Consider the following 257,517-nt stretch of genomic DNA (forward strand, 5'->3'; position numbering starts at 1 on the left):
ACTTTGCTAGATAATTAGAAAGTGTTGATAATTATTTCTTTCATAATTCTGCGGTGTGACTGTAACAGGAAAATGATCTTGTGAAAGTTCACACGTGCAGATGTATTAGTTACTGATTCATTTGATTAAATGCTAGTCTCAAGTGCTCTGATCCACAGCTGAAGGCGGCCCCATTAGCATAACACTGATGTTTAATTTTCATACGCATAATTAGCCATATATTTAACACTAATAGCAACATGCAGCCTTCCAGCGTTAAACAGCCTGGGATTTGATCTGGCCTGGGCTGAACTTTCCCGGTTACACCTAGGCTGTCTAGGGTGCGCAGTTATCTCACTGCACTACATCTATGTAATCAAGCACATTTTGGCAAAGGGAGAACACCAATAAAAATGAACATTCAAAACAAATCGCAGCGTTGATGTCGTTAGAGGTACTAGCGCCGGCAGCGGGGCTTGGGCACCCCCGGCAGAGCCCGCGTAGTGTTCAGGATCTTTCGGGCAGCGAAAGCAGCTGGCCACTAACTGTGCAAAGCTAGCACAACCGAGCCCCTCTGCTCCCTTTTTTTTTTTTTTTTTCCCCTCCTTTCATTAGTGGCTCTGTCGGTTTTAATTGCCCGTTTCCTAACGACGCTTTTACCTCCTTCCCCCCCCCCCCCCCCCTTTTTTTTTTTCCCTCAATGTTTTGGGTTTTGTTTTTTTTTTCTCTCTTTGCTCGCAATGCGCGAAGTTCATTCTCACTAACTCTCCGAGGCTTGGCGCAGAAGGGGCAGTGGACGGTGTTTCCGCACGCACACCGAATCCCCCGCCAGCCAGCTCTGCCCCCCTGGCCATGGAAGTGACCACCCGAGGCGGGTCAGCGAGCTTGACCGAACAGGGGACAGGCGCCCGAGCAGCTCCGGCACCTTCGCCGGCCTCAGCCTGACAACTGCAGAGAGGGGAGGCCGCTCCGCGTCTGCCGGGACTGCCGTCTTCTGCTGCGATCGGCCGGACACGGGCAGTCCCGGGGCGAACCACAGTCCCTCCCACCCGGCCAAAGCCCCGCGGAGCGGTCGGTGAGGCTCTGCTCGCCCCCGTCCTGCAGAGCAGGGCCCCCGCCCCTCCCTGGTCCCGATCAGCGCGGCTTCGGTGGGCGCGGAGGGGCCGCGGCCACGGGACGTCCCGACCCCGCGGGAGCGACTGCCGCGTCGGGACTCTCATCGTGCTGGCCCGGCAACACCTTCTGCATGATGGGCTTGTGCTGGCTGTCCCCGAACAGCCGAGACATCTCTTCAGTCTCGTTCGTAATTAGGATTACAAAGGTGCGCTATCAATGCATCCGCCTGGCCGCCAGCGCTCCGCAGCGGAGTAAAACTCGCAGTCCCACTAGAGTTACCGGCGGGACTTCAGGGCGCAGTGATTACCAGGAGCTGTCGACAGCCTCCCCACGACAGGCTGCGGGGGGTTCCCCGCTCCCGGTTGCCCCGTTCCCGCCTCATCCCACGCCGCGGTAAGAGCAGGACAGGAGGCAAAGGGCAGACGATGGTGAGGAACATGGCACCTGCGGTGCTATTCAGGGGCTCCCGGCGTGGCCAAAATCCACGGGAGGCACCTCTGGTGCGCCTCCGGGACGCACCGGGACACCCTGCTGCCCCCAGTGCCCCTCAGAAGGGGCAGCGCGGCCGGGCGATGGAACGTAAGGGAACAAAACACATGCCCCTCCAGGCAATGCCGACTGTCCTTTTCACTGTTTAATCTCTGCGTATTTGTAAACTTGGCTGCATCGTTTGTTTTGCAGGTTTTATGGCCTTCCAAGCTCCTCTCGGGAGGATGAAGCTGAGTGGCTGCCCCGCGGTGTTAGCTGTATTCAGGGAGGGGGGTCCCTGCTTTTTGAAAAGCTGCTGTTAGAAACTATTAGAGCTGAGAGCTCACTGTACCTGAATGAAAGCAAACAGCAGAGTAAAGCTGTAAGAAAGCAGCTTACTTCTGCCCAGGACCACTGAGGGAGCCAGTGCTGAGCCACTCTGGTTGCCTGAATGTGCAACTGGCCAGCCCTCAGCATGCGACCCCATCTGCCTGCAATGAGGGCCAAGTTACTTGTACCAAACAGCAGCGCTGTTGCCGTGGGCCTGGAGAAATTCTGGAAGTCCTTTAATTATCTCCAAGGCTGCTCCATGTTTCACAGGCCCAGGTCCTGCTCTGGTAGCCTCCAAATACCAATGCCAGACTTGTTTGGTCCCACAGGGTGGTCAGCAACTGGCTAAATTGCAAATCAGGCCCTGCACACCCAGCAGGCCCAGGACAGGACTGCAGAGAGCACAGGGCCGAGTGAGATCGCAGCTCATGCAGGTCCATCGGTTCCAAACTCTGGGCAGGAGTCAGGACTCATCTTCCAGACTGCAAACTCCTCTATCTCCATAAAATGCTTAAACTGTACTGTGCCTCTCCCTTAACTAACATGGGCACCACAGAGCAGTGATTACCCCAAACTGGCTAATTTTTCAAGCAGGGCAATTATTGATCCCCAGAGAGGCGTGCTTTGCATCTCATTTTTAATCACTTTTTGTGCTGTGTAAAAAGAGACAAGAAGCGGGGGATTGCTGCTAGGAGTGATGCTGGGAAGAGTCTGCTCCCTCTGCCTGACACTCTCAGGAAACTTTTTTCCATCCTAGTAGAAGTTAAAGCCTGGGAAACAGCACTGTGTTAATCTCAATGAAGACAAATTGACTTCATACCTCAGCTATAAAGGGAAAATGCTATGTTTCTCTGTCCTCTCAACTGCCTAAAGACTGTATCATCTGATATCTATTTGCCCCACATAGGATTTGGAAGAGAGGGGCACCACTTTCTGCACCTAACCCCAAATAACCCAAACCCTTTGCCACTTGCAGACTATGCTTGGCTGCTCCAAGGGTCACAAAAAACCTAAAGACTTTTATTAAATACTCACCAGGTAATACACAGAAATGTCCAGAGCCAACCCACCAACCCCTCAAATTGCTTTTTCGGTCCCCTGGAGTGACTTATGCAACAGCCATTCCCCTCAGAAATTACAGAAACCTCTTCTCTATCCCGAGTGAAACTTGAAATCCCAGAAGTACAGCAAGTCTCTCCACTACTTGCTCCATCTTTAGGCTTCTTCCACCAGTTTCGTGAGGATTTCTGCTCCCTCTGAGGTAATCACCAGGGTATGTTCAAATTGTGCCGATCTGAAATTCACATTTAGCAGTTATGAGGGGGAAAACACATTCACCATGCCTGGAAAACTCATCTATTTGGGTTTTTTGGGCTGGCAGTGATGAGTTCTATGTCTTAGGAAATACCAAAAAATAAAATCAGGCACCTTTTATTGTCTACAGAAATCGCAGTCCATTTGTCCTCCAGAATCTTAAATTCAGGGGATCCTTCCATTATTATTGGCTCTGCATCAAGAAAAACAAAACGTATTCTAAAGTTAGTTGCATTCCTGTGTGTATTATGAAACAATCAAGAACAGGAGGTATCTCAGCAGGTAGCTCCCCATCCACACAGGTCCCATCTCCCTGGGCTGGCATTCTCTTGATACACTAAAATGTGAACTAAAAAGGAAGACAAAATAGCAAGTTAGGAAGTTGCCCATTCCTCTTTTGTAAAAGCATGGAATTTTAATCAAGCTTTAATTAAGACCGTGTGGATAATAACCAAAGCACCAACCACATTTATAAACAACAGATAGTTTTAAATATTTGAATTTTTTAAACAGGCTTAAAATGTTCATTAAATCAGCAAAACAACAATTTTCTTATTTCCTTCTAATTGCCGTGCCATTTAGCCACACAGTGAGAACGAAGGCTTTTCCCCCAGCAGTTCTCCACGACTGGAAGTGAGCACGATCAGTCTGCGGGGTGAGGCTCCGGCTGGTTACCGCCGCCGCAGTCCCCAAGCCCAACAGCAGCTCGGGAAGGCAGCAAATGACTAAGTGCCACCAGGCTGCTCGGCTTCGGGGACACGATCGCATCCTTCTCACCCTCCTCAAATTAAGTGTGCTGGCAGAGTCTCTGCCTTGCCAGAAATAGGAGTCAAATATTAGCAAAATTTATAATTAACATTTCATTCTTTAAATCTTGTAATTTGAAAATTATTTAATCCAACTAGTTCCTAATGCATTTTTAAAATGATATTTTAATCTATTTCCTAAGAGGTCAATCTCACCGACGTCCCCCTGTCTGCATGGTTATTTCTATTTCCCAATAAAGAAATGTTACAGATCTGGGCTGCTCCGTGTGTGCTTTTTAACAGAAAGCCATAGCAGAGAGTTACTAACCTATTGTGAACGCCATTCCCTCTTCCATTAACAAATCACTGTCATTGGCTACAAAAGAAAAAAAAAACGCGTTTATGCATCCTGGGTCTTTTTTTTTTTTTTTTTTTTAAGAGAACGCAAACAACGCAAACAAGCCCTTTGCTTAAACCCCTCTTTAGCTCGCAGGTACTGTGCACCCGAGCCCCGTTATGAGCCGGAGCACCCGCCGAAAGCGATCCCACCCCGGCCGCAGCGAGACCACCCCGACGGCAGCTCCGTCCAGGCCAGGAGCTTTAACGTTTTAGCAGGGATTTTTCCTTGCCCCGAGACAAACTTTGCCGGCGTGGCTCGGGCACGGGCGGGATGCGGAGGCGCGGGACAGGGCGGCTGCCGCCGGGAGCGGGCGGGGCAGGCGGTGCGCGGCAATTCGCTAACCAGCGACTCGTCCTCACAAATACCCACGCGACCCTCAGAAAACGAGGCCGGGGATGCCGTCCAGCTTCCCAGCGATTTAATCTCCCCACTGGCAATCCCCCGTCCCGCGGGACCGGCAGCGTGCGTGGGAGTGTGTGGGTGTGTGTGTGTGGGGCTCTGCTCGCTTCACCGCCCGCCCTCTCCCCCTCCCCGGAGCCCTCTCATCGCCCGGGCGGAGCGGAGCGGGGGAAGACGGGCCCGGCGGGCGGGGGCCGCTTACCGTGGTGCCACACCTCGGGGTGCCCGTGAAAGTACGACCCGATGCCGTGGCCGACGAAGAAGGGGCAGACCTGGAAGCCACCTTGCCATGCCAGGGAGCTGCGGGGGCAAAGAGGACCTGTCAGGGTGCGTGCCCCCACCACCAGCCCTGCTAGACGGCCCCAGCCCCGGCTACCGCGTTGCTACCGACCCTGGGTCACCACTTTGCCACCGTTCCGAAAGACAGGCATTGAAGGGAGCATGGCTGAGCCATTGTTAGGTTTCAGAGTGAACATGCCTGCCAACAGAGGCCTGATGGTTCCCGTGCCAGCCCTGCTAAGTCAAACGGCAGTGTGTTGTCTCCCTGCTCGATGGAGGGTAACCTCTTCCACAAGCACACTGAGAACTCATTTTAAGATGGCACAGCTGAAGTTGGCAAGTCAGGCAGCCGAGGCCCCAGCACAGTACCAAACCACAGCCTCTGCCGAATTCTCTGGAAGTGCAGAGTCTGTGCTGAGCTGCATACCCAGGGGCCTGCACTGGGTTAGCTGCAGAAGGGGGCTCCTGCTGCCAACAGGGAGAGTTAAGAGCCCTACTACTTTTCTTTCATAATACTTCAAACATTTAGTATAAAAACCTATTGAAAGTTCAGCAAATAGATGTATGCTAAATAACAATGTATTTCTAATGAATCTATTGCCACAGAGGCAAAACCAAATCATAACAATTACAATATTTCAGTTCCGCCTGAGAGATCTGGCCTGCCTTTCATGGCCTGCCTCAGGGAGAAGCATCTCTGAGAATTGCCTCCAGGACCATGGCTGAGCACTGATCCCTACCCATGGTAGGAAAGCAAATTCCTATCCCAGTTCCCTGAAACTGGAGGACTTGGAGATACATGGGATATCCTCTGGCTGCTGGCCCACCCCATGTCTGCAGGCTTCACTTGCAGGGTCACCCTGTACTCAAGCAGTGGTGGAGGCAGTGGTGGACAGTGATTTGAGGCAGCTCAGCCAAGAGGCTTGTTTCCAAATCAGAAAAATGCAGAGATTCACAAAGATCTGGAGATGGATTAGAAGTGCCAAGAAAGTTACCCTTGTCCCTGCATGTCACCCCCATCCTATTTCTAAAATCAAACAGAAGCAAGACAGGAACACACTTAGCCTGAAGAGATTTTGCCTATAACATTAAAAGATTCATTTGCTTCTTTTTGAATGAAGGTAGGCACTGAAGAACTTCAAGTTTGTCTGTATTTATGTCTTAGGAAATGCTCTCTCACAGTTTCACAACAGGTAGAAAGCTGGAAAAGTTAGAAAACTCAACTAAAGGTAAAGCTGTTGCAGAAATTAAAGCCTGTTAATCCCCATGGGGTAGCTTTTATTCAGGTGCAAAGTGGCCTCAGCTTGCTGTACAAAGTAATCACCTTTGCACACCAGGCTCCACAGACTCTGCAGTGCTGGCTCCAGTGCCCATGGGTCATCGTCCCAGAATTTAATGCCACTCAATTGAGGGACATGCTGCTCCACCACAGTTAAACGGCAATGAGAGAGTAGAGTTGGTTAATGCTGCAGTGTTCAGACCTTAGAACATGTTTTAACAGGATTCGTATATTACCTTCTACCTTTTTATTGCTCTGATAAAAAGACTCATCATATTTCCTCATTAACTCTGGAGAAGAATAGAAATTTCAGGTTTAGGTACCCCCAAACTCCAAAGTACTGGCAAAGAGGATTACTGATAAAGCTAGAAATTGGGGCTTAATTTGTTTGCACTCAAAGTCCAGGCTTTATAAATAATTTATATATACATAAACTTTATACATCAATTATTTTGAAAAAAAATCATGAAGCATTATGCAATGGGAAGTCCTATTAGAGACGGAAAATACTTTCTCCCCTGCCTTTCTATCATGTTCCCCATATCTGGGTCAGATACTTGGCCTGCTGGCTGTGATGCCGCTGAAGGTCAAGCAAGAAGTACAGGGAATGGTGATGAGTTAGAAAGCCAGATTCCTCAGAAACATACACAAAATCCAAGATCTCCAGTGACCAAGCCCAGAGCAATGCAGATCATGATTCCCATATGAGTGAAGTGATTCTCCAAGGAGAGATAGGAGAAGCCATTCATGCAACATGTGATAAGGTTTTCTTTCATCTTCTTCTCCCAATCTTTTAGCAAAATCATAAACAATCACATTAACTCTTCAGCTTTGCTGATGTCCTTACATGGCATCCTGACCACTGACAGAGCATGGTCATTTTTTGTATTACTACTGGATTTTTTCTTCCAGAAAAATCCATGTTCTGTAGCAAAACAGAAATAGTTTCTCTCTGTGCATGTATTCTTCTGAGCACCATGGCTACATACTTTGCAGTGAGCAGGGGAAGCTCCAGCCTCAGCATTCAGCTGCTGCCAAGGAGGGTGGCAGTAGCAGCAGGAGCTGTGTGTTGGGCACCAAGCACACAAGCCCTGGGGCACACAGAAGGCAGTGTTACAACAGGATCCTGCCCTCATGCAGTCAAAGTAATGATTCATATGCATCTCAATGGTGAATTCTACCCCTTTCTTGCCAAACAGCTTGAAAACAACTCTGTTAGCATCAGTACTTCAGTGGTTACTGTCTGTGATCAAAGAGGGGATCCCAGAGCTCACAGGGCTTTGACATCTACACTGACAGACACTGTGTCCCTCCTTCTTCCCTCTTGTTTACATACAGAGCCTTGGTATTCTCTACATAAAATGTAACACGGTCAACAGACCTGCAGTAACACACAGAAAATAAGCTGCAGGTATGAAATTCAACCATTTTCAATCTGGTTTTAGCATTTGCATGCACTTCAGGCATTTCTCTCCACAACTACTAGCTTTACTTTGGAGTATTTAATAAATCCTAGTGTACTCTTACATCCTTGTGGAGTTACAATAAAACACCCAGTTTTCATAACAAAACAAAGCTGCTAATCCTAGCTACAACTTGCAAAGGTAATCCTGTAAATGTACATGTTGGCTGTAACTTTGAGACAGCTCTGAGAAGAGTGAATTGAACTATTGGTCTTGGTTAGCCTCTCCAATCTCCAGGATTCCCAAGCTGTGGAATCTGATTAAAAAATCAAGATGCCAGAGAGTGGAGCATTTTTGCACCCAATTTACCATTTCTTGCTGACAACAGCTCAACATTTTGGTCTCACTGTCTCACTGACCAGCTCAGGACCTGTCAGTGGTGGCCTTTCTTTGCAGCTTTCCCATGAGACAATCTTACAAGATTGCAGCCCCAGCTTCATCAGATGCTTCTTGCAGACAGGCAGTGTAAGCTTAGATAGCTGGAGGAGGCCTGACTGCAAGTGGGAAAGCAGTGAAGGCAGGAGGCAGAGGTTGGCATGGCTGAGCTGGGCTGCCTGGCATCTGCTGTGGGAGAGGATGTGCCAGTTCCCCTTGGAATGGGGAACATCCCAGCAAATAATCTCCAGAGCAAATGCTGGGGCAGTAGAGGTACACCTCACAAGACAGCATCAAGAGAAAAAAAAAGCTTCTTCAGAATAATCACTGTTAAAAATACCCATTGACAACATTTATTATCACACATATTGATCTTTGTTGCATATTTGGGCAGTGGTGAATTGGGCAGGATTAAAAGCATAATTATTTAGTGAGCCCAATACTTGATTCTATGTTTTGCTGCCGTGTGTTCTAGCCCAGGGGCTGAGGAGTCAAGAGAGCTGCAGTGCTGCTTTTCTTTTGCTGATGGCAAAGCCAGGCCAAGTGTCTGGCACTGGCCTGGATCAGCAGTGACCCAGCTGGTAAAGGAACATCACTGAGGGCCAAGCTATCCTCCTGAAGCCATTGTCAGAGCCTGTCATAGGGTGGTGTTGTGCTTCAGAGAGTGGAGACAGGAAAGATAGGTGTCAGTTGCCATCTGAGCATCCTCTTCCCATGTTGCCAGACAACAGCTAATTCTCTGAAAGGAGGGATAAGTGTGGAGACATGCATTGCTGTCCTGACAGCAGCCTAACGGGGAAATTGCCACAAAGGAGGAACAGGCAGGACTGACTCTCTAGAAAGCTTTCCCCTATACTCAAGCTTCCCCTAAAAGGAGCTCTTGGGTGATAAATCCCTCCCGTTAAGCTGAAAAGCAGGTTGAAAGAATTTCCTTCGGGAGCTGTCCTGTGCAGATACCCTGTAGGTGCACCTAGAGGAGCATTTTCCTTTTTTTACCAAATTTTGGCGCTTTTGCCTCAGGGTAGGTCTGGTCTAGTATTCTTAGTACTCACTGAAGAAAAAAAAAAGTGAAACAATCCATTTTCAGCATTGATAGCTATTGCTTCTCTGGGCTCTGTGGTGGCACAAGGGAAGAAAGAATTTGACTGATTGGACAAGATGGCACAGACTGCTTTGCTGCCAAGGATAAGCATCCTGGTGAACTGATCCTCAGCCAGAGATGCTTCTCCCACAGTGCCAGCTTCTCTTACCAGGGATGAAACCTTATCCAAAACAGTCCTGCAGAGCAGCATGACATGAATGGCTGAAGTTGTTAAACAAATTTGTCTTACACTTCTTGGCAGTGAATATACTTGAGAAACACTGAAACTGGTAACAGCCCCATGATAATTGTGTTCTTATATAGGGATCTGATTTTTTTTTTTAATTAGAAGTAATCATGTTTGCCTTAGCTATATTTGTAGCAAAATGCTCACTGAATGGCATACTTGTTATTTTTTAAAAAAGTATTGAAACCAGATTCATCCTAAACTATATTTATTTGTGATAAAAAACCCTATTTTGAATAGTACCATAGTACTTAATTTGAGAAATTACAAAATTCTACAGGGAAAATATTCAAGTGGGGTTTTTTCTGAAATAGTAATCCTAGACTGAGGGAATGCACAAGTTCAGGGATTCCCTATAATGACAATAAATGTTGAGGTATAATTAGTAATATTTTTGAAAGCCAACAATTGTTTTTTGAAAGAAAGGTACATTTTAGTTTCAAACTGGAACACAAATTACTGTATTTTTCTTACAATAGTGCTGAACTTTTATTTGAGGTTCTCTGTTTCTGAAAGCAGACATGATGGATTGAAATAAAAGATAATTTATTGCAATGCTTACTTTCAAATGCAGAGAGAAGCAGTGTAATTGTAATTTACAGTAGCTGTCAAGGAAAATCTATCACAGATGACATTAAAATGACTTATTTTGCCTGAGCCACTTATTGTTTAAATGTGCATAATCTGAGAGAAACAGATTTTTTTTAAAAATCTGCTTTATATTGTTCTAAATTAATATCAAAACATATACTTACTAGTTAAACATTTTAAGCCATTTATTAATACTTTCATCACCACTATTTTTTTGTAGGAGTTGAAATTTGGTTTATTTAACGACATCACTTTTAAGTTCTTTAGCTCTCTACACTCATAACACTTTCATGTACTTAGACTCACTGTCTAAAAAGCAGATTTCAAACTAGATACATTTTTGTCTGAAAATGTCAGAAATGGTAGAAGAAAATGGACCATAGGGACCAATTCCATTAACACTGGAACTGACCAATAGTTTTGATATGCCTTCCAGTAGAAAGAGGTTAGGAATGACCCAAATTTTTCTAAGCCAAGTAACTCACGAATCCATGCAATCTTTTATTTGCAACTTGTAGCCGATGGAAGAATGAACTGCTATCAAGGAAATACTCAGTGTCAGCTATTGAGCTTCCATGACAAAGACTATGCTAGAATATTGACTGCAAACTTACTCCGAGATATAATTATTCTGAAACCTACTGTAGAAAGGAAATATTCTCATTATTTGTGCATAAGATGCATTCTGGATATGACTGGAGCACCTTTACAGAAAAACTGATGAAAGAAACCTAGACACATTTCCATTCTGATGACCTAAATGTTTTCAGCTTCTAGGTGCTTGTTCTCAGGCATTTATAATATCTAATTCTTGTGAAACTTGAGATTTATATATATATATATATGTATTTTATATATATATATATATAATATGTCTGCCTGTAAGCAATGTCAAATGACAAATAACCTGAAACACATAGCTTCACCAAGCCAAGGTGAGCTTTCAGCAAAGGGAGTGTTAAAGTAGTTCTAAACAAATCAGCACATTTAAATTGTCAACACGATAAAATCTTGAGAAATAAAGTTAATGACCTGCTATTTCATATGCAGTTTTGAATAGCTACTAGCTTCAATTAATCTGCTTTGCAAAGGGGACACTGACTATATATTTACATTTTGCAAGGAAACTGACCTCTGCAACAAGACAGCAAAAATCCAATGTCACATTCAACTCTGTTATTTTTCTTCTTCTCCTTTTTTTTTTTTTTAAAAACAGCTAGAATTAATGTAGTGAATCTGTAATGAAACGCATTATCCTGCATGGAGATTTATCAGATTTTCCAACTGAATGCCATGCTTTGCTAGCACTAGCTGGAGTTCACCTGCATGTTGGTGTGGCGTGTGGCTCTTTTTTGTAAAGAGTTAAGTTGAACACAAAAAAAGGGAACAAAGGTCAGCACCCAGCCGCCACTTGAATGTGAGATTTTTCTTTTTATTCCCCTTGATGTATACTAGGCTCTGTGTTATTAGTCTTAATGATGGAAAATTGTAGTGTTGATACAAATCTTTTTTTCAAAGTAGTAGGCGGGAGCTCCATTTGTTAGTAAGTTTTTTTGTGACTAAAAGCCATGGACAGTACATTTATGTAGCAGTAAAAGGCCTAGATGCTCTTTCCATAGCAGAGCTAATTATTCCTACTGTGACCTTACTGATCTACCCTGTTCCTAGTACATCTCATCTGCACGCCTGTTCCTCTGTGTAGATGGTGTCAGAGAATATGAAAAACCCTATAATGAAACCATTTTCATGATGGAGAAAGGCTACTGGAGTTGCACTTGCTACAAAGAGGCTCAATTATATGAGTAATTGTGATAATTTTCTACATTCATAGCCTTCAATGGGGAAAAAAGAATGAGAGCCACAAAAGAAAATTACTTTAACAAGAAAGTACAGAGAGTAAAAATGGAAGAAGAGACAAAAAAGGGGGAAAAAATAACCAGAAAAAAAAGTTTAAAAAATAGATCTGGAGGGAGGAATAGCAAGACAGGGAGAACAACAGAAATGCTCAAAAAGCCTATGTGCAGCTGTGTTGCACAATTAAATTGAATTTTTTTTCTGCAGTTGATGAATGTGACTACTGCAAATGTGCCTCTGTAGTTAGCTATCATTTGTTGTTCCGTGACAGGAAAAGGATAATTACCTCTCAGAGAGAATCAAAGGCTGACATGCCCTTTAGACACAGCCATGAATGCAGAGCTCGATAGAATGCTTGAATAAGAATCCAGTGTTCTGTGCCCCCTTCTACTCAAGAATAAATTTTGTTAAAATGCAAGAGCACCACCAGTAAATTTGTTGAACCCTAGGTGTTCAAAAATATGAGGTGCATCTATCGACTCATCCCATTTGCAAAAATAAAACTACATTTTGAATTCACTTCTATTATATTCATGGACAGTAAGATAGTGAGATATGCATTAAATTTCTTTTCCCAGTAGGGGTCTGATTCAACATTTCCTATGAAAGAACAGAAAGACACTATCCTTTTTCTCCAGGCTAGTTAGCCTATAATTTAAAACTGTCAAAAACACAATTTTATACAAAGTCTTCAATAAAAGCTTCTCAGATATAACCCAAAGAGGTTTTACTAAAGTTTGATTCAGACTCTGTTACAATATTTTTAAAGCTATAAATACATCTAACTGATATTTTGCCGTTCTCTTTTTTTCTTAAAGTATTTGAAGATTTACAAAGGAAAAAAAAGGCAGCATCCTTTCAAGGTGACTAAGCCTTGCAGCTTTTAAGTAATCAGAATGAATTCAATAGCTTGTTGGGACCATTAGCAGTCCAAAGTAGTATTGCTTAATGAAATGTATATGATATATGTCTATTTCTTTCTTTTGGCAAACATTTTAAAATAATCCATAGGTACCTTCAAAAAACGAAGACGTATTTTTATTTAAAGCCATCAGCAGAAGAGTCATGACTGCATTTATGTGAAGGCTAGAAGAGATGCAAAATAGGGAAAAATCTCTGAATGTCAGCCCTTTTTTCCCTATGACGTTAGCAGGCACTGCTCTTTGTAAGATCAGAAGCTCTCGAGTTAAATATTTTCGTAGTTTTTAAACAAAGAGCTTATTTATGTTGACTAATTCCTTTGTAACAGTCAATGAAAACAATGGTTTCTAACTGTCTTACACCGTTAGACAGACGTGGTGTAATGTCACACACCAATAAAAAATAAACAAAAGCCCACTGCAAATTACATCTGTTAATTTAAATTTACTTTATGAATATCTTTGTCTTTTTCTACAGTTATCTTTGCTGACCCTAGTGTAATTCACTTAAAAAAAATAGCTCTTATCCAAGAACAACATTATAGCTTGGCAGTTCACATACTGATATCAGACTGAAATGATGGTTTTGAATCATAAAACATGTCATCAGCTTTATACCAAACCACCAATAACCTTTGTCCCATTTGCCAGCCCTCCTTTTACTTGTCAATATAAGGCTTACCTGATTGTGTTTCCAATTACAGAGAAGGGAGCCCCTGGTCTGCAAGCTGCAATTGCTTCATCTCTACATTTCCTGGCAACCTCCACTAACTTTTCACCAGATTTATCCACATTGCCCACCAAAAAGGTTTCAGAAGTGTCACCATGGTAGCCATTGTAATACACCTAAACATAAACAGAAATGCAAAGACATTTTCTCATTTTGCATCCAGAAACAAATCATTGTCTTAATTAAATCCATTCTTTCTAGGAACAAGCTATAAATTGCAACAGATAGACAGGTAAGTCGTATTTGCAAGACTGGAAAAGCAAAACATTGCAGAGGTAAAAAAAAAAAATGCTTGAAAGACTGCAAGGTGCCTAAGGGTTGCCATTGCTGCCAATTAAAAATTCAAGAAAAGCAGAAGCTGTGCATCAGTGCCCAGCAGTGCACCAGGCAGTGACACTGCTCAGCCACAGGCCATGATAACTGGGAGAAGATGGGTGGGGGCCGTGGATGGGCTGAGGGGGCCTTGGGGGCTGTTGGGTCCCACCCGTGGTGGCCCCTGCCCCTACAGCCAGGGACCTGCCTGCACCCCGAGGGGCGCGGCCTGAGCCCCAGCGCAGGGGGAACCTGCTGGTGGCTGCCAGGGAGGTGAGTGACTGCAGGCAGCAGCCCCCCTTGGAGCTCTGAGTGAGAGCCATGCCCTGCTACCAACAGCCAGAGTGACCCCCAGGACCAAATCCACTGTCAGCTGTTGCACGTTTTCTTTAATCTCATTTTTAAGCTACAATGTGGCATTAACATTGGATTTTACTTCTGATTTCCAGAGATGAATTTTGAGAGAATAATTGTACTGCTGTGGCACTGAAAATTTTCATGTTCTGAAAATGGAACATGCTGTTGAATTAATTACAAATTGGTTTTTTTTTCTTTTATTTTTGAAATTTCACAGGTTTTAAATGCTAGCCCTCCTGAAATTCTCTGTTGAGCATAAGAAATCCTGGCTATGCACTGTGGAGCTCTGCAACACCATTAAAATGGGGTTTGCAGCTCTGCACATGGCAAGCCATAGACCAAGCCATATTTCCCTACAAAAAGACAAATTATAATGGTGCACAGTTTTGATCTTCTAAAACCTTTTTTCTCCCCCAAACAGTGGGCAACTATCCTTCTTCAAGTAATTACTCACCGAGCTCGAACCACTGAACTTTTGCCACTGGCAAGCTATTTGTGAAAGACAGACTCACATTCTTTTTGGTTGATTCCAAACTAAAAAAAACCCCCATAACCCCAAAAACCCCACAATACAGACAGTTTATCTCAAGGCCAGGTTTGTCCTCAAGCTGAGATATAAAGGAAATGGAGGCCATTAGGAGTAAGGGGTATTTTAAAGAAAGGTGAGGGCCAGCAAGGGCCCAACTGTGTTGCCACTGCTCTGGCAAAAAGCAGCTGCAATCCTCTTCTCTACACCTTCCTCGGCCAGTTCAGACTACCATAAAATAATTTTTATTTTTTATTTAATGCCTATTGGGCAGGTTTTAAAGTAGATAGTTCATATTTAGATTAAACTAGTTTGTTTTTAGCTCTAGCAAGGAAAACACACAAACCCCCAACATTAAGCATCATCATCCTGGAAAAGCAAACACAGATTTAAAACACGGGAGAGTTAAAAAAAACAACCCACAAACAACAACAAAAAAACCCAACAACAAACCAAATAATAATATTTACTGCAGCCCATCAGCTGCAATTACATATTTCTGATTTTAATAAACTACAACCACAGCAAATGTAATATACTATTTCCTTAAATTCAGTGAAAGAACGAAGTTGTAAGAAACATTAACCTGGTAACAATAGGCTGAAAATTGCACTATGCTGAGGATCCAGTAATGGATAACACTATTGTCTCTATACTAAAACACATTTTCAAGTCCACATTTCAAGCCTATAAAATTTGTATTTCATCTATGAAATGCTACCACCTTAATTGTGCTAAAATGGATTTTTTTGTTTAGATAATCTGTACACAGTGCTAGGTATTTAAACTTAACAACCTGAGTATTGTTTAATTACTTTATAGAACCTGTACGCAATTATAAACAATTTGTTGTGCAATATTTACTTTGATTTTTATTCTGTCCAGCAGTGAAATGTCCCAGTTTTGAGCATTAAAAATAAGCTAAAAGATCAGTTAATAATGCTGAAAAGTAGTATTTTTTCCTCAGCTGTTTTGGACTAAGCATTTATCACACACAGCACAGTTTAGTTTTAAATGATTAAAAAAAAATTCTTACAAAGATAGTCAGCAATTCCCATCCTTGCAGGAATCTTTATATTCACAGAAATGCCAAGATTTATTTTCTGAGATTAAATTAAAAACAAGTAAATATCTGTCTGCAAAAAGACCAGTAACATTTAGCAGACATTTGTAAAGAAGAGTGGACAAGATATACACACTATTTTAATATAAAAATGATTTCATTTAGTTTATCATGGAAAGTATCTGTGGTATGAGTCTATACTTCTTAGAAGTATATCTAAGGAATCATTATTATCCTGACAGACTGAACAAAAAGTAAAATGAACCTTAAGGAGGTACAAAGAAATATGATTTAAATCCCTAGTTGTTGCAAACTGATTTAGTATAATAAACTGAGCAAAGTGACACCAGTTCATCAAAGTTAAAATGAAGGCCAAAAATAAAGTTTAAAAATGCTAGATTGCACTGTGTAAACCTGATAGTCCGAATTCTACGATTAGAAAGTATGGAGATGGGAAAGAATTTAAAAAGATCAAAACCCCAAGCCAAACCAAATCCAGTTCTGGATCACATGTGAGTATAGAATGGGAAAAAGGTCGTTGACCCTAATTTTAATAGAAAAAATATTTTAGAAAGCTTGAATCTCATGCTCAGAGGTAGGTCTGCTGAGGATTTCTTCACTCTGCCAGTATGAACATAGTATCAAGTTACCAATAGGTTCTTTAACGATTTAAAAACCTTGTTTTTATGACATTCTACTCCCTTGTATGTGACATATTATTGCAAAATAATGGAGGGATTAAAAAAAAATCTGTGCTCATACTAGAAATAAACAGCACTTCAGAAAAATAAAAACATGCACAGCAAAAAGAAAAAAAACTTCTGCAAGACACAAATATTTTTTTTTTAATGAAATGAGAATTAGGTTTCCAGGTCCTGTGCTTTCTTACTCCTAGGAAAACCCAGCCTGTGTTTATTTAAATAGCTATAATTGATGATTCCCTGGAAATATTAAGTCACAGTTATATCACACTATTTCTGTTTCTGCTCAAAAGGTTCAGGGCTTCTATACAGAAATGGAACACAACACTACCTTCGGGGATTTTAATAAATGTAGGGAACACTGCTAGCAAAAGAGTTGCTGTCCAAATAGACTGACATACCCAGGCCAATGCAGCCTCTAATGACAGAGTAAGATAATGTCAGGGCCCACTCAAAATCAGCAGGAAGAGGAAGATCAATCTTGGCAGAGTGAAGGAAAAATGCTGGCTTTCTTCATGTTAGCTCATCTCATACATATCTATCTTCAGCTGCTGCCCAGTACTGTGGTGCTCTGCATTAACTACACAGTGGATCAATAACAATTACACCTTCTCAAAAACATGACACATAGCAGGATTGGGTTGACATTTCACTTAGGCCAACATTGATCTCAGTGCATCTGATTCCAGTCCTAAATTCAAGTCAGGCCTGAGTCTAGCTGGAATAAACACACAGTTAAAAACAAAAAAGGAAACCAGCTGCTTGTGCCTTGGCTCAGAAGTAAACAGCACATCCATCTGTGCATCCCCCATCTCCAATCCACTATTCTTCCTGTTGCTACTAGTGATTCTAAAGTTGATCAAAGACTATTTTTTATATGAATTACTCACCGTGACATCAATGTTGATAATATCTCCATCCTGAAGAGGTCGACTGAAACATAAACAGAAAAAAAAAATAATGGTGACAGACAGTTCCCAACAAAGGGAATATAAGAATAAACAACTAATGACACATACATAAAAAATCAAGGGGTAGATATTTTGTGATGGAGGAAGGCAGAAGCAAACAGAATAACCATTTTTAATGTTCAGCTCTGACTATTTAGAGAACAAGTGTAGCTGAATATAAAATAATGAGAAACAACCACCAGAAAAACATATCAACACCTGAAAAAGCTAGCATTATATTTATTCTTTTTCTCTCACTAGGTTTCATATTTTACTTTGTGAGTAGCTGAATGCATTGAGAATATTAAAAAAATCCCACATAAATTCAAATATATTTATTCCTTAGCCTATACTTATTTTGCTGGATGAACAAAAAATCAGACCATACTGTTTTTTTTTCCCCTCACACACACAAAACTCAAAATGCAATATGCTATTTTTCTTTAAGTGTCTGGAAAACCAGGATAATATATCTTTTTCCTATTTCACGTATATTTCTGCAACAGCTATCAGCATCACAGGGTAGCATGTTCTGCATCTACAATGCATTTAAGTATGATATTTAGTAAAGCTAAAGTATATTCAATATTAAACACAATTTATTAATTCCAGTTTAACATTTTAATTTCCAGTTGTAAAATGTACATTATTGAGGAAATACCTGTCAGGAATACCATGACATACCACGTTGTTTACAGAAGTACAAACAGATTTTGGAAAACCTCCATAGCCCAGAGGTGATGGATAGGCATTCTGTCTGATTATTTCATGATGAACAATGGAATCTATTTCTTCAGTTGTCATGCCAACCTAAAATATCAAACATAACATCCTGTTAAAAAAGCAAAGAGAGTTTCTCATATTTACTGAATGTGATTGCAGCCAAGCTTCAATGAAATATTGGGTGTTTCAAATATGCAGCTTTGATACAAGACTATACTGTCTGATATACTTTATATACTTTATACTTCATATATGGACTTTTTTTTTTCTGAAAAACCCTCTGAGAAAGAGATATTAAATAAAGCATGCTCTAGAAATAAGCACTCAAAGGTTCCTAGAAAACCTAAAATCCTGTCTACTTCTTTTCTGTTCTTTTTTCCATATCTACTTTCTCAAAGACACCAATTTCCCATGTCATCGTTTCAGTAGCTGCTATAGAAATGTCTTGTTTCAATGCTTTCAGTCCCTTAAAACACAACATTACTTTCCTCTTTTATTTGTAAAAGAAAAGATATTAAGTCTTGTAACTGCCCAGTACATTAATCATAATGTATTTAAGCATTTTTAGGAAATTGTTTTCCAAGTATTCCTACATTTTATAAAACATTCAAATATATAGATGCAAATTTTAAGGATATTTTACTTAAAGTTGCCACAGCCTGGATGCTCAAAATGAATCTACAAGTACTGACCATCATTTTTAGAAATCTTCATTTTTATGCTTGATGTTTTCTAGATTCATATTTTCTGCAAGATTTTACATATTAAAAAACTCCTCTCATAAATCAGTCAGCCATTTTCTGGGTATCCATGGAGTGCAAAGTGCACATGCTTAAAATAATACTATTCTTGCTTTTCTTTTGGATCAGCTCTGTCTCTGGAACGCTTAGAGCTGAAATTTGGTAGGGAACCCTCTCTAACTGAGAAGTACTTTTGAGGGTTCCTCTGTAAATTGATTTTGCTTTGAATGAATTCCGAGCCTTTGAAAATCATACTTTGTACAGATACAAGTATCATTCTTAGCACACTGAAGGAAATGTCACAGTGGCTGTGGTTTGGAAGGAACATGTGGAATACAGGTAGGCTGTGGTGCAGGAGACAGTTACATATTGAAATACTGCGTGACATTGCTCCTGCCTCTGCTCAAACATCTTCATCTTTAGCCCACAGACAAACTGAACTGCTATGTACCTGACTGGCTGCTGTCTACTGCTTCTTTGCTCAAGCAATTTGATGTGATTTTTGGATACTCAGCAGACAGATCTCTGGTCTCTGCATGGCTTAGACTCTGTGCAAAGTTCTGCTTTTAACAGCATGTGCTTTGCTTTTAAAGATACTTTTGCTAGCTGGGCAAGTCAGGGGTGGCACCTGCTGTGCCCCTAATCCCTTACTCGGAACAGGGCAATTCAATGATATAGAATAAAATATTTTCATGTCATAGAATCTGTGGTTTTATTCCCAAATCTGTAACTCAAACTCAGGTAGGCTATAATATATAAAATACTGTATCATAATTTAAAATCCCACAGGTGGTAATGGCAACATCAAAACCACATTCAAACTCTATCTCTCTGTATCCATGGATTATAACGCACCTTTGTTATACTGGGGGATCTTAACTGCCACCAGCTAAAGCACAGGCAAAAGCCACTTTGGAGGACTGTGAGCAAGGTGGGTTCAGCAAGATAGCAGGAACAAGTGGAGGGATGGGACTCTTCAAGTAAAGCAGGAATGTAGAGTTTAGCTCATGAGACTAGGCTAAAAGAGCTTGGTTGGTTTGTTCAGTCTGGTGCACAGCTCTATTCTTGCATGAAGGGGAAGATTCACAGAAAGGCAGGAAGCTGTTTAAACTAAAGAGCAGTGTTGGCACAAGAACAGATGAGCATAAACTGACCACAGGCAGCAACAGGCTGGAAAGCAGAAGATGCTTACTGTCAGTAAGGGAGGGTTTTGGAGCATCCTCCCAGTCAGTGGAGTCTTGAACAAACATTTAATTGTGTAAAACAGAGCTTACCAACGGTCTGTGACTGACCTGGGCTGTGGTTTTAGCACTGCAACTCCAAATACCAGCTCTCCCCTAGTACACAGGTCCTGGTTATGTAAAAATTACCTTATACAACTTTTGGCTCCAAAGCATTCATTATGCATGGGTATTATTTTGCTATTGTGTATGATTTAGCACATATTATGAACTGCATCATAAACTACACCATACTGAATACATGTGTACTTACACATGATAACAACCAAAGAGTATTTGTGGAAAAACTGCTCTCAGTCAAAACCCACATTGCACCCAGATCCTTTGGAAACATGTATATGCTTTTAACTTTAAATGAGTAAGCTTTATTGTGCTGAAAAACAATTGAACATTAAAAAGTTAAACATGCACAAAGCTATGTAAGATTAAAGCTTCAGGCAATTTTGTTATTTGCTATTCCAGCTCCAGAACTATACCTTTGTGAAAGAGTGATGATAGCTGAAAGAAAAATCCCCTTTTAAGTCAATGGCATTGACCTACAGTCCCCATCTATCTCTACATCTCATAGCTACTCAACCCATTTCACCTTATCCAATATGCTATTACATGAAATACCAAGGCAAGGCTAAGGCTAAAAAAGCATTTCTTCATCTGCAAAACCTGGTAGTAGGCTCCTCCCTCTACATTTTTTCTTGGGAGGTATCCTAAAAAGCATACTGTAGGAACATTTCTGGAAATCATGAGGCTTTACTATCAATGCACTCTGGAAAATTGTGTAGAATTTGGCAGCTGTTTTTCCCCGTGGCAGCTCTATGAGTGGCATTGGATCCCACAGCACAGAGAGGGCTGAAGGATGGATGGGAATGGAGAAGGCAGACCAAGTGTGGGCTTGTACACATGCAGAGCTGGAAAACATGACATATGAGGTAGATGGGCCATGAAATGAAAGGAAAAAATGTAGCACGTGCCTTAGGAGAAACTCACATGATTTAACACAATCTGAAGAGAGGGAGATGACAAACACAGAGATTTTACACCTGAGCCAGTAACTATGCACTACATAGGTCCAAAGTACAGAAATAATTAAACAGGCATATCATGAACTGAATCAAAAGTTAATAAATCCTTATTTTTTCAGGATCAAAGTTAAAGTTGGATGCACATAATAGGAAAGTTAAAAGAACAAAAAAGTAGGAACAAAACCCAAAGAAGTGAAAACATAAAAAACACCAAAGCTGTTATGGGACCTCTGTAATTGTTACCTTTAAGCCCTTTCCAGCCAGAAGCAGGACATGACGGGCCAACTGACAAGCTTGACGAAGCCCTTGAATCTGATCTTCATTCTTAATTTCTATGTCGTCTCCCCAGTCTGGTACAACGCCTGTCGTCACATAGTCTGGCTTCTTTATGTGCTTGGAGAAAAAGGATTGAAAATAAAGATCAGAAAACTGAGCATGACAATGGGATCATTTTCTCAGATATTGCCTCCTGCTTCATGGCAGCTTGCCCTTTCTGTCGTGGTATCGACCTTCCTAAGCCATCAGGGCAAACCCTCAAGGCTGCCTCAGTATTTCTTCCACTGCCCTTTTGAACTTAACATTGCCTGTTACTACTGACTTACACAGTCTGTTAGCCTTCCAGTGCTGAAACCCCAGATACTGCAGCTGACTTCCAGCACAGACAGTCTCAAGTTAAGAAACTGGGAGAAAGACTTTAAAACTCTTCATTTTCTTTTGCAAAGAGGGGCATTTTCTACAAAAGGCATCTAAACACTGGAAGTGATGGGACAAGCATACAGAATTAGTATCAAAATTTAACCTGATCAAATCCTGTGTTTCTCATTCAAACAAAACACCTATTGAAAAATCCATGAGATTGCTTTTTGACTAAGAGCCTTAGGATTTAACTGATTTTAATTTAGAGGCTTTTACCCAATAATCTAGTTCATATGCTGTGTCTAAATTTGTCCATCTACAACATTACACAAAGGTATCCCAATTTGCTGTCAAGGGAAGTGTAATAAACCTTATTTTTTCCACACAAGAACTTCTCAGCCCTGGTAAGAGGTGAAATCTGATTTTTTTAAAAATCCACATCAATTTAACAACGTTTATAAACATGAAAGCTAATAAGAACAGTAATGTCTTGCACAGAGTTGGAAATGCACTTTCTGTCAGAGGGTCCTGGGCTGTTTCACTGGTTGTGGAAGAACCCCTTTGCCCATGACAGCCAGACTGATTTTCTGCCATGCTGGCCACAAGGTGAGTTTTGCACTGACTTCACAAAGTACACAGTCAAGCTGGCAGGCAGAAAACAAAGTAGGCATTTTGGCTGTGCACAAAACAACCCTATAACAACAGGGTGTAGGAGTAACAAAGAGTGAGGCAACTGATGAACTCTATTGGGATTTTAAATAGGAAGGCTACTGTTACTGTTACAGGTATTTTATGTCTAGTCTGATAAAAACTATGAAATTATCTTCAGCAAATTTATGTCAACAGAATTTCAGATCCCATTTCTTTAAAATAGATGCCATAACAACTGTAACAATATCCCATTGCAGTAGTTTGGGCCTTAGTCCAAAAAAAGCCAGCCAAAACAATGCCACTTGTTAGATTAGCAACTCCACACACAGCATCACCCTCACTGTCCCCTTGGAGGGCACTCACCTATTAACTGAGACATGATCCTACTGACCTCTAAGAACTGTGAAGGGAGAAGCCCAAAGCAGAGTACATATAAATGTCCATGGGGACAGTTTCACACCAACATCTTAAAAAACACTGTTATTTCAATGTGATTTCTGCCATACTCTGAATAAAAGTAAAAACTTTGCCCTCAACTTTTCAGAGTTCATAGATGTGGACTGATTTTTAGATGTCTGAAAACTCTGATCTGGGAAGACAACTTTTCATTATGACAATATATTTCTTCCTCTTTATCCTAAAAGAAGCATCTAAATACAGAAAATAAAGTTTTAAAATTCTATGATTTTAAGCTTTTGAAAATATATAGCGCATGTAACCCTATGTTCTCCCTGCACACAGAGCTTCCACAGGCTCTTAGGGCTAAGAGCCCTGATTCCATCATTCTTATCTGTTTTCCTATCTAACAACTTTTTAGTATATTTGGCCCATGGAAATGTCCTATATTTGGCATAAGAAATCTATATTAAAATACAAAACAAAATTGTATAAGTACTAATGCACATCCTGAGAAGCACTGTTTAGAAAGGGTATTTTGGTTTCCTTTGGCAAAAGGAAAGATACTAAACAGTTAATCTCTATGCTGTAATTAAAGAGGGGAAAAAAGAAATGGAAAAAAAGGAAACAAGAAGTGGAGCACATGTTAAATTTGCATTTGCATCAAAAAGTCCCTTTTGGCTTTAAAGTAAATAAAACCAAAAATATATGTTGCAAGGAATAAGAACACTCAGGCACAAAAAAGACTAGTTTAAAACATGCAGCGGGGTTGTGGGACAGCTACCAGCAGGTATTGTATGTTCTTTTTCTGACATAACCTAATAATAAAATCATCAGCAAAATATAAGCATTTTATAATTAGCTTGCTAGAGATTTATACAGAAGGGGACTCAGATGATCATGAATGATTCCTACTGACTTGTGGTAAGACAGTCTACCATTGCTTCAAACAAGAATCTGGACCCAGAATTGTTGACAGATGATTACAATACTCACATTTATTCTACTACAACTAAACAAGCCCCAGGTTTGAACTCCCTCATAACTAAATACATCACTGTGTTTAACATGGAAGACAGCTGGACATCAGCTCTCCTATTTCAAATACCAGACCAAGCAACAGGACAGTGATCCAACCCCCAGCTGTTGGACAACAAATACACTTGATCATGACTGCAATCAAACTCTACACTGGCTGAAGAACAGATTAGGTAACAGAAATTGCAGTACCTTAGGAACTTGGTGAGCTGGAAAAACCATGGCTGGCCAAACTACACTATAAGCAGCATTTCTTTGTCCCTGAAAGAAGAAGCATCTTTGCTGATGATTGCTTGGGTGCCTGAGTGGGTAGTTATGATTGCACAAAGAAAAGATTATGTGGCAGCCAGTCACAGAACCTGTTAACAGATAAATTAAAAAATATTAACAATTTTACAAAATGGAAAGTATGCAAAAAGAAGAGCATAATGTAAAACAAAGCACAGAAGTCATGTAGCTGCTGAGGGTAATTCAAATCTTGTACCATTTTAAAAAGAGTAGAAAGAACGGGAAGAAATTTAAAAAAAAAATTCCCAATCAATACTTTGAAGCTTAATAAAATATCAAATCTGTTTTGGCTTGATGCATTAAAAAGCAGTGTGGGTAAATTCCCCACAGTTTACAAACAGGAGTGATGCTCTAAATGGCCTCTGCTTGGAGCAATTTGCAGGGCTGCACTGCCCAAGGCTTGGAAAGCAGTTGATAAGACACAATAGCAGGAAAAGAGAAGACAAAAAAGGGAAGATTTAATGTTACTTCATACAATATTTTCAGCTGTATTCTTGCAGAATTGGTTACAGATTTGAGCATAACAAAGATAATGTTGCTCTTTGTCTTGTTGCTCAAGACACAAAGAATAGTTCATTTTGGTCAGGGGGCAACAGAAGAAACTTCAGAAGATGTTTTTGTCATGGCCAGAAGTAATTGAAGGGATTAAAAGTGCAATTTATTTGGAGTATTTGAATCGGATTTCCATTTAGTTCACATGGGAATTTGGAAAGTTTCATAGCTCAAACTTAGTTGTTGGGCAATGATAAATTTTGCCCCCACAAAAAAAAAAAGGAAAAAAGGAAAAAAAAAACAGAAAAAAGAAAAAAAGGGAAAAGAAAGGACAATTGAGGCCCAAAAGGCTCTCAGAGACATCAAAACCAAAATAATGCACCACAAAAGACAATGCTAGCATCAAAACCAGGAAATTCAAAAGGATTATTGACACTGCCCAATTACATTACAACTACACACAGTGTGTATTTCCACTACTCAAATGGTCTACAATATAAACAGGGTTTTTTTCCTGAAACACAAGTTTAACATAACAGTTGATCTGCTTCTGAAAAATGGCATTATGTATACAAATACAAGAGCAATCTTGTGGCAAGTAATCCAGATGAACAACTATTCTTCAGTAAAAAAGTTTTTGTTTAAACAGAAGCAACTAAACATTTCTATATCACAGAAATTAAGAAATTAATCTACTGCATACAAAATGGCATTTTGTAACTATGTAAAAATGTTTATTTCCAGAAGACTTTCTTTCACATCTTGCATGTTTTTTATTCTATTGTACCTTCCTTCCTTTCTTTGGATGCATTTATCATGTTCAGATGCAGAAATTATCCTTCCACATGTGCAATCTTTCAAAGAGAGCCCTTTTACTCCATGACATACAGAAGATTTGAGTTATGCTCTGCTTTGGAGCCCCAAACCCAGACTGAAAGAGTTTCATTGGGTTTGCATTAGAAATGTTTCTTTGCACTGGTCAGGGCTACATTTAGGTACCAATATCTGAAAAGTTAAAACCTAGGTGTAGAAACTTTTACTCAAGCCGATTTTTACTGGGTTGTTTTTGTTTGTTTGTTTGTTTTGTTTTGTTGTTGGGGGTTTTTTGGTGGTGGTGGTGGGTTTTTTGTTTGTATTGCTTGGGTTTTTATCTTGGTGGGTTGGTTGGTTTGTTTGTTTGATTTGTTGACAAATAACAAAGTGAAGCTGAAGGGTGAGGTTCATCTCAAGCTCTCAGTATAGCCTAAATACCCAATGGAAGCTGCCTGCTTCAAAAGAGAAGAAAGTGTCTCCAAGGAAGTGGAGCTGCCCAGTTAACAGAGGGCTGGATTGATGTGGCAGACAATTAACTGTAACTAGGATTTAAACAGCAAACTCATAATCTGCTTTCCTAGAGTCTCCTTCACAAAAAAAAAAAAAAATCATTGTCCAATTAACAAAAAACACCCAAATATAAAAAAAAAACCCAGAAAGGGTCACCTAAACTGCAACTGTAAGCATGTCCTAAAAGCCCAAAGCATCCTACAAACTCCCTGTCTGGTTTGTACTAATTTCTGGAATTTGGAAGCACAGAATCTGCTGAGGCAGCAACTCTTGGGCCATCAGAAAGAGCAATCACTCTGACAGTGTAAGCCAAGGTGCCTCTTTTACAAAGTTGAAGTACCTTGCTTTTGGCACAGCTAAAGGTACTACAAATATATTGAAATCCCACACTCACTGATGTGGTTAGCTAAAGTCCACATGGACATCAACATGTGAATGTGTATTTTAAATGCCCTCCTTGATGCCCAGAATGCTCCCCGGGCACCTTGTAGATTGTATCACAATTTAACTGGGGAAGAAAAGGTGCAAGTGTGCTTGTCAATTATTCCCAATGAGCTCCCCCAAATACACACTCTTAAATACATTAAACCATATTCATGGGTGCATGTCTATCCACTAGCTCACATTCAGAAGGGATACCTTTTTATTCCAAATAAAATTTTTACCTCTATTCTCCCAAAGATACACTGCAAGTGTTGTCACAAAATAACAGGATAATAAGGTACTGTAGCCTGTTGTTATTCTACTAACTACTCATTATAAACCAGATGCATACAAAACTATCTACTACTCGAACAGATGAAATGAGACAAGCAAATAAGTATCACCATTCTAAAATACAATTCCTAAATTATATTACAAGAATTATAAACACAGGGCAACTAAACCTTTATTTGAAATACAAAAAATTATAAGAGAAAACATTCTCCTACAAAGTAAAAATAAAATTAAATAAAATGGCATTAAAATACAATGAAGTTACTGGTCTATAATGAAAATCTGGACTCCATCCACACACTTCCTTCCTTAAGAAGGCCTTCTAATGCCTCCACAGTGCCTTTTATTTTTCAAGCTCTGTATTCCCAGCTAATTCGATATAGCAACATCATCAATCACCTGAGACAGGAACAACTGTCTGTATTCTCCAAGTCTGGCTCAGAGATTCCCTCCTCCCCACCCCTTACACCCATCAAAGCTTTTCTCAGTGCCTTTATTTACTTCTGCAACACTGGTGCTCAAGCACATCCTTTTGTTAAGCTTTCTGTGTATACTAATCACTGTAAGACAGTTCATACACGTGGCCTTTATGCATCTTCCAGCAGAAACTGCAGCCACAGGAGAGCATGGTGTGTGAAGCTGGGTAGGCTGGTAACAGACCAGCACAGCCAGACACAAAGGTGACCCTTTAGGTGTTTATTCTGTACCCCAACAGCAAGGCTAGGTCACCCGGCAGAAGCAATAGAATATTGACTATCAGCTGCACTAAGAGAATGATCAGCAGCGTTACTGAGTCCTATGAGCAGCTCGGATGCACAGAAAATCCCTGCCAACCGCTCCGTGAGTGAGTCCCACTGTGCAATCCCAGGCTGCCGGAGCCGCTGGATTCCTCAGCACACCTTCCAGACCTGCCTCTGCATTAACAGTGTAAATGTGCACTGTGAGCTCTTCTGAATTACCAGATGAATTTATCTTGTGTGGAAATTACATTTCTTTTCCTTTTAAACGAGTCAGTCAGAGTGGCTTAATATGGCATTCAAGAATTATGATGGGTGGGAGCATTTTTAAGTGACTGATTTTGCAGCACAGTGTGCCCTATATTTATTAGCCTTTTACTCTAGGGCTATTTTAATTGTTATCTGTTCATGCATGTTACACTATATAATGAAATGCTCTCATTTCACTCCTAGAGTGGAGAGTTTTTTATGTGTATCTCTATTAATGACCCTTAATTAAGTTGATTTTAGTAATTTAAATGTGATTTTCCTCTGGTCAAGAAGTATTTTTAACGGGAGATGTTGAAAATGAACTCTCACATAAGCCCTTTTCTAATGCTTCCTGTTTAACAGTTACAGCAATTTATCAAGCTATGTTTCCAATGAATGAAGTGTGGGGTAGCTGGGCAAAAACCTGCTCATTTACATGATTCATCAAATGTGGTTGTTAGTAACCTTTTTTTTTTTTGTATTTATTCATGAAAGATTTCAATTTTCCAAGCAATTAACAAAAATATTACCAATGGATAAACTTCATGATAGTTCTGAGCTACAATAAATACAAGGGTGCCTCTTAAAAAAGACAAGAAATAAATTAACATATTTTAAAATAATTTAGTCATAGTATCAACAGAAGCAGAATACCAAAATTATTTAAGATCACAAGAATTAACATTCAAAACTATTTAGGAAATAAAATCAACTTGCTCTTGATAAAGTTAACAACATCAAAAGCATTGTTTTGACAACTCTTCTCAAATTATGTGATTTAATCTTTCTTTTTAAACTGAAAAAAAAAGAATGACTGTGGAGATTTTCTTAATATATATTCATTTGGAGGTAAAACACTAAAGATCTTGAATTTGGCTTGTCAGGTAATTTTAATACTCTAGCATAATTTAGGTTCTTCTTTAGCTTCTTCATATACTCATTTTGCTGAAACTTCTGAGGATTAAAGCTTAAAATGAGGTATTAAAAATCACTAAGGAGAACAATATGTGGAATCCAGCCAAGGCAACTAGGTAAGAATACATAGTTTCTTACTGCTAATTACTAAATGTTCCCATTTTTCAATCCAAAATAATGGCTGTGGTTTGAAAGACCTTTACTTGTAATTGTAACTCTAACTGTCTAATAAAACACTGACTTTGTAACCCCCCTGTTGCAAAGGTATGTCCAAGCTTCAAAAATAGGATGGGAAAGATTAAAGGTTCTTTCCAGCTCTGTGTAACCTGTGTAGCAGAAGACCAGCTCACATTTCACATGCAATAACCTGTGCATTTGCTAAAAAAAAAGAAAAAGAAAGAAAAAAAGGAAAAAAACCTCCAAGAACAACATAGGGAAATGCCTGAGGCAGAAGTTGAAACTGATTGGGCAAAGTAGAAGGACAAGAGCCCTTGAAATTAAACAAAAGCAAATTCATTCTGTTGACAGATGTTGATTACATCAAAGCCATGAAAGAACTTTTTTTTGTTGTTTCTCTTTTTTTTTTCCTTTTTTGCAACTAATACCTCCACATTTCTGTACATTACGGATATAACGTATCTTAATCAACATAATCCAACACACGATAATTCTCAAATATGGTAAAATTATATTATAAGAAGGTCTTAATGACAGGCTTCTCCAAACAAGAGTGTATTCACATGGTCATGTCTGCATACCCGTGCTGGTCACGCCATCATCAGCCCCTTACTTCCAGGGGTTAACTGCTCTGGCAGCCAAATAAAATACAGAGAGCGCTGTGTAATTATGGAGACAGTCAAAGGGCAGACTCTATTTTGAAATCTATTTGCACAGACAAGGTCTTCCAATTTCGCTTACAGGAAACAAGCTGGTAAAGGGGGTCTCCTCCTCTCCAGATGCTTTCCACACGTTTTTCCCACATCAGGAAATCGTGGACATGGACACCATGCAGGACTGTTTCCTGGATTGCAGAACTATGTCATTACAAGGAGAAGAGCAAGTCCCTGCTTGTGAGAAATATTTCCTCCTAATTGGATGTACTAGGGGAAAGCAAAACCCGTAAGGACTACTGAAAATGTGACTAGCAGCAATTTGTAAACAGGACGCAGCCACAGCTGTCACGATGGTACTGGAAAAGAGAAAGCAGAAATGAAAGGGTAAAAACACTCTGTTTTTAACAGCATGATTGGGGAAATGAAATATTCATCAGGATAGATGTGACTTCAGTTACAACAGCAACACACTGGTGAAAACTTCAACAACAGCATGCTTATGACCCTACCCTGATAAACTGAAACACAGGCCAGTATCTTGCAAACATTATATTCTAATTGGTATTGTTTTATTTAATTTTTCTGGAAATTAACAACAGAATTTGTTTAGTTAATAGAGGCATTAACAGAACTGTTCTTGTTACTCTCCTAAGAGGCAACGAAGCATAGCAATGGTCAAACGGTGACCGACTCCAGGGGAGAAGAGTCAGCCCCTGTGCCAGCATCACTGTGACCCCTCATGTCACTGAAAAAAGTCTGGTTTGGCCCTCAGTTACACTCCCTGCTAATTACAATTCTGCCCTTCATGCAGAGTGGAACTGGGCAATTTGTTGGCTACATGCCAATATAAATGAGTTTGTAAGTTTATAAACTATATGGAAACAGATTTTGTTATGCTTTACTTACTATGATTTAGTCTAGACTAACAGACTAAAATGATGAATCAGTGCCTTCTGGAATAGTGCTGTGCTTCTAATTCATTATTCAGTCAAACTTAGGGCCAACAAAATAGCTGTTCTGCAAGTTGGTAAACTGGGAAACCACAGAGACTCAGAACCCTTTCTATTTACAGGAAGGATGACAGCCTAAGGGTACTTCATCCCAATAATAACAACATTCAAGTACCGGTGCCCAGGTCATGACAAGCCATGACCCTCCCCATAGCTCCTTCAGGAAGCTGGCTTGATGCCACCTTTTATCAGCAGCAACTGACAGTGCAACTTCAACAAACAAGAAGAAAAAAAAATAAGTATTATATCCTTAAAATCTCCTTTGACCAGTTGAGCAGTTACAGAACTGCTCAACTGTATATATACACACACACAGTCACACCAAGGCAGTGTAAGAAATAAATTGACTGTGTAAAATTCTGGTATCATTAAACAGTACTTCCCCCTTTTATTATAGGACCTAAAAAATACAGAGTACAATCTAACTCTAGCTGAGTGATATTCATTACTATACCAAAGGAAATGAATTTTCTATTACAGAACAGGGGATCAAACTGTACAGACACTGGGAACAGAGCACTGCAGTCCTCCAGCACAGCCTTCCTTCCCACTGTTATTTCTACTACATTTTTCCTCTCTGACAGAAAAACGCAAGAAGAAAATAAAAAGACAGTGTTGTCTAAAGCAATATCACTGCAAAATGAGATAAGTCCAGTACAAAAGCTGCACAAAGCAATATTAAGGGTTTCAATCACAGTTACTATCAAGGGAATTTAGGCTCCAGATCACAGCATCTGGCAAGTTTCAACTTCTCTGACTAGCAGGAGAAACATTCCTCTTATGTTACTGCATTCCTTTATTGAGTAAATTAATTTATCATAAAATGAATAAATTAGAATGAGAAACATATCTGTTCAGGCTTCCATATTTAAATAGATTTTCCAAGTACTTTCTATCTATCTTTAGATTTTTTTAAAAGATCAGAGAAATTACTTTTGCTTGAAAGACTGGTTATTGTCTTCATGATTTTGATTTTGTAGGGAAGAAACAACTATTGGAACAAGTTAGTTTTAAAAATAGCACTTGTTTCAGATTAAAAAAATAAGCTATTCAAATAGTCATTATATACATCACAATATCAAATCTAATCAGCTCTAACATTTACTGAATCCTACTGGGTTAAAATCTTTTTAGGTGCTCTGTGAAACAACTGTTTTCCAAGTGGCATGTTTATGTCCTATACACATGCCTGACACAATATTAAATGTGAAAATAAATCCTACTTTAACCTTTACAATTTCCACCTGGAATGGAAAAAATATGTCTGGATCACCATAAAATCCTTAAAAGGTTTTCCACCCTTTCATTAGGCAAGCAACATTGCTGAAGTAAGAGTAATCTTTGCATAGGAAATTTAGGAATGCTCCTGAACATTGTATCAGCATGTTCTGTGTAGCTTGACACATGGGAAGAGAACAGGCACTCAGTCTTTTTTCTGCAGTAACTATTTTCCATACATCTACAGCCAAATCTCTAAGGACACAAGATGATTTCTGAATCATAGGTCAGTCTTATCTCAAAATTAAGGAAAAAAGTGCACATGGCCAACAACTTTGGGATGAATACCTAACTAAAATAAGATTACATTACTACTCATTTGGTAAAATTGACAGCTTGTAGTATTTCTTGCCTTGTGTTAAAAGCTGTTAATTACTTGTATTGTCCTGTTTTCATCTGAAAACACAAGTTCTGTTAGGACAGTAAGCGTTTACTGAGAAAACAGGTATGCGTCCTTCGCTAGAGTGATGAGTCTAAGGCTGGGGAATTACATCCTATGATCCAGATTTCAAAATAGAGGAGCACAGAGGTCTGAGGGTTTACAGCTTTTTCTGCTAAACTGCTGTGGCACTGGTAGAAATAAGCTCTTATTTTTATTTCAAGAAAATGCTCTGCACAAGAAGATGTTCTAATCAAGAGGTTGTGGCAGATAACTTGTAGCATCCTGATTAAAACATTTATTTTTAAACCCGTCAGTCATTACCATGTGCTATTTATGCGTAACTTGGAAGCTTATTCATAAATATGTGACATTTGGGTCACTGAGTGAATTATAATGATAGAATTATGGATCAAATTTGGAAGAGTAGAGTATAATGTTTGGGAGATGTTTTAAATGTTTTTTAAACACCTTTTACTTATCTCCTTGCTTAACAATTACAAAGACCTCTTTTTAGTATAAAAATCTCTGTTTCTCAAACAGTGATACAGGAAGAAGTTGTTTACATTTTCAGAAGTACTAACATACATCACTTATGACAAAAAAACCAAGCACTCCATAAGAAATGCTCAATCACTGTCAATCATACACACTAAAATATACAAAAACCAAAGCATGTGGTATGAACTGTATTAGATTCAAACTGAACACAGAATTACAACTATAACAAACAAAACCCAAATAATTACTAGTGACTCACAGGCCTATTTACACATCTCACCAAACTATTGGAAAGGTAGGTAACCATAGAAACCTGTTAGCCTAAATTCAGCACTTGAAAATTTGTATTTAGTTTAAAATGCTGACAATTCTGTTTCTATTTGACAAAATTCATATTTTTAAAGGCTTCAGTTCTTGCTTTGGTGCTTAAATAAATGCCTAAAATTATTTCATCTGTTGGTTACTAATAATTTGTCTTTAGTATTTGATTTTACCTGAGCAAAAATTGCAGTTTACTCTCAGTAATACAAAATGTTAATATATTTAATATTGCAAATTAATTTCTAACATTTCTTTAATGACTGAAATCAAATAAAAATACAAAACAAACACTTCTGAACTTACTATGAAATGTTTTGCATATGGACTTTTTTAAGCTGCACACCAGCAGAAAAAAGAAATTACTGAAATTAACTGTTAAAGCTGAAATGCTAATAGCCTTTTCAACTTATACTTCTTTTTCACTGACAATTGCAATTTGCATGGCTTAAAATTTAATACTATCATTAGTACTAATGTCCTATATTTTACTTCATAATCTAAATGAGTAAAATATTATTTTTGTAGTTCGCTGGCTCTTATACTCAGGCTGTAATGTTCAGTGTGTATTTCATTATGTAGATGAGCAATGGAAGTTGTCTAACATGATTTAAATGGGTCAACAGTATTTTCCTATTCACATTAATCATCCAGACAGCCACACACACAAAAAAATAGCCTTGAAAACTAACCTAGGAAATCCCTTTTTATCAGTGACTCTTCCCACCACTCCAACAGCAGCAAGCACATGCTCCGGGAGAGGGGAGCCCCGGGAAGGCGGAGGCCAAGGCCGGGCCCTGCTCCCCTCGGCGCGCTCGGCTCCCGCCGCTGCCGGCCCCGCTGCCCGCGGCCCCGTGCCAAGAATGATTCTCGTCCTGCCACGTTCAATGGGAGCTGTGTGTTGACAAACTGAGCAAATCTGAATCGGCAAAATTCATTCTTGGCACGGGGACACACAACTGTGCTGAAAGCAAAGGCGCGCTGCCCGCTCCGCTGCACTGGCAGCCGGCTTCTCCTGGCGTAAACACACTTGTCAGGGCTCCCGCTGAAGTCAAAGGACACAGGATGAGGCCGTTTATTGCCAATTGTTTATAAAACACATCAAAATTAAGGGTTCTAGTCTCAAGCCATGTAACCACCATCTACAGCCCACTTCATATATGGCATATGGCAAATAAAATGGCAATTTATAAATAACATGGCCCTTGTGTAGAAAGGGAAGCTGTTCTAGTAGATAATAAAGGGGAAGAACATAAGTATAAAACAGGCAGAAAGTAACAGAATTATTGTGTACTAAACATTCAGACTAATTTATTTAAAAATAAACCCCAAACCCAAACCAAACAAACAAAACCCCAAACCAAACAAAAGAAAAACAAAATCAAAACCCTCATTCCTGAGCTATCTTCACCAGGTTATTCACTCACTTTGTACAGTTCTATTTGTACAGGACTATTCTACTGTCTGATTTTCTAAGCTAGACAGAGTAAGCAAGGAGTCTTTGCAAGAATTTAGGTCTCGAACTCCTTTTTCTAGACTGAAAAGGGTTTATACAGTCTTTTCTGCACAGACGGTAAATCCATAATAAGAAATAAGTGTTTTGCTCTCCACAAGATGAAGATAATCTAAGTTGCCAGCAAAATATGACAGGCAATTCTCCTGAGCATGTTTAGCTACCTTGTGTGCACAACTGGGCAGTAACCTATGAAATTCTCTATAGGGACATCAATTAATCAATTACTAATCTGTAAACTCAACTCAGAACTTCTGGATTCAGTCAATTACATGCTAAGAATCCTGCTGCATACTTTTTTCACATGGAAAATGTGAAGTCTATCTCAATCTATACTCATGGCCTATTGAAAAGTGATGTGACTGTGAATTTGAGTCTTACAGCCCTGGCCACAGTTTCATGGCTCCTGATCTGGATTCAGTAGGCAAAGAGCTACAATGAAGTTGATTCTGCTGTGGCTGCTCCCCTGGCAATGGCACAGTCCTTGGAAGCGCTATGCCCATGCCGGGGCCATGCTTGCTCATCCTGCAGTGGCTGGTAGCCTATTGTCACCACTTGTCACACTGGAGGAGACATGAGAGAACTGCTGCCTTTCCCCAGACACTCCAGCAGATTATTTTCATCAGGTTGAATTTTCAGCTGCCAACGCCCCACCAACCTGTTTGCCACACCCATCTGGTTTCCACAACTGGGGATACTGTTGCAGCAAGCTCTGCCAAAGTCTTTCCATCAGCTACCTCACTCTATACCTGATTTTGTGAAGCAGCTTTTAGAGAAGAGTTATTTGGACAAAACAACCTCCAAATGAACAAAAACAAGACTGTCTTTATCAAGGAGATTTTAGAAACAGCCACTTCAGAGCAATCTTTGGTTTGCTCTGCAATTACATTCTTGCCAGAAAACATCTATTAGTTAAGGAGAGTACTCTACAACTCAAAACTCTTAGACAACATAATGGTACTACTCAGAAAGCTGCTGGGACAGTTATACCAGTAAAATAATTCTTGCTGGTACAACTTGATCTTTTGGAGCAAGCTTTGATTTACGCTTTCCCAGAAGAGAACTATTCTCATGAGATGAGCCTCTGCTGATTTAGCAGGGTGTGTTAGAGCATGAATAAATTTTTATAAACCCAGACAAGACCCGCTACTGTATTTACTTCTTTAAAGAACACCCATTTCTACCATGATTCACAGAATTCTGTTAATAATAATAATAATAATAATAATAATAATAATCAGTGCAGAACAACCAGAAATGGCTTGGAGAGGTCAGACCTGCCTAGCCACCTCAGAAGAGTTAGTTCAAAAAGGACATGGCAATGACATTAAGCCTTGTCATCACCTACCATTTCATGCACAAGGCACAAGTGTGATTTGATGCTCAGATCTGCACAAATGACCATGGGCAACACCTCCTCTCAGTGTCAACCCAGCATGTCTTTGGGAGATGTTTATCCACTTTGTCCAGTGGAAAAGGACCTCAACTCAACAGCACTAGATGAGTTTACAAGCACACTCAAGAGCTGAGAAGTCAAGCAGAATACAAATAGATCTGCAGTGACTGCATCATTTCTTACATAAAGCATGTCCATTTTACATGGAGGGAAGCTAGGAGTTTACTGTTGCTTCTGCCCAACTCCATCTTCACCTGTGTCAATCAGTAAATCTGAGACTTCCAGAACAGCTGGAATTTATATGAGAAACAAACTTGCCATTTCTTTCAATGTTATGCCACATTTGTTGACTTTCTTTTTAAAAAAATGCATAAGGCAGGATGCAATGTAAATTTATGTACAATAAAGCATGAAACAGATAATCTGAGAAGTGTACAAATTTCTACACAGAACATCTGATATGCTGTAAGTAATAATGTATAAATTCAGACGGTGTTATTACTGCAATACTTCTTTATGGTTCAAAATAAGCTTGATCTAAAATAAAACATAACTTTAAACAGGTTTTAACAATGAATACCTGAACATAAACATATTTAAAATGTGAAAGCTGGAGACTTTATAGAGCTGGTTAGAGTGGCTGGTTATTTATAATCTAAACTCAAAAGAATATTGCGACTTTCAAAAACACCCAGGGAAGTTTTCTCAGGCTGCACACTAGAGAGTATGTCTGCCAAAAGACCTCCAAGGAGCTCTGAAGAGCCCTTTATTCTTCCTTCTAAGGCTTGCATGCAGCACAGCAGCCTGTTGAACACTTGGGTTTTAAGATTCTCCTTTTTCTTCAGAAATTATGAAGGGAAAGACATTACTGATTTGGAAAGGACATAATCTCTAAAAGAACAATGAACAAACTTTCCATACCTTGTTTCAAGTCATACAAAGACGGTAAAAAATGACCAACTGAGAAGAAACCCTTATTATACAACAACACAATTTTAATGTTTTGAAACAGTTCCTCTTAAAAAATCTTCTAGAGTCTGTTTTCACCCTAGATAACGCTAAAGGCCAGTGGTGTGATCTGAACTGGTGAACACAAAATATCACTTTTCAAAAATGAAAACTACAACTTGGCTTCATACAGTGCCTTCATACTTAGTGTGTTATAAATTGCTTTAAATACTGGCAGGCAAACAGCCATTATGCACTCAAAAGCTCATACATAACAATACTCAGCATTTTGATAGAGCTTTTCATCTTCAGAGTGCTTTAGAAACAACTCATTAATCTCAACCAATGCACCTGCAAGGTAGATAAATATCTGCATTGTAGGTGGAGAAAGACACAGAAAGTTCAATGACTCATCCACACCCATGCTCACTACCAGCCCCAAATATCCCTAGCTCCTGGCTCCTAGCCTCATGAAGGACCTGAGCCCCACTGTGTGTTGAGCTCACACCTTCTCTTGAGCCACAGAGCTGAAGGAGAACTTATTTTACTGCGAGGCAGTGGCAGAGTGCCCTTTCCCAAAGCTGGTAAGTTCTCAAGGACTGCTAGCTCCCTCCAGGATCACCAACCCCAGGAAGTGGGAAGTCCATGAGACACTAAAGTGAGACTCACAATATAGATTCTCAAACTGATTCACCATCAAGCAGTGAGCTGGAAAAGCCTCTGCACTGGCAGAAGCCTTTGCCTCTCTCCCTGTTTATTTCTAGCTGCTGCACAGACTCCAGAGCAGCAGATTCCAAAAGTCAGACAACAGAACCCTGAAGTCTCTGGCCTCTGAGTACTGCCACAATTCAAGAAAACAGCTTCACTCCTCTGGTGTTCTCTAACTATTAAAAACTTGTAATGAAATTTTGCCTTCAAGAATTGTAATTCTCTTCCCTGTTGGTGACTGGAACAAAAAATTTAACGTGATTACGCTGCATGATTGTACTTTTAACTTTCTGAGTTTTAAAAGTATCAGATATGATTCTTCTTAAACCTCTGAAATACCAGGAATGTCAAATCTGAAGCAGATGAGAAACGTGGAAGGTGTGAACAATACAATACACATACTGTGCTACAACAGACTTTATATTCCCTTACACAGAGAAAATGAATAATGACCTTTTAGTAATAACATATTAATTTCAGATGTTTATTAGTCACTAGATTTAAATATATGAATCTGACAATCCTTATCTGTTTATTCTTCACATTTGTGAGACCAGGGCTTAGCAAGTTCTCCAGCCACTGTAGTTCCTGGGTAAACACTCATTTTTAAAAGTATAGGTTAATCAGACAAACTGTTACACTAACAGAAAAACTAATCCCACTTTTTCTTAAGATATCGAAAAAAAAAGTCTCTCTACAAGTAATGGTATAACCAAGCACAAGCAGCAAAAGATAAATGAATGGCAAAAATGTATGTAGCTAAAAGAGCTCTGCCAGCCTGCCCAGCTGACCTAGATATAAAAGGCAAAATAAGAAGAAAGAGGCAGCCTTTAATTACTCTTCCCCACCTTCGTGTTTTAAACTTATAAAGAAAAAAAAAAAACAAACAAGCCCACATAATCCAAAACAAAATGAAGAAACAACTCCTGATCATTAAACAGAAATTACAAGTTCCCCACACTTAGAAGACTTTAAAGATTATTTCATTGATTTAAAGTGAGCTTGCGTCTGACTGCCAACACCATGCTTTTAAAAAAAGAAGTCAAATCTTCAACTCCCAGTGAAAATAAGGGCATATAAGAGCAAACTAAAAATATAACATACAGGAAATAAAACTAGATTTAATTACATTGAACATTAACATTCATTCTGCAATCACAACTAAATTCTAAAAACATTTTCTAAATTAAAAACTCCACTATAATATTCTACAGCTAAAATAATATGCAATCTTTATATAATGTAGTTTTTCCAAAAGAAGGAAACAGATTAAAGAGCAGCATGCAAGAACAAAATTTAAATCTGCAATTCTATCCACTAAACTCTGGAAGCCTAACAATGATGATGCAGTAAAAAACCACCCAACATCACAACCGTAATGCCACAACATTTTTTGCTGTTTTGTTTAATAACTCATCACTTTCTTTGTATGCAGTAATGAAGAGATGTCACAGCAACTCGTGTCTGTCTCTGTGTGCTCTATTCTTTCCTGCTCCTGTTTTCAGGGTAGGTTAAAAAGAATCTTTTCTCCTAATCATCAGCAAACCAGTACCAGATTTCACTTGTGGTAAAGTATGCTACCCATCAGTACAAGGCAATGCTCCATAAAAACAACAAAGAAAATAAAAAAAAAAAGCAAGAGGCAAGATCTGAACACATTTTTCTTTCAATTCCCTTGGGAATCGTGGTTCTATAGGTCTTGAATTCCCAGGCAGAGGGGATCATGTTCATCAGTTATGGCAGCTCCTCTGGGCCTAAGTCCAGGTAGACTGCTTGTCTAAACTTGATGAAATATAGGCGCCATCAGGTAACAGCAGTGCTTGGGGAGACTCCAGAAATGTGTAACTGAAAACTAAAAAATGAAATTAAAACAAGGCTGTAGCCAAACAGCCTCTTTCTACAGGATGCAATAACTGCAAGGCAAAGAGTTTACAACATACAGACTGCTCCTTATATATGTTCTTTTGCCTCTTCACATAGATAATATGAAAGCTGGATTGGGCAGACAAGCATATTTTAAAAAACACAGATTTTAAATAGAAATGCTTAGGAAAGAAACCACTGTGACAAATACAAATAGCTTGAATAGACAAAACATTAAAAAGAAGTCATTGCCCTGTAACCCACTCTCCCTCCCACTACATTACTTCAAAATATTTTCAAATTAAATTTTCATGCTAATAAGTATTGCTAGATCAACAGCACTGGGATGTGGTGTCTAGAAGCACTGCAAGCCACCCATCATGGCACATCATCATGTCAAACTGTCAAAAGAGAAGAAGAGGCAGCAAGACTCTCACTAGATGTGCATTTTGATGTGCTACAGGAATATGCTTGTTTGGGAGTGGGGAAGGAAGGAGGAACCAAAAAAGGAAAATTACCAATGCCCAGTTGGTAAGATCATTGTAACTGGGTGTCCTAAAGGTAGTCTTAGCACAGAAAAGGCCTTTTCAGACTGCAAACACGATCAAGTACTCCATAAAGCTTTGAAATCACAAATTGCAGTGGACCAGCAGGACTGTCATTGAAGAATGTTCAAAAGCATCTCCTAAGCTTTTGTTTAAATTTCCTCTTGATTCACAACTGTCACAATCAGAACATCATGTCTATTATATCCAAATATCATGGAAAGGAAAACCAGCTTAGATTTCATGACACAGACCTCCACTGCAGCTTTAGCATCAAAACAGGTTCAACACCAGAAGTAGTTTGCCTTCAAGGTGACTGCAGCCAAAATCCACATCTCTTCAGAATAAAAAAAAGAATACCAGAACACCACAGAAATATTTTTTGGTATCCTCAACCTTACACTCCAACTACAGCTATACATGGAAAGCCACACAAGAAATGAGGTTAACTGTGCCAAACTGGCTCAATAGGGTTTCCCCTGCACAGCTAGAGAACACCCACAACACACAAATCCCAAACTTTACAGACTATGTGGTATGTTGTTTTTATGTGCACCTTAAATTCAGCTTCTGGTCTAGGTAGGGTAATTCAATGCAAAAACTTGAGTAAAGGAAATTCTGCATGTAAATCTAGAAAGCACTTTACCTATGTCCACTGCTAAACTGCATGTTTGCCTGGTAACTTAGGAGCAGCAGGCACCAGGGCAGGCTTAGGCCCTGTTTCATCCTGCTGATGCTGTGCTGCCACAAAACCCTCCAGAAATTACTCCCTCAGTGCTAGAGTTTCTCCATCCATCAGCTAGTGCTCATGATTTCAGCCTCTTCTGTCTGCTTGGCTACCTGCACTGTGAGCTCTCAGAGGCAAAATAAAATGTTTTATTATATGTTCACAGGACATTTGATCCTGTGATTTTAGGGAGTGAAGCTATCTGCTCTAAAATAAAAGGTAATTCACTATTTGAGGTCCAGAATTTCTTTAGGAATGATTCAATCCTTCATTCTTTCTCCTCAAACACTTTATATTACTCTAAACAAGCTTAGAGACCTGTCATATACTCTACCACTATTCTCGATGTTTTAAGTAACAGAACATGCAAGGACCAAGTAGCCAGACACTTCACAGTTTGATCCTGCACATAGCTTTGGCAGGATCATCTTCCAGTACAGATTTGAGGAGTCTGTATTTTTGTTCCCTTTAGTTTAATCTCTAAAGATTGTGAAATGGTATTCTTTATTTCACTGATTTGCTGTATGAGTATAGAGGAGGTTAAATCAGTTATTTAGTTCTTTGCAGAACAACACTGGAATTTGTGTGTGTTGGTTAACACTGCATTTGTGAGCCTGAAGAGTAAAAGACTGAAGCAACACCTAAAGGAGAGACAAAGATTGCCTTCTTTGCTGCCCAGAGGCAGCACTGAACTGAGTATCTTGAATTAAATCACAGACATGAATTTCCATTTCAGACTTTCTACCCTGTTACATGGTATTATGTTGAGCCTTTGCTTCTACATCTGCAGGCAGGTGAGGAAATGCCAGATGACAGCAGGCTCTGGCAGGCAGTGTAGAAGTTGTGCATGCCAACAGTCCTCACTCCAGACATCCCCACGTCCCACTGTGAAGACAGAGACAGCACTGTAAAATCCCCTTTGGAAGCACAGCAGCAAGACACCTCCCTACAATGGGGCATCCCACTTTCTTTCTAGAGTCATTGCCAGAGCTGCATGGTATTTTCCTTCAGGGTCAGTAGCCTATGCACAGAGGTGGACAATGGCCCTTCAGCAAATCACCACACCAGGGCAGCAAGCTTCTGCAGATGGTGGAAAAGCCTCAGAGCTCTGCCATAGGAATGGAAAGAGGAAGTAGCTCTTTTCTGCTTAAAGAAAGCTCCAGGTGAGCTTTAAGGAGAATTCTGCAAAATTAAAGTGATACATACAAAATACATTTCCACACAAGGTCAATTTTGTCTGAAGAATTATGGCTGGGCCTACTTTTCTTAACTTCCGGCATATGAAAATGTACCTGTGTAATATATTTGTCACAGACTAAACACTGGCAGATACAGGACACTACCTGGGACCTGGGCACCCAAGACATAAGGCATGCAGAGCAGAGAAAGCATTCACAAAAAGCTGAACCTAAGTTCAGCTCCTCGGGAACTCGTCATTAACTTTGTCTCCATGTGGGTTTTAGCTGCAACCACAATGGTGACACTCTGGTGCCAGGGCAATGGGCACCTTCCTACAAAGGAGAAAAGACTTCTTAGTCTGAAATGAATGGCTACAAGAGTAGGTGTGGGTCACTAAAGCTGTTGATGTGGCAGAAAATGTTGGTTTTCAGCAGCTGTTCAGGACATCTGCTAATGACTTTCCTTCATTTAAAGGCAACCCTAGCAAACGCTGAGAGACCTGAGCTCACAGAGAAACCACACCCTACACATCCATCCACAGCCAGAAGTGATAGATCTCGTCAGAAAAAAAGACACAGTGTGCTGCCAACAATACATTACCTCTCAACTGAGAGAACGATTAAACACTTTATTGAAAGGGGAATATTTTTCTCTCATGCCTCAAACCATGAAAGTGCACATCTTCCCCAGAGCTGCTGCACAGTTGAAATGGGAATAATTCCTTGCCTGCCTGATTAGTTTCGAGACAGGGATGAAACTACCTTAGGATCATTTAAAAAATGTTGAAAGTGTACTACAATCAAATGGTTTGAACTTCCACCATGCATCACTTGCAGCTCATAATGCTAATGTTAAATTCTGGAGACATAAGTCTGTCTACAAATTAATGGAAAATCTGAATTAATACTTTCTTCCAGCTAATTGCCCAACTCATATATTGCACAGTGCAGCCAAGCACATTAGATCTTGAAAATTCTCTTGCACAAGTTTAAACCACTTTTTCTCTTTTGTGAAAAAAAAAATCAGAATTACAGGACGTATTTAATTGTAAGTCTGGAATACCAGGAAACAGTCAAGTCTCCCCAAAACTGTTAGCTGTATATTCTATGGTTAATTTTTAAAAAAAAGAATAGGTTAAAAGTACTGGAAGTTACTATAGGTGAGTATTAATTGTTTGAGTTGTACATTTCTGAATTTCTTTTTAACAGTGAGAAAAATACAAAGTGATAGTTCTACCATTTGAATATTAATAGTGCTAAGAAGATTTTTATGATTCATTCTTAACATGAAAATGATATCTAATATGCTGAAATTTGTGATTAAATATGCTTATCAAAGAGCAAGCTATAACAATTTTTAAAAAATAAATATAACTCCTGTTTCAAAATGCCCCATCAGAAAGATGGAAACAGACTGATTGAGTAGCATATGGCAGCAAAAAAAAAAATCTGAAATGAATACTTTGATTTCAGGAAAAAAAAAAGAAGAAAATAATCTAATTTTGAGTCCTTTTACTTCCTCTTAGAAATACTGAAAAGTTTGAATTTTGTAAAACCATGAGAATTACCAAGGTCTGCAGATCAAAAAAAAAAAGCAAGAAATTAACTGTATCAGAAACATTGCTCAGTAAAAGAGTCAGTAAAGCAGGTATTTTATTTATTTAATCACTTCCCAGATGGAGACCCCATAGCACACTTCTGTCCAGTAATATACAGAGTCCAACATAAAATGGCAATTTAAAAGTTCATTACCAGTTTTACCATCCTAAATGTCAAAGCCATGTCTGACCAGAAAGAAAAACTATGTAAAATTACTCATCTGCACTCTGTCTAGAGCATATAAACCAGATCACTTCACATTGCCTCAGTTACTTGCTACACCTTCTTTATTAGCCCAACTAATGTTTGTAACTTGTGTAGTGCTTCAGAATAGTTTGATGATTTTCATATAAATACCCTTCTGGAGTAGGGTTTAGTATTCCTTTAATATACACAGTTTTGGCTAACCTAACTATGAAATATAGAAAATACTCAACCATGCATTACTGACAAAGCTTGTGAACCAAACTTGTGACCTATACAGCCCAAAAAAGAAAGAAAAAAAAAAAAAAAGAAACCAAAACCCCAAGCAAACCCCAAATAATTTCTAATGAGACTTGGCACTTCTGGGCAAACTTGAAAGTGTGAGGCTCTGAAGCTGTACTGAAACAGAATCAGCTCCAGCTATGTCCCTCTGTTTCTATAAAAAATAAAAAAGGTTTAAGGCATTTTCTCCTCATTTTACTAACAGAGGGGAAAGAGTAACATTCTTTAAAAAGAAATTGAAAACAAACATTTCTGAAAGGCTCTGTAGTCACAGAAGAAGAAGGATCCCCTAACATCTCATATTCTGTGGTGCTGGAGACAGCTATGGTTCCAGTCAGGGGCAGTTTCCAGGGTCCCCACTGAGGAGCCTGTGGGAAATGCCCAGTTCCACAAGGGGCTGAACAAGGCAGCTGAATTGACTTTAAAAACCTGGCCCATAGTAAGTCACACAGCTTAGCACAGAATTCTTATTCATCTTTAGGGAAGCACTATCAGGAATCAGTTATATCAGTATGGAACACAAAAGTAACTCAATTTATATGGGATGTCTTCTCATCAATTATTTCCCTGTAGCTCTAAACCCTGAAATTTCATTATAAGAAATTAGGGGCTTCTACTCTACAATAATTCACCTGTATAAAATAAATAGATCTGTAAGAGATTACTATGCTTTAAACCATCTAAGATACAATTGTAGATATAAATGCAGTTCTTCCATGTGTCCTACTTTATTACCAATAAAGTAGCACAGATTCAATTACAGTAATACCTGAAACTGTGATAATATCTAATCAGACCATTTACAAGCCAGTGAATCAGCACACAATCCATACTATTTCTAACTACAAACTGTGACAGTGACTTGATGTGTCTGTGCTCTGGGCGCTTCCTAGCTTCCTAGCTTTCTTTATGAAATAATAAATTCAATTCACACTCTTATGCATCACCTGTAAGTTTTTTTGAATACTCTTCAAGAAAAGGTGCCAGCTAAAATGCAGTTCAACCCACTGCTAGTCCACTCTGAAATGCAGCATTTGAGCATACATTATTTCACAAAGGTTGGTGGAAACCACTCACACCCTAAAGAGTTGTGTGCCTTCTCCTTGGGTTGAAAGTGTTTGAATTCTGATATTAGCAAGGCAGAGACTACTCAAATAACTTCCCTATATGATTACTGAAAAGTACTTTTTAATTTCCTCATATTTTTCAGTCAATTTTCTTTTTTAACAAAAGGGTTTTTTAGGCTAGCCTAAGTCTTTCTGATAAATGGATAAAGCATTTAATCAGTATACAGCTTCCAAGATCCCTGCTGCTCAAATGAACTTATGCAGAAACAATTCCATAATAAAGAAAACTTTCTTTCATCATTTATAAAAATGTAACATCAGATATATTAAAAAGAATAAGAGGCTATAAAAAAGTAATTTTTGTTCAATTAAGATGGAATAGATAGCCTTAGGTGAATAGAAACATAATTTAAATTACTTTTGTCTTTCGGTATTTGCAAATTAAATTATACTGAACTGTCCGATTTGGGGAAAATTGGATTTTGTTTAATCAGTCTTGTCTTAACTATGACAGTTTCACTTTCTAAGACTCTGTAAAAGCATATCCCCTAGGGAAGCTGAACAAGGTTTGATGCCTGAGCGGAAGGTAGGAAGGCTTAGCAAATGTAACTCGCTAGGTTCTTCTAACTGCATGGCAGACATCGGGCTTTTAAGTGCGCATGGGGCTGAAGTCGGATGTAGGACATAGGCACAGGACTTCAGCTTGTGAAGGGTTATGTGGTAGAAAAGTGCTCCGAGATCCTCAGGGCACGGGGGACAAGGGGCCCTGACAAGCCATTACACAGACGGGCGTGCCAGCAGGTAAGGAAGGAATCTGCACTTGAACGGCTTGGTAAAAGAAACACGTATATTCATGTCACATTACTTCAGCAGCAAAAATCACCAGAGCAGAAGCAGAGCAGAACATTCCCACCGCCTTCCCGCACCGCGGGGTCCCCGGGAGGTGCCGTGTGCGGGCCGAGCACAGCGCCGGGGGAACTCGCCTGAACAGGAGCCGAGCCTTGACAGCTGCGGCCGCCGCTGCGGGGCCCCGCCGCCACACGCCGCCCCCCCGCCCGCCCGGCGGAGCGCTCTCTCGCAGCCCTCGGCAGGCGCGGCGGCGGCGGGACCTTTCGCTCCTCGATTTCAGAGCGAGCCCCGACTGAACGGCGGCCGGCGGGAAGGGCAGAGCGGCGGCCGGGCCCGCGCCTCACCCCGGCGGCGGCGGCGGCGGCGGCGCGCACTCACCTCCGCTGCGCAGCGCGCGGGCGGCTCTGGGCGCCGCCATGCTGCCCATGTGAGGCGGTCACGTGGCCGCGTGTGGCGGCGGCCGGGAGCGCCCCCCGCCCGCCCTCGGCCGGCGCGAGCGCGGTGTGAGGGCGGCGGGCGGGATCCGCCCTGCCGGGGCAGCGCTGCGCTCCGGTCCGCTCAGGTCCAGTCCGCCCGGCCGCGGCTCCCTGTGCCCGGGGTGCTGCTGGCTGCCCTTCCGCACGGCCCCATCCTGCTCTGCTCACCAGCCCTAGCGGCAGTGGTGACTGCTCCTTCCGCAGCGGGACAGAACTGCCGAAAGCGGGACTCGGTCCCGCATGAGTGCAGTCATACTATTCCATGAGGGCTGGAGCTGCCTCGTAATTTCTTGCCATTAAAAAATAAACAAAACGCAGCCAACTAAGCAAGCAAACGCCACCACCCTCCCCTCAACTTGTACTTTTGTGAATAAAATAGGACCTACTCTTTATGAACTAATTAATGCCAAGGAAAACCTGAAAGGGAGGTGACAGGAGGATGGTGCCAGACCTTTTCCTGTGGTGCCAAGTGACAGGATGAGGAGCAGTGACCGTAACAAAACACAAGTTTCATCTCAGCAGGAGGAAGAGCTTTTTGTTGAGGGCGGCAGAGCACTGGAGCAGGCTGCCCAGGGAAGGGCTGGAGTCTTCTTCTCTGGGGACATTCAAAACTCACCTGGATGCATTCCAAAATATGGAAATAATCTAAGTAATCCTTTCTTACATCCTCACACGCATGTAATGATCTTTGTGTCCTTACATACATTCATTTACACACACAGTGGTAAATTGTGGGATAAGTAAAATTTTCAAATGAGAACTCAGGCTGTTTAGCTCCAGATTTATTTACATCCTGGTGCAGCCATTAGTAGTTTTTAGCTTCCCATGTACAACTTTTATGGTTTAGTTAAGAATAGAGTCAAAGCCCAAGGCGGATGGAAATGCTGAGCATATTTACCTATATGTGCTTTAGAAAAAGCCCCCAAAAAGTATGAACTTAAAAGTTATACTTCAAGCATTTCTGATTTTAAGGAGCAAATGCCAAGCATGATCTGATTAAGGGAAAAAAAAAAAAAAGCAAGCTGTGATCCTCTTAAACTTTGCTAGTAAAAGCGCATCTCTTAATCAGCTGCCACAACATGGTAGGCGGCCTATCCTATAGCTTATATCCAGACTATACTGTAGTTTAAAGATCAATACAATACCTTACACTGCCTCCAAAAAATAAAATATTCCACTTCTTATAGCCACATTCTGCATGAACTGACATGTTTTGTCATCATTATTCATTGAGGGGAGAATGATAAGATTTTCACAGAAATAAAGCTATAGAAATAAATATAGAGAAAGCATTGCTAACTGATCAGTTACACCTTGTGAGCACCATTACCCACTGCTCACTGGTGAGAGTTCTGCACACATTTCATTTGCAGGGCCCAAATGTGCACGTCTTCACTTTGCTCCTAATTCTACCATGTAGTATGGTCTTTCAGGAGCATCATTTTATCCTCTTTTGTAATTGGCAAGGCTTTAGGAATCCAGACACTCAACCACTAGTTCTGTAATATCAATGTCAAGTGTAAAGCAATCACAAATTCTGCTGCTTGGCCTAAGCAACTATATATAATTGCTTACTTATTATTACTATATATAATTATAGCATATATATAAACAATATATACTCTTGAGGGGTTGTCCTTGTGCGTGCTTAAAGAGAACAGCACACTTCACATGAAAGTATCCATGTATGATGAGTAACTAGCCACGTTTTCCTCAACTGTCACTAAAGGAGAAAAACAGAGCTCTAAGGTAGCCTAGTCTCACCTTTCTTATTTGAGTCAGCAAGTATTTCCTACTCAGTGGAACGAGGCCGCTGTTAGAGAAAATGAAATGAATGCTTGGCTTTTTTTCTGCATCTGTAAGCCCTAAATTCCTTTATTGTAACAGCCTGAAAATTGGTTGATGGCATAAGAAAATGGAGGCAATTCTAGTTATGCTGCTACCACCTTTGTAATTACCTTGTCCTTAAGTGTCAGGCTACTTCACAAATACTTGTAGGAACTGACTAGTGGTTAGATTGGACCAATTATTTTTGCATGCCAGAAAATAAGAGGGGATCAATCAAATTACGATCAATTACATTTCAAGCAAACTGTGTAATTTTTGCAGTCTCTGGATGTATCTTCAGCCTAACAACAGTCAGTAGTCTCTAATTTATGCTTAGATGCAGGTTTTCTCCTTTTGCTAGGAAACACAAACAACAGATACTGTTTTTAGGACCTTTATAGCAGTAAAATGAGGGTGAATATCTCTGAAAAGAGAGACATACCTGATCCTAACACAGCAAACCTGGAAAAAAATCACACTCCACTGCATTCAAGTTGTCACCAAAAGCAAATACATCACTTTCTTCTTCATGTGTATAATTGTCTTTTGGTTACAATTGACAAGTCCCCCTGAAATATTTAAGATGTCTCAAGATGGCCTGAGTGTCAGGTTTGGAGAAATTACTTTTCAGCTCAAGGTTTATTCAACACATATGTATGAAAGACTCTCCTTGAAGAATGTTTCACATCCCAACTCACTTCCATTGGTTCTGTGCTGTGAAAGTCACCAAGCAATAAATGTAGCATCTCAACTTTATTTCCCCCCAAAATTGGGCAGGCTGATATTAAAATAAGTAAAAGTGTGCAAAAAAAGACATAAAGCTAGGTTTTTGCATGCCTCTTTCAAAGCAGTCTGTAACAGCCTGTAAGACAACAGAGTTGTATCTTAGGCACACACAAAATCTTTTATAGAGCAATATAGAAACATGCTTCTAGTTTAAGTATAGAAGCTGAGGTTAGGCTTAGACTTTCCTATCTAAGATTGTCTTAAAAGATTATTTCGTTCCACAGCAGCTTTTGCTGGTGAGACTGGTGCTGTTTGGGTCCTGCTCTAATCACAAATAGGTGTTCTTTTTTTCAGCACTGATGTTCATCTGATCCAGGGTGAGAGAGTTTGGAGCCCTGAACTTGCAAAAACCCAGAAATCTCCCACATTAGTGATACAAAATATATATAACCAGGTAAAGCTACACTAAATAAAATTTACATTACACCTTGAAGGAAAGAAAAATAACCTATTTACAGATCCCCATCATATTAAATTCATTCTAGGCAAAGATTTACTATTTTCTATGAAACTGAAGTTTTAAAACATGAACACCCCATAATAGCTCAGAGAAAAGCCTAACTAGAAAAAAGGAAAGCATTTAAAAAAACCAGGTATTGAACCTGGAATATCTCCCTTATTGCCCTACCATTTAGAAACAAAAAAGGGATGTCAACCTCTTCCCATTGATCTGTATTTTCTTTATGTTTTATCTCTTCAGCTCAAACTGTGCAACAACCACAAATGGAGCACACACCTCCTGTGTGAGGAATGTTTGCAGCATTACATGTTCTTTATTTACTGAAGAAAGAAGCTAGTGCTACTCTCAGAAAAAAAACAGTGCACAGTACTGCTCCTGCTATATAGATTTTTTTTGTACAGGCAAAGACGGAATTCTGAATCTTCTTCCCAAGACTTTGTCTTCATGGTGTCATTACCTGAGATCCCTCCAGTTTGGGTGGGAATTTATATCTGAAATGAGCTTTGAAGAGTCAGTGTAGGACATTTTTTCCAACCTTTTCTCTCTGCCTCTGGTCTGGAGAATTAAACATATTTTGAACATGGAAGTATGAAAACTGTTAGATTAATGATCCTTTGTACCTATCTTGTACCATTCTTTTACATATCATGTAAAAGAAGCTCAGCTACAGTGTGTAATCTTGTTTCTTGCAATGTGTATCACTGAAGGCTTTAGTGCAAGGAGCAAAGAACCTGGTAAGCATGTATTTGAATGAGTAGCTATGAGTAGAAACTCGTAGCTGTATTACTTTTCTTTTTACATTGTAAAGAAGATGAGTGATAGGGAGGCAAACTCATTCCTACAATTTTCCCACCAGTTATAAGCCACTATGATGGTAGTAGATAGCATGCCCTACCTGAGCCAAGCTTGCATCTATTTGTACTGCTTTGTGTAATAGCCTTCCATTTTTACTGGCTGCACTAAATTTTTAGCCTCGCAATTTCATATATTGTCACTGGTGTGGTTAACTGCCTTTTGTAAATGGAATGTTTTAATAGAAAGAACCCAGGGTTAGAGTGAAATCTTTCTGATCATTGGAGAAAAGAGCTAGCAGTGTAAACCAGCTGAAATTATTGAAAAACATGAATGACAGCTTGGGGAAAAATATTTTGATGACTTTAGGCTGTTTTTTTTTCCAGAAAATGGAAATATCTGCAACACATACTTGCTTATGAGATACAGATGTTAATATTTATTATGCTGTCTTTTTTTCAACTTCAAGTCCAAATTATCCTAGCAAGCAACGTTTCACAAAGCAGTAGCATTACAGAATAATTTTAAATTTGAAAACTGAAACTCCAAGGTTTTATATGATAGGCTTACCAATGTAACAGGTATTTCTAGTTCCAACAGTTTGACACTCAAGAAAGCAGGTCAGAACTGACACTGTGAGGAAAGGCAAAATGGCAAAATATGCAACATAAGATTTTCTAGCTTTCTACTGTCTGACAGCCATAAAATATGATAAAGGAGAAGCATAAAGAACAACAAAGTCTCAGTGAGAGACAAAAAAAGGAATTGAAAAAAATCTATATAAGCACACACAAATCCTTCATACAGACATTATGGGCTGCTTACCCTCCTGCTGCTATTGCAGAGAGAGACAATAGGTCAGTCTTGAATTGCCTAAACTGCCATATAGCAGCTTTGTGTGCTGGTTCATAGGAGGCAAAGACATTTGCTGCCCAAGACACTCCTTCAGCAACACACAGATCTTTATTCCTCCAACTGCAGCAGTTAGTGTCCTTCAAATCCTGCAGATCTTGGTAGTTTGCTTTCTCAGTTCTGCAGCTATAGGTATTCTGTTGTATTTCTTGAGATTATTAGTTGTTGAACAACAAGTTGTTTCCTAGTATCTGCAGTAGGTAACTTTTATGTTTCAAAATACCTGAAAGGGAACAGTTTGACCCAGGTTTCTGAACATAAAACACTTTTCAGAGCTTTATTTATCTCTTAGGACAAAATCTTGTATTATCTCTGCTGACAATACCTTTACATTGGAAGAAAACTTGTGTCTGTCAATTGAACTAAATTCACTATTTTACTGAATTTTTTTGAAGTAGATTCACTGTTGTCATGGCTGGATTTTTAAGTGATGGAAGGGCATACCAGTATCCTGATGCCAGAAGCATCTACAAAGAAAAACTTTATAAATATACTCAGAGATCTTATGAACATTCTGAAAATTCAAATGTAAAAAAATCTCCAAAGTGCTTTACCAGTATGTTGTGTAAAGTTTCACTTGAAATTTGAGTGAAGTGACCAAAGAATCTGGATTTTATCAAAATGCAGAAAAAAAGTCACATAAACCTATTATTAATAAAACTATTATTAGTGTTTGCTTTAAGTTTCTGTTAGCTAGTAATAACTGAAAAGAGGGAAAGAAACCTAGAATAATAGATTAAGTATTTGAACAAAACTATTTTTAATCTAGGATTACTTTAGCATCATATTGTGCCCAGAATAGGAGAGGGCTCCAATAGCATTCAACTTCAGCTATCCAATTCTCATGCCCCCAGCCTAGAGTGAAAGAGCTGCTACCAAGCCTCAGTGTTAATCCACAATTGCTCACAAATCCACAATTGAGCCCCTCCAGTACCTACTTGCAATTCCATTCAGACAGCTGTTAGTAGCTCACCGGTCTTCTCAGCATGCAGAAGTCAAACCACACTAGTTGTGTTCTACACCTCAAAGTATTTGTTTAAATATAGTAGGAGGTCCTTGTTCTTAGTTATGTTAACACAGAAATACAAACATTACACAAAACTTACTAAACTTTTATAAATAGTATTACACTTTTTAATTTCACAATGTGACTCACTGAACAGCTGGAATTGCTGCTTCTGAGACAAGCATCCTGCAGGTCACTTGTAGGTGAAGTGATCCTGCTGAAAATCATGAACAAAATATCCAGACTGGCAAGCTAGGACTTTGTCCAGCAGCATCCTGAAATGTGGGTACTTAGTTAATCATACCAAGAATGCATAGTCTCTGAAATGTTACTCAAACAGCTGCACCCCACAAGCCTACTGAAGGAAACTGGCACGTGCCCCCCAGCAGTGTCAGAAGAGCTGTTGTAGTTTTCTAGCTGTCCAACAAGATTATTGCCTCCTTCTCTTTGCCAAGGGAAAGGATAGTCCAGACAGTTAAGACCACTTCAGGCAAAGTCAGCAGGGCTAGTTTAATTTGCTGATGAAGATTGCTTCAGATAATTGGCTTAATTTACTGTAATGGATTAGGGTGCACTGACAAGGTCTTTTGTGGCAGCAGAGCTGCAGAAGCTGTAATCTGCTGCAGGATGGAAGGATTCAGTTTCCAGGCCTCCAGAAAGCAGTTTATTCCTATTTTTGACACCAGGAAGTTTTGCAGGTCACTCCCAACATCTTGGAGTGTTCCCAAGACCATACTGGAATGAGAAATCACTAAAGGAACTGGAAGCACTATTTCAAATTCTTTCAATGTCAATGTAAAATGAAAAAAAAAAATCTGTGTTGAAAAAATGAATCTGCCCATGTCACTATGTGAGAGAAGTTTTGCTATTTGTGAACAGCAAAAGGAAACTGTGATTAAGGAAAGCATTTTGTGCTTTTTGGCTCAGTATTTTTAAGTGGGCAAACAGCCCATTAGGCAGTGCTTCTTCTTGTCAGTCCTACAGTTTCTTCAATGGCTTAAGCTCAGGGAGTGTTAGTGCAGGCTGCTCCAGAAGTATCCTGGACCTCTACACAGGAACCAAATTTAAGCACAATTCTTCAGTTCAGCTTTCCCACTTCTGACTTATCCCCAAGTTCTGAACATATTCTATAAAAAAAACCCAAAACCATCCACAGAAAAAACCTAACTCCAAGTTCCCCAACCTAACCTCAGCCTTACTATTAGTACCAGGAAATGTCTTTTAATGATTGTTACTACTGATTAACAGTTGGATACTACAGTAGATGAAAGACATATCATACAACCAAAATACCCTAATCTAGAATGAAAATTTCTAAAAAAAATTAATATAAAATACAAAAAAAATTTAAGAATTATTTTACTTCCTCCACATCACATCAGGTACTGGAGAACTGTCAACCTACTAGCTCCAGTTTTGAAAGCTAGACCTGAATCCCATTAGGACCATCAAACATGGTTCATAAATTTCAATGATCCTTATTCAGATTAAATCCTCTAAAGCCTGAACTACCAGAAAAGATAAAAATTAATTCCTTTGAGGGAGGACAGACGGGATATTTTTGAACTAACCTCCGGTCTGAGAAGTAATGGACAGCAGAACAGAGTCAAGGAACTATATAAAGGCAGTTGCTTCCCACAAATTTATGCTTCTTTCACTAGTAGAAGTGTTTTTTGAGTTCTCACAAAGTCTTGGCTGGTTCCCCAGATGTGAGGTTTCTTCCTGAAAATCAAAAACCTGAAAACTTGGGGGTTTGAAGAAGAATGTGTTTGAGGCACTTTAGAGGCTTAAACAGAATGGGTCTGTTTGCTTTCAGCAGCAGGATCCACTTTTAGCAAAGGGTAAAGAGCCTGTACACAGGAAACACCCGAGAGCCCGCAGAATCAACCCTGTCACCTGTTCATGACGTTAAACCTGCACAGGACCTACCCTGTACAACAGGATCCACGGAGAACAGCCCCAGGAGAATCAAGTTAGGAGAAATGGAAGATGGCTTAGATGTATATATTAACTTGCTATTCAAGTATCTATTAAGCCTTAATCAAAACAAAAGGGTAAAAGAAAATTCATACAATTGAAGTAACACTGTATCTGAGAATCTACATTTTTTATTTCATCAAGAAGTGCCCCAAAACCTAAAGTACAACATTTTTAAATCTACAACACAAAAATAGAAAATATTCAAAATGCACAGGAACACAAGTCACCTTTAATGTGATTAAAACGTCACATGAGATTTTTTTGCAGTTAAGTGGCAATTAAGGATGTGTTTTACAACACTCTATAGATATCTGCAAGTTTCCTGTACAAGTAGGATCCTCATGCTTGTGCAAGTCGTTCTAGGACTCTTCGGTAATCTGAAACAAGCTGTTGGAAGCTCTCTTCTAACTGCTCACGTTGCAAGTTTAGGTCTATTTGGTTCAACTGATTAGTCATCTCCTCTGGTCTTAGACACCTTCTCATCTTGGCAAGTTCTCTCTGTTTTTTCTAAGCAATCAAACAAACAGTAGTTTGAACACAGCCAGTAATTATCAAGAATATGGTATTTCATTATGGTGTTTCATCAAAATTTATTCTATTTCAGTATCTAGTTCTTTAAGATGTCCCTAATCCCAAGAGAAGTAGTAACCATGTTTGATTAGTACTACCTTTGTTCTGTTAAAAGCTCATAGTTTCTGTATTGCCAATTGCCGGTGAAGAGAGAAATGGTTTCAGATTTTGTTCCTAAACCAAACAGATTAGGTCTAACAGTACACCTACTACTGAAGATGGATGGCACAAAAAACTTGACTGTAGAAATCTGACCAGGATATTTAGTCCTACATTAACATTAATTAAACTGGTGTCCCATTACGTGACTATTCAGCCAAAAAATTTCCCTATAACTGACTATCAGAAATTAATTTTAAGCCTCCAGTACACAGAAAAAGTTTCACAAAATCTTACAAATTATTCAGTTACCAGGGATAGCAACAACAGCATTGAAAAGCAGTAAGATCATTTATAAGCATAAACATATTTGTACAGGACGATAAGTTGTCCTTGCTCTGTCACATGTGATTTTTACCTGTTTCTTAAAAACACCTCAAAATACTTTTATATTTTCTTTACCCAGATATACTTTTATATAGATGATACCTATTTCTGAACTATTCAGTTCTTCATTCTTCAGTCTTCTCTAGCTTTGTAAAAGAGAGTATCATTCAACACTTCATTAAAAAAAGTATTACATATGCCTGATGTCTTACCAATAAATCTTTGCAAAACCTAAGGAATCAATGTATTAAAACAACAAAATTTCACCAAATTATTCTATTTCTAATACTCTCAAAATCAAAGCCCTTTTGTGCTCTAATTTTAAGCTTATCTCTCAAAGGAGTATTTGTTTTCATTCTGTGATTGATGCTGAGTCAGGAGGGAGGAGTGGAGACTACAGTGAACTGTAAATGAGTAAGACCAGAAAAACTTTTACAGTATCCCAAAGATTGCACAGATAGGCAAAGTTCAGTTCAGAAAAGGAGGTTCTGTACTTAAGTACTGATGAGGAGTTCAAGCACATTTCTGGTCAATAATCAAGAAACCTTTCCTTGTTGAAAGGATGTGAAAAGCAGCATAGATGTTTAAATTTTTGATTCACATTAGCTCTGTGTAGTCAAAATGAGTAAGATACTCAAAACATATGATGAGCTGCCCAAATGAAAATTTGTATGAGTGAAATAAAAATAGTATATGAGTACCTTCTGGCCCAGCTTCTGTTAGTAGAGAAACTAAAACTTTATTCTAGAATTAATTCAAACTCTGCTTAATTAACAGGAGTGTCTGTTTAGATTATTTAGATCTAGATTAAACGTTTGCTCTGAAAAAAAGGGTGCCAGCTTTTAAATGCCCACTACATCTGATACTGTACCATTATGCCATCTTTAAGTTCCAGATTCCTGCTAAAAAGCAAACTCTCTTTGCATGTTTCAGATAACCAGTTGTTTCAATATCCATTTCCCCCTTCCAAATATACTACAAGCATATCCAGGTACACAAGGTTTTGAAAACTGCCATCAGTAACATTTTACCTGGGCAGCTTCAAGAGGATTCTTTGGGATAAAGTTGTTGGGCTGGCAGAAAAGCATATTCAAATAGCAAACAAAGTATCACAATTAAAAACCCAGTGCAGCAGTGGTATTTACTTCCAAGAGGGATGACACGAAGAACAAAGACATGATCAAGGAGATATGTCTACCAGCACAATCTACTAATAAAATGCAGTTTTGTCAGAAATGGAGAAGCCACAGTGAAACCAACATTTTACAAGCTGCTCATCCTTTAAACTACATTGGAGTGATGCCCTGTTATCGAATATACCAAATATTTTCTTTCCTGTATTAGTGCTACTTATACAGAGAGCAACACACCCTGCTGCATCAGTCATCCCAAGCTAGTCATGCCTCATGCAGAAAGGTCTCAGTATGTTTAGCAACCACCTCCTTGCTAATGTAATGACTTCCAGGGGAATAGATGTATTACATGTTTTTCCCCTGAGCTTTCTGCATATAGTTTTTTTCACTGCTAGTGTTAGCCAAGAAATAATTCTAAGATGGAATACCACTGTTATTAAACTAAGGCAGTATCAACTTAGAATTATTCTACATCTGTTCAAATGAAGCTATCAAACAGTTTATGTAATAAAATGACACCAGTATTAATGTATGCAGTAATATTCCTGATTATATGTTTATAAAGTTTGGTTCCCCCCTCAAAACTACCCTCTCTATACTAAAAGTTAGTTTCATTAAATTTCTGAAAACTTTTTGGAAATGGCAGTATGATTAAATTTATTGGAAATTGTTTAAAATGAATGTATGAGTAAGCTATTTACTAGGTAGAACTACTATAAACAAGATGACTATTTCAGAACATTAAATTTAAAATCTGGGAAAAAAGGAGTTGGTTGCTTTAAGGATTCTTTTGAATCCCCACTGAAATAACAAAAAACTAAAAATGCAATGTTCTGAAGTAGCAATATTGCATATTTAGCGATACAAAATCCATTCATTATCCATGCACTTATTGTGTGCAAAGACTGAAGTGGAAACACCTGCTAGAAGCACTAGAATGGAAGCTGCTTATGAAATTTTGGATTTTGCCTACAGAACCTCAGTGATGAGTGAGTGAATTGAAACCATGTAATAGTCATGAAAAAAAGTTGCTGAAAAATCACCTATTTGTAGTGGACACTGAGTGAAATTTAGCAAACGAGACAAGACACTCGTGAAAGAGAGCGTGTTTTGATTAAGGTTCTGGCACTCAGCATGACATGAAGTTATCACTAGATCAGATAAATATTTAATAATTCAATCCTGGCCTCTCATTTCTACTAGTAGTCCCTGTAAGCCCAATGTGACTACAAGCAAAGTTTTGCTATTTGGTGTGACAGGGTAAATGCTGCTTTAGAAAGGTTTTCAAGCTAATCAAGGTAGTGCTTGTGCTCTGTGTACCTTTATAAGCAGGATTTTGGTTTGCTTGGCAAGTACTTAATTGACAACAGTAGCTAACATGCTAGTAACAGCAATAAACCTAGATTTATTTGTGGCCTTTTTGACTCTTGATTTAAACACTGATGCCTTTCACAACTAAGATATAATTTTTTAAATCCATATCTCAAAGGTTCAGTTTATGCAACACAGACCAACCACCTTGAAAATCCAGAATGCATATATAATAGGAATTAAGAAAATTACTTGGTACCATGTTTAGTACTTGCTTGAATTTTACTGCTGGTATTATTTTATTTTCCATCTGCATGGAGCTAGTCCTATGTTGATATGACATAATTACTTCTAGCAAGCTGTTTTCTTGAGACCTAGCAAACAATTAGAACAGGAATCTAAACTATACCTAGTCTGCAGTGTAAACTTTACCTCTCTTCAAATTTGTGGCTTGTCTACTTAAGGTATGTTTTTAACCTCTTCAGGAAATTGAGCATTTCCTCCCGTTAAACCTACCTGGGCATAATGCCACTTGGAGCTAGATAGCATAGGCTTAACAGTAACCTCCTGCTGGAACTGGGCAGGAAACATCAGGAACCAAACACAGGATCTTCAGTGCTGCTACGTACAAATGTCCTCTGCATCTGTATATATGTCAGCTGAACACTGCATAACTAATAGTAGTTGATTGGCAACATAATTGACATCAACTACATTTATGGAAATTAAAGTAAAATCAAGTATAATTAGTCTTGAAATAAATATTAAATGATACTTAAGTCATATACACCTTATAGGGCCCAATCAGTCTTCTTTTAACATCCAACTGATAGCTTCTGGACTGTTCTGCATCACCCATGTTTGTTGCACGCAATCGGAGAATTTCATAAACTCGTCTTGTGTGTTGCTAATGAACAGAAAGGAGAATAAAAACCACATCTGAATAAAGAGGTCACTCAACAGAACTCCAAGTGCAGAAATACTGAAATATTAGAGTAATTCTTTATCTTATTAGAAGACAGGGGCAAGGATAAATCCATCCTATCTAGTGAATTCAGTGAATAAACATTTTTCTTTTTACTTGAAAACAATTTTCTTCCATGCACCCAGTGTCTGATCTCTCAAGTGTTGCACCACATAGAGGTGCTTCAAGGACTTGCTGTAAGTGAACAGCAGAAAGCCCAGAAGCCAGAGTCCAAACACACTTCTAAGAACAAGGACTGAACTAGAGTGATGTGAAGCAATACCAAGCAGTATGCACTTTGCTGATTTTAACAATCCACATATATCTACTGCCCTTCTAAAGGCCCCCTGAAAGTTATAATTATGAAAATGAAACAACAATATTTAAGCTTTTCTGTTTATTGGGGAAGAAAATTAATTAGTAAATGGAAAAACTGAATGCTTTTGCTATCAGGATCAGAAAGTACAACATCTGGGGAGAAAATTACATTGCTACTATATTAATCTTAACTTGCATTTAAGACCAAGTATTTGTTTCTGAACAACCCAACAAAAATAAAGTGGTTTGTTTGCTACACTACCACATGTTTATATACTGTTAAAATACCAAATGAAATTTATTTATTCCTTCAGATTTAAAATACAGAAGGCTGCAGATGTAGTTTCCTTATATTAGCTATACCATTTTCATGAACACATCTGAATATGGCTTTACACTGCCATCCCTCAAGGTTTAAAGTCTTTAGTACATCACACTCAAATACATTTTTAATTAAGCAACTTTGCCATTTCACTACCGTACTCAAAAATGAGTTTAATAACTCTAGATTACCATCAAATTTAATTGTTCAATTTAACTCTTTAGTTCTCCAAGTGTCTAGAGTTGCATTAGTAAGTTGTTTGCCACTTTAGCATTCTGCATTCCCAAAGTGACTCTTAGTTGCACACTCTTGAAAGAAATCAAAACCATGTCAAATTCTATTACAATAGAATTTGTAGGCAAAAAAGGCAATTATCTAAAACCATGAGCCATATATCTCCTGATACATCCTTAACAAGTGTCAAAATAAGCAAGATTGTAAATTCCATGTCTCTCTCTAAGTTTAAATGGTATTGTACTAGTTTGATAAGAATATGTCCAACTACAACTGTACTGATTTAATACCTTATTTATTTTCAATTTTTGTTGAGCTTCCGTCACCATTTCTTGACTGAAACCTTGCATTAACTTTACTGGGGAAAAGCAAACCAGATCTTGACAGAGCTTTACAAGAACAAAGTCTCTAAGCTTCACATAGTTCTCAGAAGGATCTTCAGCTAGAAAGAATAAAAAAAGCTTATCAGCATTATTTGTTTTCTTATCTCTGGTACGTAATTACAAAGAACTATGGAAAACAAAAGCAAATGCAGTATCCATCAGTATATAAACAACTATGCTTAACTGTTATCAAAGGTTTTGATGTTTGACAGTAGACATCAAACAGGTCACATTATGGGAAACTTCTAATATTTTGTGTATGCAGTGCTGTACATATTGTACGTATGTATTGTGAAATTGACTTGTTTAAACCCATTTAACTCCTTGGGAAAAGACTAGCCTATAAACTTTTTTTCTTGCATCTTTGACCTATTCTATATTTGACAGTGGTAGAACTACTAAAAGACAAACAAAATGGAAAATGTGGGAAAAGATTAGTGAAAATATCCTATTGTATACAAGTAAACTAGTTGAAGATATGTATTGAGCAGGAGTTAGTCTTTGTTAGCAGGAAAAAGTACAAGAAGTCAAAGAAGATTCTCCAAAATTACAAGGCTGAAAGGACCTAAGCAAAAGCTGATCATGATTTCAAGTTACTTCAATTTTACTTAAAAAGAGAGCATAGCTATCAAAACTGTTTCTACAGAAAAAGCCACTGAAATGGAGAAGTAGCCACATTTATGATCAACATGAGCACATATGCAACTATTTAATGCAAAACAAAAATATGTACAACATTTTGAATATATTTTTTTCCTTGCTTCAGACAAGCTCACTACAAACAAGTAGCAGGGCCATGCTTGCCCTTCAGCACTCATTTTTCTGGGAGCTAACATTGTGGAGTTTATTGCTAACATCCCAGCTGCATTTTCCTTTAGTTTTAACACTGTAAATAGTTAAAACGTGCAGTTTTAGGATGATCAAAAGCAAAACAAAGCTATCAAGAAGGACTGGGATAGAAGCTTTTGCCACGTAGTGTATGTGGCACAGCACAGCTAATAATTTATTTTTCTGGGTTAGGTTAAAATGTATTGTGTATGAGTGGCCTAATCTTGTATGGCAAGCCTTATAGCACTTACTCTGCAAAAGAGATTGTAGAAGTGCACTAAAGTAAATGATTAGTTCTTTTGCACTCAGAGTAGTTAAAAGAAGAATGAGGCAGTTTCTGTCCAGTAAGCACTAGCAGCATACAATTTGCTTGTGTCAGGATGACAAGGTATAAGCAGAACAAAATATTTGCTGCAAATGTGAAACTAAGTAGTAAATTTAATTAGTAAATCATCAGCTTTTTCAAAGAAATTAATTAGATCTTCATTTCCTCTTTACAGAAAAGTTAAAGGCTTAATTTCACAATTTTAAGTGATATGTAACTAAATATCCTGGTCATATTTAGATAGTCCAAGTCTAATGTCCCCCTCAAAAAGGACAATAAATAGTTCTCTAAGAGTCTTAACTTTCATAATTTGAGTGCCATGTAGAATATTGCAAGCCTTCTCCTGCCTCATTCCACAAAAAAAATGGACCAACGTTCTAGTGCACTTTTACTGTTTTCTACAACCCTGCACTTAAGGCACTGAGCCATGAACATGGCATAGGATTTATGCAGTAGCAAGTTAAGACTTTGCTCATCCTCAATTATAAAAGCTACATAAAGGTTTGTACTATAAAAAGGAAAAATGCATGATGCACATGAGTTCATGTTGCATGAACTAAGTTATACTTTCTTAGGTTCCCACAAACTGGATTGAAATTGAGGTGGATTATTTTGTTACGATGATCTGGCAACAACGCATTATGAAAGCAAGTGGTCTATGGGGTTTTAATTAGAATGGAGAGTTATTTATAACCAAGATGAGACTACATATAGAATTGAATGGTAAACATGTGTTTGAACTGCATTTCTTCCTATACTAGACTTGAAATCACAGGACTGATGTCATGCCTGTGGCAATTTTAAATGTTAGTTTTGTTATGCACATGGACTCTTTATCTGCCATTTCCACAATCTTCTGTTTTCAGGTATTTGTGCACACACATCTAATATCATGGATACCTTCAGCCAGCAATATGTGCTCCTAGACCACAAGTTCTCTATAAACTCTTACTGTCTGTGAAATTTCAGCAGGCACACTAATATTAAATATGCTATTTTAGTTAGGTGCGTTGTGTCTCCCCTCAAATTTGAGTTTTGGCTAACAGGGGTAAGTTGAACAAGGAATTTCACAAAGCTTGATCTCTTGGCAAACTCAGCTGTGTATCTCACAATAAAATAGTTAATTAGCTGGTAATCCATTCACACTAGAGACTGAATTTTCCTGGTGTGCTGTTCTCTGAGTTAAGAAGCTACACCATATACACTGCTGTAAACCAGGGTACTATTAATCCTGAACTGAGCAGAAGCTAAATCTTCAAAAGGCCTTAAATTCACACAAATGAAGATAGAAGTTAGCTTGTGGGATAACAACCTGTAAAGTTCCTTATTAAAAATGTAACACAAACCTGTTATATCGAGTACTGTAGGAGAAGACATATAGTATCTGTGAACTGTTTCAAGCAGCTGAGCACCATGGCCTTCTCCTTGGAATGGCGGCAAGATCAGCATCTGGCTGCAGACAAAGGAATGCATTTCCAGTTCAAATGCAAGCATTTGAAAATATAATGCAAAGTCTTAAAAACAAAATGGTATTTCATTTTAGATTAAGGTATGTGCAATCTTCATGTTAAAACGTGATTTTTAACAGAAGCTTAAAACTGTTAAGTATTCAAAACTTGTTTGAGATTCCCTCCGCTTCAAGAAGGGAACAATGAAAAAAATCAGTGCATAGACAGCTAATAATGGGGATTTTTTTAAACAAATCAACACTATTATAAACAAGTATTGGGAACTTCAGCAGTTCCCTCTTCTGAAATAAAAGGCAAGGCACGAGTTACACCGCCAATTACCTTACACGTGGCCGGGTTTTGTCTGGGTACACATAGTAATTATAGACTGTCATGTAGCCTACGGTCGCAAAGAGCGTAGCTCCATCCTTATTATACTTCTCAAATCTGCAGATAAAACAGAAAGCCAAGCAGGTCAATTACAGTTGCGCTCCCATGCAGTGTCCATTTTCTTTTCCATTCTCCAACTGAATTTTCAGTGTCAGCAAGCTACTCTGTGAGGGCCCAATGGGTACACCTGCTATGTTCTGAATGTACAATTCACTTAATTGGTGTGCAGCAACTTGGATAAATCAGACCTCTTTACAGCACTTCAGTGCACTTGCCTATTATAAAGATGAATAGGTGGCAAGTAAAAGAAAACACAGGCAAAGCTCATTTTACTGTTTAAGCCTACATTCAGGGCTCTAACGGACAACAGCATTTAATTCAGCTCTATTCTCAAGCTTTCCCAAAGCATAATGGAGGAAAACTCAAGCCTCATAAACAATGTTTTTTCTTTCCTGGGAAAAATATCATTATACTGCTCCAATAATTGGCCAGCCACAATTAAAATGCAGGCTTTGTGGAGGTAATAAGGTCCACTGTTGCTTTAGAACTGTACTTACACTAGAAAGTAGTTCCATCTTTCATCATCTACATCAATAAAGCTAGCAGTTTCAATAAACCACATCAAGAACGTCTGAAGCCTTTCATGATATTCTCGAAAGCCTGGACATGTCATGTCAGCCTAGGGAAAAAGCCAGGAGAAGTCAGGTGAAACCTATCACAGATGCAAGAGGAAAATCTATGCAAAACCTAATTAAATTCTCTAATATAGAAAAGCATGTTAATGATTCACAAACGGATAAAATTCTAGTATTTATACACTACAGTTGAGTCACTACAGAAGGTGCATCTCTGCAAAATAAAATTGAATTTGGTTGCTCAAAAGCAGACATTTAACTAAATTTTTCATACCTTGTATATCTGATATGTTATATCTTCACCAGCTTCCTCATTATGGATAGAATATGTGTGTAACAGCATTCCAAATGGCTTGAAGTTGACCTCCTTCTCCAGCAGAGACACAAAGTCATCTGTGTTTGTGCAAAAACCAGGTGGAATGATTTCTCTAATTTTACTTTCCACATCATCTGCCTGGAGATTACAAAAAGGGGAAGGATCGGTGGAAAATTAGAAAAAGACAGCATTCGTGTCACTGGTGTGTTTAAGAAATGACTATATGAGACACACTATTATCTACCAGTAATTAAAAAAACAAAAAGAAAGAGAAAAAAGAAAAAGCAAGCATTCTTGTTGTTCATTAGTGATCTTCCAGCAAGTAAAGGAGCCACACTCATGAGATCAGAAATGTCACAATCCAGCCTTTTTAAGCATCAAAAAGCTCTCGGTTACAGCCTAAGTTCATGAACATTTTTATGCTTATAGATTGTTATATTTGTTTAAGCTTGACTAAGAGCATTGGTAGCTATTCTGTAAGTGCAGCATGTTCAAAAGCCAAGACTTTCTAGACAGCAATTCCCCAAGACTATGCTATGCTACACAGCCTTGCAGAATGCAGGTTCCCAAACAAGCAGCTTACAAGAGGTATTAGGTGATGCAGAACTAAGCAGAGAAAAAGGGACAAAGACCAAAAACGGTAGCTCCCAAATAGGGAAGTGACAGCTAGCACACTCTGGCATTCTTATGGCCCCCTGCTTGAAATGCCTGTCTATAGAATCAGCTGCAAAACAGTACAAACTCAGACAACCACATCCTGCATTCTAATAAAAGGAAGTTTTGAAAACAAAGTTTGACATAAAATAGTACAACTTATGAATACTGTCAGCAAATCTGACCTGTAGTCTAACATACTGTGGAAGACAAAATATTCTGACACCAAAATTTAATTCAGAGATTACTCTTTTCAGATAGCCAAAGTTAGAGACTATCAGCTGAGCAGACTTCATAATCCTTTTCAGACCCCCAAAAGACCACTTGATTGAATACATTTACTACTTCTTTTTAACCATGAATATTTGATGAAGCTTCACAATAACGTATTACTGCTTCTCACCAGGCAATAAAACTTAATGAATTGGTCTCAACTTAACAAAACCATACTCCTCAATACAACCCCTAAAAGCCTGACATTACATTCAACAAAATGAGCTTACATTCAATTCAAACTTTCCTCTGGACAATGAATCCAGGTTTTTACTTAATGGAGTTTGCCGTGAGTTCAGCTGTAATGTTTGTATTGTATCTATTTCCACAAGGGCGGACACAAGAACACTTTGTGTTAACTTACTAAGCAGCTCTTTCACACCGTTTACATGCATGATGGGTATTAGTTCAAAACCAAGACTCTTGCTACTTAGCATTCAAAACAGGGAAATTAAGATGCTTAGAACAAAATACACTACAAAAGGCTAATACAACATGCTACTAATTCCTGTCCTTTCAACCATGGGCCCTTAAGCAGAAGCAATGCACCTGCAAATGAATAGCACTTTATCATTCAGTTACATTTTTAGTGTAGAGAAAGATAGACTTAGCTCAGCACAAACAAGTTTTATTCTTAATGGTTTGGTATTACCAACATTTATATTTTTATTTGGAGAGAGCTATTAAGCAGTTAAAATACAACTCTACAGTACCTGGTGTAAGAACTCAGTAAAAACGTGTACAGTCTTTACACTCATTTCATCCTCAAAACAAAGATAATTTGTTGGTGCCTTCACTATTCTTCATAAACCAATATTAGCTAAAATACGTTTTCTTTACACTTGCTGATTTAAGGGGGATTACACAAAACCAGCCACTTCTTCTGAATCAATGAATTACATTAAAAAACATTTCTATGGAACACAATTTAGAAATGCCTTTTTTTAAATTGTGCAAATGCATTGTTTACACAGCTCTTACGTCTGCTCTACTGACAGAGCTGGAAGACATCACAACTAAGAATCTGTAACAGTTTGCATTTTCTATAGCTGAGTAAGCATGCAAAATAATCTAGAATTAAAACAGTATTTCCAAGCAACAGTACAATAACTTAGATGAAATGCAGACAACATCTAAAAAGGGTGAATATACAGCAGGAAGTACTATACACATAATGTTTAAGTACTTTTGCTTCCCCTCACACTTCTATGTTTCTTCATTAGAGGAAGCCAAACTGTGATCTGCACAAGTGTAAGGTAGCACATCCATCACTGGCTGCCACCAGAGAAGTCTTGTTTTCAATACAGCAGAAAGAATTAAAATATGCCAGAGGCTTAGCAAATAAAGCACTAGATGATACTTCTTAATTCTATATGACTACAACATATTTTCACCTATTGACTCCTAAAAATTCTCTCCCCTTGGAAAAGGAACACAGAGGAAAATACAGTCTTCAACTACTTTTAGGGTTAACAGGATCTCTCATTCTCATGGAGCAAATCCCAGAATCCTCAGTTTGAGCAGTGGCAGAAGTTTAAGCCATGCAATTTTCAGTTAGTAAGACATGGAATACTGGAATCTCAATAGATCAACCACATAAAAAATACTTTATTTCATTAAAACTTGTACTTTTAAATGGAAACATTCATTACTTAGTAGGTCCTTTTCAAACACTTCTCTCTGAGGAGCCCATAATCCAAGGAGCTACCAAAATGTGTTTACTGCCTTCCCGTGTGCATTTCTTTGATATTGGTGAAAAATTAATTTTTTTTTTTATCAGAGCAACACATTTGTATCTTAGAAACTGGAATGGATGCACACAAATTTCTCCTCAGAAAAATAATCCTTGTTACTACTACAGCAATGTTTAACATAGGCACAGCAACTTACAATGAAGCATGCAAAAACCTGAATGAAGCCAGCAAGAGCTGTTAAGCTTATGGTCATGGAAGTGCTGTCTGTAATAAGAGTACCTTCATAATCAGAATCATGTAAGGTGACGACAGAAAATGTGGTATGGGCTTGTAACTACACTTGTTTTGTAGTAGGACTGTTTAAGTGGGTAATGTCTCTTTGTACATCACATTAACTCTGGGTAATTTTAATTTAGAAATTAGTACTGTACTACTAGGCAGCTATGACATTTGCATACCGTATAGATGCTGTTTCAAAGTGACTTAATTTAAAATAACAATAGAAGCATATTTTAGAGTTGAATTTCTCTAAAACTTGTATGCACATACTTTAGAGGGGAGAAATGGAGTGATCAGCAGTATTACATTACAAAAGCACCAAATACTGAAACAATACTTTTTAATTAACTTTTGTATAAAGCAAATGCATACACTAGACACAAAGCAAGATACAGAGTTTAGTGAAATACTTTACCCCTATCCCATCATAAAACGCAGAAAAAAGGAAGATACTGGAACAGCTGCAAATCTCAAAGCAGCAAGCAATTCAGAGGTCATTGCTATTAATATTTACACTAGAAGAAAGCAGTTTCTCTTCAGTTATTTGAAAGAATTAACGCCATTCAAGGGATAAATTTCATCTACTTTCACTAAATGAAGTGCCAGCTTCTGTTCAAAACATGATCATACTTTGCTGAGGCTTCCCCAATAATATAATTTCCTTAAAGATGGATCTAAACCATGTTAAGATGCATAAATATGTCTGGACTTCTGCCTTTTGACATTTCAGGACTGTATGTCGAATGTTGAAAAAGATCTTGGAGAAAAAAAACCAACAGTGGTATTGGGATGAATATTTCTGTCAGCCCCTAGCAGGGATAGCAGCAGCTGCTTTAGCAATAAGGAAACCAAACTCAATATTACAGAATAAAACCACCTGCTGCTGAATGAGCTTGTATGGGTATTTGGGTGCAAAATCCTCAGCTGTGAATAACTTTGTGGAACATTAATACCAACGTGCTTGGAACCAGTTATGGTAAAGGCAGAAACTGCTGTCCTTTCCTAAACACCATCTATTCACAGCACAGGATTATCTGTCCTGTGTGGCACATGGTCTGCATCTTACTATAATTATCATCAGGAGGAGAGATCAGCAAATAGTTAACTTAGAAACATAAACATTAATATGCATTCAAATCAACATTCTGCTGTAATGACAGTTTATGTTTTAACCTCTGCAATGCATTATCTTTGGGTGGATAAACCGATGGTAAATACAAATGCAGAAGAAGATTGACTACAGCCATGTATTTTTTTCCTACATATGTTTAGATATAGCAATATAAGCAGCTTATTTGACTGGACAGTACTAGTAAAACTAAGGGAAGCACAGGGTAAGCAACCACATTGTTCCCCCTCAGTCAAGGCATGTAAATGCTCTGGAAAGCAAACACAAGTGCTGCTCAAAAAGACCTTTTTTGTCCCCATCTCAGTCCTCCAAAGGAATTGGAAGAGTAATCCAGTATAGGAAACAGGCCTTGAAAAAAGCAACCATTTTGATCAATCAAAAAATTGCAGTGAGCATAGGGCAAGACAGACCTTGTTTAGACCTCCAGAGAAGTAAAATGGGTTTGCCATTTGTAGAGAAAATAGATGAAGTTAGAAGGTGCTACGGTGCAGATTACTGTTCTATTTTGAAATTATATCACTGAAAAAATGGATTTTAATATGTTTACTACACAGCCAACAGCCTTTCCTTTTTTTCCTTATTTCCAAAAAATCCTTAAGATTGAAGAGCATGAGCTTTCACTCCTAAGACATGTTGCTCTAGCCTCCAAAGTATTTCAGACATGTCCAGGAACTTAGCCTGTTGAACTGAGTATATTCTAATACACCTTCAAAACAAGGAAGGGCAAATCTATAAAATTATTTTAATTAAGTCATTCCAATGTATTTCTCCTTTTACAGTAGGCCTTTCATTGAATTTATTTAAATAAACTCCCACAAATTTGAAAGTAGTAACTTAAATGCAGTCTGAAGTAATATTTTATATGAGAACATCTAGACAGTAGGAGAGGAAAACAAAGTTATTCTACAAGTATTTTATATGCTCAAAAACTCTGCACGAAAAAGAACAAACAACCAAACAAAAACCCTGCAGGTAATTTAATTGTATTGTCACATTCCTTTAAGAAAGATGTAAAGCATACATGATACGCATACAGAAGTTTATAATCTCTTTACTGCCCTACTTGTTGTCCATGTTTAGAGACACAGTCAAGCATACTATCTCATGAAGTTCTTACAGAAACCTCCTTTTCCTTCTCACTGATTCTCTCCATCATTAGCCTCACCAATACTAGTCCTCCTCCTGCTCAAAGTTAATATGAAAATACAGATTTGCCAAGTTGAGGTTTATTTTGTGGAACTGGCTTTAGCACCAGAACCTCACATCTGACTGTTCTGTTAGACACAGTTTTGATTGTACTGTTGTCAGGGAATGGGAAATGAAGTTCAAAGCTTTTTATTAGCTTAGCAAACAGAAGCTTTGTTTTGTTCCTTTTAATTTAATCCATGACTAGGTGGGAAATTACTAAACCTAGAACTGAAGTAAACCTTCTCAATGTTATGTTAAAGACAGAATCAGACCTGCACTTACCTCCACACAGTCAAACTTTTCATTTACTCTTGACGTGTATTCAATGCGGAAGAGTGTAGACAGGTTTCCAGCAATGTAATACAAGAGGATCTTGAGTCCCTTGTAGCCAAAAGCAACTTCACTGAGAAAGGAGAAAATAACAACCAGAACTCGATACAAAACAAAACATTCACACCACAGTGGCTTCATTTCACCTGACATTCACATAGACTTTCCTGGTAAGGTAAAGTAAGCTTCCTAATGGGGAAAGGGAATCAAACTGGATGTGTGCTATAGGACAGAGATAACACCTTACACTGCTTCTATTATTTCACTCCTCTAGTGGAAATATTCTGAGCTCAGTAAGGCAGTGTCTGTATCCTTACTGTGACAGCTCAGGAGAGAATACCTGAAAACAGCTCATACTGTGTTTATGCTTTTTCAACAGCTTTAACTCATTAACAGTTATTTACATTAATTGATTGCTAACATTTGTTAAAAATTACTTTGCAGTGTAGTATAATACTTTGGAGTAAACTACTTCAATCTATAATGTACAAAGCACAAATAACCAAGTATAGCAATTTGTGGAGTTTTCAGTTGACAGTTTCTGTTTAGTTATCCAATGTAACCAGAAATTAGTATATGCAAAAAGAAGTACAGAATACAAAAGCTTTTTTTACAGTTTGAAAATACAAGCTGCCTCAACACAAACTCTATACTCTTATGAAGAATAGAGAATTTATTTTCTGAAAAAAATAATGTACACAAAGAAACAGGCCATTTTTTTAAAATTAAAGCATAGCTAATTTTTTTTTTTTGCACTGGGATTTTTCTTTTATGGTAGTACATTCATAATTTAAAATTTGAAATGTATGTGCCAGAAGAATTTGCTTGTTAGCTAAACTAACAGATTGGAGAGTTCTCTGATTACTAAAATTATAATTATTGTCAATGATAGCTGCAGTAGACATCTATTAGTGTAACTAAATTATTACATTTAATATAGGTAGTTTATTCTAATTGGGGTACTTAGAATGCTTTCAAAAGGAAATTGAAATTAAGAAACACAACTACTTAAAGAAGTCCACAGAAACATGCAGGTGGATTCTCTGTAGGTTTGTTTGGGTTTTTTGGTTTAATTGTTTTGGTTGGTGGTGTTTTTTTTTTTTAATCTGTGGCCAGATTGTTGAATGCAAATACTCGACTGAAAATAACAAATGACACTTCAGCACTAATTAATTCAGCATATTCAAAATAAAAGAAACAATGCTTTTCTACCTATACTTTAGGAAATAGTTGGATACCAGCATTCTTCTGGAGAAAGCAGCTGCTTATAGCCTGAACAGGTGTACTCCTCACTGTCTGGATGGCCATGCCCAGGGAGTGGTGGGGAATGGAGTGAAATGCACCAGACAGCTGCTCTCCTGTGGTGCTCCCAGGGCTCAGTCCTGGGGACAGTCCCATTTAATTTCTTTACCAGTGATCTGAATGCTCCCTAAGTCAGATTGCAGTCAACACCAGGCTGGGCAGGAGTGCTGATCTGCTGGAACTGGGTCACAACAAGTGACAGACTTGGGGAAGAGCAGCTGGAAAAGGAGCTGGGGTGCTGGCTGACAAGGGACTGGACATGAGTAGGTCACTGTGTGCCCAGGTGGCCACGAAGGCCAGTGGCACCCTGGCCTCTATCAGCAAAGGCAGCAGCAGCACCAGGCCAGCACTTCTTATCTTGCAATCAGTATTAGCAAAAAATTTTTGCCTTTTAGTGATTTAGAAACAAATTTGCCCTTTGGGACCTATTAGTTTAAATCTGGAAACTTTAACTTACTCATCTCCAAACACTTGATGGCTGTACTCTGGATTAAACGTTGTATTCTCATCCTCCAAATCCTCAGGAAAGCGAACTGAGAAAATAATAAGAATAGAGCATGACCAAGTCACCACCTTTCATTTGTTTATCCACAGAAGCCCTGCTAGCTGTTCGTGCACCTTTCCACTAGAGTCAGACAACTCTAGTTAAGAAACTGTGTGAGAGTGGCATACAAATGAGATAAAGGCATCCCATACCCAACTTAGGTGCATGTTACTTGACCTATGAGTATCAAATCAGTAATCAGACTAGAACTGAGAAACTGACACAGAGGTATACATGTATATATTTCATAAGAAGACACTGGAATACTTCGGTATCACTTGTACAATATTAAAAAGTGCCATTACCTAGCTTCAGCTGAATTGCCTCATTTGTATTACACTTGTATTCAGCCAGCTTCTTCTCTGTAGCAGTAAGTCCTGAAAAAAATAAGAGGATAAAGAGATCTATCTCACACACTCTTCTGGAAATAGAAAAATACAAGTACCTCTTTTCAGTTTCTGAGCATTTAAGTCATTACTATAAAAACATTAAGTATTCTAAGTTACTACAAATTAAATATATATTTTACATGTGTATACTGAATGAGAATTCAGTATAACATATAAGTATCACATGTCAGCACATTTCATGTGTTTGCATTAAGTCATTTTCATAAACTGCTGTTAACGAACTACAGTGGCACGTACATCACTAGCAATTATTTAGCCAGCACTACTCTTTCAGAACGGATGTAGAAGAAAAATGCAAATGAACTGTATTTCATCTGACTTCCAAAGCCTAATCTAGGCCAAAAGATACGTTTCACCTCAGGTATGTTCCAAATGCTTCACAAACATAGCCCCTCTTCATTTCAGAATTACCGTAAGAAAGTTCTTCTACACCTTACTTCCGGCAGCAAACTTTAAGTAGGAACACTTTCGGGTTTTTAACTCGCTGCCCACCGCCGGCAAACTCGTGGCCACGGACACGCACTGGTTTAACACTACCAGACCGTGGGGCCATAAACCGGAGACACGCAGGAGCAGGGCCATGGGAGCCGGGCAGCAGAGGCAGCCAGGCTTCCTTCCCTCATAGCCTACTCCCCGTCCGCCCGCCGTCTTCACCCGCATCCGCCGGCCCCGAGTTCAGGCTCCCCTGCCCCGCGTCCCAGTCAGGGCCCTACCCCCGGGCCCCCCTGCCCTCAGGGCGAGGCTGCCACAGCCCGCCGGCCGGCCGGCCGGGCCGGGCCGGGACTCACCCGCCATGTCCGAGCCCCGCGCGCAGCGAATCAACCCGCGCGCCCGCCCGGCGGAAATGAGCGCGCGCGCACACGCGCTTCCGCTTCCGCCCGCCGAAACCCGGCGGGGAGCCAATGGCTGCCCCGTGCGGCGCGCGCAGCCCGCGCGCATGCTCAGCGCTGCCTCGAGCCTCGCGCTGGCTCGCGTGGCCGGCCCCGCCCCGCCCCGTCCCCCCCAGACCGCGGGCTGGCCGGGGCGCGTGCGCAGTGGTGCTCGCACCTGTCTCACGTGCGGCGGCTCCGCTGCTGGCGTCGCTGCCCCGGTGCCGCCGGCCGTGCCCGCAAGGAGCGCTCCCCTGGCGCGGCAGCCACCTTGCGAGGGGCCGCCTCCGCTCCTTCTTTCACGCACAGACCTCGCTGCTCATTGCTGCCGTTCCGCTTTGGCCGAGCAAACAACCGGAGCTTTGTCATTAGTGAAAAAGCTAAGACGTTCAATGCTGAACCGCTTCCTGCAGCTACGGCGGGAAGGAGCGTGGGGATTTCTGCCGTTTCCTTTCAAAGACCTGGCTTTTGATGCACTTTGGTACTTGCTGTGCTGGTTTAGCTTGGGGAATTACTTTTCACAGTGGCTTCTGGGGGTAGTGAGTTCGATCTTTGAGGGTCCCTTCCAACTCAGCTTATTCTGTGATTCGGTGATTTGTGCTGAACACAGTGTGGATAACACAGAGATGTTTTTGTTATTGCTGAGCAGGGCTTTCATAGAGCCAAGGCATTTGCTGCTTTTTGTACTGCCATGCTGGTAAAGATATAGGGGCTGAATGAATGATTGAGAAGAGACACAGCTGGGACAGATGTCCCCAAGTGACAAAGGGATATTTTTAACCAGATGGCATCATACTCAGTATATAACGTGAGGAGAAGAAAGAAGAAGGGAGGGGATATTTAGGGTGATCATGTTTGTCTTCCCAGATAACTACAGGTGATGAAACCCTGTGCTCCTGCAGATGGCTGAACACCTTCCTACCCATGGGAAGCAGTGAATTAATTCCTTTTTTTGCTTTGCTTGTATGCGTGGCTTTTGCTTTTCCTATTAAACTGTGTGTATCTCAACCCACGAGTTTTCTACTTTTTACCCTTCCAGTTCTCTCACCAGTCCTGCTGGTGGGGGAGCAGAGTGACTATGTGGGTCTTGGCTGCTGGCTATGGTTAAACCATGACACTGTGCAGCTAGCATGTATGTATATGGATTTGTTGAACAAAATGCTTGGGTGGTCAGATGCTTATCAAATAGGCAGACTTCTAGCAAAACTGTTCTTGCTGTCAGCTGGGACATAGGTATATATGTAGTATATGAACTCTAAGTTATATGCAGAAAGTTTTTGTTGACATGTAACTAAAAAAAGTTGTTTACCACAGAAAAGTTGTTTTAAACTTAAGTGAGTCATTGTTTCATGACCACCATTATAAGCTACCAGTTCAGTATTGTATTTTAATATCTCACTGTATTATTTGAGAAGTACCAGAATCTGCCCTTTTTGTGTTTCCCAGTGGCATCTAATAAAAGACACTTTGTTGGGCCCTTGAAATAGCACAGCAAGACAAAATACGCAGTATTATTTAAATCAGGTTTTATAAGCACTGTGATTGAACTGCTGGAATAAACCTTCCTTTTCTTAAGGCTTTGGCCTGCATGCCTTTCATTTTGAAGTATATATGTGCTCTGCTGATAAAGGATCATAAGACCCTGTCAGAAGTTACTGAATTCCAGCCAGATTTTGGGCCTCTGGTTCTATGTTTGAAATACGGATTTGTAGCCAAGCTCCCAGAACTTCAGTCTATGAACAGTTTCGGCACTTGAAGCAACAGGTACACTCGCCTCTGCTGAGCCTCAGAGGCACGGCTGCATCTCTTACGCCACAAATGAGACTGAGCAGCATTTAAAGCGGCTCCGTTTTGCACTGTGGAGGCGCATCCCGCCAAGGACCCACACCGGACGGCCGCTGCCTCGGCACCCGGCAGGGCAGGGCAGGGCAGGGCGGGGCGGGGCAGGGCAGGGCAGGGCGCTCACCCACCCACCCACCCACAGCGCTGCGCTGAGGCGGTGGCGGCTGCTGCGGCGGCGCGGCGGGCGGCGGGCTGGCTCCTCCTCCTCGGCGGGCTCAGCATGGCGGTCAAGGTGACTCTCCCGCTCCGCCGCTGGTGGCAGGAGGAGCCGGGCGGATCCCGCGCGGGGCCGGGGGCTGGCGGCTGGCGGGGAAGGCGGCCGCTGCTGCGGGATTGCCGCGGGGCCCGGGGAACGGCGTCGCGGGGGCGGCGATGGCGGGGCGGCCCCGGGGGAGCGGCAGCGCTACCCGCGCTGCCTCCGCCCGCCGAAGTGCCCCGGGGGAGCGGGCCGGGGTGCCCGGGGCGGCGGTGGCGGTGGTGGTCGTTCTGTGGGGCCGGGGCGCCGCGCCGCTCGCAGGCAGCCCGGCGCTGGGAGCTGTCACCGGCGCGGAGCCCTGTGCCGTCCCGCGGCAGCGCGGTCATGGCTGAGCCTGGGCCTGTGGGTCTGACAGGGACCCCGGATTGCCGCCTGTGGCCGGCGCGGCCGGTTTATCTGTGCTCTGACAGCAGCCCAGCTAAGCGAGGCATTAATTTGCTTGTGTTTACAGGTGCATTCGACTAAAAGAGCGGATCCTGCTGAACTGCGAAGTATTTTTTTGCAGGTAAAAAGATCTAATGTTGTTTGAGTGTCAGACTTCTGTGTTTTGCCCTTTCAGCAGTTTGCCGTGGCATCAAACTCGTGTCGTGCTGGTGGAACACTCAGAAGTTCACTTTGCGGGCTTAGTGTATTGACGGGGTGTCAGCATTGAGGAGAAACTGCTGCTGGCACAAAGTGTGATACCATTTCCAAATTATAATATTAAATAAGTTCCTGAACTATTTTCTAATTTTCTAAAAAGCAAATAATTATAACGAAGTACTGGGGTTTTTTTTAGATACGCCTTTGCAGAATCAAAAAAATTTCCTCTTTCATGACCGTATGCTTTGTCCTTGAGGTTTATATGTGTTCATACAAATGGTTGGACCACTGGTAATGATTTAAGAACTTAAAATTGATTTCTCAAGATTTATATATTTTGTAATATTATCCCTTACAGAGTCTTAGAATTAGCATATAAAAATAATAGTATGAAGGTTTCTCCACTCCCTTAGTTTCAGTAAAGCATGATCAGAAAGGAAAATCCAGTCAATCCTAAAATTTTAATGATAAGGTTTGAATCAGTCATATAGAATAATAAAAAGAACAAGAACTGTGTTTTAGGTCCATATTACGGCCACCAATATTTAAAAAGTACTAAAATATGTTTTTCCCCCTAATGTTGAGTGTTACACAGTATATTCATGAAACTCTTCTCTACTAAAAAAATTAGGAGTATAAAATTAGAGCTAATACTGTAAATAATAAAGTCTATTATTTAACTATTTATATGTATCTTCTGGTTCTACTAAACCATCTAGCAATTTCCATATATGATAAGTAGAGAGAGCTTTTTGCCTGAGAGAGAGTTATATCCCAGCCATAGTTTTGGTGCCCTTTTCTTTTGCATTCTGGATTACACTATGACATTGCTGGCGTGCAAACACTTAGAATGCTGGCATGAAACTGTGGAAACTCAACATTTAGTTTCTAGTAAAAGATACTCCAATGCAGGTTCCTTTTTGATTGATGTGGCATTCAGCTTTTGTAGATAAAGATTACACTAGAGTATGTTAATAAAATTAACAATACAAAAGTATTGTCTTTTAAAATGTATATTAATATAGTATAAAAATGTGATTCTAGAACATTTTTTCCAACTTTTCGCAAAATGCTTTTGCACATTTGGATGAAGAAAACTGAAATGAGGCGTCAAAACATTATTCAGTTGTAAATGTGCGCTCTTTATGATTCTTGACATCTAGTCACTGGAAGTTCTTGCTTCTGGAAATAAGCAATTGAAGTTCTTGATAGTGGTCATACAGACAACATCAGAGAGAAGAACGTTGTACCACTGGCTGTTGAAATTTTCTTCCTGACAGTACATGTTTTATTGACCTAAAAAGCAGACAGTATGTTTAAAAAAATGGCTTTTTGCTCTTCCCCATGTCTGTGTTGTTTTCTTCAAAGAAACATGCAAATGAAGTTGTGGATTGATACTCTGAGGAATGAAAAATATGAAGCACTCCTCTCTCTCTTTGAGTGTCTGAGATTTTGCAGTAAAAAAAAAAACTTAGAAAAAAGAGTTTGTATTTCTTCTGCATTCTGTTGAGTTTGAAATTGTGGGTTTCTTTGATGCTTAGAAATCAAACTTAATTGCAGGCTTTAAAGTAAAAGAGAATAATTCTTTTCAAGACTAAGTTGTGGAAGGTCTTGTTAGGAAATATTGCAAGTGTTTAAGGATCAGATACGTTGTACTCCTTGCTGGGAGTGCTGGGCTCTTCTGTGAACTTCAGCTAAAGGTCGTGCATTCCTTCCTAAATTTGGCTTCCCTTGGAAACGTTTAGAAGGGAAGATGTGAGCTCTAGGCTTCGTCACCATCCACCTTAATCATAGAGAGTCTGCTTAAATTTCCTTCTGTTCATGCATGTCTTCTAATGTGGTACATGCCCTCTGCCGTGCAGTTTACTTTGTACCTTTCTCTTCAGAACTTCTGGAGTGTGCTATCTGCTACTTCTAACTGTTTTAAACTGTTTAAAAGATAACGTTTGATTTGCATTAAAAAGATCTGCTATTTCTCCTAATCCTGTAACTATGAAATGCAGGTATTGAAATTTCATGTCTGTGCACAGTCAAATAAGTTACCTCTTAAGTGTTTGCTAGCCACAGACTTCAGTAACAACCATAAAAGAACAAATCTGCTAACAAATTATCACAGAAGGATAAAAGAGTTGGGTGGAAAAACAGTTATCATATTTCTTAGTGAACCTTCATTATTTTTCTTAGACAAGACACAGTCAGCCTTTGGAAAATATTGTTGAATTGTTCCCTGCCTGTTAAATTCAAATGTAACCTGTTCAAGCAAGGTGAAGAAGGGAACAAAAAAAGATTTCCAAAGCATTGTTTCTGAAAGTGTGGTGCTACGTAACACCAGCTTGTAAACTAGAGTAGGGGGTTTGTATGTTTGTCATATGTGAGGATGTTTGAAAAAAAGTCTAATGGAAATTCATCAAGTGCTTACCTGAGACAATCTACAAATGTGTACTAAGAAGTTTGTTATAAAGTAACAAAGTTCAAGGCTGAGAAGAACAAAGATTTAATTGATGTATTGTGTTTTATGCTCAAATTAAGCTATAATTTAAAATTGCCTATTTTGGGCTAAAAGATTCTTGATTTAAGTTATATGGTGCAAACATAGGACTAATGTATTTCCATGCTTAGCTACTTTGTCAGGCCTTAATTTATTGACTTTCTGCCAAACTCTTCCAAAATGCCATGACCTTCTCATATGGAGTTCAATGTTCAATGTCAGTTAATTATTTTTGCCTCAATATTTTTTAACACAACTTCCCACAAACAGTTTTTATTGTGAAAGGTATTATTATAAATTATTATTTATGATAAACTCAGAGAAATTGGTGTCTGGAGAAAAAAAGATGGTGTTTAGATTGTGACTGTCTTTGATATGCACTCTACTGTCAGCTGACTTCGGTGATTCTTGAAGATATGCTCCATACTCCGCATGTCTGATTGGCCTTCAAACATAACATTTTCTTTGGATTTCATGTCTTGCAGCAGAATTGTGCTTCATAAGGTGTTTTTCAGTCACTTTTATGTATGGTTAAGAAGAGAACCTTTCAGAGTTGATTCAAGGAAGCCACAGTTTCCTTGGGCTATCATATTTGCAACAGAGCTCAATTAGGGGATTCCTGTCCACTGCTTTGTGTTTCTGTTTTAGTGGAAATACTCTATTTTATTTCTCCATAGATTCAGTCATGTGGTTTACAGTGCTGTCTTGCAAACAGCTGTCATCACAGCTGTAGGGTAGAAGAGTGAAAGGTGATGAGGTGATGTGAGGGGCTGATATTGTGGAAGAGATACACGAGATGCTGAAGCAAGCACTGTCTGTGTGTGTGAATTTTTCCTTAAAAACATTACTTTCAGGATAAAAATGGATCTGAACATTTATTTCTCACAAAACGAGAAAATGAATAATTTATGTTTTCCAAAATAATTATGATGAAGATCAGGAACAATTATTCAGAAGATATCTGCTACTAGAAATGGAAAGAAAATTTATGTGCTGTGTTTTCAGTGTAGCTGCAAATGGAATGATATACCATGGTTGTAATTTTTATAAGTTTTCACAATTACTTGACAGTTTCTGAAATACGTATTTTTTTTTTAATTATAAGGTACTGGTTCACAAATAATAAGCATCTAAATTGATTAATTTTTGTTTGTGTGGCTTTGGTTTTTTATTTTTACTCTAGTATGCAAGCGTTGAGAAAGATGGGGAGCATTACATGACCCCCGAGGATTTTGTGCAGAAATACCTAGGACTTCATACAGACCCACATCACAATCCCAAAACAGTGCAGCTGTTGGCTGGAGTGGCAGATCAAACTAAGGATGGGTGAGAATTTTGCTTTCCATTTGAAACTTGCATTGTTAAATGTGTGAGTGCATGAATTTGATAACTTCATCTTCTAAAATACATTATTGATTTTATTACACTTTATAATTATTTAAATGAGAAGATTTTTTCGCAAGTACAGTAGACTATAAATTTGTGAAAACTGAGAAAAAATTATGGTGTTTAACATGGATTTTTTTAAGCTGAGATTTATTTTGATGATATTTTGTTAAATTCTACAAAAGCTGAGGAAGTTGAACAACAGGTAAGGTAAGTGTAGTATGGTTGCCTTAGAATAGTTCTTTTCTGTATGTCTATGTCCATCATTAGGTACTGTGTAGAGTCTTCAGTACCTATAATTAAACACAAAAATATGGAAGAGCTTTCTTATTTCTGTAGTGTGCAATTCAAATCCAACCACTGAAGTCTTTTTAAAAGGCTGACTATTAGAAAAGAGAGACTCTAGTGACTTGATAAAGGAAGAAGTTGTTTGCCTAATGAGGATCAGGTCACGCCGCATAAAGTTTTTCCAACTCTGCTTACAGATGCTCCTGCTTGCTTTTAGACAGTTCCCTAAACCACTTTACAAAATGCCTGCTCTGCTGAGGTAGTGCCCTCTAACTCATTTGTCTTCCAAGGAGCCTTTTCTTTTGCTGTGTATATTCTGGTTTTGGCCTTGGACTGTAGTAGGAGGCCCAGACATTGTTAACGTGAAGTTAGAAGGTTAAGACGGATCAGAGAAGAGGTCAGGAATGCAGAAATGAATGGTTATTTTGTTGAGAAGAAAATCCCATCAAAATAGTAGACAATACATTTGTAAATATGTAAATATAACTTATTTTAAATTGAAAGCTCCTTCACTTCCTTGGTTACTTAAATTTTGTTTTCATGCATTCTGCTATAGAACATTTTATTAGTTTGCTTAGTATCCTGAGCAGCTTGCACGGTATCTGTGCAATGGAAATGAAATTGTATGTGCTGAATACTTCTTACCCTAAATGACAAAAATAGGATTTCCTGTTTGATGTAATGCTTCATGATTTTTCTTTTCATAAGGCTGCAGCACTTTGATAATATCTTTGATTATACATATATTAGATAAATGTTAGTAACCTGTCTCTGTTTCCAATATATGGCTTCAGTTTCTTGTTTTATTATGGATTGAAAAGGTAATTTTGTATGTATCTGTTCAAAATAGTTTAATTGATGAAGTAAACCAACATGCTTAGCATATTGTTTCTCTGAAAGCTGTTGGTTATCTTTTGTGGTGTGCAGTTCTTCAGAAAATGTCTTTCAGGGTCTTTCTTACAGTAGGAAATCAGTTTGTTTTAATGCTAGAACAGAACTTTTTTGTTACTTTCCCTGTAAATAAATTTTTTTGTTGTTTTTGTTTATTGCTTTAAAAAATATCTGGGTAGTATTTGAAGTGAGATAATCAAGCATGGGTAAGTGTGCTTTGCCACCTTCTTTATGGGAAGAGTGGGATTTTTATTTTGCACTGCTATATAGTTCAAAGTGTAAAATTTTTATCTGTTTGAATACTTGTCTGAAACTTTTTATCTAAAGGTTTTAATCTATATTCAATCTATATTTAATGTGAAGAATTTGTTAGAGCCCCATTATCAACATCAGGTTTTTTTACATCCACATTCTTTCATTTGTAATGAGCTATAATAGATCGAAATCCAGACTCTAATAGCATTGATAGTTATTGTAGTCTTAAACCGAATTCTGGGATGCATTGCATCTTTCTAAGGACTGACTTTATGAAGTCCAAGGACATAGCTGTAGTCCTGTTCTGTATATATACTTTTACATTAAATGACAGCCCAATGTCATGCAGCAAGTCAGTGAGAAGCTTTGGGTTCTGTTACAAAATTTCATTCCTATATCTGCTATCGTATTCTCTTAGCCTTGCTTGCCCTTGAAATAAATACTCAAGAGTGTTGATGGTGGTTGCTTCCATTGTTAATATTTTTTTATTTCTTTTAGGTTTAAGTTTGGCACTTTACAGAAACAACACATTTTGGAACTGGCTCTCTGTAGGCATGCGTTTAAAAAAAAGTTGTTTTACTTTTTTTCTCATGGTAACTTGATCCTTACTTAACTGTTCCAGAGCACTATTGCTTTCTCCTATTACTGCTGTACAAAACTGGTTTGCTTTAGTGGAGCTCATTAAGGTAGTTCTTAAAACAGCTGACTGTTCATTTCCAAAATGTTTATTCCTCATTGTTACAAGTGCATGTTCTTAGAAATCTATGTGACATCCTCTAAATTAGAATTTGCTTTAAACTTGCCTATTATCTATTTAGTACAATAGGATTTCACTGATGCTGAAAGCACTCCTGTATCTCCAGACTGCAGGCGCTGGTTTTAGGATAGGATAAATACCCTCTCTGAAGAATATACATACACATATATATGTGCTAAAACCAGCTAAAATATTTTGATCCCTCTTCAGACCTACAGAATTTCACAGTAGTAATTCAAAATTCTTCATTTTAACTACTTGTTTCTGGATACTGTTTATATCAGTATATCATTCTTAAATCTGGAAATGTGTTCGTAAATGAAGTCCCCAAGAAAAAGTTGATATTTCACCTAATGAAGAGTCACAACAGAGCTATACATAATGTCTAAAAAGCTGTGTTGTATGGGGAAAAATTAGGAAAGACTTGTAGAAAAAAGGAAAGAGAAGAATTGCAAGCACAAGGGTTACTTTGTGTGCTTTTGAAGGGTAGAAGTACAGAAGAGCTCAGAGGAAAAGATTTTTTTTAAATGTTACAAATCAAACGAAAGGTGAGTGATTTGATATTGTTATGGACTCTGTAATGCAGTGGGTTCACTGCATAATACTTGAGTAGTGATTGGGTGGGAAGCTTCATCATGCTGTTTAATCCAGCTCCTGTTATCTCTGCCCTGGTGGCTAATGGAGGATCACAGAGGCTATCCCTGCTCTTAGGCATTGCAGGTTGAATATGTGGGATGGAAATTGAAGGTGCCTATCTCCTCTTGCTGTAGGCACTGTTACAGGGACACTGCTCAAGATGTCTTCTTTCAGGTTCAGGCTTCTGTGAGTGCATTCTACAGAGATCAGCACTTGATTTTGTCAGTTCTAAAGCTTCCTGGTTAAGAGTTAATTTGTGTGTCAGCTTTATGCATGTGTGTGAGATACATTTTGAAATGATAGTATTTACAATTATTTTAAAGGAACATTTGTTTCTTTGATACTAACCCTTTATTTATCAAGATTATCCTTTGGATGAAATTGACTTTGCATGCGAAGAGCCATTCTCATATCTCTGATTTTTCTGGCAAAAATGTGGTAAATGCGATAATTTTGTATTCTTCCTGTCTTTCGTGTGCCATGCATATATACAAGAATGTTGGCATATTTAACCTTTTTAAAGTATCTCAATTCTGCTTCATGTGTACTTAGACAGAGAAAGACTAGATATAGTAATGAATAGTGTGAATATTGTGATTTTTCTTCTCTCTTTTTTTCCTGTGGTGAGCAGACTTTGTACTTGTCTCTTTAGCAGTAAGCAGTAGTGTTTGAAGTAATCACTATGAGCGAATGATCTCATATGATGAGTACTAAGTTGAGATCAATTATATAATTTTTTAGGAAAATTTCTAGGAAACAGTGATATTTTCTGCTTTAACTGCATTTACTGATCTATAGTAAATTTTTTGCTAAATGTAAAAGATGTAATTTAAATTCTTACTTCCACTGATTATTTAATGCTAAAATATATATCCTGTCATTTATCCCATATTTTCTTGTGCCAGCATTATCCTTTATCTATGCTTAGCTTCATGTTTATTTTTCTGCAGCAGTTCATACATGCAGCATTAGGATGCCTTCTGAAGGGGTTTTTTGTGTTAGTCAGAATAAGCAGAGTTCCTCTAGAAAAGTTTCTTATCCTAATAATGTATCTGTGCATACATTCAAGTCTGAGTTTGTCTGTGGTGACCACAAGGACCTGGATTTATGTGTGCAGCCTGAGTTGTGCACAGTGGCTGTCTTGCACACACAGCTCAGAATCCTGTGAACTGCTGTGACACTCAGATCCTTCCCTGCCTTGTCCTGTCTGTCCTTGAGCCCAGATGTTTTAAGTTTGGCCCTGAGTTCATGGCTTGGTGGTTCGTGTTGTTTTTGGAGTGTAGTATTTTTTCCATATGCATAGTAAAGTGTAAATTTTTCTGAACCTGATTGTTTTTTATGAATGTTATGTTTTGTTTTAAGAAAATGTATGTTTTATGGTGTATTCCTGTACTTGCATTGCAGTATCTTTTCTCAGTGGAAATATATATGTAGCATTAGAATGACAGACCTGTAAATTTCATGTTGTTAGGATTTTTGTGGTGTTTTTATGTCTTAATTTTCAGGCTCTGGTTACATTTATAAATAAAAAGTAATAACTTGTAGGTGTTCCAGGAGAATTCACTTGCTTCATAGAGGAAGAAACTAAGTTGCATAAATGTTAACTACTTAAATATTGCATACTTTTCAGTCTCTAGAGTGTTAATTATCTTTATTTAATTTATTTAAATTTTATTTAATATTTGGATTACACTGTTTTCTAGAGTATCAAATGTAGATTATATTGGTATTATGAACAATTTAAAAAATCTTTATAACTTTTTTGTTTTCCTTTCTAGGTTAATTTCCTTCCAAGAATTTTTGGCATTTGAATCTGTTTTGTGTACTCCAGATGCAATATTCATTGTTGCTTTTCAGTTATTTGACAGGAATGGCAGTGGAGAAGTAACATTTGGTAAGAATATCTAAAAGAAAAACAGTTTTAAGAAACTGATTATAATAGTGTCTATCATAATAGTGGTTCATGACCACAGGTGCATAAAAGATGCATTTTGTGCAGTACTGTACTGTTTTTCTAAGACTCTGCATGAATAGAACTTTTTTTTCCTCTCTCAGTTCAAGCCAAAGAAGTACACAGAGACAAAATATGTTTTTCTCTGTCTTCTTGAATCAAGATTTTTCATTTTCCTGAAGTAGTAAATACAGTAATGTTCATTGTCATCCTAAGTAAAATTCTGTATCCTGGGCTTCAAACTCCTTCAACCTTGAGGGAGTTTTAAGATATGTTCTGGATCTTCACATGTTTCTGAATAATTGTCATTTCATACAGTAAGAGCTCAATATAGAAATTAAGGAGCTCTAAAAATTTGATTTACTGTTCATTTTCTTGAGGAGCAAATCTTACTTTAATGTTACAAGTGTAACTTACAACTCAATTATATATTTGCAAAATTAGGAAGAAAATCTGGTCTTTGGTTTTGTTACCTAATCACGTAAGTTAGTAGTTAGACCAAAGTCTTGAGGCTATACTGCTTTGTGATTTGCTAAATAGCTGTTATTAACATTGCAGTTTAAGGAGGACTAGGCTTTATTTTTAAAACTTCGTGTTTATGAAAATTAGATCAATCAATGGTAAGAATTTTAATAAAATGGAATGAGAATTAAATGTTATTTCTATCCAAAAGAATAAAGCACTCAATAAAGAAAATGCAAACTATGCTTGGATTTGTAACCACTTGCTGTTTGTACTATTTCATTATTATGAAAATTGCTGTACCTTGTTGGGAAAAAAAAGCAAAGGTCTTTTTATGGAAACAAATTGTTTGACTTATGGTGCCTGTTAAATTACATCATTAACTGAAGAGTCAGATACTAAGCAGTTCGGATGCACAACATCTTGAAAAGAATATGTTTTAGAATTTAAATAAAGGTGAAGTCTGTAAATGCAGTCATTAGGAATTGGACAAACTACTACAATCAGTGTGACCATGTTAATGATGGTTTATTTAATAATCTTACAAAATGGGGGTGTGAACTTGTAGCTCTCATGAGAACACTTGAAATATCTGATTCCATAATTGAACATAAGCTATTTCAGATTGTATACAAATTCCTCAGTTAGACTGAGAATTGATATTTTTATATAGTTAAAATCTAAAAGAAAACACAAACAAGAAATTGTAAACAGAAAAAACCACCAATTTACTTTATCTTCCTTGCTGATTTTTTTGTAAGGCTGATAAATCTTGAAAGGAAAATTCTTGAGGGAATTTTAAATTTACTATTGGTTTCTTGGATGTTTTTTACAAAATTAATTATATTGCAATTATTACTATATTTAACATTATGTTAGTAAGATGACATATGGTAAGATGACATTTTTTGTGCTGCAGTTCCCACATTTACTGCTGCTTTTTTGTCTTTGTTTGTTTGCTTGTAACAAGCGATACTTACTTTTACTTCATACATGTATCATACATATTAATACAGCTGTGAAAAATGTGAATGATGATCTGTGACATCTTCAGAATATGGTAACCCTGCAGTCAATTTCCAAGTCAGTCTTATGGCAGTTTTATAGATGAGACCTGCACCCTTTCATTTTCATACCACCTAAACAGAAAGGCACAGTTTAGTTTCATGTAAAAACAGGGCACTATAGAAACAAAAGTTTTAAAGTTGAGGGTTTTAGTAAATTATTGGAAATATGCTGAAATGGAGTAAGTTCAACCAATAATTGGTGTGAGACTCACTCTCAGACAAGTCAGGTCTTTTATAGACTGTATATGTACCCAGTCTGCAGGTGAACCGAGTTGGTTGTGACAGCAAACACAAGTCAAGATTTTCTAGCTCATATGAAATGCTCTGTGGATGTGAGTGCATTGATGCCAAAGCTGTCTCAAACACTAAGTCTTGCCAGGAGCAACATGGATTTACTGAGGTTTTTCTGCACTGGGCATCCAAAGCAGCAAGGGACAGAATCAACTTGGGTCTGTTAGACCAGTTACTAGACTCAAAACTGACCTTGTGTGAGATAACATGCTCTCAGAAAATACTCTCATCTACTCAAATTTTCAGTGATCTGGGAGAAGTTAAGTAGGCTTGTTGAATTTTAGAGCTGCCTCTGTTTTCAGAAGCAAGCTGCTCTAGTTGAGTTCGCTTCTGTGTAGGATTTATTTACTGACATGATTTTGAACCATTCTCAAGCACTTCAGCATTTTACAGTCCTCTTGAGCCTCAGTCTGCTACTTGTCTCTTAAAATACTTAGCTTCCAACTCTCCAGTGATTAAATTATTAATTGTGTCACAGAAGAACTGTCTTAGAAGAAGACTTTAAAAGCTATTTTGTAGAAATACTTTTACGCTGAGTTAATCAGTGTCTTTGTCTGCCATATCATGTATTGAAACATGAAGCCTTCTATCACTTTAATGTCATCTACTGTTTTCTTACTGCTTTGGGACACTTTTCCAGGAGCTTTGGACATCCAGAAATCCTGTATGAATGACTGCCATAAACGTGTAGTTGGTACTCTGCAACATTTGTAAACTAGGTCCAGTGCAAGGAGATGAAACTGAACCTACTTTACCCTGAGCAAACTGCGCAGCATGCTCAGTACTCTCTGCATGGTTCAGCTGCACTGGACTTGCTGTCAACTTGGTGAATAAAAAGCAGTAAAATGACTGTTTTAGTAACCCATTGATACAAGTGACAGTGTAGTTTAAACAAGTTTTTAATCATGGAGAAATAGAGAAAAAGCATGAATTTCTACATCTTCATGAATGCTTCCTAGGTGAATATTTTATGCAAATTGTGTTGCTGCTGAGCCCTTACAATACTGCATTATCCATAAAATAATTAAATGCTAACAGCTAAAGCTGATGAAGACAAATGATTTTTTTTTCAGGTTGCTGTCTGTAGCCATAGAAGACTGACAAGCGCTTTGCTCCTTTGATTATGGCATGTATTGACTGTGCTACTTAACTGAGTGAAATATTCAAAAAAACTCCATAAAATTAATACTATTTTACTAAGGAATATTATTTTTATTTATATTCTGTTCAGATCTTCTGACCTGAATTCAGGTTAAAACAAACCTGAATATTAAATCTGCTCAAGCTATTTGTTTTTTTTCTGATGTTGAAGCAGATAATCTTTACTGTGTTTAAAAGGTGAAGTCTGTGATTATCTGCCAAACTTCTCTGAAAAATACATTGTCTAATTGAAAGTAAAAGGATTCTTTGTAGTTTATCTCTCTGGCACACCATACAATGGTCTGGACTGCATCACTTTTAATTGGAATATACAATTTCAAGGCATTTTCCAGCTGTTCTTCCTTGTAGAGTTACCACAAAGAAAGCCATTCTCTGATAAACTGGAGAGTTTCAGAGATGCTTTTTCAGTTAAATACACAAGCTGGTATGGATAGAAGGATAGAGCTAAAATGTGTTTGTGAGTCTTCTGTATTCAGAATTATTTTGGAGATAATTGGAAAATATTTATGGAACTGTATTTAAGCCTTTTAAAAACATCCTGCACTCAAAATCTAATTACAGATATTTTGCCAAGTATAACAGCATCTTCTTCAAAGGCATTGGGGGGAGGAAGGCGAGCAGATGCCTTATAATGCAACTATGTGAAAATAGTACAGTATCGGTGAACTGAAGTAATAAACAGCAATTTGATAGTTTCAGAATTTGAGTATCAAGGGATACTGAAGTTTTGCCCAGTCTGTTACTTAGACAAGTTTTAATCTGGGAAAGTTCAGGTTTCCCTTAATCAGGACATAGAGTTTGAGAACACTGGAAGAAGATGAGCAAGAGAAAGGAGTTGAATACATGTTCGTGCTTTGCATATGATTATTATTTCTCAGGGACCAGGGATCACTTCTAGTACTCACTCCTTCATTTCTAAAAGGGCAGCTTTTTGGGTTGAAAATGCTAGTATTTGGATTTAAACTTAAAAGTTTTGCTTTCAAAAATATTACTGGCAACCATAAAGACTGGAAATACATTTTTAAATAAACAGAAAAATACTTAATGATCACATGACTACACATGTAAGGATATGAAAAATCCATGTTTTCATCATGTGCTATAAATGAGCTGCTATTTTTTTGGCTTCCTGTTCTACTAGTTAGTTAGTTGCCTCTAACTACTAGTTCTACTAGTTAGTTAGTTGTCTGTTTTCAAAGTGTCTTTTGCTTAACACATGCAGATAATGTTGGAAACATCACAGTTAGGACTTTGTTTTTCCTTTTGTTTCTTGTTGTATGATTTTTTTTCAGGCTTAAACTACAGTTTTGAATGCTTGTGAGCAATGCAGAATGGGAACCCCTCTTACTGCTACTACTACTAATTTTTTTTCAAAACCATGGTTAACAAGAGGGAACAGAAAAGGAGAATTTCATTTTAAGATTTTATGTATTGACAGCTTTTTATTATGGCTGTCATTCATCTTTCAATGGAATCTAATCCTTTTAAAATAAGAGTAGAAATAAAATGTAACTATTTCTAGTTAAGTTTTCTCACATTAAAGTAATTATTGTATTACATTTGGATTACTTTAATAAGCTTCTCCTGCATCAGATGCTACAAAAATGTCTTTCTGCCCTGAACTGTGGCTCCTTAATTAATTCCTCAAAGTGAAAATATGCTGATAGCAGAAATAATGAACAACAGCAACATAGAAATGTTAAAATTTATTATGTACATTAGGCATGAAATATGCACAAATTGGACAATAGATTACTGAGCAGACAGTAGTGACCAAAACAACCCTGTTAAACAACAAATCTTTACCATATTTATGCTGCTGCTTAGAACTTAACACTTTTATATTTTTTTGTCCCTAAGAAGTGTGATTGCTTTTTCTCACTGGTATGAGGGAATGGCAAACTCTGCTAACAGGTTGATGGCACTAGAATTGTATGAGCTTTCCACTATGCTTCTTGGGGAGCTGATAAGTCAAAATAAATAATAGGTACTGCTGCAAGGTTTACTGGGAGTATGGAGCTCATCCCCACAATGGGCCACCAACGAGACCGCATAGTGTTTATAATTTAAAGTATTCTTCCTCCTTATATGAAATTGATTATTGCCTAGGATCTTTGGGGTTCTGTACTGTTTTTCTGAGCCTGATAGGTAACAGTGTTTGATGGAAGTTGAGCCAGTCATGTGTGTGCTGCCTGCAGATAGCTGCTCCAAGCATCTATAATTTGTTTAAAATGATTGGGTGGGGAAATTCTGAAGCAATCTTGTGAGAATGTGTGTCGCCTTGGAGGTAATGTACTAGTACAGTAGAGTAGTAGGTTTATTGTTCCTGGGGCTGATGGTAAGTTGAGTATGTCATCAGGCTGCTGACTTGTATGCCTATCTGAGAGGAAAATGCATTACTGTAAGCCTGGAAAGAAAGTTATCAGCTCAGTAGGAAAGAATTTCACTACAGAAAGGTGAGCAAAGAGTAGAAGACATTAGTAAATGAGCAACATGTATTGACAGGGACAATGAATGCGTTCTGTAAAATGTCCTACTAAAATGAAAGGCTTGAAAAATAATTTGCTGTTTGCCCCCTGCAGAAGAGCTCCATTGGAAATTTGAAACACTTGTAGTTTATCTTAATTTAGAAGCATTACTAGGTTTTGACTGAGGAAGATAAAAAAAAACCAAAAACCAGCAAAGCCAGCATCTGTACATTAATGTTGCCTGTTTTCTTTGTTGTCAGGGCTTTGCTTCTACTGTGAAAAAAAAAAATCAGAAATTGGGCATTTGTTGATAATTCAGAGTGGTGAAAGTGTAGGTGATGATCACATTGTGTATAATTTCTGCAATGTGATTGGCTGTTTGCTCTCATCACACAAGTTGTTAGCTGTGGTGATGGCTATTTCCATTAATGTAAAAGAAGAGTCTGCAGAATTGGATTATAAAGGTACTGTTGATAAGTTGTGAAGAAAGCACCCCTGCTCTTGGGTAGACATAGTAAATTTTAGCACCTAACAGGAGGTGTTTGAGAATCTCAGGTGGCTTTGGTAAATGGTATTTAATGTTTCCATGGGTTTAACTGGGTCAGTTACTTTGCTGTGGGGGTGGTGAGGCACTGGCACAGGTTTCCCAGAGAAGTTGTGCGTGCCCCATCCCTGGAGGTGCTCAAGGTCAGGTTGGATGGAATTCTGAGCAACCCGGTCTAGTGGAAGGTGACCCTGCTTGTGTCAGAGGGGCTGCAACGAGATCTTTAGGGTTCATTCCATCTTAAGCCATTCTGTGGCTCCCTGGTTTTTCAGAACAAGTGCACAGTTGTGCCTCTGTACCCCAAGTGTTTCATAAAGCAAGCCAACATGGAAGTAGTTAAGCATTATATACTAGAGCCTATCTTCAAACCCAGACTATTGTAATACAAGCAGAGTATACTGAGTGTGAGAGATTGTCTGGAAAAGAGAAACGGGTAAGGCACCTCAGTTTTCAGAGAGGCAGCAAGCTAGTTTGGATACTGTTTATTAAAGCTAGTTAGCCATTTCTGGAATTCATCAAGTATCAATACACTCAAGTATTGAATATAAATTTATTAATTAATTTAACTATTATTTTTATATGCTGATGCGTCTTCAGATATTTTGATGAGTAGTTGTGAATGTTTTTATGAAGAAAAAAATTGAGTGTAGGAAATAGATACTTGTTTTTTTAAGTACTATACAGTTAAATGCTTGAAAGTTATGAAAACACCAGGGGCTTAAGTCTCCCTAAAAACAAGTGAAAAATCCATCTCAGTGAACATGAATGAATAAGAAAATAAAATTTTTAAAGGAAAAAATGAGGTTTTTTTTACCTTTCTCTAAGGTTAAGAGAAGCAATTATTGTAAACAAGTGAAAATAAGATTTAAATTTTCTGGCTGCTTCAGCACGTTTTCTAAGTTTCCATTGGGGGAGCACAGTGTGTGTGAGTCAGGTTTACATCCACGTAAGTAGCAGCCAGTTAACACCCTGTTTGTGCATTGGTAGCTGAGCCAATAGAGCCAGTGAAGCCTGCCTGTCTTCTGCTCTGTTCACAGTTCATTGCCATTTTTCAAGCTCCATAATGAGCTGCACTGACCTGTTTGTGTTTGTAGTACATGGAGACTCTAGCTTGGCCAGAAGCTGCAGTGAATTAGTGGTAAGTGGGGAATTTAAATGTGCATACCTTGATTCCTTGATCTGCAACTGTGATGAATAAATCTACTGCAAGCAGAACTTTCAGAGGAAGTATGGCAAAATAAAATAATTTAGCACTATGTATTTAGTGCTTGCTTTCTTTTTCTTAACCTTCACCTTACACATTGGTACTGGTGAGTAGGTATGAGTAGACAGTTAGAAATAGTCAGAATAGGTTTTTTTAGGTTTTTTGTTGACTCTAACAAGTACTTTAGCTTACCTGGCAGTGGAAGCTGGTTTAAACTGTAGCATTTTGACTCTTGTGTTTGACCTATATGGAATGGTTAATCACTAGCCATAGTCTGCCCTGAGAATATGTAATCTCAGTCTAACTGTGAAGGAGGTGATCTAGCTGAGGAGTCTTGACTTTGTACCTCTTTAGAGACATGTATTCTGGACATTTCCTTTCCTTTTCTCACTGAAAAGATAAAAACATGTAGTGGATTTCCTAGATCTGCTCTAGAACTACTAATAGACTACAGAATTGAAACTATGAATGAATCAAGTAGTCCTTTAGCATAGAGGAAGCAATACATTTACTTCAAGTAAATAGGTCTTGATAGATTTATCAAATGATAATTAAGGTTCTTACTGCATTCTGCCTTGCAGAACTGTTTAAACGTATTAAAGGTGCGTTATCAGCTAGAATATTTTGTATTTTGTTTTAAATTTTAACTGTGCCACGTTTTATTTTGCTGTTAACAGATTCTAGGCTGATAAACCATTTCAGGTACTGTGAGGGAAATTTTGAAAAGTGTTCATGTGTTATGGGTAGATGTCCTGTTGTACAGTTAATGTGTTTGATAATCTACACAAAAAGCAGGCTTGTTTTGCAGCATGGCAATGCTATGTATGAATAATGCATGCTGTTTTTCAGATGAGGTTTTTGCCTGAATTCAGATAATATGTTTAGCATTGAGATTTCAGTTGTACAGTATGTGGAGAATTCCATCTGAAATGGCAGGTTTTTTCTTTACTTCATTTAAAGGAGGACATCTCTATCTTCACTTATCTTAAAACATTTTAATAACTGAGACTACCAATTATGTTTTATAGGATTTGATTTTTGTGCTAAGGCCTTATCAAAAGCATCTAATAACGTGCTTTCTGCTGAGTTAATGATATGTTTTAGATGTCATTTCTTATACCTATCTTCAATAGCCATATTCAGACAGTGTGATTGTAATAATCAAGTTTCAATCAAACCATACTTAGTATGACAAATATTGCCTGAGATTGTAGTGCAGGTATTTGTGCTCTTGATAAAGGGCTTAATTTGACTCCTGGCAGAGACAGAGAACTACTATTGATTTTAATATCAGAATGCAAAATCGCTTTTATTTGTCATGTATGAGGGAAATTGCTTCTTAATTAAAACTAAATAAAACATGCACTCCATGGTTTTATTCAATAATACAAAAAGTAGCATTTGTGTCTCAAATGTGTTCTTTTACAAGTCTGTAAATGTTTGGTTAGAAATTATTTTTAACAAGCTAAAACACTTCTTAAACAGCTGCTGAAATCATAATTTTTTTGTATTCCTCCTGGAATGTTTGTAGATTTACTGTACCCAAAGGCTCACCTGTTGTTTTTCCCTCCCCAAAGCAAATGTCAAAGAAATATTTGAACAAACTCTTATTCATCTTCAAATCCCGTTCAACTGGGACTGTGAGTTTATTCGACTGCATTTTGGACATAACAGGAAGAAGCATCTTAACTATTCAGAGTTCACTCAGTTTCTCCAGGTCAGTTATTAACCCTGTTCCAAATCTGGAACTGAAATTCATTTAACTTTTAGTAATACGCTAATACCATTATAAATTATGAGTTTATGCTGGTAGTGATAATCCTTATCTGATACTAATCCCGACAGCTAATGATGAACTGTTATTTCTCCATACTGGTTTTGTAAGCAGTGTGTATTCATAACTTGAATACCATCCTTTAAAAGAATGGGACAAAACATACTGTTTATGAAAATAACTATTTTACTGATTGTTGTTAAACTGGGTGGAGGGTCTGCTTTTTCTGTCATAGGAATTCAATAGCAAAACTAAACTCTGCCAGAGAAAGTTAGCATTCTGAATATAGCCAGTTATTATTGACCATTAAAACTACTCTATAGGGGTTTTAAGTTCTGTACCATTTCTTTATTTTTATAAACATTCTAATACTTACCACTTTTTTTCTCTCACTGGCATGCATGCAACCACACACATACTGGGAGTTTGGTCTTAAATGCAGCCAGCTTGCAGGAGGTAAAATCTGATTTCCTGTGATGTTGCTGAACTACCCTTTAGGGACTGGGCTTTAAAGAATTTCACTTGTTGAACTGCACTTTGTGCTAAGCCAAAAAGTTATAGTTAAAGCATATTATGAACTGAACATTATACTAGAAGGAAGGAAAGGAAAATGTCATCTATAAAGGATGGAAAAAGAGCAAATTAGGAGAAATTTACATTGTAATTCATGGAAAGGAAGTTCACAGAGTTGCTAATAATTGCACTGAATTCCATAAATTAACATACAATTACCACCTTGTGATATAACTTAAAATTGCCTGTCTAGTAGATGGGAAGAAAAATAGGTTTTGTACTTGTGGAGCTGCCTTTGATGCAAGAAAAGTTTTGTGTGTATTGTCTTAAAAGTAAGGAGTGATAGATGTGCTTTGACATAATCTGTAATTATTGCCGAAAATAAAAATATCTCATAGGATCACAGAATATTTTGGGTTGTAAGGGACTTTTAAAGGTCATCTATTCCAATCCCCTTGCAATCTGCAGGGATGTCTTCAACTAGTCGAGGTTGCTCAGAGCTCTGTTCAATCTGAGCTTGAGTGTTTTTAGGGATGAAACATCTGCAACCTCCCTGGGTAACCTGTTCCAGTGCTTTACCACCCTTGTTTAGTTTGGAATCATTACTCCTTGTCCTGTCACAGCAGGCCCTACTAAAAAGTCTGTCACCATCTTTCTGATAAGCCCCCCATAAGTACTGAAATGCTGCAGTAAGGTCTCCCAGGAGCCTGCTGTTTTCTTTTCCTCTCCAGGCCAAATAGCCCCAGCTCTGAGCCTTTTTTCATAGTGGAGGTGCTCCAGTCCTCTCTCATTTTTATGGCCCTCCTCTGCACCTGCTTCCAAGAGCAGAGTGATAAATGTCTGCTCTTGTTTTATGTTTGTGTTTCCAAGATACTGTAAGATACAGTAGCTTCTTACTGTCATTGTATGATTAAAAAAAAAAAAAGGGTTGCAGTAATTTCAGTATGAATGCAATTTGGGTATTTTTATCCCTTCTTTTTATGTAAGATTGTTTTTCTCTTTTGGTCTAACACCATTTTCTGGGGTTTGGGACTTGAATCGAGTGGGTTTGTTGTACCTTGATCTAGAAAATGTTGTTCATGAGGTTATGAGAGTTGAGAAATTTCTGTAAAGGTGATATAAGCTAGATGGTTTGCCCTCTTCTTACTGTCTGTCAGAACGTGGTTATTTTTTTAGTGGCTTCTAGAGGTCTGAATGACAGCTGAATGGGCTTTATTGTTTGCTTGAATAGAAGGAAACAACTTTTTCTGGACATAGAATTTACAACTATCATTATTATCTTGAGGTTAGGTTACCACAGTGATCTTTGTATGAAGGTTTTTACAGTTTGTATGGGAGTTTTAAATTGTCTGAAATGAGTGACCATTTGTGACATTATGGGAGATAGCTGTTTGGGGCAATCTAAGTCCATATTATATAATTTTCACTGTCCTCCTGTTTATTTTCAAGTACTTTCCAGTGAGTTAGTATATAATAGCCCAGTCATATTTCATCTTGGATATGTAAGAGATCACCTCACTTTGTGTCTTCAAGATCAATATTAGAAGGTTTTCTAGCACTTAAGTATTTAATTAAGGAGTAGATAGCAGGCAGGACATGGGTATCTGAAGTTCATTTCTTAAATCATTTAGTGGAAGTTGAATTGAGGCTTTTCTTTGACAGAGGAATGAATCTGTGGATTAAATCAGTATGCAGACTTCTTATTTTAGTTGAGCTGGCCTTGAAGTTTAAACTGTAGTTACACTATTGTCTACATGCACAGACCTGTTGCAGCATAAGAATATGAAATAAGTGAACATTTTGTGAACAGTGGGTTACAGAATTTGCTTCTAATCTGCTGTCTCTGAATATTCATTCTAGGAGCTGCAGTCAGAACATGCAAGACAAGCCTTTGCATTGAAGGACAAAAATAAAAGTGGTCTGATAACTGGGCTGGACTTCAATGAGATCATGGTTACCATTCGCTCCCATATGCTAACTCCCTTTGTGGAGGAAAATTTAGTTTCAGTAAGTGTTAACAAAAAATGCCTTGAATTTAGTGTTTAATAGCTGTGATGTTTGAAGATGGCACAGCTTCTCTCCCACTTTGTCTTCTGCCTGTTTCTCACTCACTGCCTCGGCGCTACAGATTATCAGCTTCATAATAGAGTGGGCAGGGTCAAACATGGCAGCATTCCTTGGCTGCAGTAGTGAAAATGTCGGCAGTCTGGTTTGCATGTTTAAAGTGAATGCTGCTGGAAGCAGTTTGAGTTAGTCTGCTGTGCTTTCCACCAGAGCAGCAGGGCAAAGTACTTGGTACAGAAATAATCATAGAATTTTAGAACCATATAGGAAAAGACCTTAAAGTCATCAAATCCAATGGAAGTTATTTAGGACAAAAGCATCCAGTTTTTATATTTGAATATATGACATCTCAGGAGCTGGAGACTACTTAAAATTTTGTCCTTTTATATACTCTTGCATTCTTTTCTTTTTCAGATCAGAGTTTGGAAAATGAGTATGTAGATTCTAGAGGTAGAATGGTTACAGCCCTGATAGTTTGGCAAGATCTGTAGGTAAAGTAATAACATACAAGTTATAATCTGAAAGTATGTAGTATGAAAATTGCATAAGAATGAAATTTATGTAGAAGATAAAGTAATAACTTTTATCTTACTATCTTACCTATAAATCTTGCCTTGCCTTACTCATAAGGCATACTGTCTTCTATAAAATTTAGAGTATCTACTAACTTTAGACTTTGAAGTAAATGGTCATTGATGTATGTGATGCAAGAAATGACTTAGTGCCTTTATCTAAAGGCGTTTGCATTTGCATGCATGTCTCTTTCAGAAGATTACTTGGTGGCACTTTCAATATGTCTATCAGATAACTTCAACAATAACCTACTTATATGATTATTTCCTAATTGTTTCCTAGTGTTCAATCTTTACCACAAAAATAGTATCCTGTTTAATAATTCTCCCCTCATGTTTCTATTAAAAATATCTTAAAATTACAGGAATAGAAAGATATCTTTAATTCTTTCATAATTTGCTCAAATGAGTGTTTCTGTGATTGTAATAAGATGTAAATGTGCTTAAGGTGTTTAACTGTTTTCATTTAATTTTTAAAGGTAGCTGGTGGAACTGTATCACATCAGGTCAGCTTCTCCTTTTTCAATGCATTTAATGCCCTTTTGAATAACATGGATCTTGTTAGGAAGATATACAGTAATATAGCAGGTACAAGAAGAGATGTTGAGGTCACAAAAGGTAAGATACATTTCCTACAGTTTATTAATTTTTTCATTCTGCCCATTTTGTAATTGGTGATGGACATGGGTTAAGGTGAGTCAGAAGTCAGTTTATGGCCACTGGAAAAGTGTTTTTTTTAGCTGTGGGTGATTTTCATCCTCACAGGTTAGTAAGTATTTTCAGTTAGCTCATTAAAGAGAAGATTCTGGCAGGAGTTCTTGTTTGAATGAGTAAGTGCAAGTCAGTATGACACTGAGGATTTTACAGCTCCTTGAAAGAGATGCATTGTTGCTTAGAGATAGGAAGTTACCGGGGAATGTGGTGGAGTGGGTTAAGTTTGAAAATCTGAGTGGTTTTATATGTAGATGATGCCAGTTAGTATTTAACAAATCCCTGTGCATGTGAAAGGTTGCTGTATTTCAGTCTTGTCACAGACATAAGCAGAGTGCTTTTGAAGTCATTTTATGGCAGATTTTATCACCAGTTTTACTACCTGTATGGATAGGACCAGCCAAAGCACTGTGTGATAAAAAGCATGCCAAATTTTCTTCTTCGTTTAGCACATATTCATATGCTCTGCATATTTTTCCCTAAAGAAAAACATAAAAGGGCTCTTCTCATCCTCCAAATTGTCCTAACAAATTGCCTAGCAATGTGTTTTGGTACAGATGCATAAATACATCTTGCTTGGATTTGTACAGAGAAAAAAAGGCTGCTGTGTTTTCTCTGCTCAGACTTGTTAACTGCAACTTGCCAATTATGTCATAAACATATTGTGTAATTTGGCCAGATGAATATCTAAGCTTGGAGTCCCTCAGAGCTATGAGAGGAAGAACTCTGGACAGGCTGGGAGTAGATGAGTCAGTTGCCCTTAAAGCTGTGAATAATGGACCACTTTTCTGTTATATTCTGTTTTGCAGAAGTTCAGAAGCAAGAATCACAAATTGTAGGTGTTGTTTTATTAAGCTTGCTAATTTGAGGATTTTTGTTATCTTTGGTGAATATTTACCATAAGTCAGAGTTGTGGAGTCAGACATGGTGTGTCTTGGGAAGGCCTGTTTTAGGATAGATGTTCTAAAGATACCCTTTCCCTTTGCATTATGGATCTTGCTTCTTGGTGATAGACTTCATTTTTTTTTAAAGTTATTTGAAAGGATTCAAAGAAGAGATTTGACAAATAATACAAATGTTGTATTTCTCTTTCCCTTTTAAATCCAGAGGAATTTACACACTCTGCAATCCACTTTGGACAAATTACACCACTGGAAATAGATATTCTCTACCAACTTACAGACTTATACAGTGTTACTGGGTAACATTATAATGAATTTTATCATTTTGCAATCATGATTTTTGTGTTTTCTGTGTGACCTCTTACTTTTGTCCTAGTTTTAAAGGGTTTTGTGTTTGTTACCGTAATTTGTGCAATGTAAACTGATTTTGTTGTGTCCATGGGTTTTGTAAGTGAATTGTGCATGTCAAGCACAATTATTAATTGTTGTATTATAGGTATACATATGAAGTAGAAAAATACAATATTCCCAAAAGGCTACAAAATGCACTGGTTGATGTTTTGCATGGATCTTTAATGCATGCAAAATCTTACACAGAAATAGCTAGAAATGGTACCTTTTGTGTATTATATTCCTTATTACTAGTACTGAAGAACTTCAGTTGCTTCTGAATAATCCATGTTCCCTTCATCTCCAAGCATTCTTTAATGCAGCGTAGCAGACTTCTTAGGTCTGCATTCAGATATGACAAGTGTCTTTTTTTAAACTCAGATGTAGTTTGTGGGGTGTGGCCAGGAATACTGTACTTAATAAGTTTGATGCTTTATCTAACCATAATTTGCTTTTCTCTGCCTTGTGTAAAGGCGCTTAACTTTGGCAGATATTGAGAGAATAGCACCACTGGCTGAAGGTGCATTGCCTTATAACCTGGCGGAGCTCCAGAGGCAGGTGGGTAGAAGAAAAAAAAATTGAAATTGAGTGAATGTTAGCATATACTTGCAAATGAAAAATAAGAATAATGCACTTTAAACAGATTCCTGCCAAGTGGAGCATGCTGTGTGTATTGCTGTAAGGATAGAAATGGGGCAGGCTGTTAGATACTGTATGTGACTAGACAAGGTATGAGATGTCAGCATGGCCTGTTTAGATATGAGCATGTATGGATACTTGGATTCCTTACCATGAATACATTTGTTCACTCCTGAGAAGCCTTTTCACAGGGCACAGCCCTCCATGAACTTCTCCAGTGTGAGTGCTTCCTGTGGAGCCCAGTTGTTTACAAACTGCTGCAGTGTGTGTCCCTCCCACGTGGTGCAGTCTTTCAGGAATTTTACATTCCCATGGGCCCTCCATGCAGTTGCAGCCTCCTTGGGATGCATCCCCCTGTTCCTGTGTGGGGTCCTAGAGGCTCTGCAGGGGAACCTCTACTGCAGTGCCAAGAGCACCTCCTCCTGCTCATTCACTGACCTTTGTACCAGCAGAATTGTTTCTCTCATGTGTTCTCTCTCCTCTTACCAGCTGCCATTGCACAGGGTTTGTTCCCCCTTCTTAAACACATTATCCCAGAGGTGCTGCCACTGCCACTGATGGACTTGGCCTTGGCCACTGGTGCTGTTGGCTCTGTCAGACATGAGGGAAGCTTCTGGCAGCTTCTCACAAAGCCATCCTTGTATCCCCCACCCCCAGCTGTGCCACACAATCTCAATACAGGTAGTAAAAAATATGAATATTAAACGTAAAGCTTATAAATGTGTTCTTCATACTCACCTCTTTGAGTGTACAAAATACTGACTTACTTCACTTCCCAGAACTACCTTTGTAGCTTGGCACCCTTTCAAAATGAGCTCACTGATGAGATTCCTCATCACTAGAACAGAATATACTCTTTTCACACTCTTGAAGTAGTACATTATATTTTCATCTTATTCTACATTGTGTGTTAAAACCAGACACCAGAAAGCAAAATAATTTCATTTTATTTAGTTTATGAGGAACAGTCTTTTATTAGACCTTATCTTAAGTGAACAGTAAATTAAGTGTATTGACAAAATGAAAGATATCAGTTCATGAAGAGCAAATATCATCTCAGTGTGGTCCAGCTGTCCCTGGGAAATGCAACCAATTCTGTAATCAGTTTTATATGATTTAAAAATCCCTTTGTAAAGAAAAATCTAAATTTTTACATAAAATCACTCTGTATAGATTTGGTAGAAATGAAAATTAGCCTGCTTTCAACCATGTTTACTTTATTGTCAATTTTTTTCATTGTGTAAGATTTTTTTAAAGCTTAGCAGCTGAATATCCTATGGGGATGACAGCTACAGTAATTTTCTCTTTATAAATATTCATGATTTGAAAGCTATAGCATTAATTACATTCATTTACATATCCATCTGAACACACAAGTAAACTGAAAACTTTGTGAACACTTATTTAATAATATAAAAGTGACATTTCCTTCAGAAAGTATTTGATTTTTAACATTCAGTGATGCATTCACTAAGATTAATGTCTAAATGGAATGATTGGATTTTGATGAGAACCGTGTGAAGCTTCGCGCAAAAAGAATAATCTTAAACCAGCTGAAAGGCAGCAGGTGTGCTAAGCTAGGAGAAAATTTCAGTGGAATGAAGAAATAGTTCTGCTTCTAAGGCTTTTGTGGGGTAGGTTGCATGTGTCTTTTATTTACATGAATCAAAAGAAATGTATCTGAATTTTATAATTTATTTTCGTGGTTATTTTGGTTTTTTTATCCTTTGGGGTTTGTTTTTTTTTAAATAGGAAAGCATAGTGGTTTTACAATAATGAGGATATTCTTTGGATTTATTGCTTCTATTGCTTGTAAAGGCGGTACATTTGATTTATGCTTTTTTTATGCTGGTCTGCATGTGCAGTGTGTAATTTTAGTGCTACCTAGAATTTCTCTGTTCTTCTCTGTTAAGCTATATTGTGGGGGAGGAGAGTGCCTTGTGAAGGGAAGTGGTTTTAGCTGTACCTTTTTATTCTGTGGAAAAAGGGTATCAAGTATAATCCATGGTTTTTTACAGGTAGTGATCTCATCCTGACCTCATGGGCTGCTGTCCTGTGTTGTGTGTATACCGTGTAACACCTTTGCAGTGTGGGCAGGGTTTTGCACATCAGTGTAACACCAGCCCTGGGCAGTCTGTGCTGAGGCAGGTGCTGACATTCTGTGGTGCTCCAGTGAGCTGAGCTACCTTGGCTGGGTAGCCATGGACAGGGAGCTGAGAAGTGTGTGTGTGGTAATCTTTGTGAAATTCCTAATATCCATCTGAGTTCTGGACATTCCAGCTGTCCTGGCAGAAGCACATCTGCTAACAGTACAGGGTGCTTTTAGGAAAAACAGATTTGTGTTTGGAAAGTGGACTTTAGTATCTGCTTTGCTATGGAATTTAACAGTTAATATCTTGGCCACTTAGCCCAGACAAGTTATACTGTATAATATCAGTTTCTCTCTAATTGTCTTATTTGTGTTTGGATGAAACCTTGGCCCATCTTACATATTTTATCGTGCAAGTTTGTGAACATGTCTTGTTAATCAGTTCAGTTTACCTTGTTTCTAATAGCCATTTAATAACATAATTATGAGTCTCTGCAGATATTTTCTGTGCAGACTGTATTATTTAGAATACTTAACACATTTATAATAGTGTATGTAATTGAAAGGATTGAGGTCAGCATTGCTCTGTAAATTAGCAACTGCATGGAAAAGTCTTCTGTTTTGAACATGAAATCTCATACTTGTGCTATGCGTTAATGGAATGTAATCTTAAACTATGTCCTGTGCTGATAGATCCTGTCTGTGAGATATTCTGTGAATTCCTTTTGAAATACTGAATTTAGTTGAGTCAAAAGGGGGTTCCATGCCTTACAAATTCAAAGGCAACAGAACAGAAAATAGCAAAGTTGTTTAGAGTTGTTTCTGTCTCCTTTTTCTTGAGCATCATTGTTCTGGTCATACTGGAATACTGGTTTGGCACAACTAGGAATATGTAAGGAATATTTTTTAGAAGAAGTATTTGGAAAATGTGCTTCATCCATTAGGCACAATAGACATTATCTAGTAATTGCTTTTTCTTTTTCCTCCTGAACATAAAGCTACTAATTTTTATCAGATTCTTTCTGTACCATTGTAAAAATAATTCACAGATGTCTTTGTTTTCCTGTGCAGATTTTAAAGCTTTTTTAAAATTTCTTTTTCCCTCACACAGCAATCTTTTGGAGAATTAGGCAGACCTATTTGGCTCCAGATAGCTGAGTCAGCTTACAGGTTCACTTTAGGCTCAATTGCTGGAGGTGAGTAATATTGTGCTTTCTTTTTTTTTTTCCAAGCTTGGGGTACTTTAAAACTGTTTTGCCAGACTACTTGATCTCATGTAAGGTGGATGTCTTGGTTATACATGTGTAAAATTGGATGTTGGAACCATTTTGGTTGTGTTACTCCCTTTCTTTCCTTTTCACTTGGATTCTAGAACCCCTCCACAGTCCTTTGAAACTATGCTAGTAACAAGTTTCCTTAGTGGTATTTCAGATAGGTGTTCTTCATTCTGCACACCTTGTTTTATGTAACAGTGTCATTCATTCTCCTTGAGACTCTTTTCCTCGACCTTCATTATTGTTCTTTCTTACCTCCAACATACCAGAGGTCTTACCAGCTTATATATTCTTTGTGCTTAAATAAATGCTGTAGAAAATCATCACAATAATTACATACTACACCAGCAATGATGTTGCAGAAATAATACTCTGGATGCTTTCTTGCAGCTGTTGGTGCTACTGCAGTGTATCCCATAGACCTGGTGAAAACTCGTATGCAGAATCAGCGCTCCACAGGTTCAGTCGTAGGAGAGTTGATGTATAAAAACAGCTTTGACTGCTTTAAAAAGGTTTTGCGTTTTGAAGGCTTTTTTGGTCTTTACAGAGGTAAGTGAATTAAAATTAAAAAAAATATATAAAGTCAGTAATTTTCTGTCACCCTTTTTTTATTTTAATACCTCAACAGCTGGTTTCCTAAGGGACAATCAGAATACTTGATATCATGTCTAATTTTGCGTTCATTTCTGAGCTCAGTATTTTTCTTCCATTGCACACCCTTCATCATAAACAATTGCTGGGGAAGACTGGGTTTTTTCTTCTTGTTGTTAGTGATTTGCTCCTTGCTGCTTAAGTAACTTGAAGACCTAATTTTTGGGGTGTAAGTGTTGAGGATATAATTGTAATCTCACAAACTGAGGATTGCAACTTTTGGCTGTGGTCAGACATCAGGAGCAAATTATCATCGGAGGAATAAAGATTGGTTTTGCAACAAATATTTTTTTTAAGAGGCAAAAGACAGTAACCTGGAAATGTATCTGTAAAGTGGATGCAAGACCTTGTGCCTCATACTTTTGGAGGCAGTCGGACTTGTTCTATAATTTTATCTTGTGAACAGAAGTTGCATTCTGCTGTTGAATTATGTTGCCCTGTTTTACTTCAAAATATCATCAGTGAAACTCAGAAAATTGTCATTTTGAAAAAGAATAAAACTCTAAGATACAGGTTAAGAATTCAGCTTTTTATCAATTAGGCTGAGTTTTAATCACTTTGGTAAAGTGACTTACACACAGGGTACATGCTTGCCAGCCTTCTGAATAGATACTTAGTTGAATTAACTACTTTTAATTCTAATTTTCCATAACTTTATGAAGTTCACAGTTTTCATGGGGATCAGCAACGTATTTATTAATTGGCACACCTGCTTCTTTAGCTGCAGCAAACTCATGTGATGGCTACAGCATTTTGTTCTGCTTTGTGATGTGTTCTGGCAGTAAAGACACTGGGCAGTGTCCTTTATGGACAGTATCTAAGAAGTTTTTACATGTGAAAGAGCTAAAATGGCTAAAGAGTGTTTTGTGGTCTTTCAGGATTTTGCTCTGCAAGTAAGTAACTAAGGGAAGGAATATGTTGGTGCAAAGTTAATGAAATAGCTGTAGTCTGTGTAAATTATGTCTTACTGGTAAATTGTTTTCTTTTTTTGATGTTAAATCTTTCCTAAAAGGAAATACTTGAGTTACATCTATGAGACTGATTCTACAGTACTGTTTTCTTTCTCTTGCCCCACCCCCACTCTATTTTTGCACAGCAGCATTTAAAATAACTTGTTATTTTATTTTTGTGTCTGACCTTATTCAAGCACTTTGGAATCAAGGATGATTCCATTGATGAGTTAAAAGCAGTGTTTTACACTTGAAAAAAAGTATTCTTTGAAAGAATGTCAGTTTGCTAAAGTTTTTAATAGCCTGTTTAATATTTGTTTTTAAGATTGTTTAGGATAAGAAGTTAATGTAGTTGTTTTGACACTGTTACAGTTAATGGTCAGCGTGATGCTAAGATTTGGACTCAGAGATTTAGGTGGTCTGTTGGAAGTATGTTAAACTAGACAGCAGAAACACTTACAGAGTTTACTGTGGATCTGTTACTGGGTTCTTGTATTCCTGATCTGGATTATCCTAATTGCATTGTAATACCACAATACATCTATACCATAATATAATGGTACAATGTAGTTGTTTCCTCTATTTCAAAAAACAGAACTGAACACAAACTGGAAATGTTATCATTCTAAATAAAAACTTAGATTTTTGGTCAAGAAAATAAAGACACTTATGAGTCTTGGCATCCAGCTTCAGAATTAATAAAGTTTCTTCTCAGGTCCCTAGCCCATGCTGTGTCCCAGGGTCTCTGGCGCACCAAATGTGTGTGCCCAGTGAGTTCAACTACATAAGAAAAGGAAGTGGGGGGATTGCCTTGCAGTGTTTTGTCTGGTGGTTTTGGCTTTTTTAAGTATAGGCATTGCAGAACTGGATTGTCTTTTCATGGTAGATTGGAAATTCAGGCTGGGAGGGCACCATTTCTTTTTGTTACTGTCAACCTTTCTTTGTGTTTAATAGCTACCTTTCCTCAGCATAGTAAGTCTGTAAATGGCACAGAAAGTACTGTGTTGGAAGAACACACTACACTGTGTGTATTAACTGCTGCATTTTCTATTAAGGCACCTTTGTTCTGAACTTCCTTTTAACGAAGTAGTAAAAAAATTCTGCAGAATGAGAACTTCTGGGAATTTTGACTTTTTAGCTATGATTTCTCTGTACTTAACAAATAGTGGAAAGTGGCATTGGTGCAGTTTTGTTGCTGTGGGGTTTTTTTGTTGGTTAATTGGCAAACACTTTTGACAAAATGATATTCCATAACTATGGAATAACATTAGGAAGTGACCATATCCAATAAAAATAACTTTCTTTTAAGTTTTATGATCTATACCTATGCCAAAACGACCGCGGAGAAGATGGGTTTAAAAATAACAGATGCTGTTATGATGTGTTATGTTTGGAAGTTAAGACTGCCATCTACTGATTTTTTTCTTAAACCTATTAGTTCCTAGAAAAGTGCATGTGCGTTTTTCAAATGACAGTTCACTTTCATAGTAGCTATTTTCCAGGAGCCTTGCCAAAATCAGTTTCTGTCCACTAATCCCTCCTCTCAGTAAGATTAAAAAATGCTCATTAGTTATAGGGTTTAAAGAAGTTCATCCTTCCATGTTGAACTGAACAAGAGAAAATCTTCTTACCCGTAGTTGACTCAAGTCTTCAGAAAACCCAGGTTAGTGAGTCAAGTAGAAGTGAGTTCATAATTTATCATAGTCATGTGTCTATCTCACAATTACTATCCCATTTTAAAAAGTGATTGGAAACTTTATGGGAAAATTATGCTAAGGGGCTAAAAACGTCAAACAAACTTTTCTGTAGTAGACATATCCAAGGTTTATGTTTGGTCCTTAAACTTTTTTCCTTCTGTACAGCAATAGCATCAGGCTTGACTTAGTTGAGGAAGGCAGATCTGGTCACACATTTCATTATAATTTTCAACAGAAATTGTAATATACAATTATACTGGTATGATATGCAGTGCTCTAGCAGCATCCCATACTTAAATGCCATCCACCTCAAAGGATAGTCCCTGTGCAGAAAGGCATTTCTGTACAGCACTGATAAAATACTATTTTCTCTATTAGGAAGATAATGTTGCCTTATGATGTCTTTGTTTCTATAGGCTTGTTACCACAGCTGATAGGTGTTGCTCCAGAAAAGGCTATTAAGCTAACTGTACGTATCTTTTTTTTTTCTTTCCTCCCTGGCATCCTTTTGTTTGTTAACATGCACAGGATTTATTTCCTAAAATGTGTGAGAGATGACCAGTTACAAGCATTCTAACATATATGGCTACAGATTTACTTGATATATATTAATAAGGAAGAAGAATAACTTAAAATAGTGTGTAATATATTGTATCTTTATTAGGTTAATGACTTTGTCAGAGACAAATTTACCAAGAAAGATGGTTCCATTCCGTTGCCTGCAGAGATCCTTGCTGGAGGCTGTGTAAGTATCTGTCCTGTATTCCTAGGAAAAATTGATTCTCAGTTGTGTCCAGAATAGTTGGAATGACAGTTAATGGGTGTGCTTTGTCAATTTGAGCAGGAGTGCTCTTTTTTTCTCCCAGTCAAAAGAACTAAAAAAAGTACTGTTTCTGTTTGGAAAGCTTAGCATACTTCTGAATTAAGTTCTCTTAGAAAGTTGTGCTTAAGCAACTTGTTTTGGCCCAGTTTATAACTTTCAGTTTCAGCAGTGGTTTTATGCACAAAGTCTGAAGAAGAGGGTGTCCTGTTCTCTCTTTCCATATGTTCTGCTGGGTTGCCATTCATCATTAGTTTGGGAAGATACAGGTGCTCCTTGAGAATGAATTATAGGCATGATTAAATTTCCTTCAGTGGAGGGATGGAGATGTCTAGAATGGTTTAAGGAAATCTAATTCTTGCTGAAGATTTTAAGAAGGAAAAGAAATACACTCTTCAACTTGCTGTATGTGAAATTTTTACTGTTGTGAAAAGATGGAAAAAATGAACAATATAGCCTTACCTTTCATGTAACATGAAACAAGTGAATTGTCTGTTTAAATAACTTTGTATAAAATGCAGCTATGTTACTCCAGATGCTAATTACATCCCTCATCCAAATACAGTTAAAAAACAAACCATGTTTTTGTTGAAATTGAGGGCTGTAATTCAGTGGATGTTTTAGCAATCTGTAAGTGGTTTGAGTTGATATTGATGCTGGATTTCTTTTGGTTTTGCACGTTGGCTAATTTCATTTGTGGGATTCCCCAACAGTTGTTAACCCTATAATATGTTTAGGGCTTGAGTTGGGTTTCTTTTGTAGCAGAGAGCACTAATGACTTCCAGTTGAGTAGGCTGACAGGCTGGTATAAAACCTCCTTGGCTTACAACAAAACCTGGGGCAGAAAGGTTGTTGACCTCTGCAAACTTTTAATTCAAAGAAACAGCCCTGAAGGGAGGCTGCTTATAGTTCTGCCTGATTGAATTTGGCAGCCTGGTACATGCTTGAGTCTTCACCTGTCAGTGTACAAAGTTTATTTTCTGAGAAATGTGAGAAAGCAGCTCTAATGCGTAGCTAGCAGAAGAGTAACCTTTTTCTGGAAAGCTCAGTAACACAAAGCAAATACAGGTCATCTGTATAGAGAGTAGAATTCATTTGTGGTTGGGTTGTGCTTAAATTCATAATTAAAGTCAAACATCTGATAATTTTATTATTTTGTACTGAAGTATATAATACTACATTCAATCTATATTAGAGCCTTTTTCACTTGCTAGGTACTCCTGTTTCAAAATAATTTCATTGTCTTACTGTAGTGAACATGCAAAAATTGGGGAGAAATTGAGTTTCAGGTAAGCTTTCAGAGATTTAGGTGTTTTTTTGAAGATGACCAGATTTCTAGTCTGTCCATACACAACACCTTCTAGCTGACCGTATGAGCTGGTATTTTCGTCTCCTTTTTCAAGATAATATTAATCTCACTCAATCTGGGAGAATTTTAAACAAAATTATAGAACTGTTGGTCACAGTTTAGCAACCTGAGGGGTGTTTCTTTGAGCTTCCTCTGGATCATCTGATGTCTTACCAGCTGAAGAATTTTTTGTCTCTGCTGCTGCTTAGTTCAATTTTAGCAATTCCACTTCTTCCTGGAAAAGCAGAAGCTTTGTTAGGAAGCCTGTAAGGTTAAGAGTCTGAAAGTATCAGTTGGCTAAGCCAGGGCAATTAGACATTAGTCTCTTTTCATCCTGAGACCTTTTCATTCTCATTTTGACAGCTCTTTTCTGTGTTGACTTGCTTGGAAGTAATGTTGGTTGTCACACTTCTGTTGTTACTGTGTTCTTTTTTTCTAGAAAATATTATGGGATGCAACCAACAATTCCATCCAAGGAAGGGCCACAAGTAGGGGCACAAAAGGCTTTGTGTTTGGGTGATGCTACCTTTCATTTTTCCTTTATTCTCTTCCTTCTCTCTCTGTTAGTACAAAATGATAGGTTAATGTGGGAATGTTTGGATTTTATATATGCCAAAATTATTTTCAGCATTTAAATTTGGATAGCTTGGGGTTTTGTGGCTTTTTGTTACTGTTTGTTACTTAAAACACTTAAGTATTTTGCTAATAGTATACAATAAATATAGGCTAAAATAAAACCATACTTTTTTACCTTGTCATAATATCAGAAGAAATAGCATTATTCCCACATGTAGTTCTCAGAGATGGACTTACTAGTGTCTCTGACCCTCACTGTGTTTAGTGTTGAACTATCTCATCATTAACAGGAATAATGTTGAACTATCTCCTCATTAACAGGAATAATTTTGGATCATGTCTAGTACGGAATTGCTGGTGGATGAGCAAGATGAGCAAGGCATATTTTCAGCTATTTTACAGAGCTTACAGCAGACACCTTTCATACTTTTAAAAGCCTTCCCTCTTGCAAGATATACAAAAGCACATTGTGCGTGCCACAGTCCTCAAACAGCAATCAAAAGAGTTCTTGTGAGGAAGTGGAGGCAGCTTGGGAAAGGTTCCAGCAGACATGGCAAATTCTCCTCTCTGGATGGCAGTGCTGTATCAAAGCTTATGTAAGGCATTACAGTCTTCTAAGACCCACACACAAGGACAGGTGAAACCTTTGATATTAAGACAGTAGTGGTTCAGAGACCCTGTGTAGGCTGGCCAGTGTCCTCAGCTCTGCAGTATCTGGAAGCAGTGCTGTACTGTCCAGCAAAGGGATGGCCCTCCTCCAGAAATGCTGATGCTGAGAGACTGAATCACTTTGGCCAAAATCTTACTGCTCAGGCTCCAATCATTCTCAGCTTCTGTCAGCTTGTGGAGTAAAGCAGTGCTGGCAGTAAGGCGAAACATTGTCATTCTCACAGCAGCTACCAAAGACTTCCTCCCAGGCAGTGCCTGTTCGTGTGGTCAGCTGCCTGTCTGTTGTCTTTCCTTCCTCCCTGCAGGGCAGGGACCTCCCGCAGGCAGCCCGTGCCCTGTGCTCCTCTAAACCTTCCTGCTGCTGCTGGGCAATGTAAATGTCACTGGGAAGTGCAGGGTCTGCTCTGTCAGAGCCCAAATATTCCCAGCTGCTCTCAAGCTGTAGCTGTATTTGAAAACTGCAGAGCAGCTACGTCGGGCAGCTCAGTTACAGCAGTCAGGTCGTACCTGTCAATGAAAGGGCTCTTGTCCCTGATGGATGAAACTGATATCCCATCTTCCTACCTGCCTGAAGTATGCTGGTTTGTTAATCATTAACAGCACTATCCATATTTACACATGTTCAGGGCAAACAATTTCTTTCCCTACTATTACTGTAATTAATTGAATTACATTCTGTTGTAATTCAGTGATTAACCTGCATTCCTGAAGTTTTCAGCTCCCATTAGCTTTGAGTTGCAGGGAGACTGAGTGAGGCTTTGGCAATGCTTTTCTCTATCCCAACAGAGGCCTGGGAGGCAGAGAGCCCATGCCTGATATGGACAGTGCTTCCCAGAGGAGCTGACATGCATGGCCCATGTGAGTACATGGTGAAGGGCAAGGTGCTCTAGGGAGCTGCTTTTCCTCACTTGGGAAGCAGTGCTGAAGCAGACACCTAGTGCTGTGCAAATGATTCCTGGTTACTGTTACACTAGACAGAGATACTGTGAGTTTAGGCTGTAATTCCTATGAGTTATGTGGGAATAAATAGATTCTTCCCATGCTGTGCATGGTGCTTAACGTTTTGAATGGATGAATTGTGTTTTATTAGAGAGATGTTTTTGCTTTATGTTGTAGGAAGAAGGATTATTTGGGGTGCCAGGCAGAAAGGGTCTTGAGAACCTTTGGAGGTGTAGGCAATGCATCCGTTGATAATTAGAGTTTGGGACGTGTGTTTGTGTTTGCACATACGTACACAGAGAGATTCAAATTTACCACTGATTTTGAAGTTTTGATAAACATTGAATCTAAGATTCAGTCCAAATATTTTTGGTATACTTGTAAGAAATAATTTTCCTACATATTTATATTTATGCATATATATATATATATATATATATATATATGCATATATATTATGCATATATATGCATATAGTATGTATATGTACATACACACAAAAATGCATATAGGTGTATCAGGCAAATAGGAATGTGTCAAATATTTTGTTTGAAAAAAATAATGTTAAATGTTAATGGTTTTGTTTAACAAGAACAAAAATACAGACTTACAGACTACTTTTCCTTCAAAACCCTGAAGATACGTTATTTCTTTTGTTATACTTTAAAAAAATAAGTTAGAAGCAGAATTAAACTTTACTACTTTATCTTGACTTCTATTGTGGACATTTAAAACCGGGGAGAAAATGATTGTTTAATGAAAGAGACATTAAGCTCACTCTAGGTTCATGAACCATGTCAGCTTTGCCTAGAGAAAGAAATGCAAGTTCTTTTGATGTTTTTAAACAAGACTGTTTCAAGTAACATCTTATATTAGCTGCTTCTTTGGGACATAGTTGTGGTCCAGGATGTGGTGGTTTCTAAAAGGAAGGAAGGAAGGGCTTGAAGTAGGCCTCTCCCCTTTGGAGCATATGCCTCTCGGGTGGAATTGGAAAGGGCAAGAGGTCTCATGTTGCAGGGTCATTTGTGTATTTCCTTCAGCCTTTGGCATGTCATGGGGCGTTTGCTGTGGGATCTCAAACTACATCTTTTCTCTCATAACCTTTGCTGTCAGATTTAGTTCCTTTATTTGCTCCTTGTAGAGTTATTTTACATGACATTAAGGTTAAGTAGAAGCTTTTATTACTGGTATTTTTGATGTGTATGAATAACCTCCATTCAGAAACAAATTTGTCAACCTTTTTTAAAGTGTCTGTTGCAATTTATGTGTGAAGCAAGGATTTATGAGAGAGCAATCTAGATTTACTGCACCATCTCCAAAAGCAATTCAGGGAGTGCAATGTATACCTCTGTGTGCATATACACTTGCACATGTATTTAACATACAGAGCTGACAGCTGAAGTAAGAGACTTTGAAAAAGAATGATGCTGATTGCTAATGATTTGCACAGGAGCGTGGAGGTTTGTACTGCAAACCTACATGCTTCCAGTTCATTTTTATTTGGAGATCCTTTGTGTCATTCTCCTCTGCATCCTTTTCTGCTGAGTGCTCTTCACCTCCTCAAGGCAGCACTCTCCTCTGCCTCACACATCCTTTGTCACACCTTTTACTTAAATAGAAAACACAGACAAACTAAAAAACCACCCTTGCATTCATTCTTTAAAAAACACACGGTGAAAAAGGGAGTTTTCTTGTGTTACATGTTCTGTATTAAAGTCAAAGCTTGTCCTGCCTGTGCTTGTGATGTGTTGAGGGACCTAACTCATATGTGCCACTCCACTGAATGCAGTGCTCCTCTTTGTGTGAATCAAATCACTGCTGGGCAGAAAAGTTTGCCAAGCTCCAAGTAAAACAGCCAAAGTCAAGGCTTGGGTACGAGGACATACTGCTAATAGGGATTATTTAAGTGGGTATCTAGGTAGTTACAGCTCTTTTGGAGAAAGCTGCCTGTTGGGAAGTCTGTCAGCACTGTAAATACTCAATGTTCAAAGTGTTGATGTAGTTAAAGAGCTTTTTAATGGGGTTTCTACTGATAATATAAGTGTAGGGTTTTCCTTGTATTTTATTTTGCTTAATAACCTGACCACCAAATCATCTTCTAATACTGATGGAGTACATAATTCCATTTTTACTATATAGAATTTGTAACATTGGATTTCTAATTAGTGTTGCTACTAAATTATTAAAATGTGCTGTGTTCAGTGTATTTTGCTTTCTGTATCAAAAGAGGGCTATGGCTGATTTTAACAGAAAGGTAGGCATCTGTGCACCTAGGAGAAGAAAATGTTAATTACAGGAAGATTGAATTCAGGTTAGAAAATAGAAATGTTTACAAATTGGCCTATTTGTGTTTCTGTGGTGAGTGTTGGGCAAATAAGAAGAGTTACTTTGGCTGCTCTGCAGGGTGTGCTAATTTTTAACATTAAAAACAAAAAATGGAATTTCACTTATACATGTAAACAAATAATACATATTTAATAGGTGGGTAGCTGGTATTTGTCTAGAAGGAGTGAATTTCTAGCTTAGTGTTGCAATCTAAAGTTACTTGAATGTTTTGTGTGGTCCATTGTATTATGTAGCGAGAACACACTGCTTAACATTTTATCCACCAAAATTATTTTTAAAAGATACAGGGAAATGGTAAACATTTGAAATTTATTTTATGCTTAATGCAATACAAACAAAAAAAAAATGGTTATCAGAATTTGCCAGATGCAAATTTTATCAATTTTATTTAGATTGGAACTTTGCTTAGCAAGACAGCCATATCATCTTGCATGCATAGGTGTGTATGAACTGGAAAAGGTGAGATGAGAAGTAAAGAGAGTCTAAAGAATGCCTTTGGACATAGGAATGGTGTCAGATAACTGAGTAAACACAGTGCAGTAAGTCCAAGGAACATAGAAGATGGGAATCACTTTGGCTTGTCTGGAAGTTCTTGTGGTCTTCCTGATGATTGCAACAAATGTCCACAAAAACATAGGCTTTGATTTGCTTTCAGAGGGGTGAAGAAGTGAGGGAATAAAATTAAGCTTAACTCTATAGACTCATTATTTGAGTGGGAAGTGGTAAAGACAGTAATTACTACAATGGAAATAATTAATCAAAAGCAGCAGTTGATCTCCTGCTATTTCAGTCAAGGTACTTCAGCAAAGCTGTTGCAGTGATGATTTTCAGTGTCAATATTGAGTGAAGGGAGAAACAGGGTTTGCAGTAAAACGCTGTCAGTCCTCAGCAAAGGCTCAGTGAAGTATGGGCTGTTTGGTCAGTGAAGGTGTTGATGCTTCTTGCCCCCAGCCCATAGATACTGCTGAAGTGCTGGGTCACTCTCAGTAAGAGCTGATGAGGGTTGCAATGCTTTTTTGTCTCTAGGCTAGAATAATTCCGATTGCCAGCTTCTAAACTGTGCATCAGGGCTAATCTCACATTTATTCTGCCTGCTGATGCAGAGAGGAAGATTGTGCTGTATGCAGAAAGGATTAGTGTTCATCAGTTGTCAATCAGTTAGCAGAGAGCACCATGCAGGTTCTTCAGGAGATGCCGTATCAGACTAGTGGCTTGACTTCACCACATCCCGTATGCACAGCCCCCTCCCAACCCCCCAGCATCACAAAAAGAGTTTATTGCTTGGGCAGTTTAGAAGTGGTAAAAAGTTTTAACTGCATATGTTCTGCCTCTGTTTACTTCACTAAAATTTGATGGGTTGGAGGAATCGATCAGAATTAAGAGGAGCTTTTATATTGTGCAAGGAATGCTTTCTAGAGTTGGCTGTATTCAAGCAGTTATATGCCACAATTTTTAAGGAACTGGGTTTAATATTTAAATTTAAAAAGGTGGCTTAGGAAGAGGGGAGCATAACAAGCTTAGTAAAATATAGCTGGATTGTGATGAACCACAAACTTCTTCAGAAGTAAATGGTAGTACCTACAGCAAACCCGGAAGAAATCTAAACATGTCATTCTAAAGAGGTTGAAAAACTCTGAAACTGAACTGTCAGATTGAATCTCTCTCAAACCTGGGACACAGTTCTTTAAAAGTCTTTGGCTAAAGTGCAGAGTCAGAAGCAGCTTTACAACGCTACTGCCAGGAAGTTTGCAAGACAGTCCTTCAACACTGCCAACAGAGTATTTCCTTCAAGTAAAATCTGTCATGCCCAGCTCAAAGATACGACTCCTGTTTCTATCTAGTATCATATTTTGAAATATTAGTCTTCCTATTTAAATTTCATATTTTGTTTCCACTTAGGACTATTACAGGCTGCTAAACAAAACTCCAAACACCTTTTCTAATAATTTAAAATTACACTATTAAATGCAAATTTACCTTTTAAACAGCATCACTTCTAAATGCAAATAGCATGTCTACACATTGGTGATGGATTATTATTGAATAAACATAAGGTCTTTAAGTGTATTTGATGCTCTAGTAGCACAAGTGTAATGATTATTTTAGTTTAGTATTTCCTGTAATATCTGATAGACTTTTAAACACAGCAGTGACTTCTAGAAAGTGATGTTGAGGAGAAAAGCAGAGATGAACTGAATTAATTCACCTCAGGGGGCTATAAAAATATATATGTAAAAATCTATTTTTACAAATCCATGGTTTCTGATCCAGGTCTTTTGACTCCAGACAGGTGCTTTATTAAATCTCTCTCATATATTTTTACATGAGAAAATCAGCCAATGCAGTGAGAAGTGAAGGCATTCATCACCTTGCAAAAGTCAGTATGTCACCACATGCTCTAGCAATGCAATTTACTTTCTTTTTCTTTGGGTTTGCAGGCAGGAGGTTCCCAGGTCATCTTCACTAATCCTCTGGAGATTGTAAAGATTCGGTTGCAGGTAGCAGGAGAAATTACTACAGGACCCAGAGTCAGTGCCCTCTCTGTTATAAAAGATTTAGGCTTTCTTGGTCTTTATAAGGTATGTACTTCTGCTTTGAGTGCCTTCATCATTTTATGTTAAACTTCTATACTGTTGAAACAAAAACTATTAAAAACAAAGACATCTTTTGAATTTAAAACCAATCTCTTCCTGCAGGGCAGCCCCACAGTGGAAAACTGAAGAAAACTCACTTCTATATTAATGGCAGTGGGATACAAAAAAATACTCCCCCATTCTATCCTTTGGGCTTTTATGCCAAGCTACAGGGAGCCCTGTATTGCAGACCTGCTGGCTTCTGGCACTGCTCATTTCATTTGGTGGGGTTTTGTGAAAAGTTTCTTTAGCTTTCCCTGTGCATTTTTTCTTACATTTATTTTGAATCTCTGTATCTCTATTGTTATCTTTGCAGCAGGATATTCTCTTTGTCTTAATAATTTGATGGCAGTGAAACAGTAGTGAAGTTTAGTAGGATTCAGATTTTTAAGAAGTTAAGTGGTGGGATTTGTCAATAAATTCCACTGAAAAAAGCCTGTTCTGTATGGTACTTCAGCAAAATGCTAGTCAACAGATTCCTTCCCTGCAGGTATACTTACTGCCATCATTACAGATCAGGTGTAATGGAGCAGAAGCTATTAGTTTCCTTAAACAAGGAAGAGTGTTTCTTCCTGTATCTTCTGCCAGTGCAAGGGGTAATACGTAAATTCAGCAGTTATATTAGCTGTGCACTTACAAAACATTGCTTTATGTGATTTGCCCATAGACCTGCAATAATACTATAAAAATGTGCACATTTACTTTTAGAGCTGAAGATTTTGTTTTGAATTTGGTAGATGAGATTCGTGACCATTGTGTTTCCTTATTAAACAGTACCCTATTTGCAGTGCTTTTTTCTCTTTTTGCTAATCTTCCAGTGCAGCTTCTTTGGTGAGGTCTTATAATGCTCACTGGTGTTCTTAGTAGTGCTTTTGTGTTTGGTGGAATAAAGGCTGGCAGGGACTGCCTTACTGTTTCCCTAGTTGTCAGAAAGACAAAAGGACTGATCTCTGTCACTTCTTTCATTGCCTTTGGAATCATAGTGTGTAAAAAGTATTTATCCTATGTACTGATGTCAGGATTGATGTAATGTATAAGTTACCAAAATTATACATGAACCTTGAATCTTCCTCATTCCAGACACTTAGTTTAGATATGCTTTATTCTTATTTTCAAGTTCTCTGTATCATCTATTTCCTGAGACATTTTATTTTCTGCGTTTTTTATGTAGTAGGTCAAATGACTTTGTACTTTCAGGGCTCAGGCTGCTTGCTGGATATCAATTTTAGCCTTATTTACAGAATTTATTTACATTATGTCTCTTTTCTCTGTGTCAGGGTGCCAAAGCATGTTTCCTCAGAGACATTCCCTTTTCTGCAATCTACTTTCCGGTTTATGCTCATAGTAAAATGATGTTTGCTGATGAAAGTGGCCATGTGGGAGGGCTTAATCTCCTTGCAGCTGGAGCCATTGCAGGTAATTTTGCAGAATGTTTCCTAAAAGTAATTTTCTTTTCTTTTAGTGAGTAATATTTAATATTCATTCAGTAGCCCCATATAAAGGAAGGGTACTGTACCATTGTATCTGATTTAATCTAAATTTGATCACTGTTACCCTTAGTGGGAGGCGATGTAATTTTGATGAGAGCTAATTACATTTGCATAATGTGGATAAACAGCGTAATGCAGCTCAGCAACTTGTAGTCAAATTTGATCTGTCTGTCTCAATGGGGTTTTACTTGTTACTGAGCTCTCAGAGTTGAAGGCTAATTTGAATCTTTGATGAACATAAAATGAGAGATCGTAAGAGCTAAGAAGAAAATGACTTACCCAGGTTTGGATTGTGGAGTAACTGAAAAGAAACTTTGTTGTAATATAATTGCTGAAAATAGGGCATTAGTTTGTCAAGAAGCTAAAGTACCGTACTCTAAAATTTAAAATATTTCACAGCATCTCAAACAAGTTTAGTATAAAGACAATATGCAGCTGTGATAAAAAGTTTTTACTAAAGTCAAGGGGTATAAAAATAGTAAATGTAGGAACTATAGTGGTGGATATTTAAACATACAGATAGAGATGGCCAGATTCTGCACTGCCAAGGATGAGCTCAGCAGATGAAAACCAGGTATCTGCACAGAGCCTTGCAACTGTGAATGATTCAGTGTCAGAATCTGCAGTTCAGAAACACCACTGGGCTGAGCAAGACCCTTTGCTACTTGTTACAGTTGTAAGGAATCACTATGTAGATATTTACACCAATTGTGAGTGCCTCTGTGTGAATAGCAGTTTCCCACATTGGACTTGACACATAAGCTTGGGTGCACCTTCTCTGTGCCAGAGGGAAGGGACACCACCTAAGGAATATCTAACAGATTTGTAGCCCTGTTCATTCTTTAGTATTGCAGAGCTGCCAGAAATGGAAAATTATTTAGCTTATATACATACAATACTCATATATATTATTAATTTGTATCTCCTGTAAGACTTTTTATACTGCAAGCTTCACAGTTTCCCTTTGTTTCATTAGTGTTTCTGTGTTGCTCATACGAAGGAATGAACCCTATTAAAACTGTATGTAAATTTCATAGGCCTAGTTTTATAGTATGTATAGGAATTTGCCTCTCTGAATTGCAAATTTCACATTCTCAATTGCTCACTCAGTCCCGGTTACACGTGCACAGCAGGCAAGAATACAGTCTGAAGGGATCTGCCTGTCAGGAAAATCTGCATATGATTGCTGTCTGTGTATGCTTGCAGGCTTAACTGCAGTGCTTCTGTTTTCGTTTAAAACCTCCTGGATTGGTCAGTGACACTTCACAGTTTATCATCACCTATGCAATCAGTTACTTGTTAACATTTTTAATTCAGTGTTAACCAGTAAAGTTTAACAGAAGTCAAAATTAATTTCATTATTTTAAGTCAGATGTGGTTCCTCTTTTTAGGGAGTTCAAGTTTTTATAGTATTTAGAAGTATTCAGAAATATCTCAGATAACACAGTTACATACTGTGGAGTACATTTCTGAAAACTTTCTCCTTTCCTTTGACTAGAAAGCCGAGAGTGGTGCCTTGGAAGTGGAGATTTGTTCTTCCATCACTGTTGGCTAATACCATGCTGTTGGTACTAAGCAGACTTGTAAAACACCTTCATTGTCCTCAGTCTTTTTATGGCTTGCCTACTGAAGTAAGCAGCATCTATTCTCCTACAGAACAGTCCAACCAGCAGTTTAGACATATTTCTATAGAATAGAGGCTTTAAGCAGTAGTTTTTCTCATCAACACCTTTAACAAATGGAGGCATAGGATTCAATTTCCAAATCAATCACCTATGTAATTTGCAAAATACGTTGTAGAGTATAAACAAATACAATAAATTTGCACAACTAATTTTTATACATATATAGCCAATTTTATCTTGTTTCAAACTACTGCTACAGCCAGACCTCTAGAAGATGCTGAGAATGGGTTTTGATAGTTTATTTCCTTTACTACCAGTTTCAGCCTTTAAATTTAGAAGAATGATTATCTCAGGCACAACAGTTTATATAAGCATCAAGAGTAAGAACCTGCATTTTTTTGTAATGTCTAGCCCTTGTAAAAAATATGAAAGTTTGCACTTGTGTTTTTCACTTGGAAGTGTTTCATCTTTTACGAGATCCTTTGTGCAAATTAAATGTGGTTTTCTTCTAAAAGGTGTGCCTGCTGCTTCTTTGGTAACCCCTGCTGATGTCATCAAGACAAGACTGCAAGTGGCAGCTCGCGCTGGTCAGACAACATACAGTGGAGTTATTGACTGCTTCAGAAAGATTCTAAGGGAAGAAGGCCCTTCAGCTTTGTGGAAGGGAGCTGGAGGTGAGAAAAAAAATTATTAAGACTGACCCCAAATCTGTAAATTAGCACTTGCTTTGTTAAGGACTCAAATCAGAGCAGTATTTACAAGGTCTGATTGTGAAAAACATAATACCTTGTTAAAAATGTTTAGCTTCTCTCCTGAGGAATTGTTTTATTTAACACTATGATTTGTAATATCTAACAGCTCGGGTGTTCAGATCTTCACCCCAGTTTGGTGTTACTTTGGTCACTTACGAGCTTCTGCAGAGATGGTTGTATGTTGACTTTGGAGGCCAGTAAGTCAAATATTTGCTATTTACCTTGCACAAAACAACTGCCAAACGCAAAGAAGAAAACCCAAAAGTTTTCATGCACATGACCCATTAAAACTTGTTGACTTCGAGCACCTGTACTTAAAATTGCAGCATGTAAAAAATTGCCCCATCCTTATATAATTGAGGGAAACTTGCATGCCACTTCTAACAGATGAGGAGATAAAGAGCCATTTAATATTTATTTCAGTACACTAATTTGTATTTCCATTGTAGCAAGATAGCTTTGTCCATTTTCCTTGTGACACTGGAAGCTAAAAGAATTTACAAAAGTATCCATAAAAATGTAACTTCAATTTTGGTTTGGATTTTAAATTAAGTAGTGGTCTGACTTCATTCACCTCATCATAGGAGTAATTAATCAAGGTCAGCTTTAACAGTCTTCCATATTCAGACAAAAGCCTTAAGTATTTAAGCCTGAGTAAGTTTGTTTGAAGTCCTTTCTTATGAGATCTAGACTAACAAAATGACCTTTTTTCTTTGTTTAAACAGCAAACCTGCTGGATCAGAATCTACCCCAAAAACACGAATTTCAGATCTTCCTCCTGTTAACCCTGCACATATAGGTGGATACAGACTTGCTACAGCTACATTTGCTGGTATAGAAAATAAATTTGGTTTATATCTTCCAAAGTTTCGAGCTCCTGTCACCACCTCAGCTCAAGCGCACGGTAGCAGCTGAGTCCTGACAAGATGTTTCAAATGAACAAAGTGATGCAGTGGGAAGAATTCACAAGAGTACTGCTGTATTATTTTCCAGTCAGCTGCATGTGTTCTAGCTGAACTGAGCTTGCAAATCTAATTGCTCCTTTCAAATATTCATACATACCTGCATTTATTTATTTACACACAAGGAACTGATTGAAGCTGTGGTTCTCTGCCTTGTTTTAACCAGTGGCATGAAGCTGTAGCCTAGACTTTGCCTTGCACAGCTTGCATTTAATGTTACTGTACATATTGTACATCTTTGTACAGAGACATCAGGGCATCTATACACGTACATTTATATTATGGGTATAGCAGTTCAAAATAGTTTGAAATGTACAGATGTTTTGAAGGTGTTTTGTTAACAATCGTGACAATAAAATATTTAAAAACGCTTGCGTCACTTTGCTTCTTTGCATTTACAGGAAGTTGTCTGGTATGATTGTGTTTCCCTCCACAGAGGAAATGTGAAGATCAGATGCACCCATTTAATGATTGGACAGGACAGGACAGAGCTCTGCAGGAATGCCCTTCACTGCTAGTTACAGCAAAGGAATTAAAATGCAGTGTGCTGGCTTGTAAGTGTTAGAGAACACGGTAATTAGATGAGCACATGCAATGTTTTATTTTGCAGCACTACTTTGTGACAAGGAATTCTCTCAAAATACATGGCAATACTAAATGTGTAATAGATATTACTTCTATGGTAGCATATTCAAAACACAGTGAGAGATTTGCCAGTTACTGGCACACTCAAGAATTTTTACAGGGTTTATTACTCAGAGTGCCTTTTTTTCTTGAATAGAAAACTTGTTACAAAAAATTGAAAGTATTCTCTTTATTTCTAGATTTTTTTTACTGTGAGATTAGGTTATTCTGTGGGGGGGGGAACGCTACTTACTTTTGTATTATTTTTATATGCAAAACTCATTGTTTATATTTACAGGTAAGTGGAAGTAAAAGGAGAAGAGAAAGTGAAAGGCTGAACTATTTCTGGCTTAAGTGTCCACCAAAAGTTTCCCTGGTATAATACTGAAATGCAAAAATGTCAGAGGAAATAGGGGAGTTGAGATTTCTGCTGTTGTGCAGGAAAATTAATCACACTGTCCTTGCAGCCTGAGATGAGATGGGTGGTTACCAGCCTTGCTTACTGAAGTTTTACATGTTTCTTACAGGGTTAAACATCCTGGAATAGAGCATATCCAAAGGGTATAAACTGGATTTCAGGTTCTGCTTTTTTACTTCAGTGACAGCAGGCCCATCAGGGATTAAGTGAGTTTATGAAGAAATGGCTTATTAAGAACTGAACACTACCCAGACCAGCCTTTCTCCAGCTCTAGCCTCTAAGGAATAAAAATTGGGGGCTGAATCATATTTAGTGAGCCAGAGGTTACAGTACACTGACCTTAGAAGTCTGATCACTATTCTGTAATATGAATATAGATAACCCCATTAGAAGGCTTCTTCCTTTATTTGTTGTATTGTGTTTAAGGAATTTTTTGTTCTGTACTGCTTTCTGGATAGAGACAGGCATCTGGGAACTCTCTCCTGTAGCTATGAATTCTGTCTTGGGCTTTTCTAAATAGAGACAAAAATGGTCAGGACCCACTGCATTTAATCTTAGTCACAGCTTTGTTGGCTGCCTTGAGCAAGGCCTTAGGAGACCTGACAATGCACAACAGCATTTGTATTTCTTGCAGCTCCAAAACTGGACAGTTTGACTCCCAGAATCCTCATTTACAGCATCTAGCATCGCTTTTGGTCTTAACATTGCAGGTATGGCTTTTGCATTTTTAATCTGTACTCAGCTCTTCTGTGAGGGAGGACCACAAGCAGGAATAAAGATAGAGTAGTATTAAATTTAATAATTGAGAATTATTCAAAGGTTGAAACTACACAAAACTAATGCCATGTGATCTCCATGTATGTGAAAGAAAGCCTTATCTACTGGATGTCTGAAAATAAAAATGGGAGGGAAACGTATTATTCAATGAAAAGTAATCTTGAAAAAACCCCACAAGAAAAACCAACCAAAAACCCAAGCATCCCCTCTCTTCAAAACCATCAAACCAAGAGAATTTCTATTAAGAATTCTTCTGCCCAGAGGTACAAACCATCTCATGATGTGCCTGTTCTTACACAGTTCACATGCTTCTCAGCTGAACAGAGCTGCTCTTGCAGGGTTGAGGAGAGCACACAGGATAAATGTCTGCACACTGAGCAGCATGGCTGTGTTGGAAAGGGAGGGACACACACTCTTGAAATACTAACACCAATGGAAGCCTAAACACATTTCACTTCCAGACCCAGCAAAAAAAGAAAACTTTCTGAAGAAAGAATTGCTGTTACAGCAGCTGTGTCTCCACAAGCTGCTCATAATAACAGAACTAAGAGAAGGAGAAAGAGAGAAAAAAACCAAACCAAACCCCAAAACTAAACAGAAAAGTTAAACTATGAAGAAACAATGACAATACTCCTGAACATGAAACTGATTGAGGAATATTTCTCAATTTCCTATTTTTAAGCATTTAAAACCAGCTCTTCTGGCAAAACAATAAGCTTCTAACAGATTAAGAACTAATGTAGAGTCCTAAATTAAAGAATACAAAACTGATTTAGTGCCTAATGAGTAAAACTCACAGTATTTATTAAAAAAAAACAACCCAAAAGAAACAGCCCCCCTGCAACCCATCATGATAGAAAAGTTCATAATGTGCTAAGAAAGAAAAAAAAAAAGTAACCTTTAACAGAAATTACAACCATTCTGTTTCAAGGCATTAAGAAGTCTTGTTTCAATAAAATGTTCAAAATCAATAAGAATCTTGAACTTAGTACAGAAAAACTACTAGCAAGTCTGTAGTTAACAGAATGAAAATCATCATGCTATAGAAATGAAGTCTAGTTCCTTATCCTTTGGAAAAGAAAAATTTGGTAACAGAAGCCTTTTTGCTATTGTCCAATTGCCATGGCAGTAAAGCGTGGCTGAGGGTAGAAAACAAGCCTGTGATGTGTGAGTAAAACAACAGGATCAGCTCCCAGAAGCTTTGAACTATTGCAGGGACACAGATTAGAGGTCAGGGCAGCTGAGAAGTGCTCATATAGTATTTATTTATGAATCAGTCTCACCTTTTAATGCACCAATTCAAACAAAAGGAAATTGGTATTAAATATGTATTTCATTAATTCAGGTCTGATTATCGCATAAGTTTTTAACTACAGACAGATTTTTATTCACATATATTACCCGCTACCAGAGTCTGAGGCTTATCTATATATAAACAATGAAACTTGGAACATATGCATGCATATCATGGGTAATTTGAAGAGTTCAAAGTAAAGAATGCTTCAGAGATTTACTACCTAATGAAGGTTAGTCTGTAATACAGAAAGTTTTAGGAGCAAAACTTTTACTTTTCAGAAAGATACTGTTTCAGATTGGACTTTATAGGAGCCAAGTAGCAAATTTATACCAGGTTAGTGTTTCAGCAAAAGAAGATCCCTGCAAAGTCAAAGTTAACTGTATTAAAAGTTACACAAATCCAAGAATGTGCTTGTAATTCATATATAAAACAAAACAATGCAAGATCTGATTTTCAGTGATCTTAATACATTTCAAAGTCCATTGTTGAATCCATCTATTCCTCCCTGTGCTGTGGTTAGAGCTGACACTGGGGTTTGCCTCCCCTGCAGGCAGGCAGGCAGCTCTAGGCCGGGATGCGGGTCGCAGCCTCCTCCTCGGCGTCGGCCCTGTTGGCGTTGATCTCTGCCAGCGTCCGCCCAAAGCGCGTCCACTCGTCCCCGCGGGGAACGGCGATTTGCTGTGACACAGACAGTGTTACTGAAACCTCCTGAGAAACAAAGCTCAGCTCCTGCTCAATGGCACAGCACTTCCATCATGTTCACAAGAGGGTCCCATTCCAGAGAAACTTACCTTTAATTTAGTCTAAGCATCAAAAGCTCTAACTAATGAAGAAGCAGAATTTGAGACTCTTGCACTGAAGTATAAAATCACGTTATTATAAGCTTGTGCTATGTGTCTCCACCTGAGAGACTGCCTTCAAAGGGAATGCTAATGCTATATCCTCATCCCATCCATTAGCCATGTACTACTGCAGTACACATACTTGCAAGAGCAACCCCTTCCCTGTAAGAACAAAATCAAGGCTGCTCCACTGCAAAATTTTTTGTTTGTTACTTGTCAAGCTAGGATCAGAATTCACATATGCCACAGTTACATAGAATATAAAATTTCTATTAAAAAAACCACTGATTTTTATTTCACCAGCCTTACAGTAAAGCTTTTTCTTTTTGACTGGATGACAGCATGCTAAAAAGTTACGCTAGAACACCTTAAATAAAACACTACTAGGAAATATTAATTCAAAGATACAAATTAAACTTCATTATTCTTCCTCTAATGACAGGAGAAAAAAATGAAAGGCAAGCTGCTAAATAAAGAAACCCAAGTGTTTGCAATATACTTTGCACAATGCATGACATACATACCTCTCCCACATCATATATAACTATTTGTCCCTCTGAATCTCCTACAGCAATCTCTCTCCCAGAATGTGTCCATCTCACACGGTTCAGAGCAGGATTGCCCTCCACGGTGATGCTTGCAGTGGGCACCTGTACCAATTTAAAACACATTGCTAAAAATCCATCAGGTATCCATAAGCTAAAAATAACAGAACACACCTGGGGTGTCTGTGCTGCAGCAAAAGAAGTGCCCAACACTTCAACTGGTGCATGGAACGCAGATCAAAGACACTGTTCACAGTACAAACACCTCAGTGGCCTTAAGTGATCACCAGTGCCATGACCAAAACAGCACATCTGTCCCTTGGCCAATGTACAGACATCTGCTATCAAAAGGCTCATCTGCATTCTTCTTGTGGGACAGGAGGCCCAGACACGCTTTTAGGCAGTGATGAGGCACCCTGGGATCTCAGGAAGATGATGACACAGGACAGGAATGAAAGCAGCTGTTTTGACAGGTCAAGCCCTGTCCAAAGGCTAGAACAGGTAATTCCAATTTAAAGCCACAGGCTGGCATATAGTCCTACAACTGTCTTCTATATGTAGCTTTCAGATAGTGAAATTTAAATACTAAGCATCTGTCAGGCTTCTCCTCTGATCTTCCTCCAGCAAATCTTGGAAAAGGTTTCTACTATAATGAAGTTTATAACCCACACCAGAAAAGCAAACATTCAATTCACTAAGTTAGGAACAAATGGCACTTCCACTGCAGTATTACTGTGGCAATAGGAACAGCAGTGGTGCGTGGTAACAAGTTTGTTCACACTGTTAAGCTGTAGGCTGACAAGGCCTCAGGGTGGGAGGTCTATAATCACTTTCACAACATGGATCAGCGTTACACCAACAGATGCTTTGCTCTCTTGTTATAGGTAAAACAATTTAATTACTGCTGTTATTCATTAAGAGGAGTAATTTGTAATCCTGTAATCAAAGAACGCTATCTACTACACAGAAACTACTGGAACTACAGAATATTTAAAAATAACAAAAAAACAAGCTGTGGTAAAAAAACCCCACAAACTATGGTAAACACCCAACTTCTTAAGAGTACAAACAATTTTCCAGCTGCATTTTACAGTTAACCTGACTTCTCACCTCAGTATCATTATTGAGATTCCACAGGTCAAGCCTGCCCATCCCATCCACACAGGCAAACAAGGCAGGGTGAGTTGGAGACCACATCACATCATAAACATAATCAGAATTGTCTTCAAAGGAGTAGAGAGGTTTGTTGTTCTGAAAAGAAGCAAAGATAACAATGTGATACCCAAGCCCTGTATTTCAAAATTATAAAACTAACAGGTAAGGCAAAATACAGAACTTCAACACTATTACCAGCAATAAGTAAAAAGTGATTTGGATTTTGACTTGCTTTAAAAAAATGCCACTGCAAAAATCAGCCAAAACCTAAAGCTTTTTATTATTAAAGGTATGCTTTTTTTTCCAAAGCATGCAGCCATTTTTCTGGCTGCTACTATAAAACAACCAATAGCAAGCCAATTATAAATTGTAAATTTAATGCTTTAAGAATCTTGTAAATCAAGCCAATGATAATTCAGTGACTACTACATAGAGATTTTAACTCTGCTTCCTCTGCGTTGCATTCCTCAGGGCATCAGACTAACAGTGAAAGAAGTAATTCTGGCAATGGAAATGACAGATATTTCATTTGTGATCTCATCAAGTTTAACTGACATTAGTTTTGGTGCTGTCCCTTATTCCTCCACAAAATTGTAGCAAAACATTTGCCTTATAAATATATGAGATAATTGACTTTATAACATGATTTACACTTGATTACATTGTAATCATTGTTGATAACAAAGGGCAAATGTTGAAAAGAATGGATCAGAAATACACAAATGATGTTCAAGCTGAAAGCGAAGTTTTATGCTGTTAATCTTAGTTCTGCTCATCAGCTGTCTCCTCTTTGCAGGACTGCAGCTAAGAACCTCAGAACTTCACACAATTTGACTTCAGGTTTGTGAACTTCCTTAAGTAGCTTACATTATAGCACCACCTTGTGTCAAGGGCTATGAAGAAAACCACTGAACTATCTAAGTTACCTTCGTTGTCCAAAGCTTTACTGTCCAGTCAAAAGAAGAGGTGACAAAAAGATGTGAGAAGTCTACAGGTCCAACTGCTGCATGGCAGTTGATACCTGTGATTGGTCCCTGGTGTCCTTCAAACATCTCACTGATTCCAGCTTTGCTGTTTCAGAATATACAACCAAGGTTAATTGATTTGGAAACCAAACACCTGCAGACAGAGATAGCACTGAAATGCAATTTAAATACAGCCACAAGAAGATTTTGCTGCCTTACACGGATGTTACCTCACTGCAAAAGCCTTCACTACAACAGGATCACAGAAGACCAGGCTTGAAAGCAGACCTTAAGTTCAACATGTATTTTCTACTAACTGTAAGTGCCAAAATATATCCTAGGGACAGGAGACTCATTCAGGTACCAGTCCACACATTTAACTATGTTGTCCTCCAAGCAGTAGCTACAACTTCAACTCATACAAAGAATAAAATCCAGACTCAGGAATAAGCATGAAATGCCCATTAAATTAAGAGAAGTTGCATACACTTTAAGGGCTCGAGGTTCAGACACAAACCAGTAACAATATATCCCTAATAGCCTCCTATCAGGGGTGATGAAAAAGGAGGGAAACAGATGGGAAGGATGTTACACAAAAGTAATACAATTTTGGGTATTTTGGAACCAAAAAAGCTGTGCAGCAAGGTGATGTGTATTTGAGATGAAAACTGGACACTCAATTGTAATTAAGAAAGCAATTGATAAGATACAGTCAGACAATTTCAAATAGATTGAACAGCAGGAGAACAGCCAGCCAATTTAAGATCTGTGCGTGATGTTACTGTACAATTATCTACAAAACTGATAGGAAGTTTGGAATGTTCTGCTACAATTCAAATGAATAAAACCACAGTGACCTAGGCTGTCCTCATCAACATAAACAACTCATAACACCAATTCAATATTCCAACCATTTCTTTTTTTAATGAAGCTCTTACTCAGGAAAAAGTGGATTGGAATTCAGACAGAGACACTCTGAACTCCTTCAGTGCAAAGGAGAAAGTACGAACTTAAAAAAAAAAGTTGCCTGTAAAGCATGCAGGAATTCATCCTTTCACTATTTTTACTTCCTTTGAAGAATTAAAGTTTGTATTCACCTGCCATGACGGCATGCAGTGTACACTGAGCCTTCTTCACTGCCAACAACAAAGTTGTTGACATCTCCAACAGGGAAAGACATGCAGGTAACAGCCACAGCCTTGGATTGTTTGTGAACCAGCTCCATGCTATCCTGTAGTGAAAATATCAGCAACTTACTTCATAAAAAGAAATATTAACACCTACAAAATCTTTTAGATTTCACAGTAGAAAGCTTTTCCTTTTACTTTGCTCAGATAGATTGGGCGGGAATAAGGAAGTTTGCTTAATACATTTGTGTTCACCACTAACACAAGTACACCAAAACTACACAAAAGAAACAACAGAAAATATTTGATTCCACAGGTGGAGAAATATTTTATCAAATATCAAGCTACCTGTGTTGGCAAAGTGTTGATTAATGTTTATTAGATCAACTGACTTTTTAATAAAATATTAATCTAGAATAGACACTATATATATCAAAAGTTATCTTACCTGTGGTTGGGAAAGCATATCCAAGCTCCAAGAGCATATTTTCCCATCAGTTGAGATACTAATCAAATTATGAGCATTCTGGGTCCCAACAACATTTACACAGTACACTGGGTGCTAAGAAACAAAAGAAAAGAAAAGAATTATTATTATTATTATCAGAAAAGAATTTAGAAGAAATACCCAGTTCTGGTATAATTATTGTACAGTATAATTAATCTTCACCATTTAACAAAGCACAAAAGATTGATCCCAATCAAAAGTACAAATGACAGTCCCCTGTAAAACTGATACTTGTTTTTTCTGACACTCTGATTTTTATGAATACTCTGGTTCCTAAGTGTCAAAATATGGACACAAACATTTAGGCATTGCCAATCAAGTGCTCTGGACAGAATTTCCTAGACATTAAGCACGTGTCCTGGAAGACATTTCACCTCCTACCGTGTGAGCAGCAGCTGACAGTGGCGTTCTCTGCACTGGGGTTCTCTTATTGCTGCGATTATCCCACAGCACTATCTGGCCCGAGTATGTGCCACCAACCACCAGATTGGGATGAAATTTTGCAAATGTAGCTGACATCACTGCAGACTGAAAGGAAGAAAAACAAACAACAAAATACACGAACCATCATTCAGTGACACTTATGTCTAAAACTAAAGGAAATGAGGCCAAATATCAGAACAACTTCTTTGCCTAAATTTATTCACTACATTATTTCATTGCCCAATTACTTAAGGATTCACCCACCCTTTGTAACCCCTCAACAGTCTTTTTGTTTCAATTTATAATTATAAAATGAAGTTTTCCTCCTCTTTTCTTTCACATGCATACATCTGTATTCCTCCTAGCACAGTTTATTAGCGAAGGAAGGCCTGGTAACACACAAGATTTTAATAATGTTTTGCCACATCCTGTAGTCATTACTTCTTAGAGAATGTAGAAATACATTTTGATATAACAGAGTTACTTTTGCAATCCGGGCTTCAACAGTAATGTGACAATGAGGTTAAATTTTGATTCAACTGTGTAATTTTCCAAAATGATAGGAAAAACGTGGATATCCTGGACTTGGCATAATGGAAGATATTTGCATGTTTTTACCTTTCAGAAAACCACTAGAAAACCTCCATCTGCCTTTTTCTTGATGTATATGTTTCTAGTTTTCATCCTTGTTCCATTTCCTCAGGCTGTCTTCATTTTATTCTGTAAACTAAGCTGTAGTATACAAATCCCACTCAAGCCCCTTACATGCAAACCTTTGTGGTTCAACCATTAAACAAGAAAGTTTTCCTGTTTTTTTTAAACAAAAAAAGAAAAGGAGTTCTCAAACAAGACTGAATTCTGAATGATGTCAGAAATTCTAGAACAGAATAATATTTCTCAGCTGAAGTGGCTAGCTATTAACATCTATTGGCAAATAAATGTGGTTAAAATGACTGCCAGCCCAATGAAATTATTATATCGACAAACATAAGGAAGGTACTTGTCCAAATTCATCAACATAAAATCCCTCCCAGGACAGAACCATACCTGGCAGTGAAAGACATACTCTGGGGTAGTTTTCTTGTACTTCATATTCCATACAAGGGCCACGCCATCAGGCTCGTGAGGCGCATCCTCATTGTTGTTGTAAGAGGCTACAAGTAATTCTGGATACTGCATGGTAAGTGAAAAAGACTCAAAGTAAGCAATATGACTGGCTGATGGTCCAGGTAATCCTAGAATCTTTGTTTCCTTTTGCCAAAATACGGTTTTAAACCATTTGGCATTATAAAGGCGTGAAAAATTGTCAGTGAAAACTGCAATTGTTGCTAATTTAGCTCCGACATCAGCATTAACATACACATTAGTCTTGTTCTCTCATCATAACTTTCTTTTAACTCTAAAACTCATTACTTTTAAGTGAGCTTTCTTTTTAGCAAAGCTCTACCAAGCAGTCCATAAACCAAAACCAACTTTCTTCACAATCCAAACCTTTTGCTACCTCTCACTAAAGATTAACAGCTCTGTCTACTTTTTGCAAACCACGGAGCACATCAGGAACACCTTTAGAAATACAGCCTGTATCAACTGTGTTTTTATGGGAATCAAATGCACAGAACTACAACAATTTACAAAGTCAACTGTTTACTTTAAGCATTGTTTTTTACCTGAGATGACCAATCCAGACAACTGACAACACGATGCTTTGACCAACGTTCATCAAAAAACTGCCTGTTTAAGGACAGTTTTGCTCCTGCTTGAATCTCTCTGTAAAGACAATTAGGAGATATTAATCTTAGATCACTTTTTCAATTAAAAGTATTGAAAATTCACAGAAAAGTATTTAACATTCACGTTACCCTTCTTTGTCCTCTAAGTCTCTTCCACTGTAGTCAAAGAAAATGTTGATTTGCTCAGAAAGGGCTCTTTCAACAATCCTTGTGGAGTGGTCAAAAAAACTTAAAAATTCTTCAGAATGCAAAATTTGTTGCTTTTCCTCCTCTGTGAGTTCATGAGGGGCAGCTGAAAAAAATTTATACAGACATTTTCTGGACTGCATGCTTTCACCAATTATTTTCAAGAAAGAAAAACAGTATTTATCATTATTTTAAATAATTTTTGTATTTTATGTTTTGCTGGCTAATTAGTATTTAGCAACAAAATTAGTTTTAAATTAATAGAACAAAAAGTTAAAAAATGTACTGATTCCTTTCTTTACAGCACTTAGAATGTCTTGAGATGAACTGTACCTTCTTCCTCCTCCTCTTTTTTTAATGTTTTTTCTTCTTCAGGTTCAACTAATGGTTTTGGTGCAACCACATCATCTTCCTCCTCCTCATCTAAGGAGAAACATTATGGTAAGACCATCAGTGTTTCTAAAGGGGAACAGTAACATTCTATATGAATCTCAAATAAGCTGATGTAAAATGGTATCATGTAGCTTAAAATGGTTGCATTTCTAAAATGTAATGCCAAGGATAACATTATCACAAACCAAACTATCATTGGAACACTGTCTCCACCTGGGTATCAGTTGCACCGAGTTATGTAGTTGCATAAACTGAAATAAGAAACGCAGGAAATTGTGAAGAATCCAAAGTGGCAATCTGTCTTACAGGCAGTTATGATTCCACACAGAAGCATGCAGTGGATGTGTGTTCTGTGTAACACACTGACACATTAATGCTGCGGATTAAAGAAAAATCAAATGTCTAAAACAGTCTACAGAGCAGCTGCTTACTTATGATCTGAAAGCATCAGTCTAATGGGTCTGCACATGGCATGAAGATGGCTTACATTAGCTTTCAGGTTGCTATTCTGAGAGGCAAATTTTGCTAAAGATAATAGCAGAGAGATTGCATTTTTTCTGTCATTCTAGATGCAAGTCTCATTATCTGTATCATGTTTGGCAATGAAAACTTTACAGGAAAATGTGTTTTCCCTAATTGCAATGAATAACATAAAATGTTAATGTTCAGGAATACTGACAAGGCTTACATCACTTTCTGCATGTCTACATTTTATTCTTTGAATACTGTAAGCCAGAAAATACCTTTAAATTACTTAGAACTGTTGGATATGCTGATATGCTGGCTTTTCTTCATCAACTTTCTAGATAAGCTTCTGAAAAGACTTGTTTTTATTGGTTAAACAGCTACGTCATCTGCTTATAAGGGAATGGCAGCAGGAAACTGCTGCATGCCTCATCACAAGTAATGAGACAGTATTCAACAGGGACTAGGCTTGTTTGTTGCAGCCATCTTCCTGACCCATGTTTAAAGTTATCTAACACAAAAAGTAAAAAAAAAAAAAAAAACAACAAACCCAAAATCCACATGCATGCACACAAAAAGAGTAAAAAAAAAAGGGGTGGTCAAGGGATGGGAACCAGCTGCCAAGCCACGGTCCCAGCAGCCAGGCCAGCTGACTAGATAGCAACAACCAGATGGTACTGCAAGGATTGTCTCTCTGCTATGAGGTGGCAATGGGATGGCACAACATTTTTCTGCCTGACTGCTTCCAATCATGTCTTTCCCCAATGGCAAGCCTGTGCAATTACCAGCACTCCAGGAGGTCTACAGACAAGCCTTTACCCTGCAAACAAAATACAGCTTGTAGGCCATACCAGCTGCCAAACCACACACATAGTGATAGGTTTAAAGAGGGCTGAAAATCTTTCTAACTCCATAGTATAGGCAATAAAAATATAACTGTACCTGCAGGAAAGAAAGCTTTAAATGACACTGTATAATGCACACAATAATACAAACTCCAACTTAATCAAAATGATAATGACGTATGCCAATCCTACATTACTTGAAATTGAGCGATTTTTATGTTCTGACAAGTTTACAGAACTAGGATAAATGGCATGAATGATTTCAATATATGCTCATACTTTTGAACCAAATGGTGAAGGTTAAAATCTTTCCTTTCAAGGGCCTCAATCAGCCACAAAGGAAAACAGTAATCACTGTCTTTTCAGCCAGCCCAACCGCATTTGTCAGCCCTTTCTCCGTCAATGCAGCCAGAGCAATCAACCTGCCAAACATTCAGAATGGAAAAACAATCTGAAAATACAGGGTATAATGCACCTGCCAGTGAAAATGGCCATTTCAAGAAAAGCTAGTGATCTCAGTGACCCTGCTGAGGAGGCGGTGGTGCAAAGGGGAAAGAACCCGTAAAAGAATTCTTAGTGATCTCCACTCTCTTGCACATTGACACTTCCTTACAAAGCATGCCAATTACAGCTTTTGTGCTACTTTAAAAAAATGAAAGCTTTTTTGGGCAAAATAATCACGCAAAGAAACAGAAAGACACTGCTCCTTTTTCAATGGATTCGCATGCACAGTGCACTCGGAACCTGAAAACTGTATAACTTGTGGCCATTTTAAACAAGGGAACTCTTCATGTCAAATAACTACAGGTGTGAACAATGATTAATTAAAAAATGCAGTATGATATAACACACATGACTTTGAGAACAACACATACAGGAACATGTATTGAAATTATGGTCACTTGGATAAAAATCCCTCTCTTTTTTGCCCTGCCAATCAATCTTGCAGAATTAAATGACGCCTTCAAATTTAGAAATTTGGTTTTGGGTCATCCTGTATACATTATTCTAGCTTTGAAAGTCCCAAATTAGAAATATCAGCCCAACCCCCCATTAGTCATACTACACTGATTCTAAGTACCATTTTCAGTGACAGGAGTCAAATTCTTGTCAAATGTAGATGGTCAACCCCTTAGTGCTATATGACCTTCTAATCTACATATTTTATTCAAAAAATCATATAGTTGATTGCTCCTGCCTTTTAATGTTTGAAACATAAATGGCATATATTATACAGAGCTCTAAATTCCTTCATAGTACTTTCACTGCATACAGCCAGCTGATACTTCTGCATTTAAATGTAGGATACAGCATTTATTTTAATATTCTCAAAGTATCAGTCTTGAAACTGAACACGTCATCTCACTGATTTATCTGTAACTGCATAAATCTAAAACCTTCTCTCTAAAGAAGAATCACACGCAAACTTTCTTATTAAGGGATCTGGAGGAAAAAAAACCCAAAATGAAAAAAAACTTCCCCACATATACAAGTTCTTGACCTCATTATCCAAAACTAGAATGCTTTCTATTCCAAACCCAGGAAGCTTTCTCACAGTTCACAAAAAAAGGCACCATTAAGGTTATGGACTAAAAAAATGAGATAAGAAATGTTTGTTTTAATTACTTTTCCTGTCTCTCCTTCATCTTGAATTTATTTAATAGCAGGCCAGATAACAGAATTTGCAAGGAATTAGCATAACAATAATACACTACCCCAGAAAACACTAAAACATTGGGCATACTATTCTGAAAAAGTTCCAGTATACTAAGTCAAGAACCCACGAAACTGTCATGCACTGCATTTATCTCAAGTCAGCTACCTAAATTTGAAACCTCAAGGGCACTCCATAACTGCATGCACCTTATTCATTACTGACTGTATCTACTGGCATTTTAAGCCACTTCAATTGTCAGTGCACCAAATATGATTTCAGGTTAAAAAAAGGCTGCAAAGACTTGGAAAACTCACAGGGCCTCGAAGACAGGAAATGGGACTCTATGCCACATCAACATATCAATGAATATTCATTGTAATATGCTAAGGGATTAACTCCATGTTGTTTCTGACAGGCAATCAGGGGATCTAAGGTTACAAACTGAGCAGTAAAGTAGCTGCTATTTTTATGCAATCTTTAATAGAAACAAATGTCTTGCTAATGAATAAAACCAGATTTAATGAACCACTGAATTTTTACTTTGAGTTAACATCAAAATTGTGATGTATTTTGGCAAGACAGAAAGAAAAGCAGCGCTTTGCTAGCAATGACACTGTAGAGTGTAGTTGCAGTTGTCTGAGTAATCTGTTGCTGCAGAGTAGGTTAATCAAAGTTAAATCACCTGTGAAATGGGTGGCTTTTGTTAAGCTGAAGGTCTTCACATCAAGTTTTCCTATCTGTATTTCTGTACATTTAAGACATGTACTAGATAATACAGAACCACAGAATATTCTGAGTTGGAAGGGACCCACAAGGATCATACATGAATATACAATGGTCCATTATTTCTTTGAAAAATATTAAAATTAAAATATTGTACCAGCATTCAAGAAGCAAATCCTATACATCACATTTTTATTACTCTGCTTTATATTTTAATTCTGTGTCCTGGAGATGTTAGCAGACAATTATTCCTTAAAGAGTGGAGTTAATGCACTAATACTGTCTGCAGCCAGCTGTGATTGCACATGCACAGAATTGTACAGCAGCACTAAGCAGCAAGTACCCAGTTAATCCTGGAAAGCCTTAATTGTGACAGCTGAACAAAATCATATTCCCCATACACCCATCTTTCTTTGGATTAACTGATTTCTAGGAGAGATCCCAATTTTATTGTTTTCTAATGTATAAGAATTCATTTTCCTAAGGCAGTTTCTCAAATACTTTGAGGACATAATAAATCAACATCTTAGTACTGCAATAAAATAATGGAAGTTGTGAGAACTGTTAGAACACTAAAGATCTTCATCTCCTAAGGAAGCCGCCACATTTCAAAATTAATTTAACTGTTATGTGAATCCAAACCAGGCATTTCCAAATGCCTAGTTTTGAGGACATGAAGTTTCTCCTATTTAACTCACCTGGTATGTGTTGCCCCAAATATTTCCAGAACAACTAGGAATGGTTTTAATCTAAAACTAGCTTATTTCTATTTCCTATCTGTCCCACTAAGCAGACTGGCTGTAGTTGGAATGTTTCTTAATTTAGCTTACAATGTAACTACACAACCACTGCAGCACACAGAACTGGAACAAAGAGAACTATTTACTTTGGTGTTTTGTTGTGGGTATGTTGGTTTTATACGCTGTCCTCCCCCACCAAATCAGGTCTTTGCACAAGTGGATCTAAACAAGCAGAATGACAGCAGAGCATATTCAATAATAAACTGCTTCAGTTTTCCTTTTTCAAAAGCACGGCTCCAGCAGCACTTTAAAATCTCAAAATACATTATGAAGGGTCCAGTTCACTTCACTTTATAAGAAGCTGTGAACACTGGGCTAACCCAGCTCAAATGGAAATTGCTGCTGGATAAGGGAGCTACTGCAGGTGTAAGTTCAGTTGCAAGCTCCACTTTCAAGGGTACTTCACAAAGTTATTTTTGTTCACAGTATATGCACCCAGATAAGTTCTTCTCACTCAGACTGTGAGAAGAAATAAGAATCAATAAGATATATTTTACGGAATTTAAATTTATCTAATTGTACCCTGTAAATTTAGCATATTGCTTTTGTCAAATGTTTTAATTTAATTAAATTTTAATTAATTAAAATTTTCTTTTACCAAGAAAAATATCCTACCTAGTGACTCCTTTTTCGTATGTAGCGTGATTTATTCTTTGTTTTTAAACCTATGTCCTATTTCAGATATCATTGTAAAATGACAGAGCTTTGTTATTAATGTATTCAGGTGGTCCTAAGATAAACCTTAAAAAGATCTTCGACACTGAAATGATGAAAAGACACCTGTAAATTTTGTGAAGCATTTGAAGTAAATATATTTTAAAAAATTTTGATGGCCCTCAAGAAATCAGTATTTGTAAGGTGGAATGGATCAGGAGACAATGCATGCATTGAGACCACTTCCTGATAAATGCAGAAATAGAGATGAGCACTGTTCCACTCCACTACGGCAAACCTCAACTACAGCCTATCTACTGTGAAACTCAGATCATACAATCCCAAGCAATTTCTACTGTCAGCAGGCAGCAGAAGTAGAACTCTTCAAGTACCTAAACTGTGACCTAAGTCTTCAGATTCCATGAACCTGACAGAGGAGAGGAAAAAAGACCCGAGGGATTAGAGAAATGAAATGCTGAGGGCATGGGAGAATTGAAAGCAGGAAAACCCCAAACACCTACCTGTGCAGGGATACAGATAAAATGAAGAACAGAAAAGAAACACAGTTAAGAGAAAAATCATATCCTCTGGCTCACTGAATAATGAAGTTTGAAAGATATATCCTTGCATAAACACCCAAAAGTTCACATACCAAAGAGCAGGAAAATGCAAAATTATGAATGTAGAAGTAAGTCCTAAAATTGCTAACATAGACACATACTCAAAATCAGTCATATTAAACAACCAAGAGATTTTGTTGTAGAACTACACACAAACTAGGTCAAGACTAATACTTTCATTTGCAGACAAATTCAACTGTTTCAGCATTGAAAAGCAAATCTGCTAGCCAACCATATTTTCTTCAGAAAAATGTATTTTTTGAAAAGCAAACAAGTCGTGACTGAAAGAAAGCCTGTGTTCAACTGCTGAAAACAGACACTGCCTAAGTTATAAATAAAATAGTTCCTTCTTTTAAAACTCAAAGTACAAGCTTCAGGTATAAAAATTAAATTGTTAAGAAGCAGAGGGGTTAATTCCTAAGTTTGTTGTACGATACACAGCCTTCAATAAGTTCATAGAATGTTAGGGGTTGGAAGATGATCTTTAAAGATGATCTAGTTCCAACCCCCAGCCCATGGGCAGGGATACCTTCCACTACATCAGACTGCTCAAAGCCCCATCCAACCGGGCCTTGAACACAGGCAGGGATGGGGCAACTGCAGCTTTTGTGGGCAACCTGTTCCAGTGCCTCAGCACCCACGAAGCAAAGAATTTCCTCCTGATATCTAATCTAATCTCTTCCAGTTGAAAGCCATTACCCCTTGTCCAGTCACCACATCGCCCTTGGGCAAGGTCCCTCTCCAGAGCTGGATGCAGCTCTCCAGGAGCAGAGGAGAGGGGCAGGATCTGCTGGCCATGCTGCTGAGGATGCAGCCCAGGATATGTTTGGCTTTCTTTTGGGCCACTTCTTGAGCTTGTCCAGGTCCCTCTGGGTGGCATCCCATCCTTCAGGCATGTCAACCACTCCACTCAGCTTGGTGTCACCTGCAGGTGTGCTGAGGGTGCACTCAATCCCTCTGTATGTCAGTGATGAAGATTATAAATAGCACTGGTCCCAACATGGACCCTCAGGGACACCACTTGTCCCTGATGTACACCAGGACTCTGAGCTATTGACCTCTGGATGCAACCATTCAACCAATTCCTTATCCTAACAGTCCATTCTCAAATCCATCTCTGTCCAATTTAGAGAGGAGGATGTTGGGGATCATGTCAAAGGCTTTAGAGAAATCCAAACAGACCCTGTAGACTTCCCTTGCCCACTGATGTAGTCACTCCATGGTAGAAGGCCACTAGGTTGGTCAGGCAGGAGTTCCCCTCGTTAAAGCCATGGCATTTGCCTCAAATCACCTCCCTGTCCTCCATGTGCCAAGTTACATGTGGATTCTTAAACATCATAAATGCAAAATATATCCCATTTATTTATCTGATGTCAGGTAATTAAGCAACTCTGTGTTTAATCTGTACATATACTAGGAGTGTGAAAGTACCTCATATTAGTAGCAAGAGTGATGTTAAAAGAGATGCAGAACAACAGTAACGGTTGAGCAAAATCTACAAAAATTTAGGAATAGAATTCATATAAATTATCTCACAAATCAACCTTCATTTACCTTATTAAGTTTCTAGATCACAAGTGCTAGTTCTAATTCAGCCAGTCATCATTATTATATTAAAAGAAACCAAAAATAACTTAATAGTAATAAATTAACCATTCACCTTCCTTGGGCTGAGTCATGACAGGTGTTTGTGTCTCCTTTGTGTAGGTAACAATTTCTCGAGGAGGAAAGTCAACCTGTGTAATTTTGGCCATTCCAAGTTTAACAGGTCCACGTCTAAAAATCAGAAAAAATAATTTAATTTTATTATTTCACATTTTGCTTAAAATAATACCCAAATCATTATGTCACAGCACTGCTTAATGAAACTTAAATCCAGTGGAAACTTTGAACCAGTCACATGATTATGACTACTATTTTATCATTATTATTTAAAATCAGCAACTATTTATACATCTGTGACAAAAAGGAAGATGTGCACATATAAATATCTGGACATTAAGATATAATTTAAAATTTTTGCTCTTTGCTCTTGACCAGAATACTGCCACATACATGATACATCTCTATTATCAGGGGTACAGATCTACTCCCAAGTCATGCTTGTACAGTAACAGTTCTAGGATTATAAAGCTTGAAAACTAACTTAGTTATACTGAAGGAAAAAGCATTTCCTAGTCTTTTAACTTTGCTGCCCTTTTTTGTCCACCTCTAAGATACTATCTAGAATGCACAACTGCCAGGCTGACATGGAACTCACACTGATAAATAATTTAACCATAACACATCGTTTCAGAGCACAATAGTAAAAACCTCTGAGCTTTCTGACTTTAATGAAGGTAGATATAGCTAGCATCATACAACACATAATATATTCCAAAACCTGCACAACATTAATTCAGGCATTGTAGCCTTCTGTAAAACCTAATTGCAGTATGTACTGTAATAATACTGCAATGATCCAACAATTTACCTATATCAGATTTAGTTTCTTATTATCCACTCCTCTCCCAAGATAAAAGCAGAAGAGTAACTCCTTTTGAAAGGTTTTGGTGGGCAGAATTATAATTCTCAGCACACAATACAGGTTTTAGTTAGTGCTTATAATGAGCTACAGCTTTTATAAACATATTTGTAAGAAAATATGGGAGTTGCTCTGTTTTTAAATACAGTCATGCTAACAGTTTTATTTTAAATAAATGACTTCTTAAAGTTTATATTTTCTCAAAGAAATCACAACTTGTGTTTATTGGAAATAAGCATCTAATGTATATTAAATTATATTGCAAGCAAACCGTGCTAAGTCTAGGGACAGCAAATTTCTATTACTTACAAAACAGCTTCTTAACAACAACTATGAGTCTTAAAGGAAAAAAATGCTCATACTTATTATCCATAAGCATATGAAAGAGGGAATAGAAGAAATCTATGCAATACCCCAGATCGGAATCAGAGTGGAGCTGAAGAACTGATGGATCAGTATCCCAATGCAGCGTCCTGGTACCCCAGGTTGAACAATCATGCAGCATTAGCAAAAAAGGCCAGAGATTAGTGAAGCAAATATACACTATGAAATTCTAGAGTTACAGCAAGCTTATAGTTATTTTATTGTTCACAAGAAACAAGGCAATGCAACATCAGTTAAGGGAAATTCAGCAAACATTCAGTGCAATAACACATGCGGTAAATACAAAAGTTAAGAAGCAAACAGAATTCAGAGCTATTAGCAAAGAATTAAATTATTTTAAAGGTTGAAAATTAAAGTCTGCAAACAAATGTTGCCTTAATGAAAGGCAAATAAAAGTATTTAAAATACTGATAAGAACCACTAAAAACTTGAAATTCCTTTTAAAATATGTTCAGATTTTTCAAGTAATATGATGACAGTTTTGTTAACATAACGTAAACTTGCCCAGAGTGGTAAATATGTCAAAGAGGAAACTGTCATATTGGTAAAGGAAATGAGTCAACACATAAGCCTTTTGGTAGCGGGGCAAAAAAAGCATTTCCACTGGGATAAAGAAGTGCTAGAGTTTCCAAGATGTGACATTGCAGTAATTATGGGTTAAGCACTGCCTTGGGCTTGTAAGTGTCATCTGAGTTAGAGCCAACTCCATCTAAGACACTTAAAATCTCTTATAAATTGTGAGCTTTATATTAATAATATGTTTCAAAGTCACGTGGAATAACAAACAGAATGGATCTATTTCAAGTTGTACTAGAAGAAATAGCAAGGGGGAAATCAATATTCCCTCTACCTTCATTTCTAGCCTTCATCCCTTCTTCAGAAATTTTCATCTAGTCTACTGGCTATTAGGCTTAGGCAGAATTTTAGAAACACACTTGTAAGAGATTAGCAGATTAACCTACATGTTCTTTTTCTGACACTTTCATATGTTATCTGCATTTTTAAAAATAATGTTTCTGAGTAAAAAAATAAAGAATATGCAATATTTTACTATGATAAGTCAATAAAAGACAATTTTACATTTTCATCCCATACATGGTAAATTTCTATTAACTAGGTGCAGAATTTCTAAAGTTAAAGTTGATCTGAAAAATACACACACAATGCCGTAAGAGCTCATAAATATGGGTGTGCCATGCACTACCTTGTTCTAGTGGAAAGTGTGCATTAGGACTATTAATCATAACTTAATTAGGAATTACAAATCCACCATCTTCATATATAGCCAGTCAACTGCATCCACAGCAACAGCTTAATACCCAAATCTCCAAAACCTTTTCATATCTTTTGTGAATTAGAGAACACATCATTTTAGCCTAAAGTTAATTACTTTGAGCATACTTATTCATTAGATCTCTGCTGTCTTTCTTGACCCAAGAGATTTAAGCTTAAGGGTTTAATTTGGCCCCTGAGACTTGAAGCTGGGTATTGCTTATATGTTGTACAACCATAAGCAAAACCAAACCACCATCCCAACGTTCATGTTGCAAAGAATACCTTAGCTTCAGATACAGATGCTGCATCACCACAATACCTGTCCAATATTTTCTCAATTTTTTCAATCGTGTTTGAGGGGAACTTGGGGGAAAGGCTATAAACATAAAATGCTCTAACTTCTGCACCTCTTTAAGATCTAGCCCTTAATGAGGTAGTTTTCCTGCTTTCAAAGCAGGAAAACTACTTATTTTCATTTTCATGCTTCAGTGGGACCAGGGACAGTCCTTTAAAATAGCTGAAGCTAACAAGTAGTACAGGAGATACAGTTAAATACTTCTCAGAGATACTCTTTTAAAATAAAGGTAACATTCTAAGATAAAATTTACTTATTATATATGTACCAAAATAATGCAAAATACTGTTTGTTTTCCAGTTTGTTTTGCCTTCAGTCAAATGAGTTTATCTACAAACTTCAGTGAACAAATTTCCCATTCTTCCACATATGTCCAGATTTCTCTGTATTCAGGCACTTTCCTAACAATTCCTATATATCTAAAAATATTTTCTGTTTTTAAACTAATTCTATGAAGCATCCACCAGCCTAAAAGTAAACCAGCCGTATTCTGAGTGTCGGACTTGCATTCTTGACTGAGGAAAAAAAGAGAAAGAACCAGAATCAAACTAGGAAACAAAACTCTTTACTAATGAAAATTAAGCAAGACAGATGGAAGTAACAGCAGGAGCACAGTCTGAACGCTGCTCTACTACTTACTGAAAGAGTTAGTGACAAGATTCAGCATCACTGAGGAGGTGATGAGATATATTTGTAATACATCTCATATATTTATAATATATCTCATATTGGTAGGAGTCACCTATGAAATGCCACGTGTAACACCAAGGGATATCATTGAGTCCAACTTTCATGTTCAAAATGTATGAACTTGTACTAATAAACCAGGATGTAGACACCCATTTACTGGGGGAAGGGAAGAACCCACTGGTGGGAGAACAAGCAAGGGGACTCCAACAGGGACTCCAAAACGCCTTCAATTTAGCTGTATATTCATACCTCCATGCCTTAAAGATCACAATCCTGGGACAGATTTAAAGTCTGAAAATGCATGAAGCTTTTGGGACTCAGGATATGGGTTTTCTCCAGGCTTCATAAGAAAATGCTGGCATACAACATTGCATTACTATGTTTGAGAACACACAATCAGAGTGCAGTGCATGGATGAGGTGGAAATAAATGTAATATACAATGTGGCATTCCATTCCAGGTATGTGGCCTATGCATATGGTTTCATACTGAATTTAAATTAGATGTGAATGGAAAGAAAATATTTTCTTTTAAAAAGTCATCATCAAATACTTCTTGGTTTTTTTCTTCTAGTGAACATAAACACATATATAAATATATTTTTAAGAGACAATTTAATAAGCAATAAACAACAATTTAAAATAATTAAAATTTGCTTGCCACTCAATTAAGGAACAATTATATTGGTTAATTAACACGACAGGCAAACAAGATCATACCTGAGCACTCTTAACAAAATGTCTGATATATTCTGTTTTAACTGAGTGATTTCTACTTAGAAACAGACACCACGTAACCTTTGTTCAGGTCATTAGTCTCTTGAATATTTTCAGATCAAGATGTATATAGTTATTCATGCATAATCCACATGCATACCAGATGTTACTGCAGTCTTTTTATAAGATGTTTCAAAGCAGTCTCCTTGACTCCTTTTGACTTTGACTCCTTTTGACTCCAGTCTCTTTGACTCCTTTTCCAAAATGACAACAGTAACTGATAAATGCTGCAGTTACTGTGCTTTAACTAAACTTCATCCACAGTGTATACTTACTAAATTTCAAGTACATAAACTTCACTTGCTGAGAATATCTTACCAATATTAATAGGCAGCTACTGCTCTTATTTGCAGACTGTGCATGGGAAACAGTAGAAATACCTTTTGGAAGTGGTGTTCTCCTGCCTTATCATCCATATATCACCACTTGAAATATTTAACAGAAATATTTATCTGATTCTTCTTTAGAGCAGCATGTCTCAAACCACTCAAAGAACTGGGCAAAAAAGTGTGACAAGTATTGGCACTGAAAAAAGGTGAAAACAACAGTGGCTGTACAAATACGGAGCTATGTTTTGACAAAATTAAAAGATTGCAAGTGCTGTAATTGTGCTACACAGATGAAGTAAAATAATGAGAAATATGGTTCTGGGTAGGGGAAAAATAAAATCAGAAGTAATACAAAGTTTGTAGACAGCACCTTTTATCAGATCAACTAGGTATGGGAAAAAGCAAATAGCCTATCATCCATAGCCATCCTCCTTTAGAAAAAGCTGGAAAGAGTGCAGCAGTTAAGAGTTTTTGAGTTTGTTATTGTCCCGGACACTCATTTTACTTCAAACTTGCAAGTTTAAACAACTCCACATTAATGCTGGCAACTTCAAATCAGGAAGTATAGTTGCATTTCAAATTTTAAAGTAAAATATTTCTGCAAAACAGTCACTTTTGACAGATTATAATAAAATAATTAACCTTGATTTCTTTTAAAGCTTAATTACTCAGAACCCAGGTATTGAGCAAAGGAACAGGGCAAGGAATGTGACATACCTGGATCCAACAGCACCATCCCCCGAGTCCTGGCTGCCAGCCTCGCTGGGCGTACTCACGGATTTGGAGGACGGAGAGGTGGGAGGAGGGACTAAATAGTGAAACAGACAGGTATCCGCTGTTACTACTCGCAGAGGATGCACAGCTTAGGATGTTTGCAAATTAATTAAAAATGAAAGATTTAAAAAAAGTGATGGCAAACGAAAAGAAACATGGATGAAAATGGAACAGTAGAAAGAGAGGGGAAAAGACAATGTTAACAATTCATGCTGGATTTTCATGCAATTGTTTGGCATTTATGCATCTGGAGCATACAAAAAGACATGGAGGGGAAGACATTTAAGAGAAAATGAATTGAAAAAAATATTTTTAAACTGAACTTCTGACAAACGATGACACTGATTTTCAAAGGGTAATTTCCACTGACTCATGTTACTTAAATATAGAAAAAATAGTTGTTAATACTGCTCTGACATTATTTTTTCTTAAAGATTAGACAATGAATATGTTTAACTGGCAATGTTATTTCAAAACATATAATCACCAAACTGTGGACCAAAAAAGTGGCTGTGTCATACAACTTCCTGTTATTTTTGTTCTAGGTTGAATCAAATCAACATAAATCTTGTGTATTACAATGTTTCTAGTATTAGGTCTTGAGAATGACTTTTTTTTGGCTGGACAGTAAACAGTCTAATACAACTGTATTTAAACTTCTTAAGTGCCAGTCCATTTCCTGCTAGTAGATGAAGACTGCACTTACCATTTGAAAAGTAATACTCTTTCTGGAAGTGATATATAGTGAATGACATCATGCAATTTGATACAAAGCTACTTTGGCATTTCTTTCAACTTTTCTTTTTAGAAATGGTCATTTTTAAATGAAACTTAGGGTTTAAACACAAGAATCAACAGATGTTTTGAAGGTATTTATATGCTTCCTTTTTCAGCAATATGTAAAGCATTCACTGCTTAGCAACCCTTAAAAAACCCTTTAATCAACTGAACACAAATAATTTAAACTGCTGCCTACTCTGTCAGCGGTTAAGCATGGGAAAATTCTGAATCCAGGTCTCCAAGGTTTCTACAGAATTTTTAGAAATCACAAGTATATTGTGAATTCTAAAGAAGTTTTCTACCCCATCTCAAAACAGAGACATGGTTCTGATTGACAAAAATTCTCCCTTAATTTTACCAAAGTAACAGTGAATTCTTCAATTTATTAAAAATTTCATTCCTCCTAGGGGAGAGACCTTCTTTATAGGTCTTGAGATGTTTTTCATAAATTCATACATACACACATTTAGATTTTATACTTATAAAACTGGGGGCCTGTAAGAATATATAAATTCTTCACTCATCCTCGCCACGTTAATCTCCAGCAAAGGAGCTGCCCGCAGGCCTTGGCTTTGCCATCTGTGCGCATTTTCAGGACGTGGTGAGGTCGCGGCCCCAGCGCCACTCGCAGGGCCAGTGCTGGTGCTGCAGCGCTCTCTTGTGGGGAAAGCGATTCTCGGGAATCCCTGCCCAAACTGAGCTGAATCCCACTGAAGGACCAAGTCTGACGAAAAGACCTGATGGAATTTCACCTACCCCAGAGGATTAAACTCTAAAATCTTTTTGAAAATAATTCTGGTTCACTAACTTAAGGCTTCTTATATAGTAAGTATGGTAGATATCAAAACGTACTAACACTGATACAGTCCCTTCTACTGTAACAGAGCGCTCTCTCTCTCTCTAGCAGTTAACAGCACAGGAATTGCCTTAGGAAGGAACACAATTTTCTAGGAAAGAATCTAATGTCAAGCAACCCCCCTCCACTGACAGTGTGAGCACAAGGTACCTCAACTGCACACCAATCAGCTCAGCCACGAGTCAGCATCACTTCAGGCACACAATCACTGCACTTGCTGGCACCTAGTCAGCAGAAAAGCAGCTTGAGCCTTTGGCATGCTAACTGCAGGCAACTAGGACATTTTAACTCGATTAAGGATCAATATCAGACCTGGCTATCTCAAAAGGAGACAGACTGAATTCCCTGTGTACACTGAAGGGTGTGATTAAGTAACAGCTCAGTGGAATTAAACACAACATGCAGGGGTGTGCCCCACTCTTGCATGTCAGCACCTCTGAGTTTTTCATGAACACCTACTCTAAGCATATACATTAACCTGCTTTGAGGACTGGCTATTCTGTGGCTTTCAGATTCTCTGCCAGATGTGAAAAAAAATCAACAACCGCATACATTCCTACAAAAACTCAATTGACTGCCTTAGCACACTATATTCAAGGGAACTGTTCAACTATTAGTCTAGCAAAGAAAATCTGTAGCTGGTCAGAACTGATTTCTTAAACAGCTGCACACTGGTGCTAACACAGCCAAATGGAGTCTCTCAACTATTAAAGCAGTTTGAATTACCAAAAATGACTGCTGGGGCTGTTGGAATCTGAGCAGCTATAATGCTGTTCACTTCTGAACACTTGAGGATTACACAAAAGCAAATATGAAAATATAATCGCAGATATATGTGTAAGTAATTATTACTATTTTATTTACAAACTCAGTTGAATAGAGCCCCAGGAAGCCAAACTGATAAGCTTTAAACTGCTTTGATTTCAGAACTGGAGACAAAAAGCAGAGTTGCATTATCATGTTCCTTGCTTTCATCTTCCATAGGGATGTCCCTAAGTAAAGGCAAAAAGCAAGAGCCAATATGCTACCACATCCAAGAGCTGCACAGATACCAATCATCACCCTTGGAAACTAATTTTTATACTTAGTGTTGTTATTACTTCATCAAAGTCAGTCAGGTATTTGAGATAAGAAAAACTAGGGTGCAAAAGATGTGGAAAAAAAACAAGCCAACTCCATACAAAAATATCAGCATTAAAATTTGGCATTGTGGAAAAGAGTAAGGAAAAAAAATACAGGAGAATAATGAGCATGAAAAATAGGAGTGGAAAAGAAAATGCATACATGATATTTTAACTAATATACTTCAAATAATCCACTAAGAGTAAATCGTGTTATTTTATAAAATAATGTTATGTAATGTGTACTGAAGCACATCATTTGACATTTATAACAGATTATGAAGGACAAAAGAGTATAAAACCCAGACATGTATAACCCCTGAAAAAGTGGCCAGAGAATTATTATGTTAGTTATATAAATACCTCAATCCTAAAAAAAAAAAAACCAACCAAAAAAAACCCCACTAAAACCCACTACCACAGAAAAAGAAAACCAACACAAAGCCCCAAAAAACACTTCATCCAAAAAAAGAAGACTACATAAAAATCTCCCAAACATTTATTTCAAACAAACAGTAACATTCCTACCAACAGGAGACTCAGGTGTCAACCCCATGCTCTGAAGCAATGCTTCTGCTTCTCTTCTCTTCTTTTCAAGATCAGATTCTTCTTGTACTGGAAGAACTTCTTTCTTCTGGTCAGTCTAAAAATTATTTAATAAATAAGTTACAGCCTTCAACATTTCATTTTCTTTTGAGACCCCACAAAACCACAGGGTTTTTGTAATACTGAAACCTATCAAGTATATTAGATATTCAATGTCAATAATTCTGATGGTTCTTTTTTGCAGATAAAGTAAACTGACAGGAATAACAATGTTCCAAAGTTTTGGTACTGTCTTTAAAGGACATATATAAACATGCAAGAAGTGTCTGTGTATATGCCAAAATGATTAACACTTCAAAAGATTAAGAGTACCTTTTTTTACATTAATCCTAAGCACTGTAAAATGCAAATAATGACAAAACCATCCTCTACCTGGGTGTAAAAGTCTTTTAGAGATAGTCATGTGGTTCCTATTTTAAAATTACAATAAAAAGAAAAGTAGTTTTCTTTGTGTTATCTGCTAGATATAAAAAATACACCCCCACCCTCTTTGATTTAGAAATAGTGCAAGCTCTATTGCAAAAGATGCTGAACACTCTGTATCTTTCTACTCTTAGTTAGCTGTTTTTTAAAACAGCAATTCTGGCAATACACTGCTACAAGGTCATTAGGACATAATTTGAGCTATTTCTTTCTCCTTTTTGTCTGAATCATGTGGTTGGCAGCTGCCCAGTCTTCAGTCATATGCTGATTTAGAACACCAAATAGATCATAACCAAAACAGAGAGAAGTAAAGTACCCAAAGCATACCAGTAGAAGTTTCTTTTATGAGATACAATTTGCATTCAGGAGAAACAGTAATCTATCACCGATTACCACATACCGAGCAGAGAGAAATCCAGAAGACTGTTAACAAACTAAATGTAACACACAAGCACACATACACATCCTGAGTGTTGCTCATTTTAAAATTCAGCCTATAGATAGGCCAAAGAGTGGAAGGGCATAGCACATTGTTTGTATAATGACAATACTGACAGTCAGATAACTCTTACTGACATCCTCAGAACCATACTTCAGAAATGAGTTTGTAAGATTACACCTATCACAACTCATTAAGCAGAGCTTCCATGCAATGGATCAGAGTGATTTGTTTAATGATGGCACATGCACAGAGATAGTTCTAGAAATCTGAACTAGTGTAGGATACTAATTTTTTTTTTATCCAGTTTATCATACAGACAGTTGAAAAGAAAAGAGTAGGTGTTTACATTATTATAAAATGAAAGTACTACATTTATATTGGCACCAACCACTAAATAGACACTCCCTGAACAGGACACAGAAAATGACTGGTAGATTATGTGAACCTACTCTTAAATTTTGGGCAAGTAGCATATGCAAGTCAAAGTGAAAATTATTTCTTACTTCTTTCTTCTTTCTTTCTTCCTCCTTTCTCTTCTTCTCCTCTCTGATTTGAGCTAATCGTTGTTTCTTGCGTTCCAACTCCGCCTTCAGCTCACTTTTGTCAGACATGGCTGAAACACTGAGCAACAGAAATCATGTCACTGTTTGGCTTTTGTTTGGGTGGGTTTTTTTGGGGTGTTTTTTGGGGGGTGGTTTTTTTGTTTTGTTTACATTTTTTTTCCAAGATAGCAGCTCTTCTTTCCAGAAGTTATCCTCAAAGAAATTACCCTAACTTACCAAAACCAGCTTACCAGAAGCCTGACTCAACAATAATGAAAAAACCCACATTCCTATTTCTATTTTTCTTTCACTTAACACATTCTCAATACTTAAATGATTGATTTAAAACAGATAGAACTATGATATGATGACAGCATCCATTTCTAAGGTAGGTCTGATGCTCTTTGAAGGAACTACTTTGAAAGAAACCTTAGGCACTGATGTATTTGATCTTGCCATGAGATTTTTGCAGCTACAAAACTACCTGCAAGACTGAAAACAGCGAGAAAAGCAGCAAGACAATATTTCTCTGTCATTTTTCACTTCAACAGCTAAATATTGGCATGCTATAACTTAACAGGATGTAAGCTATATATCCTTCTACAGACCATTATGATTCAAAGTAAAGATTTATTAAAACATTTAGTAGGATTACTATAAATGATAAGGCAATATAAGTACAAATGTGTGGTCAAAGAAAAGTGTAAAACATGTGCATTATAACTTTTTTTTCAAAACTGTTATCTTGCTAATAAATTGGTGGATTGTTTAAAGACAAAAAGTTTTCTATGTAACTAACTCCAATACAAACAAGAAGGTCAACAACAAAAGGTGGAAACCCTGTAAATTTAGAACTTCACTAAGACTTAGAACACAGGTAAGAAAAACTGTGTGAATGTGTGAGGTGAAGAAGAACTTAATTTTACTGTTTTTAAGCAAAGTCAAGTCAGCAAAGAAAATGCACAAGTGGTCCAACAACAAATGAGGCGATAAATGCTTTTACACTATAAATGCTTTTACAGTAAGATTGACAATAAGGGTACAAGATTGAGCGTTAGTAATATGACTGTGTGCTAGTTCAAAATAAAGAATACTTGCAAGTGTTTGCATAGCACAGCTAAGCACAGAAAGGGATGCAAAATGTTGCAAGCCTCATACGTCTAGCCCCACATCCTAGTAATACGTATACCAGAGTCAGTGTGTGTATTCCTTCGTGTCGTCTGTTAGCACTAAGGTGCTAATAAATAAATAACCTACAGTCAGCATTTTCCAATGGCATTCCCGTGTCCCTTTAAAACAGCCCTAGGAAAGCGCGTTGTCACACTATGGATTGCCGCCCGTCCAGTGCCGGCGGCACAAACCGAGCGGACTCGAGGGGAGGGGAGCCCAGCCCATCCCGCCTGGAGATGACCGCGGTGCGCACCTGGTGCCGCCAAGAACCAAAGTCCCCACCCGAACCCTCACAGGGGCCGTCCCGGGGCGAGCGCCTGGCAGCCCGGACAGGGTCGCCCCGCGGCCCGGGAGAAGGCGACACTCCCGGCCTCTCCCACCAAGCGAGCCGGGCCGCCCCCGGCCCCACCCGGCTGCCACAGCCCTCGCTGCACAGGGCGAGGCCGAAGGAAGGCGCGTCCCCACTGGGCGGCGGCAGCGTTAGGCGCGGCTCGGCCCCCCGCGCACCTGCCCGTGGTTCGGTCCCCGCGCACCTGCCCGCGGTTCGGTCCCCGCGCACCTGCCTGCGGCTCGGCCCCCCCGCGCACCTGCCCGCGACTCCTCCCGCGGCTGCTGCCCTGAGCCCGCCGCCCTCGGCCCCGCGCCCCTTCCGCCGCCGCACAAAGGCGCCGACAGCTGGCAGGCGGCTGCCGACGGCAGACGCCGAGGGTCAAACCAGCTCCGAAGGCGTTGCGGAATGCGCGGAAATCTACGGAAACTGCGGAAGGACACTGAGATCGGCAGTAAAACACCCAATGCCCCACTCGTCCGCACCGTCAGGGCCGGCAATCGGAAAGGTATTAACACGGGGAACGAGCGCGAAGCGACGCAGGAACAGGGCGGTTCCCGAGGCCCGGCGCCACACCGCTCCCGCTGGGCGCTGGCTGGCGAAACCGCTGAGAGAACAACGACACCCAGCATGCAGCGCGCACTGCTGGATAGGCCTCGTCGCCGATGCTCCCCGGGCGTGATCGCGGCGCTGCCGCACGTTGTATCATGGGAGCTGTAGTCTTCCGGAGTGGGGACACGCTAGCACCCTGCGCTCGGCGCCTGCCGTGGAGTGCATGCGCGCATGCGCGCCATGCCCCGGTTCGCTGGTGGCGGGGGCGCGCGGCGGGGGCGCGCAGCGGGTTCCCCTCACGGACGCCCCGCAGCGGCCCCGGCAGGGCAGGGCGGGCCGAGGCGGGATCCCTGTGCGGGACAGCGCCTTCGCCTCTGCTTTGGCTTCCGGACAGTGAGGGACGATCCACGTTAGTCCCCTCCCACATCCGAGCGTGAAAACCAGTCGTGTCGGTGGAACCGTACGCTTTTAACCGCGGGGCCTAGGTGTGGCCGGTAGCCATGATCCCTGCAGTGACCTGGCGGTAACGAGTGTAAGAGTCTGGTGCGGTGTGGGTGTCAGGCCGTGACAAAATGTCCACCGCAGATGGTGCTCGGTAGCCGGTGGCGTTGGGCCGCCCTGGCGACATGGCGGATCCCGCCATGAGCGTCCTGCCGGCGTGAACTTACACAGCTCATTTTGATACAGCTCCAAACTGGTAGCAAGTGACTTTGCTGTTTCCCACTCGTCCTAAATAAATAAGTATATTGTCATTTGTATCCAGTGGAAACCTCTATCAAAATCCTGTACCTGTTTTTGGTAACTGCTGTGATAGTGCTGCTGACTTCTGTCTCAGTGAAGTGCAGGGTCCCCCAGCCTGCTAATCTGCCAGAATTGTTCCTACCAAAGCAGAATTGTAGGGAACATAGCTGTAGTTCAGGCGGGGCATGTGTTCACAGCACCCTGTGAAGCGAAGCGTTTGGAGGCAATAACCCCAGAGCAGGTTAACTTTTCTGCTATTACAGAATTGGAATCATTTATTTGCAATGATTGGATCTACAAATAGTTATGCCTGGCGAGTGTATTTTTGAAACTTGTCCTGACAAACACGAAAAAGACTTCATTTGCCATCTGGTTTTGTAGCAGTCCTGTTGGGTACAATAAACTGAACAGGTTGGTTGGTACTTTGCTGGGATAACTGTTAGGAAAACTTCAATTGCTGCAGGAATCAGTGTTGATTATTTACTCCACGGTAGCGTTCCATGTGAGTCAGGGTTTATACTGTACCTCAAAAAGTTTAGAAAAACCCTCTGTTGTTTAGATGGCTTCTGGTAGTTTAATAACCTTCATACATTTTGTAAGAGTTTCTCCCCTCTTTCCCGTTCCTGCTAGATGCACATAGTTATTTTCTGTCATGTCAAAATAAGGTGATGATGAATGATGGGTCCTTTCTGACATGAGAACCCTTTAGCAGTCTGGTAACCTTTAGCACAAAACATACACTAGTGAATGGTCCAGCACTTGAGGGTGATTCCCTGCAAGCACTATAGAAAATAGGTTACCAGCTGAAAAATTCCATGTTCTCCTTCCTCAGTGTGAAAACTCTGGTATGGTACTCTCAATTTTTTTCTATTACGTGGCTAAGACAGGAGATAATGAGATTTTCTTAGAGAATACTGTAATTCACCAAAACCTGCACTAGTTCAAGTGGTTTTATGAGAGAGTGTGAGAAGTGCCAAGACATCAGCCCAAAGGAACTATTTTCAGGTGTATTGTATGCTAGGCTATGTTCTGCCCTCACTTTGTGCACCTGTCTCTACTGACCTTTATGGAAGTTTGTGTACTCACTCATCAAAAGAGGAAAATACATTTGAATATTTGTTAGGATGATAACAGATTCCTTTTGTATGGATTATGTTAGCATTACTAGCCGAAAAGACCAGAGGGTAAATAAGGAGACAGAAAGTCTCCTTTTTTATGCCCTTTTTTATCTCTTGTAACTGTGAGCTCTAACAGTTAAATTTTAGTATTTTCACATTGTTATGAGCTTAGATGAGTCAATGACTCACAGCATCAGTAAGGTCTATTCAATAAAGACTGGGGACATGGAGTCGTTCTACTAAAAACAGAAATAATTTTTTTTTCCTTTTCTGGTTCTTTCATAAGAAACTTGCCAATGTGTTTGAAGAAGCCTTGAAAACTTACATGCATTCAGAGTGCAGCTAAACTATGAAGCAAAGACATAAGCATCAATTTTTTAACATAAAATTCTTCTCACAATATCTCCTACTTCTTAGCTTAAATCTTTACTTTTAACATAAGTTGCAAGGCAGTAGATAGTTGAAAATGCATTTATTACTAGCAGAAGCCAAGCTCCATATTTACAAAGCACTTGAGCAGAAAGGAGATGGCAAGATTTGACTCAATGGAAAGATGAACACTACCATCTGTCAAGAGCTGTGGTGATGACACCTGAGGTTAAAAGCATTTATTGAAGAAAAATTTGGATTTCTTGACTCTCAAAACCACGTCATGAGAAACATGGACACTGACTCAGGTCTATACAAGTTCACACACACAAACACACACACATATATATATGTGTATATATACACACACATATATTCTTCTGGAACAAATCTACACATATAATTTGGTAGTTTTTGTTCTGTATTACGTATACAAGGCATTGTCTAACCTGTTTAATTTTTTATGGCAATATGGCAAGAAATGAAGAGCATTAGTTTTGTTCTATTGTGTATGCCTCTAATGCTAACAAGCTCAACACATTTACAGACGTGTTTGTAGGAGCAAAATGTATTTATGGCTGGTTTTGAAGTCAGTGGAAGTGTGTGATAGTCAAGCAATACTGTCATTAATCACAAAAATTATTTTTAATTACACTATAGTAATAGAGAATTCTCACTATTAGTTATACTAAAAATTCAGGAGTGATGTAAAAACATCTGTTCTATATGCTTAATTGATCATATATGTCCACAGACAGGTACTGATCAGCTGTTGTGATATATCTATCAACAATTAAGAGTCCAAGAGGAAGTAAAAAATTCAGATCCATGAGATTTTATAATTTTCTGGGTTTAATTTTTATGTTTTTAATAAATCTAGCATTTTGTAGCATTTCTTTCTGTGAGCCAAAAAAGCTTGTTGCTAGTACATGAAAAAATTCATCTTAAAAGGAACATTTCTCCAGCTCTTGCCTTTGCTCTGGAATTGTGGGGTCAAGTGACTTAAGTCTTGTCTTTTTCACCTTGATATCACGGGAGGAAAAACAGTGTTTTGCCCTGGGTAACACAGTTTGTGTCACTAGTTACCAGGTTACAAACATATCTTTATTTTCTCTTAGTCTTAGTTGCTTAGTGTGTTAAATTAAGTGACCTGATTTCAGTAGCAATATTCCTTACTGCTAAGGCTATGTGATTTGATATTTGAAAGGAAGCCTTTTGAGTGGAAGGCACCATATATAATTTGGAGTGTTATTAAAATCAGATCTGCATGGAATAGTTCGTAACTTTTGTCCTGACAAGGAGATCAACAACTGAATCATACCTATGTGGTTTCTGAGCTTTTCTTCCTGCCACATTTCAGAAGCTGACAGAGTTATCTTTGTGACACAGGTGTGAAGTAAAGGGGACAAATACTACACAGAGTTTTACAGGAGTTAATTTAAGATTAGTCACAGATATTCAATTGATGGTTAAAAATTGCCCTTCCTTCTCTTAGTCCCATGATCAGTTCAGAAGAACCAAGTTTTCTTAAATACCAAACAGTATTTAGAAGTAAGCATTTTAAGTGAAGGCAAGCTCTAAATTTATGAAGTTAAAATATGACCTCAATAGGGTGGAAAATTTTATGGGCTGTTGTTTGAACTTCTGATATGCACTAAAGCAAATTTCATATTTATTTCCACGGGGAAGGCAAACTACTTTTCCTAGAAAAGGATCAAAAGCATCAGAGTGGATATGCTATGTTAATAATAGGAGGTGGGACAGTGAGGGTAGAAGAACTGATGGGACACTCACGGTTCAAAGAATTCAGCACTTTTTATTTATGCTGGAAGAAATGTAAATTATGTCACCCTCACCTCCTAGTGCAAAGTTATCACACAGACAATCACTAAGTGATACTGCTGACACTAAAATGGCTGGAATGTTATTTACTTCTATTTATTTCTTTTGGAAATCTTACAATATCTTATTGCAAATGAAACAAAAATCCACCTATAATGGTGTAAGAAACAAAGGTTTGTCTGTAGTTTCAATGCTGGATTATTGTTCTATCTCAATGCTAATTGAAAGCCAAGATGTTTGTATCAAAGCTGTAATGAGACACTGACAAATACTTTTCTGCCCCAGTGGAAATGTAATCTTTCTATTGAACATTTTGTCCTGGTAAATTCCATCTGCAATAGGCACAGGCATTTTGCATTTGAGTCAAGAAGGTCACTCCTTTGGATCAGATGATATAGTGTACACTCCACTTGCCTTTAGATGAAATTGATCCTTTACTGCATTGAACATAAGACTGTGCACTTTTTACACCTAATTATCTTATTGTTTCATCTAAATGAATTTGGAATGCTAACACTACCACCCCTTTTTGATCTTTGCACATATCGGTGAGACAATTCTCTGAAAAGCCTTATTTTTTAGACAGGAATACTTTAAAAATATTCTGTTGCATTTCTTTGCTAAATAAACCAGAATAAAATCAGTTGCAGCCATAACACCATAGTTCTATGTAGAATTACTCAAACTTGTTTGAGTAATCTTCTTAGTACCTAGTAACTACATATTCAACATTTTGGTTGTTTTACTCATAAATAATGCCATTGACTTCAGTGAAGAGAGGCATCAGAAAACTGAATGGCAGTTGCACTGTGTTCACTCTTCAGTGTTAAAATTTTCATTACCTTTGGAAATGTGACTTTTTTATTCTTTTAATATAAAGCAAATTGTACTGAGTGTATGTACAAAGGTGTGTAGATTATTTTTACAAAAACAAAGGGAAGAAATCTCTAGCTATGGAGGGGCTATTGTGAAATGCATAAATAGCAGCTAGGTGTCTGCAGGTATGAACCTGTTCTTATTTAAATCAATGGAGATTTCACTGCTGACTGCAGTAAATGCTGCAACAAGACCCCAGCTCTTTCCAAAAAATCAATTAAAAGCGTTCTTAACAGGCTTTCATGCCTTTGAAAATCTTTCTCTAAATTACAGATGGAACCCAATCAATTAGGCCTTAGAGTTCATTTTATTAAAATAAATCCCACAATATTGTGCAAAATTAAATAAGATGCTTACATTTGCTGGCTTTTATTTATCCAGAAAGATTAAGCAGTGATGACAATCTGTGATTGTCAAACCACCTTGTTTTATTTGCTAGAACATGTGGGACTCGATAGAATGCTGATGTGATTCTGTGTGTTTTGGATTGTTTCTGCACTGTGAAGAACAGTGCTGGTACTAGGAAGTTGAGCAATGAGAAATTGCTCTGTCAGGACATGGACTAAAATTAATTTTAAATAGACTTTTTATGTGATACTGTATCGATTGGAAATTCTGATTTAGTGTCTGCTAAGAAAATGTTGAAAATGCTTTAGAATTTTCTTAGCCAACTAAAGTTCAGTAATAGTGGATACAAAAAATATAATTATTAAGGAATATTAAACAGTATTTAGTATAAAAAGACTGGCTTGTTCTGATTTGTATTAATTTTGAATATTTCATTGTTCACAGGAGTTCCAGTGATGGCTGAAGGGTACATGACACAAGCTGGCAGGTGGTACAGGTAAGATTTGCATAAAGCTAATTTCTCCATTTCTGCCTCTTCATCTGCTGCCATTCAGATGCCATAACCTGTTCCCTTAAACTGCATTATTGTGAAGTGTATATTTATCTGTATTGCCATGAGATCATAACATGTGTGTTTCACTGTGCTCTATTTACCTAAAACATATTCTTTTGAAATCTTAGGTAGTTATACTGCTTTTATAGATTTAAAAATTACAGCATTACCATCTATTTTGTGTTTTGTAATTTGTGATTAAGTTGTATTTTACCTAGATATGAGACAGCATATTTATTATTACAATTTTTATATAAATGAAAATTATGTAATGTAGGTAACATAGCAATACTTCATATAGTATGCATGTTACTTTATGCATAATTCCTATAGTAAAGATGTTGAGGTTGTTATTAATTTTATTTAATAAATTCAGATACTGAGTCAAGACAAAAGATGGTCTAAATACCTTAAAGTTCTTACAAAACCAGAGAGAAGATAAACTTCAGGAGGAATTTCAAAACAAAAACAAATTAAAAGTGGTGTTGGAGGGGATATTATAATTAGGAGGGAAAAGATTTAAAAAATAATAAAAATAAGGAACTACTGCATTTGATAAGTATTTAATGAAGTATTTAATGAAACCAACTGTATCTTTATATACTTGAAAGTCTGATCCTCACAAACTACTGAGTGGTTCTCTTCAAACTAAAAATGGAAAAAATGTGACAGCCTGAGAACAAGCATGATAAGTATTGGTCTAGAGATTGCTTTGAAAAGTTATTTTAAGCTAATGAGAAGTTCATAAAAGAAAAGTGCCATTTCAACTAAATAAGTGTGATAATATCAGCTAATGCAGAAACACATTCTGGGAAGAAAAAATAAGCATTGCAGAGCCTGGAATGGCCAGTATGGAATAGAAAAATGTGTCCAAGTGAGTAAGCATCAAATGAAGGATTATCCCTACTTGTAGAGAATCCATTCCAGCAAGTAATTGAACCATGGACTGCTGCATCTCAAATTCGTAGGACTCCCCAGAGAGCTAAAAGGGACTCTGCAGATTCTGTCATCAGTATGCCAAAGATCTCTGCTCTATACTGTAGTGCTTAAAAGTAAGTGTTCCCTAGATTTCCATTTTTAAAGGACTTCTTTCAGAATACTGATCAAACCTTGGTGTTCTGAATTTTTAAAGGTACAGTGAGGTTTTGCTGTTGTTTTGCATGTGAATGCAAGAAAGAAGTTCTGATTAAGGTTCTAAAATTAGAGCAAAAATGTCATTATGTTCTGAAATAGCTTGAAAGGTAAACAGAAGGCTACCAAGGAAAGGTAGGCTAACCACAGAAAAAGAGAGAGGATAAGCATTTAAAGAGAAATATTTTATTCCATACTTAGCTTGAAGTGAAAAGAGACTGCGCCAAGCAGATAACAGAAAGACAGCTAGGTGTGCAAAACTAGGTGGCAGGATGCTGGGGAAGTGTGCAGGATGAAGCTTCTGAGACTGCTGAATAAAGGTGTGGGGTATAAATTAGAACTGATTTTGTACTGAAGGGTGTGTGCAAAACCATGATGCTAGAATATATTGATGCAGGAACATCCAACATATACTGCATATATCTCAGACAACTTCTAGAACATTGTGCTAGACCACACAACTCTCTTTTACAAGGATGCCTGTTTTGTTTGGAAAAGGATTGCATATGAGATTCTGTCTCTGCACTCGAGAGGTAATGTGATCTGTAGAATCAATACTGCAAAAGACTTCACAATTTTACTGGATTTTTTAACTTTGTGTTTTGTATTTCTCCTGCCACACGTTCAGATGGAAGGCTAACTACAGTATGTTAGACTTCTCACACCATCAGGAAACCTGTGACACATTTTAAAATTTACTTTAGAAACTCAGTTCTGTCTTAAACACCGTTCACTGATTCATTCTGCAAGCTTTCTTAACTTGATTTGGATTTGATCCTGTGTACAGCTGCATAAAGATTAGGGTTTATCATAGGATTAGGGTTTATCATACACAAAACTATTCTGAAGAGTCAAAAGATTTTAGCAGAATCTGCCAGCAGCCAGAACTGTGCAGCCAAGTCCAGTTAAGATATGGTTAAATGTTTTTTGCCAACCTTGAATAAAAAAATACTGTTGTAAAACTGACAACAGCTAAGAAAGAGAAACATATGTTTAAGTCAATGAAAGCTAATTGGATGAGCTCTCTGTCATCAAATTCAATGTGATTTGGTTGTATATCCAGAAAGAAAGCTTCATGTTCATGAAAGCTAGGTTTCAAGTGACACTGCAATGAATTGAAGCAGGTCTCTACCAGTGCTTCTTGACCTAGTAAAACATAAAAGATTTTTCATTTCATTTATTCTACAATAAATGGCTGCTTGTGTATGATAACACTGCACAGACCATATTGACTTGTGGAATGTTAAGCTCACTTTCTAGATAAGATTTTTCATTATTTCAAGCAACAAAGAAGTATTCATAATTTTAATTTCGGGTGGATTTACAGGAAGAATTTATTTTCTTTGCAAATCATGGCAAATTGAGACTTGGTTTGGGGTTTTACATTTTGCTCCCCTGCTTTTAGAGTGGAGTCTTGCCTTGGTTGGGAAATTCCCTGCATTTTGATGCAAACTTTTTCCAGTATCTCAAAAAATTGCATTTTCTGTGGGCACTGTGGGTTAACAGAAGACAACTGTCTGCCAGCTGGCTGTAAATAATTTCAAGTTGCACAGGTCTGCCTTATAAGCAAAAATCTTTACCTGTTTAAATGTCTAGAGAAGGTAATTAAAAACTGTAGAATGTGCAAAAGGCTATACAGACAATGAATTGCTAAAATAATTGTAATGATGCACAGTTCTACACTCACCCTTTTCTCTCTGCTGAAGGACACTGTGTAGAAGGCAAATCTCTGCCTGACAGATTCTGATGAGAGTTTTTGTTAATTACACTTACATTACAAGGGGCACTGTGGCACTTCTGTATAAAAACAGTACATTGCTTCCATTATAGTTGGACATTTGCATGAAACCACAGATAGTTTCCTTGCTTATCTGTGTTCCTGCCTTGAGACCAGTAGCTTTCTTGCCTTTTATTACTTGGAGCATAATCTAAAATAGAGGATGAATAAAATAATTGACCAAGAATATAGCTTCAGATATTATTGTCTATGTGCCCCACTCTGTCTTTCCCTTTTCTGCCTCTCCCTAGGGGAAAAGCAGTTATCTTCCTTATGCTAAATCCAGTTCCTATCCACAGCAATTGTAAATCTTGGCATCAGTCTCACAGCAGAATAAAAAGTCAGATCAGCAGGAAGCTTCCACATAAGAGCAACAGGCAGCTCCAGGAGGAGAAAAAAAACTACAAGAAAAAAAAATCTTTTCAAACTCTTCCATTTATTTTCTTTCAAAAATAAAGGATTCTACTCATTAGAAACCCTCAGGTTTTCCTGTATTTTTAAAGATAATATGCCTTCAAAGAATGACAACTCATTATTCAGCCAGCCTTTCAAAGCCTTTTATTTCAAAGCTTCTTTCTGAATAAACAAATCTATAAAGAGAACAAATTGAAGATTCTGCTTTTCCTAGTGTTTTATAGAGGCTACACCAGCCGTCTTCTCTCAAAATGAGTCAGACCTGGAATTACAAAGTAATCAAAAATTATTGGATGTAGCTGGTGGAATTAATTTTATGTATTTTATCTACAGACTGGCTCTAAAGCCTCAAAAATATTTTTAATAGAAAATTCAAAATTTTAGATCAAAACCCCAAGGTATTTTTTATTACTGTTATTATTTGCTTAGGGATGTTTAAATGTTTAGAGATAGGCAAAGGAACACTAAGTATAATAAAAATAACTATCATAAACATGGCGACCGTCATAAAACTGATAGTAGGGTTTGTGGTATAATTTGAATTTGTACTTATTGGGCTGATGTAAAAATGTCTTTGTAACCATTAATTACATTCCACAAGAGCTTACTTCAGAGTGAATTAGTCCTTTAAGGCATTAGGAGGTACTGTCCTACTCAGACTAAAGTGAGCTACCCTCCCCAGGATGAGAGATTGATTAGGTTTTAAACCAGAGAAAATCTATTGAGAAATATAAAGATTTTGTTGCTAGAGCAGAGATTCAGGGAATACAAAGATAGGAGTAAAATGTCCTCAGAAGAACTGGAGAAAGGAGTTTGGAATTAGAAGGGAATGTTAATTCATGAATGGAGCATATGTACCTCAGTGGCTTGGAAAGCATAATGTTAGAAAGTGCAAAATAATACAATTTGTAGGAAAACGTGCAGAAATGTCTGATCTCTCACAGGATTGAAGTCACTTCTTCACTTAGGAAGACCAAGGCATTGCTGAGATGAGCTCAAACCATGTGTAGATTCCTTGATAGAGTTTCCTATAGTTAGTACCTGAATTACAGTTGAAAATAAAACAAGAGGTTCAAGCAGAGTACACAAGGCTCCATGATGTGTGTCGTAAGCTTACAAAGGAAGGAATCAAAAGAAGCACTCTGTGTGATTCTGTGCCAGAATATTTGACTTCATTCTAAAAGCAGGTACAAATGAAGGGAAGTGCAGTCATAGACTGGAGTAACAGGGAACTCTCCTCTTCCTGAAGACAGCTAAAAACTCTGGAAGCAATTCTTAAAAATACTTTTTTTTTCAAAGTGAAGTAACTCTGTGGAGTTACAATCCTCATCACCTAAAAGTAAGGCTGGTCTAGTATCTGCCAAAGGCCATTTTGGTTGTGCTTGCCACCTAGTGGATTACTGCTTGTATACACATATGGGCAGGATCTGCCACAAAAACAGACCATCACACTATTAATCACACGAGTATTTGTTTATATCCTGCAGAATCTGAGTACTACTCAATGGAGTTTTATTTTGTTGGAATGAAAAGCTTGTGAAAATTGAACTACAAATTGCAAACATTTTCAAAACTTTTTCAAATCTGATAGCTGTATTTACAACTGTGACATGACTTGATGACTAGCAAAATAATGGAATTTGAGAGCCAATGAGTAGTCAGTGTTGAGTGGCCATGGACTCAGCTGTAAACTCAAGCCCCATGCTAACATATGTTGGTTGAGGCTCTATGATGAGTACCTTTGGTGAACATAACTGAGCTTGTTGAAATTTATACCCATTGTTTCTACTTCTTCTGTAAAAGTTCGCTGTGGCCCTGTCATTTTTTTAGATTTCTGGTTTTTATATAGTAGTAACTTGATTTTTTTCAACACTACCTCTTCTCTTCTCTTAGCTGAATTGCCTGGAATAGTTGTCATCCGTTTTGTTGACCTGGACTTGAATTTCTACCTGATTAATAGTTTACCCCTCATTACTGCCCATTAGTCTCACAGAGATCACAAGTGTTGCTCACACCATAACACAATGCAAATATCTGTATTGTATGTTACAAGGGTTCCCTCCACTACTTAAAAAAAACCATTTTTCCACACAAATGTAGTCCTCCTGCCAAAATTTGAGTCCCCTCTTTTAATTTTAAATACAATTGAGCTTTTACTGAATTTTTAAATAATCACCATATTTCAAAAACATGGACTATTTTACCAGAATTTTCCCCAACACATCCAGCTACAGGCAACAGTTAAGGGAAGTTCTCAGCAACAGGGAATTGTTAGGTTTGAATACAACAGGTTTTCTGCTACACTGATGTTTGTATAGTATGGTTTTTTTAATCCACGATGATGAAAATGTTGGAAAATTTTAGCCAACAGCTTATGGTATTCACAAATAATTTATGCTCTACGCTTTCAGAATTTCCAATTAAACTTATTAAACTCAAAAATACCTTAATACTTAGTTGTTACCAATACATTCATACAGATGATTTTACTTTTATAGCATTTTTTGATCATTAACCTATTTATGAGTAACTTGATATGCAGATGTTGAATTTGGTAAGATTCCATGGGGTCTGTGCTTAGCCTGGCTGTTACTTATCTGAGGGTATTTCAGTCTTACAGTGCATTATGTTACCATTATATATCAGAATCCTTGATCTTCCCAATTGCATTCTCCTGAAAGGATAGTTTTGGTTTGTTTTTAACCTCCCTCTAACAACTGCTAGGAGGAAATTCTGTTATGATCAGAAGGTGAAATACTAATTGTTTATACAGTGAATTATTTCACTTTCTGTTAAATACTATGTTCCTAAGACTACAGACTACATAAATTTCATCATAAAGATCACCATAAACAGTTGGAATTAAGACACATGTAAGAAACTTTGTACAACTGTCCTCCTGTTTTCAAAAAGTAATTTACGAATAATTTGATCTTTATCCAAATTTAGAAAGTTATATTTTAGTACCATAATAAAAATCTGTACTCAGTAGTATCACAAGCTCAAAAAATCACTTTTATTAATATATAAAAAAGAATAAGGAAAACAGACATTATAATTAAATATTTGCTCTCATCTACAAATAAGTACTTTGGATAATAAAATAAATTTTTAGGTTCTTGGGGACAGTTAAAAACAGAGGAAGGAATGTTCTGAAATAAAAGCAAAAGAAAGAGGCTTCTGAAGTAGAAAATATTTGGCAATATCTTTTAGTCACTCAATAAAATATCCATGTAAACAAGTAATCCATATTTACATTATCATATGCAATATTCTTGGCTACATGTAGTAAGATGTATACATGTAATTACATTCAACTTTGGAATCTAATTTGCACCATCATTTCTCAGTTCCTTAATGTTGGAAAAAACACTCTTCTGCTTCTGTGCATACTACTGTATGACAGCATGTAAATATAGTATTTTTTTCCCAGGCAACTTAAAAAGATAGCACTTTCAATGTTAGGTTTTGTAACTTCCTGTTTTTTAATAGGAATCCAAATCTGGAATGTAAGCTCTACAATCACGTTCCTGTAAAAACAACCATGTAGATGATTTCCAAACATGCAGAAAATACCCATGAAAAAGCTAGAGTTCTACCTTCCATTTGTATCTCTGAAAATACATTTTCATTTTCTATGTTACTACTATATTTATATAACTCATAAATACAGGCGAGAAAGTTTGCATGAAAGGAAAGTTAATGGAAGGCCACTTTGAGGAGAGGTTTAGGACTATTACTCTCCAAAGAGTAATTCCTATGCATGGTACCTATGCATTTTTATTTAGCATTGAACTAACCTCATTTTTTTGCAAGGATACTTAGAGGCCTTTTAAATCAATTTAGAATTAAGCCAGAAGTCTATAGTATGTTTTGTCAGTTTTAAATTGCACACACCAAGGTTGATCAAGGTTTAAGAGCTCACAGCTACTGCATCTCATGGGGACCTTCCAAAGATTAGCAGCCAGAATCCCACAGTTCATGCCCATGAGATATCACTGATTATCAATTCCCCAAATGGAATCTTCCAGCTTCTGCTGAGTTTCTACTATCATGTTTGACCTCTAAATTGAAAACCAAAATTATGTTCTGGGAGGCTCCCCTCAAAAGGTTGCTAATCCTTGCTTTTAAGTTAGTTTTATATCACAGAATCACAGAATGGTTGCAATTGGAAGGGACCCAGAAGGATAGAGTCCAGCCCTTAAGGAAATGGCCCATCTGGGGTTTGACCCCACAAGCTTGGTGTTACTTGTACCTTGCACTTCATGAGAATAGAGAAGTAAAGAAATGCCACCATTCTTTTTTCAAGTAGCATTCCCCTTGAACAGTACATGGAATACAATGGAAACCAGAAGGCATGCTGCTCATTTAACAGCATATAGAACCAACCACCTAAAAGCTGTTCATTTCAATACATTCAACTCAGTGCTGCAACAAAAGAAGTCATGGATTCTGTGTTTTTTCCAGTACACTGTACAGTTACTTTCTTCCAGAACAATCCCTAGGCAACTGACTACCTTCCATATAAACATATGCTTTTATTATGTGACCTAATACTATGCAAGGATTGAGTGAGCTAATTTTCACAGGTGGATGAGACACAGTAACAGGCCAATACGTAACAACTGAAAAGGATGTTGCCTGTGTGAGTGCAGTATAGAAAGCTGCATAGTAAATTACTGCAAGTGAGCTCGTTTATTCACTTCCTCTGTCATGCTTCACTGTTTGATTCATTGCACATAGTGGGACTGGAGGAATGCTCACACATTAGTTTAGCAGTTTAGGTTAGTGTTCCTTCTGTCATACCTGAATTGTACATTAAAAGCAGGTATTTTCTATAGTGGAAAAATACACCAATGTGAGGTTGGTCCGAGTCACCCACAAACATATAAGTGAAACCATAGAACTCTGGGATGTGGTCCTTGAGTACCAAATGGTGCAGCAGAAAAGTTTTTAAAGTATTTTATTATGCTAGTTTTCTATACTGCATTCACCAAATAATAAAATATTATTACAAATCAAATACCAGGAACTGAGGCACTTCTTGTCAGAGACAACCCAAAATAACTCAAATGTCCAAAATAGTTTGTACTAACACACAGTGAACTACAAAAATGGCACATTTGTTGAAGGCTAATGTATTAAAGTGTTTTTAAAAGCTGGAGTAAATAAAAATTTATGTAGTATTTAAAAAATAGGAAATGATTTGCTGTCTGCAACTTTCTATATTCCAACATGAACAGTGGTAAATTTGTATTTGTAGTGGGCTCTGCAGCTTTTACAAGAGATAATAGAGTGGCTCATCATTTTGGACATGTGCAGTCCAAATAATCTACTATAATTATTCTTCCAGAATAGTAAAAGTATAAATATTGTTTGTATCTGTGAAATTACTGAATGAGCATAATACATTAATACTTCAATTACTAGAAAGAGCTATAAAAGTAAAGTGCCAGTAGGGACTCTTCATTATTTAGAGAAAATTGCATTCTTTAAAACTGTAATTTCAAATTAAAAAGTTATAGAGTTTGTATAGATTGCTTACAGACTAAAGCATGTCTTCATGCCTGTGATAATAATACTTTTGATGTCAGTGTGGAGACACCTCAACTGGCTTTCAGTTAACAGGCAGCATTTTGCTAAAAGAGCAAAGCTCACCTGTGTCTCAGAGAAAGTATTTCTCACTTGAAGTTAATTTTTTTTCTGTGAGACTAATAGCAGATTTTTCTGGTTTCTAACCTCCTAATTTCTAGTCTAGTACCATAAATCAACAGGACTGTGCAATCAAATAAAGATACTAAAATGCTGCCTTCTGGGATAAAAGGAAGACTTAGTTTAAGTGATACATTTTTCTAAGTGTGTTTCTATAGCTTTTAAACTAAGACAAATTCTGCATTTGGATGTCTTAACATTTCTTAGATTACAATAATAATTGCACATAATTCAAAGCCAAATATTATCTGTATACAGTACATTTGGTAGAATTTGTTGAAAGGTCAACAGATACATTCTGATTAAAAAAAAAAAAAAACCAAAACCCCCCAGAAGTTTCTAAAGGAAATATAACATTTTATGAATATATCTAGCAAACTTTTCTTTTTTTTTTAATTAAAAATTTTAGAATAAACATTTTTATGAAGCAACTCTGTAAAGTGCAGAATGACCTCAAATCCCATAGAACATAGCAGCCAGTCAGGGGTTAATCAGCTAGAGAAATCAGAGCTTTAAAAAAGTGAACCAGGAAATGTATGTGTGACAAACTAAATTATTCTCTATGGTATACTTCATGGCTGATTCATAACTTGCAAAAGCACTCAAGAGCAAAATTTAGTTGGAATCTTGTTAAATTTTTCATGACTATAAGAGATATAAGCAAGCATTAAATTAAGAAGTGATATGTAAGACAGTTTCCAATGATGTGATATTCCCATTCATGCTCTTGTTTTTTTAAACAAGGCATGGACTAGTCATGGACCAATAAAATAGGCTTGGGACTTATAGGAATTTAAATACATATGCAGAAAACTTGAGTATCTTTCAGCAAGCCATACTGAAAATGAACCCCCAACCTACTTATATATCAATAAAACTACATTAGAATGACCCTCACCAGGGAGAATTTTGAGGTACTTCTATTCTGTGTATTTTCTTTACATAGTTGATCTTTGTCCTGCTTCATCAAATTTGATGTTCTGTTTTCTGGCTGCTTCAGTATTGCTCCTCAGATCAGATTTATCTGCATTACTACTGTTTGTCATTGTGGATTCTACTTCTGTGCCTTCAGGAGTTGCTCCAATGGGCCTCAGAATTTTAGCATTCTCTGCTGGGGGCCGCTTCCAATGGGGCCTGCTTGCCATCCACAAAATAAGTGAACCAAATATGACAAGCAAAAGACCAAGGCAGTTGACCAAAGTTGCTTCTGGTGGGGATGCACTGTATGCAGGATTTTTCCTTTGAAAGGGGAAAAAGAAAGAAGAGGTCAGAAAAGATTGTTTTAAAGACAATCCTGGTATAAAAACAGCAGTCTCCAGCTAGGTAGGTCTTTTAATACAAACAAAACAAAACAGTGTCCCAGTACTGGATGCTTATTATTCTGGGCAAATGGAAGTGTATTTGCAATGAATAACCTTAATAAACAAGTGGAAACAAATACTTACAATGCAAATATTAGCTTTTCTGTGATTCCCATGAGAGCTGTTGCAATCACTGTTGCAAAGATGGCGAGACCTGAATAAACGTGTATTGGCATGAGAGCTACGCGGAGACGAACCGGAGCAAATGGGAGCAGAAAGACAGCAAAACCCAAGAACAGCTACAACCAAAACAGATTGATAGTTAGGGCTACATGGACAACAAGCTGCACTTCTTGAGCAGAACAAAAATAATCATAAAATTCCATTCATATGTCTTCAGGTAAAAATTTGAAAATAATTGGCATTTCTATTTTTGAATGTGTTTCCTATCAAAACCAAAGCAAAATTCTGGATTAGCACTTGGGTAGCAGACATTAAATATTTTATAAATCATCCTACGTAATATCAGTGTCCAAACTTACTAACAGTCCTAAAACTCCAAGCAAACTAAGTACTGGAAACACAACTTTTCAGTGTCACTAATTCACTGATATAGTTAAGGTGTGAGGAGCCACACTTTTACAGTCTCATTGAGCCCTGTTCTCTCTATTGCAGATTTGCACATAAAGGAACACCAGAAGACAGTCTAACCTCCTGACTTGAGTGGATTAAATAATTTTATCTTGTTAGAATTTCAGTTAAATTTAAGTGCCTTTCTTTAGAAGGGGAATGGTCTCTCAATATATTGATCTCATGGCATTTACAGAGTGAAGACATGTATGGGTGGCATCAAGTTGTTCAGGGTCATTAGTCCTCCTATTAGCACTGATTTTGTGACGGAAAATAACCCATCATGTCCCATGGTTGCATCCACAGGCTTGCCCAGTCATGCTGAGGTTGCAGCCCTTCTTTAGTTTGTTTTACTGTTACTCACCCCTGCTGCTAAATTAGGCACAGTGCATGAATTTGTATTTCATCCTGCTTTAATTCAGTTCTTGTTTTATCTTTCCATAATGGATTAGAGAGCCTGATATTTTCTCCCTGGGAAGCTTTTTAGTACACCATAATCAAATAATCTCTTAATCTTAGATCTGCTAAACAGATGGAGCTTTTAAAGTCTTGCAATGGAAAATAGCTTTTCCAGCCCACAAATTACTTTTCCAGAATTTCTTTGGGTTTGTTGCTTTTTACTTTTCCACATTTTTGCCCTATTCCTAAATTTATGTCACTGTGCTATACTGTATTAACCTATATTCGGCTAATTACAATATAGTTACAATTATTGCAGGCAGAGTATTATATGTGAGCATACAAGTGACATGCCCCTTCTGGTAAGTGCCAAGTGATTTCTCTGTTAACAAAGATACTGCTTTATGACTATTCTTTATAGTGCTCAGTTGCTTAACAAACATCAGTCTCTGACTGGAGATTTACATCCCAGATTGGAGGAAGGAACACTGAGAATCTTTTGATATGACAGGCAAGGCATTAAGTGCCATTGATCGTGTTTAGAGTAGCAAAATGAAAAGTAGAACTAAGATTTTGGTCACAGTTCTTCATTTAACCATTAGAAAAAATAGTGATACTCAGTGATGTGGCAGCACAGACGTCCTTGAAATAGCTGCATTATTAGGACAAACTTAATTTTAACGTTTTTTCTTATTCATTCATATTCATTCTTATTTATTTATTCAGCTGTAGAGAATGTACTCAACAATGCTGCAACATGCTTTCTTTTTTTATAAATATTAAAAACACTATTTTAACACTGTTTCCTGTACCTCTTGGCCTGAGCAGTGAAGAGTAAAGTCCAGAACCCAAATACCTTAGCTGAGGCTTTTCTGTGCTTGATAATAGATAATTAATTCTTTTTTTATTTTAGTGTTTTGGGAAAAAATATTTGAAGGAACAAAATAAATTTCCATAGTGTAATAACAGTATAGGGAATTCAGAATGTATATGCAGAAGCATCTGTATGTGTTCTGTAAATTTCAGGGCATGGTTGCTCTTCATTGCCAAATGCAAAACACACTAGGTTAGCTCATTTTACATTACAATAATGCTAATTCTCTGCCAAGAGGAGCAGTTAAAAGCATGCCCACAAACATCTATCAAAGTTCTGCTGATTCAGGAAAACTGGTTAGCCAGTAGTAGCTCATTCAGGTGTCAGATCCTTTACATCTCTACTGCTTCCTGATGCACTTGTTTTGCTGATTAGCAAATTCTTGAGGCCAAGAAGTGATATTTAAATTTATGATAGCTGAAAAACAAAACCAAAAACAAAAACAAACAAACAAACAAAAAACCCGCAAACAAACAAAAAAAAAAAAAAACCAAAAAAACCCCAAAAAACCCCACCTGTTACTTCATTTGAGACTTCCTTAATAAATGCTCTAACTGTATTTAAATAAGCCGCCAACAAACCAAGTAACTTGCTGTAAGTTCAGGAGTTAATAGGGCTTAGAAACACACTGCACTGTAACTGTATTGTAGGTTAATGGCCATTTTGCCAGCAAATAAACAAAATAGGCTTAAAAATGCATTTTTCTTCAAAGTCAGTGATCCAGTATTTGTACATTTACATAATAATTTGCCAAATCAGAGTGTAAAATGGCTATCCCAGTAGTTATGATGCCTATTTTGCCTGAATTACTAAAAACATTCTTCAAATTTACAACCTGTTTATAAACACAGTTAGATTCTGACCTGGAGAGAATAAAATATAACAGCAGTCAGCCCAATCCAGCTGTGCAGACTGTACATGTTAGGAATGTTCTTGGCATTGTGGAAATCAAACACGGCTACCATAGAAACGATTGCAAGAATCATAGCTATAGTATTTAATCCAGCATGTATGAACTTCATTAGGAGTTTGCTGCACTTCCAGGTCCAGGGCAATCTGTACACAATAATAGCTGAAGAAAGAAGAGAAACAAGATTTTAGGCCTTTTAGAATAATTTCTTTCAGATGTTAATAATTATGCATAATTCACATAGGTACATTGTAAATTACACCAAAATCCAACCTTAAGTCTTCTAAAGTCTACTAAAAGTTTTTTTCTAATACACTTAGCATAGCATACTCTGAAAATACAACTGAGGCTTAAATATAGCTTCTTAGGGATTTCTTATCAATTATAAAAAATCCCACAAACTTAAGTGTGTTTCAAAAAAAAAACAACCCAGTAAATAACTTGGTGTCATCTTTTCCTCAGTCATTAATTTGATTTAACAGGGATTTGGCATAGGATTTTGATTTTTCTGCTACTAGTCAGATTGGAGCAATATAGCCTGATTTTTATATTGAGAAGATCGCTTGTTGAGAAAGCATGTAGGATTATTTTATAATATTTATTTGTAGTAAACCCCATAGATTTAGGAAAAGCACCATGGAGGATATGAACAATAGGAATGCTGAAACAGCAAAAGAAAATTCCTGTTTTCTTGTCCTCCACCCCTTAACCTACCTCTGTAACCCTATAAGGCAATGTCATGTTAACCCCTTACCCATTGGTCAAGCTTGGATCCTTTCCAACCCTATAAAAGAAGCATACTGTACCCCATTAGGGGAGAAAGAAGAAGAGCAGAGACCCTTCACGGACCTCCCCAAATAAAGCCATCTTCGTGGAACAGCCTGCGCCTTCTCCTTCTCCTCTCTCTCCGTCTGCTGCAGCCTCAAGCCCAGGGCACCACTACCTAGCAAGCAGAGCTGAAATCCTGAGAGCTTGCAATCACTATAGAGCTGATAATCACCATGCTTGCTAGATGGTAGCCCTGCGGTCTTGGCATGAGCGAGCGAGCTTCGGGCACCCGGTCCCTACCCAGGGACTGAGCTCCTGAGCCCTAGTGCTCTGCATTATGATAAGGCCAAATAAGAGGCTTTATTAAAGTGGCAGCCCAACGACTTCGGATTCGGACCCCCCCCCAGAGGCGATATCCGTCGGTTGAGCAACGAAGCCCCCCTGGGGTTTTCTGTGATTGCCTGTTCGGGAAGCCGCTCCTTCTGTGAAGGGACTTTTCGTTTTAGAAAATCCTTTCCCCAGGAGGGTCAGTTCGACACTCAAAACTTACATCTGAACGGCAGAAAGTTCCGAGGAGAACTGACGCAGCAGACCCCTTCCACAGATCTTGGACCCCAGGAACTGTAAGTATTAGCCAATATTGCGCGCATAACTTTGGGGCTCTAAAACTTTTTTTTTCGGGTTTTTTTTTCTTTTTTTTTCACGTTTTTTCTGCTGGAAGGGCTAACCATTAACATGGGTAAAATTTTTAGTACTTTAAAACTAAGTAAAACTGAGAGAGAGATATATTCAACTATTTTAGAAATCTTATCTGCTAACAACTTCTCCTTTTCTAAAGGCAAGCTCTCAAAAACTAATCTTAAAAAATTTGTAACTTGGATTATTTCGCAATACCCTGATACTGATAAGAAAGCAGTCATTGAAAATTCGTTTTGGGATATGATCGGGAACACAATATATATCTCCCAAACAAACCAGGATTTCTCTGTAACTAACTATTTGCCTTTATTCCATATAATAACTAAAACCGTTGAAAGATTTAACAGAGAAAAAATCTTGCAGGGCTTAACAGATACTTCCTCTTCAAATAGTAACAAGATCGATAAGGACTCAGAGGAATGTCACTTGCATATCTCACACCACCCCTTTGGTCCTAAAGTCCCTCTCGCCTCCGCTACTCCTAAAGCAGAGGTTACGCTGCCCACCCCAGTTCCCCCCGCCACATCCTCCACTCCTGCAGGACCTGCGCTGCCCAACTCCGCGAATCCTATCTTATCTGTAACTCCACACATCCCCCCTACCCCTGGCTCGGCTTCCTCCTTGCTTCCGGTCCCGGGGGTCCCTTTTCCTGCCTCTGCCGCCCCCTCCACCCCTGCGTCGGCTCTTCCCCCCGCTGCTGGGTACCCCCCCACCCCTGCGCTGATGTCCCCCACCATCCCTCCCGCCGCCGCGCCCGCCGCCCCCACTCCCCCCGCCCCGGCTCCGACCAGCCCGGCCCCTCCCGCGGGCTCCCCGAGCCTCACCCCCGCCGCTCCCGAGCCCGTGTCCATCTCCACCCCCTCCCCCTGCTCCCTGCCTGCCACAGCAGGGGGACCTCGCACAAGCGCAGTCCCAGACACCCCCCACGGTGCTGTCCCCCCCACCCGGTCCTGTGTGTGCTGTGCTGCCATCCCAGCTCCAGTGGCACCTCCCCCCGGCCAGGTCATGCCATGTCTCCCCCCCCAGCCATTGAAACCTTTGAAAAACGCTTCTAAACGAAAAAAGCGCAAGTCACGGATAGCAACCCTCCCTCAGTCCTCCTCAGAGGACCAGAGCTCTTGCAGTGAATCTGATTCTGATACGATCCACACGGATCCATGGGCTCTTATTAAAGTAGAAGCGACAAAGGCTGGAGACTGGGAGCTGGCACAGAAGATTAATGCTTTCCCAGTAGAATATAAGCAAGGACGGAATGGTGGTGAGTCCGCTATAAAGACGTGGAAAGCTAACTCCAATAAGGAACTAGTGCAATTAAGAAATATAGCCAAAGAACATGGGCGAAGCTCACATATTTTTAGAAATTTCTTAGAAGCCATGTTCTCAGCACATGTCTTACTTCCCCACGATGTAAAAAATATTTCACACTGCCTCCTGTCCCCAGCAGAATATTTGTTATGGGACAGGCATTGGAAAAGACATTTAAAAACGTTATCAGATTCATATTCTGCGGATGCTAATAAGACGAATTTTACAGTAGCCCAACTAGCTGGTGAAGGTGACTTACAGAAACCAGCAGACCAATTGGAAACCTTGAATAAAGAGGCACTGCAGGACATCGCTCTTGCAGCAAAAACCTCTTTACTTCTCGTGCATGATGAGTCAATGCCAACAATGCATTTTTCTGCTATTAAACAAGGGACAGATGAAAGTTTTATCAAATTTGTGGACAGACTTAGAGATGCTTTGGAGAAACAGATCGAGAGCACAGAGGCAAAGAAGGAACTCTTATGTAAACTTGCCTTGTGTAACTCTAATGAAAAATGCAAAGCCATTTTGAGGTCTCTACCCATGGATACAGACCCCACCATAGAGCAAATGCTGGAATGCTGTACACGTCACACGTCCACGGAAAATACAGTGGCCCAAGCAGTTGCTAAAGGTATTGCTGAAGGAGTTTCTGGTGCATATGCAGTAATAGCTTCTAAAGACCAACCTAAATGCTATCACTGTGGAGATCTTGGACATTATATAAAGGACTGCCCAGAGAGATCACACCCCCGATACCACCGTAACAATTACCAAAGACCCCAGAATCAGCAGCGCTACCAGCAGCATTCGGGAAACTTCTTGCCCCGCCCGGTCGAGCCCCGGGCGCTGACAACAAATCAAAGGCCACCCAGACCCAACCCCGCACCAGCCCAGGATGTTCCGGACCACAAGAAGAGGATCCAACCCACGGGGCAACCCAGATGGGAACCTGCCGTCAACTGGTAACTGCTTTGTCCATTGACTTTAATAACGAGAATGTTCACCGTGTTCCCACAGGCAAATATGCGCCAAAAGGTGGTCCTTCGCATATTTTAATTATAGGTGACTCTCTTAATAGCCCAAAGGAGATCTTCGTTGTTCCAGAAGTGCTGACAGTGCAGCCAGGACAAGAGATTCTCGTCCAGGTATGCTGCATAGACTCACCATTTTTTCTTTCAAAGGGAACTCCAATAGCACAAGCCTTTTTACTCCCAAAGGATCACAGGGAACAGATTCCTCTCAACCCTACAGCTATGTGGGCACAAGTTGTGGGACCATCCAAGCCTACCATCGAGTGCGGCCTCACCTGCAAAGGCGAGAAGACCCACCTACCAGGGATGCTGGACACTGGTGCTGATGTGACCATCATTGCCCGCTCAGAATGGCCAGCACACTGGGATCTACAACCTGTTGCAGGCATGATTTCAGGGATTGGTGGAGCCACAGTGTCCATGAGAAGCAAGAACAACATCCTTGTGGAAGGGCCTGAAGGCAAGCTGGCAACCATTCGTCCATTTGTGGTAAGGGCCCCCATCACCCTTTGGGGCAGAGACGTTCTATCCCAGTGGGGAGCTTCTCTACATATTCCCACTCAGGATTTCTAATTGGGGTCACTGAAGTAAGCGCGCTGCCAGAAACACCTCGTCTCACCTGGAAAAGTCACAAGCCACTCTGGATTGAACAGTGGCCCCTTAATAAAGCCAAATTGCGCGCCCTAAACACCCTCGTGGAAGAACAGCTCGCAAAAGGCCACATAGTGGAGTCCAACAGCCCTTGGAACTCTCCAGTCTTCGTTCTACCAAAGCCTGGGACAAACAGGTGGAGGCTTCTCCACGACCTTCGCAGAATCAACGAGGTCATCGAGGACATGGGCCCCCTCCAGCCTGGCCTGCCCTCCCCATCGATGCTGCCTAGAGACTGGATACTTGCTATCATAGACATTAAGGACTGTTTCTTCAGCATTCCTCTGCACCCTGAGGATGCTCCACGGTTTGCTTTTTCCGTTCCCTCTCTTAACAAGGAGGCCCCGCTCAAAAGATATCATTGGCGTTATCTTCCTCAAGGACTAAAAAACAGCCCCACTATTTGCCAGTGGTACGTGGCTCACATCCTGTCTCCCATTCGGAAATCATTCCCCGATGCTATCATCCATCACTACATGGATGACATCCTGGTGTGTGCTTCAGACAAAGCTTACTTGGACAATACAGTTAAAAAGACTATTGAAACCATAGAAAAGGCAGGAATGGAGATTTGTGAGGATAAAATCCAGTACACCAAGCCATGGACTTACCTTGGAGTCCAGATCCGGGAAAGGACCATCGTACCTCAGCAGCTCACCATAAATGACGACCCAAAAACCCTCAGGGACTTACACAGCTTGTGTGGATCCATCAACTGGGTACGTCCACTGCTAGGAATTACAACAGAGGACCTTGCTCCCTTGTTCAACCTTCTTCACGGACCTAAGGACCTGGACTCTCCCTGCACTCTCACAGAAGAAGCCAGAGGTGCCATCACTAAAGTCCAGGAAGCCCTGTCTTCATGCAAAGCCCATCGCTTCGAGCCCAGTCTGCCTTTCAAGTTCATCATCCTGGGAAAAGCACCTCGATTCCATGGACTGATATTCCAATGGGACTCACAGCTTCGAGACCCTTTGTTGATACTGGAATGGATCTTTACAAATAGCCAGCCCACAAAGACACTTACCACCTACCAGGAGGTCATAGCACATTTAATAAAAAAGGCAAGGACTCGCCTTCGATCTCTTTCAGGTTGTGAGTTCGAATGCATATACTTACCAATAACTCTTACAGACTTTGAGGATTTGATCCAGACCAATGAAAGCCTCCAGTTTGCCCTGGATAGCTACACGGGCCAAATTTCAGTTAAGATCCCAAAACACAAACTCTTTAACCCTGATGTAACCTTCCATTTGATTCCAAAACAAATCCAAAGTAGAAAACCCCTCAAGGCTCTAACACTCTTTACAGATGGCTCAGGGTCTTCCCACAAGTCGGTGGTTACATGGAGAGACCCCCAAACACAAGATTGGCACTCTGACATACAAATAGTGGAGGGATCTCCACAGATCGCAGAATTAGCAGCCATTGTCAGAGCCTTTGAAAAGTTTGAAAATGAGCCTTTCAATCTGGTTACAGATTCAGCTTATGTCGCTGGGATAGCGATGAGAGCAGAACATGCTCTTCTCAAAGAGGTCTCTAATCCAAAGTTGTACCAACTGCTCTCTAAATTAATATCCCTAATCTCCCACAGAAAGCAACCTTACCATATAATGCATGTGAGGTCACACACAGACCTCCCAGGTTTTGTTGCAGAAGGCAACAGAAAAGCGGATGCATTAGCAATGGCAGCAGAAACTGCTAATGTTCCTAACATCTTTGCCCAGGCAAAGTTGTCACACGCGTTTTTTCATCAAAATATACCTGCCCTTATGAGAATGTTTAAGCTCTCAAAGGATCAGGCAAAGGCTATCGTGGCTACGTGTCCGAACTGTCAGAACTATCAGATACCATCCATGGGGATGGGAGTCAATCCCCGAGGTCTGAATAGCTGCCAGCTGTGGCAGACAGATGTAACTCACTTCGCACCTTTTGGAAGATCAAAATACGTGCATGTATCGGTCGACACGTTTTCAGGAGCAGTATTTGCATCATCACATGCAGGAGAAAATACCATGCACACAATAAAACACTTTCTCCTCGCTTTTGCCGCCCTGGGTGTACCAAAAGAGATTAAAACAGATAATGGACCAGCCTACACTTCCCGCAAGTTAAAGGAGTTCTTCAGTGAATGGGGAATAGCACACAAGACCGGCATACCTGTAAACCCCACAGGACAATCCATCGTGGAAAGGACACATCAAACCCTCAAAAGAGTCCTTGATCAACAGAACAGAGACATGAGAATCACATCTCCAGTGGAAAGACTTTGCAAGGCTCTCTACGTCATCAACTTCCTGAACTGTACAGCATCAGAGCCTGACCCACCAATACTTCGCCACTTTGCAAATACCACCCAAGCAAAGCTCACTGAGAAACCACCTGTGCTCGTGAAGGACCCTGAAACACACCAAATTTCTGGGCCTCACCAGTTGATTACCTGGGGTAGAGGATATGCGTGCGTGCTACTACCATCCGGTCCGAGGTGGTACCCCGGAAAAAACATAAAGCCATACCTAGGCACTGAGAACACTACTCCTGCAAACGGGGACAAGAACGCTCCAGAGGCAAACACAAGACCACCTCAAAACCAAACCAGCTCTGCCTGGAGACGAAGACGTCGCCGAATACCCACAAACACAAGAACAGACCACCCCATTACAAGACAGCAGACAAAACTGAAAAGCTAAACAACAGTCTGCTGCATCAGACCATAGATAGCCTTAACACAAAAGTGTTCTCTGAACTATATGTTGTTACACTGGTTTTTTTTTGTATTTAAAGAAAGAAAAAAGAAAAAAAAAAAAGAAACACCGTTATTCCCCCTCCCTAATCTTTTAAAACCCCTTAACCCTCTACCCACTCCTCCTCCCATAGTGTAGCTTAGAAATTAAAAGAAAAAGGGGGGGAGGAGGGGAACAAGAAAAGAACAAGGCAGAAAACCCTCTCATCATAAAGATAACAAATTCTGCTTATATTCCCTATCAGAAGCCCTATTCCTGCCCAAAGATGAAAAATATCTCCGTTGCTGCTGTCCTCATTGCTGCCTGGATGTTCTTCACCGTACCGTGTGCCTTCGGCTGGATTAGCCCACAGCCTAGCCATAATGTTTGGGTAACCTTAGCAAAAACATTAAAACAGGACAACATGTGCTTGTCCATGGGAAGCATTGATAACCCACTTTCCACATGTCTAGTAGGAATTCCCTTTGTAGCAGATGACTGGCCTGTCTATAACTCAGAGATTCTCCGCACCACAGGTAAGAGACCCAATGTGGTTGATACTTGGGACGAGTGGACAAAAATTCTGCCAGATGCTCGAGAGGAACCCCAAGAATTAGATCTGTTGGGGTCCTCCAAGGCCACATACTGCGTCAAATTTTACTTTAGACGTCCAAAAAACAATTGGCCAGAAATTGACCAGAACAAAAACACATATCGAAAAGAGATATCACCAATTAACAAAGCCTATAACTCTCACGATTGGTGCAATTACACGGCTCGTGTGATTTCTGTGTCCTCTCTCCATCCCAAAGTATTACCCAAGGGAATGTTTCTCATCTGTGGTGACAGAGTATGGGCTGGGATCCCCTCCCGACTCCAGGGAGGTCCCTGTACCCTTGGAAAACTTTCTACCCTTACACCAAACATCACCCTGTTACATAATTGGAAAAAAGAAAGCGAATCAAAACGACAAAAAAGGTCCTATACTGAATTTGATGAAAATTGTGATCCTAAATTATACGATTGGAACAAACAAAAAAAGATTGCTGTCTCCCTGTTTTTACCCTGGGTAGCTGCAGCTAAAGCCCTCGGTGAAATCAATCACCTTGGGTGCTGGCTCAGTAAACAAGCTAACGCTACATCTGCAGCCTTGAGTGATCTCTTAAAGGAAGAAGAAACCACAAGACAGGCTTCGCTCCAAAATCGAGCAGCAATCGACTTCCTGCTGCTTGCCCATGGGCACGGCTGTGAAGACTTCGAAGGGATGTGCTGCTTCAACCTCTCTTCACGCTCGGAATCCATCCATGCGAACATCCAGAAACTGAAAGATCTCGTGAAGGACTTGAAAGTAGAAAGAATCCCAGACTGGGTCAATGAACTTTTTGGGCAATGGGGATTAACAGGATGGGCTGCATCCTTGATTAAGGGAATGTTGTTGATTCTCCTTGTAGTTGTTATTGTGTTAGCTATGTTCTCGTGCCTTGTTCACTGTTTCAAAAGAACTATAGCGAATGCCTTTTTTGTAAAAACAGAAAGTGGAGTTGTAGTAAACCCCATAGATTTAGGAAAAGCACCATGGAGGATATGAACAATAGGAATGCTGAAACAGCAAAAGAAAATTCCTGTTTTCTTGTCCTCCACCCCTTAACCTACCTCTGTAACCCTATAAGGCAATGTCATGTTAACCCCTTACCCATTGGTCAAGCTTGGATCCTTTCCAACCCTATAAAAGAAGCATACTGTACCCCATTAGGGGAGAAAGAAGAAGAGCAGAGACCCTTCACGGACCTCCCCAAATAAAGCCATCTTCGTGGAACAGCCTGCGCCTTCTCCTTCTCCTCTCTCTCCGTCTGCTGCAGCCTCAAGCCCAGGGCACCACTACCTAGCAAGCAGAGCTGAAATCCTGAGAGCTTGCAATCACTATAGAGCTGATAATCACCATGCTTGCTAGATGGTAGCCCTGCGGTCTTGGCATGAGCGAGCGAGCTTCGGGCACCCGGTCCCTACCCAGGGACTGAGCTCCTGAGCCCTAGTGCTCTGCATTATGATAAGGCCAAATAAGAGGCTTTATTATTTATTCTCTTTGCAACTTTGGATAATGCTATTCTCTAATTGCATAGATACTGATATGACTGTCTATTACATTGATACCAATAAGACTGCTTTGAATGGGAAAATGCTAATGCTCTTCAGCGTAAGGGAATCATAATCTGACTTTAGAGACAAAAGTATTTAACAAATACAAGTTGGCCTTCTTGGCCACCTGGGCACACACTGGCTCATGTTCAGCCAGCTGGCAATAATATCCTGCATTAGACTATTATTAACCAACTTAGTACTAATGATAATGACTTCTAATTTTGTAAATCAGATGTGTCAAAAGGCCCCAAAACAAATTTCAACATCCCATGAGGATATTCCTAATAAATTCTTCTTACTATATACCCCACAGTATTGTCAATAATTTATTCATGGTGCAGCAGAGTACTGGACTCTGTGTGAAGAAAACTTAATGAGCATAGGTCCTCATCTCAGTTTTTAGTCTTTGATCTCAGAGGGCCAAGTCTGGGCTAAAATTTTTATATAATATTTTTTTGTTGTCATCTAGCTGATTTAACTTCCAAAAGCACTATCAAACTCCCTAGTCACTTGTTCACATAGTCTCAGATCTCTGTTTGGGTCTTGAATTTTCAAAGTTGTTTCCCATAAACATTACAATAGAAAACCAAGGAATAACTGACTAATGGTTTGGCCAGTTGATAACATTCATTATCATGTTACAGCCCAGGCCATAGACATGGTATTATAGTTTGGTTTAATCATCTTTCTGTGAGGGCTTTGTGTGAACTTACACATTGCAATTTCAGCAGATTTGTTAATCACTGTGAAAAGACACGGTTTTATTTCCCCATCACCCCTTCTGTGTGCTTCTCCCTGCCTTTCTCATAACTGGTGCTTTTCTAATCTGCAGGAGGAAAGAAGACAGTCTGGGGAGAGAAGGAAGATTCACCTTTCAGTGAGTACAAGCTCTTAAAAACTTACTCAGATGTGATGTGTAATTTCATGTCAAAATTAAACAGCCCAGGTTAAAACGTCCAATTAGAATGTTTGCTGGTGACATGGTAAAGCAGCCTCATGAAGAGCCTTCTCAAGGCAGAACATTTCTAGTACTGTTAAGAAATTTGACAGTCTGGGCACCCTGGACTGAGCTTTTTGACTCAGACCTTACTACTGTTTTGAACCATGATTTTAAAACACATCACACAGAGCAGAGTTACCTTGCAATATTTTTATATGACATAGGACATCTGTCCTTTTACAAATGCACAGGGCAAAATTCTAGAGTTATTGACCAACAATACAACATTTCCATCCCTTGTATAGACTAATAAACTCAAGAAACAATTGGTTTAATTATTATTTTAAATCCTTTACTCAAATTTAACCAAGTTTTTTTTAGCTACACCTTCCTTCTTTCAACTAATCTTTCTTATATGTGTCCAAAGAGTTATCTGATTTCTCACTGTCATCCAAATTGCTTTGAATTCAGTGGCAGACTTCCATCAGCCAAATTTGAATCAGATTCACAGTGTTATCTTATCTGTTGGTATTTCATCTGATTTACTACAATACCCCTTCAGTCTCCAACTTTGCTTTTCCTATTACGTGATAGGAGTCCTCCCTAAATTATGCTGTATTATTAGTGAATTCCTTGTATGCGTGTGGTTTCTTAGCTGTGGTAAACTTCCATTTACTTTATGTATATCCTTACCAAAACAGGGCGTGGGGCAACACCCTTTCTCTGTGACACAGGAAAAACACTGAGTTTCAGAGGAAAAAAAATAGAAAACACGTAGCAAAAAGCTGCGGAAAGCTTCTCCCTATTTTCTTCAAAAGTTCTATGCTTATTTATAAAAAAAAAATAGGTTGAGCACATTAAGTAGTTTAGGTCTTAGTGAAGTCAACAGGTGGTTTTCATTGCTTATTTATAGCCTGAAATTACACTTCCTGTTGAGCAATATTATGTAAAACAACTTCAAAATATGCTTTATTGCTCAATACTGGTTTGCAGCTTGAAGCCACAAGAAGGTTGAGAACAGTCCCACTCCCACTCAAAACCAAAAATTTACAGTGTATGTTCAAATCACAACCTTCTCTTCATAGCTAGAACAAGACAGCCTTTGGCATCTTCCAGCCTTTTGACTGGCTGGAAGTGTAATGGGAAAATGTTAGTCCACGACTGAACTCTATGAAATCCAAAGTCCATACACTCATAAAGAAATTGAAAAAAAAAAAAAGAAAAAAGAAGAAGCAACCCTGTATCTTAAAGATTATATGTTATTTAAGCAACAGAATAAAGGATTCATTAAAGAGATATGCTTCACAAAACAATTCATCCTAAGTCTATCCTGAAGAAAACTGCATTTTAATTATGCTTGTGGTGCTACATTTTTTCTTGCAAAACCCCTGTTCCTGGATCAAGCTTCTGTGGTACTGAACTTTCCTTTCTCTTCTTGGGACATGGAAGAGAGCCAGAAGAGAAACTTTCCTAGGGCAACATTTCTGGCATTTCGATTTTCAACTTGCATAAATTCAGCTGCCTAGGAAAAACACACCTCGCAGGCATTACTCAAAGTACACGGCAATCCCCGGGCCAGGATAAACAAGTGCTTGCAGAAAAAAAAACCAAAACAACCCAAAACAACCCAAACCCCATATGTAGCAATTTTGGCTTATTACAAGGGACTCTTTGTCCCTTCCCGGGAGTGCTGGCTTCCCTGAACTGCGGAGCGACTGCTGCGCTCCCGCCGTGACCGCTCCCGGCCGCGGGCTGTCCCGACGGCTCCGCCCTGAGCCTCCCGCGCCGCGCAGCCCCGGCCGCGCCACCCCGGCCCCAGGCAGGCCCGGCTCCCCCGCAGCTCCGCGCCGACCGCACCGCGGCGACCCGGCACCCGACGCACCGATGCCCTGGATGAAGACGAAGCCCGTGATGATGAGGACGGGGTGCCAGTTGAATTCCGCCGGGCTGCCGTCCCAGCTCAGCCCCTCGCGGTAGTGGAAGACCCAGACGAGGGAGAGGATGACCGACACGAAGCCGACCAGCAGCGAAGAGGCCAGGAGCGCCAGGAATCGCCCGTAGTCCTCCATCTTTCGAGCCCGGCAGCGAGCGCCGCGAAGGAGGGGCGGGCCGGCGGCCGGGTGGGGTCGGGCTCGGGCTCGGGCTCGGCGGGCACGGGAGGGGACGGGACGGGACGGAACGGGATGGACGCGGCAGGGGCGGGAGCAGGGCGGCACTCCGCGATCTTCCGCGCCCCTCCACCCTGCCTTCTGCGAGCGTCCCGTCGCACTAAGAACTCCGCCTTAGAAAATCATTTTCTGTGTCAGCCTTTGCCCTGCCATGGTGATGCCTCGACTGCGCTCCCCCCGGCAGCCAAGGAAGGGAGCGGGTGGTCACGGGTTTTGTGCCGAGAGGCTGTTGTGGAGGTTGGGGAGTTCACAGACTCGCCAGAAAGATAAGCCAGCAAAGTCATAAGCACTTACAGATAAAATAGGAGTGCTGTTATGAAGAAGACACAGCGCGCGCAGAAAATGCAGAGGAGGAGAAGCGCACTTAAAGACACTGATGTACTTACCTGGAGCACAGTCTTGCCATCATGATCGCCCCCTTCTCACTGGATCCATTGAGTGCTCAAAATATAGTACAGATACTAACCAGTTACATATGTGGAATCTGGCCTAAGTATGCAGGAGGATGTGGACATTGTTCTGTTGAATAGCACAAATATATCAAATATCCACTAGCAAAGAAGGGGAATGCATAAAACTTAGACAATTCCAATAGGTATGGAAAGGCCCATTGTAGGGAAGTTAGAGAGGAAATCAGAAGGGAAAAAAACCCAGAATTGCAAAAAAGACAACGACCTGCCAAAAATATAACATGATCGATTAGACCAGCTTGGTCAAGTCACATAGTCAGCAGTTACTTTTTCTTTTGGTATAGAACATTCAGGGGGCTCTGAAGCCTGACAAATGTGGTAGGAGGATATGCCCAAACATATATTCAACACTAATGTTCTGGTATTTGCTTAGCTTACTTTTAAGATATGTATAGTGTTGGACTACATATGAATTAAAAGTTTGTTAATTGACTGAGAGAAAAAAAATACTATGTACTCTGGCTAGCATTTGATCTCTTTGGTATCTCACACTTAAACTGAGGCCTAGAAAAGGAAAGGAAATGGTTTTATGAAACTTAAAATAGTTTCGGTAGAATACTGCCAATTCAAACACCATACTTACTGAAGTGCTGGAAATATCTACATAGAGACATGAAGACCAAGTCAGATTGGAGTGGAATGCAAATATATTTCTTCATTATAGTCTTTAATCCCCTAAAAATACACCCTGACGTTTTAAAGAAAAGCTTGGCTTGAGCAGCACTTGTATAAAGTTATTTCGCTTTAGTTTGCATGGATTTGGTGTGACCTGCCCTCAGGATTTAACTGGTTACTCATTCTACTCACAATGGCAAGTAGAACACTTGTATTGTTAAATTTCACAAGTCACAGCATCTAAGAGAAGATCCAAGCCCTAAATCTTCTTATGAATGCACTCATGCATAATCTTGCCAGATTGTCATTAGCTTATGAGGCACACAGGTCATCTTAATATTATGTTCAGAAAAATTTTACTTTTGTCTCTTTAAAGCATAGAAACTGACATAAATATTTATTTTAATTTGCCTCCTATGAACCTAAATCTCCCAATTGCAAAATGCTTCCAGTTCCCGCTGATTTCAACAAGCTTTGATTACATCCAGTATCCCAACAGTTCCATTTAGGAATCTTCTACTCAAGCATATTTTACTTAAGCTAAAACTATATCTCTCAGAAGACTTTAACGAATTCCTATAGCTCAAACTGGTTTACCCCGTTAAAGCAGCAAATAACAAGATCAGACACAAAATTCCATTGAGCTGAACGTGAAGCCTAGTTTTAACAAGTAATGATGAACAATTTTAAAAAAATTATAATTGAAGAAATTCTAAGGCTTAGAGATTGTTAAATAAACCAAACCAGAACAAAGCGCAAAATAATTTGTTAGACAAAGTGAAATGTTCTTTATGGAACATCTGTAACGCAGAAGAGATTTCAGGCAGCACCATTAGTAACTCTAACCAGTATTTCTCTGCATTTTCTGTTCTTCCACCTCTTCTTGCCCGCCTGGTGCAAATATCAGATTGGTGCAGAATCAGAAGCAATCCTTAGCACAGCTACGATGTCTGAGTGGATTTCATGTTTATTTGGGGTGGCACTCAACACGATACAGTTGACTGCTGAGGGCTGACTGACGCACTTGATAATCTGTTTGGAAAATAGCCCCGCACATAAAAATGAAACTATCCTGTATGGGGCTTTCAAGTCTCCTTGCAAGGATGCAATAAACACCTGGTTTTGTTGATCATTACTGTGGATAGGTTCTACAGCAGTTCATAAACTCTACCCTTTTCCAGAGCTTCCTAGGGACAATGATATCTTTCCAGTACATTACCAACTCTGTCAATGTGTATTGCCTGTTAGCAGTTCTGTTGGGACATGATCTAACATGCATTTCTTTCTTTGGGCTGCTGCATTGTCAAATGTAGGATAACTGTGACTTCAGACCTGGAAAAACTTCAAATTAGACAGACAACAAAAGACCTACGAAGCAGACAAAGATTCACAGATTATTTTGAAGAGGTAGCAATGGATTCCTGCCAGTATTACACGTCTGGTACTTGGCAACTGCTGGCATCATTGCTATACCATTCATACATTTTGAGAGCAGCAGCCTAAACATAAGTGTACCTAAATGCTTATCTAAGCAACACACCATGTCACCATAGGCCATTATTTTGTGCTTCTGATGTAAATTTTTAATACAGGAAGTGTTTCTAATTTCAAGTGACCAATAACTGACTTCTCAGAGCTGTACTTAGAATAAGATTAGTCTTTTACCAGCTACAACTTTATCTTTTTTTTCCATGCTGGACAAGTCATTTAAGATCTAAGCCTTAGACCTGGATATTCCAGATAAGTTAACAGTATCCCTTAAAGCATTTGGATGAGTTTTTCAGAAACCTGGTGGCTGTTCATTTTATAAACAAACAAAAGTGCTGAGATTGTCCAGTCAGTTTTGTTCTGGCAACTAATTTAACTGACTGTTGTGGAAGCTTTAGAAATACCTCTGTAGGCGTTATCTTACCAGGAGTAATCCAGACAAAGGAGTTCAGGTAATCAGTGTTTGAATGGCACAAACAAACCAGGATGATCCTTTTACTCTTTTTGGTACTGAGTTCCATGCCTAAGCAACAGAACCATTTGACCTTTGCTATTGAGAACATCAATAGCAAAGGTCAAATTAATTTTAATTTGACTTTGCAAATTGCAAATTGTGACTATGGGGCAAGACTCTTCCAATAAATGATGTTTACTTATTCTCCACCCTAGAAAGAGCTTTTTCTGTGTTAAAATAAGACACATAGTGCACCTTTTGTCCAGAATGTTATCCTGGTGATAGGCCAGTCATTGTTACCTGTGCAATGAAATTCTTTTTTTGGTCTTCAATCTATAAACATTTTGCTTCTCTGAGTTGTAGGATGTTTTTCTAGTAATTATTTTATATAAGCTTTTTGAAGTTGTGGAACTGTGGGACAATAGTTGGAATTGTCAAAGCAAGATTGTAAAGTTTTACTGCTTTCAGTTTTCATTTGGGTTGTGCTTTCTTATTTTCTTCCCTACCACTGACCAGCCTTACCAGTGACTATGTGCTCAAGTGACAAGAGAAAGGCAGGATGTGCGCTCTTTGTACCCTCAAAGCAAATCTTATCAAGAGAAGTCACTCCTTCCTATCTTTTAAATTTCTAGGCTGGGAAATTCCACCTGAGTCTCTAAACAGCTATATTTATCAAATAAAAATAAAGGGCTAGCATTTTTGGGATCCCATTTCTGCTTCTCTGTCCTCTCTCCAGTCATTGAGATGTCATGGTGAAGTAGAAAATCAAAAGTGATTCTGTTGAAGTAGAAATGCTGGAAGTATGCTGCTTTGTCCACAAAACAAAATGTTCCTAAGACAGCCATAAAATCAAGCCAGCTTTTAGGCAGTACAAAAAATAGGCAGTGGCATTTTTAGAAGTACCTCTGTGGAAGTTGTAGTTGTTGAAGTTGTAGCTGTAGAAGCTATAATGGCCCCATTACAAAGGGCTAAAATATGAGGAGCGTGGTGTCAACATTCAGGAGTTTCTTAGATTTCCATTGCCCCAGAGCATGGAAATGTGTGCAGCCATGCTGCAAATGCATGTTAGAGGTGGGCAACATCCAAAGTTGAGACTAACTGCAGATACAGAAGAAAATAGGGAAAATTGCCAATGTATGAGTCTGAATTTGGAACATCCAAGTAAACACGTTAACAGAATAATTTTCCTGCCTGTCTTCTGGCAAGCAGCTGTTACTGGGGACTGTCTGGAGAGCCTGCAAGCCTATCATGTGGAAGGCATTGCTTCTCCTGCAGCATCTCAAGAAAGCCAGAGTTCTTGAGTCACTTTGTGGAATAATTCCAGTGAATTTTAGCTTTCCCTCCCATGTTTCCTTTTCTCTTCCTGAGAAGAATGTGCCCTTACTCTTCGCTAAAAATACCATGTTCTCAACAACACTATTACTTCTCCACTCAGGCAGGAATAAGGCATTTGTACTCCCAGTTTACTAAATGAGTTACTAAGCTATACCAAGTGGTTGTTAGCAATCACATTATTGTAACTCTTCACTCTGCTAGGATGTTCCTTTTATTAAAAAAATCAATCCTAAAAAAAAAGCAATCTATTTTTGCAGTTGTTAATCTTTTATTAGCCAAATCAAGCACTTTAACTACTTTATTAAATCTATAAATATTTGCATGCACTGACAAAAAATTATTTTCTATATTATTTCTAATTCTGTCTATATTCTATAAGAATACAATCACCTGAAGATTTTCGTCATCGTTTTGTAATTTCAGTAAAGCAGAAATAAATACCATAGCTGTAGAAATGCCAAGTCTAGCAACCAGAGAGCTTCGAGTGATCCTCTCTGAATTGTTGATACAATTCAGTTATTATTGGTGAGTCATTGCTGCAGACATGTCAGATCAAGTCCAGAAAAAATAAACTCTTTAAAGGTTTTGCAGTGTATTAACACTTGTCAGTTAGAAAAGAACTCAGTTGCTGTTCTATATATTCTTTTGTGGTTCAGTCTTAGAAAACCAGTTTTACTACTTATCCTTTTTTTCACTTACATTTAAGATTTGTTCATTCTGGCAACAGCAGAAAGTTTGTTTCAACTTTGGTGAAATCCAACATGAATTCACTAGTCCATGACCTTTTTAATTTCTAGACCAACATTTTGCTTTTTGTAGGCAGAGACTCAGAGACCCTGCTTTAAGCAGCCAACAGCAGTTCCTCACCACTGTTCTTTCAGAAAGCACTGAGCTTACATGCCACCCTACACAGGTGTCCTTTCTAGCAGGTATTCCTTTACACAATCTTTATTATAACTGGGAATCAAATTAATTTATTAGCTGTTCCATCTTGTGGGATAGCTGTTACAGTTCCATACGGAAAAAAAATCTTGCTGTTGAGTTTTTGGCAATCTTCAGTTACTGTTAAGTAATATGAAGTCTTTTTCTCAATAACAAAAGGAAAAAAAGACAAAATTAGAATAAAATGAGCAAGAAACTGTGCTGTTAAAGTAATTGGACATAAGAAAGAAACATTTTTCCACATTAAATGCAAAAAGGTTGGGTGAAGTTACTTAATTGTGAATGCTGGCAAAAGCGGTTAAGATCCCTTCAACTCTATGTGTGAAATACACATTTGAGTCTTTCCTCACATTAAGAGTTCACTTGTATATTTACATCTTTCTACATATATATATAGAATCTTTGTCCCTTGGGCATCTAGTGCTGGTGAAAATAATGGAAGCATAGGCCATAAGCCTTTCAGGTTTGATCTTATAAAGGATGCACTTGAAACTGCATTTGATGTAAATTGAGGTTTTATCTGTGTACTCTGGAAACCATGGCACAAGTGCTAAGCACCCCCTGAAAATCACAGGAAACAAGAATACTTACAATTTCACATTAACAGTTCCTTAGTCTGATTTTTTGTAAAATCTATCAGTAAATGAGTTTCCTGATCATAAAGGAGTTAGGTACTGCCTAGAAGAAGTAAAGAAAATTTTTGTCTTCTCTTACTCTAATGCATTAATTCACATTTAATATCAATTTGACATTACAACAGTACACCCCTGCCAGCAACAGTGACTAAAAAATGTTTGCATATAAAATCTCCTGGCAAAGTATAAAGTACTAGCTTTTTTTCTTGTGGCTGAATTTTGTTTAGAAAATAACTGGAAGTAAAAGCAGTAAATTCAGGTAGGCTGACACCAAGCATGTGGGTATTTGTATTTGGTTTAGGTAGTTATTTTAAACATTTTAAAAACTACTGGTTTGTGGTCAGCATTTTCCTCCCATTTAAACACAAGTTTAGTTTTAGAATTTTCTAGGTCCCTGCATAAGTAAAGAAAGCAACTCACAGCTTGAAAAGCACAAACCATAAGCATTTAATCCTGCTTCTTTAGTGTGTGCCAGACTGTAAGTAGGGTGCCAACGCACTCTGAAGTGTTCAGGGCTAGCTATTTGGGATTCTCTGTTCTTAAATAGCTTTCAAGGTGTTTTGAAGTAAATAGAAAACTCTTCTGTTTCTGAATGAAAATGTCACTGTGGGACCTGCCAGGATGGAAATCTGCCATTATCTGTAGCACAGCAACACAGTGTGCATTTAGAGTGATAGAATTTCTTACACAAGGCCCAATCTTCATCCAAGTCTGGGTCACTTTTGGTCATTACAAATTGCTGCATTAAAAAAAACCCAAACAACAAAAACAAAACTAAAAAAAACTGATGTAATTTGTAGATTTAGCCAACTCTCACTTTGTAAGTCTGCCATAGATTAAAAGCCACAAGGACACATAGCAAACTCCTGAAAGCTACAGCTTGTCTTCATGACTGTTCATGTGAACAGTACCTGCACTATTTCATAAATAATGAAGTTTCAATGTCTTTCTCTGGGAGGAACTGCTGCAAAGAGCCAAGCAGCAATGAGTGTAAAATTTAAGTATCTGCTTAAAAGTTGGGTCTTTATCTTAAGAGTACAGCTTCATATGTTACTTATATAGTTACTTATAAAATAGCAGGTAATGGACAGGTGTTCTTTCCTGGACTCAAAGTGAAAACTCATGGAAGATAGGGTAGAAGTTGGGTGTTGCTGCTGCTCTTTATTTCTACTGTTGTTTCATGATCTTTTTAATGTACTTTTTGTGTTGTTTTTTCTTTCCACAATTATAATTCACTTTTTCTTTTGTATTACATTTTCCTTAAAAACTCACAATAGAAAATCTTAATAATTTTTTCTAGAGCTCTTCTGTATTGTATCATCTAGAATGATCCAACTTAATTAGTAAAACCCAGAGCAAAAATAAATATTTGCATTTAGAGTTACCATGCTTATGATGACAATGAGGGTAGTGAGTTCTGCTTTGATGAGCTATGCTCCTGAGCCCATCTTTATCACCATGAAGTCTACAGCCTGTGTTTTGTTCTTGTGGGTGTTTTTTAATTTAAAATGAAAGCTTTCATTCTGCAGATTCTGAATATACCACACAGAACTCCAATGTATCTGATAGGCTGCACACAGTAATAAGGGTGAACAGCTGGGAGCTTTGGCTCAGACTGAACAACTCCTGAACCTTAACAGGGTCAGGCAGAGAATTGCTTGGATATACATATATATGTAAAAACATATAAAATGTATTAAAAATACAGTAAAATACATAATTTATTAACATTTCTCTTTAAACCAAAACATACACAACCAGAAAACCTGAGTGATTTTATTTCTCACACAAAACCAAGAGAAGGATTTTGTCTAAGTGGTTTAATGGTAACACTACAATTTTCATACTACATACAAAATTTATCCTAGATAGTTTTACATACTTTGATTAATTAACAGTTTGTATTAGAGATGCCTTAAGCTTTACCTTTCATATTTTCCAAATTCTGTACTGCATTAGTATATAACTCTGAACTTCATATAAATTGTTAGCAAGTTCTCTTCACAGTTTCATTAGACAAAACAATCTTTTTCCAGCCCGAGAACCAAGGACACCATTACAGCTTCAGGCCCAAAAAGCATAAACAACAGTGAACTGAGGAGAGCAATCTGAGAGCATGGGACTTCATAACCTGAAGCTGTAATTGGACAATTAACCCCAGTATGTAAATGGACCAAAACTTAGAAAAGTGTGAAAGCATGTGACCTGTCATCCATCTTGGGTGGAGCCACAGCCAGGCTCTTGTACTGCCCAAGGTGTATCCTTTGAAGGCCTTTCTATAAATAGCTACTTTATTCCTTTAACACTGTCTAGCCTCTGTTTTAGGAAGCCTCTTAAGGCATCATCAGAGTTGCATAGGTAAAACTATGTAAGACTGATCATAGCAGATGGCAGGTAATAGGTAAGTCCACATCTTTCTCCTTGATGTCCAGTATTTCAATCCTATCGCTGAAGAGAAGCAATAAATGCTGCATCTAGCATTAATGATGAGCTGGTGAATACATGAAAAGCAATGAGAAACTACAGGCAAGTGTACAGTGTCACAAAGAAAAAAAGAAACAAGACCTTATCTAGTAGTACAAAATGTTAAGATTAAATTCAGCCAGAAAACCAGTAGTTGACTACTATGTACGGAGTCCTTAAATAGCATCCAAAATCCTCTGTAGCTGGTGTTTATGGCTTAAATATATACAAAAGTTCTCCCTCCTTTTTTTACAAAAACACTTTCTGATTTATTTTATAGCATTAAGAATCATGATCTCTTGCAGTATCCTTAAATAGCATCCAAAATTCTCTGTAGCTGGTGTTTATGGCTTAAATATATACAAAAGTTCTCCCTCCTTTTTTTACTAAACACTTCCTGTTTTTTTGTAAAGCATTAAGGATCATCATCTCTTGCAGTATCACATACCATTTGGTAAACATAACAACTGAATCTTCTATTAGGCTTCTGTTCTATATGCAATACGAGGTCTTTGTCAAAGTAAACTTCATGACTGTAAGTCTGAAATGAGAAAAAAAAAAGTTCAGGTTGCAGTCTCTATTTCCACAACTTGCTAATATCTATCATTTTCCACAAGGAACAAAAAAATATTTAACAGTGGTGAGCTCCATGATCAGGCAGAAATTTTGTGTGGATACACAGAGATTACTCTTCCAGATAAAGGACAGAATTTTATAACTTTTGAGAGATTTCTCACATCCCTATTTTAGGAATCTAAGTTCAGAGCATCTGATTTATGATCACAAGTTGCCTATGCAGTCAATGATAAAAGAGGTGTAACAGTGCTGAAAATTTCAGACCATCTAAGCTGGATGTCCACCTAAACTTGGACTGATGAATGGCCCATTCCATCTTCCCAAATATATATACCATGAGGTCTGTGCTTCATTTTATGCATGAGTACTTCAAGTTAAACCAGGGAGAGTCTTTACAAGTTGAAAAGTTAGTCTGATGTAACTAGCCATGGAGTATTTAAGTTGATAAATACTTCAGAAATACATTAAGGACAAACCTTTCCCCAAACAAAAAAAACCCCAAACAAATCAACCAAAAAAAACCCCCACAATCATGATTTCAAATAATGGAGATTTTCAGGTAAATTAACTACTGTCTGATGGAGTACTTACAATTTTAGATTTACAATTTTAGAGTTGTAATTGTTATTTTATGCAAATCTCATCCCTTTGCTACTTATATACCTGCTTAAAATCTGAACAGAAGTGGTATTTGAATGAGCATGGGGAAGAGACAGTGGGAACAAAAGACAAGAATTTTCCTCACCACATCCCAGGACTCCTTTAATGGAATACTCTTAAGCAGAATCCCATGTTCATTGCAATGAAAGTCAAGGTGAGCTCTTCCATCAGCTCCTATCTGAGTAACTGCCACAGTGGATAGTAAATCCAATTCATCTTCATAGTCCACAATTTTGAATGTCTTAGGAAAAACAAACCTCAAGTTTACAAATCAAACACAAATTCACATTCCCCTCTACCTAAATTGCATAGTTATTTTTTGTCATGTGAAAGTAGTATTGGGCAAATTCTAGTTCTTAAGTCTTCTCATCCAAAAGAAAACTTTGGGAGCCCAATACCCAACAGGCATTTTTCCCAACATGAGCTGTCAGGGTATTTCAGCAAAATTCCTTAAGCAGGAGAAAAGGAAGTGATGTTCTGAAAAATCCTAATGTGCAAGTACATGTATTTTATATGGAGCATATAAGAAATATAAAACAAGTACTTCTAAAGTGACCAAGAAGTATCTTTAGGCTCTTGAAGCAGAGATGTTATTAGACAGTGTAGTTTTAAACCATCATTGGTTTTGAGGGAATGGGTACATTAGAGTAATTCCATGAATATCTGTATGTTGTGTTCAGATCTCTCTTGCTCCACAGATTACAGGTCAGTGAAGAACTGACACCAAAATATGAAGATTGTGAATGACCTTAATTGCCTTTATCTCACTGTGACATACTCTAAATTCAAGGCAGTCCTTTTCTTCCATAATGTAAAAACATTTACTGGAACCACAAATGTAACAACAGGAAAAAAAAAAGAGTGTGCAATTACTTCTATTATGGTTAAAAGAAAAAGTGAATAGAAATAAACTGCAGACCCTTAAGGGTTATACTGGACTGTGCTGTATTTTTACCATAGTAAAATCTATTTCCTCAGAATAAAGAATAGAAGTGACTGCCAGAAACTGATGAATTTTACCTGTTGTACTTATGTCAATTACAGATCCAGCTCTAGACAGAGAGCTAAAAATGTTTTTCATAACCTTTAAAGACTCAAGTGGTGTTTTCAATCTCAAGAAGCAGTTATGTAAAGGAAAAGTGCTCAACACTTTATCCTACAATCCAATCAAAGTAACTGAGAGAGAAAAATAAAGTTGAGAGATACTTTAAAAAAGACAAGAGGATCCTAAAGCAGAGGAAAAGAAAAAGTTTCTTTCATTTCATAAAATGCTTTATAAGAAATGTTCAAAGTAGATATTTAAATGGAGAAAATAACGGTTTGTTACATTAACATATTTTTTCTGTGCCATCGAAGTCACATGGAATTATGATAATGTGGGGCATAAGAGCAGTTCTTGCAAGAAAGAAAAAATACAAAGCTCAAATGTTGACCAAAGAGAAAAGATGATAAACAGTATGTGAAGCAACTGGAAGAAGACAAAGAGAAGAGGAGTAAAGAATTCAAGGATCTAGAGAGCTAATGGTTACATGCACTGCCCCTGAAACAAGAAGCGAGCTGGCTAGCTAAACACTGAAACGATCCATGAAGTGCTCTCACTTCAGTTACCTCTTGTTCTGGGTCATCATCCAGCAAGGTGAAACGCTTCTTCACCACCCGACCAGAGGCTGTTACAGTAACATTGTTGTTCACCTTTGGAGAAACATAAAAAAGAAGTGTCTCTAGACTTCGGAGCAATGTCGTTTCTATCCATTTGACAATGTATCTGTTCCATACATTTTGCCTTCTGACCTTGTTTTACTCAATAGCTACGCATAGCCCTGGTGCTGCTGTTTACTTTATGAGTTCATGAACTTGGGGATTTTACCTGAGATTTTATTGCTGTTTACTCATATTCAGAAGTGTTCCACAGAGGTGGCAAAGGCTCTCAGCTACCATAATTTTTTGAACAGAAGTGACGAGAACCAAGATGCTGGAATGAGAATTAAGACTGCTAAATCACCACTGATTTTTCCTAAACTTTTACTTCCAGAAGATGGGAGAAGTAGCATCTTAAACCACCATGGCTGCTTCCACTGGGCTTCATTAACACCAGAAATATTAAAAAATAGGTTATCAGTGTCTTAATAGAAGTCAAAATGAATAAGCACAGCATAGGCAGGATTAGAACTCATATTTCTTTCTTCTTACTGTAACAGAAGTTACCTACACAACTCTCAAAAAGCAGTATGGCAAGTTATTAGACGGCAACTGGCGTTTAGTTTTTGAATTCAATACAAGTTTTGTTCTTGAGTTTGTCAAGATTTTTAATACACAAACCTTTTATCCCCACAAAAGCTTAAAAATTAGCATCACAGATTTGCACATTTTACAGTATTCAAACTATAAAAACTTGCTTTTAGGTAAGACATAACCTTGTCTGCTGAATCAAAATGACAGTTCCAGGCACTACCTAGAATTTTTTTCATGTGTGCTCTTTAACCTTTTTGACATTAGATTGTCCTTGTGATTCTGTATCACAGAAGACTTCATGAAACAACTGAGTAGATTAAAGAGCTCAGTTCTACCACCAGTTTTAAATCATCCTCTCACACTTGGTTCTACCCTTCTGATCCACTGATGACTCAGTCCTGTTCTGCTCCAGTTCAGCAACACAAACAAGCAGAAAGTACTCACCTTTTCTGCCAGGTTATTCTGTTATTTTAGAGCACTGATTTGGCTCACCAAGGGTTAGATGAATGCCAAATTTGGCACAAGAGAATGACAGGCATGCATGGCCAGGAAAAGGAATGGACTTTTGGAAGCAATGTAGTGTCTTTGTTGTCTTATGAAGACTTACCCCTAACTTATCAGAGACTCGAAACTTTTCTAGCATTTGTATGATCAACTTACCTGAACACCAGAGATGCACATGATTATCACTTGGTGGCACCTTCATTTGAAGGAAATCTATCACCATCTTTTAAGTATATTTTATATCCATGATACATTATTACACTGCACACCTTAACGAACACTGAAAACTAAAGAAAAGACTGAAGGTTTCAGAAATCTATCCTGAAAGTGTTATTGTTTTCAAAATTCTTTTCATACCACTTGAAGTCCAATGAAGACAGAACATGTCTTTCAATAAACCTTGGATAAAGCCCATAAAACACAGTGATTACTCAATATGCAAACCCCCTGTTTATAGCACAAAATCCCCCATTGTGATCTCAGACACTAAACTCACACAGTTTTCTCTGTTGGCTACAATTGTAAAATCTTCTGCAATCTCCATTTGATCTGCATGATTTTTAACTTCCTTAAGCTTTAAGACTCTACAAAAGAAACAAATTACAAAGTAAGTCATGTATTCTAATCTGCTTACGATAACCTTTCTATAGAATTTTTTTTATCTAGTACATTAAAACATTGTAAATAAATAAAATGGAAATTAGTTATTTTGGTAATTTATGTTTATCAGTGGAATTTTGATACAGTGGTCCTTGCGTATTTTTCATACCAAAATGTAAACTGTGGCCTCTAGTGCTCATATTCATCACACCAAAATTGGCAGATGTTTCTAGAAGAATGTTTGATTCTGACAAATTAATAGATTTTATAGTTTCTATAGTCTGATGAGTGTTTGGGCCTGCAAATCATCAGACTACTAAATTTATGCAGTTATGCAACTTCTCTAATGAATAAAAGATTTGAGTAAAAAAGGCTCATACTTTATCAAATTTGGTCCCACGTGGATTATTCTGCCTGACATATCTGGATGGAAATATATCCAGTCAGGTTCAAGTGAACAGCATTTCATATCCTGTATGCCATTTTTTGCCTGAAGAAGAAAAAGAAAATTTAGAATATTAGTATTTTGAAAGTTTCCCAGATCTAATTAAAGAGGAAATACTGAGCTCCTCACTATATACCTCTGGAGGTTTGTAAGTATTGCTCCTAAACATGACCAGAAAGGATGGCAGTGGAACAATAATAAAACCAACAACAACAGTAATAAAAAAACTCAGTTCCAATTCTCAAGATATTCAGTGAAGTAGTTTTGAGATTTTTAATATGCAATAAGCAATAACCTTGTACCTTAGCTATATATTGTCCTATCTCTCCTGAAACTAAGCAGAATGAAGATTTAACCTACACTGTGCAAACACTTCAACAATTCCAGCTATTTGAGTATCCAAGACGTGGCATGTGGAATGACATGCAATACACATTAGCACAGAGTTCAACTTGAGCTTCAAACCTCAGGCTTAGCCTCTTCTGTGCAAATTATTTGTGGAGCACCTGGAATACCTTGTGATTTCAGCAATCACATGCAAGCCAGTCAAAATCTCGGGATTTTGGCAGTGGCTTTCTGTTATTAAATTTAGCTGACATCCATAATTCAATTGCCAAATATATCAACCCACGTAGAAAAAACCAGATGAGAAAGGATTCTGCAAGTCCGTTTGAATCAAAATTGATCTTCAGCTACAATTGTGGAACATCAGTTTTGAAAATAAGGAGGGAAAATAATTGATCAGGCAAGCAAAAGAGATAAGGACATTTACAGATGAGACTTTTTAGTCAAGAAACTCTTAACAGGCCCAGAAGTTGCTCGAAATACAGAATGATCTTCAGGTCAATTCCACATTCAAAATAAAAGCTGAGATGGACAGCTCACAAAAAATAGTATTCATATGATGAATAGTACAGAAAAATAATTAGGAACAGATTAAACTAACCAATAAAACCTTTATAGGGACAGAAGGGGATTAAACTGTGCAATCAAATCTTTTTTAGGGAGAGAAAGAAGGTTCAAGTCAAAGGTAAACTACAAACATTAAGGACATTTACTCTGCAATATCATAAAATTTAAAATAATTCTGTAGTCAGCATTTAGTAGGCTGACTAGTCACAAGTGCATTAGGATGTTACCATGCAAGGAAACAGGTAATGAGACTTTTAAGTCATGATACAGTGCTGTGTAGCTCTGACTGCACCACTGTTGTATTGGAATGAAGGAAATATGAGAAGCACTGATTCAGAAGAAAGCATTTTACACATGACTCCATGGGATAGCTAATTTGATAGTGGAGTGAGCCTGTGAAAGCACTGCACTGGTAAACAAAGGTATTATAACCTACTCAGAATAAGAGAAGACAAACATAATACACATTCATTTCAGAGAAGCTGCTTTCTGAATGTATTACCAAAGCATTGTCTTTCAGAGAACAAATATGGAAGACTCCTTTATGTTTTTTCTTGTTTGGTGTGATGATATAATGCCAAGGGTAACCTCCAATTTGAAATGCATTCTCCAGAGAAGATGCTTCAAATAGCAAAGGTGGGGTATCTGCAAATATTCCGTAATGTTAACACCATTAGTAGCAGAACAGTCACCATTCCATTGATGCTTACAATTGTAAATTCCAATAAAGCTACTAATTCTTCAGAACTTTTGAGGATTGGTGGAAACACATTTGCTATTAACTTTTTTCCAGTGCTAGCTATGCTACCTCACCCAGCACCCAGGTGCACATCTGAAGTTCCCTCTTCTTCCTTCCCTCCCTCCCTTCTCAGATCTTGATGCTGAATACTCTTCTAGTACCTTTGACTTACAAGCAAAGTCACAGCAAATAATTAAAATTATTCCAGCTCATCTGATTGAGAAAGGATGCACACATGAACAGACCAAAGACCATATCAAGATGGTCACTATTCTCTTGAGAAAACCAGTGATAAATAACTGGAAACAGCAAGCAGCAACCTCAAATAACAGAATTAAATGCAGGAAGACAGAATATTTAGATTCTGCTTTCTCCTTTTGTGTAATACAACAAAATAGTGTGGACCACAATGGATGCAATCTGTAGCTGAGTTCATAAAAATAAATCAAAATACAGAATTTTTAGCAATTAATGGCAAAAGGTATCTAGTTTTCCTTTCAGTTTAGTTAGGATAAATTACTGAGATGTACTAGGCCATTAGTACAAGTGTTCTTTTTACTAAATGAGAGGTATTTTTAATGAAATCAACTTTACAACTTCTGCCAACTAGCTAAATTAAAGCAATTTCTACAGCTGCTATAACTGAATCAGTTTTAGACTGAAGACCAGGTCTTTCTAACAGTACAGAGAAAAGCTGGGGAAAAAACTGATAAAATGTGGAGAAAATCTGCAATTACGAGGGGAATTTAAACAGGCAGAATATAAAAACCCAAAGTCATTTAGTGCAAGGAGAACAAGATTCAATCTGGACCCAAAGGTCTTATCCAAATTTTGACTTGTTCTTTTCCTGCTGTGTCTAGATAATTGTCCTAATGCCAATGCTGATATCACATGACATCACAAATTATGTTTATGGAGTGCTTCCTTCCTCTTCCTTTGTTCATGTTTCCATCAATTTAGCCATTTAGACTGAATGGAATTAGTTCACTGCCAATGGAGATGAAGTCTTTCCTAAGCTGGAAAGCGGCTGTTTCCCATTTGCTTTTTGGAGTGACACATAAGAAATGGGAGATTCTGTGCAAGAGATAAACTATATGTTATAAAAAGTTATGCATCTGCTGGAAGTGTAGAGAATGTTGAAGATGGAAGCATAAGCAAAGGACCTACTAATACTAAAATCCGTCAGAAAATGAAAAATGTGTTAAGAAAGTTTGCGACATTTTACCCAAACAACTTTTTAAATAAAGCTTATATATCAAGGTCCCTCAAAATTCTGGTAGATGGACTAAATTATATATTATAATTATACAATTAAATGTAATCAACAGTATATCAATACTGAGTAGTAGAGGGTGCTTTAAAATATGCCTTTCCTATTATGGTTTCCACCTAAACCACTGTGATAATGTGATTCTGCTGCCTCAGCTCCATCATTCCCACTTGTATGTCACTTGCTCTTGTTGCTAAACACCTCCTGTTTTATTGTTTGCAAGTCTTTCCCCAAGTCTTGCCAGTTTTCAATCTCTACTTGAGCTTCTTTGTTTACTTACTTTAAACTCTGCAAACTTCTCTAAAAGCTGTTCCTGGCAGCACTAACAAATGTTCTACATGCAAATAAAAACCAAAGAAATAACAACAAGAAAAGGTTTCTACAAAGTATCCTTCTCCTTGCTTTTTTTTTTTTTCTGAAATTACTGTATCAGCTAACAATAAATCAAACTAGTTTTAAGTTCTGGGCCATTCAGAAAAACACACACTGTGACCAAAATCAATTCCTCCCCAGCAGTTGAGAGCTGTAGCATAGTACATCTTAGCCTGTAAGTTTTGATCTCTAGACATTTGTGGGTACCTCACACCATAAACCAGTATTGTAATAATGCCCATCCCTTCAGGCAATTTCTGTAGGGAGGCTAGGACTTAAGTAAGAAAGAAGACTACACACAGTTAAATTATAGTAAATACAAGCCTGCACTCTGAAACTGCTAAGATCTTGTTCACTGAAGCATTTGCCCATCTCATTCTTGAAAGAAAAAAACTCAAAAACCACAGGAATGAAGCTATTTGCAAAAAGCAAGCATGAAAATGTACGTTATGTGTTCAAAACTTCCTAACCACAAATTCCTGAATATGATTAAAGATCAAAACGGTGTTCTCCAGTACAGTTTTAAATCTCAAAACTAAAAATTATAATGGTCTAAAAGCCATGAGATCAAATCTTCCTATTAAAGTTCCCACAGCAGGTTTTCCACAGGTCCCTAACATTAAATGGTGGTTTCACAGTTTGAGATGGAGACAAAAAATGGGGGAAGATTTCCCGTTGCAAAAACGGAGACATCAAATATAGCAGCCTATTGCTTTGTTTTGATAAAATGTTGCATTATAACCTCACTATATAAGTCTGTACTTTATCTTTGTGTACTTTATCTGTTTATCTTTATCCCTCATTTTTATATAAATCTGGATTGATTTGTCTCTTATTATCTGACACTCTGAAAAAAAGAGACATTTTTATGTGGAGAATCACCTGAAAAAAAATTTAATACAGAAGCATTCAAAAATAAATAAATAAATGCATGCATTCTTTGATGTTTGTGAAACCAACCTTTTAAATTTTTTTAGATGCCTCAAGTGTAGGCTTGTGAGAATGTATTTTTAAAGTAAGAAAAGAAATTTCAAAAGAAGTCTCGGGCTTTGCTCATTCATCAAGATTCTTAGCACCAAATTCTAATCTCAAATGTACCAACAGAAGCCATTGTTTGCTTTTAAAGAAAGAAGTCATTACATAATGCAGAACGTTTATAAGTTAATGATTTGAGGCATTAGAATTGTTTTTAATAATTTGTTCTCTTCTCAGGAATTCATTTTACTGAAATCGGCACATTTCTGACAACTTAGAATATCAAAATGCCAGTCAGACAAATTGTATTCAGTCTCATTGAATTTCCTCTGCAAGTTAGTGTTCTCACATCTTTTGCTTACATACCATATTCTGTTTCTGAGTGCTACTAACAGATATCCTAGTCCTTCCTCTTTCTCAACAGCAATTGCATCTCAGAAATAAAGAAAGGGGTTTCCATTTCATGCATTGCTAATAAAGTTTTTCAGATAGCTCAGTTGCTCTAACAGTTTTCTTGGTGTGTCCTATATAATTACTGTAATTAGAAGTAAAGGGAAGCAGATTTTACTATAATGTAAGTCCAGAAATACAGCTACAGCACAGTATGAGCACAGCAATTTTAATATTTTTTCTTAGTGTGAAATAAGCCACAATCAATCCATAAAAGCCACAGTCAAGCCAATACAAAGGTCATAATTACCTGTTATTTTAATGTTACATGGAAGACCAAATGGATACTTTCCTACAACTCCCACCTGACCATTCCAGTTGAATTCTTGTCCCAAATCAAATGGTTGTTCCATGAACTAAAGTAATACAGAACAATTTAGTTTTACAGATGCATATTTACTTGCTGTTTAGTTTTATTCTCTATTACTACTGCATTCCTTATCTTGTTAGATACTGCTTGAGGTCTTATTTTTTAATTAAAGTTTGATTTTTGATTGGAAGGATATAAACTCACATGTCTAACTGCAGTTCTGTTTGAGATCAAACTTCCCCATGCCCACCAGTTTCTGGCCTTAACAATCATCTATAACTACAGACTAGGTGTGTAGAGAGAAGCACATCTGGTGTAACATTGACATAACTCCCCAGAAGTGCCTGTCTAACCCCGTATCTCTTATGTTTTGCCACCTGTAACTGTTGCAAGTAATTTTTCTGATAGTATGTCCATTTTTATCTTCTAATTGTAATTGTAGGCAGGAACCTACAATACCCCATGTACTTATGTAGAGTACATGAATATTTATGACTTGTTACCCAAAAATAGCATGGATTGTATAAAAACTCTTTACTTCATTACCTGTTCCAAAATGGCCTTGAAGTTATAGAGTCTGACCAGACCCATGCTATACATTACAATCAGGATTCCATTAGAAACAGCAACATCTGTCACACTATTACCAAAAATCTGGAATAAAATTAAGTAAAAAATATTCTATCAGAGAAGAAACAATTGAGAGAAAACACAAATAACTGACATTATGTCCTTAATTCTTCAATCACTTTTTAAAATTCTGACTAAACTCTATGATCAGTGTTCAAGTTTTCTGTAACTCATCTGTTCTGCTGAGTTTCTTTAATCCATTGCACTGCAGTAACACCTGAAGTTACAGTAGTCATATTCTGCAAGCAGATTCATGCTCTAATCAATTCTCAGTATATCTTCATATCATGCTACCCAGTTATTATCATACATGAATAGATAATATTATTCAGCATCCCACGTTAGCAAAACTTAGCAACTCTATCTAAAAAGTCCTGATTTCAGATCTTCTGTTCTTTCTTTATCCCCAGTGTAAAATACTAGTCTAATCACAACTCTGTGACTGCATACAGCTGTACTAAAACTACATTATCCAGCTGTCACAGAGTTCTCTCTGAATCCAAATTAGACGTATACATGAGAAGTTGACTTATCTTTTTTAAAAATTATGCACTATTCATTTGTGCGTCTGCTTAACACATCACTGAGCAAACCCCACAAACTAATTCTTAATATTTAATTATAACCAACATGTGAAGTTGATAGGGGTTTTTTAATAGATATGCTTGAAAATGTAGTTTTCTTTAATCTGACTCACTATGTGAAAAAGCAATTAAACCAGTTAAAACAGGCCTAAAACCAATAAAAAGCTAAAGAAACCCAGAAACTGTAAGACACCTACATCTTATCACTACCAGCACTACCAGCGATTACGTGATCTGTTTGGTTCTGAAAGTTATATTCACTCCTGAGACTGCCTTTTATTTAGTTTTATGGCTTTTTCTCAATACATTTGCTAGCTTAGGTCTCAGTGTCTTTCAGAGACAAACTCTAATAATCTTCCAAGGCTAAAGTCTCCTTTCTATCCTTGAGACCTCAGCCACTCTGAACTCACAATGTGTTGTGGTAGCCCACCTCAATAAAGCTGAGGTGCATTCTGCAGCCTCAGGCAGTAACACTAACCCCAACTCCAATCTAACAGTTACATTCCACTGCTCTGTGTCAGGTCTGGCACTGCATCTCCTGCCGGGTGGATTCTCACACCCCAAATGCTGCCCTGTCCAGTACAATTTTAACAATTTCTCTGATGAGTACTCAGCACAGACCCAGCTGAAGAAGTGCTCCTTCACATGTTCTGCCTGCTATGACCATGATGAATCTGGCATGCCATTCCTAACCAGATTGAGAACACCTTTGATACTGGTAATGGTTTTTTTTTAGTCTTAAATACTAATTTTGAACAGAACAATACACAGTACTCTCAAGCTTTCATGGGCCCAAATTAAAAAGTTTAAATCCCTGCCTTCACTTGCCAGGCCCAATTTCAATTACAACCTCAACTCAACCTAGCACCAGCTAAAACTCCAGCTTATAACTCTGGATCCTAAAAGACACAATACCTACGCAGACATAGTTTTCATGTTTGTACTGTTTCATCTGCAAGTTGTATCCAGAGCCTTCTTGACTTAAAATAGAACAGTAAAAATTACAATCTGGCTCAAAGTTTCTTCCTAAGTATATATACTTACTTACAGGTCAGAAATTGAACTCAGGTTTGTTTATTCTTGACTGATAAAGCAAGATATATTTATTTTGCCATTCAGTAATAGTGATAATAAAAGTGTGAAACATTTGTTTTACACATATAGAATTCATAAACTATTACTAGGACTGGGTCAGAGGCACATCTGTCTTTAAGGAGGTGAAAAGAAATGTACAAACACTTAAGGGTTCCCTAATTCTTATGATTGCTCTAAGAAAAGGCTAAAGTCCTGCTGTATGTCAAAGAGTAACCCAGTAAGAGAATCCATTTGTATTTCTCTTCTGGTCCTTAGAATTAAGAATATTTGCTCCAACACCCCAATCAGACACAAGAACACTGCTGCTAATTAATGTTTCAATTGCTTTTACAAGCTTGTAAGTATGACTTCTGAAATAAGTGTCTAAACTAGAGCTGTCATAGAACTACATTACAGATTACATATTATTAGAGAAATTAACTTACCTTCTTGTTTATTTCCAGCATTCCAATGAATGAAAGAGGCAAAACTTGGAATACAGCAAGATAAAACAATACAGTCTGTTGGATTCCTGCCTGGGAAGGAACAATACTGAACATAGTTATTAAAGGTAGGACATCTTTATCTTCTTCCATAATAACCAAGTACAATGTCCCCATCTTTATGCTTGTAAATTTTTTTGATCAATGTTGTAAAAATTACAACACTTACCTGCCGTGCTGCTGCAGGGAGCTTATTCTGAGCTGACTTTACAATCATTACCTCTTGAGGAGTATCCCAGCTCAGATACCTGTTTGTGACAAGAAAGGCCTGCCTTAACCACTTAAAACCCATTTATTAATGTATTATTTCACATAAAATATAATCAACTATAACTAAGCAGATGTCTGTGCCCAGGGAACTTGACTATTTGATTTGGAAGAGGGGCTGTTTGCAATAAAGCAGAAATCCATGGAACTAGGAATTACTTATTTCATACAGGATTGTGAGAAAATTAGTGAATATTCACACTTTCCAATCTTAATTTTTCTCCTTTCCTTTATAATCACCACTTTCCTATCCTTCAGCCTAACAAAAATATTTTCTGAAAACCAAAAAAAAGAAGCAGTTTACCAGAAGCAGTAACTGCCCTGCTTTAAAAGAGAAAAATGGCTACCCTATGGAAAAGAACCTTTGCAAATTAAAAACAGCTCAGACTTCGAACTTATTGTCTGTATGTTTGATCAGGTTTGTTTTTCAGCTCTCAAAGTCCTCCCCTGGTATGTTGCCATTGCAATACTACAGGCTGTAAAGCTGTCAGAGAAAAGCAAATAGTAGGCTAGGTTTTGTGGAACTTGATACTAAATTTGACAGCATAACACTAAAGTAGATTAAATTCTTCTACAAGTAAGAGCATGCAGGAAAAGTACTCCAGGTAATGGTTGAGATTAACAAGCCTCTTGTCAGCCATAGGGTAGTGCTCAAATAACACGACTCCCCTCCTCCTCTATAGCACTAATCACTGTTAATTATATTAAGCACTCCTTCTCCACTATACTGCTACTGACTGTTAATGATATAAACCCTAATTGTTAATACCTGAAGAATTTGCAACAGGAACCAGCAAGATACACTTTTTCCAGTACTTCTCCACTATCAGCAGAGAGACGTAGAAGCCAGTTCTGCACTGTCAGGACTATCAGGGAAGCTTTATAATCTGATGGACTTGGTAGCATTTCCCCCTACATAAAAGAAAGGCTATTAGAAATAAGTTTGTATCAGGAGGATACAAAACATTTTGACAGTTTGAAGAACATGAAAGTAAATACACATTCCTCAAAAACTGAAGGAGGAAATCTGCCTGCTAATCAGATCAGTATCTCTAAGTTCACATCCATGTCAAATAATTACCTATGACATAAATAATCTGCTGTCACACTTTTGCAAGACAGTTACCTTTTCTAGAAGAGGCACCCTTTAAAAAATCTTTTCCTTGCAAAAGTTAACTGCTTATTGATCTAATTGATACCAATCTTGAAGAGAAAATTGTTTAAGTATTTCAAAAGAAGACATTCAGTGATAACTCAACAGCAACTGCTACAAATAGTACTTACATTGCTTTAGTTTTAGGCACCTCAAGGATAGGGCTAATATTTCTAAGCTCTGTGGACACTGGGTGAAGGAGAGAAATGATGCAATTATCAGGTAGAAACAGTAGAAGAGTTTTTGGGCAGGGTCGTTTCAATGGGCCTCCAGTGTACTGCTTTTTGGTTTTTTTAATGTCAATGGATCTGAAGAAAACTAAAACTCCCAGCTACTGTCCTTGTTATTTAAAAATAAATAAAAATAGAAGTAGATTTTATTTTGTAAGGAATTAAGAATTGGGTGCATAAGAATAAAAGCACTGGTTTTAAAATCTTCCATGAAAGCTTATGAAAAAAGGATTTGAATGCACTACTGAGAAATTCAGAGAAGTATACCTCTAAATGTTCAGTTAATATAAATAAGGCACGTGTTGCAAACCTTTAATGACTGAACTCCTTAAAAACATTGAGAAAATAATTTGGAAAGAAAAAGCACTCCATTCTAAATGTTTCATCAAAATATATTAATTTAGTGTTTTGCACAAAAATGTTCTAGTAAAAAGTAATCTTACCAATGGGCATTCCAATAATAAAGCATCTTCTATTTTTTCAGACTTGGCACACTTTGACTTTTGATAAATTAGTCTTGGCTGTTGCGCAATGCTAGAGGAAAATGATTGCTAATCATTAGTCTGTTTTATAGACCACTTTTTATCAAAAAGTCATTTCATACAGTTTTATAGGTCAGAAACCTAAACATCTTATTTTTACTTTGTAAACATACCTGAAATTGCTCTCAAAGTAAGGCCTAATAAACAATAGTTTATATAATGTAACATTTTAAAGCTAACCTTCTCTAAATCTTTTGGTCTGGTTGCTTTTTTTTGTTCTTAGTTTCAGGTTTACTTTTAGTTTTGGGTTGGTTTTTTTAAGTAACAACCTTAATAGTAATGTTCTTGCTCTACTGATATACATTAAGAAGAAAGCATATTCCAGAAACTAATGATCATCCTGGAACCTTCTCCTCAGGTTCTTCCAATGCTGCCTTTTACAACAAATTTGTTTTGTCTTTGTGTGGCATCATGTCCAGATATTTAGAAAAAACCCTTTACTAATTAAAATTGATGCTGTTTGGGTTTTGCCATTTTTCCTTTTATATATTCTCTGTATTCTTCACATAGATATTTGTAACTCTGTCACCTACTGTATTAGTAGCTAGTTTTCCCAGTACTTTTCCATGGCCTTTCCCTAGGCAGAAAGACAAAACAAATTCCAGAGCTCCAAGCTCTGGGAGGTGCAAGGCCCCAGTGCTGTCTTGGTTCTAGCTGGGAACCAAGGCTGAGAACAACTCTTCAAGATCCATTCTCATGGACAAAGTACAACTAGTGCTGAAGGGGGGGCTCCAGAGAAGGGGCTTGACCTGGGAGGTGAAATTACATCACCCCTTGTCCTCCTAACTGGGGCTTTTTATTAATTATGCTAATTTCCTAAACCTATAAATGCGTACTCATCCCTGTAAGGGCTTTTGTGGACATCTTTCTATAACTGCCTCTGAAGGCCTTCATTAAAGAAGGCCTTCTTATTACCTCCTTACTAAGGATGTATTACTTCCTTACTAAAATTATCTTGAGTTTCATTTCCAGGTTGGGAAAAAGGCAACAAAATAAAAGCTTTTTACTGTGCACAGTTTTGCCCTCTGTGAGAGGATGAGACAAAGGAAAACCTGAAAGATCTTAGACAGGTTAACCCAGTACTAAAAACATTGAGACAATGTAGGAATAAAAGCAGATTTAGACCTCAGCTGTGGATGATAGATTAACTTAATTGACTCTTAGTGGTTTACCCTGACAGACTAGTTTGTATTTTATGTATCATATGGACCCTATCTCAAAACTGCTCTGTCCCCAACTTCCTCAGCATTGCAGTTCTCCAAGTCCATGCTACTTCCCTCACAGTAGGGAGAGGCAAGGACAAGGGCTGGTGCACACAGATTTCCTGTCCTCTATCCTACCATGTGCTGCCTCCTAACCTGTCTCTGCAACTGATCATGGAACAGAATAATATATTAGATCAGAGAACTGATCTACAAAATACATTTGCAAAAATTAGCATGTACTGCAGGCTGTACTTTTGCATGAAAAATAATTTACTTATTTTAAACAGAATTCACATAGTACCAAGTTTGTTACATAGGCTGATTCTGTGACACACTCTTTAGCATGCTGCTAGTTGCCAGACTACAAAGAACTACTGTTCATTTGGCTTTTTAGTGCAAGACTAGAAAATTGTGTTCATCTTCCATTCCTGCTCTGAAAGCTGAGGTTATACTGTTATACTGCACCTGAAAGATCAGGTTTTCTTTGACCAAGATAGGTGTCACATTAAGATATAACAGCATCTAAATGTAATACAAAGATTGTAAGCCAAAGATTTATCACCTGCTTATTTTTTGTTCCCAAGTAAACTCCATTTAATTCACAGCAGCTATGAGTCAAGTTAGCAATATAACACAGAATCAGTCTCATATCTGTAAGTCAGTACCTCATAACTGTAAATTTATTACCTGGTAATACAGCATTGGTAATTGTCCATGTAAATTCTTCCTCTTTCATATGCAATAGGAGATGCAGAATGAGTTGTCCAAACATTCTTGAATTTAGTACTTTCCTGAAACACAACAGTTTTAACATGGATGGCTATTTGTAACAAACTTTGCTTCTGAAAATATTTTCTTTGGCTCCTGCAACTTAATAACTTATTTTAATTAAAACTTTACTGCTGAATACACAAGAAAGAATATTATTTGGTTTTTATAAATAAAATTAGCAGACCTTTTATAATAAAATTTTGTGTTTTTTAAAGACCAAATTAAAAAAATTTTAATGAGCTATTATGGACAGCAGTGGTAAGGAATATTTTGCCATTAGCTTGCTTGTATTAAAAGTGGGAACTAAACTTGCATAGTGACTTTTGAAATCAAGGACCAAACTCCCCAGAGTATAAATATGCACAGAATTCTTTTATATGTAATTAATTTTATTTATTGAACACTTAATTCCATTCTGCTGGTGGTGTTTGGTGTGAAAGACAGAAAAACATATTTACCATTATTTGCAATAAGCACCCGGAACGTTAAAGAAATAAACTGCTCACATTAAAGTTTCTTGCCTGCATTTGAGATATCAGAACATCTATACCATTAACAAAGGTTCCAGTCTTAGAAAAAAGAAGTGTAAGTCAGATGTAATTATTTTTATTTCAGTAAACATTGAATGCCTATTGATCTAGTTACATAAGCAGACACTTCAGCTGACTTCCAATAAATGTATTTTCAATATAATTGCCAATTCACTTCCACATTCTTTTCTAATATATTTCTATCAACTACTGCATGGAAGCAGAAATTGTTTTGACTAAAAAAAAAAGTTCAGTTTGTAATTGGTTTAATTCCTATTTTTTCTGTAACATCAGTTTCACTGAGAACTGGGGTTACGTTTACCTGAAAATCTCTGCCAATTATCTTATTATGCGAACTCCTTCCAAATTCAACATGAAGCACTAAGAATTTAAGATTAGTATTAAATATGAAGCCATCTTAGGGAAATAGGTGATAGAAATAAGCTTTAATGAGATTTTATAACACAATTATTAGATACAGAAGGGCCTTCGCAGTTCTTGCCCAGCACAATTCTTTCTACATTTCTAGGTCTGAGCCTTGTGAAATATTTTTAACCATTACTCTCTTCATCAAAAGTGCACCTTTTTTCTCCCCAGACCTGTTCTCCAGCGTGACCGGGGACCTCTCGAACACCTGGGCTGGGGACTGAGGCTCAGCCCCTGGGCTGCAAGCCGAGCCCGCGGGCTGCAGCAGCGCCGAGCGGCAGCCCATTACCTGACACATGATCCTCCTCAGGAGTCCCAGGTTCTTCCTATGGGCCACACCAGCATCTCTGGCGTAGAAGCCGTGGGCCCTGCGGCTGAGGAGACGGCACACGTTGTGCACCCCGCAAGCCCGGAGGGCGGCCCTGCCCCCGCCGGCGGCCGCCTGCGGGCATTTTCTCGGCCCGCGGGGCGGGATCGCCTTTCTCCCCCGCTCCAGGCTCGCTCTCGGCAGGGCGTGCAGCCTTGCAGGCCCAGGCCCGCGCCGGGTTTATCTCAAACCCCCGCCCTTGCCCGGCGAGAGGTAAAGCGAAGCGGGAAAAGGCCCGAACGGTCCCTTGCTCCTCGATTCCCGAGCGAGGCGAACCGAGGCCTTCCTACGGCGCTGCTCGCCCCGCGCTTCCCTGGCCGCCGCAGCTCCGGTTTCCGCAGACGCCGGGCGGAGACAGCCCTGCGCCGCCTCCCCCGCGGCCCGCCGGGTACTGTAGTTTTTCCGGGAGCGGAATCGCGCTCTTCACCTCCCGCCGCCGCTCCTGGGCGGGCCGCGTGGTGCGGGGTGCAGGGTGGTGGCTAAGCGGGGTCACCGACCCGTACGGGAGCGCTGCGGCGTCGGCGCTGATAAGGCACCGCTCGAGGAGCGGGCAGGAGCAGGCCCTGCGCAGGGCTCGGTGAGAATCGCCGGCAGCGGCCGCCGGCCGGGACCGCGTAGCCGCCCGCGCACCACGAGCTCTGCCCCGGCCGCGCTCCCCGCCCATCCTGCGCTGAGGGATGCGGGCGCTCGATGTCCGGGGCGTGCAGATGGAAGCATTTTACTCGTTGTGTTTTCAATTAAATAGGAAAGTTTTGGTAGTGGTTGCTAGTCAAGGAAAAGTGGGAACTGGTATCTTCTTTTTTTAAAAATATTCCTGCTATAGAACTCAGCCTTCGGGGTTGGGCGCGGGGCATTCCCGGGAATGAACGCCCGGCCTGGCACCTGCGAGCCTTTGGGCACCCGCCGTGAGCCTTTTTTGGGTACGGCAGTGCGGGATTGAGTGTACCCGGACCTGGGGGAAAGGTTAAGGGATTGGTTGAAACCCATTTAAAACTCCAAGGTCAACAGAAACTTCTTAAGATTTCTGACACTTCATTTTTGTATTTTTAGAGCTACGTCCCAAATGTTGTCACGGTCATCAATCTCTACTTGCCAGCAGAGCAACTGAAGTCTGCGGACAGACTCGTTTCTCTTCCTTGCCAGAGGCCAAGCGCCCAAATGGGGTAATCAAAAGTTGCTGATGTTTTTGTGTGCCCATATCCATTCTTCAGGATCTGAGTGGAACGTTGAATCTTCACTGATAGTGAAGGAAAGAGACAGTCCTTGAAATTTCTGGTGCTTTGCAGTTACTGCTTGCAGGGAGCTAAACACAAACACAATGGTTGCAGTTGCTCCTTCAAAGAGCTGATTAGGGCAGTAAGTGGAGCATACAGCAACAACAATGGATTTGCAACATTGCCAGTGACTTCAGAGCTGCCAGTGACTTCAAGGCAGATTGTAGCTCACCAAAGTACACATGGACATCCAGAGTCCTGCAAGAATGTAAGTGGATGACGTTCTTGAATTGTATATATATTGTATATATATATATTATATATATAAAATAATAATATAAATTGTAGACAGTAGTAAAATTCATGCTCCTCTATCCCAATTCTCATCACCTTTAATAAAAAAACCCATAGTTTGTGTTGAGACAAATTATCTTTTGTGAGGCAATACATTTAAATATTCAGTATTTTGTAGGTAATATATTTAAAATAGTTTAAGTGATTGCATTTGGAGGTTTAGATGTATCTTGCAAGTAGGTGTATACACATGTAAAGTCTCAATACCTTTTTTCTTTCCTTTTTCCTCCTTCCGTGTAAGTAGCAGCCAGCAGAGGGTGTGCAGAGTAACGAGGAGCCCTTTGATTATTCAAGTAAATGTTTCCAGTAAACCCGCAGGATTTATCTCCCTTCTCTCTCATTGCATAAACTATTTCCTCTTTGCTCAACTATTTTTAACAGCCTACCTCACTAGTGGAAGCTTGTGGAACAACAGGCACTTCTCAGCACATGTATATGTGATTAAAGTCATGTCTGGTGGGGCAAGTTTGTTTATTTTTATCTGCTTTGCTTTTTAACTAATTTTAACTTTGTTGTCTCTATAGGAATCAAAATAAATAGAAATAATTTTTCTTTTGTTTTTCTTTTCCTTTGGGAGGCACTGCTCTGCAGCAGCTTTACTGAAGTTACTATATGCTCACAGGGAGGTCTGCATCGTTCCTGGTGCATGAGAAGGAAAAAGAGTTGAAATTTTTAGATCTGCTGAGTTTGAGAAGTTGTGAAATACCCTGTTCTTTCAAATGTGCATAATTTTTTGGAAGTATATAATTGAAAAACTAATTATGAAGCCCCAAGAGGGCATGATTAGTCACTTGGTCAAATAGAATAGGATTAAGCACTCAGTTAATGAGTGAGTCTGTTGTCTAGATAAGCTTCTAGGTACCAAGCAGAAGTAAATGTATGAAGTGAATTGTTTCCAGAATACTTTTCTGTCTAGGAATGTAACAAAAGCTGTGCATACTGTTCCTAATATAGGCTATTTTTGTCTTTATAACATAGACTCTACAAGTAGTGGAGTAGCTTAGTTTATTCAGCATAAACAGAACAAGACGACTGGGGATAAAAGCATTGTATAGTCAACCTAGGAGAATTGGAGATGGAAGAAGTTGTTAGATTTGTAGTTGGAGATCGGCCAAATGTCAAAATATTTCCATCCAATATGTTCATTAAATTAGGTTCTTGGACAAAAGTAGCAGGTTGTTTCTGTTCTTTTTGTTTGGTTGGTTTTTTTTTCCTCTGCCATCTCTCTTAGAATTGATACTTTTAAAGAATTTTACTCATCAGTTAAGTGGTTTACAAATGTTTTGGGGTGTAATTCACTGTTAAAAAAATCTTAGAGCAGTGCTTTTCTCCTAGATCTAATTTTTCTTCTATGGCTGTGACTGCTCAGGGTTTTAATGGTAACATCAATTAATTTAATGCCAACTTCAGGTCTGGCTAGCAGTTGATGTGTGTACATTCTTCTGCATGTTCACCTGCAAAAAGCTGTATTAAAGATGCTGTGTTTGCTTGTTTCTGAACATTTCTCAGTTAAACTGAGGACCTGATCTGCAGTAACAATGACAAAGCTGTAAAGTTTAAAAGGCAGTGCTCCATGGGGAAATGAAGTTCCTCTTCAACATTGTTATAAAGTGCATTGTTTCTTTAAGGTTTTTTTTTCTGAAAAATAGTTATGCTGCTACAAAATTTAGTAATTTTTATTGTAATTCAGATTTATGGTAATTTCCTTAAAGATGAAAGTTGAGTTCTTTGATTAATAATCAAACCTAAAGTATTCCTGACTGTGACTGTGAACAGGGAAAGAACTCCTAGTTCTTTCAGGCAACATGTCTTGCTGTCATAACTTCAGGGTATGATCATCTCTTACCTGATAAGAAGAAAGAGTGTTTGCCTGTTTCATTAAGAAACTTCAGTTAAACAATCCAGCAATGACTCCCTGCAGAAAATGGAATTTAGGCTTAAAAGTGATTTTATGCATTTTGAGATTTTAGTAGCCATGTTGCTAACTAATTTCATGATCTGTGGATGACTTATAACTCTCAGGGATGTCCATGCATGTCTCAAGGGAGTTCATTCACATTTAACATAGATTACAATAGGAAACTTCCTCATTTACCCAACTTGCCTTACATTTTCAGAACTTATATGCTAAAATTGTTCAACTATCACTCAAAGGCTCACTTTTTCATAGAAAGGCTTGCATATTTGGATTTTACTGATGTAAGACCATCTTAGTCATCTGACTGTAGTTCCCATCTGTGCATCTTTTCATGTTCTTATTGAGATATTTAGAAAGCCACGAAAAATTATGTGACTAGCCTAGCAGCTGAATCATTGTATTTTATGGTGAATATCAATGCTGGCACAGGAAATGCAAGATACTAACTCAGGTTTTTTCAAATGATTGAGGGAGGAAGAGGATCTGTAAACAGTTTGCAGTGTAATAATGGAATCTTTATCCAAGCATTTCTATAATTTTATAATAATAATTTTGGATTGTGGTTTGGGGTTTTGGAGGACTGTCTCTTTATTTTTATTTTCAATAATTTTATTTTTAATTGCCTTTATGTAAATTACATATTTTGCAGAAATTGTCATGATGCCTTAATTTTCATGTATAATAATTACTATTTCATTATATCCCATATATGTTAATAATTATGTATTATGTTATGAAAAATGCATGCATATTTTCAAATAAAAACCATTAAAAAGTTGTAGTAATTGAAGTATAAATTGGAAGAGTTTTGGTTGCTGAGCCTCATTTAAAAAAAAAAAAAAACAAACCACAATAAACTCATTAACATTAGAAGAAATTTTGATTTTTTCAATAGGCCTAAATGTTACATTTTCACTGTATGGCAATGCTTCCATGTCTTGGTAACGTTAGTCTCAGCAGCCAAAATTAATAGTGGTTTTATTTGGCATTGTAAACCATAAGGAAAACTCCATTTTATTTAAACTTTGACAAAAAGAAATTTTAATATTTTTTTCTTTTTTTTCTGTAGGCTTAAAATGAATAAACAATGCCCTTTTTAAAGCATGACTCATTCAAAAGTACATGATAAATGAGCAATTGTTAATTTAGTTGAAGTGATTCCTTTGCCAGTCATTGTATTGCGTGTACAGATTAATAATTTTCACAGTACGAAACTTGTGATCAAATACTGCTACTTTCCTCAAGATAGAAATCTTTATTTTGCAACCAATTTGCACAGAATGTTTTCTAGTAGTGTCTTGTGCCTGTTCTCTTGTAACTATGTTTTGGATTTCCAGTGCATTAAATATGTATGTGTGGTTTTTATGGAAGCACACCTGCAAAAAAACAATAGAAAAAAGGCAGGATAAAATAGGACTTAAAATAATTTTAAGGAAAAAAGAACAAAAGCCCATCAGAGTAAAAGTATTTGGGGGGTGTTTCTTTTTACTCGTCTCATAGAAAGCTTACATTAACAAGAATATGCAAAAAACCCACCAAAAATGCTAATACTATATACACACACTTGTTTTCTTTCATTATTGACCCTTTATGAAGATATTGCTGTATTTTACTTTACTTGGAATATAAGATAAAATTATACATGTAGTAGAAAAATCTGTATCACTTTACAATATCTATTGATAGAAATGTATAAAATGTATGTATATGTATACAAACATGTATAAAAATTACATTTCAAAGACAGCAGCGAACAGAGATCAGGAGAATAAATGGCAGAAATGTTGGAAAGCTTTATGTGCACTATGTTTACACTTAAAGATATTCAATTTCCTATTTAAAAGCATAAAACCATAGTCATAGTTCCAGAGTGAAGTCTTTTGAAAAAAATGAGTGGGGTGAAATATGTCAATTTTGCTGACAGTATGTGCCCACTAGAAGAAGTGGTTTCTTTACTGGTAATTTCTTGCTTGCATTTGTAAAGGTACAATATCAGTCTTGGGTTATTGTTTTACTGTGTATTTCTTTTCCTTCCCCTCCCTGACAGGACTTTGAAATGATACCAGGTAATTTATCTTTTGACTGGTTTCATTCCAGTAGCCTACTTTGGGATTATTTGGGCTTTCAGCACACTGAGGGGATGTTGCCATTTTCTAAAAAGCATTTGAATTGATATTTTAGTAAATGATTTTTAGTAAATCTCGTTCTTGGCTATTTGGCCAGTCTCTCATGTAAGTGACATAAACAGTTGCATTACTGCAAAACTGTAATTTGCATTAAATGTGTTCTCAGGTCTCTCAACACAACAAACTTCATTACAAGGCTTTCTGCTTTATGTCTGAGGAAAACCAAGATGCAACACAGGCACCAAAGTAACAGACGACCAACGGTTCCACTCGGGTCACGGATTTTAACTGATCCTTCTAAGGTCTTTGAGCATAACATGTGGTGAGATGTTTCTTCAAGGATCATTTTCATATTTTCATTTTGTATACTGTTTACTCTGGTATAATGGGGTGGGTGTATAAAACAAGGTGCTGCCAGAATAGGCACATGAAGGTAGCACTAGAGGAAATCTGAGATTGTCACAAGTAATCTTTCAGTGACTTGTGTTAAAAGCTGCCCATCTGATAGTTAGTCAAGGAGTGAAATGCACATATTATTAGGGATCAGTAATCAATTAGGAGACAGAGGATCTAGAGATAAGATAGTCCATGTTATTTAAAATGGCAGAAAGTTTCTAGGTACAAGTTTCTATGGTACCCTTGCATACTGGATTAGCTCCCTAATGTTTCAGGCTAAATTTGGAGTTGGCTATATTTCCTTAGTCAAGGAAGCTGGAAGCTGTCTGATTATTGCATTAAGAGTGTAAAGTTTGTCTCTGTGTTTCATAAATCTACATGCAATGTAGTTCTTAAGCATCTTCCAGGCTTAGTGCTTCCTGCTAGGTTGATGAATCCTTTACATAAAGTGTAAAATCAGTGTAAATGCTGATTGAAGTGTAGGCTATATAATCAAGGGAGGAAAAGATTTTAAGAAAAGGACCACCCTTTTTCTGTAACATTGTTTTTTGATGAAACTCTGTCTGTTTGTTTGTTTTATAATTTTCTTCCAAAAAATTGGTCATGTGTAGCTTCAGTTTTACCTGCTACTGTTTGGTGACAGTCTAACATAGAATTACCAAACTTTGATGCAGGTGGTTGGAATGGATTGTGAAGATGGAAGTGAAGAAGCAGGGTTGTTCAGAAAGTGGATCTGCAGATGAATCTGTGTAGCTCAGATGGGAAAACAGGTGAAATCGAATAGAAGCAGAGGTGTATTGGTGCTGGGGGTTAGGTCATTGTTTCTGAAGCTCATTGCATTGGCAAGGTTCTCACTAGGGAGATAAGGAGAATTAGGATGTGGTGGTAGTGCTAAATAGATTATACAGAGTAAGCATAAGATATTTGTCTTCTCTAACATTGATGTATGATGTCCTTTTGTTTTCCACTCATCATCTTTGTTAGTTCATAAAGTGGCATTCTTTTTGTGTGAATTGGCAGAGAGACAAGAGCTGCTACCATTGCTGCTAGAAATACTAAGTAAATTAAATTTGGGAGCTAATGCTCTAGATGTCTATTGTGGTGCTTTTCTGTCATTTTGAGAGAGAAGTAATGAATGATGCTAAACATTGGAGCAAAAAATGCCTGCTTCTATTCAGGTCAGTAATTGAACCAGTTTTTACATTATCACAGAGATAATTAAACCCTAAGTTAGCAAACAAGGTAGCAGAAAAAGACTAAGTTGCATAGGCTAACTGAAAGCAGCATTGTTTGATCTCATATCAGGCCTACTCATGTTAACAGTTCCTGGTGTGGTTAAAATGGATAGCTTGTTTTGCTGCCTCAGTGTTCAGCTTAAAACACTTCTGTATTTAAACACTTCTGTGCTTAGAATTCTTATGTGACCTGTGTTCCTACCAGCTTGTATTGCTGAAGGAGCTGCCTCAGTGAAGCATCCGTACTATGTAAATAATTGCTGTAAGAGCTGTGCAGTGACCCCTCTTTTGTAGATTTTGATCAAGAAGTGCTGCAGCAGTACTATTTGGGATCTACCATATAGAAATTTCAACAAAAGCACCAAAAGGGGCTTTATGAATTTCCAAGGAGGGAAAAAAAAAGAAAAAAAAAGGCAGTTAATGAAGATGGAGGGCTTCAGGCACCTTTAGTATTGTGTGTAGAGCCCCTGAGGGCTCTGACAGACACACAGTGATGGATTAAAATTGATCAGCTAAAGATTACAGAGCAGCAAGTCATCTGTCAGAAGGGCTGACTGTGTATTATTGCCATCTGAATAGTCCTTGGTTTCAGCTTGCTGGAATAGGCAAGGTCAACACTGGTGATAGCAGTGAGGGAAGCAAGTCTTTCCAAGAGGATGTCTGCCTGGTAATGCTTGGGTCACTCAGTTTTACTCTACTGCAGCGTGTCTGTCAGAGCCATGACACTGCACAGGAACATTTGGTATATGAACAAATACAGGAAAGGGAGAGGCAACCTGCTGGGGACAATAATGAGAAATATTTCGGTAGAGAGGCGGAAATCAAGTCTGAGGCAAGCAGACAAATACATACCAATTAGTCCCCCACAATTAACAGAAGAGGAACAGTGAAGGTCTAAGAATCAAATTCCCTATATGTCACCAACTACGGAAAAGGAAGATGCTCATTAGCTTTTAGAGACAATCAACTCTTTTCAAGTTGGCACCTTCTTCCTTTTCCCATAGTAACCAATGGAATTTTAGTCATGGGCTTTCAGTTAGCTCATTTCAGTAGGATTAGGATCTAATAGATTACTTAATTATATTATCTAATTTAATCTGTTCAGACTGGACAATTTGGAGGGACAGCTGATTGGCTTTTGAAAACGTCCTGCAGCGCATTTTTGGGTACTCCCCATTGTGGTCTGATCCAAACCAGAATCTGCAGTGAAGGCAGTTTAGTCATCAGGGTCAGATCTGGGCTTGGTTCTGTGACCATGGATTAACATAACATTTAAGTAACCACTGTACACAAGTATAGATGGCATAGACTTTGGAACCATTGCAGCACTGCTTGACTTGTCTCATTCTGTTTTCTTTTTTTAATATTACCTATCTCTGTTCCTCAGAAAAGTAAAATCCTGTTCATCAATTCCACTTGAATAGGTGGATTATGCTCCCTGTTTCAGAACAGCTGATTTCTTTGCTAGTCCTTAGTTCCTCATCATAAACACTATTAATGTGAGGTGTTTCTTGAATTAGGGTGTTTGTTGGTAGGTCTCTTATTGGATTCAGCTAAATACAGTTCTAATGGGATACTCAAAATACACTCCTGTAAACACACTCAATTTGTAAGATACATATAATCCTGTTATTAATAAAAGAAATATATGCTACTTCAGTCTCTTGGCAGTTGGAACATGTTTCTTAATCACTTGACTTTTACCTAATTAGTAATTAATTTTTATCTATTATACACTGAAACTTAGGTTTTAACTGTCAGTCTCCTTGTGGTCATTTGCTTGCACTCAAAAATTAAAAAAAGGTATTTGAGACAGTGTAGCTAATTCATGACTGTTTTTCCTGGGAAAAAATATTATGGAAAACCCTATTGAAAAGCTGTTGCTTCAATTGCCTTCTTCAGGGACCACATGCAATGGTCACAAGAAGAAGAGGAGAATGCCAAGAAAAAAGCAACAGAGAATTCTCTTGTGAAAGTTCAATCAGAAGACCAAGGTAACAAATTTCAAATGGTATAAAATTTTTTTAATGCTCTTTATTAAAATAATTGAAGATTTGTAGAATTCAGGAACATTCTTTTTATTTCTACATTCTTTTATCTAAATTTTTAAATTTGTTTTTTGGTTTTTTTTCCCTTTGCTGCCTCAAAAGAGCTCACAGTGTGTTTTTCCTAACAGTACAGTCTCTTATTTGAACAATTTTACAATTAGGGTGGCAGTAGACTCTGTGCAAAACACGTGCATCAGTATGGTGCAGTTGTTCTGACCCGTTTTGCAGTCCTCCAGACTACAACTTCTACTACACAAGGCTTTTACAAAATCAAAGGGAATGAATTTGCAATCAGCTAGAGTGCTGGGGATGAAGATTCCCATGTACAATATTCAAATGCTTTTCAGTGATTTGGGAACTATTTAGAGAACTTGTGTTTGTTCATTGCACCGTATTTCTGTTAAATGCCATGCAAGTTGCAGTGGTCCCAGCTGGTCCCAGCTTGCTGCCTTGGCCAGGCTGAGCTGGGAGTGCTTCAGGAATCCATGTGTTCACTTTGTGTAGAAGGTGTTCCAATACATCCTCCATGGTCTGCTCTCTAAGGGATTGGGGAGTTTTGTGCCTGTCTTCAGAAGGAAATTTAATGTATTCTGGGTTTCTGAAGAGTGATAGCTCTAGTTTCAAACTGGCAAACTAAACAAAGACTAAACTCTAGGGTAGTTATGAGTGCTAGAGCTGGAATATCAACTTGATGGTAGCATAGAAGACTGGATTCTTCATTTATTCTTCTGTTAGAGGGATATTCTGAAAGTGGTCACTTGGATACCTGTGCCTCAGTTTACTTAGCATGTCATGAATCTGCCAGATAGTGTTGTTATGATCATGTTGGAGTTTATTTGAATTACCTGAGAATGTGCCTTGCATTGTGTGCCCTTCATCACCTTGAATACTCTGAGATTGCCAGCCTGCCTTTCTCTGTTACCTCTCACATTCTTTATCTACATACAGGACTACAATGATTGTTTTTCAAAAATTACATCTAATATCTTAACCTCATTTGTACAAAAAGCTGAAAAAGAGCTTGTAATTGAAAAGTAAGCTGTGTGGCTGTGTGCTCATGGAACCTTGCATTCTTCATCTACAATTAGAAGTTAGGTTGTGCTGGTGAGAAATGGAATAATCAGGTATTTGGCTATTGCCACGAAACACAAGAATCCAAGGACATTTCTTATGAATGCCCCTCTGTTTAGAGTTTGAATAGGTGAGCATTGCTGATAGTGTTCCTTCAGAAAGCTTCAGCTTCCTTCTGCAAATGGAAGTACATTTTGGCCTATTTGTGTAAACAATGAACTAGACCAAGGCTAATGAGCAGGTTATTTTGGGGCCTTGAAAACTACAGTGAGGGGAAAAAAGATTTCACCAGATTTCACCAGTGCTATTATATTACTGAAGTAGAAGAGCTCTGATGAGCCTTTTTAAAGCAAGAGCAGTGGAACTGAATGAACTCATGATACTACATTTAGGAATTTGATTTCCATATTAGCATGTGCAGTTTCTTCTCAGGCATGCTTGCTAGCACTTGAAGATCGTGTTATGGAGAAAAATTGATTGACAAAGTAAAGGCTTTTTGGTTTTTTGGGTTGGTTTTTTTTTTGGTGAGGGGTTTTGGTTGTGGTGGGTTGGTTGGTGGGTCGGTGGGTCTTTTTGTTTGGTTGGGGTTTTTTTTTCTTGGGAATTTATATGTTTTTAAGTTATGCAATTTTTACATACTTTGGAATATTTTGTGGGTAGGCTAATTAAATGCACAAAATGAAATAAAAATTTGATAATACTGCATGCATGTTATTACACAGAGATGCAGGAATGGCCAGTGCAACAATGCAAAGTAAAGTGTTCCTTCACTTAAACCCATGTCATTCCATACTAATACAGTTTGAAAGGCTGACTTTAGCTATTTCTTTCCTTCAGTTCTGAAATCTGGAAAACTTGATGTGAATTTAAGTTCAAGGGTTCTGAGCAGACTTGTAAGAAAATTGTGACTATACCAAGGGGTGATAATAATTAAAGAGTCTTTTGACTAGAAGAGCTGTGCTTTTTATACTGAGGCTGAGCAATCTATAAATGTGCAGCTTAAACTATTGAAATCTGATATATAAATGACCTCAGTCAACTCTGAACTCTTAATATAAAACAGGCTTGTACAATTACAGGGCTGGGTCCTGCCCTTTAATAATACAATTGGATGTATTAAATGTTAATTTTAAAACATTATGCAGATTTCTAGGACAAGGCATTCTGCCACCTCCTTACCACTTCCCACTGCCTGTCTGTGCCTCTAATGATAATTCTCAGCCTTGTTTATCTCTGAAAAGCTGTAACAATTTAGGAAATAATATGTTAAGATTTAAAGAGAGTAGTAGAACTGCACTGTACATTTACTCTGTACATTTATATTAAAAGAATTAATGTGTTGGTGTGAGTGAGAACAAAATAGGAAAGGCAGCACATTATATGAGGTACACTTTTGCAGCAAGAGATGTCAGGGGTAGCAAGATAGTTCTGCAAAAGCTTTGGAAATAAGGGGGAAAAACAAGAAAAAAAATTTTGTTTGGTACTTAGGAGGGATAAGGAAGGGAAAAGCATCAACAGAAGAGACATTGAAAAGCTGTAATTCTTATCTTTTTATCAGCCTTCCTTTGAAAGGGTTAGCTAGCTCCAGTCCAGTGGCTAGCACAATTAGTGCTAGTGAGAAGGAGGAAAGATTTTGTTCTTGAAGTGAGAAAGGGCAGGTTACAAAGTACATCCATAGAGTACATGGATGAGTGGAAAAGCAGAAAAGAGAATATTTGCTTTTTTAAAAAGGAGGTGGGAAAGAAAGAGTCAGAATTGGTTTTAGTTCCTGGAAAAATACTGGAAGAGTACATCCAGAGCTTGCAGACGTTGGGTTCAAAAGAACAAAGGAGATGAATACTGGCCAACAAATATTTTTTCAAGGATAAATCACATAAAATCAAGCTAATTTTCTTCTTGGAGAAGGTTACAAGCCCTGGGGATAAGGGAAAAGCAGCAGATGTCCTGAAGTTTATCCTTAGTCAGGCTTCTGATTTGCTTTACTTGACATTTTCATAAGCAAGTTAGGCAAGTGAGAGCTAATGAAACTGCTTTTAGGTGAATGAATGCCTAGAGAGAGCCTTTCAGAATGGAAGGCTGTGCTGGGCAGAGGAGTGTTTTATTCTGTGTCCAGTTCTGTTTGGTATTTTCATTAGTGACCTCGGGAAATTAGAGACTGGAAGATGATGTTAAGTGAAAATGTGTTTTAAGTATGGTGAAGGACAGGATTAAGATTCAGAAAGATCTGGACAAACATTGAAAAAAATAATCTGAAATATATAAATTTGCTAAAAATGAGTGCAGATTTCTTTACTTCAGAATAATTCCTTGAGAAAAAAAACAAACTAGGTTTTGGAACAATTGGCTTGGTAGTCATTTTGCAGAAGAAGATCTGAGAGTTGTGGTGAATCACTAGCTGAATCAGCAGTGTCATGCTGTTGCAAAATGGCAAGCTGGGAGTTATAAACAGGATTACAACCTGGAAGCCTCATAAAATACTCCTTTTTCTCTGCAATCATAATGCCTTTGCCAGAATAAAACACCCAAAAGTAGTAAATCAATTGGAGAGAAGTCTGAAAATCAAAAAGAAGAGAGTTAGTTTTAGACAATCTAGAAAAGAGATTGTTTATGAAGACATAATAAAATACTTCAAATATGTAAATAGGTGTTGCAAAGAGAAAAGAGAGTAATCTTGGCTTTGTCTGCTTGATCCCTATCTGGGACAAGAATTGCTTGACCTATTTGCAAGATGGAAGTTCTTAGGTAGACAGTGGAAAAGGTTTCTTACTGTGTAGAAAATTAAGGACTGTAATATATTACTGAAGAAAGTTGTATGTGAAAGGTGGTATTTTAAGAATAAGTTTGACAGATGTTTGTGGAGAAGGGATATGAATTCCCTGACTGTGTGAAATCCCTTCCAGTCCTACTTTCTGACATTCTGACACTCAGTTAAAATGTTTTGTGAATCAAAAGTGAAAACAAAAGTCTGTTGTAAGACTCTGAAGTGTTTTGAAAATAAGAAAGCAAGTATATTCCTTCTGTATTGTTGAATGCTTAAGTGTGAATTATTGTCTATTTGCTATGCAGTAGCATTTATCAGTCCAGTTCACAGAACTGGAATGTTTGTTTTTAATAGGTGATGAGGTACCAACAAATTTGCAATTGATTACAGATTTCATAAAGCATGAAAGAATTTCAATTTACTATTTCTTAAATAATTGAAAAGATGCATTGTTTTTATAATTTGAGACATGAAAGCTTGTCTAAGAATCTTTAGATTCTGTATTTTGGTGGTGCTGTTCTATGATGTCACTACACTTTTAAAAATAAGCTGTAAGCTTGTCAACCCCTTCCTAAGTGTCATAAAATCTAATTAAACCTTCATAGGAGTTATTTTACGCACAAATTAAGGTGAGACACAAAATCCATGTGTTTTAATTTAAATGTACAATGTGTGGAACTATGGATTTTTAAACTGTATATTTGAGGTCCAAATTATATGTTGCTTTAGAGTGTTTTCTAGCTAAGTTCATATTCACCAAGGTTTTGTTCTGTTTTAATTTCAGATAAATATGAGAGAGAAGCCAGTAAATATTGGAATGAATTTTACAAGACACATAAAAATAACTTTTTCAAGGATCGCAATTGGCTGTTTCTGGAGTTTCCAGAAATTCTTCCAGAAAAAAGGAGACAAGAGTTCAAAACAGAAAAAATATCTTTAAAACACACAAAAATAAATAATGACAACAGTTTTTCACTCAAAAATGGAATGTTTGAAGAAGGAGAAAAATACTGGGAGAAAAATTATGGATCTGGTTCTACTGCTGTACAAGGATATCTTTATAATAAAAATCAAGTAAAAGCTCTTACTGCCAATCCTCAAGGTAAAAAGTGTGGAGAAGAACTTGGCAAAGTCAAATCCTTCCCTGGTTGTGATGCCACTTACCGAATATTAGAGGTAATGCACTGCAAATGTTCTGCCCATCTACAGAGCTCCATATAATTACTCAAAAACCTCATAAAGACCCTTACTAAGTATCAGGAAAGCAAGCCTTTGGAATTTTACATAATACATTGGTTTATGGCAGAAACTTTCAGAGAAACCTAAATCTGGACTTGGTTTTCCCATTACAGTTTTTCCCCAATTAGAATAGGGCTAGATTGTTAGATTCCATTTTCATTGAAAGTCAGGATTCTTATTTCCTTAGGACAGGTGTGAGTTTAAGTGCTTTGTCTCAAAGTGCAAGTACTTGCTGCATTCTTGCCAAATGGTGAAATTGGACAAGAGTATTGCATTTTCTTATGCAGTTTGAGAGACTGATTCTCTTTTAACGTCAGAAAGACATTGGGGACAAACGTGATCATGTACATGATTTGAGAACTGTGGTATTAGCTGATTATACTTTTTCTGTCCAACGTACCTTCAAGTCTAATGGGTCCTACTGGCCAACTAATTTAAGACAAAAATAACAAAAATAGGTTTTGTTTGCTCATTTATTTTAAATTTATCTTTCTCTTCTGATTTTAGGTTGGCTGTGGAGCTGGAAACAGTGTCTTTCCTATTCTGAAAGTTCTATGGTAAATTGTGTTGGATTTCCAAATATGAATGTTGTATTCATATCTTAATTTTCACCAAATATTGGTGCTGGATCAGTGCTGCAGGAAGCATTGAGTGAACCATTCTACAGTGCTAAGATTCTTAGTGTGTCAAACTACAAATAATATTGGTGGCATCAGTATAGAATTCTCCTCATATTGCTTCACCCTGGTCTTGGGGGATCATATTTGCTGACAAAGTTTGTCTTTGAATGCATTCCGGCTGAGTTCTTGTAGTTAATCTCAAGCAGATGAAATATTCTCTTGTTTTATAGATCCCTGTAAAGCTACCAGGTATCTCTTCAAAAGGCCAAAATTATAGAGACCATAGATAATGGCATGTGATCTACTGGAAAGAAGTTCTATTTTTTCTGAATTGGCTGGTATATTTGTCACATTACTTGTGGTTTTAGTGTCAAAGCACAAGTCCTGTATCACATTACTTAATTCATTGAAACATCTTAATCCACTTAGCTTCCAGTTTTAGAAAAATCTGTTATGACAGCTTGTCCTCCCATCCTTGTAGGCAGGAAGGTTTTATTGGAAAGAATATGTATATTTCAAGGGTTGAAGTAGATTTCTTTTTATTCGTGCCTTTAAGAGCTTGAGAACAACAAATTCGTTATTCTATCAATGAATTCTGATTGCTAGTATCACCATTATACAAAAATTCTCCATTTTGCAGATATGGAAATGCAACAGGAGGAATTAAGTGGTGCACCAGGGTCATACATAAAACCTCTGTTAGCAATGCATCTTCATCCCACAGCAAATGCTTTGCTTTAGACAGCAGGTAGTGAAAGGAGAGCCTGGTTTCATATGAAAACTTTGAAAGGAACCCTATATAGAAAAAGATATCATGTGGCTGTGTTGAAAAAGATGAGACAAACTTTTGTGTTTTCCTCACAGGAGGCATTAGTCATAGATTGGCATTTCTGATAATTAAGAAACTACTCCTTAGGTATTTTTCCTGGAGATCTCTATTCATGTGTAAATCCTTCAGTCAATCACATTGGTTGATAGATTGAACAACTTGGTTGTTTGTCATGTATATGACCTAATGGAAAGATCTCTTAATCTCTAAGCAGGCTTGGCATTAGAGAACAGTTGGTTTTACTCTGAATTTATTAATCTAAAAATTGCCATACTGGCAATTATATGCATATAAAATAGTATATCTATATGCATATAATTATATGCATATAAAAACAAGCCAGTGTCAAGCAAGTGTACCCTGGTTACAAAAGAAAATTTCACTAAAGTTAGTAATGTAACTCTTAAACCTCTTCCCCCTGCCTCCTTTAAAATTTAAATTAGTGCTTTTTAATACAGTGTGTCTTGAAAACACCATCCAGATCAAGCCATGTCTTTGTCTTAAGTGGACTTTTTACATAGTTCCTATTCTGCTCCAAAAAAATAAAAGAAACCCCCAAAATTCTAACAAGTCCATTAGGTAATCAGCTTAACCTTTCCAAAGGGACTGACTGGGTCCAAAGCCTGGCTGCTTGTCCTCATTCATAATAAATATGTAAATTCATCAATTCTCATGGTGGTCACAGAGCTGATAAAGGTTTTGCTCAGCAAACTAAACAAGCATATTTTGTTCCAGAAGCATTCTCCTATTGAGCCTTCAGAAGTCACTAGTTTAGCTGTATATACTGTGAGATCATATACTGTGAGCTGTATATACTGAGAGGCACTGGCAGACTTTATTGATTCCCTTCTAAAGAAGTCATCTATATCTTAAACATATTTTTAATTAATTAACTTGATCATGAGTTGATCATGAGGTCATCTCTTAGTTGATTTTGAGTAGCTTTCTCAGTTTATCCTTCAGTGGTGTAAAAACTTCTCCCTAGAATTAATAGTATCTGATGAATGGTACAAGGAAATTTGCAGCTGGCTGTCTTGGATGGGAGGAAAAGGGAAAACAGTGCTACAGGAAATTCTTATTCATCCTAGCTGGGAAACAAAGGAGATAATGGAGTACAATAACCAATAATGCTTAATCAAATCAAAAGAACAGCAAGGTGATACATGGAATTGCAAACTTCCACAGAACTGGATGACTTTTGCAACTCTCCATCCCTGCCCAAATCATATTGCTAACTAAACTGCATGCATGGGCTAATAATGCAGTGCTCCTGTAAAAAAAAGTGACCTATTAATGTGCATTTATGCATTACAGCACCAGGACATTGTCATCAGTTCTGACAGCCCTCTGTGACCTTTTTTCTTTTCCTTTTTGCTTCCTCACAGACAAGGCTATAATTCTTTTTGTACTAGCTGTCTGTTGGTATTCTTATGAATTTGTCTGCCCTATTGGTTCATTACAACCTATGTGGCTTTCCATGTGCTAGACATCAATAAAGCATGCTTGATCAAGCCTGTGGAGAACCCCAGAGGACCCTCTGAAGTTTCATGAACACTGATGTAGACTTTCATCTTATACATTAATAATTTTCTAACTGATGTTGGTTTTGTTTTCCTAGCAATACACCTGGAACCTTTCTGTACTGTTGTGATTTTGCTTCAGGAGCAGTGGAGCTGGTAAAGGTAATTCATGCACTCTCTTTAGAGTACCTTACAAGCCTGTAATTCAGGAGGCTGCCAGGAAGCCATCTTCATGAAAAAGAATGTGATGGCTTTGACAACTTTTAACTGAAGTTTTCAATATTCCAAAGAACAAAGTCATACTGTATGCAGAGAGGAATGAATACCATCAGTGAGCTTGCTTCTCAGCTTGAGTAAGATACCGGACAGAATAGGCTTTTATATGAGATGTTTTACAATGCAGAATAATTGAAGAAAAAATGTTTCTTGAGTCATAGTAAACGTATTAACTACTACTGTTCTCTCTGTGCCTCTTTTCATCTTTTTCCTGACAGTCACATTCGTCCTACAATTCAGCCTGGTGTTCTGCCTTTGTTCATGATGTGTGTGATGATGCTTTACCCTATCCTTTTCCAGATGAGATCCTGGATGTCATTCTCCTTGTCTTTGTGCTCTCTACTATTCATCCTGACAGGTAAATGAAGACTAAAGGGCAAAGCAAATGGGTTAAATCTCTTTTTTTAACTGAAGGTTTTCAATAATAGCAAAAGAAGATGATGAATATTTAATGTTATTTAATAAGCTACAGCATATATAAGGTATTTTAAATGCTGTTTACAATTTTCAGGCTTCAAGAGAAAAGCTGGTCAGGCTAATTATAATTAGTGAGTCTCCAGTCTCCATCAAAATACAAGGGATATATTGTAACTAAGTACATCTCTACTGGAAGGGACAGATTCAAAAAAAGGCAATTCATTAAAAAACCAGGCTGACAGTCTTCTAGAAGGTAGTTATTTTTAGTGATCAAAACCAAACTTTCGTGATTTAACACCTTACAATGTGTTGATGTAGACTTAGATTGCTGATTTAGCCACATTCAAATGCTTACATGCAGCCCTTTTAAACTAAAATGGATCTATAATTTTGTAACTCATTTGGATTACAAACATTTGATCTCATTTTCATGTCTGGTGTTGAGTACTGTTAGCCTTTGCTACTGCCTTTTGATGTCTAATGAACCAAATTTTATGACTTAAGATTGGCTGATTGTGAACATGACCTTTTTTAATGCAAAAAAATTAAAAGAGGGCATGTAAGTTAAACTTGACTCTAACTAGGTTATATGAAGGGAAATACATGCTGTTGGTGTAATAATACATTTATTACTTCAAGAATGTCATCAAAATGGGCTTGGTGTACAGAACAGTATTTACCTAGGTCTGAGAACTGTTTCCCTGCTACCAGTGATTAGCTTTATACAGGAAAACCTTCCCTCTATAGAATATTTCTTCTTTCTGTTTATTCAGATGTGAGCACAAGTCACATAAAGCCAGGGTCCAGGTTTCAAAAACAGTTCAATCAGGAGACTTCAGATCTCTGTAATTCCAGCCATGCTGCCAGAAAGAAATTGGACAACAGTGATTCATTCAGTCACTGTGCCTGTAGAAGCAGTAATCAGATGTTCTGTCAGAATATCTGTGGATCTTTTCTTATTAGTCTCTTAAGAGTACATTTGAGGTTTTTGTGGTTGATTTTCTGTTTTGTTTGTTTTCTTTTTGTTTTGGGTTTTTCTTTTTGTTGGGTTTTTTTTTGGAGGCGGGTGGGTTGTCATTTTTGGTTTGGGTTGGGTTTTTTTTCCCCAGGGCTGACATGGATGTTTTTCTGTACATGTGTGTGTATACACACACAAAGATTTTAATGTAATTATCTGTGTTTTGAGACCCACTTTCCAAAGATGCCTTAGTCATTACTTCCATCCTATAGAATTAAAATGACCACATAAAGGAAAATGTGATCCAGATTCATCTTGCTCAGTATACTTTTTTTTTCTGGAAACTTTGAAAGGGGGAAATGAAAAAGAAAATCAAGGGAATCATGGTGCAGAAGTTATGTACTTTGAAAAGATGGAAAATACATGTGAGAGGGACACATTTATATTCAGAAAATTGTTAGTTAGTAATTTCTCTCTAGGTTGTTGTGTTTAGTTTTTGATAATTGCTACTCTTGTAGTCAATTTTTAACACACTTCAATTATGCTAGAAGGCACCTCTAAAATTTGGTTGCAGAATTGGAAGTATTAAACTTTCTTCAAGCTTTGTAATTAATGTTTTTTAGATTTGCTGGATGAAATTTCTCAAAGCACTTTCACTTTTTGTGCGCATACACTTCTTTCTGAGTGTTCAAAACTTCTGTTTCTGTAGGCAAGGCTGTAATTCTGTGCACAGCTACTGTCCTGAACAGTCTCTTACTCATAGTTGGTGCTGCCTTTTTGGTCTGTGGCAGCAAACTTGGTTGCTTATATTCGCAAACTTCACCAGCATCTCATCTATTCTCTAAGGATGCAAGGGGTTGTAAATAGGTTGGCTAAGCTACTGAAGCCTGGAGGAATGTTGTTATTTCGGGACTACGGAAGATATGATACAGCTCAACTTCGTTTTAAAGAAGGTAATTCCTGAATGGTTTTGTATTTTACTGTTCATTTTAGCTCTTTCTGGGGAAAAAAAAAGTGACATGTCCTTTTTCATTACTGCTCTAATTTCTTAGGTCATTGCTTGTCAGAAAATTTTTATGTAAGAGGAGATGGAACCAGAGTATATTTCTTTACCAAAGGTACGGAATGTTATAGTTTCATAGAATGGGTTGTGTGTTTCTCAAGGTGATTTGGAATAAGAAAGCTCACCTTAAAACATAAATTTAAAGAAGGTTTTATTGGCTTTTTAAAAAATTCTCTGCTTTTAAAAAGACCAAAGCTACCTGTTGTAAGAAAATAGTTTCCTTTGTGTGCACACATGTTGCATTTGGGATCCTGCAATGTTGATTACAGATGTCACTGGAAATTTCTCTTTAAGTATCCTGTGTGTAATTGTATGCTCAAATTTTATTATTTAACCAAGCACGTGATTTCTCTGTTAAAATTGAGGTAAACATGCTTGGAAGTAGAGTCTGTACCTATATATGGCATAAAAGTCTGGATAGGCATTTGTCAGGGAAGTAGCTTTATCTTGATAATATGTGAACAGTGACCAAAATGGCATGCATTTGTTTACTCAACTATAGCACCTGGAACCTTGTGAAGAAAGGGTATCTATGGATGCTGTGAGTAATAACTAATGTGGTTTGGGCCTCAACATGACATTTGTTACTGCAATATAAATCAAGAGCTGTGAAAATGAATTTCTAACAAATCCTTATTACAAGCAAGTGTCCTTTAGCTTTCAAATTGCAAAATATATTTAATTCCATCTTTGGTTGAACTACAGGTTGGTAATTACTATGTTCTACAAATGACTTTTTTTTTTAATTGCAATAATTTTTCATATGAAAAAATAGATGAGGTATGGAACATGTTCACCTTGGCTGGATTAACTGAAGTACAGAATTTAGTTGATCGGCGATTACAAGTTAACAGAAAGAAAAAAGTGAAAATGCAGCGAGTTTGGATACAAAGCAAGTTCCAGAAGCCATTTTAATCTCTGCATAATCCTGAAGAAAGCACCAAAAGGCACCCTTGTAAATAATTTTACTCCAGAAATGCAGTACGGAATTGAACTTCAGAAACTGAAGGAAATTTAAGTACATGTATTTTCATTTAAGTATGCGTAAATGTTGTGTTAGCCACTGAAAAGAATTAAAAAGTTCAATAAATGTATTGAACTGAAAACCTTTCTCTGACTTTCTTTTCTTTGTAAATTCATATGTGTAAGAAAAATCTGGGGGGAGATAAAGGCCATTTCTGACTTCTGCTTTATATGCAATAATCTTTCATAACTGTGACCAGGCATTATTTTACTCCCTTGAATATGAATAGTCAATAAGTATAAGTATATACCTCATTCCTGTTGAAATTCATGGTATGTAAAAAGGTTAGTCTGAAGCATAATTGTTTCAGAGATTTAGAGAAACAGAGTATCTGTTCTCGCTATTACTACAGACTGTGTTAATTTCTGAGTCATCCTTTTCAACCACTGTGTCTTACGACTGTATTTCCTCTTTGGAGGGAAATTTTTTGGTGCATAAATAATGAAGACAAAAATTTTTTTTCTGATTTGTGTGTAACTATGAGTTCACACTAACTGCATGTGATATGTATACATATCAGATTGCTCAGTTATTTTTGTCCTCCTGACTGATTTATTACGCTGTCTCTGCTTTTCGTCTACATGCTCATAAGGAACAGGCCAATTTCAAATATAATGTGTTACATTTAAAGTGCTCTAGATTGTAAACTGAATATGTTTCATGTAGAAAACCATTACCAAAATGCCAAAACAGTTCCGATACCAAATAGTTAATATTGGATAGTTGTCTGGATACAAATAATACAAATATTATTTTTACAATAGGTTAGATAGGCTAGAGGGAGGAGCAAAAAGAGTAGTCTTAAGTACATTTTATTAATAGTGTTATGGAGTAATGTAATCACACTAGAATTGCAATCTATCTGGCAGCTGAGATATTTTTGTTGTTTACAAAAAGAAGTTGCTTTCTTAGAGATTCTATATTAGAAAGAAAAAACACAGTGTTTTTTATTGACTGGGTGGGGATATAGCAAAGGACAGGACTAGTCCTGTCCTTCAGTACTTTAAATTCTTTTAAGAAGAAAAGTGAGCTGCAAGCACTGTTTTCAAATGTAGAACATAATCCTGAAAGCTGTTGAGCTTGTATTTAAAGATTCCATTATGCCACTTTGCTATTTTAATGTAATTTTAGATCACTTTGCCACAAGGAGGAGAGAACAAGAAAAAGGTGAATGAATAAAATAAATCTCTTTAAGGGTGTGGGATGCATGTAATCTATAACATGTAGTTTTGAGTGTCATTAATACAGTGATACTCAAAGTCTCTTTTGTTGTTTTGTTTTAGGCTGAAGGGTAAACATGTCACAACTGATAGCCCAGCCCATTGATCTTTTTGCAAGTTGTTAGTTGCTTAGACAAGGAGGACTGATGGTCTCCTAGGAAGAAAACCCTAAATTGTCTAAACAGGGATGCCAAATATCTTCATCCCCGTTAACCCAGATGTATTTCAAGAATGAGGTACAATAAGGGGTCTGATCCTGCATTTTTGATATATTTGAAACTCCCATTAGAGGAAAATACTGTTTTATGAATCAAGAGGCTTAGGAAGCTTTGGCTAGCAATAGCATTACTGTAACCTGCAATAAAACTCTCGTGGCATAAATCAAAGGTTAAAACACAGCTGTGTTTCTTAAAGCCCTAAGAGATTGTAGCATCCTCATGGAAAATGTAAATAAATAGCTCTTTATATTTTAAATATGTTGCTACTCTGTTTTATTAATTGTGACTTCTGAATATACATAGTTCTTAGCTAGCACAAATAATTTTCACTTGTAGAATTTTCCAGAGAAGTGACGATGATAAGTTCTTGAGCATCAAGCAGTCTTATTCATGTGTGTGACGTAAATTTTCCATTTGTAGAGGCGAACGTAATGTTTGCTTTGGCACTCACAAGGGTATATTGATTCTGGCAAGATTTTAATATGCTGTTAGTTAAACAAATGTGTGACTTCACAAAAAACAAACCCTGAATTTTGAATGGCCTTAAGTAAAATCAGCTGTTTCTCTTCCACAATTTACACTTCAAGTATTGGCTGCCTCTTTTAGAATAATAGTGCCTGATTTAGAAGTAATAAGATCAGCTACTATTTTAAGTGTAGAATATCCACTGTCTGAACAGTTGTAAGATTCACAGAAGAGGATATGGAAAAAGGCATAATTCCCAATAAGAACTTTTGAATCTGAGTAGCACTTCCTGTATTTTGGCTTTATGACATTTCAGTTTTCAAAAAGCTTAATCAAAGACATATTTTTAAAATGCTTCCAAATTATCTGTATTAAGCAAGAAGGACTACTGAAATAAAAGAAGAAAAAGAGATGCAGGCATCTATATAGGAAAGGCAGTTTAAAACAGCTAATTGTTAATTTCTGGAGGAAAGAATAACTAGTTTATTAATATAGGAAACTGCACTTAAGTTTCACTTTTGACATATGAAGTTGATTTTTTAATCAGATGTGTACCTAAAATTAATTAATACATGTTCTATAAATATACAACATTTTAATTTGTAATTGCAAATTTTATTTAATTTTTTTTTAATTCTTTTTGGTTGTTTCAAGCATGGCTTCCTAATGGCAACTAGAGAAAGGTGGTCTTGCTAGATCTGAGCTTCAGCTTCATTGGCTTTGGCTTGCTTTATGAATACTATGTATTTTTTGTCCAGATGTACATGGTACATGTACTGGTTTAGACCTTGCTTAGTTTTTAAGCAAGTGTGAGGCAGTTAAAAAGTAAAGAAAGTGACCAACTTTTTTTCTTACACTAATTTTGAAGTATCTAGTCAATAACAATTAGCTCATATTAAAAAAAATTGCCTTTTTCTTAGCAAAATGAAGGCAGGGGCTTGTGCCACATTTCACAAATCTACTGAATCTGCAGAGCACAGCCAAATGCAGCCATGATAAGTAGAATTCTAGGAACACTAGGGAAAAGCTTATTGTCTTGGAAACTGCACAGCTAATCTCCTGATTCTGCTGGTTAATAATGGCTAAAAGGTTATAGCAAACAACGCCAGAATTTGTATTAAACAATGGTGGAAATCACTTTACATAAATTCTGCTACTTTGTTTCATTTGTGGTGTGAACTTTACTCACTGTTCCAGTTTGCTCTTTGATCTGTTGACATATGGTTTGCTTCCTCTTTTTCCTATGTTTAGTGGACAACTGAGCAGTTTCTCAAGGAGCCATATACACAAACATTTGCTGTAAAGTTGGTTGTCTGAGTTATAGTTAGAATTGAAAAAAGGGAGATTTATTTCCTTCTGTACAGATTGCTTTTTCTTTTTGTGTGAATGCAATGAATTGTATAGATGCTAAATTGTATATAGTGGTAGTGGCTGTATTTTTTAATAATTTCAAGTCAAGTTTCAGAGAATCAATAGAATGGTTTGGATTGAAAGGAACCTTAAAGGTCATCTAGTTCCAACCCCTCTCCTGCAGGCAGGGACACCTTCCACTAGGCCAGATTGCTCAAAGTCCCACCCAACCTGTCCTTGAATATGGGTATATTGTCTGTGATAGTAGTTCATATATAAACCATTTCTTCTCCATAGAGCATCTTCATAATGGGTGGAAATAAAACATGTATACACCTTGCAAAAATATTAAACACTGCTATTGTTAATAATACAGTTCACTTTGCATTTCAGTATATGTAAACTTCTCTCCGCCTTTGGAACAAGGATGGATGTGAGGGGTTTTTTACGTCAGTTATGGGCCAGTTCCCCTTCTCTTAAGAATCATCCAGGATTTGGACAAGGTAAGTTTCCTATATGTGGTTGCACTTTGTATGTAGTCAGTAAGAACTACATGGGTTGCCATGGGTGTCTTAGCAAGTTCTCCTTTTTACCTGTGCCTCCAGGTATGCAGGTCATGCCTGGACTGGGCTTTGAGCTGAGAAGGAAACTTCTCTGTTGAGAGACCATCCTTCACCTCTTTCTAGTACCTCTCTCTAAAAGGAGAACTTGCCTGATTTGAAAGCAAGAGCCATACATGCAAGAGGGGAGAAAGATGAAGATGCAGCTCAAAGGCAGGCAAGAGAGGGAGTGAGAGTTTCCTCTGGCAGCTAGGGTGAGAAGCAATCTTAGACTGCCCAAGAAAAATGAGATACAGAACAGGGAAATGAGGAACAGGACACTGTGGACATGGTTTATGGAGAAGATTTGTAAGGATACAGTGGGACAGGGTGAGGACCTTGGGCCTAGAAAAGAATGAAATTAAATTAATTAATTAAATTATTTAAATTAAAAAATAGAGGAGGCAAGAAGAGAAAGGGGACTATTTGTCACAAAAATAGGGTGAAATCTGGGTAAGCAAAGCAATCAGTCCAGGACTGGAGGTAGAAAGACATATCTTCAAAGTTTTTATTCTCCCAAATGGTAATGTATTTTCACATCTTAGTGGAATATTACAGGTTTTCTCTTTCATCCATATGTGCAAAATGCATTTCAATATATTAGAAAGATGGAATGTTTCATTTGTTGTAGTTTATATGTGCTATGCACATGTTTTCAACAGTGCAAGCAAGTGTATGATACACCTGCTTTTGCTTTCTCCTCAGGGAAAAATGTTTTTACCTTCTTTCAAGTAGCATCCTATAGTGACAGAAGCTACATTCCTAACCTCCTGGGAAGCAAATACCAGAGAATAACAGAAGTGTCTATATCCTGATTGTGTGCAATCAAGGTAGAACAATTAAATTTACTCCATGTGTTCTGATGATGTCCCATTTAAATCAAGACAATATCTGCAGATTATCACTGTGAAGAGCCTCCCAATATCAGTTTCTGTTATACTTGCATCTGTTCAACAGAACTTATAGTGAATTTGTATAAACTAGAAATAAAACTTTAAAAAAATAGCAGAATAGGCTTCATCTGGGATCAGAGCAATTTAGAGATTGAATATGTTTTGTTATTTTAAAACACTTATGGTTGCAGAGGAGCACTTATCCAGGGGGCTGAAAATTTCGCTTATTTGAGGTATGATGTATGTCAAGAATATTAAAGCTAATATCCGTGTTTTGAAGCTTTGTATACCTAATGTTAGCTAAAGCTATCTTGTCAATTGTTGCTGTGAAAAAGGAGTTAGCAATAAGATAGTCTCATTTTCAGAGGATATTTTATTGATTGGGTTGCTACAATTTTGAAGGGAACTCAAAAGATTAAGGAAGCAAGTGAATTAGCTTAATAAGGTGAAAACCCACAGATGACATATACAATGGGATAAATAATTAGATTAAGAATAATCCAGGCATTCCTGTATTTTGATACTAAATGAAATCTTAATTTAAAAACCAGAGTTGGTGTATCCTCCTAGTTATAAAAACAAGCCAAATGTTAAAACGTTTAAGTATGATGTAAAAATAGAATGCTCTATAGCTACTGCATAAATCCAATGTATAGTTTTCTCTGTAGTGTGTCATGTTCAATGAGAAGAAAAAGATGCAGCAAAAATAGATAGTGAAGTTTTTTCATGTCTCTAGGAATTTTCGTATGAAAACAGCTTTGGGAATTGAATGATAGACAGTGTGAGAATGGCATATAATGTTATGTTTTAGTATTTAGAAGGTCTAATTTATACCTTTACATGATACAAAAAGCAAGATGAATTAGTCAAGTTGGCAGGCAACAAACTTGCATTGTATATATTCATCACCATGCCCTATTAAAACAAGGAATCACAATGTTCACAAGGTTAAAAGATTGGTGAATTACCAAAAACTGGTTGTATTAGATTTTCCATTTGCATTTTTATATGTGTGAATGGGAAATTTTGCCTATTTACTGTTCAAGATTTTTAAATGCTTCAATTAAAAAACCAAAGAAACAAAGAAATAACAATCCTAAAACCTTTGTCATTACCTTTTGTGAGATCCTAACATTGCTCAACATTCAGCTCAACAGTAAAGGTGAAGAATAGGCCTGGATACAAAATGGGTTTAGTAGACACAGTTACCAAATTAAGAAAAGATAAAGGGGGAAACGGAGAGAAATAGAGAACATAATAATTGGCATGACAACATGTAGTCCTGTAGCAATCATACAGCACTTAATATTTTATATGGAATGACAAATTCAGTACAGTTCCTGAGAGAGCAGGAGAGAGACAACAGTGTTACCACACTTCCCTGTCACTCCTGACTGTAAACTGGCACATGGACAAGCCAAAGGCCAAAGAGTGAAAGTAGTTGGTTTGGTATAAGAGTTACAATTAATTAATTATGCTCGGTTGAGAATGGCTGTTTTGGAGGATTTCATTACAAAGCCAGCACTAATTTTTTCTTTCCTTAGTGTCAAGCACACTGTAGCCTCCATTTCCTTCTGATATACCAAGTGCTCTTTAAATGGAGGAGTGCATCTTTCAGCTTGAATAAAAGGGTTGTTGTGCAGTGTAGCATTTAGCAGATGGGCTTAGAGAATCCAAACCCACCAGCAGTCCTTTATTTTACACTAGGAAAGGCTTTGCCATTTTTAATGGCTCTATTTGCTACATTCCCTACTAAGCACAGTAGTCAGATGTTGTTCTGAGGAATAGGGCAGCTTAGCTTCCAATGACATTGATTACACTCAACAGTGAGAGCATGAGAAAGAGAAGTGGGTGGAGAAGTGAAAAGGCAGTGTGAGGCATTTCAAGGAGGAGATTTGCACTCCAGCACTTGCATGTGGGTGACAATCCCTCAGAGAAACAATTTTTACTCTGAAGTGGAGCAGAGTTGAGTCTTCTGTGCTCACTTCAGGTTTAATCTCCATCCCTGCAAACTACCAGTGCAGCCTGTAGTTAAATGTGTGTTTACTTAAAATTAAAAGAAAATAACAGTAGCCAGAAGCTGCATTTTTAGCATGGAGCTCTGATTTCACAGAGAGAGACGCTGGCATGTTAATCCCTGGCATAAATGGGTGCAATTCTCAATGACAATGCTAAGCCTGTTTACACGTGGGCTGAGCTAAACCCAAAGATGACACACAATGCTGATCAAAATAATTCATTTAATCCCTTTTGAATTTTTGTGATCTAAGAACCAGAGATGTTTGTGTTAAGAAAAGGTGACATGAAAAAGCTGTCATTGTTGTGGACCATGACTTTCTCTGACATATAAATTATGACAAATAGTCATTATCTTATTTTAGATAAAAAACGTCATCTTTTTATTCAAGAGTGAATATTAGTGAATTGAATAAATCATCAGTGATAGTTACGAAACTCTGAAATAAGATCTGCTTTTTAAATTAGAAACAGTCTGAGCTAGCTTATACAAAGAAAGAAAACCAAAACCATGCTGGCAGTAATTCTACATTTTATTTTACCAAAGTTTATGAGGAATCAATGCAATCAACAAGAACCTTGGGTTTAGTTTCTTTTTCTTTTACATGTCCTTATTTTAATAGCAAAAGAAAGCAGATGGAAAAAGAAGCTGCATGGTACACAGTCTACAAAAAATGCAAGTATTATTATATCACTTAAGATATTTAACAAGCTACTAAATCACACTCTTCTTCTTGCATCAATTGCCTGGAGGCAGAATATCAGAAACAGTAAATATTTATTTTACTTAGAAACAATGTTAGTAAAAGGCCTCAGGGTTTAATCTGGAAAAAAAAAAAAAAAGTTTGAATCATTGACCCATATTTCCAATGTCATTTATGTCAGTTTAAGTCCAGAAGACTCTCAAAGTCTATAGAGCTTCTTCAAGATATTGACTAGTTTCTCATAATTGGAATCCAAATTAATGGCTTGTGCTTTCGTTTTGGTTGGAGTAGAGTTAATTTTCTTCACAGTGGCTGGTATGGTGCTATGTTTTAGATTTGTGCTAAAAACAGTTTGGTTATGTAGAGATGTTTTTGCTATTGCTGAGCTGCATTGCACAGTATCAAGGCCTTTTCTGCTTCTTGTACTGCTTCACCAGTGAGAAGGCTGGGGTTGCACAGGGGTGTGGGAGGGGGCACAGCACAGCTGATACCAACTGACCAAAGGGATGTTACAAACCATGGAGTGTCATGCTCAGCATATATATCCGGGGAAAACAGAAGGGAGAGAGGGAGGGAGGGACATTTGGAGTGACAGTGTTTGTCTTCCCAAGTCACCATTGCGTGTGGTGGAGCCCTGGCTGTCCTGGAGATGGCTGAGCAGCTGCTGGCCCGTGGGAGGTGCTGAATGAATTCACTCTTTAGCTTTGCTTGCGTGCACAGCCTTTGCTTTACCTATGGAACTGTCCTTATTTCAACCTGTGACTTCTCTTGCTCTTACCCTCATGACTCTCCCCCACTCCACCAGAGTGGAGTGAGTGAGTGGCTTGTTGGTGCTGGGGTTAATCCCTGACAGGGCCTAATACTACCTGTAAAGATAAAATTACAAACACACATTAAAGTACAAAAATACTTTATTCACTACTCTTATTTTGTTTAAGGGCTGGAATTTGGTTTGCTCACATATGTGTTTATATTTTTGTGTAGGATATTCAGAATTTTTTATCCTAATAAATTTTGTGGTGGATAATAAGTTTTATGAAACTTAATAACCAACCAGATAAGCGTGATTGATTAAGGTAAGTGATTTTTAATAAAATCCTTAAGACATGTTCATATTTGTTGTTTTTCTCTCAAATACTTGAGAAAATTACTGTGAGAAAGTATGCCTATTCTTAAAAGACCTTTGAAGTCTAAAATAACAACATTTGTGAAGATAGGAAAAAAAACCCAATAAGGGAAAAAATGGCTTTTTTAAATGCATTTTCAGAAAATAAAAATGCATATTTATGTTTTCCTATGTTTTTACACTTCACAGACATGTTATTTCATTACCAAAAGACTTTGCACAATGTATGTGACTCTTAGGAAATCCAGTAAAGCAATATCATCTAAACTTGTATTATGCTTTGGGCTTCCATTTTTTTTCCAATTACTCATTCTCCTTTTTCTAAATTAGATTAAATCAGATTAAAAATTAGAGTAAATCATATTAAAAAAGAAAGCAAACATGACACTCTGTGGAAGTCACAGAGAGCTGAAGGTAATGCAGGCAAATACTAGCTAAGTGTTTTTTCTAGTGGACTTTCCATTCCTATATGAGATCAAGAATACAGCTGTCTTATTTGGTGTGTTACCAGCAATTATTTTGGTAGAGGTATGCTATATGTATGCTTGTGATATTTATATAATTTTTATATTCTTGTTTCCAGCTACACTACCTTCTGATTTATCTTAATAAAGCTTTTGGAGACTCTCAAGTAGAGTGTAAGTAAGTATTAGATATTTTAAGTATACATTATGTAAGTATTACTGGTTGTAATCTTAAAGTGAATAAATAAAACGTTTAACATAAACATGCATGTGTATCCTTGTGTAACTACATAAATAATGACAATTTCAGGCCTCTTGGTCTTCACGCCCAGCTTGTTTGGTCAGATCAGCAATGAACATGCAAACTTTCCCCAGGGTAGCCTAGAGCAACCCTTTCTATCTCTCCAAGAGTGTTAGTACTCCCTCTTTTAAAAACAAAACAAAGCAGAACCACAAGAAACAGTTATTGCCAAAGATAAGCCTAACAGGCTTAAATTGTAGATATACCTACATGTACATATGTATATGTGTATGTTTAAAAATAAAATGAGAGCATAGAGAACATCAGCAGGCTGAGAGGTAAAGAAATGGAAATTGGCTGGCATCCAAGTAAAGAAAGGTCCAGCCATGAGAAGAAAGAAATTCTTTAAACAGGCATTAAATGCAAGGAGAGAGAAAAAGGTTGTTCACTTAGAAGTTTTTCCTTAAACAAATGGTTGTATGGAACGAGGAGTAAAAGAAAAACTAATAAAGGTCTTTTTGTTATTAATCTGGAAATGTATACAAGCCATAACTTTCATGTTTGGACTTTTGAAGCACTTTTATGCAAGGGGCCTGCTGGGGATCTGCATTCTTCTGCAGTCAGTATGGATGCTGAGTCATCAGGAAAGCTGGTCATTTGCTTTTTGGTTTCTAAATATAGAGGTGAACATTTAAAGCCCTAATCTGCTAACAATGGGCATTCCTATGCAGTGTTGGTGACATGAATGATTTCATTCTTAATAGGGTTGTATCAAAACCAAGCTGTGCTTGTATGACACACAGTCCTGAAGAGCTATGGTTTCTATGACAAAAAATTCATTAAAATTTAAAAATTATTAAAAGAAATATAGAAAAGCGACAACTTTCAGTCTTTGATAAGCATCAGAACCCTCTCATGGTAGCTTGTGTATCTTTGCTATATGCAGAGGTGGTGGAACAAGTAGACTTTGCAGGAGGGAACATAAGAGCAACCTAAATTAAGGAAGGAAGCTTAGGTTAAGCCTTAGAAGGGGTGAATTATGATACTTTGATTGGGTTTTAGCTATTGTATTCAGGGAATAAGGAGTTTGTGGGAGTCTGCATGAAAATTTTCAGTTTGATAATAATATTATTGAATAATATTATCAGAGATTTATACTAACATTACTTTTGCAGCTGGTGTACTATACTAACATTCAGTACATAGATGGGTGTGGGGTTTTTAAATTTCTGATGAAGTTCTGCACACTTGATTTGTTTGGAAACTTTGCTAAAGTAGGACCTATGACATTCAAAATGCTGTAACAGAATCAGAATTAACACAGACATTTTCACTTTCACTTTAGATAAATTTGTATAATTCAGTATTCAGCAGTAGGAGCTCATTCTTCATAAAGCAAGCTTTTACTTTGGTGGTTCAGTGTTTTATTTTGACAGCATTCTGTGCCTTCTGCATAGATCCTAGCTGAAGAGATGCTGGCTGAGTTCTTTACCACCTGAAAATGTGGGACAGGGAGGGAGCAATCCTGCCTGGTCAGCAATACTATCAGTTTGGCTAAGCATGTTGCAGACCTCAGCCAGTGACTCACCCTGGCTCTCTCTGCTCAAATCTGCTGCTGCAGAGTGTGTGCAGCACAGGTGCCATCTCCCCATCCAAGTCTTCCAGGAAAGTGAGTCCTCAAACAAGCTGGGAGCTCCCATGGGTATTGTTCTGGCAGGCAAGTCTGGCCCAGGGGTGCTCCAGTGCCTGGCTCTGCTCTGACTGAAGCACATGCTTCAATATTTAGATTGCTTACAGTCCAAGTGGGCAAAACTCCTTGTAACTGAATTAAGGAAAGACTATCTAGTAAGTCGATGGCAGCAGAGGAAAGACTGTTTTGAGGAAAAATAGTTTTTTAATTTAAACTTTGTGTCTAACTTTCATCCTGAGAATACACAGTATGTTTCAAGAGCTATTTTTTGTAGGTGAAATAGCTGGGAATGGAACTCTTTAACAGATGTAAAAAACCTGTAGCTATGTTAAGTGACAAAGCTCTGGCCATTGCATCCAGCATGCAGTGCTTTTGTGCAGTGGCAGCTCATGTGCAGCTGATTCATCTGTCAAAAACCAGCCGTTACCTTACTGTAGGATGTGAGCTTCAAAATGAGGCTGTGCCCTCATTTTCTCTGAGAACTTAAAGCAGCCAAAGTTTGAGGGTTTAAAAGTTAGTCAGCCATGCGTGAGTTATGAAGCCATGACAAATTAAGGACTCATTAAATCTTGAAAATACTTGAATTTTATCAGTTTCCTTCCAGCTGGTGTAAGACTAACTTGATTTTACAACAAAAGGGGGTTTCTTGACAATGTTATAGCAGCATGATGAGAAGAATCTTTTTTTGATTGAACAAGGACAAAGGACTCTCCTGGCACTAAAAGGTCTGGCCCTAGCCATAATAATCTTGTCTGTTCCTCTCATGGAGTTTCTTGGCAGCATGTAGGTGGAGTCAAGGTCTCTGGGCTCCAGAAGATAAATGCCTAATATGTGACCTACAAGTGTATTTTTGCTGTCTGTGGTAGTTATAAAGAAAACAAGAAAGTCCTAGTTTATTCCAGTAGTAGAAAAATGTTTATTATCCAGCCCATTTCCTAATGTTCTTTGGAGAAGACTGAATCCTTATTTCAATTATGCATGGTATGCTGAAGCTATTAATTTGGGAATTTACTATTAGTTTCTATTATAATTATCTTTATTTTGGGTGCTGTCTTTGCACAGACTGAAAACCATGATACATGTCTTTTTCTTAATTGAACTTTTTACTGTTATTTTTCTATATTGTACCTACAACATTCCAAATACTAGTTATTTCATGTTTTCTACCATAAATATATAATAGTGAGGAAAAAATACAGAATACAGCTGAGGTGGGACAGAGATATGGAATGAGTTATTGATTGGCTAAAATACAGCCACAATTCCAGCTTAAGCTCTTAACATTGTGTGACCAGTTATTATGTCTTGTTTGAACCTCATGTGAAAAAAGTCCCATGGAAAATGCATCATATTTACTGTGTTCACAAAACTGCTAGTGCTTCTTTTTACAGTTTCACTCATCCCTGTTAGTTCTGACAATGCTGCCACATGACTTGTGGAAAATTAAATTCCCATAAAAAACCCACAAGTTTGGGGTATAAAATATACTTGTGAATTTCTCTAATGAGTGTGCCTTGCCATAAAGAGCCTACAGCAGCCTACTGGTCAGTGGCTATTATATGCACAAATAAAGTCCCTCTTGCGAGAACACCTCTATTATTACACTCCTAGTATAATATGACATGTTTTCTTTCATGTGATTCCTAGGATGACCCTGTCTCAAATTTGATACAACAAATATTACGAGGAATCAAGTAAAAGTTTTGCCACAGACTTCACTTAAGACAAGATCTCATCATAAAGAAATGTCATAGTCAGATCTAGAACTCCTGGGCATACCTTTTCAGGGATCTGTTGACACTTTGATGAGTGTATTATCAAGAGTTGTTGGGCTCTTTTGGCAAAATGAAAAAGAAAGAAAAAGACAAAGTTGCTGCAGTTTGAGTATATCTGTACATTGCTCTGTTGTCAGACCTGCTTTTTAAATTAGTTTTTAAGTTTCTATAAGAAATGCTTTAATAAAATACTAATATGGAATGTTCTGTTCAGCAGTCACAGAAAAGAAGCAGTCCAGAGTCTGTATCTGCTCAATACAGAAAAGGCCCATAACAGAAACAGTGGAATGACTTAATATAAAGAATTTTGAAAAAGGAAGCTAAGCTATTCTGTATTCTCATTTATTAGACAGGGAGAGGGAACTGAAGAGTAACCTTTAAGGAACTCAAATTGCACCTGAATAATTTGCATTTAGAAAGGATGTTCCTTTCATGTTCAATCGGTTTATTGAATCCATGCTAGATTCCTATAAATGCTCCACAGGTTTTGCATCTCCAGTATTTTGCCTAAATGAAGGACTAACCTTTGGAATCTGGCTTGGCTATATTACATTTATGTTTAGTCTAATAGAGGTGAAGAAAGTCATTGAACTGGATGGCATAAATTCTCTTGGTCCTTTGGAAGCAGCTTTAACAACAATCTCACTTGGATGTTCAGAGTGACAGGAATTAACATCATTCCTGTACATAGGAACATCCTTCTACTTGAAACAGCCTGCACAAATTCATGTTTCAGTAATCTACAAGGGCAGATTGTGGTGCTGAAGGAGGAAAGGCTGAATATACTTTTCATTCCTGTGAGAAATTAAAAAGAAGGCAAGTGCTTTGAGTGGTAAGCAAGTCTGCCTTCATTTTGATTCTACTAGTCTGCCAAAAAGAAACTTCAAACAATGCCTATTTTACTGAACAAAGATATTTTGAAAATTACTGTCTTAAGGAGCTGTGGGGTTGGTGTGAATGTGATAGAGGTAATTTTGTTCCTTTAGTGTACAGTATGTATATGTTGACAGTAAATTCTTCCTGCAGGCAATGGTTATAAGAAGTTTTGCCTTGGGGGTTACACAAAAGGCTGTATTAGAAGTATAAGAGAAACCTTGCTTTTTATGTGGGACTTCTTAATAATACACCTATTTCAATCTCCTTCTGTTTCAGCCTTTGTGTGTAGATCTCTCAGGTATCTTGTACAGTCTTTGTGGACAAGATAATATTTAACAAGGTGCTTGAGACTCATAATATTTTGGAACTTGTGATTTTTATGCAAAAGCAAAATCATACTGAAATCAGACAGGAATATAATTTGTGAATTATACTCAGGAACTGCTTTGTGGAAAAATACCCAAATCAGTAATAGAGAATAGATATTTCATATTCTATTTAATATACTTAGCATTAGACACATCAGATTGTAGCATTTTAAGTAGCATTTTTAAGTAGCATTTTGAGTAGCATTTTTGAGTAGCATTTTTGAGTAGCATTTTTAAGTAGCATTTTAAGTAGCATTTTTGAGTTTATCCTAGCAGTAAGTACTTGTTTGTATTAAGGCAGGGGGATAGTTTGGTTCTTATCCTGAAAAGCAAGAAAAAGTTAATGTCTTTGTGGACTCTGCACTCACACTGTCTTTAGGGGAACTTAGCAATAACAGTGCAATTGCTCTTTCAGCTGGAGTCTCGAATGTCCTGAGTTATTCTGAATGTGTGTTAGCCTCAGTTATTCGCACCCTGGTCCCCAGATGGAATTTTTTCTTCCCCTCCCCTGCAGCATTCCTTGTCAAAAGGGCTACTCTTACCCTTTACCACATGATGGTAGAAGGGCTAGAGTTTGGAATGACAGTACTGAAAAGTGAAACTTCTATAAAAGAGGAATCTTAACTTTTCCCCAAAAACTTCCTATATCATCTTTGCTTTCATTTTGTTGAATATTCCATGACAAGAAACTATCCAGTAAACAGTTTACTATTGCTAAATGTCAGGACTAAATAACAAGAGCCATGGATAAGATAACCACCATAATAAAGGTTGACTAAAGCCATATGTAAACAAAGGCTTCTCAGACAACCTGCATATTTTTGTACGTGTCCTATCAGCAAAAAAAGGCATGGCATGCCTGCAATCCTCAAGTTCAGTACAGCTGCTAAACGAATTGGTTATGAACCTGTGTAAGAAGTTGTCCCACCCTGGTGAATAATCATCTCATCTCACTCATTGTTAACTCAGCTGGGTTAGAGTGAAGGGGATGTGGTAACATGCACAGCAGTAAGTTTGGCACTGAAGACTTGCAGCTAAGACAGAAGAATGCTGTGTATTCTCAGAGATGGAGGATACAGCTCACCTGTTCTTCTGCATCTTCTGTTCTTTGCTCTACCTATTGAAAGAATAATAAATTGGTATCAGTATTCTGCTCTATTTTCTCTAGGCACTCCAAGAATGAGATTTGAAGTACTTAAGAGATCTATTAAAGCTCAGAAATAAAACATCAGTCATCTAAACCACTGGATCTTTCTGCAGTAAGAGCAAAGTTTGACCATGACAGTGTTTTCTTTGGAAACAGTTCAGCCCTGTCTCAGAAACTACAGATAAGGAACATAAGTATCCATATTTGTGTGCATGTGTGGGTAAACCAAAATAAAAATTCCAAAACAAAGCAAGTTGACTTGCTTCTTCCCAGCTCTATGTAGAATCATAGAACTACATAGATAGCAGTTGAGTTGCTTTGTGCATGCCTGAGGTGTGGTCAGGAATCAATATAGAAATGCATTAAAAATAGAATGGAAAAAAAGAAACTAATCTGCAGAAATGTCTTGCTGCTATTTTGTTTGCCTCTAAATGTTGTTGGAAATAAATGAATATGTGCAATTGGCCATGGATTATCCTTTATACTAAAAACTCAATTTGGAACAAGTTTTACAGCATACTTCATAACTTCTTTGAATTTTTAAAACTTTTTAATAACTTGGCATATGAATTTATGAGTGTACTGTCGTACTGTCATCAAAAAGAAGATCAAAATAGTGACTAGAATAAGTGAAAAGGAGATAGAACTGGCACAAAATCTGTACGGAACAAAGAAGTTACCTTTATTATTCAAAGTACAACTCCTGTTGGGAACTTGCCTAGGTATCATATAAATCATGATGGAATAGGTCCTCTAATGAAGGACCATTATGATGGGAAGCAGGTAGTCTCCATTTGAAATAAAAAGCTAGGCACAATTATCCTGGTTGTTAGCGTGCAAGCAGCTAAAAGAGCCCTGTGTGTTATTAGGCACTTACCCTTGCTACCTGAAGTGGAATTGTCTGATAGGAAAATTGGGTGGGACTTTCTGTGGAAAAAAATGCAAATTGTGTACAAAGTTGTCTGTATGAGTCTTATGGCTGATTTTAGTGGTTTAAGGTTAAGTTTTCTTGGTAATGAAAGAAGTATTTTGGCTCTTCCTAAGGACTGTAAACTTTATTAAGCACATGCATGACAAGTAATCTGATAGCAAACTATGTCTTCTTTGCCTCCCTAGTCCCTTAAATGTTGGCCGAATCCCTTCATCTGAGACAGGCATTGCTTTCACTGTTGTTGCTATGACAGATGAATATGAATGGTGAATCTATCTTTGGAAGGCAGAAGATGAGATGCATTGTCTTTTAGTGGTCAAGTCTGATAAATATCCTCTTATGTGTGTCAGTATTGAGTCTTATAACAGATTTTTCAATGTGAAAATAAGTTTTCCTGAGAGAGAAAGATAAGAAATAAAGGATTAGTAACTCCTACTGTGAAAGTCTAGCCCTATTTCTGATGTTAGGTTAATAGTTGGTATTTGTGATCCAAAAGGCCTATGATTCTAATGAGAGATTTGCTCCTGACTTCAAGATGATCACAGTTTTACTCCTATGGAGCAGTTGGCCTTTCCTAGGAAAGCTAATGTATAAAATACAGCCTCTGCCAGCACATCGTGAATGCAGCACGATGGGAAGAGGGTAACACTGAATGACATCCATAACCAATAATAGCTGCTGTGAGCATCCTGTCAATGGGTGTACTAATGTTAGTCACCAGCTTGATTAATGACATGGAAACACTCTTTTCTCTGAATAGTGTCTGAGTGCCTCCTGCCAGAGCAGTGGAGATCACCTTCTGCTGAGCTTATACATACATGCAGGAATGGAGCCATTATGGGTGCTTCAGTGCATTGTGTAATAGCCTCTTCCAAATGAAGGTGGCTCTGAGGCACCATTCAGTTATTCAGTTTGTACCTGCCTGTATTTGTTTGCACATGTACAATCAGCTGACTCTCAGACCAAGGGGTGCCTTGTAGCTTTAAGCTCAGCAATGGCTGTAGTCTGTGTTAGGGAATTTTTCTGTCACTATAAAAGAGAAAACAAGACTCATACTAAAGATGGCCTCAGAATTTCTTTCCAATGATCCTCCCTGAGAAACTTGAAGTTTCTTGATCAAAAATGGGAAAACACTTGAAGAAATATGTATACGTGGTAGAGAGAACTTGAGAAGGCAAGAAAAGGATTTCATTGAATAATTTCCAAAAAGTAAAAAAGAATTATTTATATCAAACTAGAGGGAGACAGAACAGTAGTGTGAGGGGAAAGAATCCTTTTACTGTCTGAAAGTACTGGAAATTTTACTCAAGACTGGGCAGAGTTCTGCATTGTGGTATTAGATGTCAACATCCTGAGATACTCAGCTTGGCACAGTGAGACCACTTCATTGCCTCATTTCATGCTAGTGTGTTTCAGGCTGTGTGCTAAATATGTCCAGAACCTGGCTTTTTATTCTATGTGCAATAGATTAAATTCTCCTGTCTTGACAGGGAATATCTTTATCAGTATGCCCTGAAATGCCTTAGGGATTCAAGCTGTCCCTTAATCAATGCTGCAGACGATGCAGGTTTGATTTTTTTTCTCTCTAATATATGAACTATGACACTAGATTCATCCTGGCATACATCTGTCAGACCAGACTGAAAGCATTCAGTGAGAGCCACTTCATTACCAGCACAGAGCCAACAAATAGGGGACAATCTAAAAAAGGGGGATTGAAATATAGCATAGATGAGAAATATATCTCAAAATAAGGTCATAATGGAGGATATAAATTGCACAGCAATCCAGACAGCAACAGGACATCCTCAAAATATGCGACAGCATCTGCATGCTGATACTGACTTTTACAGATATGCAACAAATATGGATTGTTTGTGAAATGAACAGCTATAGGTCAAGATGTAACATAACAGAAAAAACAACTTGGCAAATATAAATATTTATTATTAGTGGACTGTAATTGCTTCCTACTAAAATTGGCAAGAATTATGAACCCAACCCCCTTTAGTACTTATTGGAGAATTAGAAGGCTAATGAGAGAGTGTAGCAAAAAAACCTTTTCTGCCTTCTAGAAAAATCAGCAAAACTAGACCATAATGAAGAATACTCTTGTGTATTGAGAGCTACTGGGCTGCAGATCCACCACTAAAAATCTCTAGTGCTTGATACTGAACCAAGAAAAGAAAAATACAAAACGAAAAATCCTGCACTGGCTGAAGGACGTGCAGAATTCTTTCCCATCTCTATTTGTTTTGATTGTTAATGCTTATGTGAAACACTGCTGGACTACCATACAGCAAATTACCAGCAAGAGATTAATATGTCTGGTTTGATCTTTGAGCTCCTTTGATAAGATGCAGGTAAGAGTTAATGTCATCTCTACATATTGTGGCATGTTTAACATCTGCTATTCCTTTCTGGGTTTGCTTGCTGTTTCAGTCCTTAACTTATGACCTTTTCTTTTTTTAATTTAGCCATTGATTACACCCCAGGATATGTGATTCATTTGAACTGCAAAATCCCTATTTCTTGTGGTACTAATAAGCATTGTGCCTAGTGAAAGCTTTAGCAGAAGAGAAAAGGAGGAGGCCTAACAATCTTGACACTGTCTTTTGTCTGTGTTGCAGCAAGGAGAGAAGGAAAGATGTATAGGAATTGTCTTATCATCGTGCACATATATACATGTACATAAGCATTTTTAGTTGTTTATCTAATCCCTTGGATGCTTTTCCAATGCCTGTCTTAACCCTTTGTTCTTGAAGTAAGCAAGGAAAAACTATATGACAGGCATTTAATTTTTTTCTTTCTCAACAACAGCTAGTGTCCCTTGTGCTGAGAAGAAAATGGGACTATGTGGAAAGCCAAATTTCAATTAACACATCAAAGGGCAGTTTGTGGTGTTCTGCCTATAACTAGGATTTAACTGAGTTGCAGTACTCTGGGAATTTTGTGTTTTCCTATAGGCTCACTTACTGCATTCTTGCCTCTCCTACTTTTCTGCTCTTCCTCTGCTTCTCTGAAGGGGACAGATGAAAGCAGTATAATCTTGTTGAGTATGGTTCTTGCTGATGAATTAGATGAACAGCTGCTGGGAACAGTCTAGGAATACAATTTGGTGAAAAAAATAGATGAGATACAAAAAAATCCCTTATGATACCATTCATTCTATATGCAGTATTATACCATATTGGTGGAAAAATGGGAAGGCCTAAAACTCAATTTCACTTTGAGCTGGTTTAAAAAGAAGCAATTCTACATACATTGCAGCCACAAAAGCATATATTTATAAGCACAGACTTTTACTTTCTAGGTAGCAACTGCACAGCTGTATACATTTGATTTTTTGCATGCATAAGAACTTATTTTACAGGCAAACTATTGTACTTTCTTCTCAGTATTACCCAAACAGTTATGCTAATTCTTACATTATGTAGTTCATCTCCTTTCTTTGTGCTTTAAACCAGCTTGGGAAGGGGGAGAAAATCCTGCATTTTGGCATGTAGGACAATCAAAAATCCAATCCAGAAAATGGAAAAGTCATTGGTGTGTCAGTGTTCCTACAATATCCTCCAGCTCACATTTTTGTATTGTAAAAACCCAGCATGCAATTGAGTGTTAAGATTGGAAATTAAAGCTAATCTCCTCAGTTGCCTTATGAATGTTATCACCAAGTGAAGCAATAGTATTTTGCTTTCTTGTCTTGCTAGTTTAGTGAATTCTTTCAAAGTTCTTTTTCACCTAGTAGAGTCTGGGAAATACACAAAGAATTAAACACACCTGTCTACAGAAATGGGAAAGAATTACATTGATCTTGGATCAATTACCATTTAGTGTAGTTCTAATAATTTGCATATTTTGGAAAGCTTGATGGGGATCTTGGTAATATAGAACCTGCTAAAGCCTTTGGCCATGCATCCCATATTTTGCACCAGATGTCTGTGGTTTACTGACTTGTTTTCTTTCATCCCACTGCAGGCCAGTAGTAGGAGTTGGATTCTTTTCTTGATTGGTGAGTTTAAAACAACTGAAAACCTTCTTATGCTATGTACATTTTGTAAACTACAAGCTTGGTCTGAAAACATAACCATTTTAGAGTTTTAGGCAAGTAATTTTAAATAAATAATTTAAAATGTTACTCTGGAACAGAATTTTTTTCATGCTTAGAAAAATGGAAGAGGCCTTTTTGATAGGTATGAAAAATGAAAAAAGGAACATGCATTTTTAAAAAATTAACTCTTATAAATAATTTAAAAGTTTAATAGTAGTCATGAAGATTTCAACATAAGTGATGCCTTGGTTTCTTTAGCAGGGATTGCATGAGTTCTTGGGATGGAAGTGTCACCAGATCAACTGTGACTATAGCTTGACACTCTGTGTCTGTGCATGTGCATTGATGTGATCTGAGGAGCAGTAACAGTGATACCTAAAGCTGCTGTGGATAAACACAGGGTTCTGGTGACAGCATCTTAAGTGCAGGAGAAAAGCTCTTGTGCAGGTTATGTTTATAATGCCACCATATCCCTGAGGTGCTGACAGAGCTTCATTCACAGGTTTCCTGTGGGTTGTTTTTCTATATTTCATGTTTCACTTCTCTTTCTTGATGAAAATCATTGCTATTACTTCGCTTTAAATAAGAACATTAAGAATCAACATCATAATAACATTTAGTACCCTAGTTATTTTAAAAGAATTCAGAATCTCAATTTGACTTCTTAATGGTCATAAAAATTGTTTTGGACAATAGAATTGTATTTTAAGAAATAATGTAATTAGTACAGAATAATTAATTTTGACATATATATATATAAAAAGCGCTAAAGCTAGTTTTCTTAGGTTTTTTTTAATTATCTTAATTTTTATTTTATGTGGAGGCTTGTTTTATTTTACTAAGGCCCTGGCTCCCCAGTTGTAACAGTTGTACTGCTTGATCTGTAGCAACCAAGTTAAATGAAACAGGTTCTCCAGTCATGAAATCATCACAGTGGGGAAAAAAAAGAAAAAAGAAAAAAAAGAAAAAAGAAAAAAAAAAAGAGGTCCAGTCTATCCCTGTTGTGGCAGGAAATGGGTAACTAGGTCATCCCTGACAGATGTTTGTATAGGCTGCTGTTAAAAACCACAAATGAAGGGAGTTCCACAACCTCATAAATCTATTCCATCTAATCTAGACCTTAGGTTAAAAGGATTTTTTTTTTGTTGCTGTTGTTTCATTTTTTATATCTAGACTACTCTTCTTTGATGCAAATTAAGCAGTTACTTGTTATAATTCAGGTGTGTACAAAGATCTGTTGATCATTACTTTCTGTGTGCATCATTTTACGCATTTTATTCCAAGTCTTCCTTTTTCTGAGGAAGCAAAGCCTCATTTCTTCAACCTTTCCTTGTAAGTCACATACTCAAAATATCATTCTTGTTGATTTCATTTCTCCTCCATCCAAATTGTTGAAATTGTTCTTGGAGTGCATTGCCCAAAATTGCACAGAATGCTCCAGCTGAGACCTCAGCAGCACTGAAGATTGCAAAATAATTAGGTCCTGCATCTCACATACTGCACACTTCCTAATACATCTTGGAACATGAAATGCCTTTCTGCAAGATCATCATGTGGACTCATATTTAGTTTGAAATCCACTTGAACCTTCCTATCCTTCTTTGCAATCCTTTTGCCTTGTTAATGCATCATCAGGTTATATTAATATACTCTGTCTTATTTTTCTCAATTTCAGTCTGTCTAGTATGAGCTTATTGCAGTTGTAGTTTCTCACATTATCTAAATATTTTGGATTCTGATCTGCTTACCTGTGTTTGCAGCCCCCTTCCAGACTTTTTGCAAATTTTACAAATTTACTCCTTTTTCTATTTTCCAAACTGTTCAATGAAAATTTGAGTAAAATAGGATGGATGAGAAGTCCCTGAAGTGTGTTACTGCAGTACCATCTTACTCTGTCAGAAAACTGTTAAAAAATACTTTTTGGAAGAAATACTTAACTACTTGTGTGTAAATTGTTAATTGACTTTGTTTGCACCATTTTTTCTATTGCTGGCAAAATTAGAGAGAACCCAACTAAAGACTTTGTTAAAGTATAGATACCACATTTACTGCTTCCTCCTTATTCAATAGAATGCTGGCCTGTTGCCCTTTCTAGGAAGGAAACTGGAGAGGTTTGACACAATAATGATCCTAAAACTACATTTTAAATATACTATGACAGTATCTCTGAGATGCATGGTTATTTATGAGAGGCCAATGGCATTTTGTTTCCTTAGGCAGTATTTTCATCATTTCTAGTCTTCTTTGACCTCTCTTGCACTTCATGAATTCTCAAAAAATCCAAACCAAAACATAACCCCCTCCAGAACACCCTCCCCCTGCTCCCATCCCAGAATCATGATTCAGAGATTATTTTATCTTTTAAGTGCTCCAGGGTAATTTTTAGCACATTTTCCTATGGAAACACAGTTTATACAATCCCACATATGACCAGTCAGGCCACACCATGCCTTTTGAACTTGTTGCTTACTCTCCAACTGAAGTGGACCAAGTAGTTGTGGTCTCAGAGATGCCACATTTCTAAAGATTTTGTGAAAATAAGCAGGTAAATAGAGAGCCTCCCATGGCAACAAGGAATTCGGTGTAAATGAAACCCTGATATCAGGTACTGGAAAACTCACAGAAGAATGTTATGAATATTCCAGCCATAAATTTCAGTCATACTTTTTGCTCTGGGCTAATGCAGTCAAGAGACACAAGGATACAGGGAGGCTGGCTTTATCCACTGCTTTCTGAACTACATGTTTAAGTCAGCAGGATTGGAAACTGGCATTTCTTAATATTGCTTAACACATTCCTTCCCTTTTCTGGTCTGTGTGTCTTAGACCTTCATTGAAATTAATTGCTTTGCATGTCTGACACTAAGATATTTTGTAGACACATTAGGCAAATAAGCTTTGTATATTTCAGAATTCTTCATCTCACATTATTTGCTGTCTTTTACTTAGTCTTTTACTTAGATCTTTTCCTAGATTAACTCATATAGCCTCTTAGCCTTCATCTTTTGTTCCTTGTGTGAGTTTCTAGTTTCCAGTGTGTTACTATTCTTTTAAACTCCTTTTTGGGTTCTTGTTTTCACTGTTTCGTGTGATTCCTTCCTGTTTTTCAGTTAACCAAATAGGCCTTGCTGCTCTCTTTCAGTGCTTACTTTACATCAGGGTAGTCTGCTGTTGTGCCTTTAATACACTTCTTTCAGTAACTGTTGGCTCTCCTATGCTCCTATTTCCTTATGAATTTCTTCCAAAAGATCTACCCACCCGTTCATTCCGTAAGCCAAGAAAAATCCACTTTTGGAAAGCCATACTCTTTCTGTCCCTCTGTGCTTTCTTTGGCATCAATTATTTTATTGTTTTGTGATCAGTTTCATATTTATATCTTCCACCTTTGTCTCATTAGGAAGCATTAACTGATGAGCTAAATATGCAAAGCAGCCTTTCCTCTCTTATCTCTTCAACTGTCTCAGTACCCTGAAAGAAAGGTTGTTCTAAATCTGCTGACTATGGGGCTGTTATCTTTTTTTTGGAGGTGTGCTTGGGCAGAACAAGGCGTAGGACACTGAACTGAGTGGGTGTCAGAACAGTTGGAGCAAAGCAGCTCCCCTATTCCCAGCACAGGGGGCATTGCAGAATGATGCAGCAGACCAGCTCATCTGAAGCTGGAAGGGAACAGAGGCAGAGAATCTGTAATTAGAATACTGTTATTTTAGCATCTAATATTTAATTATCTGTCAGGCTTATCGCTGGTGTTTTGTGGCTAAAATTTGAAGGCCTTATTCAAAAATTACAAAAAAACCCCCAAACCAACAACCCTACACTGGTAAGCCTGTTGCCTGAAAAAAGCATCAAGACATGCCCCATTGCTATTGGAAACCATATACAGACATGGCTCTCTCCAAACACTGTCTGTCTCTAATGGCTTAAAATCAAAGGCAACAAAATAAGCTCCAGGCAAGACAGATACTTCAGGAAAGAAGATACAAGGTGTAAAGAGTGAGAAAGAACTATGAAAGACCTGTGGGAAAGCATAAGCTTAAAAAAACAGAGAGGAAGCCTGACAGATAAGAGAGGCCTGTTTACCTGAGAGCAGCATTGTAAAAGGAATAGTCTGAGTGTAGAAAAAAATTGCAGGGAAGAGCAGACAAGTAGATTGCAAGGGACATGGGAAGGAAAGGAATATAATAAAATGAAAACAGACAGATGGGGAGAAAGAAAATGAATGTAGCATCCATCCAGACTTTTTTATTTCTTCACCAGAGAACATTTAAAACCAAATTATTTTTTATTAAAATGACATAAACAAGAAGATTGTAAAACTGCCCTTGATTCTGACTGGAATGTAGCTAATAATCAAAGTCGCTAGAGCTGGAGTAGAAAGGAACATTTGCATGGCAAAAAAAAAAAAAAATCCCCCAAATTCCATTTAATTTTCATGTTTTGTTTGACAGGAAATTGTGTGCAGGCTTCTTGGAAATTTGGAACAAAAATCATTATAGCAGAGGTGGATCACTGGATCTGACTAATGGTGATGATATTAAAGGTATAATAATTGCAATTTATGACAATTACATAAATGATAAAAATATAACTGTGTTTACACAGTGTTTGTGTCTAGTTCTTAAAAGTAGGCCTAATGTGATAACATTGTTTTCATTTTAGCTTCTCTGCATCTTGATAAGCTGGTAGGGAAGATATTTTTGCTAGAGTATTATTTATGCATGTTTTTGTTACCTTGCAACTCAGAGTTGCTGGCAAGTGCCATATTAAAAAATTGTAAAGCTTGTAGTGCAGTATATGGCTTAAGAATACAGCTCTAATTCAGTGAGTCTCAGAATTGATTAAATTGAGTTCAAAACAACTTTTTCCTATAAAAGTGTTATTGCACTAAACCAGTTTTAGAAAAGTTTAACTAAACTTTAAAATCAATGTTAGTACAATTGCAACATTCCTATTTGCTCATAAATAGAAATGCTTCGTGAGAAAACAGGTGCAGAAGCTGTTCCAAGCTGAGATAGTGTTCTATCACAGCAATGCACTTGCTGCCACAGTCACGTGGCATTTTACACAGTAGTTGTGCCAAAACTGCATTCTGAATCTTCTGACCTACAGAATACAGACTGGAAGATTCTAGTCATTATCCCAAGCCAGACTGGCCAGGTGCATGTTGGTCTGATCCAGGGAGTGTCCATACATGTGCTCAGCTGTGTTAGGAGAAGGAAGGACAGAGTGCTTGAGCTACAAACTTCCAGCATTCACCAAGACAGAAGACAGTATTTTTTTTCTGTTATGTTTTTGCAGCATATTGTATTACATCTAACCTAGAAATGTCATAAATACATCATTTTGATGATGAAATAATTTCAGCATTTTCTACACAAGGTGTGTCTCCTTAGGTGCAAGAATATTTTTCTACTGTCTTAGTTAAATCAGATTGACTGCTAGTGTTGGCATAGTTATAGGATCTGTGTAGATCTGTCTCTATGTGGGGTAGGTGAGTGCATGCATAAAAATATACATATTTTTATGTATAAAATTCATCAATATTGGCAAATATGCAGTGAGGCATACTGTAAAAGTTTTTGCTTTAAAAAAATAGTGCTATGGGTCTATTATCCAGTGCTAGGCTGACAAGGAACTAACAAAGAATTTGAAACCTCCATTTCACTGACATCACAAATAACTGAGGGGATAAATCAAAGGGTACTAAGTCTTGGTTGCTCTACTGTCTTGTGCCAAGTCCAAGGAGATGGAAGAAGCTATATGTAAAATAGATACCAAAAGCATCAGAGGTAAAGACCCTAATGATCTCTTACTCCTGGCATTTCCCTGGTTTGTAGTTGACAGACTGATTTAAGTTTGGAAGCATATGGTTTAGCATATAGTTTAGAGCATATAGTTTACTACTTTGCAAGGATATTGTCATTTCTTGTAACACTTCACTTTCCTTACTAAAAGAACCAGCCTGCTAAATCAATTTCCTCTTCTACCTCTACTTCCAATCATCTTGTGAATTGGAGGCCTTCCTTCTAATTACTGACATAATTTTAAAATGGTCTTATTTGGAACCTCTGTGTAAACATACATTATTCATATAATCAGTTACCTGGTGTGGTCAGTCACTACACCTTGGTATTGCAACATCTGCTGCTTGCATGAAACCTAAGCCTGCTAATAGCAAACTGACTTTGGTGGGAAAAACACAAGTAAGATATATGCAGTCATTAACAACATGTAATATTTGATGTTATTAGGTACAAATCTTTCATAAGGACACCAAAATGTATTTGGTGCCTATGAACAATGAAGGTCTCGGAACAGGGAAGGAACTGCCATATCTCTGTAACTTGCCCCACAGTCACAGCATATTCTTCCTTAAGAACATGTAGGATAAACTCTGGATTTTATGTGTAATGTTTGAAATTATGTCTCTTTGTTCTCTAAAGGATGTATGTGGAAATTTTGTAATTGACATTTGACTCGAGTGCACAGTAATCTTTATAGATGCAAGGTAGATGTCTCCAAAAACTTATTCCTGCTGTAACCTTCCATAATGTCACTATTCAGACCATTAATTCTTTTCTTTAAGCACCTTCCTTTGCTATCTGCCAGTTAACTTCTCTTACTTCCTAGAGATTGTGAACTTACTGTGATTAAAGTTTCTTGCATAGATAATTCCAGTGACAAAATTGAAAGCTCTTAGAATTTTAATGCTTTTCAGGATTTTGTTGCTTACCTTTTTTTCATCTTTGGGATAAGGAAAATTCCTTATACTCTTCTGTTCTTCAACTGTCCTCAATTAGAGAGTTACTACTGCCATAAACATTGCTAATTTTCATTTGACACATTCTTATGAGAAAATCAGCACACAGGGTTCTTACTCCTCTCTGTTCTGATCTGAGTTTTGAGGTCCTCTTCCTTAGGAATTAGCAAAACTAAATGAGTTTTCTGGGACTTCACCTGGAATCAAGTTTTCCTATGTAGGTAGGAGTGTGGCACCTTATTCATTGTTATCCAGAGCAATCCCACTAAAAGTTGATTCCCTCTACCTACTACCTCAAGTTATGCCTGATGTTAATGGAATGCAGTGTTCACATAAACCTTGATAAAAACTATTCTGTTTCTAAAATCTAGAAGGCAAAGAGAAAGATTTAATATATATTATATTTTAAAGAAATAATTAGTAATACTTAGTACTATTTGTGTTGGATTTAATATTTATTATTTTGAGCAGGTGATGCTGACTGACTGCTCACCACTGTGAGAGAAAGGCCATCTCTCTGCCACTAGATCATAAAGGTTTATTGCAAAATAAAGACAGGGCATTCAAGGAAAAGCATTATGTACATTTACAATGCTATTTGATAAGGGAAGTCTTTCGAAATTTGAAATTTCTGAAAAATACTAAGGAAGATGTTCTCTCCTGCCATGATACTATTAAATTCGTAACACTGAAGCAATGTGGCTTACAAATAAAGGGGTACATTAAAATCAGTGTCAGCTCTAACTCAGTAAGAAAGTAGGTTTGCTGTAAACTAAAGAGAGGTATATACCCAACTCCATGTATTCTTGAAGTTATATATGTTTTCTCATCTGGAGATGATCTATATAATTCACACTCTGTTTTCAATCTCTACATCAACAACTCATGAAACCAAGAGATACAGCTCTACTATATTACAAAATGCAGACTCAACCCATATTTTGCAGCAGATACTGTGCTCTGCTGGGAAGTCATGCAGTATGTGCCCACTTACTCCTGGTCCCTTGATGAGGTGTTGTCTAACACATTATGAGATGGCAAAGATCTGATTATTTTTCATAGTGTTAATGAAAATATAAAAGACACTTCAGCATTTTTATAATATTTAATCTGCATGTCTGATAGAGGAAGTAATGAATGGGATCTTCTTCATGATGTCCTGTTCACCTAATCAAAGCAAATAATGCTTTATTTGAACAAGTCCCAACCATGTCAGTGGAATGATTTGTAAGCAACAGTTTGTAAGCAAAACTGGAAGAAAGAATGCTTGCTTATGTATGGTTTTGTAAGGATAGCATGGGTTTGTATTAAGTGGATGCAAGGGGCTATAAATGAAGAGACAATTTCTTTCAGTTACGGCTTTTTACTTGGCAGATTTTAGAAGCAGCATGCTG

At 37.8% G+C, this 257,517-nt stretch overlaps 7 protein-coding genes and 2 long non-coding RNA genes across 15 annotated transcripts; 4 read left to right on the forward strand and 5 right to left on the reverse strand.

Moving 5' to 3' along the window:
* Positions 1–2,892: 2,892 nt before the first annotated feature.
* On the reverse strand, positions 2,893–46,277 carry METAP1D (methionyl aminopeptidase type 1D, mitochondrial). 2 transcript variants are annotated; one of them, XM_036386473.1, is made up of 10 exons: positions 46,222–46,277; positions 24,117–24,283; positions 21,447–21,596; positions 18,142–18,290; positions 17,421–17,463; positions 13,524–13,687; positions 4,955–5,052; positions 4,282–4,329; positions 3,322–3,400; positions 2,893–3,187 (listed from the first exon to the last, which is right to left on the reverse strand). In XM_036386473.1, the coding sequence occupies exons 1-10, from the start codon at positions 46,268–46,270 to the stop codon at positions 3,109–3,111; spliced, it is 1,026 nt and encodes a 341-aa protein (XP_036242366.1). In that variant the 5' UTR covers positions 46,271–46,277; the 3' UTR covers positions 2,893–3,108. The 2 variants fall into 2 exon arrangements, with proteins under 2 accessions (XP_036242366.1, XP_036242365.1); XM_036386472.1 differs by lacking the exon at positions 46,222–46,277 and adding an exon at positions 29,564–29,639.
* On the forward strand, positions 3,041–4,225 carry LOC118688711 (uncharacterized). The gene is made up of 2 exons (XR_004980502.2): positions 3,041–3,154; positions 3,790–4,225. It is a non-coding gene; the product is annotated as an uncharacterized LOC118688711 (long non-coding RNA).
* A 7,917-nt stretch (positions 46,278–54,194) lies between the features above and the next one.
* Positions 54,195–72,378, reverse strand: HAT1 (histone acetyltransferase 1). Its single transcript, XM_036386871.2, has 11 exons — positions 72,337–72,378; positions 71,444–71,515; positions 71,052–71,127; positions 69,245–69,365; positions 63,704–63,883; positions 63,352–63,473; positions 62,747–62,851; positions 62,303–62,409; positions 59,711–59,862; positions 58,373–58,489; positions 54,195–54,589 (listed from the first exon to the last, which is right to left on the reverse strand). Exons 1-11 carry the CDS (start codon positions 72,341–72,343, stop codon positions 54,422–54,424), a joined length of 1,227 nt encoding a protein of 408 aa, XP_036242764.1. The 5' UTR covers positions 72,344–72,378; the 3' UTR covers positions 54,195–54,421.
* Positions 72,379–74,419: 2,041 nt separating this feature from the next.
* On the forward strand, positions 74,420–119,702 carry SLC25A12 (solute carrier family 25 member 12). Its single transcript, XM_036386380.2, has 18 exons — positions 74,420–74,491; positions 74,967–75,020; positions 78,769–78,911; positions 83,577–83,692; positions 92,524–92,663; positions 95,094–95,240; positions 96,349–96,487; positions 97,688–97,781; positions 98,346–98,430; positions 101,712–101,796; positions 102,265–102,423; positions 105,589–105,641; positions 105,837–105,917; positions 114,309–114,449; positions 115,781–115,919; positions 118,134–118,292; positions 118,477–118,567; positions 119,096–119,702. The coding sequence occupies exons 1-18, from the start codon at positions 74,480–74,482 to the stop codon at positions 119,283–119,285; spliced, it is 2,028 nt and encodes a 675-aa protein (XP_036242273.1). The 5' UTR covers positions 74,420–74,479; the 3' UTR covers positions 119,286–119,702.
* Positions 119,703–122,392: 2,690 nt separating this feature from the next.
* On the reverse strand, positions 122,393–150,065 carry DYNC1I2 (dynein cytoplasmic 1 intermediate chain 2). Of its 5 annotated transcripts, none has more exons than XM_036386383.2 (17): positions 149,947–150,065; positions 147,925–148,042; positions 146,479–146,593; positions 143,137–143,281; positions 139,024–139,083; positions 137,747–137,862; positions 130,263–130,352; positions 129,873–130,035; positions 129,681–129,780; positions 129,061–129,186; positions 127,972–128,118; positions 127,531–127,644; positions 127,053–127,186; positions 125,917–126,061; positions 124,946–125,086; positions 123,815–123,940; positions 122,393–123,126 (listed from the first exon to the last, which is right to left on the reverse strand). In XM_036386383.2, exons 2-17 carry the CDS (start codon positions 148,030–148,032, stop codon positions 123,013–123,015), a joined length of 1,944 nt encoding a protein of 647 aa, XP_036242276.1. In that variant the 5' UTR covers positions 148,033–148,042; positions 149,947–150,065; the 3' UTR covers positions 122,393–123,012. The 5 variants fall into 5 exon arrangements, with proteins under 5 accessions (XP_036242276.1, XP_036242274.1, XP_036242278.1 ...); XM_036386381.2 differs by lacking the exon at positions 149,947–150,065 and adding an exon at positions 149,721–149,860; XM_036386385.2 differs by lacking the exon at positions 149,947–150,065 and adding an exon at positions 149,721–149,857 and having other exon boundaries at positions 143,137–143,227.
* A 12,111-nt stretch (positions 150,066–162,176) lies between these two features.
* Positions 162,177–181,339, reverse strand: LOC118688831 (plasma membrane ascorbate-dependent reductase CYBRD1). 2 transcript variants are annotated; one of them, XM_036386734.2, is made up of 4 exons: positions 181,150–181,339; positions 168,962–169,170; positions 166,340–166,494; positions 162,177–166,133 (listed from the first exon to the last, which is right to left on the reverse strand). In XM_036386734.2, exons 1-4 carry the CDS (start codon positions 181,334–181,336, stop codon positions 165,833–165,835), a joined length of 852 nt encoding a protein of 283 aa, XP_036242627.1. In that variant the 5' UTR covers positions 181,337–181,339; the 3' UTR covers positions 162,177–165,832. The 2 variants fall into 2 exon arrangements, with proteins under 2 accessions (XP_036242627.1, XP_036242628.1); XM_036386735.2 differs by lacking the exon at positions 181,150–181,339 and adding an exon at positions 179,041–179,106.
* A 7,738-nt stretch (positions 181,340–189,077) lies between these two features.
* DCAF17 (DDB1 and CUL4 associated factor 17) lies at positions 189,078–208,344 on the reverse strand (the record flags this gene model as incomplete). The annotated part of the gene is made up of 14 exons (XM_036386388.2): positions 189,078–190,378; positions 191,159–191,314; positions 192,682–192,765; positions 194,306–194,393; positions 194,790–194,899; positions 196,269–196,411; positions 199,823–199,928; positions 200,429–200,536; positions 202,617–202,706; positions 202,843–202,921; positions 203,710–203,852; positions 204,767–204,857; positions 206,758–206,861; positions 208,087–208,344. Coding segments are annotated over 14 exons (1,686 nt in total), but the record flags the coding sequence as incomplete, so codon positions are not given.
* Positions 208,345–209,512: 1,168 nt separating this feature from the next.
* Positions 209,513–229,315, forward strand: METTL8 (methyltransferase 8, methylcytidine). Its single transcript, XM_036386389.1, has 10 exons — positions 209,513–209,646; positions 213,943–214,098; positions 217,310–217,401; positions 222,072–222,463; positions 223,034–223,083; positions 225,594–225,657; positions 225,990–226,129; positions 227,993–228,099; positions 228,199–228,264; positions 228,985–229,315. The coding sequence occupies exons 1-10, from the start codon at positions 209,621–209,623 to the stop codon at positions 229,122–229,124; spliced, it is 1,233 nt and encodes a 410-aa protein (XP_036242282.1). The 5' UTR covers positions 209,513–209,620; the 3' UTR covers positions 229,125–229,315.
* Positions 229,316–237,384: 8,069 nt separating this feature from the next.
* LOC118688675 (uncharacterized) lies at positions 237,385–238,551 on the forward strand. Its single transcript, XR_004980499.1, has 2 exons — positions 237,385–237,774; positions 238,408–238,551. It is a non-coding gene; the product is annotated as an uncharacterized LOC118688675 (long non-coding RNA).
* The last annotated feature ends 18,966 nt before the right edge of the window (positions 238,552–257,517 follow it).

Source organism: Molothrus ater, chromosome 7 (genome assembly GCF_012460135.2).
Source record: "Molothrus ater isolate BHLD 08-10-18 breed brown headed cowbird chromosome 7, BPBGC_Mater_1.1, whole genome shotgun sequence".
Lineage (NCBI taxonomy): Eukaryota > Metazoa > Chordata > Aves > Passeriformes > Icteridae > Molothrus > Molothrus ater.

Bases quoted from the DNA above. Each gene is read 5' to 3' on its own strand.
- METAP1D (XM_036386472.1), bottom strand. From the start codon at position 29,627: ATGTGGGAAAAACGTGTGGAAAGCATCTGGAGAGGAGGAGACCCCCTT. The intron at 24,284-29,563 runs GTAAGCGAAATT...ATCTGTTAACAG, and splicing joins CCTTTACCAGCTTGTTTCCT to GTTCTGTGACTGGCTGCCAC. The intron at 18,291-21,446 runs GTAACAATTACA...TTGATATTTTAG, and splicing joins TGGCTGGAAAGGGCTTAAAG to GTTGGCATGACAACTGAAGA.
- HAT1 (XM_036386871.2), bottom strand. The intron at 63,474-63,703 runs GTATGAAAAATT...CTTTTTCCCTAG, and splicing joins TAACATATCAGATATACAAG to GCTGACATGACATGTCCAGG. The intron at 58,490-59,710 runs GTATTAAATCAG...TCTGTTCATTAG, and splicing joins AAAAATTGAAAATAAATAAG to CAACACACAAGACGAGTTTA.
- SLC25A12 (XM_036386380.2), top strand. The intron at 83,693-92,523 runs GTAAGAATATCT...CCCTCCCCAAAG, and splicing joins CAGTGGAGAAGTAACATTTG to CAAATGTCAAAGAAATATTT. The intron at 118,568-119,095 runs GTAAGTCAAATA...TTGTTTAAACAG, and splicing joins TATGTTGACTTTGGAGGCCA to CAAACCTGCTGGATCAGAAT.
- DYNC1I2 (XM_036386383.2), bottom strand. From the start codon at position 148,032: ATGTCTGACAAAAGTGAGCTGAAGGCGGAGTTGGAACGCAAGAAACAA. The intron at 143,282-146,478 runs GTAGGAATGTTA...AAACATCCTAAG, and splicing joins GACACCTGAGTCTCCTGTTG to CTGTGCATCCTCTGCGAGTA. The intron at 128,119-129,060 runs GTATGGTTCTGT...TCTTCCTTTCAG, and splicing joins AGTATGTCTTTCACTGCCAG to TCTGCAGTGATGTCAGCTAC.
- LOC118688831 (XM_036386734.2), bottom strand. From the start codon at position 181,336: ATGGAGGACTACGGGCGATTCCTGGCGCTCCTGGCCTCTTCGCTGCTG. The intron at 169,171-181,149 runs GTGCGTCGGGTG...TTCTTTCTTCAG, and splicing joins CGTCTTCATCCAGGGCATCG to CTATTATTGTGTACAGATTG. The intron at 166,134-166,339 runs GTAAGTATTTGT...CCCCTTTCAAAG, and splicing joins GAAAAGCTAATATTTGCATT to GAAAAATCCTGCATACAGTG.
- METTL8 (XM_036386389.1), top strand. From the start codon at position 209,621: ATGGACATCCAGAGTCCTGCAAGAAT. The intron at 226,130-227,992 runs GTAAATGAAGAC...CTATTCTCTAAG, and splicing joins TCTACTATTCATCCTGACAG to GATGCAAGGGGTTGTAAATA. The intron at 228,265-228,984 runs GTACGGAATGTT...ATGAAAAAATAG, and splicing joins AGTATATTTCTTTACCAAAG to ATGAGGTATGGAACATGTTC.